Genomic DNA, 286,154 nt, shown 5'->3' on the forward strand with positions numbered 1-286,154 from the left:
TAGTCTTCATTCTGGTGTGGTCAGGGGAAAGCTGAGCATCTCCAGCAAGCAGATGAGGGCAGGAGATCTGTATCACCATCTAGAGAAAACTCCATTCTAGCTTTTAGGGTTTTAGGGTTTAGGGTTTTAGGGTTACCTAAATTAGACTGTGTATTACCCACTCCTAAAACAGCAGATGCACCCTAGGGAAAGTTGGACAAAGCTTGTGGTTGAAAGCCACGGCGTGATTCCCAGTTTGCCCATGGGGCAGCAGAGTCCCCACACAATGAGCTTGTAGCAAAGCAATGAGTAAGTCCTGTGAGAACACAACATCACCTGAGTTATGTAGGTCATGTCTAGACGCAACTGCTTACATTCCACATAATCAAATAATTCTTAGTAAGAAGTTGTCTAAACAATGGACCCAGTTCTGGCACCCGAATTCAGATAAAATAATCACTGACTCCAAAAGTCATCTCTTGGTTTTGGTTAGAATAAGGTACAGTCCAACAGCACAAGGCTGGCAGGGTCTGGCCTGATATGGTTTCAATTACTTGTTTAAAGTCAAGCATAGTCTCGTGACCGAAGTACATTTTAATAAATATATTCCTAAAATGTCCAGTCAGGCTCATGGTAATCTACTTAAGCATTATTTTCTGGAAGGTTTAAGATTCCTGCAAGCTGAATTACATGTGGAAAGCTACATTAGTGTGTCTTCACATAAACTGAAAGTTTATTGTTTTATTATTATAGAAAAACCATAAAAAGATTTGTCTGAAGCTATTGGCTATTGTGCTACACATCTGGTGGAATGCTAGTTACTACAATAACTCCTTCAGCGCCGTCAAATGAAGCCCTAGGCTAAAAATGAAAATAAGTAATACGATAATACTGTAAAAAGATGTTATGGAATCATACAGAAATACTGAGCCAAATCCAGCTGTCAAGGGAAAAAATCCTGGCCGAGTTTTAAAAATAGCATTAAGTCAGGCAGGAAAAAAAGGTCAAACCCCTCATGACCAAGCGTATTCTCAGCCAAATCCGGGGTGCTGTTGTAGCACACTGGCAAGACGAGCAGCGCTAGAGCCAACTGCAGAAGGATCCTTGGCTAGTCTGAGGTTGACACTGTTGCTTCTATTCCCAGAGCTAATTAAAGGCTTCCCAGAAATATCGACTAAGTTTGATTTTGTGCTGGTCACAGATCAGGTCTGGGGACAGCGGGAGCAAGAAGAAGAGACAGTAAAAAGCCAGCAGGAATTGAAGGAGGAGAAGATGGGCAGGAGCAGCTGAGAAGTGGGAAGCGGCAGGAGGCTGTGACTAAAGAGAGGTGCACATAGGCAATAGGCTTTGAGGAGAGAAGCTGCACTGAGGCTGCTCACCAATACAGACAAAATTCAGACAAAATTCTAGGGTAGGAGGTGGGTATAGAGGGCTTGACGGGAGGGATCACAAAATCTGCCTGACAGTGTGGTTATCCTGAGGATGGTGGAAGGGGTAAGAAGGACCAAGAGAGGTCAGTGAGATCTGAAGTAGATGAGGGGCTGGGGATGTGGATAAGGAAGGGCACTGAGGAGGAACGGATGGGTGTTAAAGCGCGGGATGAACACCACGAAGAGTCAGAGGCGTTTCAGGAAGGCTGGAGTGTGAGCATTGGTAGGATGTGCCTATCCTATTTGCTCTTTCTTTCCATCTTCCAGCCTTTTCTCCTCCTCATCCCCCTGATGTAGCCACAGCTCTTCCCACTGCCCAGGCACCACAGCCATCCTGGGGCCCTGCAAGTCTCCCAGCTGAGAGACGGGCTGTGCAGCAGGACAGCAGAGGCAGTGACACCAATTTCAGTCAGCAACAGCTGATGCTCATCTCCTCAAGCAGAGGCAAAGTATGCAGTCTGTCATCCCTGCGTCTGCTGCCTTAATCTCTTTGTAACCTCTGTCAGAGGCATCATCCATTTTCTAGGGGAAAAGAAATGTAGACAAGACCATACTAGTTGCCTAAAAAAAGGTGACATAACTGGAAACAGTCTTGAGCGCTTTTACTTCTGCGAGTGGACCAGACCGGTTCCAGCAACCAATGTCTATATTTATATTTATTGCTTTCCCAATCCAGAGCATATTTACCATGAGAGCTAATGGAGCAATATTTCTTCTCCTATCACCACCGGCTGCTGCAGAGTCTGGGCCCTGTGGCAGAGCCGTGTCGTGCTGCTGCTCAGCTTTCCTCACCCTCAGCTGAGGCAACATTGCTGTTACATCCAACCCCGAGTTTGCCTCCTCTGAGAAACTAATCTGTGTACAATATATTTTGGGTTATGGCAGAGAATGAACAAAAAACAGTTCAGAGAGACAAAATTATTCATATATATTAATCTTGTTGCTTTATCTAAATCTTTAAGCTCTTTTCTGTCACTTACCTGAATATCTGTCTTCTCCAGATGTTTGATTTTTCATACCAGGGGCACATTGCATCTCTATCTAATAATCTTACTGATAATTGTTGTTATGAAAAAGACTCTTCTGGATCAAGCACAGTAGTATTGTTGGCTTATCAAAATGCCACATACTAACGTTAGGTAGAAGAAATAAAACTGATAAGTCCTATTCTCGAAACTGTTGAATAAACAACTAATCAGTTAAAAAGCACACTTTAGAAATGTGCTCTGCCTAGTCTGGATTTATCTCTCAAAAAAAAAAAAAAAATCAGGAAAAGTGGTTAGGAATAAATAAGCTAACCAGAAACATCTGCCTTTAATATTCCATTTTGACGTCAGTGAATCTTTATTGATCTCCCAAAATAGTCTAAAGTTTTGTGAAACAAGCAGCAAACAAAACATACTGTTGTCCAGTTTTTAAAGATTTTTCCATTGATGATAAAAGTAGAAATCATCACCATTTCATTTTCAAAAACATGCTTTTACTGCACTCATAGAAAAACTCAGGCCAATGCATGCCCTCAAGGATTATCCTGCTTCACATAATCTGAATGCTGCTTGCAACTTTAATTAAACCTACTCACAGCCTTTAGAGGGTAAATACTACTTTTACTTTGGCTGTTTAGTTGCATCCAGTGGGACACCATCAGCATCCGGCCCCTCTACTGACAGACAACTCTGGCTCATCTACAGCCAGAATCCCTCCATAACTGGAGATACAGCCTTGTAAAGTGGGTTGTTTTTTTGTGTGTGAATAAAGAAGCAAAAGCCAGCAATGCTGCTGCTGTGAAATTCACATGGAGCAAGCACAATAGGCAGTCCTGCAGCCTTGGTAGCATTTTTGCTCAACCAACTTGGTCTTTGGAACAAACTGCACAGGGCAAAACCCAATCCACCCCAAGCCTTCCTGCCACTCCAGTCCAGCAACACTTCACACCATTGGAGAGGACTCCCCCATCATAGAGCTGGGACTCCAAGCTGGTTCCAGAACAGGCTGGCACAAACTGCCAGCATGTACTTGAGACAGAAAAGCCACAGGCAGGCCAAAGACTCTGTGGTTATGCAAACCCAGCCAGTCCAGCTCTCTGTGCAAGCTGCATACCACTCCTGTGAGTAACGGTCTGGAGCTGGGGCAGAAGAGGAGGGCTGCACGGTCAGTATTTCCTTAGGATTTCTCTAACACCTCTGCAAAAAAAAAGTGTTTGTACATCAGTTAGGTAGGACGAATTTCACACAGCAGTAAGCTTTGCTGCTTTTCAGGGAAACTTCTAACACCTAAGACAAGGAAGCTACTCTGATGATGCTTTTCACTTCTGTATATAAACATTTCAGTTTGAAAACCTCTTCCTACCATTTTGAGCACATTTTTAATGGATTCAGAAAAAATTCTCCTCCCGTACACACAGAGCAGAAAGCAGGATACATTTTTGCAAGCCTCAACACAAAGTTTAATGACATTTCAAGCCTGATGCGCATCTAGGAGTGATGATGTGGCAACAACAGCCCAGCAACAACTGGAAGAGATGTGAAGAAATGTAACTGCTCTCTAAACAAAACCCCTTTGATCCATTTCCCCTCAGACAGAAGCGTGATGCTGTTGTTCTCCTTGGGAATTATGAAATCACTTTCTAAAACTTAAGTTCTCTGTAAACAGGGAAAGTATATCTCCAAAATCATGCGAAGGAAATCTCGCTTGAAAATACATGGATTTTCATAACACTTTCATTCTGTAAATACTAATAACGTGGTCAGACAATCAAGCTTTTTTTTCATGAGACTGTGACAACCTGAATCTTCTGTGATAAATATTTCTCACCATTCAGTTCCATGAATGTAAATGATAAGGAAACAGGTTAAGATTACGGAATGTGAACAGACCCTTTCCTGCAGCCGGCACGGTTGCTGACAGCGGCCCCAGCTGCAGTTCAGGCTGCTGGAACAATGAGGATTGCACTGCTGGCAGATACTCGCACTGAGCTGACAATCAGTTTTGAAGTCAAATGCAAGACCAACCTGTGAAGTGGCCCTCATATAAATATTTAAATAGACACTTCTACATCACCCCACAGTTTCTCTCTTATCGATACACTAACCCTTCCCTGTCAAATCTCTTTGCTACCATAGTTATTTCTTTGCTTTCTCGATCAACCATGCTGTTGAGCACTCAGAGATCAGAGCTATGCCCTCACCGTGGACTTCTGACTTGGATGCTTGTGAGATACCAGCCACCTGCACCTGCCGTGGGTTCAACTTGCACTGTGCCTCAGTTTCTTTTCCGTAACAACAGCTGGAAGCACATATTTGACACAAAAAATTGTGCCTTTCATTTTCAAAGACAAAAGACAAACAGACCCCCTCAAGTCCTTTTCTCCCTTCTATTAGAGTTTCTCAGATTTGAAATCACCCTTTCTTAGGGCTTGTGGCACGCGCTGAGCCATGTTCAGCAGGATTCCGGCAGACCTCCCAGAACAGAGCTCTCCTTGAAAACAAATTTTATGTCCCTGTTTACAGCTGCCATTCTGACATGGCTTGGATGTCAGATGCAGACATTTAGAATCACTTCTGGCCTAGAAGAGAAGGCGGTACTAGAGACCCAGGAGGTTTTCTGACAAGTCTTCAACATTTCAATTGTGTCTGTGGTTGTCTGGAAGCGAGCTCCCTCCCCGACCCAGCCAACTTATTCATGATGTATTGCCCTCTGGAAGACAATGGTGTGTTAGAGGCTTTGTTTGCCCGGTGGTTCCCATATTCAGGACCAAACCGCAATGTCAGATGGAGCAGCAGGGAGTGGCAATAGGAAAGGGAAAATGTGCATGAAAACCAACCCCGCCAACCTCACACTGACCCACGAGGACACACAGAGTTACCAGCACGTTGCCCTGTGAGCTCTGCACAGCCTTCAGTCCGTGCGCTCAGACTTAACTGAGAAATGGATAAAAGCTAAAAATTTTGCAAAAAGCATGGGATTTCTCCCCAGCAGACCTTGTGTACAGACGAAGATAAAATCTGTAACCAGTTGTGTCAGCCCTGAACTGACCATCCCCACCAGATACAGTGAACACAAACTACAGGAACAGTTGCTGTGATATTTATAAGGTCCTTTGTTCCAGACCGCTGGGTTTCCCACACTCCTCGAGCAGCCTGGAACCTCACCCGGACTTCTCTGCAGCTCTCCCCTTGGCTCTCTGAGCAGTGCCAGCCCTGACCATCCGTATGTACTAAGTCCTTGGGCAACAAACGACATGAATGACCTTTCTTTCTTACAATCTAATTTATCTGTTATTTATTGCACCTTATCTAGCGCCTTCCCTATGAAAACCACACCATAAATATAGCCTAGTCTGCCAGCAAGCCTCCTGCTACTTTAATAAACCATCAGTACCCATTATATATAGCATAACACATAACGAAATCCAATAGCACATTAAAATAATTGTCAATCATGCACATCCTTATCTTTTACTCTCTTATATTGGAAACCTTCCTGTTTCACACATCTTATACTTCCTGAGACCAATGCCTCCCTTCCCCTAACTGGAGTTTTATTGCTTTGTCCAGAAAGAATTAGATATTCCCCTAACAAATCAGTTTGTGCGTTTGTTTAAAGCCTACAAGGCCTATGAATCTCCTTTATCTCACTTAGTCTTTATCTCTCTGAGTCTTTCCTAATGAAAAACATAATAATCATTGCCTTTCAGATGACCTAGTATGTGAAGTCGGGAACACATTACTTATTTTATGAACCTGAAGATTAAAGGGCCAAGGTAGCTTAGGTTACATTCTCCAGTTGGGAGTACATACCCTTCTCCAATTCATCAGGAGTTAATTCCATATTTCAACTCTTCCTATGGATGAACAACATTTATAATAATTATACATACAAAGAGTAGAGCCAGACAATAAATCCTCTGCTTTGGAGTTTCTTCGTTCCTGCGAACATTCCAAATCTTTTCCATCATCTAGACATTACCTAGGTTATAGTCTTCTTGATTTCTTAAATTTAAATTCTTTCCAAGGAAATGATGATCCTTTTGAACTGACAGTCTATTTAGGCTTTGATCATTGCTGAGTATCCTGTGCAAGACTTCGAATTGCTTAGTTCTCATGAAAGTCAAGGGGAGCAAGAGCACAAAATTAGGGCACCAACGTGCAGATTGCACCACAGAGAACAGAATTTATCCCTCAAATTTTCTTTAGATTTATCAGACAAGCAGAGGCTGTAAGGCAGTGATAGGGTGTGATTAAACACACTTCAAAATGTATATGAAAATGCAGAAGAATAAATGGCCAAGAATAATTTTTGAGAATTAAGATGATTCCCCAAAGTGCTTTGCAAAGGTCTGTGATGATACAAGGATCAAAGGACAAATGGCTAAAGTGGTGAGAAGTGCAATTTTAGCTATGTCACACTAACGTGCCCTTTTATCCTTGCAAAAACAGCATCTGCGACTATCAGCACTGTGGGACAGGTATACAGAAATACACATTTAGAATATAACTGATTGCGAATTATTTTATGGACACTGGGTTTAATTAGCCATACTTGGCCAAAATGTCACCAATTCAAAGAAGCTTCTCCTGTTTAAAACAGTAAAGACTCTGACTAGCTACTCTATTTATCCAACTGTCCTTAAATCATAAGTGCATATCTATATATATTTTTTCCTACAAACAGACGCTGTAATTAAAAAAGAATTGGCATGCTGTTTTTAACTCCGCAGGCCTTTAGCTTCATTTCAATAGAAGCTGGATATAATTTTGTCTTCATTTTAAACATGTCTGAAAAACCACAAAACTATTTACTTGGTGTAACTGTCTGTAGCTCTAGAAGAAACGGAGACTTTCAGATGTGCACACCTCTTACCACATCCAAAGGGAACGTCGTGTCAACTTCTTTCAGGTTTCCAAGACAGACATCATTGCAGCCTGGCAGAACCATAATCTGAAAAGCTTGAGGAGAAAGCTCACAGGGGGCAAGTAGTTAAGGAAGAGAAGAGGAAAAGAAAGGAAGGAGGGAAGAAACTTGTGAGTTTAAATCTCAGCAGTTTTGTGGGTTTTTTTTTACAGATTGCATTCCCTGCATGGATTTGCTGCATTCCCTTTATGCAAGTATTTCTGCAGTCTGTAAACTCAGACCAGGAAATTTATAAATTAAGTCACTGGTGTTGTAACTTCTAGATAGTCTCTGCCTGTCTCTTCACCCTGTGAACGCAAGCATCGCTCCTGGCATTTTTCTGTCCTGACAATGACAAACTTGTATCTAGAGGTCTCAGTTATAGCTCTAATCTTGATGCATTTTCTGTCTCCTAGCCCCAGTCATGCATGGGAAGTGCTGTCACTGTGCCAGGACTCTGTCATCTTTAGGAAGGTACACTCCTGGCACTCCTGGTGCTGGGGAAAAGCTTGAAAACATTAAAAAAAATTAAAAAGACAGAAAACTAGAAGGTAAACAGAAGCATAAGGGCTTTAGGACTTCATTGTATAATATATTACTGCAGCAGTAGTAACATCTTTCTCTACACACTACAGTCACATCACTACCTAAAACCTTATATCCTATCATCTCTGTACCCAAGGATCCAGAAGAAGAAAGAAGATGCTGCACAAACACAGAACAAGCATTACATGAGACAAATAGAATTTCAGTCTAGGAATTAACTCTTCCACCCTTTCTTTTTCAGATTGGGATTTTTTTAGATTATGCAATGCTTTTTGTATATCAATGAAGGTAACTAAGGCCTCTTCGCACTCAGGATGTCTAGTAGTTCTAACAAAAATATACAATAAATACTGAAAGTATTAGAGAAAATACTGCGGGAAATGTTTATATTTCACAAGCACTGGGAATAATTGGTGAAAAATGGTTATTCTGCATGAGTGGCCAAGTGCACCATTCTGATGCAATGCTGCCGAGAACTTGTAAACTGGCATGGATTTTGTGTTAACAGTGAAAGACGGTGTCATACCACAGTATGGAATAACAGAAGCTGAGACTCTGTATCTGCTTTTTACTGTGGTTAAATAACGTCCATTTTACACTATCATTTAGTCACAAAGAAAGAAGTAACAGCAATAAGAACTCCAAAACAGATTTTAGGCCAGGCAGGGAATCCACAGTTAGAACTTTGGTGTGTGTTATTCCAGGAGTAACTAAGCATTTTTTTAGTAATGTTAAATCCTTAATTATAACATCTAGGAATTTAAAACCATGAAGCTTAATAGCTAGGTTTTGAAAACTTAGAGAAACTGAATTTTCTAAAATGTTATCTGGCAGCACAGGTAACCCTTTCGTTCTTTCTCTTTTTTATTTCTCCTTGAACTCGGTAGAACTTTCCACCATTAAACTAAAGAATTTCTCACTGAATCATCTAAAGCATAACACTGATGAGACCCAGTTAACCTGTACTCTTGTCTGCTGCGGAGCGGAGGAATAAAAGCTTTCTGGTATGTAAGTTCAAAGAAATGGACCTTTTACCAGATTTGAACAGTTGTCTTGGGAATGCAGATTTATGAAAATTGATACCCTGTCTTTGTCTACTGGAACAATGTGCCTTTCTTCTCCACATTTGCCCCCTGTCTATTCTAGTGAGTCAGAACTTCTTCAGAAACCTTTTTTTTTAATTAATAGAGGATACCCTTGCAGCCACAAGGTTATAAAATGTCTCTGACAAACCTCTCTTTGGATACAGTCAAAAAGGAAGATATTTAGACTTCACATTCAATTTAAAGTAGAGGTCAGAGTTCAAAAGTGTAGTTTGCCCTTGTCATGTTCCATTTGGAATTCAAATAGTCAGAAAAACAAAAGGCAAAATGACACATCCCCATCACTGGCATTCTCCAGTCTGCTCCAAAACAGATGCAAAGGTACTGAGATACACACTATATAAGCTTTGCATTAGAAAATACACAATATAATCAGACTAAAAGAGTGTAGGTATATACAGCTACTAACTGACTGACTTCAAAACTACTCTCACTGGGAATACACTTACATAAGTATTCTTCTTCTTCCTTAAACTACCTGTATAGAAACAAAATAACTTCAAATCAGAATTTGAATGCCCTTATACTAACTGTTGCTGTATATGAAATTTCCTTGCCACTGCCATTTGGTCTGTTTGATTACTTCCTGGGAGGAAATAATAACAATTTCACTTATTTCTGCCATTTTCTTGAAATAAAACAGTGAAAATGGGAAAAGAAACAGACTATATACATTACCCAAACATGAAATGTTTTAGGATTATAGATTTTTTCCAAATATTTGATCATACAAGTTTTGCTTAAAATAACACTTTTGGGAAGCACTCCAAAACCAGTTTCCTCCTTATAATGTCCTGGCTGCATCCCACCTTTGTCTCTGAATAAAGTCAGAAAAAAAGATGTGTTACAGAATGCATCAGCAGCAGCTACAGAAGCCAAAAAAGCAGCTGAGATAATACAAAATAGACAAACTTCACTCCTTTTTAAGTATTCTTACCATATGGAAGCTTCTATTTACACAAGTGCAAGACTCCTTCGACCATAAATATTTTTCTATAAAAATATAAGGACTACATAGAATCTGTAAGGACTTATCATTCATTCATTTATTGTTCTTCACATAGTCATGTACCTTCAGATCTATTTTTGATTATACTCTTACTCAGAGCTCCTGTAGGTAACATTTATTTTTTTTATAACCGTGCCAACTTCTGCTGAGCATTTTCCTAAATTCTGCAATTCGAGTCACAGAAGCTCCTTGTAACCTCTCCTGTCTCACAGTTTGAAGTCTAAAACTTGTTCCAGCCTGTGTTTCTGTTCATCCCCACATCTGTCTCAAGCCTACACATTGCACCACCACCTCGCCACTGGGTTGCCTGGCAGAGCACTAACCATGTATCTGCAGATCTCACACAGTCTCCAGATCTGTCTCTGCTCTGTGTATGTTCTGCTCTGATATTCCTGTTGGTTGATGACTTAACTGGTGGGGTTTGTCTGACTAGGACTATGCAGCCATAAGGGCTGTGCATCTAAATAGTGAGAAGGATGGTATGGAGAGGTAACACGTTTCACTAAGCTGATATCTATGAAACAGACAACTGATGAGGAAGACAAGGCCAGGTTATTTGTTGCTGTTTCTTCTGTCTTAAATGTGTCTATGCTGGAATCAGGAAATGAGCTTGAAGAATCTGTAGACCCAATCTAGTTAATCCCAGTGGTCACCAAGTAGGCAAGTGGCAAAGCTGGGAATATATCTGAGACCTGGGTCCCAGACTTATTTTTGTAGGGTCACTAGTCCCTACTCTTGCCTGGTCAGCATGGTTTGAGCAGCAAGAGATTCTTCTCATTATGGATTGCTGCACAACGTACAGCAGGTCATGGCCATGCACCAAGTATCCTTCAGTGCAAAAAGAATCAGAAAACCACTCGTGTTTTTTCCATATTTATCTTCATTAGATATTTAATTTTAACTGGCCTTCAGGGAGGATCTCAATTTACTTCCCCGTGCCGCGACTAAGAGACGGGGACACGACTTGATGCAAGCAAGATATCCAATTTATTGATCAGAGGCGAGACATTTATATAGTCTAAGGCTTACGTGTTACATACTGATTAGTTACATTTTGCAAAGTTAGTTCGGCTGAGAAGATTTTACAAGCTACATTCCCATTGCTAATAGTTGCTAATTTCATGGTCATAAGATATACAGTTGCTAGCTTCATAATCATAGGATATACTTTGTTGCAAGGAGAAGACACCTGGTTTTCACTGTAAGTCCTTTGTTTCTTGTCCTTGGCTTCATCACGTCGGGTTTTTCCACTACAGGGCATTCCCACTGTTACCAAGGCCTACTCCTACAACAGACTAGCTAACTTATTATATGTATAAGACTATGTTATAGATCAATTCACATCATATGAATTTAGACAACCCACATCTCCCCCTTTTTGTTTTCAATCATCTGACTCTTCCCAGGGTCGACGTCCGACTAATTCCAGGACATCTTGCTTCACCAACATTTCAGCACTGGGGGTTTTTGTGAAGTCTCGTTGCTGTACAAGGAAAATCTTATTCATTGAAGCAGTTATCGATTTCTGAAGGCACTGCAACACACACGGAATCATTATTAACAGCACACAAATTATTAAAAGAATAGAAACTCCCTGTTTGAGCAAATCTTTCATCCATCCTGTAATGCCCCAAGAAGCCAACCAGCTGTCAAACCCGTCTGTTCTTACTGTAACAAGATGTACTCGGTCCCGCAATTCTTCAATCTGCCTATGGACACTTTTCGAATGATCAGACAAATTCATACAGCACATCCCTTCAAATTCCTGGCAGCCATGTCCATGAGCTAACAAGAGAAAATCGATAGCTGCACGATTTTGTAAAACTGCATGTCGTAAGCTATCTACATCATTGGCTAGGCCTGAAAGAATATCAGAGGTTGTGTTGAATTCTTTTACAGCCCAACAGGCTAGTCTTTTAATCTTATTCCAATTGCTTGCAGCCATTCCTCCAGGTAAAAAGAAGGATAAGGCTACAGTAGATCCTAAAGACCCTAGGTTGACTTGGTCGTCACAATCTGGGCCTAATTGGCGTAACGACCTTTTTCTTCGGGAAGACGGGATAGTAGAAGAATGAAAGAGGTCTCTCATATGGGGTGCAAATAAAGTAAGCTTCCCTAGTACTGCTTTGTATGGGTACTCCTAACCATCGTTTCAGGCGTCGGTTCCAAAGCAAATCATTCCCTCTTCTTCTATCGCACTGCCTACACCAAAAAACACTTCCAATCCTTTTCTGGGCTCTCCAGTTAGTTCTTCCACAACCCCCACAAGTTAGGGCAACCCATGCATAACAGCGGGACTTTTGACAGCTAAGACAAGATTTTGCCCACAATGGGTCAATATCCCAATAAAAGTAATAAAAGCAATGTTGTATAAGAGTCCATACACCCCAGAAGGAGATAGTATCTCCTCTTGCCCAGAATTTTTGTACGTATCGCAACTGTTCTTCAAACTGAGTCCATATTTTACATCTGATTCTCCTTTCTAATTCTCTTTGCTCTGGCGCCCTCCACCAAGAAATGTCAAGCGCCCGCTCATATATGGGTATATGCTCCAACGCTTCTGCCATATATTAGCGTCTCAAGTATGGTCAATAATACTCGCACGGTTTCCCACTTGTAAATCTCAGAGATCAAGTTCACAGGTGTCCGTCGAAATTCTCTGTATCTTCTATATTCCCTGAAGGACTGGGGTCGCTGGGGTCGCCATCAGAGGGTTGTTGTAGCGCTTCTCGGTAGGGTCTCACGTTTTTCGCCGGGATCCAGCGAGGGCCTCTTTCTGTGGAAACACAAGCATAGCCTCTTCCCCATGTGACAAGGGGATAGGGTCCCATTATCTTACCTGTTTCTGGGTCCCGGATCAAAACTGGCGGTTTCACTCTGGGTTCAAAAAGGTTATTTGTGCTGAAATGGCGAACTACCGGAGGATTGCTATCTAATAGAGAACAATTCAAAAAGTTAAAAACGTACAAAGCTTTCTGTATTCGCTCCTCTGGCGTAGCAGTCCCTATTCCCCCTTTTTGTTTTAATAATAAGCGTTTTAAGGTTTGGTGAGAGCGTTCTATTAGAGCTTGACCCGTGGGGGAATGAGGGATACCTGTAACGTGAGAAATTCCCCAAAAAGTAAAAAAGGTTGTTAAAACTTTAGACACATATGCAGGACCATTGTCTGTTTTAATTTGAGAGGGTACCCCTAAAGTGGCAAAAGCGCGCATTAGATGTTTTTGCACATCGCGTGCTTTTTCTCCTGTATGACAGGAGGCAAATAACATTCCCGAAAATGTATCAACAGAGCAATGAATAAACTTTAAACGACCAAATTCGGCAAAGTGAGTGACATCTGTTTGCCAGAGTTGAAGACTCTGTAAACCTCTGGGATTGACTCCTTCTGCTATGGAAGGAAAAGAGTGTCTTTGACAATCAGGACACACTGCAATAATATTATTGGCTTGTTGTGAGGTAAGGTTAAACTGTCGTTTTAGGCCTCCAGCATTTTGGTGGAAAAAAGAATGACTAAGTTTAGCTTGTGCGATACGGTCTGGTAATACCTGTACTGGCAACGTCAGCATATCAGCTTGCCGGTTTCCTTCCGCGATAAAACCTGGTAAGGAAGTGTGAGACCTAACATGCATAATGAAATAAGGGTGAAGACGAGAATCTAATAGGAAGATAAGTTCCTGTAACAAGTCAAATAATGCAACATGAGAAACATCTCGTAATACAGAAGCTTCGGCTCGGCTAACAATTCCTGCAACATAAGCAGAATCAGTAATTATGTTAAGAGGAACAGACCATTTACGAAAAACTCTAACCACTGCAGATAACTCCACTATTTGAGGAGAACCCTGTACAGTTTCGATATCAGATTCCCATTGTTGGTATTGGCTATTCCACCAAAGGATAACCGACTTGTGAGATCTCCCAGAGCCATCTGTAAAAACAGTAAGAGCCTGTAAAGGTTGGTCACTCCGCTTTGGAATGGGTAAAAGGTGAAAGTCAATGCCTAACAGTTTGTGAGAAGGCGGATGACAAGTGAGTTGGCCTGCATAGCCAGTTAGAGCTATGCCTAGTGCATCTGATTGTTGATGTAACCATTGCAGGTAAACACTTGTTACTGGCATACATATAAGGCTAAAGTCTGTGCCTGCCAGGGTAAGTAATCGCTGTCGAGCTCTGATGATTAAAGATGCAAACATCTCATGCTGTGTTGAGATAGTCTTTGTGGCTTGGTTAGGCAAAAAGATCCATTCAATGATTAGTAAGGGGTCCGTTTTCTGGCAGTCCCATTGGAAAATAAGTGCATGAGGCTGTCGAGCAGGGTTAAGGATGATTAATTGAAAAGGCAATTCTGGTTCCCATCGATGTGCTTGTCTGGAGGTAATCGCTGCTGCAGCTTTATGCAAGGAAGCTATGGCCTCAGGACTGAGACTTCGTGGAGCGTTTAAGTCCGAGCTTCCTTTAAGCATTTCGAATAAGGGGCTGAGATCTGCATTAGTGATTCCCAGCAATGGTCTGACCCAATTGATTGTTCCCAGCAGTTTCTGCACATCATGTAAATTTTTTACATTCGCCTGTATTTGTAAAGGTTGCGGAGTAATAGTCTGAGCCCTTATACGCCATCCTAAGTATTTCCAAGGTGGCACTTTTTGGATTTTTTCTGGCGCAATACAGAGGTCTGCTGATTTTACAGCAGCCATGACAAGGGCTACAGCTTTCTCCATAACTTCATAGTATTGTGCTGCCACTAGAATGTCATCCATATAATGATATAACAATGCAGCAGGTACTTCAGTTCTGACAGGACTAAGTATTTTGGCCACATACCATTGGCATATTGTGGGGCTATTTTTCATTCCCTGTGGTAGCACAACCCACTGGTATCTTTGCAAAGGAGCTTGCATGTTGACGCTAGGGACCGAAAAAGCAAATTTAGGAGCATCGTCTGGATGCAATGGAATATTGAAAAAGCAATCTTTAAGATCTATGATAGTTAAATGCCAATCTCGAGGGATCATGGTAGGTGACGGTAGCCCGGGCTGCAGGGCTCCCATGTTTTCCATAGCGTCATTAATTTTTCTCAGGTCATGGAGCAAGCGCCACTTGCCATTTGGTTTTTTAATAACAAAAACAGGTGAATTCCAGGGACTTGTAGAGGGTACAATGTGTCCCATAGATAATTGTTCAGTGACTATTTCTTGGAGGGCGTGAAGCTTTTCCAGTGGCAGGGGCCATTGATCAACCCAAATAGGGGAATCAGTTTTCCAGGTCAATTTTAGGGTTTCACGCCCCTCAATGGCCCCACTTAAAAATGTGTCTGTATAGACACCCCCCACTGAGATAGTACATCGCGCCCCCACAAGACCATAGGTACCGGTAAGATAAACGGTTTGACTGAGGCAACTTGTCCTTCTGAATTTTGAACTTGTATTATTTCTGCGCTTTGGCGGCTAGTTCCACACCCCCCAATTCCAGCTAATGTCTGAGAGACATCAGCTAAAGGCCACCTAGAAGGCCACTTTGCTTGAGAAATAACAGTAACATCTGCGCCTGTGTCAATAATTCCACTTAACACAACTTGCTGACCCCCCCGAATTAGGGTGCATTGGCATATAGGACGTTTTTGAGAAATGGTTTGGACCCATAAAATTTCTGGTTCCCCTGTAGATCCAAAATTTCCCTGTCTTTGTGGGAGTGATTGGTCAGGAATTGGCACAAAATTCTCCTTAGGGATCAGTATTAATTGTGCGATACGACTTCCCTCTGGCACTGTACAAGGAGGAAATGGGGTCCAAGCCATAATTTTGATTTCTGAATTACTGTCAGGATCGATTACTCCAGGCAATACAAAAAGGCCTGACAGAGTGGTGGACGACCTTCCTAATAATAATGCTTGTGTTCGTGGAGGTAAAGGGCCTGTGACTCTGGTGGGCAGTAAGTGAACAGAGGAATCGAGCAGCGTTACTGTGTGGGCGGTTGCCAGGTCCAAGCCTGCGCTCCCTGCTGTTGCTGGGCAGAGGCTGGAAACACTCCTGCTTCCCGTCCTCCCCCCTGCGTCTGCAGGGGCGCCGAGGCTGGCCGCAGCACCGGTCGCGGGACTTGTGTCTGCGCGCGCCGCGGTTCCGCGCTCGACCACCGGTTTCCCGGGATAGGACGCCCGTTCACATTAGCCCTAGCCCCAAATCTACATTGGCTTGCATAATGACGACCTCTGTGACATTTAGGGCAAATGCCAGGTGCTAAGGGTCGTTTCCCAGATCCAGTACTAAAACAATCTTTTTTAAGGTGCCCCGGCTTTCCACAGCCGAAACAATTTTGTCGTAAATCGGTATCCGTGGGTCCACGCATGGCCGCAAAAGCAGCAGCCATTGCCTCATATTTATGGTCCATAGTGCCAATTCTGTTACAGGCTTCTATCATTTCAATTAATGTGGGATTTTGATTTGGGAGCGATTTCAAAAGCTTCTTACAATCAGCGTTAGCATTCTCTATGGCTAATTTAAGAAGCAGAATTTCTCGGGCATCAGCATTATCTATTTGGCGCTCCAGAGCTTGTTTTAGTCTGTCTATAAACTGCATATATGGTTCGCGGGGTTCCTGAGTGATGCTAGTAAATGCCTTTTGGGGTTTGTTAGAGTCAGGAACTCTCAGCAGAGCCCTTTTTGCCTCCTCCCGAATTGCTTCTAAAGCTTCTCGGGGGATATCTCTAGCTTGACCAGCCGGATCAGAATGTTGCCCAGTCCCAGTAAGATGTTCTATAGTTAATGCAGCTAAAGCAGCATTGGCATTCCCCGCATATCTCTGCAAAATTGTCTGCAATCTCGCTCTCCATTGAGACTCCCACATTGTATATTGTGTTGGAGTTAACAACAACTGCATAAGAGATTTTAAATCATGTGGGGTCATAACATACGTATCAAATACAGAAGATAAAAGGCTTGCAAAATAAGGGGAAGACAACCCATGTTCGGTAACCGTACGGCGCAATTCCTTAACAACCGAGAAAGACAGTGCCTCCCATTGAGCCGCCCCCCCCCTTCCTTGGTATATTACGGGGGCTACTATGGTTCTCGCTATTTCCAGCTCCCCCTCCTTTAATGCTTGGCGTTTTATCTCTCCCCAAACTTTAGAAGGATCAGAGGGAGAAAGATCAGGTACTTTTTCGAGGTCTATCGGACCTGGGTCCGAGAGAGGAGACCCCGCAGCAGAGGTTAACGGCGGCGGAGCGGCGGCAGCACAAGGTGGTGATAGCGCCGCGGATTCCCCCCCCCCCACGATATTAGGAGGATAGGGAAGGGGTGACTGAGCTATCCCCTCCCGCTCCGAGGAGGGAGCTCGTTGCTTTTGCTCTTGCGACTGAGCTCCATAGGAGCCGCGCTGATTTTGCTCTTGCGTTTTTATAGTCTCAAAAATTTTTCTCCAACTAGGGAGCATACGCTGCGCTTCCTCATTTCCTGAGGTAGCCGCATCCCATAACTTTACCCCCACATTGTCCCAAAGTTCACGCGTAAAAATTGAAGAAGCAGTCACCGTAGGGACCGTAACTTGCACCCATTTTAGGATTAATTTAAGATCTTGTCCTGAAAGAGCTCCTTTTCCCTGCTTATTAAGCAGAGTTTTCATGTGCTCATAAACGTCTCTTTCGGGGGAACTCTCCTGATTCCCCATCTTTCCCGCAGCGGCTCACCTCTCGTTCCAGACGGAGGGATTGATTTGCCGGCCGGCTTCTTTCTTTCAGCAGCTCGTTCCCAAGTTCTGCGGCTGCGGGATGTCGCGGCCGGCCACCTCGCCCTGGGCTGCCACCAGGCAGGCGGTTAATGGACCTGCGATCCTGTCACAGACGATCACGCATCACGTTATCACGTCGGGGTCACCATTTGCCGCGACTAAGAGACGGGGACACGACTTGATGCAAGCAAGATATCCAATTTATTGATCAGAGGCGAGACATTTATATAGTCTAAGGCTTACGTGTTACATACTGATTAGTTACATTTTGCAAAGTTAGTTCGGCTGAGAAGATTTTACAAGCTACATTCCCATCGCTAATAGTTGCTAATTTCATGGTCATAAGATATACAGTTGCTAGCTTCATAATCATAGGATATACTTTGTTGCAAGGAGAAGACACCTGGTTTTCACTGTAAGTCCTTTGTTTCTTGTCCTTGGCTTCATCACGTCGGGTTTTTCCACTACAGGGCATTCCCACTGTTACCAAGGCCTACTCCTACAACAGACTAGCTAACTTATTATATGTATAAGACTATGTTATAGATCAATTCACATCATATGAATTTAGACAACCCACATCCCCGGTAGGATGGCCTCCAATAGAACTCCAGACTCCAACAGAAGGTTTGACTGCCAACAAGTATAAGCAAACTTGTGTTAGTGTTGGTGCACAGCAGGGCCATGGGATGTGACACAACAGAGTGGACTTGGATGCGTATCAGCTCTCCGAGCCTCCCCACAGATCCACAGCGTGTCTGTGCTGAAATTCTCACCATCCTGCCTTCAATGCTGCTGCAATCCACAGAAATTATATTAACTGTCCTACGTACTTTACCTATGAAATCATATCTTTGGTGTCTATAAAGAGACACCCTAAAGTAAGAATTAAATAGAAGACATTCTAGTAGTCTTGACAGATTATTGTAGATATTCCTTCACACCTAATCAGCTTCCTATCTTTCATAGAGTCATTTAAAACAATTTTCAAAAGCAAATATTATTCTCAATACACGTCACTTTACAGGATTTCTTTGTGTTTCAGTACTTAGAAAATGACAAAATGTAAAAAGCTTTGGCCCCACAAAACTAATTGTGACCCCTGCCTGAGAACATGCTCAAGTTCTTAAACCATATTTAATTTCAGACATTTATAGGCCTTGTCATCTTGATTTCCCCATGCTGTATTAGTGAGCTCCTCTTAAAAAACCCAAACAATCGTAACATATATAGTGTGATATGCTGAAAAAAACTTCTACTGACAAAAAGTCAGCTTCTCTCTAGACCAGTCTGTGAGATGACTAATGATGTGTTGGACAAATACAAGATTTTTAACATAAAGAACCCTGAAAAGTGCTTGCTTCTTCTCTATTGTAACCAGATTCCACGCAGCAATTCCGCTCAGAGGCATGTTGTACCGTTAGTGTCAGGAAGACGGATGAAAACCTGAAGTTCATCACAACAGTCAGACAGGACCAGAGAAAAATGTCACTTTCCTGACATCAAAGAATCAATAAGCGGCACTTACATTTTAAGTTCAGAGCAATAAAAGTAGATAGACAGCATTTTAATGTTTGTTTCCTTTTTTATAGCATATTAGTAATGCAGGGTTGGTTGTTGGGGTTTTTTTGTGCCAGACAAAGCAAGTTGGAGATATTTTCTCACAGCACAAACTGATGTTCTCAATCTGTTTTTCCTTTCCAGGGTCTGCGTAGACAAATTCCACAGCAACATCTGATGATAAGATCTGACAGTAGTAGCAGAGTCATGTTTAAATCATATTTACAATATGTCCCCTCTGGGCCAACCAGAGAGCAATCTTTCTTAGAACAATACATATTGGCAATTTTTTGTGCTCCATTTAGAGATAATTTTAGCTCTTCAGTGTCATGCAAATATGCAGGGCTTTACTCAGATAAAACTGCTATCAAGGCACTGGGAGCTCTGCCAGGAAGAGAACAAACAAGTCTCCTAAGAAGAGTTCAGCTTGAGAAAGGCTTCAAGACTTACTCTAATGGGCATTAAATGGTGCATTTTATCTGGGTTTAAAAGACAATGAAACCATGTTTTTAAAAGGAAAAATTAAAAGGCACCAAAATCATTAGTTTCTGAAGTTTAAATTTACTTTAGGCCCACCAAAATGTACACACATTTACATGTAAAATGATGCACTACTCAGCCCCACTGTCTGGCAGCCCTGCAGGGAGCCTGGACCCTCAGCCACTCCCTCCCCAGGGCACAGGGACCCCCAGGTGGGGAAGCCAACAGGTCGGCCCAGAGGGACCCTGGTTCATCCAGGTGGTGTGGCCTGGGGGGAAAGAACAACTGCCCAAATCTGTGCCCCCTCCTTAAAATAGGTTTTGGTTCATAGGAGATGGAATCTACATATGCTTGTTAACCCTTGATCAACACAATGGGCACCAAACACCAAGCTCGTTCCTGCAAGATAGAACAGAATTAGAGATATTAAACTATTGCAAACCAGCAACTGGATATGGGTCTCGACAACAAGACCATCCACCACTACATCAGGTAGGCTTAATGTAATCCTGTTATAAATGCTCCTGCTTTCTGGGACACTCTGCACAACCAAAAATCAGGAAAATCTTCTGCCTGGGAAAGACACTTTATCATTGCCAACTGGCAGGTTTCCTTCCCTGCAAGGTTGGAGGAAGGATATTGGACAAGATGGTCCATAAAGCAAAGAAAGAAATTGGTGCAGTGAAAAGTTCGAATGGAAGGAGGGGGAAACCTTTGCTATGGAAATACTGAGAATAATTGGTAACTTGGTCTTGAAACATTTCATATTGCAAATGCACACGCTCCATGCACCACATTGGAGAAGGTTCTTCACTGACCCTGTTAAGCTGGTCTTGAACTTCCCTCTGAGATCAAACAGCTGCCCAGCTGTGCCCAGGACCCGGCAGACACAGTGATCCCTGCACACAACCACCACAACAACTTCTTAAACATGCCACAGCTTGAGGGGATCTTGGCAGATGAAAGTGATGTAAATATGAGATTATTTTATCTAGTATTGTTATTATAATTTTATGATCTTGTCTGTATACAGTGTCTTAAAACCTTGTAAGCTCTTTTTTTGTTTGGTTTTCACTGCCTTTAAGCGTCTTGGTAAATTTATAATCCCTTTTCTTTCGCTTCTTTTTCTATCTCTTTATTTGAAGACCTGGCATGCAATGAATCAAAGAAGGGATATTTATACCCATACTGTGAGAATGTTTACAATGTACAGAAAATTCTGCCTGTGGTTTGGTCTTTGTATATTTTCAGAATAAATGACAGTTTTCCAAACGTACTATATTACTGTTGAGTCCACAGAGTCTGTATTTATGTAACTAAAATGCTTTTATGTAGACCTTTGCAACATGCCAAAACTAAAAATATTTTAATGAATGAATCAAAGTAGTACAGCAAAGAAATCTGTAACATATTACCATTTCAAAATAAAGATTTCTGTGAAAAGCCTCTCAGATACAAAGAATCTGTTTGTTTTACAAAAAGTAATTTTGAAATTTTTATGCCCATTGTTTTAATAACAGAACTTTGATCTTGAAAATATTGTAGCGTGAAACATGAATATGGTAATAGCCAAAGTTTCCATTTAGCTGCTGCTTCATGTTCCAAGAATATTGGGTTCCACTACATGGAGTATTTAATAATTTACATATGGGCTCCAGGCAACCTCCTTGAGCTATTGATGTAGGTATACAACGTTTAAGTTTTCCAAGATTTTACTCAGGTACGTGGATTTTCAAATTCAAGAATATCAAGAGCATCACTAAGGGCCTGACTTAATTTTCCCAATACCATGATCCATTTGAAGAACGTGAATGTTACGGGAGAATGTTCCAATCGGTCATGCAGACATTAAGCATTCCATGACTTCCCCACATTTTATTTGCAGAGTTCCTTAACAGAGCTAAGAAGTTATTGCATTACTCAAGTATCTTGTATTAAATTCAATCCACTATAAAGTTCTGGATACAAAAGAAGCAGCTACTAATATTCCATTTCCTTAATTCCCTTCAAAGGAATTTACTTTTCTAAAATACTTCAGAAATTATGGCTAAAATATATTTTATTCTAATGCATTTGCCTCCTTAGGCTTACTTACAAGTGTAGGTACGTATGAATGAATGAGGTGACATCCCACCTTCCCGCTCACAAATGTCGCTGGGGAAAAAAAATGGAGGATTTTGTAAACTCGTCTGGCACTTCCAGATGTCAAGCAGCCCTGTCTGAGCACATATGGATCAACTCTCCCATGCACCTGCAGCGAGTGCAGTGCCCCTGGGACTGCCAGGCTGTGATGTACGCATGGGTAAGTGGATATGGATGGATTTATCGAGCATGTGCAAATCGTCTCCGTAGCACACCGTATATCATAAGTCTAACATTTACAGAAGCATCAGTTCTGGTCTGTATTCACTACCAAAATGAACCACACACGTTTCTGGGATTCTGCATCCGCTCCTGGGGTGCAAGCTAGTCAGGTCAGGGAGACGGCGGGTGACGTTTTGGGATGACATTTATCACAGAGAAGTTAAAGACATGCTGCTGGTAGCACTGAGTGTATTCAGAGCATCCTGGTGGCAACCAATTTTGCTTTAAAAGCAGTTGTATAAACACAGCTACATGAGGAACAGATAGTATAATATCTGCCATAAAGAGAAACTGATGTCAGGTGGAATGGTACCGTAGGCTGATATTTATTCTTCATTAAGCAGCGTTTCTGATAAGCTGAAGCCTTCATCCCATCCCAAAACAAGTGATGTGTGCATTCTTTGAGGTTGCACACCTTTCCAGGATCCTAGAGGTGAACTAATAAATCTTACAAATGGTTATATGCCTTTAATGACACTTCTTGAAGGGAAGCTGAACATAAATTGTAGTTCATCTTGATGGATGGGTTAGAAGTAAAGCATGCAAGAGATAACTAGCAAAAACACAAGTATTAGACATTTCCATTACCATTAAACATGCCACCCTGCCCTTGAAAGCTGATTAACATCAACATCTCAGAAAAAATCTCCAGCAGGACTGCAGCCCACGGCAACTGCAGAAGGCTGTGAGTCCTCTGAGCACGTTCTTTAATCTTTGGTTATGATGTGAGTTCCATTAACATTTTAGAGGGCTCCAAAACTAGGAAGCTACTTTCTTCTCTCCCACTCCCCATCAGTAAAGAGGACATACACTTGGATTTAACACATCTGAAAACAATTATATATTTATGTCCCAATTATAAGCGCAGTTTGCCACCATGGAACACAAGATCCATCTGTGCAGCGCACACTGGTCGCTCTGCCCACACTCTGGGCAGAACCTGCCCATCCGCCCTTTGAATTCTGTGATTCTAAGGAGATTCTGCACTTGGAGTGATGCTGGTTCAGCACAGTGTGAAGTAAAGAGTGTACTTATAATCCAGTTACTGATACTGAAGAAGTCTGAATCATCTCCTTTTAGATGTTAAATCCAAGCAAGCTTAATCATACTGGCAACATAGGAAAGTTTAAATTGCTACTGAATAGAAAGAATCTTCTGCTGAGCACAGGATAATTTAATCTATTAAATATCTGGAATATTTCAGCACAGCTACTTTTACATTTAAAATTCCACATCTGGGGCACACACTGCAATGTGCTGTCCCTGCATGCCGGAGCATGGCTGCGGCATCAGGCTCCTGCTCCTCCTGCTCCTCCTGCACCAGGGTTGCTGGGACACCGCTGCTTCTCCTACACGCTGCAACACTCACGGGGTTCCAGGCACAGCCAGGGCTGGTGCTGGAGGGGTCCAGTGGTGCGGACATGGGACCAGCCCCCCGGCGTGGGGAGGCAGGTGGAAGCGCTGGCCAGCCATGGCCTGGCTGCCGTTCCAGGAGGAAAACCATCTGGATTTCACAGTTCAGGACTGGGGCAGGCATTCCAGGGCAGCCAGGCTCCCACCGACTTCCACTTTGTTTTCTTTAAAACAGACCAAGTTGCTGTCAGCTTCCATACGACTTTCTCGCGCTTTAATTTACGTCCCATGCAAACTCCACAAACATTTTCCACTGGAATAAGCCAAGGCCAGAATTTTTCCCCTGCAGCATTTGGGGAAAACTAGTGAAGATACACAAAGAGGACTGGATTATATCTAATCTGAACTTTTTTATCTTCTGACTTAAAATATATATATATATATATTTCAATTTTCAGGTTTTGTTTAGGCTAAAACTATTGTTACCAAGCAACAAAGAAGGATAAAATTTGAAGCTTTTTGAGATTACTGCTACATTTTTGAATCTCCGTTAGGCATATGGTATTAGATTTTCCTCAAGAGGAAATCAGCAGAACATATATACTCAGTGGTTCATTGGTAAATTAAAGACAAGCATGCAAACTATCCTTCCTCTATAGTTTAGCACGTATCAATGTCCACATACATTTCACTTTCTGATGTGAGGAAGGTTCTGTAAGAATTTAGTAAGTCACTACTGCAGATCAATTCCATTCAGAGCCTTACTACTTTTTAAAGGAATGTCCTTAAATATCCCCATAATTCTAGCTTTTCTCTAGCATTAATAGCTTGGGAAATGGGTGACAGCTTTCTGTTATTTGAGTGCTCACCGCAGTATGACATGCATATTTGTCTCAGATTAATAAAGAAAAAAAGCCATGAAAATATTTCAATGCAGTAAAGTCACATAGCCAACATAAAATGTTATAAACTTCCACCCATTGTTTGATGTTCTTTGCAAGCGTACAATCTACCGCAGTATTTACCTATTGCATGGGGTTTCCAAAGGGAAAATTTCTGAGCATAATCAAAATGACTAAATGATACAGTGAAAAAACACACAAATTTGGGACACATAATTCATTTTTCATGACATTGAAGAATCCCACAAAATCTTTTTAAAACAAGCTTGTGCACCCAAAAGCTTTGTGTTCATTCTAACTAAATCAGTTCATCAAATAATAGATGAAAAACTACTTTGCCTTAAAAGATTTTGCCACTCCAAACAAATAAGCTATTTGGACAGTGATAGAACATTCAACTCAATTATAAACACCTTCCTACCACACCGCAAACAGTTCAGGAAGGAATACATGCGTATTTACACAAAGCTTGTGTATGACCACTGGACAAGAGAACCAGAATACACGTGGCTTCTAAGCATTCCACAAATCACCAGATATCTCCAGGAGCGCACTCAGAAGCAGCAATTAAGAAGACTGTTACCTTTGATAAATGACAAAACATTTGTTTCCTTTGGCAAAAGAAGGACCTGAACTGCATTACAAACACCTAAGTACAGTAGGTGCAGTAGGTTAGCAACCACAAACAGGTCCAGTTGAAAATTATTTCTCAGAAAAGTTGTAATAAGAAGTTTCTTCTAAATTACTTGAGAGATATCTATCAGGGCTTGCTATCCAGTTCTATGAAAAAAATGGGGTTTGAGTCCAAATCAAAATACTCTGCATTTGTCACAAAAAAGTCTTATTTGACTAGTATTAAGAACAATACATATTGTGTGAGGTCCTGCCCTGCTTAGGCATTTTACCAAAAGCCCCAGGATTTCGCATGGGCAGTATGGTTCCTTCGGTCTTCGGTGGCAACCATCACAGAGGACTAACCACATGCAGACTTCTGCTCTGATTCTGAAAGAACGTGAATTGTGTACTGTAAACCATTCTAACTTATTTTTTTTATCCTTCTACCTGCCTCCTGCTTTTCAATTCACGCAAATACATCAGCAAGCACAACCCACATCAAACTAATGCTATTATTTCCTGGCAACCGTATTTTTTTTTCCATTAAAAAATCAGTCACACCATTCCTTTTCCTTAGGGCAAGTCTACCCAGTTAATTATTAACTAACTAAATAGCTTAACCAGTTAGAGGAACTCTGACCCATCGCCAGTCATCGTTCGGTTTCCAATGTATTTATGGTTAGCAAGAAGCGAGAAGATGCAGCCACCTGCAGGGGCACGTGGTCCCGCACAGCCTGTTCCCAAAGAGCTGGCAGAGGCTGTGCCGCAGGACACCCAGCCCTAGTCCTCACCAGACCGCAGGACCTGCAGCGTTCTGCAGCCTGCTCCACACCACCCTGCAGGTGTTTCCAGGTGGGAGCCTGTTGGAGTGAATAAGGACTCAGCAAAACAATTCGATTCAATGTGAATCACGCTAAAGCCATTCATTACAGAAACAAGTCTCCTTATATACGCAACTATATTCTAATCACGTGTCCACGCTCCAAGCATGGATTGGCTAAATGAGTATCGTGGGCTGTCCATGCGCTGGAGTCTCACTGATGATACGTCCGATGATTCACGCCACGCCAGGACCCCAGTGATTGTGGAACACCCCTCTTTCTCACAGCAGATTCTGTTCTCAGCTTCCCGAAGCGGCCTTGAGATTCCTTTGAGCCAGACTAATTCAGCAACAAAGTCTTTATGTACCAAAACCCCCTCCACATGAGCCTGCTTGGGAGTAGCGGGGACTCCTCAGCCACTTTTGGAGAAGTCCTGGCACTGAAACCTTTCAGGTGTTGTGGCAGCTGCAGAAACGACAGCAAAGCTGGGCTGCTGTAGGCAAGGACAGCAGAGCTATACAGAATAGCATAGAATCATTTTGGTTGGAAGAGACCCTCAGGGTCATTGAGTGCAACCATAACCTAGGCCTAGCACTAAACCATGGCCCTAAGAACGTTGTCTAAACACCTTTTAAACCCCTCCAGGGATGGTGACTCCACCACTTCCCTGGGCAGCCTGTTTCAATGCCTGACAACCCTTTCCGTGAAGAATTTTTCCCCAATATCCAATCTAAACCTCCCCTGGTGCAACTTGAGGCCATTTCCTCTTGTCCTATCACTTGCTACTTGAGAGAAGAGACCAACTCCCTCCATGCTACAACCTCCTTTCAGGTAGTTGTAGACAGCAATAAAGTCTCACCTCAGCCTCCTTTTCTCCAGGCTAAACAGCCCCAGTTCCCTCAGCCGCTCCTCATCAGACTTGTGTTCCAGGCACCTCACCAGCTTCATTGCCCTCCTCTGCACTCTCTCTAGTACCTCAATGTCCTTCTTATTATGGAGGGCCCAAAACTGAACACAGGATCCAAGGTGGGGCCTCACCAGTGCTGAGTACAGTGGCACAATCACTTCTGTAGTCCTGCTGGCCACTCTATTCCTGATACAAGGCAGGATGTTGCTGGCCTTATTGGCCATCTGGGCACACTGCTGTGGTCCTTCACACAGATGAGTCAGACCTCTGCGGATTTTGCAAGATGCCTGCTGATGTTGGGATAGAAACCTACTCTGGGCAAGGAAGACCTTGTTGTTTACACAAGGATGCCAAACAGCTCCTTAAGGGAGGATCTAAATGTAAACTCGTTTACATGAAATGTGAAAACTCACTGTGAATTCACATAGTTGCCATCACCCTGTGGCAGTGCAGAACAGTTTGTCTTCTTATTTTGGTATCCCAATGTCATCTGCAACCTGGATCTTCTCCTCAGCTGTACATTCACAATGAATAAATTAAAAAGTCAAAACATGCAAACAGCAAACTAAACTGGACTAAATCAACTTTGAACAAGAAATGCACAGTGACTGCTGCAGAATGCATTGTGCTTCTTACAGCCCAGGGACATTCAAATATTGTCAGCAGCACAAAAATGTTCTTCTTTCCTTGGCTTGTGCACAGCAGGAGGCAAATGAACTTTGATGTCTCATTTCAGTTCATCACAGAACAAAGACAACAGAGGTGCTTCATGTGCCGGCACAGGTTATTCATGAAACAACTACTTAGTCTAGCGAGGACAAGGGCATCCCTCTCTATGAACCCTAAGTCTGGTTTATATAAAGTCTGTGAAGTTTTCTTTCATAAGACTGCTGTTTCCAGAGACTAGTTTATTCTTGCTAGGATTAAGTAAGAGCAAGAATAACGTGCTGCAGTGGATGTGGCAGCCAATTAAAGTAAAGCGGATCATGGCCTGATACTGATAATAGAGATTCCACAGAATATTTTTCAGATTCCCAGACAATAAATCTCAGAAGTAACATCTGGAATATTGTTCCAGTCCAATAGTATCTCTCAAACATATACAATGATGAAGAGGTAGTAGAGGTTCCTCCTCAGAAACAGCTAGCAGACATTTGGATACCCAATAACATCCATGTATTTATGCCTATATGACTCAGCCCTAATGTAAGCCAAAGTTCACGTAATACTCCTCAGAATACCCATAAACACAATAACTTCTGACAGTACAAAGTAACAGCAGAGGAAATACAGTGAAAGAGGGTCAAGAGCAGCAGGAGCTTTCACTAACACCAGCAAGAGTAGCAAGAGTTTTCATTTCCTAAATCTTTGTCAGAGACAACAAAATTTCCTTTGTGTATATCTTCATCATTTAAAAAACTCATGAATCCTAAAAATTATATAGCAAGAACATATAATCGTATTTATATGCACTTCCACCAAAAACTTGCAATAAGCACAAAGGCATCAGATTTCCCTTTCCCCCCACACCTCAGAACTGTTGAGAACAAGCTAGAAAATAGTTCGCTAGTTATCTGAAGGGAAACCTGGTAATTTTGGTGGTAGATGATTGCTTGAGCACAGTTGTCTGATGTTGAGCACTGAGGTATCCAGACCTTTGGAAATCATGAATGAATCTCTGCTGTGTATGCATAGAGCAACTCCTGTTGCACAGTGTGATGTTGTACTAACACATATTTGATTAGAAATCCAACACAGAGCTTAATAATGTAAGTCTAAAGTAGAATTTACTGGTGGCATAAACTATTCCTTATAGGAAATATATTGAAGACATGGAATATTGCAATGACTTCAGCTCTCATGGTTCAAATGTTTCATGAAAAGTGGTTATTGAGCGGATACCAGAGTGCTGAATGCTCTGTCCATGGATGACTATCTGTGTAGTCCAAATCTAAGTGACATTTTTGCATGAAATATTCTAGCAGGAAGAGCTCATTATATCTGACAAGAGACAGTTCCTTTCAATGTTGCAATAAGATATAAGATATTGAGATCTATCTGGTACATTTTTATGACATCCACTAGCTCTACAAAAATGGTACAAAATGATCTCTACCAATTGTATTCACAGAGAAATGGATTTGAAGAGCCTGCAACACTTTCCAGAAATGTTTGTCCTCAAAAGACAAGCTTCGCAAATTGCACAATGGGTTTTACCCACTCTGCTAAAGCAACTATGCATTACCAAGATTTTTATCAGGCTAATTAGAGGCCTAATTCCACATAATTATTGTGCTTCCCAAAGTCGCAAGTTTCAAATGAACAGGTGATGAGCTTCGTGACTGCAATGCTACAATTCAGGATTAGACCTATAATGAAACAATCAATGTTAAACAAACAGCCCAAAACCTGTGCTTGCTAGGTCTTGTCGCTCTTTCTTTGTATCATGTTGTTTAGAAACAACTTACAGGGAAGAAAAGAGAAAAGACCTGTTGGTGAATGCTAACTGTTTCATGAGACAGATAACATTTGCATGACCATACAGCCGTATAGCTTAAATTCCTCATACTGTAGACAGCTGGCATAGATCTCTTCTTCACTACGCAGGTGTACTGAAAAATATTTCAGGTAATCTGTTTAAATGTTATGTAGAATATTAAGAGCCTGATCCAAAGCCTATTGATGCCAGTAGAAAACAGAAGTGTCATATGCTACGTATTTTGAGTAGTCTGAATTGTAGTTCTAAAAGTACCTTATTTCCTCTGGAGAAGCCACAGACAACCCCAAAAGACCCTAAGAAGCCAAATCCTTAGGAAGAACTCTGCAGGAGCAATTTTTTTATTTTCTTCCAAAAAATCAGAGCAGTTACTTTATTCATATGTGGAAACACAACCTCCCCACTATGTTTAATGTCACCAAAATGCTAAATGCTCATGGGAGAAATATTAGATCAATGCTAAGAAACAGCTGGAAAAGACCAGGGGAAACATTGCATAAGATCTGCAAGCACTTGGTGGAATATTTAGTTGGCATTTTTCTGTATTGTTTGTGAGCATTTTATGTTATTTCTGAAGGCACACTGGGAAAATGTTATGGGAAAACAACAGTCAAGTAGTGGAGTCATATGAATAAAATCAACAACAAATAATAATAAAAGAAGATTATTCATCCTCCAGATAAATCAATGCTAAAGCAGAAATACACTGTGTGTAACCCTATTTCTTGCTAGGAAAGCACAAGGCAAAGCGGTGTGTTATTTCTATGATCAGATCTCTTCATTACCCCCAGGTCACTAGCTTCCAGCAGCAGATGAGAGAGGAATCAATGTTTCCACACATTTCAAGAAATCTGCCGGTCTCTACCTTCTTCTCTCTTGGCCTACCATTAACTTAATTCAGCTTTTGTGAATTTTCAAGAAGGCATGCACTGTTTTAACGAAAACAGCTTACATTCTGCTGTGTAGAACTGCGTGCCATTTAAGCAATTTATATTTATGAGAGTTGAAGTTCTCTGTTCAGATCTTATCACTCGAGATACACTTCTTCGCAGTTATTTTAAGTAGGATTATACACCCCTCACCCCTTGTTTCGCCCCACGTGGGACAGTCTTTCCAAACAAAGAGGCGAAGCAGCTTCCCAAACACAGCACCTGTCTCCACCCCTCTCCACTATTTTAAAGTTTTCTCCATAAGTTCATGACTTTTAAAGGTATGTAGACCATACCTTGCAGCCTCCTCTGCTCTGCTTTTTTCCAGGTCACTTTGATGTTGTCCTCCTGTGCAGAAACCCCAGTGTTTGGGAACAGACAGTGTCTTTGTCCTCGTGACAGACTTGACTCCAGAGACCAAGAACTTCTGCAAAATGCCACCAACAGTGTGCAGACACAGTTCGAGCATTAACATTTTCCAGCCAAGGCCCCAGAAGGGTGTATATTCCAGTAAGAAGCCAACCCCTTGAGCAATATTAAAGGTCTGCCAAGAACAGCCAAGTAAAACCAGATGCCGTGGGTTGGGAAGATACAGAATGGTAGTCACACTAGTAGGCAGTGTGAGATGAGAAAATAAGGAGAAGACAAGGAAATTACTGGAGAAATTATAGAAGAAACAAAAGAAGAGCAACAGGGAGAGACCTGAGAAGGCAGTATGAAAAAGCATATGACAAGCAGGCTATATAGGAAAGTAAAGGAAGGCAGATGTCAGTGCAAAAAGGAGAAAAATGGGGTTTAGATATATATGCCCAAATTGCTGCTGGCTGCAATACTGTTGCCTACATCACAGGTGGTTTAGCAGTTGGGATCTGTTAGATGAGAATGAATGATGTCCAAATGTTTGGAAAAATATGAAAGTATGAATCACAGTATTTGACTATATTAAAAAAATAAACCTATGACCTTACTGTTATTACCTACAGATTTACCCTTACTTTTGCCATTAGCATGAATAGCAACATACTATTTCAATCTGTTTGTCTTCAGTAAATTCCTGATAATTGCATATGTGCTAAATTTACACCATAGAGGTCAATACTTTAGGCTTGTATGATAACTGAGGCTAATACTAAGGGAATGGCAAATGTGCAACTTCAACAAATTTCAGTAACATGAAAGAGCTTCACATGCCTCCTGAAATAATTCCTAACACCAGTTCAGTACACTAACCTTTGCCTTTAGAATAGATATAATCAAATAAATCATTTAACTCTACCATCAAGGCTGTTACCTTTGGCTTTTTCCATTACTTTCTATGTTATTATTCAAGGACTTAAATCAGCCACTAGAGCCTACTTCATCAAGCTTCAATAATCTAGAAAACAACTATTTATACCATGATTTTCTCATTATTTTTCACCATTCAGCCCAGTTTTCTTTACAAACATTACTGAATTTGCCTTTACTTTGGTGAGGGGAAAAGTCAATTTCCACAGTGGCTACTGCAAAAAATATTGGAAGGCATAATGCTATTGCAGAATAAAAACCACATATTTAGGTAATGCCTGCCTTCAGAACAAAATAAATCATACTTCAGAGACTGGGCTACAGGGACGGATTTTGGAGCCTGAGTTACTTGGGGCTGTGGCCATACACATCGACCCTGACTGCACATAGCCAGAAACACAATGCAGAGCAACCAGCGTCATATAAACATGTCTAGGGGAGACACAACCAGTCTGCTCTTCCCACAATGGCTCTTAGCTACGGTTCTGATGATCAAACAACAGACTGGGTAGGAAAAGCACCTCCCATCCTCAATATACAGCTGTTGAAGTGGCAAATTTTTGAATATGCAGGACACTGGGTGCAGTCACAGCCATAGCTCACAGTCTGTAAAAAGGTTTCGCATTGGTCTTAAGGTGAAGTCTCCCTGAGTTCATGGTAGAAGTTCCTTTTACAAAGAAAAGGTATTTTAAATGGAGTATGGAAAAATCTTGTTATTATCTTTACAAATGCTGTCTAATGGAAAATGAACTAGCAGAAGACAAAGAGTAGGTATGGGAACAATCTCATCACGTCCTCATTGTTATAAAGCAATGTACAAACATACAGCGTAAGCCATTATACTGAAAACAATCATCTTCCTAAAATAGCCTGCAGCAGCAAACAGCTACAGAAAGGGATTTGTTACCAATCATATAACACTCTGTACGAGTTACTAGCCAGATCTTCTCCTGATATTTAGCAGGATTCTCTGCTTTGCAGTCTGGGCGAAAGCCTTGATCCTAAATGAACTGCTAAGCTTTCAACCTCCAACTTTAGCAACATGGTAAAAAACATGAGCTGCAATGAAAAAGGGAGAAGAGAAGCAATACCTGTGGAACTGCTATTCAGGCCATTTTCAGAGTTTTATTCCCACTGCAACATCAATGGAAATTCTCACAGAGAGGTATAAAACTGGAGCAATTCCAATTAATTCTGGAGCTAGCCATGTCAACACATTCTTTTGAAAAACAGGGATATGACATGAAAAGGATTCCTGCTCCCCTCATAGCTCTTTTCCTGGAGAAAGGCTTGGTCCAAAGGAGCCACAGAGTGGACCTGGGAGACTGGCATGTTCAGCTCAGCTCCGTTTCTGACATGTGTCTGGCCGGGCTGTCAATAGCTCTTAGTTACGTTACCCTACTTCAGTCCCTGTGTCTCTACTCCTTTGTGTGTACAGTAGGTTAACAAAATGTGTGGGACATTAACTAGTAAAAAACCAAAATGAAACAAAAAACAAGTGAGAAAGAGTGGCCTTAAATAGTGGAGTCTGTGACCTCGTGGGTGTCCTTAAAACCATTTAACCTGGACACGAATACAGATCTCCAAGGACACAAACATCACAGCTTCCACGTGGGAGAGCTTTGTTCTCCACAGGACTCTCCTCCCTCCCGGAGGATGTCAGCTGCGCCCAACGGAGCCTACATTGGTTTCCTTCTCTTTTCTATATGACACCCCCAGCATTTCCTAGGACAGAAATCTCCATCCCCCTTGTTATCAAAGTTGCCAATCCTACTCACAGACATATGCTCTGGAGATGGAAAACTACCCGTATGCTGAATGTGGAGCTCAGACCTTGTTTCAAACGTGACTTACTTGGGTATCCCCAGCGCTCCTCTGCTCCAAACCATCCCCTCTTCTCTGAAATCTTCAGCCTCATTAGCAACTCCTCCTGAAAACCCAAATGAATAAGTAACAGTCTCATTCATGTTCTTGGTGACTTGTCCTTTATATTATTAGATTGGAAAACTTCAGACCTTCAGACTATTTTTATATTAATGTATTTTAAAATTGTCCTTGTTTTGTTTTTAAATAAAATATAGCATTAGCTGTATTATTATCATTACTCTGCTAACACATTACTTTGATAACACATTTTCCTTGCATTTTTATGTGGCATCCTGGTCAATAAAATGTTTTCTTTTTCAAAAGTAGTTATTTCAGAAATAAAAAAATATCTATTTCAATACCATTTTATGAAAAAATTTGTACAGAAAATTTAAATTTTGCATTTAGAAATTGTAAATCAACCGTGGAGAATACTACCTCATAGTGACCTGTTTCTAACTTTTTGCAATGACAACAAATTTGACATTTCAAGGAGTTTTCAGAAAACTCTGCTTTTATTTTTTCCAGTCAGATCTAGTATTTATATTAAAAACTATTTCGCCAAGAGGCTCACATTCACATATAAATGTAGCAGAGACTGCCAAAATAGTACTTTTCTTCATTTTGGAACCTTTGTCAGAGTTCAGAAAAGATCTCAGAAACACCAACTATACTTTTAAACTAATGTCCTGAAATTTCATTAACATTCTAGACATTAATTAATATTGCAAAACGACAAAGACAAGAAAAAGGAGCCAGAAGCTGCCTAGATCAAGACACTTGTAAAACAAAAATAAGGCTAACACTGAAACAGTTACGAGAGCTACACAAAATATTTTTCATTAGAGCAAGATATCTATGAACATTAATATTTAACAAGGTAATTTGGATTGCTCTGGCGCAGCATCTTGTGCAGTAGGACTGCACTCAAGCTCTCTGGTGTACGGAGCACAAACACAGACTTTAAAAGCTCCTGACACTCCACATCATTGCACAATCAGAAAGTTACATAAACCAGTTATAGTGGAGGGGCCTTGGGGTCTCTGTACCTACTCAGCCATGACTCCCAAAGGACTCTGCTCATGCAAAGAGGAAGAATCTTCATAGCTTCAAATGTCGTGTTTTGTTTTGGTTGGTTGGTTTTTTTTTTAAGAGAAAAAGCCCTACAACCTCCTCATGTTGAAAGAAAAAAAAAAGTAACTTCTCTCTCTTAACAGCAAAGCCAGGTTTGTTTAACAGCTGGGATGGACCTTCTTTCTTATTCTAAATTGAGTAACTGCCCTCCAGAACACACATACTTCCCATCGCTTGCACCATTTTGAATTAAGAATAAATATTGATGCATATTAATGAGAAAAACAATGGCTTGACCTAGTGTAACCTTCTTAACATATGACTTATTAATCCACTGACTCTTCTAATTCTATGGAGACTGAATTCTTAAGATCTTTGATCATTAATATTCATCAAAACTTGCATCAAGAGGTTTCCGCACTCACTTAACAGTTCCCTGATTCTAGCACTTCCCTGGCAAGAATGTCACTGACTTAAGATCCCCGAAATATAAACATTAGGTTTTCAGGATGAGATCTCTGGCTGTGTGCACACACCAGGTTTTCTGATGTGGGAAGTCCCCTGCAGACATCCTTCGTTTCTATCACACACAGAACCTGTGATCTTTCAAGCTCATTATTTCTCAAAAATGTCACTGCGATGGTATTGCACATCCCTGTTTAGGCTGGGATAAATAGCTGCAATACAGCAAGCAGAACACTAATGTAAAATCCTGCCATATGAAATCTTTTAACACTTCAAGTACGTAACATTTTTGAGCTCTTGTTCAGCTCCCAGAGCGCACATACTAAAGACCTGTTCTCAGCCTTTCCCATCAAGTCCAGACCACAGCAAGACATTTGCAACCTGCACACCCAGTTCGATTATCCTAGCCTGATCATACAAAGTTTATTTTTTAAAAGATTAAACTTATTTTTATTACAATATTTTAAATCATGTATATTATTATTAATTTTCTAAAATTGCACACAACTTGTTTCAAGTGGCACGTTCCACACACTCACCTATTTGCTTCTTTTCACCAGGCAAATTTTGCCATGTTTCTGCTTTAACTTGACAAAAGCCTATTACACCTCTCTACCCATGGCTTTATTTTATCCCAACAAGAACTAAGGAAATAAGTCTTTGAAATCTCTGCTTACTATTTATAAGTACTGGAACCTCCTTCTTAAAAATTGCTGGTTTAAATCAATATAAACACCACAGAAAATCCAAGAGCACTGAAATGAAAAGGCTTCCTTAAGCCACCATCATTTTCCAAAATACCTTCACTACCAAAAAAGAAAGGAAAGAGGGGAGTGAGGGGGCAAAAGCCCAATTAGGATCAAATTAAAGGTCATCAAGCCCAGAATCCTGTCTCTAAGAGCAATCAGCTGGGGCTGCTCATCTTGCACAGATAATGGCATGGTCTGTTTGCAGAGATTCTCTCCCGGCTTCTGGCAATCAGTAATTTAGAAACTTCTAGAGACAGAGGTCAGTAGCAGCAGCTGGACTTATCATCCAAAGAAGTTCTGTGCCCTCCCTGTACCCATAGATAGCTGGGGTCTCTACAACATCCTTACCATAACTTTTTCAACTAAGATGTATGTTTCAAAAGGGATTTTTTCCTTTGTTTCTAAAATGTAAGTGGTGCTGTAAATACATAAGCAGGGCAACTGTTTACCTAAGAAATAGTGGATGATCAGGAAAGCCTGCTTGTCAAATACACCTTGTGCAAGTATTAGGAACTGTTTATTTTGGAAATGGTACACAAGCATCTTGAGATAAAGCAGTGTCACTGATGTGGGAAAAATGGAACGTTTCACATTATTCACAACTGTCCTGCAAGTGTGAAAAGTGAATTAACTTCCATGTCTGTTCTCAAAAAACAGGAATATTTTGTACATTTTAAGATAAAATATTTAGACTTAAAGACTTCTGGAAATGCTTGTATGTGAACACGGAGTCACAGACAAATACAGCTTCACGTATTTTTTATGGGGCCAGGCCGTCAATTAAAGGCAATCCAAAGGCTCTCAGATTTGACAGCTAAATACAATCCCAAACACACCTACCCACGCAAAATGCCGCATGTATGAGTACAATCTGACAGGTCTGCAACATCCTTGTGCATGGGAAATGGGGAAAGGATGCTCAGCAATCAGTGTTCACTGAGCACTCTCTAGTCACTGAGACAAAGACTGACCTCCATTACTACTGAATTCGTGGTACAAACTCCCACAGAATGTGCCTTTAAATTATGGCTTGCATTTTATGTCCCACCCATTACCATTGAGCTAATTACAGTCTGGCTTTAAACATTATCATTACTTACAGCGTGTAAGATGTGTGAAAGGGAATTAGGCGTATGTAATGTCAGTTCTCTCTCTCTAAATTCTTTAAATAAGGGAGGAAAAGACAAAGAAATTATATAGTACAGAATGTGGTGTCTACATCATAATTTGATACGTACTGCACATTTTTGAATTGCTGAGGAAACTCAAGGATGCAGCACTTGTGGCCATAGGTCTGGATACCAAAAGCTTTCTGGGATGTGGCCTCCACTGACACTTGGACTCCTTGTGTAGTTTCAGGCAAGCCGTGGTCAGGTCTGGACCTCAGTCTTGTACTCAAATCACAGACTTACTCATAAAAACCAACTGCTTACCAAAACTGGCTCCAATATCAAATGAAGAACAGCTCAGGAAAAGCAGAATTCAATTCCTATCACTCAGCTAAAGACTTACTGAATGACAATGGGCACTTCTACTATCCAGCATAGCATTAAGCCCTGTCTTAAAACATGGCTAATTCTCCCTTACCACAAAGAGGATTGTTCAAAATAAAATGTATGATAAATAACTTTAAGACTCTCAATATTCTAGTGGTGAATTAATGTAACTATTCAGACAAAGAGCTGACTGATACAGTCTCCTAAAAAGCCTAAAAAGCATTATTTTATATTTATCTCTATCCATATTAACATAGGACTGTGTATTTATAGACAAAATTCTTGTGGACCTTGCCTCTCATTTATTCATAACCATTATGTGGTCCACATTCAGCAGCTCGTCTGTGTATCTATTAATGCAAACTTATATTTCTACCAGCAGTAAAAATAAAGGAGTGAAACCAGTTTATTAGAATTTTAATGACAGCAGCTACACAGATACATAAAGAAGAACATGTAAAACATACATAGTATGAGAAAGGTCATAAAATGTCATAGAACACAGAATCTCTGAAATTTGTAACTGCACAGTGTTTCAGTGCTTGGCAATGAACAGAATGTTGAGAAGATCTTGACATTTTAGATACATTTCAAATATACTGCACATATTCTAAAAACATTAAATGCATTTTAAATATGCCCAGGACCACTGTGAGCTTCAGTTTCCAAAAGGCTCTAACTCATGAACTAAGTGCATGAGGAAGACCACGTTACATCGGACATGTCCTATTAACCTTAGGGGTTTTGTCAGAATCAAATAAGGCAGGAGAATGACACAGATGATTGCCACGTAGAGAGATTCAATGCCTTCTCTGTGTCACCTAATTGTTTCTACTTTTCTAAAGGCAAACTGATGTAAAAATAAAAAATCCAGTTTCTTGCAAAGATCTCATAATCAAGTGTAAACCAATGCTAACCTTTGTGAACATAAGGCAAATGAAGATGAACAGGTACTAGCAATCGAATTGCATTTGATTTTCTGTGACACTGCAATCTGCACAGCAGCAGGAAAACAAAACAAACCAAAAACAAAAACAAACCCAACAAAAATAAACAAACAAACAAAAAACCCACCTGAATGAAACCTACTGCAAAAACCTTTGGTTTACAGCCAAACTTTGAGAGCTGGCATTGCCTCTGTGTTTCTGTGCCACAACTCAAAGCACAAACTGGCATACCCTAATCCTTCTTATGGCAGGATAGCAAAGTCAAATGACAGAGCCTTAACGGTTCGGTAATGGTCCCACCCCAGCACACCACCTCTGATGATGAAAGAACCGACTAAATAAAAATGACCTTCCTTAGCCACGGCAATGTAATTTCAGCCCTGGTGGCAATATACTGGAAACCAAACCTCTTTTCAGTTTCAAACCTCAGCCTTTGAAATTAACATTAAAGACTCATGTTGAGAGGTTGCTTTTTAAACATTATTTTTAAGGGAAAGTGTCTCCTGTAGGGAAAGCTCCATTTGTGCCTTCTGCCATGGATAACGGCAGCAGGAGAGGGGAACTTCAGCGCCCTGCCAGCACTCCAAACTGCAGTCTAAATGCAAGACTGCAGTGGCCTTTGCAAGTTTTAATTCATGAATAAAGCATCTATTCCTACATAAATGTCACATTAAAGTATATCACTGAACTCAGCACACCATCTGCCCAGCCATGACTCCAAATGAAAATGTTATTCAAGTTCTTGCCCATATTTTCCATCCAAATATTTGTATAGTTTCAAATAGCCTAAGGAACCTGGTACTGACATCATTCTCGTTGAAATCAACGAAAGCTCTGCCTCTGGCTTCAACAGGAATGGCCTCAAGCATCCTGCAGCAACAACTTTGAAATACTAAACCAAAACTGCTACAGTTATTGTTGAAGGAAGTAATGTATTTCTATTTCTATTTACAACCCCCCTGAATGCCTGAGGCACTTTATTAACTCATATAAAGAAGGTCATAAGACAGTGGTCACATGGCACACTAATTTAGGGCAGTTATCTTAAAACAGCCTATTCAGAAATGGTTACATTGATGGATTTCCCCATCAGACCAGCAGCTACCGAAATGAACACCAACCCTCAAATCTCTCATTCGTACTTTGTGCATCCCCAGACCACATAATCTGAAATTTTATTTCAGATAAAATACCCATGGGAAAGAATGGACACCATGATTGGTAACAGCTACCCGAGCTTTTGTGACAAAATGCAGAACGGTGTGACACGTACTGACGGGACAGACAAACCATGGAGAATCAGCAGCGCGTGCGGCTGCTGGACCAGGTGGCTGGAGGGAGGAAAGAGATGCAGCATTGCAGTAAGGGGAGTGTTAAGGAAGCCCGATGAGAAGAGGAATCCTGAGGGGGCAGAGATGAGAAAGAAAAGGAAGAGGAAGAAGGCAGTGAAGCACAAGAAGAAAGTATAGGTATCACTACTATAGATCAAACAGAATAACCAGAAAGTCAGTAATATACATGTATTAGTAAAATTTTATCATTATGGCTGTGGACTGCGCATAACCTTCAGATGGAGTTAATAGAAAATCTACATGCACAGTCCTATACTACACCATTTATTTATTTATTTTAAAAGGAACAAATCTGTAAACAATTCCTTATCTAGGTATATAACCTCAAATATGAGATGCACACTTTCTTCAGTAGGGTTATGTATACAGCCAAAAGCAACCTTAAGCTTTATGGAACATTAGAATGAAATGAGCACTACAGATGGAATTCATCTTTGAAAAGTGAAAACCCTTAATACTAAAAACTACTTGCCTGAAACTGAATTAGGACATATTTGTGTAACCACTGGTCTGTTACCTTCTAAAGGTCACTAACAGACAAATAATCATCCCAGACATTCAGAAAATCATGTTACCATGATATAATAGGCATATACTAAAGGTCATTTGAAACTTAAGTTTCTAGTTGGGCTTCTACTCAGCCATAAAGCAAAACACATTAAAAGAACAATTGAGCTGGTATGTGGCTTTAGTGCATGTGAGAATTCTGCTCCACCATCCACAATGAACAAAGCTTGTTCTCTTTTATTGCTTTTTTCAGTACTTGAATATCTGCCTTGTAAGAGAAATTGGTTTTGCCTAATGCTATGTCTGGTACTTCAGGTGTGGTCTGGCTAGCTTTTTATAGCATATTCTGGAGAGCTTTTAAATCATCTCCAGGCAGAAACAGATATGAAGAGTGGTAACCTCTTCTGATCTCCCTCACTTCCATCAAGTGGCATCAATGGAACACATTAGCCTATGCAAACACAGAGAAAACGTACCCTTTTCCATCAGGACATGAGCAGCACTGGGGGACTGTTCCGTTTGCACTTTTTCTCATTGACAGTGTAAGGATGTCTCACCAAAGAACTGAACAGTCTGTCTAATTTCTAAGCCACCCACCAAGGACCTGGCCCCAGAGGGCAGCTCCACGCAGCGCCCCTTCCAAGAGTCCGGAGGTTGTCCCTGTCCCCGGCCAACACTCATCTTCGAGCAAACCGTCCCGTCTGGCACCAACTGCCCCTCAAACGTGACGAGTTTCTACTCCTCCCTCACCTCCTCTTACCTCCCACACCTGCCCTCCTCCTCCCGGCCCCTCATTCCCCCCGCATCCCTCCCGGCCCCCACCCTCGCCCAGGCCTCCCCCGCCCGGGAGCGCTCCCCTCCGCCTCGATCCCCGCGGGCACATCCCCCAGTTACCTGTCACCGCACGGGGGTGGTGTAAGGGGGGGGACAGGCTGGAGCCCACCCCTTCCTCCTCTCCCCGAAACAAAGGCACCCTTGTCCCCTTGTCCCTCGCGGGGGGACCCCCCGGGGCGTCCCAGGTGGGCGGGGCCGGGGCGGGGCGGGCAGCGCGCGGCGCTCTGCGCACGCGGCAGCGGCGGGAGAGCGGCCCGCGGCGGCGGCGCGTGCGGAGGGCCGGGGCGCGCGCTGCCCGGGAGCAGCGGGGACAGAGCGGGGGCGGCACTGCGGGCCGAGCTGCTGCCCGGACGTTGAGGGCAGCTGGCCGATACTTACTTATTATTATTTTTCGCCTGCCCCGTCCCGTCTCCGCACTTTGATTACTTTGTTTTGGTTTTTTTTTTTTTCTTTTTCTCTTGTTTTTGGCAAAGCGGAAGGAGGATGGGGTTCGAGCTGGATCGCTTCAGCGGGGAGGTGGATCCCGACTTCAAATGCAATCTGTGCAACAAAGTTTTAGAGGACCCGTTGACCACCCCCTGCGGCCACGTCTTCTGCGCCGGCTGCGTGCTGCCCTGGGTGGTGCAGCAGGGCAGCTGCCCCGTCAACTGCCAGCGCATCTCCACCAAGGAGCTCAACCACGTCCTGCCCCTCAAGAGCCTCATCCTCAAGCTGGACATCAAATGCGACAACCACGCGCGGGGCTGCGAGGCGGTGGTGCCGCTGCAACACCTGGGCGAACACACCGAGACCTGCGACTTCTCCCCGGCCAAGTGCCGCAACCGGGGCTGCCGCCAAGTGCTCAACCTCCGCGACGTGGAGTCGCACATGCGGGAGCGCTGCGAGGCGCGGCCCGCCGGGCTGTGCGAGCAGGGCTGCGGCTTGATGCTCACCCACGGCGAGCGGCGCGCCGGCGGGCACGGGTGTCTGCGCGCCCTGCGCGCCCACGGAGCCGCTCTCCAGGCGCGGGCGGCGGCGCTGGAGAAGGCGCTGAAGAAGGAGGCGCTGCGAGCCGGCAAGCGGGAGCAGTCGCTGCTGTCGCGACTGGCGGCGGCGCAGCTGGAGCTGCAGGTGACGGCGCTGCGATACCAGAAGCGCTTCACGCAGTACAGCGCCCGCCTCGACGCCCTGGCCCGCGCCCGCGCAGCATCCCCCGGCAAGGTAAGGGGCGGGGGGGGAGCCCGGCGGCGACGCGCCCGCTCGGGAGAAGTGTCCCCACTCGCGGGGAGAGGGCCGGGGTGGTCCTGTCCCCAGCCGCCCCTCAGCAGCTGTGTCGGGCCGCGGGAAGGGCTCGGAGGGGCGGCTGAGCCGCTCGGGAGGCAGGAGACACGTTCCCGCGTGTGTCTCCGCGGGTTTGGGAGGAAGGGGGGCCCTGTGTGGGGGCTCCTGGCCGGCCGGCTGCTCTGTGTGTGTGTGCCGGGGGGCGGCCGCTGGCTGCCAGCGGGGCTTGTCCCGAGGAGCCGGTCGGTCCAGCCCCTAGATCCCTGAAACATCTGAGCTTTGACTTTTAATACCCATAATGTACCGATTTCCACATAGGTATTTTCTGTATGACCATCATTGGTATCTGGACCCCATATGGCAACTTATGCATCGAATACCAAAGTCACTGTATTATTACTTCTTTTCTTGGTTCTCTCCCCAAAGAAACCTCTAAACAGCAAAACTGGAATTTCCAGGGCTGGAAATGGTATTAAACCAGCAGAAATCAACTCCCAGGAGTAACACAAAGCAGAGTGAATTGGAAGAGGCTGTTGTGACCCAATGCTTTCCAGACCCTTAGCTCACCTAGCGTCCCAGAATATGGCTTCTTACAAAATGCTGTCTTTAGGATTAACTATTACGCAACTCGGACACCCTGCCAGCTCTTTCATGATCTGAAGCCATCATCTCTGTAACAGCCATGAACAAATACAAGACCTCTGCTGCGTACTTGCATTTTTTTCCAGAGTCACACAGGGTTCTTGAAAAGCTCAATTTAGGAGGAGAAAAATTAACTTGACTTCAGCCCTTCAGAATTAGACCATTTATAAAATGACCAGAATCAAAAGCCAGAGTTACAACAATCCCTAAGTTTTAATTGGAATGAGGCTCCCCAGTGAGAGGAGTCCTAGAAGCCAATTATCTTTTAAATTAAGACATTCATAGTCTTCCCTCTGACCTGGAATGTGCTACCACGGACACAGCAATATTAAACCGTTCACAACTGTCAAACATCTGTATTCACACCTTTGGTAATGTTGAGGTTCAGAAACCTGAGTAAAGGAAACAAAAGTTGATGTTAGAGTCCCTCCTTTCTTCTTTTTGGGAAATCCAGGGCAAAACAACCCACCGTGTTCATGTTTTAGCTAACTCAAAACAGAAAGAGTGTTTTAATACTGAATGTACTCTTTTAACTTCTGGCAATACTGGTTGTGATGCTGGTTAAAATCTTAGTAAAACTTAAACGAGGGGCTTCCCATTCATGTCAAATTCAGGACAGTTCTCTGCTGTCTCCTTTTCCTGCAGCCCCTGTGCTTTGCCATGGCACGCTGCAGAGGGCAGAACCCCCTGCACAGTCCTGCTGTCAGAACTCATCTCACTGCAGCTCTACCTCCTTGTCCCCGATCTGATCCAAACAGCACACCTTTTTTCTCACACTGCCTCTCCTTCATTTCTTTGTGGCTAGCGTTGATAACGTTTGGTTTGCATTATTTAGCTCTGTATAGTGAGCTATTAGCATGAAAGGTGCTGCTTCAAGTAGTTGTAAATGTGCATTGTACATAGTTTCCAGCATTACTTTTTATCAAATGTATGGATACAGCTGGCCAAGACGACTGTGCTCGTTTTCAGCTGTATTACAAAAGGCTGTTATACAGTTTTCTGAAGCAGTGCCTACTCTGAAGAAAGCTGGAAGGTGTCATGTCACCACAGACTTGTGGTCTAGCGGTCAATCAATTACATGTCTTTCACAACATTTTGGGCAGCTTTCCAATACTAACAGCTTTAGTCTGCCCAGCTCCCAAAGAAGTACAATCAAGAAACTTGCATCTTTGTGCACTGGAGAGTTTTTTAAAAGACCCATGGTAATCACCTAGTGCAGGGGATGCTTTACCAATTTTGGGCTGTGGCACGCTTCCAAGTTTTTGCTCTGGGGTTATTTGCTCCGAGACGCTAGCGCAGGCTGTGCAGCGCGCGGTGCAGATTGTAACGCTCAGCAGAGCACACACACTTGTCTAAGGATTAGGTCCCTCAACACGTGATAATGTAGAATAACTTATTTCCATTTCAGACGTAATTGCTTATTCAAAGCATGCAGTGCCATTGCTATCATTATTTAATTATGATCTTTAGTCATAATAAATTTTGTTATAAGATGTAATTGTTCAGTCTACATTAAAACAGAAGTAGCCCTAGCACTAACAAACTGGGTTCATGTTAGATGCGGTGATTGCAAAACTTACTGCAGGATGTTCTGGCTCCTCTGCAGATGAAAAAAAAGGGTCTTCTGACATCCCTGCCTAATGATTGCTTGTTGCTACAGATGTAGAACCAATCTAGAATAAATCAGATGACATATGCTTTAGTCAAAACAGAAGAAATGCCCACTTACTGTTCTGTTTAAATGCTTAGTTAGAGGGGAAATATGATATTGAGGAACATTAGGTCATTCATGAAAGACCCAAATTCATGGTCTTTTGGCTGAGGCAAACTTTTTCAGGAACTTTGGAGACCCAGATCTGGGTTTGACTTAGCATAGACTTCCTTCGTGATACTTTGTGTTCTTTGATCTCCCATATCTGAAGTGAGTTTTATAACATTACCATAACTATGCTGAGAGAAGACATACATAAATTTATATATGTTATACACATGGTCACCTGTAAATATCTCACAGTTAGAAGTCCCTTAAACAGACAGATGTGCCTTAAGAGATTCCAGTTGTTTTCCATGTGTATTCTTTCCCATCCTCTGTTTACTGAGGGAACATTTTCATCTTCCTGTGTATTTACTGGATGCCTGATCTGTGCCTATTCCAAAAGGCAAGTTTGAAGGTTTATTCGGAGTGGCTATTTATTCCATGATGGGAGAGGTGAGGCTTATTGTGGGTGCGTTTGAGGAGGGAGTGGTAGGGAAGGTGGTGTGTCTTATTCAAAATTAGTATTTCCTTTGATCAGACAATCAATCCTGAAACATCAAAGTCCAAATAATCAAGAAAAACCTCATACTGTTCAAACAATGCTTAATCCTTGCTGAAACATACCACTGTTCACACCTATTGATAAGCTGATCTGGTTGTTCCTTTATGTACACAGCTGTCAAAGTCCTTTGGGAAGAAATGAGTAAGGGAGAATCAGAAGCAATTCATGGTACTGGCAGCAGCCAGTGGTGGAAGCCCTTCTGCTTTCCTGACCACCAAAAGCAGGGACAGACTCCCAGTAAATGTATAAGACATACAGGAACCGGTTTATGATCTGGTATTTAGGACCTCTGATTTAATACCCCTGTGGAGGTGGTAACACAAGTTCTAATTGTATAAAACACAGATGGAGTCCCTTGAAGCAAGATGGTATTTTTTTCTCAGGCTGTCCCCAAGCAGGATCCACCAGGCTGGTCCTGGCAGCCCCTTTACAAGTAAACGAGGAGCTGAAGTGCTTCCAGTAACGAAGATGGACCTTAGCCACAGCACTACCAAAGACATCAGAGTCTTCCAATAACTAAAGGGAAAGACAGCCTATTAGCTCCACATTACTCAGCTGGGAAGTACAGTAATTTCAAGAATTATGTTTAAGAGTTCTGTTCAGCTGTGGGAATACAACACGCCAGTAACCATCAGGTCCGCCGAAGCAGATGACAGGGCAGGGATGGATGCTGGCCACCACATTTCCACAGTTACCTCACTGTTTAATGATTCTTTTGCTGGAATGCGAGACGTGTTAGAGGGGGAAAGAAACACAGAGCCCTGGAAAAATCATTTGCACCGTGACTTCCTTATGAAGCAAAGAAGGTTGTTAAAGAAATTGTTAAGTCTTGAGATGTGAATCTGCGAAAGTAACCAAGTGTTAAAGCCAAGGCGCTGCTGTCTGCCTGGTGCCGGAGCAGTTCAGCAGAGATGGTGGGTTTGCCCTATGTGGTGACGTGCAGGTTGTGCTCTGTAACACATCTCTGCTTCCCCAGAGAAGATGGAGACAAGTGTAGAAATCCATCAGAACTGGCTGCAAAGTTTGGAAAGTTTCTGGAAACCCCCCCTGGACGTTTTTCAGGAGTATCTAAAAAAAAACTGCAGTAGGGTTTTGGTTTTTCTTGGTTGGTTTGGGTTTGTTTGTTTGTTTGTTTGGGTTTTTTGTGTGTTTGTTTGTTTTCTTTCCCCACGACTCTGACTCATTCAAACCCACTTGCTTTAATACTCGTTCTGCTGTGTATAAAAGCATCAAATCATACCCACGTAAGGAGGCTTTAATGAAAACATTCAACTTTAATTACTAAAAGTGTCTTGAGAGCAACGTTGTAATGGTTTCTTGATTGTTCTAATTGATTTTCCTTCTTAAAAAGGCATAATAGTGGAAGTAAACAGTGTCACTTGCATGTCCTTGTCTTTCAAATCCTGAGTTACCAGTCCCTGAAAGTGATCTCAAAGGACTGTAAATTTGTTCCTTGAAATCCTGTCTGAGGTCTGGGTCTGAAGACTTGCAGGGAAATACCCTTTACTTCAGTTTCCAGTCCTGTTCTGGGGACCTGATTCTCCCTGATGCTGAGTGTAGCAAATTCAAATAAAATCAGAGCTTTTTTCATATTTCTCTGTGTCAGGTCCAAGTCTATTTATTATTTGACCCGCAGGAAAGATAATGATCGCAAACCAATACAAAAATAGTAAACCAAATCTTCAGGTGGAGGATGTTGGCGCAGCTCCCCTGTGGTGGAGCTCCAAGCATGTGGTCAGTGGAGCTCTGCCAGTATACACTGGCAGGGGGCTGGGCTTTGTTATCATCCCCAAATCTGTAAGAGTAACTCAGTAATCCAGGATTACTTTGACATTTTTTATGAGTTTAATAGACATTAATATTTGATTGACGACTTCAAATTGACATGTTAGAAGAAAAATGCGCAAACTAAAAACATCTGTGTGAAATTACAGTATAACTGTTGTAATTTTTGTCATTAATTGGTTATGAAAACCAGACGTGTAAGTTAACTTCCTCAAACTTTTTTGTGTTCCTAACTTTTTCACCCATTGCATAAAGCAAAGAAAAAGATCTTGGAGGTAGCAAGGTTCATGTATATCTGTAGATCTACAATGTACTGTTCCTATTCTGATTTCGGAAAAAAAAAATTGTTATTCAAATGGCCTTTTGTAGTGTTCTGCTGTTGCCTGTTGTAGTTTTGTAGTTGTGTGCTGTAAATAACAGCCACTTGACTGAGATTGAAGTAAGTACATTGTGAGGATTTATTTGTCTTTCACAGTCCATGCACTTCTGTCTTAATGAAAGTTGATAGGCCTAAGTATGAGTTTGTATCTGTAGTTAGGAAGAAGCTGGGGTAACAGGACAGGATAAGAAATCATGTTCATGCAGTCCTCCAGATACTACAGGTCCCTCCAGTCTATCTTGGTTGTACATTTTTTGTCCAATCAGATAACTGCTCACTGCAGGTATTACTATTTTAGGGAATTAATATAATGATTTTCAATAACGGAAGATTTCTGGTTTGCTAGTGTTAAAATTTTAAAGAAAAAAAATACTCATGGCAGGAGCTGTGCGTAGCAGTTGGCATCCTAGGCCTTTGGCAAAATTTGTAGCAGTTTTGTTTAAAGCTGTTTTATAAAACTCACCAGATAGTTTCTGTTGTATTACACTTAATGTTTGATACCATCTAAAACAATGTCATGTAGCTAGCACTAGAGAGAAGCCACATTAAAATGCGGCCTCAAGATTCAGTCACCCTCAAGCACTGGAAAAGTCAAGAATTTGAATACGGGAAACATGCAGTATTTTATATAACGCGTCACGTATGACTAGGTCAAGTAGTTGCAGGAACCAGTATTACATATAAATACCTTCAGTTGCTGCTAAGTGTCTCACTGTAGATCTCAATAAAAAATACACATAAATCTTAGAGGGTGGGTTCCATGGAGCAGCACTGCTGGGGAGCGGTGGGGCAACTGGAGTGTGGAAGCTGTTGGCTTCCAAAGTTGTTCTAAACATTCTTCTCTGAGCTACATGGCGGGGGAAAAAAAGTAAGAAGTCAACCCTACAAACCTGGATAGAAATATTATCTATCCTACCTATCAGTGCTCACAAATGTTTTGAACATGTTCATCTGTTCTTTGTAGGGTGAAGAAACTAAAGCACTGACTCTTGTCCTTCATCGTGACTCTGGCTCTCTTGGATTTAATATTATTGGTGGCCGACCATGCATGGTATGTTAATTGCTAAAATATGTTTGCCCTTTCCAGTTGGGAAAAGCATTTAGGTCAACACTTAGAGAAAAAATACTGACAAGCATTTGCTTCTCTTGGGATTCTTTCAGAGCAAGTCTTAGTCAGATTTGTATCAGATGTCTATTAACCACACTGTCTTTTCTCTCACAACGTGTTTATTCTTGCACACCTTTCACAGCTAGTGATGATAACATTGGTGCAGTGTCACTCCCAAAATGGTGAAACGCCTGGTCTCTCTTTCTCAGACCATCCTGCTTTGAAGATGTTGCAGGAGTTCAGTGCCCACAGCTTTAGGCCCTTTACAGTTCATTGAGAAAACGTTATTTACTCTCCTTTCCAGCCCTCTGTGCAGGTGAAGGGATGTGACTTAAACAACCTACTTCTGAATTCTCTGATTTCAGCAGATGTTTCCTGCACCATATACTCACTAATGTATTTTTTCTGGGTGCCTGTTGGCCAGAGCTGCTACATATGACTTTAATTAGATCAAGGAGTGGATTATAACTTGTCCTAGTAATTTAGAAAGTATTCGGAACTACTTCTTGGCTGCTCAGAAATCTGACATTAATCATGATTTATTCGTAGTAAATTCACTTGAAAGTTATTATTTCTTTATAGTCAGAGTTTTTCAATTTTCTGAGACATTGTTCTGCACTGGTAGGAGCTGGTGACACTATACACCGGAATATGAAAATACCTTATTAGGTGTAAGTTGTTTTTCTTTGTTTTAAGCCTCCAGAGAAAGAGCTGTGCAACTGAAAATAAAAATGCACTGTTGTCTTATGTTTGATGTGCAAGCAGACTGCTGTCTCACTGCATTTTACACTAAGAATAATTGTAATGACAATTACTACTGAGCTGGCCTAAGTCAGAGGAAGATTATTATCATGCAATTAATGTACATAATGGAGGCCCATTCCTGGTTGTTTAATCTTTCAAAACGGGAATATCAGGTGTTCTCATTAGCACAAAGTAATTCCATATCAAGACATCAATAAGAATATTTCTTTCAAATTACATGCACTGTTGTCACATGGACAAGTTTTAGCCGAAGGGAAATTAGAGTTAGTTCAAGATACAATAACATATTTTTCTTTTCATCCTTAAAGGACAATCAAGATGGCTCATCTAGTGAAGGAATTTTTGTATCGAAAATAGTTGACACAGGGCCTGCTGCTAAGGAAGGAGGGCTACAAATTCATGACAGGATTATTGAGGTATGTGAATACACAAGCCCGTCTCTTTTAATAGTGCGAGTTCCATCTCAGGTCTTCAAATGGCATGATGTTTAGTGTGGCTTTAGGAGAAATGTACCGTGGTAAACACTGTCTGGAAGACATGTCTGTTAAAATATGCTTGACTTGATTCAGTGCTGACCTTCATGGCTTTAGGTATAGTTCTCACCTAAATATAGAAACCAGATTATGGATGGTATGTGCATGTCCTGACTTTCTGAGGAGCTAGCATCTATCTGGTATGCTGTAGATATTTCTTCTTAAAGCTATTGGAAACTTGTAAGTTATTTAGTTAGAACCATATGCGAAATATCTGTGGTGTAAACTATGATTTTATTTTCCTTGGTATTTAAGACCAAGTATTGAAGAGTTAGAAGAAATTCTGCTCTGCAATTTCTGTATGGTTTATTATAAATCTAAGTAACTCCCTCAATACTGTTTGTAAGCTCTTAAATTACTTACATTGTGGGCTGAATTTCTTCTCATTTTGCCAAAGTCTTGACCTCAGTAAAAAGTCCTTCTTGTGAAAGAGATGGTTGCTTAAAACGTTTCTTGCAATTTGCAGTGAGAAAATTTACTTTTGGGGGAAAGAGAGAGAAAAAGGTTTTCATGAAACAAAATGAAGCTGATTGTGAATGAGTTCCCATTGTTTAGCATTTTACAGTTAAGAAAAAGTGTTCTTCACTGTCTTATTTTTGTAGGCTGGAGAAACTTTGAGAGTCTATTGTTCAAAAAGATAAGTGCGGTGTTTGTTGCCAAGGATATCATAGAACAGCCAGTTTCTCTAAGTAATGGAATTCCATTGCTCTTATGTTTTGCAAATGAGCAATAAACAGCTGTTAAGGATTTTCTGTTGGCAGGGGACTATGTGTATTTGCTATTTTCTGTACTGTTATGGTAAATTGTATTCACAATTTAGTAAGGATATAAAATATTAATTAAGTTTTTTCATTTGGGAAAGAATGAAGCTACAGTAGCAGAACTAAAAAAAGATAAGCGTCTTGAGCTGTGAAATGATCCAGAGTTGCTTAAACTATGTATATGATGTAACGTAATTCAGAAAAGGTCTGGAGAACTTTGTGAGAACTATGCAATTTTGTTTGAACTGAAAGTCTTCCCAGAAGTGTGTACTTCCCCAAAGCATACTTGAAAAGCTGACATCCGTTTCTGAAGCAGCACATAGTCATACAAACCAAACAACTGTACGAAAACCAAAACTTTGGAAAAATTAAATACCCCGAAGTTAGGAAATGTCCCAGTCTCTCTGTGCGAGCTCGGTTCAGTCTCCTTGAGCATAAGCACCGTAACTCAGTCTGTAACTGCAGTTGCGCGGTGTTAGTCTGCAGAAGTCACCCTTATTTCCTACTTTGTTTTTTACTCCTTCCCTACTGCTCCGTTCCTCCACGCATTTAGCATTTGCCAAGTTAGCGCAGGCGGGGCTAAGCAACTAAATAGTTACGCTGGACACACAGTGCAAACCTGAGGACACAGAGGACAGGCTGGGCGAGCTGTCTTGCTGTAGCTCTTGGCCGTGTGTCCTCTCCGAGCGATGCCTGTGTGAGCAGCATTTGGGCAGGATCTTTTCCACAGGTCCAAGTTATATCTTCTCATAAGAGAAAACCCCAGAGAGCAATTTGTTGTGTTTATAACACACCAAGGGCAGCAGGAACCCACCTGAGTGCCATGTATTGACAGCTCTTGTTGTTCTGACCACAAATTCATTTTCATATTCACTCTTCTTGCCTCCTAATATATACATAATGCTAGTGAAAATTCTGTACACTGTTTCTCAGTAGTTAACATTAGATGCCTTCATATCAGCATCTGGGTTCCCATTAGGAGTGTCTTGTTGAGGCACGTCTGTGAATGGTGCCCAGCTAGTGCGGTTTGATCCCTGTAGCGGAGTCATCTCCAACTGTGCTAACTGGATTTTTGTTTTTAATAGATAGAATTAATTCATTTAATGCACCCCTACCACTACAGGCATCCAGTTCACAGAACTGGACTTGAGAGCTCTAATACAGAGCCCTCAAAATACATGTGGTGTGGCTATCAGCTCCTGAAAGCAACTGTTTCATTCTGTATTTTGTGCAATTTCCTTAACCCTAGTTGGAAGGAAAAAAGGGGATACCTCCTGCATCAAGGCATCTAAGAAAGCTTTATAGTACTAATATCCAGTTATCTTAGACAACTGAAATACCCTTTAAATGATCTAGGTGAAAATAAGGTAATGTCCAGTGATAGTGTCCCCCTAAGGGCAATATTTTTTATAACTTTCACACTGCTAAAGTTTCATTTTCACTGTTTGGCTGAAAAATCATTTACAGATTTAGCTGTAATGGGCAGGACACAGCTGGAGGACTCAGATGGAACTTGGCATAGAGAGCAGAGCATCCTAGCGGGTCACATTTGCTTTCAAAAGTGTGAAAGATGGTGATAGTTCCACAGAAGTGGAAAGATAGTGAAGTTCAGTTCTAGATAGTTGTTACTATCTTGAACTTCTTTGACTTGTTTGTTCAATATTAAGGTTTTATGCATCACCAGCATGATTTAAAATAGACTCTTTCATGAAGAACTCTTATTCCAATATAAGCTGCTGAGCGTAACATCTCCAAAATTAATTCCAGCATCCATCACAGAGCATTTACAACGAAGTAAGCCATAAATTATGTTATTTCCTTTTGGAAAATGTTCCTTTGTTGTGAATCTTCTGGTGGATGTGTTCTGGAGCACATACAAGGGTACCATGTCTCATTTTCAGAACTGTCACAACATTCCTAATTACTGAGCAGGGATTAGACACATACACAGTACTATTTCTAGCCGATAGCATGTGCGTTGTTATATTGATATTTGCTTGCAGATTCTATCCTCTGAGAATCTGATACAAGATAAATTCTTAATTATGTCAGAGATAATTGGTAAACATATTTTCCTTATGTAATTTGGATTTCCTGTTCTACATCTTTTAGAGGGTTAAATGAAAAGAAGTTCATCAGGTTCAGGAATTGTCTTGAATCTTCTGCAAAACCAATTTTTTGGCCCTTTGTGTATCACTGACAGAAGTAATGCCACTGTGAAGTGCACGTTTCTACTGCTAAATGACATACATCAAGATGGATGTTGTGTGGTCTGTGCTACTCGGTCTTCAAAGCAGCATGGAACAGAAATAGAGTGGAATATCCTCTTCCCTTTTGTCTTACAGAATCTGTTAAATAATAATGATATTTAGTGCTTACATAGAACTCTTAGAAGCTCTTAACTGCTTAATAATTTCTCCTCACTGTTTAATATTACCCATTTGCAAAATAAGGATAATCTGAGGTGTACACAGAAATAACTTCTAGAAGTTCTTGTCAGCTTAGGTTTAAAGACTTGGATCATGGTCCGTTTGTAACTGCTCTATGTAAACCAATGCTTTTGCCTGTATCAGTTTTTAGGTATTTCACAATTACTTTAGAAGTGAAGAAGTAACGATACTATGAGATTTTCTCTGTTTTGACTACGTTTTTCATGCAGCTCTGTACTTACCTATTCAAAGCAAGCAGCTGATTAATGCAGTACTGGTAATTGTTAAGATGTTCCATAGCAAACTGCCATGTTAAAAACATGCTGAAACTATTGATTTTGATGCAAAGGAATTACTGTTTTCATTTTTGTCAGGGTAACAAAATGGTCCTAATTTCCTCTCTTAACAGAAGTTAGTTCAAGTCCCAGCCATGAATGCCTCCTCTACACAGCTGCTTGGCATTTCTTAAGACAAAATTAGATTTTCAGAGTTTTTATTTTTAAGCACATCAGCTCTGAAAGATTATAAATTAAATATGGCATTCTCTTCTCACTAACTAGCAAACTTGTTTGTTTGGCTTCGGGACTGCTTAGAAAGAAGGAGGCTTTTGAAACGTTGACTGCTTGCCACTGTAAAAAGTTCTAAGCACAATTAGGGTACTGTTGAGGTAGTATAAACTGCCACAGCTCCAATGAAACCTTGAGGATTTATGCCACCTGGGACTTGCCTGGTGTTTCGTGCTGCTCACAGGAAGGATCATTAGTTTAGGAGTTGAAAACATGTCTTAGTGCATTTGATTGATTTTCCCCAAAGCGCACTCATTTGCTACAAATTTTAGGCTGCTTTTCTATTATGTGGATTTCTTTACAGATTACATGTAAGAACAATGGAACTTTTTAGCAAATCTACTGTACGTGTACAAACAAAATCTGCTATTTGCTGCATGTTCCCTGTTCAGCCTGTAGTAACTGTGCTGTTTTGGCAGAGCCACTTTCTGCTCACATGAGGTGGCTGGGTGGTTTTCAGCAAAATTAATTCGGTAGCTGTGTTAACAACGTGGCCTCTGAAAAGTCAAATCAGCCCAGACAAGGTACATCAGCGTGAAGGGACGTCAAGCAAGGATGCGCTGGCAGGCGCATGGCTTAGCTTTCCTGGCAGTGACACACACGTGCTAAGATCTGCTGCTGAGGCAAGGATGGCTTGAAAGTTCAGCAAATGAATGAATGAAAAGACATTCCATGTGGTGTGCCGGTGCGTGATGGGGTCTGGCTTTTCCACAAGACTGAGCCTCCGGGCTGAAAGGGTTCAGTGTTTGCCAGTCTGGTTTTCTTGTGAGAATGCAGTTGTCCCTGCCCTGTGCGCCCTGTTCCACTTATCGGTACTCACAGACAGCTCACAGGAGACTTCCACAGATAATCAGTAAATAAAATTATTAACTAAACACAGCCTCCAACTTCTCATTTGCTGGTGGGTACTTTTTAATTTATGCCAGCTTTAGTAGGATAAACCTAAGCCTATAAGCTACTTGCAGGAAACTTAGTGCAAGCACTAGCTGAACTCCAACAAGCATATAGGTTAAACACAATTTTTTTCATTGTCATGAACGGGAGAGTTCAGCTCTGCAAACAAGATTTACTGTGCAGCTACATACACTTAGGAATTAATTTTCTAGAAGAAAACTTTTTCAGACAGTGACTTAAAATTGGCTGTCAAAGCTCCTGCCAGGACACGCAAGCACATTAGAGTATTTGTGGAGAGCAAACACAACGGGGCAGTGAGTGCCGCTAAAGCAGAGTCAGCTTTCTTAGAGTTTATACTCCTAGAAAACTTTCCAAGCCCTTTATCTGTATCTCTTAACGGTATCTTACAAAGCAGCATTTTGCCTGTGCTAAAACATAGATCTCGAAGATTGGTCGAAAGGGATTAATAATAACCGTAAGAGCAAAATGTAAATGAAAACAGGTGGCTTTGGTTATCACTGCATTTTTTTCCTCGTATAAATGTATTTGCCTGATTTCATACCAGCGCTACAGTCTCAGCTGTGGCAGGGAGGTGGGGAAACAAGGGGACAAGATAGACAGCGAAAAGAGAACAAACCAAAGATGTACAATTGGATTTTTACACTAAATACTGTTCTATTGTCCTTCTCACAAACAAAAAAAAGAAAAAAGGAGTTGGATGGGATGAAAATGTCAGTGTTGCAAAGAAAGCAATGTTGTTTCTAGTATTATGGGTAAGTAGACTGCAGAGCTCAAGTTATAAGCACATTTCATGCTGCAACTTTTGGAAAGGTCCAGCATGAGTTCCCCTCAAATTTCTACACCATGTTATTCTTTCTTCTTTTTAATAGAAGTCCACAGCATGTTGACCCCAAGCATAATGTGGGCATTTTGAATCTGTGGAAGCTCAGAATATTGCTCTCAAGGGCATGCTGAATGAAAAAGAGGTAATTAAATTAGCCAAAAAAGCTATCTAAACTCTATGTGTAATCTCTAATGGGATTATGGTGTCTGTGTCCCTTCTCCCCCTGCACTTGCTCTGCATCTTGCTGTCCTTGCTAACACAGTGTGGTTGAAAGCAACCCGGTACCAGTCTTTAGCAAACGTAAAAATCTGTCCTGTAAAACCTTTCGTGCTGTTGAGATGGGGCTGTGACTATTGTGCACAAATCAGAGAAGATAATTGCTGCTGCTGCAATTAGGAGGAATGCCGTTGTTCTTTAAAGGTGCTGCAGGTACATTTGTGAAAGAGCTTGTGTTGAAGAGAGCATACAAACCACCTGAGAAACCTAGATTTTGGTGTTATTAATTATTACTTTTTCAGAGAAGTAAAAAATAGCTGTTTCATACCCTCTGTAGCTAAGCAGAAAGAAACATGTCAGACTCCAACAAATACTCTTTTAAAGGATGCATATAGAGCATATAACAATGGGACAATTTAATCTTCTTTTCACATGTGGTACAATTCCTTGCATTTTAAATCAACCCCTATTCAATTTTCCATATTTGAATCCAAACCATTATGATTAACTGTTAGATTTTATTTTTAGATTTTTTGAATGTGTTGAGTCTTTTTAGAGAAAAAACACAGTATGTCCTATCAACTATTTTCACACATTTTGTTCGTATCATAATATTGGGCAATCAGACACAATCATCCTTAATTTAGCACATACGCAGTACATTACCATGTCAATTGTACTAAAAGATAAGCATGAAGTGCAAAATAACTGACAAAAAAGCAAGCTCAGACCAGTGCTATTCAGAATGCACTTGAGTAAAATTTCCATAACTTTTCATTTGGAATTAAAAATGGAATTTGTCCAGAAAATGTGAAAAGTACTGAATGTGTGAGGGTGACCAAGATCTTCCTGGGGATCCTGGATCCTGATCCTGCAGCTCAAACCTGGTTTGTTCTGGTCATGGGAATTTTCTTCAGAGCAAGAGGGTGGCACCCAGAGCTGGTTGCTGTGAGTGCCGTGTGCTGCCTTCTTCACAGCACTCTGTGTCCTTTTCCACATACAAAATACAGAAACTGAACCGAAATCCCGCAATCTATTCTAGTAATAAATATAATGCAAAGTCACTTCTGATTAATGATATTTGTAGCATTTAAGTCAAATAAAGTCTTACTGCTTGACAGTAAACAAAATATATTCCAACATGGGGTTTTGTTTCTTTTTTCAAAATTGCTAAATGTTAATTTCTATAAGACATGAAACATTACGAACAGGAATACATAGAAAATGAGGGTAATTGACTAGAAGTTGATCAAATTTACTATATCAAATTGTATAACAATAATAATATTAGATTAATATTCTCTCTTATACGTAACACTTTTTCCTTTGCCTGTTTGGTTAATTATTTATACTATGAACAATTGGAAGCCATTCACAATCAACTGCAGCTCTTCGCTTTAAAAACCTAGAGGTGACAACTTATCAGCATTGTGAAATTAATTCCAACAATGCTGACTGCTTCTTTATGCATGGTTTTGATAAATTTTAAAACAATTTACTCTTTTACGTTCCACTTTAAAATGCAACAACAGCACTTGTAAAGTTTTTAGACTCTCATAAATACAAATGTAGTCGGCTGACAGTAATAGTAGTTGAGAATTTCTTGCTTCAACACTGGGTCTTTTAAATGAGGATGGTATTTGAGTTGCTGCTTTTAAGACTTTATCATACATTTTAGTATGCAAAGTAAATTTATATTATGTTAGCTCTCATATAATGCTGTACCATTTTAAAGAAACTTCTATCTGTAAATTCTTAAAATTGTAAAGGGAAAACTCTGAAAGTGGAATGTGAGTTTTAAAGACTGAGTGCAGCAATAATACATCAAAAAAAGGCAAGTTGAGTATTTGTTAAGAGTGGAAGGAGGAGCGGTACTAACAGGCTATGTGGGTAGATCACCAGATGGTGAAGACATCTCATCCCTGTGTACACGACAGGAGACATTCCTTTTGTGCAGGACTAGGTGATTACTGAGCTCTGGGCCACGCACTTCCCAAATAGTACATCTTATCTGCAACTGAAATTATGCATTAAATGTACCTCAGTTGTGTGAAACAGGTGGAAGAAGAGTAAAAATATGGAAAACAATATCCTTTTTTTTGGTACAAGCCCCTTTTTAATAGTCCACTGAAACCTGGTGTTAAAATAATCTTTAAAAATAAATTCATTAATTTATATAGCCTCTATTGTAGGACTTTACCTATGGATCTCAGGGATAGTATACCCTGCAGCAGGCTGCTCTTACATACCCTTTTACACTGACGCAGTTATCATCCATAACCCCTGTATAGCATCCACAGCTTAACTATATGCTCCATTTAACAGCAGTACAGAATTAATCCTGTTTAAACTGAGAGTAGACAACTTATGAAGAGTCATGACTGGTCTCTTTAGCATAGTGACTTTGATCTGGAAGTACCTGCCCTTGTGCTTTATTTTTGCCATCACCCACATAACCCTTAAGTGCGTAAACGTGAGCAACGCTGAAAGCAAGTAACAGCTTTGGTGATCAAGCTTGACTCAGGATCCAGTTTAATTTATGCACAGATTTTCAAAGACATTCAGTCCTGTAAAATATCACAAGGGTACTGGTAATTTGGAAATCCCATCTTCAGGTTTAACAACTAGAGTAGAATCATTAAATGTTTCACAAGCTCACCAAATGGCTGAGGTTGGAGAGGACGTGGTTGGACTAGCTGATCTCCAGAGGTCCCTTGCAACCCTGACCATTCTGTGAACCTCTGGAGACGATCCAGTCCCACGTCCCTGCTCACGGAGGCTCAGCCCAAGGCTGCAGAGCCCAGGGCTGTGCCGCTTCCTCGGGTGAATAAAAGCACATACACATTGTGGATGTGAATAGTCCTTTGGGCCAGGGAGTCGAGCAGGAATTTGAGCTGAAAACTAGTAACTATTAGATATGTGTTTGATTGATGGGATGAATATGAGAAAGAAACCAGCAACAGGAAGGGAGAGTGAAAATGTTTCCTGAATCATTTGAGGAGGGAGGGGAAAGAAAAAAAAGAGAACTCTTTAGTGCTGTTTTTCCTCCTTCTCTCAGTTCTGCAGGCCTCCCAGCTCAGGAAGATTTAGTTTATTTCTTAAAAGGTCTTGCTTATAAAGCAGACCTTTTTCTGGCTCTGGCCAGCTCTAATAAAAATTAGCAGTAACTTTAGCAGCTGCCATACCACGTGGCTGCTTGGAATTGCATAACTTCTTTTCTCCTAAAGAAACACACAAAGAGATCATCTGATCCCCACCCTTGCAACATTCTCCAAAGTGCTTTCCTCTAACTTGATTTCTAAACAAAACAACAACAACAAAATCTTCTTCTAACAATCTTCCTAAAACCAAAATCTGACTGTAAATACTAACAGGCTCTGGGTAAAGCTTTCATGAGTTAGGTGAATAGGGTGATTATTTTTATTTTTGCTACTTCAAGCTCTGTTTATCAATACAAAGCCATTTCACAAACAAACAAGAATATTACAGATAATCCAGGAAATACTTTGTTGCTGAAAATGTGAGGGTTTTAGGCCTTATAATATTTCTGAGAGTATGCTTTTGGAGGAGATACATTATGGTTTGACAAGGAGAAGGTCATGGTGAGAAAGAAAAGACTCCTGTGGCCATACCACATGTGAACCAAACACAGACTGTTGGCTCAAACCAGGTCCCATGTAATTCACAGAATCACAGAATGTCAGGGATTGGAAGGGACCTCGAAAGCTCATCCAGTCCAATCCCCCTGCCGGAGCAGGAACACCTAGATGAGAGTATCTAACCTGATCTGCAAACACAGACCAACTGGCAGTTTAACTTACTCTTCCTGTGTGACATGTGGAGATGCACTCTTGTTTTCTTGCTAATTGTTTTTCCCCTCTAGCAAAAAAGGACATTTTTTTTTCCCTTAATGCTGAGTCTGTGCAGCAGCTTAATGCTGCTGATGCAAAGTAGTCCTTAGTGTAAAAGACAAAGGTGGGATTGATCTGTAAGCAGGTGGCATGTTGTTCCACATGAAGATGCAGTCCAGCCTGTTGAACTCGATATGGCCAAGGGCCCGAGTTTCAACCAGAACCCTGTGCAGAGCAGCCTGGCTGCTGACCAGAGGCTGCTGGGGCGCACACCAGTCAAGTTTCGTTACATTTTTACAGTTACTCCTTTTATCCACAGTTCTCACACAAACTTTTAAGCCTTTTTTTTTTTTTTTTTAAATAGATGTTTGATGAACATATGTAGGTGTGCAAATCTGTATTATGTATGGAAGTTTGTAATCATTTGCCAAAACCTAAGAACAAGTAACCTGCTTTCTGTACAGTGCTTTTTTCTAATGCAAATTTCTTGCAAAGAAACAAAAAATAAATATTTAATGAGGAGACCCCACTGACTGCATATTTATTTATGTCTCCCTTGTAGTTCATTCAGAATCAAGGCTTACATTCATATATTGTAAGTTGTAAAGAAACCTCACATCTATAGTTAGGAAGAACCCTTAAATTATTTCATGTTCTTTGAAAAAACTGTGTATCAAACTCCTTAAAGCTTAGTTCATCCCAAATATGAACACACCCCCCCCCAGGTAATGTCACAATGTGAAATGTTGCTAAAATAACAAGCGTGTTGGCACACCAGAAGGCCCTGGGAGCCGCTCTTCTCAGGGGCACCATCCCTGGCGTGGACCAGGTTAGATTCCTTCCTTGAGTTGAGGCAGTTGTCTTAACCACAGGCTTGCAATACAATTTGAATTGATGTAATTTTCCCCATTGCATTTTCCCATTTTCTCTGCTATCAATACTTGCCTTTTCCTGCTAGTTTGTCAAGAATCCCCAGCTCATTTCAGAGTAGAAGTTTTGGCACCTTTCATGCTGTAAGCTGAAGAAAAGCTGGCCGCTCGCAGCCTGCCTTTAGCAGTGGTAAGCGTCAAACAATTCGGAACATAAAGCAATGATCTGTCTTCAGATGCAGTTACAGTTCATAAGTGTCCTGCTAGCAACTCTTGTTTTAATTTAAAAGTTCACACAGCCAGCTCTCCAATTCCTTCCTGTATCTGAAGGAGCCAGTACATACCGATGCTTTTTTAAAAAAAATATATAACCTTTCATTGTTTTCCCTTCATTTTGGCTTCCCTCTTTCCTCTTAAAAGCTTTGTAGGCAAAGTTTCCTCTGCAGCAGGGGAGTTGCTGACTGTTTCTATTACAAACCTTTTCCCCCAGTTTCAGCCAGTTTTACCCCCTGCTGCTAATTAAAATGTTCTCTCTCATTCTTCCGTCTTAAGTTTATCAAAAAGCAAGTTTGCCCACTCTGTGGATATCCCATTGCAGAAAGCATTTGCAGGCTTGCAGAGCAGCTGACTTTAGAAGCAAGTAATAAACACAGGAATGAGCAAGGGTGTCAGAGAGAGCGACAGATAATATATTAGCCTCTGGCTGGGTCTAGCAAATCCCCAAGCTTTATAGACCATTAAAGGCTACTTTCACTGCGCTGACACTGTGCATTGCACTTCGTTGCCTACCCCTTCTGCTCTGGTTCTTCCTCAGACACCCGAACTCGTTAGATTAACGAGAAACATTTTAGTAACGTATCTCAGGCAGAAATAGGGAGGAGTTGGGGCTGAGAAGATGCTCTGAATTTTCTTTTGGGATGAGATGCATTTTGTGCGTAAACCGAGGAATTGGGGAAAGCAGCACACCCGGGTCTGCCGGATTTGAGAGGTGCTCCGGTAGAGTCCTGCCCTAGACTTCATGCTTGCTTTTGAACACTTATAATTTTTATAGATCTATAGAGCAAAAGAACCAAAACCCCTCAGTCCAGAACTAAGATGATACATTTGTCACTAACTCTCTCCCTTTTATCCTAAATAATAACTTACCCTAAAAATAATTTGCTTTCTCTTGGTTTAGTCCATCGCCTGAGGTTTTGTTCAGTATGAACAAGGATTGAGGAGTCTGGCCTGTACTCCTTGTTTGTGTCTGATTACAACCATTTCATTCCTCTCCTTTAGAAAACCTCTGGGAAAGAAAAAGCCCAGAAGCTTTTAAATGCTTAGAAAGTGTTTTCCTGCAGTTTCAGTAAGAAATGCCATTATCATGGCTGCTTAATTGAAGTGAATTGTCAATGAAGCGATAAACCATGGTAGAATTTACTTATCCTTGTAGAAGAATGCAAATTTAGGCTATAAATGGAGGTCTTGGGAAAGGTCTTGACCACTTTTTGCCACCAGACTAATAATCACACCAAGTAATTCACATTCTCGGGCAATCAGATGATGTACATCATCTTTTGCAGGGAAAAAAGGGCTATGGAAATACACATATAAGTCAAACATGCTAAAAGAATAAATGTCTGTTTTTATCTGTCATTCATGTGCTAATAAATTAATTGTTAACCACAAACCACAGCATTTCAAACCATGCGAGCCCTTTCCCAAAGAAAATTGAGTAAGCAAGTGGCCAGGGATATTTGGACAGTATTTTAAAAGCTGCTAAAACCAGAAAGACAAATCCTGCCCTGCAGTAATGAGCAGAGTGTCCCATTAACCTGATACCTGCTAGGGCAGAAGTCTTGTCTGGCTAAAGTCAGTGGTGAAGATTTTGCTGAGTTTGAGAACTGATGGCCACATTTGTAAAATCTTTTCTTATCTAACAAAAAAAAGTAAGTCTAGAATTATGCATTGCAATTATTAAGTTCCATGGCATCCTGTAGTATGATCTGCCTCAATGAAAGTGTTACCATAAGCTGTCAACTACAGGGGAGAAAAAGCCTGAACATGTAAAACATTCATGGTAATGCTTAAGTATGGGATTTGTTTTACTGAAGCCAGAGGGACTACTCATCTGCGTGAAGTATACGCATTAGAAGAAGAAAAACTGGGGTCTTAGGTACTAGTTTGTAAGCACGTGAAAATAGTCCACAAATGGCATATCCACAGATCTATGAAAGATACAAGTTAATTTTATGTTTCCTTCAAGTGTGTAAAACCTTAACTGCTCACTGAAGAATCCAAATTGTGGTATTTGACACCTGAGAAAAAATTTATGGAAAATAATAACAGATTTTTAGTTGAGCCTCCCACTTCATAGCAACTCAGTTGTTGTAAACTGCTTGACACTTATTTTCCTCAGTTAGTAACATCCAGACCACCAGCTGCTTTTATTCTCCTGACAAGTTACATTTTTGACACAAGATAGTGAACCATCACATCTGTGGTTATTGTTATGGATTACTAGATATTTTCTTTTTAAGAAAATGAAATGCAACATTAGCTTTCTGTTTGAAAATGGAGAAGAGTTGTGGGGGGTTTTCTCCTTTTCAGAATATTCCCATTATTTTTGTTACAGTGTACTTATTTTCCTTATTTTGTTGCAGTTTCTACTGCAACAATTGTAGACTAGATACAGGCTTGGAACCTGGCGTGACTGAGATTGGAGCATGTTGACTTCTACCACTCCTTGCAATTTAGACAGACAGACTTTGCATTATTGTCCAGTGTCCAAGTTATTTAAAACTACTGCTGAGTTTAATTTTTTTGTGCTATAATCAAACTAAATTTATTCCATAAATTTTTAGTTCAGCTCTACAAGTAATTTCTTTTTGGTTAGATGAACAAACTCAACAAATTCTAGATCAAGGTCAATGCTACAGCTACAGTTTATCATTGTTCTCTCCCAGCCATTACTTTCCCTATCATTTAAATAGCCTTTGGATTAAAGTATACTATTATATCAAAAACACGTAGCATTTTGGGCATTAAGAGCACTAAGCATGTCTCTGAATCACAAATAGGCCTGAGTTTTGTTTTTCTTTATCCTTTACTGTGTCAGACAGAGGATTTCCTACTGTTGTTTGTGAAAAGAAAGGCAAGCATAAAACTGATTGCTTGATGGTTTAATGTTACAGACCACCTACTCTGAGAGGGCTGGGGGCCTGAGTCAAACTGAAATTCTGAAGAAGGAAAAAGCTATAGGCGAGCAGCAAACAAATAGGTAACGTTTAGTGGAAAATGAGAAAAATAATAAAACATGATTCCATTTTGTTAGGAGTTTGGTACTTGGAACAGCTTTACATGTAAGAAAATATAAAGCAAAAGGAGGAGCCACTTAGGGGAAAACATTAGACAGACATTTAAAGACTTCCCAGACAGGCCTAATACAACTTTATACACTTACACACCTTGTGATAAAAGCTATGTGTATTCAGATATATTGTTTTACATTACTGCTTTATTGTACAGTTAGAGGAAAAAATTACAAGTAAACATGTAAGGAAAGGGGAAGAAAATAAACATGCATATCTCCAGAACATGCCTTTTTTAAAATGAAAGCACAAAGCAAGATTTTTGTAGTTCCTTTAGGACCTCAACAAGCAATTTCTCTAGAAAGTACTTGTTTTTTATAAAGTATGGAAGTTAGTGACAAAGAATAGATGTATTGTTCACTGCACACAATTAAAGTACTTCTTAGTCCTCCCTGCAAAACTGGAGAATGCATCTTCAATTTAAGCCTGGAAGTCAAGGGTACACTAAGTAATAATAGTTATTTATAGGAAGTTCTGTAATATTAAAGAAGAGATTAACAGAAGTTGAACAAATTAATGCAAAAGGGTAAGAATTGGGAGTTTTTTAACTGAAGGCATCAGCACAACATGTAAGGAGATACACTAATATGGATAAAGACAAGTACTGCAAGTAAGTCAGTGGTCAAGTACCTGATACAAGTGAACATTTTCACAGGTAATATTGTTACAGACAAATTAGTTAAAGGCAGCTGATGTGCTGCTGAAAGGAGAACACAGTTGCATCTTAAATTGAACTTTTGGCTGAAATATTTGCCTAACTTTATTTACGATCGCCCTTAAATAAATCAGTTTACTTTAGGGCATTGTGCAGTATATTATATGCATATCTAATTAATTTCTCTGTACGACCACCTTTGGAGTTAACTTTGTTTTTGAACAGTAACAGATGAATTTTCTCAAAATCGGAGAATCGGATTGCTATGGACTAGTGAACTCAAAGCAGAACATTACTTCAATTAGCTTAAGGCAGGTTAGCTTAGTGTAAATGAAAAAACTTTAAATGACAAAGAAATTAGAAAGCAGTCAACTGAAGTTTTAAGTTTACTCAGAATATTTTCCAGAGACAATGGCTACACATCACTGCTATTTGTCTGGCTGTTCAGCTTCCATGATGATAACATTGTGTAGGAATTTAGATAGAATGGGCTAAAACCTTTTATTCCCAAACACATTTATCTTTGTCTCAATCACTTGGGAATCCAACAGCACAAGTGCATGAGGCCAAGTAGATACGTCCTCGTTTGTGTAAAAGCCAGTTCCTATGTGCTGCAGACCAGCAAGGAGCAATGTAATTTTTGGTTGTGAGCTCTTCTTTTGGGGTAAGTCTGAATTGATGTATTGTTTCACAGGAGAACAGCTGCAGGGGATGTGAGGGAAGTTGGAGGGAGAAAGGAAAAGTTGATTCTTCTCCAAGATGGAACTGAAAGTTTTCTTGGTAAACAGATGTTCCTGTAGTGGCCGTTTTCTACCCATATAATCAGTTATTAGCCTGTAAAGGCCAGGAGGTTCAATGAAGCAAAGTGATGCCTGATACATTTTAACAGGTGCCAGGGCTGGCTTTCTCACTTCACATACTTAAAGCAAAGATTTCAGTTATAAATCGAAATGGCCATTTTCCCCCTATCAGTGAAGGAAGAATTTCACATTAGCAGCTGCTCGGCCTCTGTAAGGGCTGACACTAACTTTCCTTTCCAGGTGGGGAGTGTTATTGTTTTGAATGCCCCTTTTAGAGACCTCTTTCACAGAGCCCTGGGATATGGAAAGACACTGGAAACTATTTTGAATCTTTGCAACAGGTGGTTAGAGTCAAACTGCACTACATAAAAGTTGTAGTCTTTCCAAGGTTTCCATTTTAGCTGCATGAATTATTTTTACTTAGCTAGATAGGAGTTTCAGTAAGATGTGCTCATAATTTTTAAATGGTTTTTATAATAAGCAGTCAGGGCAGGTGTTATTTCTGTTCTTTCTGCTGCAAAATGCATGTGAGCAAACAAATGTCTAATCTAATATGCAGAAGCAGCACAACAGCCAGATGTCTTGTTCACACTATAAAGTATTTTTGTTCAAGCCCATAGAACAAAAGTTCTTTCCACATTAAAAGGTGTTCAGCTTGCACTGACGCAGTTAAAAGATTTCTGACAATAGGGCTGGGTACAGACTTAGTGGGGTCTTACAGGAACTTTCTTATATTTGCACTGAATCAGGACCAGTTTCTTTCATGGCCTGATGTGATACTGTATGATTTTCTATGGTCTGCTCCCACATCTGTTGTCTTTATTGCTCCTCTGGATGGGACCAGGTTTGGGCCCCAAGACGCAGTGAGAGCACAACTATTGCATAAAAACCAAGCCGAGGATGCTGCTCAGGATGCAGCATCAGATTGGTCTGGAGCATTTCCATTCCTGTTTCCTAAGTGTATCAAACAGGCGTCAGAAGTTGTCAATTGTGAGGGTTTCATGGCTCTCCTTTACAGTGTCTGCTATCAGTTCTGAAACTCACAGCCCAAGTCTGAAATCCTTATTTAAAAAAAAGTTGTAATAATTTCTATAAGTAGTGGTTCACATAGCAATGCCTTCATGGAATATTTTCGGCTCCTACAAATCTTCCCTGCTGCAGTCAGTATGAAGTCATACTGACACTTAGAAAGCCTAAGGAAAATGATAAAATACTAGTAATAGCAAGAACCTACTAAAATTGATTTTGTGTTACTACTACCAGTAGTAAATTAAAAAATTAGTTGAGTGACATGAATGCAATGGAACAGACTTTAGCAAGAGAAGGCAAATAACACAGTGTTTTACATAAGCATCAAATATTTGACAGTTTTACAACTGGCTTGTTATTTCCAACAACTGTTGCATTAGGATAAAGAGCATTTGCTCTTTCCATTTTTGGCTTTCTCACATCATCAGAACGGCTCATGCCTGGAGGATGTGCTAAGAAACTGGGGCTTTGTATTAATGCCACTTGAGCATCAGAAAGGTTATTTACTTATTCAGCTATCACGGTAGAACCAAAAGCTTTATTTAAGCAGCTCACCAGAAACAAAATGAGGCTGCCCATTAAGGTAGGGGCTCACATTGGCTTCAGTGGGCTTATTTCACACATTGTAATCAGACAGGACTAATATTTTTTGTGCTCATCCTGGAGAGGGTAGGCACCTTCTGCCCCACTTAACCTCTCACCCACAGTAGGAGAGTTACATGAGATCCAAGGCTCTGAGTCTTTGGTTTTATATTATTACTTTAATGCCTTGGGACCCTCACAGAAATTGAATCCCCCATTGACAATAGTGCCTGTCTCAAAAAAATATGCAGTAGAGATATTCAAAAACGTACAGAAGAACTTAGTCAAGAGGGGTTGTATTGTCATTGTCATCAGGGAACCCATGCACAGAAGCTTAATTTACCCAACTTCGTGGCCAAGCCAGGTGTGGAACCCCAACCTTTTAGGCCATCAAGTGACTTAACCACAAGAGCAGGCCGCTTCCCTGGGGCACAATAAACCCAGACAATTAAAATCTTCAGCTCCAGGTTGCTTTACTGCTTCTCCTCACTGTTATGTACAGATGGAAGTTTGTGGTAGCTTCACGATGCCATTGTCTAGACTAAGATTTAGATAGAGAATACTAAAAATTTATTATGACACATTTTAAAGAGGGGTTGACAAGGCACTCCATATATTAATATAGGCTGAACTATTCAAGGCAAAGATTAGGGCAGCATCACTTTTAATGCAACCAGCTGAGCCTATATTAAAGTATACACCATGTCTATGCTAGATTTTTTTTTTGGTCATGCTAGAACAGATTAGCTAACCAATTCTAATAGAGTGGAAATCAGTAGAGTTATGGCAGCAGCATGAAGTGATTGAAAAATGATCAGAAAATTATTAAGAATATAAGAAATATTAATTTCTTAATTAAAAAAAATACCCTGTGGGATTTTACTTCACATAAATCAGTTACCGTGAAACAATGAAAATCATGAGAAGTCCAAGGCAAAATAGGAATCTTTTCAGAAAACAGACCTCAATTGTGAAATTCTTCTTGAGCCATAGTTACATCTGCCATCATATAGCCTATAAACAAGCTATGCCTACACTTTCATGATGAATAGGAAGCATCCATAACAGAGCAGTTGCTTAAAATTCCAGTTATTAAATGGTTGTATCCATTAATTCTGTATTCAATGGCAGCTTATTGTAATATTTGACTATTTCTAACAGCAATTAATGATATTCCTTAAAAGGGGGGTGGAGAGGTGTAGAGATGTGACTCAGTTTACAGATAGAGAAAGCATTTATTCTTTGTATACCTAAGACTCCCAGAGCGAGATTTGGGTGTTCAAGGAATGTAGGGTGGGGTGGACTGTGGCTTCCCTTCAGCCCGTGATATGAGATTAGCCCCAAATTACTGTTTCTGCTGCCATTTTTAGTGGTTTGGTATCAGCAGCTTCAGACTCTTCTGAGATAAGACTCTGAAGGGTTCTCATTCTGGTGCAGGACTATATCAGTCTGGCAGCTGTTGCTTTGATTGAAAGGTATGCTGACAGTCCAGGGCAAGCTTCAACAAATGGCACCAGCTCCTGAAAAATGTATTTCTAACAGAACTGCCCCCAAAAGACTGTTTGTTTAAGGATTTCTGTGCTGTGTGCCTGACATTCATGTTGAAGCCTGAATTTTCACAGTGTGAAATTAAATAACATTAAAAATGTTTTCAGAAAATATATTTGGGTATATATAATAAACACTAAACCATTACCCAGTAAGGATCTGTTGACATACATAATCTATAGCACTGACGCATTATTGCTGGTTTTAACCAAAGATAGTACAGTTATCGAGTACACATTATTTATACCTGAGAAAGGCGGCTTGCAGAAGAGCGATAATGTGATAGCTAAAAAGCAGATAACTCTGGGACCCAAAGCTCATAACCAGCCCCCATGTTCTGGGACACTAATGCTGGTTCCATAGAGCAGAAACAAGCTGAGAAATGTAGACACTCCTAACAAGTCTGGGAGTCATTAAATCAAAGCGTTAACTCTCGGACCATCTCAGTGCTGTACATAAATAGCAATTTTTCAATCTCAGAAAAAACTATTACTTCCGATAAATTTTCCCATGGGCCATGTCCTCCATTACTTTGTCCTTTGTGTGGTCACTTATTTAGTGTGAAAAGGATGTAAACCACTGTTGCTCTCACTGTAATTTAAGTGTGAATGCACAGGGGATAGGAGGGAAAGAAACCCAGCGTAGCCAGAAATCTTGTGTAGAGAGAAAATGCTCATCAATTTCCTGCTTTTTGCCTTAGATACTCCCCTCACTTCACATTCTTGTCTCCCCACCAGAACCCCATGATTCACACCTGTGCTGTTTTACAACACAGGGAAAGCATTCTGAAGAGTGTTTTGACTTGTGTCACTAACGAGCAAATCTGAGCGCTGACTCACTACTCCAGTCTGCCTACTCAGGATAACACTGTTGGGGTGAGACATATCTGTATATACAGAGAGTTTAAATATAAGGACTCACTACCATTCCTTCATGGGAGTAGCAGGTGCCACCCTGATCAGGGGCAGATTGCCACATCATTTCATGATACATCTGCCAGCTTTGTTTTCTGTGCTGGTTATAGGTGGGAACCTCAGAGCTGGCTTGAGGTGGTTTTACCTGTCGCAGGGGCTGCTGCCCGGGCTGGCTCTGCAGCAACCCTCCAAAATCCCTGGGGGAAACCCCCAGACACCCACACTCCTCACAGATCCTTGCACCTGCTGCCTCTGTGCCTGCTGCCTTCGCAGGACACCAGTGGGCAGAGAGGGTGACCTGAGATTCTTCCTCAAAAGGTGACAAAACCCATCACCAAAGGATGCAGAAGTCATTGGCCATAGGCAGGCTCTGCAGGCTGAGTTTGGGAGAGAAAGGATGGCTGCGGCCGGGTCCCAGAAGTAACCCGGGTGTAAGAGCGTTCCCAGAAGCAGCGTTTCCAAACAGAGGGTGGGTTGGGCACCCAAAAGTTTCTCCAAGCTACAAAGGCAGTCAGAAATGAGGATGGAATTTCTGAGGTTTTGAACCCCCAGATACCTTCCTTTCTGAGAAGTTATTTTCCATTTTAATTACTGTTGCAATACGTATCATCATATTCAGAACTCTTCAATTATTTTCCCATGGCAGCAGTGTTGGAACTAGATGGTCTTTAAGGTCTCTTCCAACCCAAGCCATTCTATGATTCTATGAAAACTATTAGTTAGTCACTACATAGACAGTTGGGGTAACAAATTCAAGTTAAAACTTTGTTTTTTATTTCCCCAGTGTGTCAAAGTCATCACTTCCAGGATTATTTTGGCTCAATACACTTGCACATCGTACTTGGAGAATGCAGAGAGTGCACATGCAGGAAGTTACCATGGCTTTGCTGAGATATGGCTGTTTGTTGAGAAACTTATGGTAACATAACTGGTTTTAATTGTATCTCCAGATTCTAACTTGCAGTGAGGAGTTTTACAGTCTGGTGGTAATAGCCCCACCTTCAAGCATAGGCTCAAAGACTCTGCCACTGGTCTCTTGGTATACGAAAAGAAAAAACAGGGTAACTGTTTGCAAGCTTCAAATGGCATGTTTCAATTTAGGGACTTAATTTATGCCTAGTTTTACTTCATGGAGAATATATGAATTATGAATACTAGGTTAAGATACATGGAAAATAGATGTTTGTACTTTAAGGTAGTTTTGTACAACCACAGTTGTGCATTAAAAAGGAGGAAGTATTGATTTGCTTATATACATTCACAGATGTACTGTAAAACTGATGCAATTATGTAGCTGAAATAACCTGTTAGTAATTAGGATCTCAAGGAGGATAAGTACAGAAGAATGTGAAAATGGGACTTGATTAATACCAGAAAATTCCCAGAGCGTACCACATGTCCTTACACCAAATGATTCACCCTGGAATCCACAGCGCCTGAAGGAAGCTGCCTGTAGGTGCTGCCACTGCCAGGGACCAGCACAGCCTGTCCTGGCTGCTCATCACAGGATCTTCCCTTCGCTCCCTTCACACACACAGTTCCCAGAGTTACTGGGAAGCTAAAAATATCTCACACCATAGATGTGAGTCTTACAAGTGTGACCAGAGATCTCCCTTTTCTAGGACAGTGTTTGAAATGCTTGGAAGAATCAGTTAAACGTTCCATTTCAGCCAAGTATAAATTAATATGAATTAAGAGTTAGTGTGCCTGAATTAAATATCGTTTTGTATTAAATCTACTGATTAATTAATATTGGTATCCATTAAATATGCATCTTCAAAGCAGTTTTTTTCTGAAAAAAAAATTGACCTCACAAACTTAGTAGTCCCTCTTGTTGAAGCATGGCAAAAAGTCACGAGGTTGACACAAGATCAGAAATGTTCTGAAGTGAATGCAGGAATTTTTCTTTGAACTTGTGTTTCACAGTTTCAAGCCTTTCTCCAAGGGCTAAAAATATTGTGGTGAAAGCTGATGTTCCTACTTAAGACCCTGATTCCTAGACCCTGAGGCTTCAAAAGAGAAGCATGAATTAGAAGGGGGTTGGGGGGTGTTTAAGCCTGAGCAAGTTTCAGAGTGTGCTTTGGTGAGTGGGAGCTGGAGTTCAGGCATCCAAGCCCTCCAGAGTGATTCAGAAAGTTTGCTCTGAGGGACCATCTAAGCATCAGCTCCCACTGGTGCTTCAGGGAATAAGTGTTTAATGTCAGAGAGTCCTGGGCACGCACAGTTTATGCATTGAGCAGGTCAGTGCCTGGATCAGTGCCCAAGTGGATCTCATCCTTGCACACGAAGCTTGCCTGCTGGGCTCAGATGCTGAGGAGTTTGGTAGCCAGAAACTGGCATTTTTCCCCATCAACTGTTTCGTTGTCATCAGTACTATGAATTTACCAAAAATATGGTGATGAAACGTAAGAGGTTTCTTCGTCCAGAAAGTGGAAGACAGGAGCAGGTCGGCTATCCATACAATGGCTCAGGTGAAGCTCCGGCTGACTATGGAGTGGTAGCACCTTCCCTTTGAAATAAGGGACTTCCACAGAAGTACAAGCAACAAGTCCAAAAGAAGGACTAATGCTGCTGCCTAACTACTAGGTGCATAGTCCATGGAAGAGTTTTGTGGTCTCAGTCTACACTTTCTGTTTCTGTTCCCTGAGCTAAGTAACATCAGGTAAATCAATTTGCTTGAGAGTTGCATGTGTTTGGGGATCACTATTATGTACATCAACATTTGCAGCTTTTACACATAACATACATAAAGTTTGTACCCTAATCTTTGTGAGGTTTCTCAGGTGTTCTAATACATATGGTGAACTTTCTTCTGCTCTTAACATACAAACTGTCATTTAGTCGTCACTGCTTTGCTGTTCAGTGTCAATATGAAATGCTAAGCACAAAATATTGTCCACATCTTGCAGCCATACAGAATATTCTTATGAAACTATCATTTTCAGATATATAGTGGATAAAAACAAAGCTATATTTCTGATTTTTAAAAAGTGCAGTCAGTCAAAGATATAATGAAAAGCTGCTGTAACAATAATTCTCCCTGCATAACTGCTGTTATGGGTTTGAATATGCCATTTGTAAGGTTTAAATTGCTTTTGCAGTCAAGTGTTGTAATCCATTAGTGATAAGAAAAGGTATTTGTCTATTGGTTGTGGTTAACTACATTCCTTGTATTAGAAACAATTTAGTCTCTTACGTGAACTCAGTGCAGGAAATTGTTTGGAGAGAGTCTGGCTGCAGAGCTGGAAAAATAGAGCAGTTAGTGCTCCCTTCCCCCAGCAGCAATGTGCTGTATAACTGAACACTGACAGCCAGCAACTTAACCTTTAAGGGTGTTGCACAGCACTACATACTTTTACTCGAAGGATTTGAACTGCTTCACTCAATAACTCCTAAGTAAAGTTGTATAGAAAAAGTCATGCATTTCAACTCTTCCTGGGATTTTCCTCTTTAAAAAGAGAGTTAAAAATCCTTCTTTTGTCTGTTAAATCACGTTAACTGACTTTTCTTTTTTAGATACTATCATTGCTCTTACAACAAATCTTAAACCTCTGGACAAAGGGAAGAAAATTTTAAAGGCTTGGTCCTTGTAAATGTGAATTGCAATTTCTCTGTAAGCTGATGGATTTGCTACCAACCACATGGCTTTCCTCTGGGTTTTGGAACAGTGCTTGCTAAATATTATCAGCTTTGCATGTTTGGCTAAACATTAGTAGTGAATCAGTACATTTCCTAAGGTTTCTTTTTCCTCTATAAAGAGGCTGACAAATGTTGCAACAGACCTCTAACATATGATCTAACACAGTAAAGCATGATGCATATTACATATCACAGACTCATCGAAATCAGAGATAGAAGGGGTGTATCGGATTGTAACATCAACCCCCATACTGGCACTGAGCTGGTATACTAATAAACTTGGCCACTACCTGCTCTCTGCCTTATTAACATCCCATAGCAGAATGCAGAACTATAAATTATTTTAGGATCCATAATATACTGCACATGTACGAAGCAAGAATTTTTTTCTAAATATTTTAAAGTAATAATTCAAAAGCACTGCAACCACAAGTCTTTCTGATTGTAATGCAGTCATCTCCTTATGTTTATTGTTACAAATAAGTTTCACTTTGTGAAGGAGTTGGTCTCACAGGAGGAAAGCAGGGTCAGCAGCCTGCTAGAGGCTGGTCTCAACCTACCCTGAAACCTCCCAGCGGCCTTCCTGTGGGATTTTAGAGCTGCAGCTGTTCCAGCAAATTCAAGATGTGTCTGCAAAAGCTTAGCACCTAGACAAAAGCTGCAGCCATTGGACTGGACAACTTACGCATAGGATCCCTATATTCTACTGTTCAAAATAATCCTTGCCGAGTACAAGGTTTTTAGATTTCCAGAGGCTTGCTGTTTGCTGGCAGTCTTTATTTTGTCCCATAAAACACCTTTTTTTTTTGGCAGAAGAATTGGAATATGAATATTGCAGAAGAGTCAGCTTTCCCACCTCATGTGTTTGGCAGCAAGAGCTCTGAACTACAGGGAGGCTGCCTAAACCCCTACAGGAGGACAGGTTACGGTCTTAGGAATGCAGTGAAAAAGGAAACTCAAACTGCACCACATAAGGTTTACTTGTTTATCAGAGTGCTGCAGAACTTCAGCTACCTATTTCTAAAAAAGAGTATAGAGTCTGGGCCAGTTCTTCCTGACAAAGGCGAGCCATCTAGCCACACAGTGACTGCGTACTCTTCACAGCAAATAATCGCATTAATACTTCCTTAAGGAAAGTGTTTGGAAATCATACATCATCATTAACATGAATGTTTCCTGCTATCCTGCTGCCAGGGTGCTTCCAGCAAAGCCTGTGAGAAGGAATTAGGCATTTAGTGATGGTGGTGCCTGCAGCCGAGTGGGAGGGCACTGATGCCACAGCAGCATCTGAGTGGGTCAGATTTCTCTTATGGTTTTAATCTGCATTCATCTGACAGTGATTCCAAGTTGTTTTCATTGAGCATAACCATATGTTCGGATTTCAACAGCACATGTAAAAGGAAGGGCACTGTTCACAAGCTGAAATGCCTTAGCAGAGAGGGAAAGGATAATGCTGCATCTGCACCACAATTCGTTATTTATCTTCAAAGACTGGGTTAGATTTACTGTGTCTGTCAATCATCTTCAAGCACTTACTCCATTTTTCCCCCTCTTTGTAAATCACATCCATCAAATCTGCTGCTGTCAAGCAGACAGTAAAAGGTATCTCCCCCCTGAGGGCCCCTCTAGCTGAAAGCAAAACACACACCTGATAATCCACGGGAAACACTGTGGGATATCAATGTACCTGCAGTATACTGGTCAGAGTAACTGGGGGAATCTAAAGGTTACACCACCAGGGTGCTCTGTGCAGCTGAGCCCAGTTCACACGAGCGTCCCTTCTTGTACATCTCAAGTTCTCATCAAATGGGAACAGTTTATCAGGTCTCTTAAAACTTAATTGCCATCCACCTCCCTGACATTTACTTTTGGCTTCCTGCTTCAGGTAATGCAGTAAAATACCTATCCAGCATTTGAGATTTCTGCTCTGGTTTTGGGCAGACTCTGCCTCCAGAGCCATGAAAGACAACAACACTGGAATAACCATAATTTGTCCTCGCACAGAAGGTCCAAACTCTGTGGGCCAGTCCTCACTGCCTGCTAAGCCTGACGCAAGGTGACAAGTATTTGACAGTTTGCATTCTACTTTGGATTCTATTTTTTCTAGCATCCCCGTTCACACAGAAGGGGTGACTGGAATGAGATACTTGATGCTCACCTGACAGATGAATACACTCCAAGCTGTAAATAGGAAGCCAGTTTGGGTTTTGGCCATAAATAAAGTTGTATGAAATAGTAGCTATAGGAGGGCAGACTTCAGGCTCCATGTTGTAAACACTGTCAGATGCAGAAAATAGTTTCTGGATTTTATACAAGGTATTAGACTATCAAGATGTGATTACAAGGCATACATTTTTCTGGAAGCCTATTTATATGCAGCTGAACACTGCTTTTGATTCATGAAGCTCCTTTTTTTATATAAAATGCAGTTTGGCAAGTTTTAGCACTTAGTTAACTAATTCCCACCAGAAATATTGAAAGCATGGTTTCCATTTATAGCAAAATGGATTAAGCTGACTTAGAAATACAGTATGTTGACAGCACTATTTAAAAGCATGTGGACAATTTGCTCCTTTCTTCTTCGTGACAAAAATGAGTGGTAACCATCTAATGCTGTGCATCAGAATGCTAGCCTCTCCTTTCTGTAAAGACCAGCGTAATCTTTTCCAGTTGTAAAATCAAATCCCAAGTAGCCTGATTTATTGTTCTTCGTTTTCCTCAAAAGGCACTGAGGCATCTACACAGCCCTTTCTAGGCAAAGTTTGAGTAAATTGCTGCAGGAAGTTTTACAGAACATTACTTTGATTGGTACAATAGTTCACAGCAGTAGATATTATTTAATTGCAAGTATTTGGTGATGATTTTCTATTTATTGCAACAGTTTATGCTATTATAACTCCAAGCGTCAAGAGATCTATGGCAATACAAAACTAATGAAAAGGCAGAAAAATGATGTTTTGTTGGTTATTAGCATGTATCTTGTTGGAGCCTCTACAATTAAATATTCTATTTGTGCTTTATGAGAAGTAGAGTCTCTTGGAGAATTCTGCAGTAGAATAGAAATAATCCCAGCATAAAAGATAGATGTCTATACTTACATACATGTGTACAAACACAGTGTGCCATTATAGAATGAAATTAAAGTATTCATCATGAATATAGAAAATATATGTGGATTTAAAAACAAAATCTAAGGCATGACTTGGTAAAAAAAGCTACTTTTTCTGCTGCTTTTACTGATATGAAGCAGTTTCTGATTCTTATTATCCCCACTGGCTTTTATTAGGTTGAAAATAGATGTATCTACTGAAGTAAATGATTGAGGATTTGTTAACAATCCTAGGCAATAGCCCTGCCTATGCTAAGTCCTACTCACCCAATAGTACACAAAAGTTTTTACTAGACTCAGAAACTGATCTTTTCCTTGAAATAATGAAAGAATAACTGACTGGCATCATCCAGCAAAGTAAAGAACCACAGGGTAAAAACACATCACACTTTCTGTGGCAAAGGAGATAATCAGCTTCTCCTCAGAGAATATTACAGCCAGTCGCTGTAGTTCTAATAACAGTTCTGAGAGCAGAATTGTACCAGTCTCTGCCGATGTCACCTGCTAACCCTGCAGGTCAGGGGTCTGGGAGCAAAGTGCACAGCTCTGAGTCTGGGTATAGTAACATTACAGGGAACACCACCATCCCAGCGGACAGCAGACATTCATGTGTTCGTCTGTCAAAGGGTGCAGGCTGTAATAAAGCTCACAGTTTTCATATAGGCACTGAAAAGGAGGTATTGAAGCAAGAAATGATGCTGTGTATCTTTCCCTTGAGACATTTAGATTCGACTCAAATGTCTGCACAATTTTGCATTCACAGAACCCAGTAAAAATATCTATACTGTGGTACAGGAGTCAAGGGAAGAGGTGGGAAGATCCATGAGCAAATCCCTGTAGCAAGTCCTGCTCTCAAGTGTAGGGAATTCTTTTGAGTCCTGTGTGAACAGTAATATTTCCTATTTACAGTAAGTGCACTGAACTGGAAAATGCAAACCCTCAACAAGCAGGGACTGAAATAATTTTCAGCTGAAGTTAATGAAACTTTGTGTGCCTACATGATCTGATAGTGAACTCGATCTGCAGTCACTCTCTTTACCCATTTGCTGACTGCGATGTGTTATAGTGAATGAATAACACCATGATATTTTCTTACAAATATGCTAGGCTAATGCCATGAATACTTTTGTTAATGATCCAGAACATTCACAGTCCACTTCAATTATTTCTTCTCCTTTTTACATCTCAGTTATTACTAAAATAAACAGAAGCTACCAAAAGTGTTAAGGACAAAGTTGAAGTGTAAAAAGCAATGAAATTGTGAACAACAGCAGCAGTCTTTGAGCAACTGTTTGATCTCATCAACACCATCCAAAACCATGTACGTCCACAACAGTGCACAGATTCTTGAAAATCACACTTGCATCTGAAATCCATGTTTGGCTCAGGTATCTACATCCTGAGAGTCACCAGGCAGGTGGTACCAGCTATCAGACTGAACACACAAAGATGACAGAGCATTTCAGGAAAGTTCTGTTTTAAATGGAACAGCCTGATGTGCTTTTTGTTGATTCTCAGGTGTGGAGGATTTTAGAACTGTACTGACCAAAAAATACACAATTTTTATAGCTGCATCTCAGATGGGTAGACCGAACTGTAAGTGTTTTGGGACAGAAGGAATATAACTCCACAAAATCTCCAACCTTCTCTATTATTGTTACATGCTGCAAATTATGGTAAAATTTTATGAGTATCAAAACCTGGAAATACTGAATGATTAAGCAAATAAAGAAAATATGTCAGAAAACAAAATTATTTCAAACAGGTATATGGCAAAATTATTCAAATCCTCCCTTGCTAATAAATGTCAAATGAAGACAATTTACATTCCCTTTAAGCAAAGCCATGAGATGTTTCACTCCTTAAAAGAGATCACTTGGAGAAATGTCCAAGACAAAAAACACTGCACACTCAAAATGCTCCATGGAAGTGCCACGTGCACAGCAATAAGCTTTCTAATGTTTGCACTCCCTGCTTCTTGTGGAAGACCATAACATGAAGCAAGTTTAGGTCTGTATTATTGAAGATTAGTCTGGTTACTGTCAAGCTCCAGAGTCCCTCAAATACTTAAATGACTGTCCCTAGATAAGCCAGCTATTCACCACTAGATATATGACATTAACTTTTAAATCTATGTATGCATACAAAAAACAAACAACAAACAATGTGTGTGTATACATCTTTAACACAATTTTAAGAGCAATGTTTTTATGATTTAGTACTTTCCTAAAATAGATGCATAAAGCTGCAGACTTGAAATACCTTACCCTTAGGAGTTTTAAAAAGTACATACAATCATGCCACATTTTTGAGAAAAAGTCCTTCCTATTCTGGGATCTTATTGCACTCAACTTTGTTATGGATATATCAGTGTCTCCAGGGCTAAGCACACTGAAATAATGGTAATCCAATTGTGCTGAAATATTTAGGGGGGTTTGTTGCTGTAAGAACATTCCATTTGACTCAATCAAGACACACAGCCAGAGTGTTTTCAGAAATAAAAATTATGGCTTTTATCCAACTTCTGTGAAAGTAAATGTCCAGGCTATCATTTGCATCAGTTGGGCTTGGACTGGATTCTGCATTGCACTATCTGGTTCATCTAACAATTGTTTGTTAGTGTTAAATAAAAGGAGTTACCAACTATAACAGCAATTTATACAAGGTATATGGCTAGATGTAACAGTAAGTTGTTTTACTCTGCCAGGCAGGTACCTGGGAACAGCAAGGAGTGCCATATTTCAGTCTTACCTTTCATTAACTGCACAACACACTGTGCTTTCAGCCCAGCCCCTAACACCCTGTGTAGTATTCCATCCTCCTGTTGGCCAAACATGCTCCCCTATATATGTAATTACTTATTATTATTTTTGAAACATTTGAAACACATACACACAATTTGTATAATTCTATACAAATCATTTCAGGTTTTGACAATTTTGAGAATTTGGAGAAGTTCTAATTACTTTAACTTCTCTCACATATGAAGCTCTCAGTCATGTGATGGAAATCAGGACTTCCTCTCATATTAAGTTATTCACCAGCTCAGAAGATATGAAACATCATTGGTGATAATCACTGAACTGTCTCTCTTGAGACTTTGAACACAGAAACCTTTCTGAGATGCTTTTTATTACTCCACTTAGTTACTTGTGCCCATAGGGAATCATTTAGGGGCAGGGGTCTGGCTTTTGCTTTGTATAGACACCTAAGACTTGACTGCAGCATTCTTGCTCTATCAGAACAACCTTCAGAACTTAAGTTTGAGGAGTGGGTTTGCAAAATCTCACAGGCAAATACAGCATTTTTTGCATAAGGTGAGATTTACACTACCATTGATATTCATTGATCATGGTAGCCTATTAAAGTCCTGATACTTCACACCTTTTCTACCAAGGCATAATTTCACATGTTTAAGTGGTGCCAGAGAGCTTTTAAAAGAATCCAGTTCTGCTGCTTAGTTTATGCAGCTGCTGATTTTAAAGGGACCATTGACATAAAGTTAAGCATAGGCATCAGCATAACCTTAGGCATAAACCATCCTTTGGCCTTGATGAAGTCACTGTTAGGTGGTGATGTTGATTAGCATGCTAGGTGTTTGCACAAAAGTAACCTGAAGAACTCAGACCCCAAGCTGTGTTTCTGATGTCTCCCTGCCGATGGTTTTGCTTCCACCATTCAGAAGCCTGGAGAAGACCAACCCCTGTGACTCCCACAAGGTCACAGTCAAGAACAGGGTCCTGGTTTTATACAAAAGCCCTGTCAGACCATGGCTCAAAAGAGCAGACCACACTTACATTGATAAAGCAATTATATACAAGTGTGCATTTTCAGCCTTTAACAATCTCCCAATTCTTGATTATTTCATTTTACTAATAATTTTTTTTGTTTCATTTTGTTGTAGTTTTGACCTAACGGCAAACTAAGAAAAAGATGCACAGAAAAGCACATTTACCCATTGCAACTGTTAAACCTTTCTGCAAAGCCTGCTGGTTGTATATCTCATGGGACTGGTTATCTTCTGATAAACAGGGTTGCTTTAATTTCAGTGGCAGTCCATGGCTGATTTATACAAGTTGAAGATGTGGCATACAATTCCAGCCTGATCAGATCAGTGTATTTTCTTGTGCAACAATGGATATTTTTAATGAGTGAACTTTATCAGTGGAAGAGTGAATGGGGCAACTAGGACTTGATTCCTGACTTCATAATTGGAATTAAGAGGGGAAAGGGACCCTTATTAGCATAATTGTATAAAGTTAAAATTGTAAACAAACAAGGGGAAAAAAAATCTACAACAAAAACACAAGTGAATAAAAAGTGCTCATCTTTTTCTCCCATGGCAATTGTTTTCTAAGTAGGGATACAAGGCACTTAAGGTGATTAGAACTCTTCTACCGTAGTTAATATGTGCAAACTACATCCCAAACCTTTTCAGATGAAGTCCTGCTTTCAGTATTCACCTCTGCTAATGCAAATCACGGATAAATTGTGACCACATGGTCAGTCTTACTCCTGAAGTCCAAACGGGGAAACATGCTGATGGAAATCAGCTCAGAAATACTCAGTGAAATATTTCCAGATTTTCTAACCCAAGGCTGATGATCTGTTTCCAAGAAAAGATAATGCAAATTTTATAAATGCAAACCAGCTGCTTTCTTTAAGTCAGCATAATGTTTTCTTTCAGAAATGGGCCAGAAAGCCGAGCATACCGAAGAATGAATTCACATCGTTAGTTTTGAAACAACTGTCACTTACCTGTAGTGAACTCATTGTTTAAAAAGATCATTGCACCTTAAATTAAAAGTCTTAAATTAAAATCTTTTAAAATTATACTTTTAAAGCTCCATTAAATGGTAGTGTCTTGTCCTGACTAGTTGTGTATGTTCTAACAAAAAACACTAACACTTCCTTGACATATAAATTATTTTTCTTTTAGTATCTAAACCATACAAAATAGTCCTGTTAGAAAATTTAACTGTGGTTACTAAGCATAACATGCTTTGTCACCTTCCCCTCTCTTAATTTCTGGGGTACAGATTGCATAAGTGCATAATGTGAAAATGCACTTTTTCCACTGCTAGTATGTCCCCTATTGCCTGCACCCATTTGTCTTCCAAATTTTTACCTATATGGCCAGCTTCACAGCCCTGAAGGTGCTTTCCAGCCCATCCTCAGACTCAGCAGCAGCAGGGAAGCTTTGAACCACTCCGGTGCTCTGCATGAGTGGGACTCCATCCTGCTTCCCGTTCAGCTCTTGGCTTTTCCGTTGCTGGCACTGGGTGACATTTGCTGATGCAAGATAATGTGTGTAATCAAAATCTGTATCTTATTTGACTTAAGGCAAATAGTCAAGTTGGCAATTTGTGTGCACTGTTTCAGTCAGATTTGTAGGTATGCCCTAGTTCCTTGCATTTCCCTAGACACCATGCATGGACTCTAGCCAAACCTCTTTCTGTGTTTGTATTGGTCCAAGACAGGAGAAAGGGAGTTATTCTAGTCTTCTTTCAAAAGATTTAAATCCAAGATATATAGACTTGTTCAGGGTGATACACGCAATCTGTGGTAGACTTGGAAAGTAAGCCAAATCTCTCAAACCCTATCCCAGCATGGCAAGCTTATGAACATTGAGTATTTGCAACATAGCTTGTTCCAAATATAGAGTTTTCTTTTTAAGTTTTGTGCATTCCTGTGATTTATGGGAGCTGCTGGCTCTCATAACTTGTCATGAACAGTTGGCTTGGTCAGCATGAAAGTCCATTGACTACCCTTCATGAAGAGGTCATGGGAAGCGTGAATGAGCCCCAAAAAAATTCCTCTGGGTTTAAGTGAACAAAGCGAAGTTTACTTGAAACCATCTGACTTTTACCAGATTGTTTATTAGAACAATGTTAAACAGCAAAATGCACAGTGCTAAGGAATACACACTGAGTCAAGGTCTTTTATAATTAGAGCTTTAAGATCTAGAGAAATTCGTTTCACCATTAGATGTATGAAATGTAACTCCTTTTTCATACCAGTGGAAGAGCTTAACCCATCCTGTCTTTCCACCTTCTCGAGAAAACAGTTGAACAATTGATACCATTTTATAGCAAAAGTGAAACAAAAATGAGTAATTCTTAAAGCCTTTATTACTGCTTTTCTCCTCACCTCTAAGAGCTGTTGTAGCAAGTTATTTATAAGATGTTATTTTATGTTTCCTGACCTAAATGGCTGCATAGACTTAGTGTTACTACACAGTCATTTGTTACATAGTCACCAGCTATATTTTAGTGGTATGAAAAGTGCCATCAGGATGTAGTAAAGCACAGCTGGCACTGGTTGAATGTATGGAATGAAAATAGAAGCAGCACTTAATCATAAAGTAATTTTCAGGTACTTAATAGGTGTAGCAAGCCTTGTTTTTCTCCTTGTGCAAACATCTATCAATGCTTACTTCTACTTAGTTCAGTAGCTTATTGAGGATTCTGAAAATACAGGTGATGTAATTTCCAATTGTATATCATTCAAATTTCAAAATTACCTTATTGAACAACATATAGACTAAGTCTACCACAGTGATTTAGAGACAAACTCAGCCTGAGGTAATGTTTTACTTTGGAAAACAATCAACACCGTGAACTGTTGGCTAAGAAACAGGACGAACAATCCAGTATGGGTAGGGACATCAATACAAAATTAATAAAAATATTGAGATTGACCACCAAGTTATGTTTATGCATGCAATTTTTTTTTTTGTCATCGTATTATATTCAAACCACCAGAAAGTTTTCATAGGTGATCATTCTAAATATTGGGAAGTAAAGATTTACTACAATTGTACCCATTGCTATAGAGCAGAAAATACCCCATAAGAATTAATATCACTAGTAAAAACAAAAAGCTGATTTCAACAAGGCTTTGCTTTCATAGAGCAGCATGCAGGACTGGAAAGTATATACCTCATTACCAAACCAGAGTCTGTTCTAATTTAGACACATGTAAATAGCACTGGAGTTGTTCCAGATCCATATCAGTGTAATTGATAGCAGAGTTTGGATAGTATATATACACAGACACTTATATATACACAATAAGCTTTCCTCACACTACTGTATACAAGGTTTTTAGAATAAGAAAAGCTCCTTTAAAAAAAATTGGTTTGGATTTCAGATTTTTTTATACAGATCACTCTTTTGCTTATTTGATCCTGAAGTATAATAACTTCTCTAATTCCAGATAATTGATTCTCCTTTGATAATTAGAGCTCATATTTAGGTTTTTGGGCTATTTTTCTTGAAGTGTTCAGTGTTTTGTACCTTGTCGTGGAAACCACTATGTGAGAAGGCCAGCAGTGAGTAATTAGTTTACTACGTTTCTGGCTGGATCATGGCATAGGCTGGATATTTGGATTATGTCTTTTACTCTCTATGCAACTTTATTAATGTCTTTCGTATGTTAAGAACCCTTTCCATGAGAACATCTCAGCCATTTATAAAGATGGGTTAGCACTGTGGCCCATGTTTTTCCAGATGCAGATCTATAGGTGCAGAGGAGCAATGCAAGGGGCAGAAGGCAGCACTAAAAACCAGTTTATTTGATCTTATTTCTGCACTCCAACCACTGGATTCTACCGTCTCCATATAGATTTGAAGGATTAGTTGTAAACTTAAGCCAGTTTTACAAAACACATTCAATTAGCACTGGCTATTTTTGCTATGTGCAGAAATAAGCAGCAACATCTAACAACATAACAGCAGGGAAACCACAACAAAGGTCTTTGTGCATTCAGACTGGATTGTGCTGGTCAGATACTCTGGGAAGTATTTGGCAATGCTGTCAGTAATTTTATCATCCACAAAGTGGTTCACCTGTAAACCAGTGGTTCCTCTTGTGCAAGCGGAGAGGAAGAGGATGATTTTAGCAGTCTCAAAGGGGCAGCTGCTAGGCTGACACCTCGTGGAAATGCCTTCAGCAAATTATCACTCACTCTTCCCCAGTAATCTCTGGCAACTTGAACAGCCCTGTGAGACTGTGGGCAGCTGGGCACAAATTAGACCAAACACAAATTGCTCCAGGTCTTTGTCAGGAGCTCGAACACTCAACCAAAGAACATGAAAGGGCTGGCTTAGCTTCCACCTCCAGGAGGAATCTTCAACTTAACAGACCTAAGAAGTACTATCTACCAGAAAGACTTTGATAAGAACTCAACTGTAAACCTTGCACTGCATCAAAGAAGGAAGCTTTTTCATCCACAATGAAATACAGCCTTTCCCAGTTCAGTTTGATGCCTGTTCCCTGCCTTCCTTAGCAAACAGGCTTACTAGTATGCAACCAATAGAACAGGCCAAGTGCCAAAACCCAGAAAGATCAAAACAGCAACAGAATATAACCAAAATGTGATTTTGATAGCAATCTAAACCAACCCATTACAAAGGAAAATACAACTGATAAAGCAGGATAGTGATAACAACATGACCTACTGATAGTTCAGTGATTGCCAGGCAGAGCTGAGGCAGCAAGCCAGGTCAACCCAAGAAGTCCAAATAGCTCAGGAATGGGGCTTTAGAGTGGTGCACCTCTAACAGCCCAGAGAGGGACTGAAGTCCCAGAGCTGAGTTTAAGTGGACTACTGGGCCTGTGGGCGGGTGAGCCCAGGTGAAGTTGATCAAGCCATCAAGAACTCTAAGTGCTCTTGGCAATCCCTGTTTCTCTCAGGGCAGGACAAAGATCTCCTGCTGTTTAAGCAAGATGACTTTACAGTCGCAGAGCCATATTCTGCTCTCACATGTATCACAGTCTAAATCTGCAGTGAATCTGTTGTGGTTTTAAGACCCTTGAAGTGACATATCTCTGCTGTCAAGAAGCAGCGCAGCTTTACCTCCTTGTTCTCCCTCTTTTTGATGTGCTCCTTGAAGCTCACTCTTTCTGCAAGTGGTCTGTGCCACTGATGGTACTCACAGACTGCGCAGAGTCCATGTCACCAGGAGACAGGCAGTTCCCCCTCGAGAAGCGAAAGACGGGAATAACGGGGTTGCTGCAGGTCACTGCACCACTGTGGAAGTTCATGCACCAGCTGCTATAGCCCTGACAGGTCACCCATAATAAAATAATGTTACTTCAAATGCCTGTGAGGTCTTAGCTCAGCTACTTGGGCTCACTGCCTGGCAGCTCTGTCCCATTTCAGTGACAGTATATGGCAACAGCCGGTCTGATGTAACCAGTTATAATAGTTTCACAAGTTTTGCTTTTTTAGTTGACTCCTTCTGCTGTTTTATCTTCCTTCTGAATGACAGAGGTTTCATGCATGGCTGGAGTCAGGGGGGACAGTCTGACATTGATCCATGGCAGTAGGACACTGTCCTTGCACTGATTCGGATGTGCTCCAAGCATTTTTCCCCTTCCCCATTTGCATGGCTGGAAGGACTATCGGCTTTCTTCTTAAAAACGTGGTAAATAGGAACTTTGTAGGCTTGTCCCAATTCCCTCTACAAATTTACAGGACAAGTAAGTTGCTGACTTGTCCTCAGTAATTTGCTACCATTGATACCCTAACCAGACAAAAATAGTTGCTTTCTCAAATAAGACTAACAAATATACCTAGAACAGAAAATACACATATATGCTCTGGAAGGGGTGTTTTGGTTTTCCCTTCTCATATTGTAAAGCTCATTGGTAAAGCTTTAAAAACACAGTGCTGCACACACTAGCTGTCTAGCAGTTTGTAGTCCCCTGTGTTCACTTACATTGTTCCTATTTTTGCTTATTATTCTGGTAATAACAAGCCCTCTCCCTTTCTCCATTTTACACATTTTTTAAACTTCTATTCCAGCCAGGGCCAGATTTTACTTGTCCTGCTTACACTAATGACCCACTGACCTCCCATCACGCAAGGGCCGGCTGCAGAATGGGGTCCCTGCCCTGAACCCCCCGAGAAGGCAACTGCTGGGGCGGCCGGGTCCCCATTTCTCCCCTTCTTTCCCGTCCCCGTGCCAGAGGCAGCCCCGTCTCCCGAGGTGCTGGGCCGCTGTAACAGGATCTCCCCGCTGCTCCCTGCTCTGGACTTTGTTTTTCTTGGCACACCGCTCACTGAGACACTTTAAAACAGAAAGCAACTCAAAGCACTTTTGGCTTACTTCCTCGCTTCTTCTCCCCCCTTTCCTTTCTTGAAAGAGTTTATGAATAAAATAGCAATATTCTCTCCTAAAAGTATTCAGCTACAATGTTAAAATTTGGATAGCAAGGACTCTTCAGTGTTCACAAGCGGCAGATGTTTGCAACAGGCACAGTGGGAAAAACCCATCCCAGATTCCTGCATCGGGAAGTTAAGGTGCAGGCTCAATTTTTGGTAGAAATATGAATCCCCATAGATCACTTGCTGCATATTTTAATGACATTTAAACATAACCAGATACAATTAATACTTGAGAAGCAGGGAGCTATTCTAAGCAGCAGGATCTGAAAGCGCTGTGTTCAACTGAAGAGTTATTCACCATTCACTTAAAAATGGGCTGAAAACAGCCTGTAGGAAATTAACTAAAATAACATTTTGCCCAAATGGAATATTTTAGTTCATGCTGATACAAAATGCAAAGAAAATATATGTATCTGTAAAGGATTCTTGAAAGCACAAAACAAACGACCCTTCCCATGCTTCTTTCTCAGCATGGCTGATATTTCTAGAAAATGTGCAGGAATTTTAATCTCTCGTGACTGTAGCACAGGGCTTGAGTCTATCTGGGGGATGGAAAATTTACATGTACCTGGAAGCAAACATAAATCACAGTCAGCCCCAGCTCTTTGCAGCCTCCTCAGCCTCCTCCAGCCGGCCATCTACACATTGCAACTCATTCCAGACGTTTTCAAGACCTGAGTATCTGCTGCATGTTTTTTACACAGCAGCACTGCACTGTTAACACTCACAAAACAACTCCCAGGGACTTCAGCTATTAGACTGTGTAAGCTGGCATAGTCATGGGTTGGCCCAGTCTTCCTTGTTTTTACACTAGTTGAGGATCTGAAATAGGAAAGGGAGAGCAGCTGGGACTTGACAGAAAATCTGTCACATCTATAGAACCATAAAGAAACAGCGTGTGATCCAAATACACTCAAGTTTGCAATTCTTCGGCATGAATCTGCTGAAATCGAGGGCCGTGGGACTGACACCAGCTGGGAATTCGCCCCAGCATTTCCCTAAGTTCACACTAACCATGTGAAGACACGGACCCTTTTCTTCTTTTACCATTTCCTCTATGGAAAGGGAAATCAACTCCCAGAACAAGCCTGTGCTGCAGTATCTTTGCAAAGGTATAAGGACACTCAAAGCTGATTTTCCCCAAGAACTACAGCCCAAGAGCTCTGGTCGTACGTACCTGGGGCATGTGTGTGCTGTCATGAGAACGGTGCATCCTTTGAGAAAGCTCTGTGGCTCTCGCCATCGGACTGTCATTTTTAGTACATAAATATCTTGCACTAAATGTAAGTGTAGGTCTGGAACTTAGTATCATGTAAAAGTTTAGGGAGAAAATGAACCCACATTTTGTAAGTTCTTCTAGAAGAAGGATAAAAAAATCCATATCTCTCTTTGTTATTGCAATGCCAGAGGTTGGTTTGCCAGGCTTTGCATTTAATCTTACCTATGTTACTGCAGAAAATTAAAGACATCTGAGAAATCAGACGGAATTCCAGATATACTGTATGAAATGTTGATATAATACTGCAGTCATACAAGTACCTAGAGATAAATCCTATATTTTGATGACTTCAGTAAGTATGTAGTATGGTAGAGATACTAACCTGATATATTACTCCAAAGAAGCAAACAGAACACTAGAAGAAAAATGCAGGAGGACATACTAAAATGCTTTGTACTTCAGTATGCCATCTCTCATATTGCAGCAGCACCCACAGTGTGACTAAGTGCTACATCCTTAACATGTTTTGAATGCCCATATACATCGTGGTTCAGAGCACAGTGCTGTGTCACAGCATGAACGTGTTGGGATGTGCCAGTGAGAGCTCATGCAATATTTTATAACATTCTTACTACAGTGATATGTGATATTTGAGCGTGAAAATGTTTTTGTCAGTGATGCCAGGACATCTGCTGGCTCTTGTTCTTTCCCCATTTTTGCCCATTTTTTCAGAAATCTTACAAGGAGGTAGAAAAGGGGGAAGAAAAAGGGAGGAATTAGATATGATTGTTGGTAGGATTATTAATCAGAGATCAATTCCAAAATACTGATATTTGCAGATACTGAGATTTCCTTTGCTTGAGACTGTTCAAAAGTGCCCTACTAGCAGAGTTCAAGTAAGCACAGTTCTAATAGACTCATTACACCAACTCTTAAATACCAAAATACACCGGTCAAAATGAGAAGTTTTTGGGAATGCTCTGTCTTTAACCACACTGATTTCTAAATATTACCTAAAAGGTTGTTGTTGTTTAACATAATAGATTACGTATTTAGGGAGTAAGAACACTTTCCCGGCTAGTTCTCTTGAAGAGATTCTTCTGCTGGAAATGTATGTGATAGCTGAAGATACTAATTTCTGTGTAAAACAGATATAGTTGTTATTCCATTGTGCACTGAATAATAATAATCTATTTTTTAATTTTTCTGTAAGCCTCTATTAAAGACCAGAAATAAAACTAAGCTGAATTATGCATCTTGAAGACTGTAAGCTTTACTTGTTGCAGTTGTGATGCCATGAAGAAAATTTAATAGCCAAGGGCCTAGATAGATTTTTCATCATCATTTAGATTCACTTTTAGGTCACCTGCACAGATTTACACAACCCAGACAACTAAGGTAGCTATCAGCATGGTTAAACTACTGTACTAAACTAACCCAGTTAAAAAGCCGTTAAATCCAGCAACTGGCGTCTCGGTTGATGGTCGCAGAAGAGGAATTAAAGATTGTCCACAGAAATTGAATCAGTTTGGGGAAAAGTAAGGGATATTTCTTCTTTGATGGGTCAGAAAACCAGTTCCAAGTGGTTGGGGTCGGCTGCAGGGCACAGCTTGCGCTGGCTTGCTTCTGTTGACAGCTAATTTCAGTCATTGATAAACTGGATTATCAGGAGACAGAATCGCGAGCAGTCCCTGAGCACAGAGCGCTGCTGAACTTGTGCCAGAGGTGAACGCGGCCCCTGCTCCACAGCAGAGCACAGCACCAGCAGGGACTGTGGGGGACGGGGGCGACACTGACATCTCGCCGCAGAGCAGGAGTGATGCTGGAGCACCAAGGGATGTGAGATGGGCAGCTGCTGCTGCTGCATCTCATTAGGACAATGCAGTTAGGAACGCTCAAAATGTTGGAAAATGCTATGTTTGGTAAGAAAATGCTGTCTTTTAAACTTGTGTTCTAAAAGCCCATAAAAACTGGTGTGGGAGGTATTGCAAAATAGCCTACCATTTCTTCAGTTTGAACTCAATATAGTATTAATAAATGTAAACATTTGCCTTTTATTAGTAAGAAAATAATTTTAATGGTTCGTCCCTCTGCTTAATTTAATAAAACTGTTTTACATCTCTGGTATGTGTGCTTAGTGGATGGTACTTATTAAAGAAGTAAGTGTATGCCAATGGATGGTAGTTATTAAAAAATCAGTGTATGCCAAAAGCTGTCAGACAAGCTAACTGTTGAATAACGGCTGGCATAAACATTTGTGTTTAACAAACAGAAGAGAGTTAAGGCAAAACCAATAATGTTAGACTAACATACAATGTGTGTTTCTTCTATAAAACTGGTCTTCAAGAACACAATATTGACTTGTTTAAGCAGGCTTTTTCTCCAGAGGCTTTTCTGAGCGTACAAGCTGGGACTGTCTGGGAGCAGCGCTCCTGTACCTCATACTGTGTAGTTCACCTCATAAACAAAAGAAAACCCTTTTACTCCAAAATTTCTCCTGTGACTTCTTGTGTGTGGACTTTTTTCTGTCCCTCTGAAATTCTCTGCAGCATCTCTTACCACTATTGCTGGTGTAGTGCAGTGAGATACATCATCCTCTGTAGCTAAAAGAAGGGAACCCACTCACTCCCAAACATGAAGATACGGTACCTCTGGCTCAGAATATTATCAAATACCATGATGACAACTCATTTTATGGCTCCAGTTGCTGCAGGAAGACACAGATGTGAAACAGGAATCTGTCTCCTTTGTATAATCTTGGCTACTTAACAGAGACGTGGGAGAGCTCGTAGGAGAATGGGGCACAGGAGAATACAATTGTGCACAAAGAACTGGAGGAGGGTCACACCCTGCACTGTCCCTTTGCCAATTTAGAAGACAGTTACAGAGAAGAGGCTTTGCTCAAGCCACACACATTGAAAAAAGTGGAATTAGAGGGAAGTGATTAAGAGAAGGGTTAAGAGGGGGAAGATGTAAATCCAGTCTCCTGGGCTTTATTTAGAAATGTCTGGCAAGAAAGACTTCCATAACAAGTCAAAAAGCGCATTTGCATTTTGAAGTCATGACAAAATACATGTTATGCTCAGTAATGTTACACTTCGGCAGTTACGATTGTTTTTAATTAAGTTTGTACATTGCATGTATCCATACAGATGCGGAAATGGATGGCCTAAGTTAACTGTTTGTCGCCCGGTTGTCAGGAAGGTCACAAAGAACTGATATTACAACACCGGATATTTTACCACCAGAACTCTGCTAACCACATTTTGGCCTCTCCCTTTTGTCTCAGAACAATCTTTCATCATGTGCAACACTGTATACAAGCCAAGGAAAGTCATTTAAGAATGGAAACTATCCCTTATCTTAGGGTGATCAAAGAGGCAATCAAAATTGCAAGTCCTATAGCATTTATACAGACTACTGCATAGAATGAGATCAGCAGAAGTTAGCGAAAGATTTTAGATAGATGTTAGCTGGAAGTAGAAAGAGGATGGAGAAGTAGCAAGTGCTTAACTTGCACTGAAGTGTATATTCTGTGAGTCCCAAAAAAGAGGTGGTTTTTTTCAGTGACAGGCAGTGTAAAGTCACAAGGACTAGAAGATGAAGGAAATTATTAGAGGATCTGGTGATCTTTCAGTTATTTCCAAATTTGGTTTGCCTGTTTCTCCATGCAGGCTGAGCACAGGCTGATTGTCCTCTAATACCTCCCTCCTCCTTGAAGCCTCTCAAGAGCAAGGAAAAAGTCCATAGGTGATCCATTCTTGAGGAGCATTTTCTACTGAGGCCTTCATTTCTTTGTACAAAGGGATGAAGTTTAACCAGCCCCAGACGCACAGATATTTTCAGTTGGAGATAATGCTGAAGAGCAGCTGCATTATCAGAGCAGAGAGTGCCCACTTGCCTCCAGGTGTCAGATGTCCCAGTGGGTTCATTTTTCGGGGAGAAGGAGTGAAAAGTAAATATGCATTGTGGCATGGCAGAATTTACTTACCTGTAGCTACAAAGCAGTGATCACTGACATTTAGGATTGAATTTTCTTACCATTTTTTCAACATCAATTAAGCAGCCACAGGAACAGAAACAAACATTTATGAGGAGAACTGTGCACCCAGGGTTGGTGCCTTTGTGCACAGAGGGAGTGGGAAAGCAGCAGGTTCGTTCCTTTACCAGGGTGAACTATTCAGAAAGACCTGGATACATTATTGTCAAGCCCAGCAATGAGGATGCCTGGACTTTAGCTATATAAAAGGAAAATAGTAGTTACTGAAAGAGTTGCTGAAAGGAGCCTCACTTTCTAAAGTAGGAAACTAAGCTAAATACTTCAAAATGGAAACTTAAAATAGAGTCAAAGCAAGTGAAAAAATGTCCTTGGGTTGAAGTGAACTACTTTGGCTTAGGTCTGTGAGCGTTAATTCCTGCCAGCAACACTTAGAAAAAATATAAACTTAATTAGGACAGAAGGACTGGTGTGGGTATTGGCCGTACTTTTATAAACCCTTCAATGTTGCTCCATTTAACTCTGCCAATGAATCTTTTTCTTTGATCTTAAACTAACAGGATTAAAACCAACTTGTTAAAATTGAATCCTGAGGTCACGGTGAAGATTTGTTAAGGCAGAACTTTGTTAAAGCTGCTGTGTTTGCTTTTAGAAAAACAAAAGCAGTTAATTATGGAGTTTATTATTCCAAAAGGCTTTAATTTCAGGGTTCCTTAATTATGATAGTAGATGATAATTATATTTTTTACAATTATGTATATTTTTAGTTATAACAAAAAGCTATTTGTCATCCATCATCCATTCAGTGTGGGGCTAGGAAGGGTTATGTTCTGTGAAGGGGCTGTCCCCAGCCTGTCACTGCATCTTTCTGTTCAGGAGCACTGACACCCCCTCTGGCATCTTTTCCGGAGCTCCTATATTGTCCTTATTGGAAATAAGTGGAACTTTGAAAATAAATCTTCACAGTCATGCTACTTTCTTGCATTTCATGCAACTAAAAAGTTAAACATAAATTGCTTAACTGAGTTAATCCAGAAACAAATGGCAATATAACGTACTCCTCTGTGCGCCGAGATCCTATGGAAGAGGCGCCTTGATCATCCGGCAGGTGGGCTCAACTTTCTGTCCTTTGCTCCGTTCCAGTGCAGCCCGTAATGTTACTGGGAATCTCGTATAATTATTGGGGATCTTACCCTGGTTTTGTAATAAGGAGTAAGTTGCAAAACTTTGTATCATTCGATTCCAACATCTTTACAGAACTTATATGTTCGAAGTGTTGGCAGCAATCTTGAGGTTACTCACATTAATAACAAATTCTATAACAACATTTACTGTTACGCAGAATTTAATAGGTAAATTAAACATAGTAGTGGTTTCATTATTTAGTTGTGGCCTTACGTAACAATTTTATTTTTATTAGCAGGGGTGTTATATTGTAAAAATCGCCTACATTATGAACTACAAAACTACACTATAAACCTTAGCAAAGAGGCCAGTCAACCACGTGTAACCGCTGCATTCCAGAATCAACATACTAACTTAATCTCATGTCTAACATCATTTACTATATAGCTAATGAGAGTAAGTCAGGAGAGACATAAGGCCTATGTATTTATGTAGAAAATGTGAACCTTATTCCTTTACAAGTAGTCATGGAATAGATGTGCATGTAAGTAATGGTAAATGAGTAAAGTACAGCCATAAGATTAAGTCATAGAGATTAATGCATACAGATGAAATACTGTAGCAGTTCAGCACTGTGTTAGTAAAATGCTGAAGAATTTCATTTATGGGCAAGCCTTGAGAAGCTGTCATCATCTCATCAGTTTGCTGGAAAATATATGGTCAGTTAAAAAAATGATGGGTTAGGTTTTTAGTTAATCTAAATCACTGCTTTTCATGTTCCACAGAAAAAGAACACTAACATGAAAAGATCTGTCCTATTCTTTCATTTTTGTTTCATCTTTTCCTTTTTGTTGTAATTAAATTAAGAAAGATTTCTCATTTCTCAGATTACTTAGTTCAATTTGTTTGAAAGCTACTTGACTATTTACTTTCTTATTCCAATTAAAGATCTGTGGAGTTATGAGTACTGTTTATTTGCCTAGTCAATTGGCTAGATTTTTGATCCCCTTTATTATTATATCCTAGATTCCTCTGAAGTCCTATAATATTTACTTGTAGACTTGCCTGGCTGCAAAAGAAAATATAAATTCACATCTTTGACTTATTGAAGACTAATCATGTCCCATAAACAATTGTGAACAGGCAAGATGTGGATCAGATTGCCTTCCCATATGAGTTTGTTAGAAGAACTAGTTAGAGATTTAAGTAAGAAAAGCAGCATTATTTTACCTTCGAACTGCATTAATGTGATCTTCATACCTTCAGAACTCTTCATTACTAGTTATTTATACCATTAGTAAATATATTAGTGGAGTACAAAGTTATAAAAGCAGTTGACTAGTAGTGAGAAAATTTCCTTAAAGTGAAAAAACTATGTTATTCGTAATGAGCACAAGTTACAAATACTTCAAGTTGCACTTTGGAGAAGAAAAAAGCTGCTAGTGTAGAAAATGAGGGGAGCGTTTTATCAGCAAATATTTACATTGTGAAAGACATTTTCTACTAAGATGGAAAAAAATGCTGTCATCTTCTCACACTTTGAGAAGAATGACCAATGTGTTGAGAAGAGGTTGGCGTATTTCTCTGGATCATTTACAAATAAATATGAGCAAGCAAATTGTGAAATTTCCAAGCTCACATCAAACCACCAGTAACAGTGCAGGGCGCGGATTCCAAGGGAGTTTCCAGTGCCCCATGTCACGGAGCCAACTATTCATTGCAATGCAGAAAAGCACAGCGGCATTAGAAAGGGCACTGGGATTAAAACATCAGTGTATATGAGTGTTCTGTTAAAACCCTAAGAAAGTGTATGGCTGAAAAAAGCCCTGAAGAGCAACCCTGAGCAGTTAGTTATCCACAGTGTAGATCAGTGGTAGTGCTTTGCTGCTAAATCTTAAAATGCTGTTGCAAAGCAGTAAGATGAAAACATAAATTACCAGGAAAAAAAATCAGAATAAATAGTTCTGTAAGGAGGATATTAGCAGGTTGTATTACTTCAAAATGCATGCTTTTCTGATGTTCTGCATCAGATCTGTCTGAAGACCCCCACAGTGGAAGACAGACTGTGTAAAGACTAAGAAACCACAAATACAAAGTGTAGAGACCATTATTTTGAAGTTCATGAAGCAGATAATCGCACATCTTGATTTGTACTACTTAAATTTACTCTGTACGCTGTCCCACTCATTGAGATAATAAGGAAGCAGAGAGAGGTTTTCAAAGAATGGAAAGTTCAGTGAACTATTTTTCCCATAGTTACTTTTAAATTCAAGTTTAGTGGCAAAAAATTATTTGGATTACCTAGAGAATGGAAATATGAGAATAAGGTATGTTGGTTCTTGGTCATTGTAAGAAATGGTGGAACAAAGAACATGCTTATCTGCATGGGAAAAAAAGATTATCCAAAATTACATACATTTAATGCAGAAAACACCCAGTTCATGTGGAATGCGGCTACAGTGGAGGAGACACGGCACAGAAAACCTTGGAGTCCTTCTTGGACAAGAAGGAATATCAACACAGCCGTGGCCAAATTCTATTTTAGATCCAAAACCAGACCTGAAGCGATGCAAAACTGAGCTCTGTGGCCCCTAATGAAGGTCCTTGCTGCCTAATGAAATCCAGATCCCCAAGTTAGGCACCCAACTACCGTTTCAATACAGTAAGAGAAAAGCAAGTAAACATTCAGAAAAGCCAAACCCTGCTTGACAAGCTGCCTTCCAGCTCCTCTTGGTTTCATCCTTTAATACATGTGAGCATGACTTTTGCAGCTGAGGTTAGAATTATAAATGTCATGGTTAGTGTTCGGTTTTTTAAGATTTGAAGGGGAAAGTGTTGTTTCATGTTGAATATTAGCTTCTTCCTGAAAAGGCGATAATAAAAGTGTCAGATATTCCCCTATAATCTGTTCAGGCATGCCAGCTTTCCTTATGGAACATAAAAGCTTGACTGAGGAGCAGAAAAGCTTTGAATAGGAGACTACCCTTTTCCCCCGCAACTATAATAGAGATATAGTGTATATTGTCATAATTCTTTGTATAATTGTGTTAAATAATCACTCAAAGCTTGTCTGAAAACCGTGAAACTCTAATGTCCATATTCTTCAAATACGTGTTTCTATTTCAATGCATTTTGGTACGCATTTTTAAAATTACATTGGCGGTTTCTTGAGAGCTTCAAGGGGGAAAAGCATCAGGCAGTTTTAATCTTCCCAGTATGCTTCATGAAAGCAGTCACTGGGCCATTCGAGGGATTAACCAACAGGAGCTTTAAACAACCCGCTCCTGTAAGCCGGGGTCCCCGCAGGCTCCAGCCGAGCGTGCAGCAGCGCAGCCTGCACCAGCAGCTGCCGTTGAAGAGCTCCCGCATCACATGCTGCTCCCGGCTTTAGTGGAAGGCCCTTGACATCAAAAAGAGCTGAACTCTGACCTTGGCCCTTGCCACCTTGATTATCAGCGAGAGCAATTTGTTAAGGGTTATTGTGTGTGCAGGTCTGCAACAGTTGGGCAGTTAGGAATTTCTAAAGCAAACAGCAAGAAGCTACATACAAAGGGCTTTCACATTTAAATTCATACATCGCACATTACAGACACAAATTGCATTAAAAGATTGTTAAAGTGTACATTGAGAGGCTCACTGGCAGGGCAGCTCTATATTCTTTCCTTTATTCCTGTGATCCCATCGTGTCCCCCAAAGCTCCCTCCAGTGCACACAGCTGATGGTGCTGGCAGAACGAGCAGCTTTGCAGAACTCCTGTGTTACCCGGATTGTTCGGCGGGTGTTTCACACGGGTGACTTCCTGACACGGCCTGAACTCGGCTTCAGGGACAGAATTGCTAATTTTACCACGGTTGTCCCTTTTTGTGTCTTTTCCACAAACATTAATTAATCTTCCCAACTGCAAAGTGAGATGATATTTGGAGGTAGGAACCTGAAGTACAGGAAAAAAAGTCATCCCATGGTGAGGGACAGGCCAGTTTTGGCAGGTCGTATGCCTTAGACCTGATCTCTCAGAGTGTATGGAGTTAGATCATCACTTTGAATGTTTAGAGCAGGGACACTACCATAGTGTGAAGCACAGATCCACCATGGATAACTTCAGCTTCCTGGATAAAACTGGTGAAGTGTAAGTAACAGAAAAATTACCTGAAAAGGTGCCAAGGATGACTAACTACAGGGGTTTTTACCAATCTCAACTAAAATATATAATGTTCAAAAAAAGTGCTGTGAAATACTGCTGGTTTGGAAACCTCCCATATTACATGTAGAAAGGATGGAAATTTCACTTAGCAGTGCATGTTCTGCAGCCGGGCATCAACCAAAGCATAAGGAAGCTGATAAATGCTTTGAAGGGCTGCCTTTCAATGATCCAGAAAGTGGTAAGGATGAAGTAAGATGGATCTCAAACCTATAAATTACAGTAGGCAGCTGAGACTGGAGGGCAACCAGTAGAAAGATAAATATCCAGGCGAAAATGGGAATTGGGACATAGAACGGGAAACCAGCAGACTCAGATGCTGCAGCCAAGTGCAAACACAGGCAGAAGAAGGCAGAGAATCCAGCCCCGCCACAGGCACCATGGGCCTCAGAGGACCAGTGGGCAACTGGGTTTGGAAACCCGCTCCTGCTGGGGCACAGATCTGACTCACAGAAAACCGAGCTGATCAAAATACATAGATCTGCAATTTTGTGTTGTTGTTTAATTCTGTTGTTGTTTGTATTTTGTTTTAATTTGATACTGACAATTCTCATTTATGAACTGATGCACTGAGGGTTTTCATTTAGCAGGTTTCTTTAAATAATCTGCTTATGGTAGAAAAGCATACTTTGGCATGAAAAAATAGTTCTGTTCCCCAGTGTCCCTGGAACACCACAGACTTGAAAGGAAAAGTTCTGTTGTATAAGCAAAAAAAAAGTGCATGTCAAAGCTGGATTTTCTTTATTGTTTTCCTTGAAAATATCAGCTAAACTTTCCAAGGGAATACATTTTTTAAATCCACATTGTTTGATTAGAAACAAATCAAACCAGATGAACTAACAGCCTTTGTATGAATATTCCCAAGCTAGACTAGATCATACTTTGGAACTGAAATTCTGTAGCAGCTTGAAACCTGGAGATTGAGAAAACATGTTCTGTGCTCTTGTGTCCAAGCATTACCCCTGAATAAACTTACAGATTTCATTGAGTTTGTTGCCCATCGTAGGATGCATTCTGTAGTGTGTGTGCTACAGGAATTAACTCTGGATGTGTTTTCAGCTTTAAGACTAGTAGTTCTGTCAGATGTCACCCTTCCCTAGCTAAGATATTTACTGATAAACCACTCTCTAACTCTGGGTGAAAGGAATTTGGGATTTGCAGAGCTATATGTGCAATACATTTGTTTAGATAGATAATGTTACTCATGCAGAAGTACCTGCAAGGTCAGGACCTACATTTTCTCAGAGCGGTGAATATGAGCTGCATGTTGGTACTGAAAGCCCCTTCATGGCTCAATGCTACAGCGTACGGTGTCACAGCTTCAGAGGAAAGCCATTGCAGTGGGGGATCCATATGAACAAGATACTTAATGATCAGATATCACCACAACAGCTGTGCATTTAGTATATAGTATCATTTGCTGTACTCTCCTAGTCTCACTCTTTGCCAAAAATGAATTTTTCATAAATAGAGTCATTGAAATTGGTTTGTTACATACTTTATTTATTAATGCTGAACTGTGAGTCAATGCATTGACCCAGTTTGTGAGATCCCACCTGATTTTTAGACCTTTAAGTATGTGTAGGAGAACACTGTTTGAGCAAGTAACTATGGCAAACAGGTCCTCAACTATCCCGATTTACACCAGCCGAGAAATAATTTCTCTTTCTGACAAATAACACCTATAAATACTGAATAGAAGCCGAAGTATTTAGCATTTTAAAAATTGAGAAAACATTTTGAAGAAACCATGGCGTTAAAAGGAAAAAGCTTAGTTATTCAGGGTGCACTTGCCCAGCTCTGCACCCACTGGAGCCCAGGAAAAGGCTCCTGTGAGTGTCACGTTAGAGCAGCACAGCAATTGGAAAAACTTTCAAAAAGGGTCTCCCCCAGTATGAAAATTTAATTATTCAGCACTAAACAACATGTTTTCTGATGTGTTGACTTTTAAAATACTGTCTGCTTTCTACACATTTTGACGACAAACTTTTTTTAACTTTTTATTTCCTGTTACAAATGCAACTAACATAGATCTTCTACTTATAAATCTGAGTTAATTAAATTGGAGTATGCCAATGAAAGCAATCTCCTTTTAAATACAGACTCTTTGGGTCCTGAAAATCCCTCTTACTAGTAATAACTGCTATTACTTCAAAGCAACTAGTGAAAACCGAGTGCTCTTTCATTTTTTTAATAAAGAGATTTTCTGGTCCAAGGGGGCACACCTGATATTGTTTGCATCCAAAGCAAGTGGTCTGTAATAAGTGGCCCACTTTAAGCCAGCTTTCAAGGGTCATCGGCTTTGCTGTTACTTGATCTGTTTAGAATGGGCTAATTTGTTAATCAGAGCAAAGCTTCAGACTTACTGTGATCACCTGTTTAATGCTGTTTTCACACACTAATAAATAAAGCAAAAATTCTAAACAGAATTGTCATACGCTTTTCTAAAACACAAACTACGTCAACATCTGGTGTAGTATTAAATCGTGCTTGAGACGTCAGAGTTTGTTCTGTTCATACAGGGGTTTAAAACTCCTTTTCTCTAATATTTTGCATCAGTGATTTTTCTTTTCCTCTTACGTATTACGTATCAGTTTGAGTTGGGTTTGTTCTCTCACTGGTTTATGTCTACGTGTTTCAGTGGGATTAGTCCCTGTTCAGACGGTGTATAATGCAAAACAGACTTACCATCCTCCCTATAGCCTAAAGCCACTCAGTTTGGCTGCAGAAAGCACAGAATCTCAAAACGACAGAAAATTTTGTCAGCATGGGAAAGTCACCATCAAATAATTTGAATGTGATATTTTTTAAACAAACATAGTTAATTGATGCCAAACTCCAACTTTCAAATTAATCTTTCTCATTTAGTTCACTTGCATCCTTTCCTAATAGCTTTACATTAAATCAAAATACTCCAGTGTCCAATGCAAAGTGTCCACACATTTTTTTACTCCAGTTTTGGTAGAAGAATTTAAGTTGTGCCAGTTCAATTTGCTCATATAGACTGCTTTCCCTATAACAATATGGACTTTGTGTACAGGGAAAATAGAGTGAAAACGGTGGAATGCAAAATGCATGTCAGCTGGAAAATAAGTGACCTGCTTGTAAGAATATTTATGTGTTTTCTCCTGACTTGGCTTGGGGAAGAAAACAGCTTGACAAAACATCAGCTGTGAGCAGGCTGATTTTGCCATTGAAAATCCACATGATCATACTTGAGAGGTTTCTGGAAAAATTAAATGCTGTAGTTTAGAATCTGGAGAGTTTATTGGAAAGGCTTTTACCCAACATCCACCAGGCAGGGCTGTGTTTTGCCTGTTTGAACTGGTCACTGAGGAGTTATCATTATAACATCTGCTTTTAGCTCTTTGGTGCGTATTTAGTTAGGTGGACAAATGCATAGTGAAATCTTTCATTAAAAATACCTTAATAATTACAGCTATTTGATAATCTTTTTAGACCCAGTAGAATATTTTCTCTGACAGTTCAGTATTAGAAAAGGAAGTATTCACATCTGAGCTTCCTACAATACTAAGTTCTCCTCTTCCTCACTCTCATTATATAAGTCCCTGAAAAAAATGCAGTGAAGTTCAGAATCATTGTTCTTTATAGTCTCTCCAGTCTGGTAGTCAGATACATGACTGTAGGCCAGTCTCATTGCATGAAATAAAATATTTCTCTGGAACACCACAGTTAGTCTTTAACTGATTTACTAGAGTTAAACAGTAACAGTGAGAGTGTTCATAGTACCAAGCCTGGTGGCAAAACCACCCATACAAACAGGCCATTCATGAGAGCAGGAGAGGCTGTGAATAGTCTGAGCCTTTTCTCAGTGTTGCAGTGTGAGGCCAGGCTATCAAGGAAATCTCAACCCAGCTCTGCAGTCCAGCTGGAATAAATTCTAAAATGAAAGGTCTCTGGATACCAAGTAAGGCCATTGCTGGTTTGAAGGTTGCAGGGAAAAAGATCCGTCTCTGCGTGAATGTCTGGGTGCGGTGAAGTCACCTCAGTGCCCTGGCAGCCTCTCTAGGCAGTAGCTGGACAACATGAGAATAGCCAGCAGTGGGGACGGGCAGCGTTGCTGGGCTGGGAATGAGCTGGTCTGTTAGTAACGGGAGCTTCTCCTTCACTAGTTAGAGGAAGGAGCTGACCAAAAAAAAAAAAAGATAATTATTAAATCTGTTCAAGGTGGATGAGCTAATTCTTTTCCCTCCCATGCATTTCATTTCCATCACACTGGCCACGATCAGCCAGAAAAATAAAAAGCTACTGAATGGTTTGCTTAGCTACCACTTAGCAAAAACGATCTTCATGTCAGATGATCTATGATCTATTTATTACATGAAAATTGCTTCAGTTTAGATGTCTTGGGGAATAGCATCCACTTAAAAAGCCCTTCCACCTTTCCCTATCTATTATTTAACCATGGCACTGCAAAAGTATAATTGTAAAAATCACTACTGTGTCTGTCAGGAAATAAGAAGATAGCTCAGAGACAATTTGCAGAGCAGATGTTGTACTAAGCACAGTTCCACTTATTGATCATATTATTGGACATTGTGACTGCCACAGCATACAGGGTATGCTCCATAGGGGGAGGGCTGATGCGTATATTAAAGGGTGGGGGTTGGAGCAGTGCCTAGGTCTCCCCAGCGTGCTGTATATTCCAGATGTCACTGACCTCTCTGGAGGCAAATACAAGGAAACTACGTTGGTTACCTAGGCCAGGAAAAGAAACCGGAGGTGCCCAGCTGAAGGACCGGCTCGGGGTAGAGCCAATGCTTAGCGATGGGCTCCGCCCACCCACCGTCGGGCTTTGCACCGAGCTCATCATCCAGCTCAGCAGGTCCCTGCATGGGTGCCACCAGCTCCGGGGAGGTCCCACAGCCCTCCTGCTGGCCCTGTGGGACCGCACTAATGCCTGAGGCTGAAATTTCTGTTCGACCTACATCATGCTTGTCACTGTAAAGAAATAGTCTTCGTTACAACAGGGATGATAGCACAAACAACTAATCTCCCTGGGGCGGAAGGGACAAAGCAGTAGATATTTAATAAATAATGCAGTACTATGCGCATAGAAAAATCTCAGCTAGAACCCACTTACTTTTAGGTTCTTATAAATATTCTCCAACACTTTGCCTTTGGAGAGGCATTTTCCACAGCTGAAGTCTGCTCAAAACAGGTGGCTGGGGTTGTTTTGGTGTTTGTTTGGGGGAGCTTTACAGCAGAATTACAGCTGCCATGTTCTAGTTTTCAACACGTTCAGAAAATAGAAACAAGTAGTCTTCTTTGTAGAGCTACAGACAGACACAATAAGCCAAGTTTTAAGGCTGCTTCAGTGTTTGTGGAGTTCTCACCAAGGGAAATTTTTTTTGTATGAGCAGTACGATTTTCCTGGTTGCTTTTTGTGCTCAGATCGCAACTTTGAAAGCTGTTGACACACATGCACAACAGACTTTGCCTTTTATTTTTTTTGTGCTCAATTGAAAGCAGCTTTTCTTTCCTTAGATTTATGATATCTTGTTTTCCTGAGCATTAAAATGCTTTGAGAAAAGACAGAAAATATATTAATTTTCCACGAGCAATATATTTTAGTGGAAAATTGGTGAATGCTTATGTTAAACCTAAATAATGCAAGCTGTTAGGACACGGAAATACAGTATTAGAAAGCATGCTTTTAAAAAGATAGTTAGGCAAGAGAAGCATGGAAACAGCCCCCAAACCTGAGCAAATTATCTGTAAAAGATTACCCTTAGATATACACAAATGCAGCAGGATGCATGCAAGATTTGTTTATCGTGACCTTTAACAAATCTGTGTTATGCTTTGGAACCAAGTCCAAACTGGGTCTCCCATCAGCTGTGTCTCCTGCAGCCACATCACCAGCGCTTTCCGGAGGCAGCACTGTAGCAGAAAGTTCAGGTCTTCATTCAGTCCAGGACGGATTTGCAACAATTAAATGATTATTCCTAAACTTAGGAAATTCTTCTTAATTTAGAGCATGATTCTGGAGCCGTTCATGACAGCAAAAATAGAGATGCGCATTTTTTGTGGTTTCTTGAGGAAAGGCCAGAGGATTTGTATACAATTTCCATTTTGCCCTTTGGCTTTCACATAATTAGGGACATCTCTAGATTTGTTTTCTAAATTGAGACCATTAGGAGAGCAACAGTGAATTCCTGTATGAGCCTACAGGGCTGTATTTGCCAAGGTCCAAGGCTTTTCCCAGGAAAGGAAACAAAGGCTTCATTTTAGTTAGCTTCATAATGAGCTATTTAGAAAAGATGGGAGAATGTGTTAACAAAGAATAAATGTAACAGAAACGGAGATATTTAAATTGTATATCCGGTAGAATTATCTTCTGGGGTTTTAGCATTTTAGAACTTCAGATGTTCTTGGAGGGGAAGTCAAGTATTCGTTTTAGGGAAAAAAAGTCAAGATGACTAACATTGCACATATTTAATTTAGCTCCACCAATGTTTATAGCACTGGACACACAGTGTTTTAGTGCAATGAGATGAATATTTATTAACAATTCAAAATGATCTGTTCCAAAATGTACAGTGCACTCACAGTGACGTTTTACCACAGAAGTCCAGGTGTTTCCTGTCGAAGTCTGGAAAGGCTGCGAGCTCACGACGGGTTTACTGAGCAATGCCTTTGGAAATTTAATGTGCAGCAAAATAACATTTTACTCTGTGTCATCCCTCAAAATGCAAATGGTTAAAATTTTTAAATGCTGGTATTGCCTAATCTAATGTAGAGGATGGAACTGAGGAAATCTAAATAATATGCACAAGGAACTGCCTTTGTTCTTTATTCCAACATCTCTGCTGTAGTTCTCTAAAGTGTTTTGCTAACGTGGAATGCAAAAGTTAAGAACTCGATAGAAATTGATATTTCCTACATTATGCCTCCACATGACGTTTATGTTGATGGTAATTCCACGGGTGATTGCTGGTAATGTTCTCAGTTTGGTGCTTTGGGCACATTGGACTGCTCAGTAGGTTGCATCTCAGCAAAGGGTTTCAAGACCACTAAAGCAACCTGCCTGAGCTGTGGAGTAAACCCCTTTCCACATATCCAGAGAGAAATTTAGTTATTATTGTACTTGTAGGAGACGGCAGTGACACACTTCTGCTTTACTCAGAGAACTGTGAAATTGCAAAAGATCGATTCCTGATAGCAGAGATGGACAGAGCAGGTGACACCAGTACTCTGCAGTCCTGCTGCTGGCCCATCCCTCTGCTCACACGTTCATCGTTCCTCCCAGGAGAAACTGGGGAGTAGGAGTGGAGAAACAGGCCCTCGGTAACACCTGTGCTGGATGGAGCTTCGGGAGCAGAAAAGCTCCCAAGGCCAAGGGTTGTCATACAGCCACCATTAGATGGGCTACAAACGTCAGTGTTCTCAGTGACTGTGATCTTCATAAAACTTACATCTGAAACCCATCATAGAGCTTGAACTCTACAGTATATTGCGCCAACATTTCCGCATTGCTAATGTATGTGTCCAAGCCACTGAATCCATCTCCAGTGATAGGCAAACTGACCTACTTTTCCATGACGTGTTCCCCAGATGGAAAGCTTTACCTTAGGATTGTAAGTGCATGCCGTATTTAGAAAGTGTGCTCCTCTCTCTGTTTTCACAGAGAGGAAATTAGGTTTCTGTTTATTTCTGTTTACTGGAGATAGGCTACTAAATCTCTCATCTGCAGATTTTCTGAGGAACTGTGCTGCTGTCAACAGCTGTACTTGTGTGCGATCACCACATCCTAGCAGGGAGGAGATTTTCAAGAGCATTCAGTTGCTTACAAAGTCCATTTCTTTTGAAAATCTAAGCCTGAAGAGGGTAGCTGTTTGGCTTCTGAAATGGTAACGTTGTCACTTCTGAAGAGACATGACCAGCCAAGGGAAACCAATTAGTGCCAATTAAGCTGGCTCCCAGCTAAGCTAACTCAGTTCTGCAAGTCTTCATGAATGCTTTGGTGGAAGTCAGGAAACGTGTCCTTCTCCACAGCTACGTCTTGTGACGGCAACTCGGGCTGTTCCAGCCCATTCTCTTAAGCCCTGTGCCAACAGCACATTTTCCCCCATCTGCTTTGGGAAACAAAAAAACTCCAGGGTGCCTGTGAAGGTAAAGCTGAATTGTAAAAAACACTGTATGAGTAGGAGGGAACAGAAATTTTGGACAAAGTTCTAAGCCAGGAAGTGAAGATATTATTAGAAAGCTCAATTTCTAAAGAAAGCCAAGCCCGTCTCTCGGGAGCCATCTAGTGCCAGCCTGGTCTCCTGACTGGACAGTGACCGGCCCGGGTGTCACCACTTCAGCTCAGACCTGCCTAAAAACTAAACCACTAAACCCAAAACTAAATAAAGTTGCCTGTAACATGTCAGGTCACCTAGCAGAAGAGCTGGTGTCCAGTCCTGGAATATATGCATATGTTTTGGATCTCTCAGTGCTCACAGAATTTAACCTTTATTTTGCATGGTAATTAAATCATTGGCTGTAGATATTAATCAGATACAAGAAGGTGAAGAAACAATATGAAAATATGTTTTCTGCATTGGTTTGTGCAATGTTTAAATAGGTGGGACTGGAGATAGGGGTAGGGCATAGCTAACCTGATGATCCCCCTGTATTGCCATTCATTGTGTGCAAGGGATGTTCAAATTAAAAGACGTGCTCTGAGGATGGGAAGCAATATGTCTGAATTTTGAACATGCTGGAGTTTTTCTAATTTCCACCAGCCCTCACCTCTCACTACTTCTTTTTCAGTCTCACCTTATAAGCTTTAATTTGTTGTTCTTTCTTCCTGTGGGAATAGTGGATATCGGGAACAGAATTATGTAAAACATATTCCTGCTTTTATCAAGAACTTTATATACAGTATTTGTCCTAAAGAAGTCTCAGGGGGTGCGACCTGCATTTACGTACTGTTAGTGCAACAAGAAAAAGTCTTTCTAAATGTATTTTAGCTGAAGGTTTAGGAAAAAGGAGCCGAGCTTGCACAGGCTATCTCGAGAGATTCTTTTCAAAAAAATGCATGCATTAAAAGGTGTTTGATACGGCTGCCTATTTTCACTCACAACACAACAATCTACCTTTGAATTACAGACTTAAAGGTGATTATTACACTTCATTTTCCAAAGTAACCATAAAATACTGTCAGGCATTTTCATGCTTTTCCAGCCCAGCCACTCCAGAGCTGTGGCTTTAGTCCAGTCCCTGCTGTCCCACCCGCTGCTGCTGCATGAATTCTCCTTTGTGCCAACTCATCCTTAGATCCAGTTCGTATAATGTAGGAAAATGCCCAGAGTGGCATTTTACACAAAGAACTGCAACTAGAAATGAACTGGCCCTGAAGTGTGTACGCTACAGAGCACGGCTGGACCCTCAGCACCTCTCTCTGTCCTACCCCTTTGTTGAACACGGATCAGACTGAAACAAGAGAAGAAAATATTTATGAAAGAAATACTGTTTTCAAAATGTGGTCTCTGATTATGGACGCTAATAATATCACTATGAGCACACTAGGTAGAACAAGGTGTGTTCTACCATGTAGGCTGGGCTGATGACATTAACAACAACAAAAAAAGAAGTTCTATGGCCAGCAAAGCAAATCAAACCATTATTTTATAAATTAAAGCCCTTTTTCTCAACAGATTTTCCTAAATCTTTTGTTTCCCTCTCTCACATGAGCCTCAGCCTTCCCTGGTGTCCCTGTGACCCATCCACCGAGCAACACTCGCTGCGCTGTGGCCTGCCTGCCATAGCCCATGTGCTCCTGGGCCACCTGGCTCCTGCCCTCCCTGGCCCCCACCAGCTCCCACAGCAGCTGGGGTGTCCTCTCGGCTTCCCACCATCTGTCAAGGTTGGCAGAAATTAGCCAAGAAGTTCAGAAGTTCCTGGGAGGAGACTGGAGAGAGCACATTTGGACAAGCTGTGTTTCCTTGCAAAGTCAGGTTAAAAGTGACCTGGAAACATTTGTTGGACAGTGAGGAGGCTCCTCCTCATCTTCATCTTCCTCCTGCTCCCTGCGGGAAGTGAACCTTTTTTAGGAGGAGTATTTTATGTACTAACGCTTACAAGACAAAATGTCACACCTAATGCACATGTATGCTCCAGAATGTGGCACGTCCCTTGGCTTTTGCACCAAGCGCAGAGGCAGGGCTGCCGTGCCCATGCAGGGGCAGCAAGGAGCTGCCAGGCGAGTCCAAGAAACAGCTGTGGTTGTGAGCCCTCGCGAATTCACCACTTACACAGAGTTGGCCAGAATCAAAAGAAACCAGCCCAGAAGGTGGGGAGACAGTGGCGCATCAGTCCAGGTCTTATCAAGTCAACACAAAGTTGACCATTGGGCTTGGGTCAGCGATGCAGGTACCATGCAGTGGGGCTGCGCTGAGACTACTCGGTTGTTTCTCCAACTGAGATGTAATTACATCAAGTCTCGAGTGAGTGTTGGGAGCTTGAATATAGAGCCACATCCAGGCAGTTCTGGTGAATAAAACCCCTCATTATTTCAGAGATTTACTAATTGTTTTTTTGATTCGGAACACTGGAAATGAGAACACCTATTTTTCTATTTTCGCTGACTCCAGCGCTTTTTGGTGTAGGCACCCTGGGGAAGCAGTGATTTAGTCATCCAACCACGTAACAACGTGGGGCTTAATGAGTAACACATTTGTACTTTCCATTCTCGGTCTGAGAAAGGGCCTATAAATAAAGCATATTTGCCCTCAGATCAAGAAAACCTTTTTCTTAAATAATGTCATTAAATTTTAAATTAGATGTACGGGCAATTACTGGTGAAAATGTTAAATACTGGATAACCTACAAATATGACCTAATTTAATATAATTTTATAAATGCTTGAATTCAATTAAATAAAAACTTTTGTATAACATTTAAACTGTTTGCTTATTCCTCCCCAGAGCTCACAGTAGGTTACTGTGAGCCAAACAGCATTACAGCATTTGTTTAAAATGCCAAAAGGCTTAGGATAGATCCCATACACTTCTGGCTGAATCCCTAGTCACTGGACAGCAATTTCTGGGCAGAAGCTGCTGTATTAAATAATTGCTAGCTAATAAATGTATTTTAGACACATTATAAACCTGGATGTTAAACCTGTTGGAGTAAATGAAATGTTTATTGCAGAAAAATGCACAATTTGCTGTTTTGACCTAGGTGCGTTGTCATGGAAACCGAAATCTTTCTTGTGCAATAAAAAATCTGCTTGTCATCTGATTTGAGGCAGTTATTTGCACAGGTGGTTTTCTTAGCAGACAAGTACTTAGTAAAAACAAATCTATTCTTTCTCAATAGTTCCATTATGTGTTCCCACAACAATGTGTTTCATTTCACTAGCTTTGTAATTAATGATCCATTACCAACTAATTAAATCACACTGATATTTTATATTAGTTCATCTGTTACACAACACTTGCTCCCCAATCCTCCTTCCTGGGTGTGTTAACCTTGTAAGAGTTTTAATTAATGGGGAGAATTAAGTGTTGTAGGTTGCATGGTACTTCAGACAGGCTAAAGTAGTAACAAATGTGGACACGTAAATATATCCAACAATTTAATACCAATTTCCTTAAATGAAATAAAGCAGCAGTAGGAGTAACTGAAATCAGATTTCCAATCTGTACATAAAACTGTTGTAAAATATTAAGTTCATATGGTTGCAGACAATGGAAACTGAAATGTGAACTATGCGAACAGTTCCAAAATGTCATCCAAAAGAAAATTCAGCTTAATAGACAACATCTTTGCTGTTAGGCCTGCTCCAGACCTCACTGAGATCAGTGAAAAGACATTCATGAACTGATTTTGGATCCAGTCCTTGATTTGCAGTCCTTTGGGCAGAGGCAGTCTCTGGCTGTGGCAGCCCGTCACACACTACAGCTGGCTTGTAAGCACAGGTTGACTCTTTAACAGTATCATAGCAAGTGGAAATAGTAGAGGTGAGATGCAAACAGATAAGACCAAAGAAAGCACTTTTGATCATGTGATATTTTCTACAGGAGTTTTAAAGTAGACTAAGGTGACACGATGATGGAGTTTTAAAAACAATGCCTGTATGATTTCACTGACATTTGTACTTGGGACTCTGTGATCAAACAGAAGCAGGTAGATGATGGACACCGCAGTGCTGCTGCAAGGGGTGCTGGGGGCTGCGTGTGTCCATCCCCAGCCCAGGAACGTGTCCTGGGTCCCACATGGGCTGGACGCAGCCCTGGACACACCAAGCAGCAGCCTGTCCTGTGCAGAGCCCTGACTCAAGGGCCATTCACCCAATGGAGGTGAAGCCCTAAAGAAATGCTGTATCTGACCTGGGGGGACAGAGAAGGGTTAAACTTGAAATTTCCCGTTTGAAGGCACTGGCTCTTGAGCTGCTTTTCTAGGCAGTTTTGAGCATCTGCTACAAATGAGAAGCTGTGCAGGATTTAAGATTTCAAGAAAATATTGTAGGTAAACAACAGGCGCTTACACGTTCCTTTGCAAATGTGGCAAACAGTGTAAACAGCTTTTTGAGACCGATTATACAAGTTATATGTTTAGTCTACAAACTGGGTACCATTAACTAAAGCTCCTTTCTTTCTGCTTGGAATGGCTTTATCAAAGATTTAAGAATCAGACTTTATACGTGCAATGGAATGTTCAATCATGTGCAATCTTAGTGGCTTGGAAACAGAATGCTTCACAGGACTTTGAGAAACTACATTAGTTAACAATTTTATTTTATATTATCACTATTTGTGCTGAGCTTTGCACACTCATAGAGAGTAGCAGCATATACGTGCAGTTTGAGATTTTAAAATTATTAATGCAAAAATAGACTTTACTCACACATTAGAATGTTTACTGTAGATATTTCACTAGATGGCACTACAGGACTATAAACAAGGGAAGAACATGTTGTTCCCTTCCTAAGAGTTTATAAATAATCCAGTTTACTTGTATGATACATATTAGGTGTGATGGTGATGAATATTACCATGAAGCAAACAATGTCGAGATCTCAACTCATATACATTGGCTTGCTCTGTCCTACACATGGACACAAGCACATACACATTGAACTCAGAAGGTCAAAAGCTGGAACAGAACAGAGAGGCTCAAGGGGAATTGTAACTAGAGCAAGTATTTCCGTTCCCAAAAGAGGCAAAGAAACTTCTCTGAAGAGTGAAAGGAGCAGGAAAATAACAGTTCTCAAATTTTTGAGAGGAATCAGGAAAAGAGAGAGCTGTGGCTAAAAACAGAATGACAGCTTTAACAGATTAAAAATGCCAATAAACTTGGAAAGGCTACGTTTATAGAAGAGAAATTCCATAAAATGCTTAGAAAGGGGGAAAGACTTTCCAGATTGAATTTGAGGCTAGATAAGAGGTACTATAGGGATATTATATTTCCTTATCTTGGAGAAAGAAGGTATTCGGTCCATAATCTTATGATTTCCCTGAAGATTAGTGAATAGCAAACTGGGGCCAGCTCTTCATCTGCTGTTGACTTTTCATGCCTCCTCTGACTTAAGTGAAGTCACTGACTTGAACCAGATGAAGATCAGACCTCTGTAAGTTTGAAGCATTTATCAAGCAAGCAGATAACATATTTTTTTCCTCCCAAAGAATATTATTAAATTATGTGCAAAGTTTAGACATCCTGTATTTTCCCTAAATTGTGTTAACAATGTGTTTCTTATAGAAGCACTCGGATGTTCCAGTTGTTACTTGCATTTTTCTTTAATTGACCTCATCCAGGCTAATGCATTGTATTTAAAGTAGTAATTTGGTAATCCTAAGGTTCCATACACATGAAGCTTTAATGTCTAAACTGTGTGTTCTGACAGATGAGATTTGGCAGATTTAGCTGCGGTGGCTTAAGACATGACCCCCTCCAGCTGTTCACCTAAGACCTCTCTGCCTTCCAGCATCAACGTCCTCTAGAGAGGGTGACAGAATGGGACACGTGTCAGCACTTCAAGTGCCCCAGCTCACAGCCTGGCATTTCAGCCTAAAGCTGAAACACACGAGTGAGAGAGACTGATGAATGGACCAATGTATGGACTGCTGTACAGACACACGCTCCCCACTACAATGGCAGCAACCAGCACCAGCACAAATCGGGGACAGCTGGGGCAGGAGCAACTGCTGGAGCTAAATCCCTCGAGTTTGCTAATGAGAGCCAGAGGCAGCATCACACCTACAGAAGTGCGGGCTTCAATCCAGCCCGATTAACAAAACTCTTGAGCACCTCAACCTCATTGACTTAACAGGTCATAAAGTCTAAACCAAAGCCCATAAAACCTCACCGACTAACTTTGAATCACTTCTGAATGAGAAGTTAAAATAAGGTTATTCCATTTCATTATTAAAATTATTTGCTAGTGTAAAACCTGCATCTTGTGAAGGATGTCCTGCAGTGACAGCAAAGGGTCAGTAGGGTGGGCTGGAGATGAGTCTGAGTCTTGTTCTTTTTAGAAAAAAATTACTTAACCAGTATTTCCAAACCTAGTAATCATGTTTATCTTGTTGATTCAGTGAAAAAGACTGTTAATCTCTTCCCTGAGATGCAAGCTTCATCGTACAATACATGCTTTTAGCATCAGAGCTGATATTACTGCTGACTATAAATCTCTGAGGAAAAAAAAAGTTTATTACAATTGTAACTGCTGAGTATTTGTACCCAATTTACAACACATGGCTGTCACACAAAACTGGAGGATTTAGAGGCAAGTGAAACTGAAGTTTTTCCCAAATTCCACAAATCTAAGCCTGAGAATATCGTCCATGTCTGTCTCCAAACACAATTCCCAGCAGGTCCTGAAATGTGTGACGCATTGGAGCCATCAAACACTATCATCACAGGAGAAAATACCACCTGAATTCTGTAGGGTTAAAACAGTTATTTTTAATCTGTCCCTCCTTTGACTTCTGGTGCAAAGAGATTGAAAGCTGCTGCCTGGCAGAGAGCTCATGTGATATTAGTTCATCTCCAATGAAGTTTCCAATTAGTTAATGTCCAATTCAGACTGCTGAGACATGCATCCAGCCTTCCCCAGACAACTTGTCTTTTTACAACCAGAAGCATTGACAAGTGGAGGAAGAGTGATTTAGCCATTTGGCCGGGATTTAAAGACTGTTTTGCAAGCAGAATGCCTGGCTTGCACAAGTGCCAGATAAATGGGTCCCACTCCCACATATATTGACTGGGCTCACAGTTCTAGCGATGCAGGTTCATCATTACAGCAAAATTAGAGATGATGACATTTTTATCTTTGTTTCAAGGCTAAGGTGAGTACTGGCCCATTTTGGACAAAAGGCCGATATGACTTTTTCTCAGGAGAAGGAAGCGATCTTTGCAAACATGACTGAAGCAGCTCAGCAGTTCGGGCAGTCTTGGGAGCTGGTTTAGTGAGCAAGAAACACAGAAGTAAACCGGTAGCCTGGTGCAAGGGTTTATCCCAGGTGGAGCTTCCACAGCACTTGTCATTCAGCCTAATTGGGCTCCTCTGGAAGTCAAAAGGAGCTTGATCATTGCTGTCACTGGGAGCAGGGTTAGTTAAACAGAAAGCACTTTTGTACCGGTGTCGCCTTCATACATATAGGTATGACATATACAATTACTTCAAGTTGACAAAGAGCTTTTATAATTGAGGTATTTGAATAATAAGCCTCATTTACTTGGAAATGTTAACAGGGCTGTAACCCCGTGCAGTGTGGCACATACTCCATGACACGTGAAGCTTCAGTGCCTGTTTCCCCTTCATACTGATACATACAGTGTTATTTTAAAAATACTCATGGAAATAAAATAAATGTCTGGGACAGTTGTGTTTCTTTACAAATTCTGTAATAGAATTTGTTATTAAAGGTCATTACTGTGCAGCCGTAGTTATTTACGTATTTCCATCCAGGTATTCACTGGCCATGTCAGATTCAAAGGCAGTCTGATGCTTGGAAGTGCCAGTAAATAGCAACAGTTATGTGGTTTCTATGTTTAAATAACAGTGTGTTTATTTAAATGTTCTCTCAGTAGTCAGCTGCATACTTCTAAATGATCATTCCGGAGGCTGTCTCTCCAGACAGAGACATAAAAATATATTTGACCCACTTGTAATATATTGGATTTTTCTTTATAATCTCATTTAAAAGTGTGCAGTGAACACAAAACCATAATTTACCTGGTGTTGTAGTTTCATTAAACATCAAAAGGCTGCTCGATGGAGTAGAATAATCCTATTCTGCATCCTTCATTGAACATCTTTCAGAATAAGTTTATTCATTTAATTAGAAGGCTTCTCTAAGTGAAGATTGCAGTGGTTTTACTAGTCTGACTGAATTTGCATTTGTTATCCAAAGCACCCTCTATTTCACTGTACTTATGATAGGGTGTTAGAACACATGCTGCAAATATCTCCACAGATTGGTACTTATTTTCGAAATTGTATACTGATTCAAAAGTGGAGGAACAGAGAAGCTCCATTACACTTTAAAGTGGAATTTTCCCTTCAAATCTGTGGATTAGTCACGGCAAACAATGAAATGTTTAACTCAACATTAAATGGGATTATTAAATATCTTTTCAAAGTGGAAAATCACATGCATTATTCTATTCCCCATACAAAAGGACAGTGAATTAGATTCTCTCTTCATTCAGTATAAAACAATGAATAATACCATGGACATTCTTCAGCCTCAGAGGACTCCGCTGAATCACAAACACTGAAAAGTATCTGGATCATTTTAATATGAAGGTGACATTCTCTGTGATTAAAACATGGTATTGCTGTAATGATGGTAGCACTTGTGAAAGTCGGGGTATTGCAAATTGGGATATAGTGAACAGGGGTATTGTTGCTAAGGCAAATTTTGAGTCCCCATCTCAGTCCTATATGCAGACAAACAGTTTTGCAAGATGCTGAGTCCTTTGCAGCTCAGCAGCCGTAACACACAAGTGGAAGAGTAAAGCTGTTACATTTCCATCTTCCTCTTTTACGCGTGTGGGAGTGTGACCCTTCTCACATCTAGATCAATACAGCCGTAACCATTAATTCTAGGAAAACCAGGATCTGTTTGTAACGTTAGAGATTAGAATGTAACACGTGGTCAAGTCTCTCCCTGCTAAAGAATGGATAGGTGGCTAACTAGGCAGTTTTCTTCTTAATCAATGGCATTGGTTTCCCTGGGAAAGGGATGTGCTCAGGCTGTAGAGATGCAGAGATGGATAGCTCTTCAGCATCTGAAACAGCAAGAAGGGAATGGAGCTGGAATACCTACCCCAAAAAATAATGTATCACCTTAAAGTAAGGTTTTTTTCTTCCATAATATATTATTCCCTCACATGCCTGTATAGGGTTAGGTGTTAGCTTATTTCATGCATGGTATCAAATAAATTGCAGGTATTTTCTAGAATTGGGTATCTTTTCTCCTGTGAGTAATAGTCATAATAAACTTCAATAGGTAGCAAAAACATTGCTGAACCCCAAATTTATGGTACCCCCAGGTAAGCATGAAAAGCTTTCAGCCAACTGTGCAAAATTCTTTTTAAGGGAAAAAATATCAGATGGAAATTATGCCAACCTAACAGAAGTTGTCCTTCTATGGGCACCTGAAAGGATCTTTGGAAATAGGGTGTTTAGTTAATGAGATCATTTGAACAGTCTTTGTAAGCGCCTGGCAATCCCACAAGAACAGAAGTCTTTTACCTTTTGGCCCATCTCACATTGAGCAGTGACAAGGTTCCCTGAAATATATTCTTTGGAGGCTGCTGGAGAGAAAAGCAAGTGAAGGGCACACAGTAGATTTTTGTACTACATCTCATTTGCTAAGGGATGCCTCTCAGGAAAACCTTTCCTTTGCCCACGGCTGGAGTCATTGCAGTCCACACAGGACAATATGTTTTCTGAACGCAAAACATCTGTTTACATGGCTTCAGAATGGTTTGAAAACTCTGGGCATTTGTACTGAACTATTCCTGGGTAGGCAAGTATGAACGAGTCTTCACTGTGCCGCACCAAGTCTGTTATGAGTGGGTTAAAAGATTTATTAGGAGTTGAACCAGCAGAGTGTTTAGAACTAATTAGGGACTTTGCTCTTATTTCTGGCTATGGGGGTGAACAGTAAGAGAGGACAAGGATGCGCAGTTGTGTTCAGGTGATTGCTTCTTTTGTTACTGTAATTACTACTTGGAGGTGGGTTAGTATTTGAAATAATCTGATACTTCTGTTACACAAATCCATATTAATCCAACAGAATGACCACATAGCTTGAGGGGATAATTTAGGCAATAGCGTGGCATAGGACAGTGGCACTCACATCACTTCTTGAGCTGTTAACAGTCAGTAAAATAAAACTGTATTTATCCCTAAACAGATATTTCTGCTTACCAGAACACACAGGTGAATGTCCTAACTGCGTCTGTAGAAAGAAACCAGATGGATTGAGTCTGTAGACAAAATATTTTTCACCCGGGAGAAGCTGCTCAGTATTTTCAGCTATTTTTCATTACCTTTTCAAAAATGTATCTTTTCATGGGATGAAATAAAGTTTAGTTGATTGATTTTGTTCTGAATTTTTCAGGGCAGGAAATAAATCTTTCTTTCCTTTACCAGTTGCTTCCAGTCCTGTCTTGTCCTGCCACTGTTCAGTGTCCCGGCTATTCTGCAATCCTGTGATCTCCATTTCATGTTTGTTAGATTTCTCGCTTAGCTTTGTGCCAGCCCCACATAAGGCTTTGGCAAATTAAACAAGAGCATGTACAAAGTCACGCCAAAAACTCAGTCCTTAAGCTAAGAACAAGTTTTGGATTGAGTCAGCCTGTGTCATGGTTCAGCAAGCTGGTGTTTGTGTGGGGCGGCTGCCATCGTGTCCTTCAGCAGCTCAGCATTCCCAGGGAGACAGTGGGTGCACATCTGTCTCCTGTGGGGCAGTGGCCAAGTTCCAGTTCCCTTCAAGGAGGTGGGGGTGTCTTCTCCAGTCCCTGGGCTCAGTGTGATATTTCTTCTGTCTGGCACACTATGCCAGTGCTTTGTTTTTCTCACGTTTCCTGTGGGTTATTCAAAACAACAAATATTGGTCTGTATTAGACCTTATTTTTATTTTTTCTTATTTCACTTTCATCCACTCCTTTACTAAGGAAAAAAAAAAAATCAACATTTACCATGAAGACAAAGTAAGTCTGTAGTCTCTCTGGAACTGAAGTACATCTTCAGCATATAAATGGAAAGGCAGGGGCTTGAAGCTGGATCTAAAAGATGCCAAGGTGAAAGAAGCTTTTGGAGAAATGAGAAATGGCAGCATTCCTGGCAGTGGCATGGTAACTCTGAGGCACAGTGGAATTATAGTTCAAAGGGCCCCAACACTCTCAGTGTTGCTATCATTCTTTCACTGATGTGCAGGTGAAAATGAGACAAGCTGCACACATTTCTGCCAGTGGTCATGAATGAACACTGAATGGCTAATATATCTTCTCAGCTACCAATAGAAAAACTTTTATTTGAAGGTTTTCTTCTATGTGTTGTTTTCCTATATTTTTATCAGCTCTACTTCCTAATCAAATCTGTTCTGTTGTTACAACTTGGTTTTGTTTGTCCCTGCATGGTTGAGGTAAGATGCAGGTGACACACAAAGAACAAACATACAAGCTGATTTAATTAACAATTACTTATATTCTTTTTCTGCATTTAATGTTTTATCTTGCCCTGTTCATCATCCACTTGATAAAAAGTGCCTAAACATTTGCCACATGTCAGATGTATCAAATCAAAGCTGAGTAGATACTGAGCTGAGATATTCAGCATTACGGTCTCGTCTTGGTGAGGGATTTCCCTCTCCCCCAGTGGGGACTGGGTGAAGTTGGGCTGTTAGAGGGACTTAGCCTGAGGCAGCTGTGTTGAACCTCTCCCAAAGTTATCTACATGCAGCTACTGAGAGAAACAAATCTAAGTTTGTTTTAAATGGATTAGTCAAACTTCACTAAATGCTTGTGTCGACATTCTCATTTGGAATTAAAGTGGCCTTAATTCAGTTTCTTTCACTTAGAAAATTGATTAACTGTATGAACAGAGCATTGCAAGCGATAATATTACCACAGCTTAATGAGTTGTCATTCATCAGCTGACCATCAATAACTTCTTGTCTATAGGCTCCCTTTCCCCCACAGTTGCAGGGTTTGCCTGGTAGTGCTGAGGGGCTGACAGCACACACGTGCTCGGGCAGCAGCTAAGCCGACAGGCAGTAATCTTTTCATCTCCATTGCCTTGAAATCAAACCCCATCCTTCTGAAGTTTAGACAAGCCCTAAATTTGTTGAGCGCTCAGTGTGGACTTCTGTGCAAACAGCCCTTATTCATGTTCAGGGCCACCACAGGAACCACTAGGCAAACAGCACCCTTATGAGAGAAGGAAAAAACCTATTTCTATGCTAATTTAAGGGTGAAGCCTGCATAAGCTGTGCTGCAGGATGGGGGTGCAGGGGGCAGGGAAGAGGGCTATTGCCATAGAATTTCTTTGCAGTACTACACTATGGAAAGCCAGCGTGCTCTTGTGCCATTTTTGGACACTATATACTGTCCCAGGGCAGTTGGTATAGAGATGCCCTGTGTACACAGCAATCTGGCTTTGCCAACAAGGTGCAGGCCAGTTCACACTACTGAGCATCCCAGTAAGTGAGCTCGGGCTGTGCGTTGAGTTCCCATAATTAAAAAACTCTGCACCGTTGAATATACAGTGAAACAACTGTACTTGAATTAGGCAGTTTAAATGAATTTTGAGCCCCAGCGCAGGAAGCATGAACAAGTGAAAAGCAAACACTCTGCGGGGCTTTTGAAATCATTGTAAAGTTTGGAAAATTGGGCCCACTGTGTCTATTACCCACTTTATAACAGTCATAACTAGATCGGTTTGTTTGTTAAACTGCTGGATGCTCTCATGGATCTTAAAGCATTGCCAATTGTTTTATTTATTGGAAATTTTCTTGAATGCCATTTTAAAATGAAATAATTTGACTTAGTTTATAATGGCAAAAATATGTTTTCCTAAATGACTGTTTTCAGTGGGCAGTGCAGTTAAGTAAACCCATGGTCCATATACCACAGAGAGATTTAAGACTGGTATTGGTTATTTGCTTCCTGCATTATCTTGAGGCTTAAATCAAGTAAAGCACAACTGGAACAAGCCCCTCTGAAGTCACTGAACTAAAATGGTATATTTGAGCAGAAGCATTCTGGCTCATTTTGTTGCTCTTTTCCAGACTTTTTGGAAACATCGTGAATAAGCCAATTCAGGAAAGGAGTGTTCGGAATAAAAAAGGTTATTATTTGATCAGCAAGAAGCAGGTATACAAAATCATATTCACACATGTAAAAGGCACTCAATAAGGACCTAAAACCCAAGACTGATGCGGATCAGAGTGGCTGGCGTGGCGGAGCCTTAGGAGATGTGAAAGGCGCATTTGAAAAGCAGGGGGATTATAAGCAGGGAAGCAACGCTGTAGGTTGTGGTAGAAGCAAGGACACTGGTGTTTTAGCTAGATAAAAATGACAGAATTAGTTGCTGCTTATGAAAGCCACCATAGGCTTTTTAATTCCTTTGGCTCTCCTTTTCTCAAGTAAAAATCTGTTTCTAGATACGCTGTGTGGAATTTATCATTTTAAATGCAAACATTCCAGTAAATCACCTCTTTCCCAACTTTCTCTCTTCCCCAGAACACACTAAACGTCAAAACGCAAACAAAGGGGGAAAAAATAATCTGGGGGAAAAAAAAAAGGCTGTAATCTGTTCATTTAAGTGTTGCTTTAAAATAGCCATTGTGGGTGCTTTGCCATTATCTGTGACAGGCATATAATTGTGGAAAATTTTAAAGGTCCCATCTGGCTCCCCAGTACATTTATTCTAATTGTGAAAAAGCAGGGATATTCTTGCCTCTCATTAGTATAAGCTTACTTGCCTTAGTGTCTTTCTCATAACAACACAGGTCAAAGAGGAGACACCTTAATGAGAATCTTGGTAACATAAACAGGAAATATGATTCATTTTCTTATCTTCATTTGCAACTCAAAACTTCATGCCCAACATGAAAATACTAATTTCCTTCAGTTTCTTGCTTTGTCTTTCTCTTGGGCCTTTATCTATTACGCAGGGCAATTATAGGATGTATTTTCATCATAAGTATTAATATTCCCATTTATGAATTAATTTACCAGCATAGGAGCAAGGAACTAAAGGACAATATAATTTTAATTCCTTGGTTTTATCTCTGGAAACAGTTGTTTTCACTTCTTCAACTCGCAAATTAAATGGGCAGGAAGAATTACATAGAGTCAAAGCTATTTAAAGTTGAGATGATCAAAAAGAAAAGAGCAGGGCTCTTCAGCTTTCTGTCAACACGTATTTTATATGCATCGCCTTCGTATAGTCATACAGAGGCCAAAGATAACAATTAGCTGTATTTTCCCTATATGCTGGGAAAGCAGAAAAGGTGACACTGTTCCAAGCTTGTAATCTTATTTCTTACATACAGAGAAGCACGCACATGTAGGGGCTGCTCATTCATCGCACTATACAATTGCTAAGTTATGAATACAGGAGAAATAGAAATAAAATCAAATAATCCCTGGTTTATTTTACTTATGAGGCAATTCAACATGCATTTCTTGGCTAGCAAAAACTGGCACTGGAAATGGTGTCATCTATTGTATCAGCTGAGAACTGGGTAAGCGCGTTCAAGTTGAAGCTGGAAGACTTGGCCAAGGTGAGCTGGGTTACTAACCCACGTGGCACGTCTTCTGGAGCTCGGCTGCTCTATATTAACTCCAGTTTAAAAGAAGTGCTGTCCTGGCTCAGGTTTACACACACTAATTCACAGTCCAAGTGTAGCATTGTTTTTAACTGCATGTTGTCAGAAGCAGCAGCTTGAGGTAGCAAAGCTCAGAAGCTGCTTGCACAATCCTTGTCTTCAGCTCAGGTGTTATTTCCATAGGAGGGCTGTTCTCCTTCAAACTGAGCAGATGCAAGAGCTCTTAAATGAAAACTAAGTCTCCTGTGAGGATATGCCAGAGTATGTTGCCTATTGTGCAAAAAAGTTTAATGCAGCTATTTTCTTATGCTTCTTGTGCTCTTGTTTCTGTATTTTTTGAGAAAAAATGCTGAAAGTGGAAGAATTTAATCCACTAGCATCTGAGGAATCTGAAGTTTCACAAACAGGATTGCACACATTGTGTTGCATTTCTGTTTAATTGATTGAGAATACTTTAAACACAGCATGTTAGTTCCAGAAAGCTTATCCGAGGAAGATCAGGCCTGCTAGTTAAGCCACTTTCTAAAGCATCAGTCAAGTGAAAGGTGAGCAAATGGTCAGAGCAGCCCTGCAGCTGGGAAGGGCTCAGCCTCAGAAAAGCAAATCCAAAATCCAAAAGTTGCCATTAAAGCTGATCTCTTCACCGCAGATATATTTACTGATAAATCTATTGTAGTTTGCAGAATACGAAATAACTATGTAAAACTGCCTTTTCCTCATTACATACATTGGCTTGGGAATAACTACAAACCCGAGTTGGTCTACATGCACTACATTTCTTTCAGTTTGTCAGGATCAACCTAACTCATGTTTTTTAGACCTATTTTCTGCATATCTCACATACATCATGTGTGCTACGAAAATCAAACCTGAGGGTGGCCTATGGTTTGATACAGAAGAATGTAAAATTTTGCATGAAAAGTGTTCATTTTTCTTTCTTTCTGGTAAAAAAAAATTGTCTTTGATTGGATATTTAAAATACCTTGCCAATCAAATTGCAATGTAATTGAGTTGAAATTAAATGTTGAATACAACAGCTATAGATTTTTACTATGCTCCTTCAAATCACTGCCCTTTAGCATTAAAGCCGGTTATTATCACTTTTGGGAATGGAATCATCCCATGACATCAAGTGGCAAAACCGTACCAAAGTCACTTTTTCTCTGGCATTTAATTGAAGAGCTAAGTACACAATCACTACGTGCATTTTCATAAAGCTACTCAAGGGATGATATGCGAAAATAATTTATGTCTGCTTTATGAAAGGTCATTAGCACTCATACAGAACACCAGTAATGACACTAAACCATCTCATATACTTATCAAGTTTGCATAATATAGTCTTTTTGGTGAAAAAAAGAATCCAATGGCAAAGGCTGTGTCTTTTGAAATACAGTATTTAAAGGCTGCTGATGTTTTGATGGAATTATTTTTTGTGGGATGTTTAGTTTGTATGTGAAATGCAGAAAAACAGACTCATATAAGTGAGATTTCTATATAATTTGAAGGAAATTTTAGCTTTAGAAGAAAACAGCTGTAGCTATTAAGTGAAACAGCTGTGTACTGTAAGAGTTCGTTTTGCTGCATGAGGATGACTTGTGTGTGTGTGTTTGTGTTCTTTGCTTTTGGGTGCTACATTCTTTATGGATGATTGGAGCACGCTGCTGAAACACAGACTGTGTCATGCATACCTTTACAAACACACAATCTGAACCAGAATTTGCCCAGAAAGATTACAGTCGAGGGAGATAAACAGGATGAAACCTTAACATAAAGGGAGAATAATCTCAACCTAAGACATGATGAAGTAAAACTGATACAGGACTTGGTACAAAAGCATTCATTTGGTCAAACCAAAATTGTTAATTTATTTAGTTCAGTTTAAAAATCCCCAGGATCTTTAAATTCCCTTTTTGCACATTGCCATCACTGCCCCAGGCAATTCAGCAGTTTCCTTCTAAGTCAGTATTCAAGAAGAGACTGGACAAGGCCCTCAGACACACAGTGTGAATTCTGGGGTTGTCCTGTGCAGGGACAGGAGTTGCACTCAGTGATCCTTGTGGGTCCCTTCCAACTCAGGACGTTCTATGACTCTGTGATCTCAGCCCTTCTCTTACAAGCATGAACATCCTTCACTACCTGGCAGCTGTATCCGCTCATCCGCTCTTCCTCAAGACTATCCGTATTCACTGATTGAGATAAAATTTTGCGGACAAAAGCAGTAAAGCAGTATCTCATATGCTGTTTATTGTTAAGAGGATATTTAATAGCTTTTAAATTCATTTAAGAAAATGGGAGTAGTGAGTCACATGTAATTATTCCCAGATAGATCATTAATTACTCGATAAAGTTTCTACATAATGCTGCCTTTTGCTTTTCTGCCATAATGATGGGTTATTTCTCATTTATCTCAGTTTGCTTGTCAGTTATTCCAGTCCCCTTATCATCCCCTATCTGCGATACGTATGTAAATATTATATATTGAGATTGATAAAGGTTCAAAAAAAAGGCTGTTACTTTATTGGATTACAGAACAGTTTATGAGATACTCATTTGATTATTGTGTTAGAATGGTATCATTTGCACCAATACAAGTATGGCTGGTTGGGTAACTGCATTTTTCATAGGTTTGTAATTCAGCTTTAGAATTTTGAATTTGTTTGAGAATGCCAAAGATACCACTACAAAAATTACATTTGAAACTAAAATTGCTCTTTAAAAAAAGTTCACCTGATTACACTAGCCTGAAGTCCTCAGAACTTTAAACATGCATTAAAGAGCAAGGTTGCAGGTGCATTTGAACTATATGTTCTTTAAGAGCAATCTCTATATAGGCTCTAGCAAATTAATGAGATGGATGTGCCAACTTAAATGGACATCTAGATTAACGTCTTTCTCTCCTTTGTCTCTTTTGAGACCCAGCCTTAAGGGTTCAGAAAGAAGAAAACACACAAGAAGCTAAAACTCATGGAATAGTCATTAGTTCTCCCTCTGTTTTTATCAATTAGTTAATTTGACTGTTGAACTGTTCGGTATCCCATGGCAACATGTCTCTTTGGTGCTTCTGTATCTTCAAGCATTCTTCCCAACGTAAGTTACAGAATAACGGCCGTACAGAGGAGGCTCGCTGGAGTACCCCTTTCTCAGAGATCACATTTGCTCGCAGGTATCCCCTAGCTGCATTGCCTGTGCAATTCAAACATTATTGAAATATCTGCTCTAATGTCTTCCAAACCCCAGACTGACACAAGTAGGTGTGTACATTTTATACAAAATGAAAACAGCTCCATGTAGTCAGACAGCTGACAATTTTATGATGCTTTGTGACCAGCACAGAGTGTCTTACTCCTAGCACTCTCATACACCCAGATGATTTAAGTGTTTAACTACGCACAGCTCCCCAGCAACACCTATAGAAAATCTGAATCAGAACAGTGATAACTTGCTCGGTAGCAGCTGGTGAACTCTGGGAATAAATTTCTCCTCCTCCATAAACACTTGGACATTTATGAGTGCAGGCTGCATTCGTGCTCTGACAGACCCAATGCTGTTGTGAGGTATTACTAAGTTGTTATTAACCTGCCAACTAAAAAAAAAACAAGCTAGCTAAAATGGTTTAGATTAGCTTTGCTGTTCCACATCATACTCTTTATTTCTCCATGAAGAAATACGAAGAAAAGAACTATGATGGGGGAGCATGAGAGCTGAACTCAAACATCTTTGCTATGTTTGAGTCCTGACTGTTCCCAGTATCCCAAGGGTCGTGTAACTTTGCCCCATGGCAGCTGGTCGTTGTATCCAGACCATGAGGGGTACGTTGCTGTTACACCGATCATTTCAACGTGTCTTTCTTCCAAGAGGACAGGAAGGATCATCTGCTGTCGTGTGAACTGATAACACAACAATCATGCTTGTTGCAGCATTGCCCTACATCTGCCATCAATTACTCTGCAGTTAACGTACTGCAAAGCTTAGTGGGATGTACGTCAGTAGCAAGTCTTAAAACTGTCTGCAAAAGCTAAACAAAGCTTAACAAAGTTAAACATTTGAAAAGATGCCTGCTCATTGTCACCAATAACCAAGCACAGCTGTCTGTCCAAGCTTCAGGCATCTTGGGACTGAACTAAAAGTCTAAGTAGACACGGCTCAGTGTTACAGCACCTTCCAGTCAGAGAGATTAAATCATGCACATGATCACTGGCTTTGGGACTGGGCTCAACTATTAATTCTTTAGTAGCACCTCTGCAATCTTCATTTAAAAGTGGCTGTTTGCTTCTCACAGGTTGTTTTAAATGCCCGAATTATTGAGCAGATGCCATGATATTGTGAGATTTATTATGTCTTGCAAATATTTTGGCCAAAATGAAGGTTCAGAAATTCAGATACAAAGTCCGCTCTTCCTACAGCATGGGTCTGTGGCACAAATGGCGTATTTATGTAGACCGTATAAATTGAATACAGGATCAGCCTTAGATAATAGACATAGAAATACTTGTTTGCATCACTGATGTTCAAACCCTGCAGACCATAGACAGTGAAGCAGGAATTAGTTCAGAACACCAAGCAAATCCTAAATTTATATTCTAGCCAGGGGAGTTAGTGCAAATACAACTCACTCAGCTATCAAAGACTAAAGCATATTTCACATATGCCTTAGTCAAGATAGTAGTATTTGGAAAAATAATGAAAACAGAATCTTTCTCACCAGGGTTTGATGAAGTAAGATGCCAGCTGTGGGAAGTGTTCTGCTTAGGCTGTGGCACTGATGATGTAGCCCAACCCTACACAAATTACATTTATATCAGCCAAGGAGATAATCTCTGATATAGTGCGGTGTGGTCATAAAATAAACTAAGTGGAAGCATCTGAATTTCTAGACTCTGATGTTTTCTTCAGGTTCTCATGGGACACGTGTGCTCCCCAGAGCCTGATGTGAAGGCGTCTGAAGTCTACGGAAATCTTTCTGTTGATTTCATACAACTTTGGACTTGGCTTCTAAGGCTATGGGTGCAGAAATAGGCTTCATCTCTCTGGATCAGTGTCACCAGCTCCCTTGCCTTTTAAGGACAAGCTCTGGTTTCGGGCAAACAAAGTATGATATGAAACAGCCAGAAAGAGAAACAAACTTCCTCTCTCATTACTTTAATACAACTTGGAAATCTTTTGCTTGGGAGTAATAGGCTAATGCTTTCACAGGTTTTCAGCATCCCAGCTACGTTTGAAGGATATTGATTGCTGTAGGATTTTAGTGACATTCCCCAGATCCTGGTCCAGGCCCACCCAGCCCCTTCCCCCAGGACAGTGATGCTCAGTCACTGGAAGGAATTTCAGCAGCCACTGACCTGGCATAAATCAAACCAGTAGCCTTGAGATAAAACACCTTTTCCAGTTTCCAGCCCACAATCAATCCATGGGTTTAATACTGTTATATTTAACATGTGAGACTTCACAGCTGATTAGCAGAGCTTGTTTATAAGAGGAGCAGAACTTCCCAAAATCCTATTTATGGAAGTTTAATAACAGGCCTCTTGTGCACTAAAGGATATGTGGTACACACGCTCCTCTGTATGGGAAAAGTGTTTTATGCATTTCATGTTATTAACTGCAATACAGTTAGTAACAATTTATACCAAATTTCACTTAAAATGTTCTAATTATGCTATATATTTTTAAACGTACTTTGGAAATATCCTAAGATTACATTGTAGTAATATATTTGTCAGTTTATGAAACAAGCTGGTTTAGGGCTAATTCAGTACACATAAAAGTTCATGTAAATACTTAAATTGATTTTAATGAGACAAGTATTTCACTTTGACGTCTGCTGTATTAGCATCCAAGTTTTAGGCTATAAAGTATATTTTTCTATTAAATCTGTTTAAAACACATACATTAAAATACTTCAATGTTAACTGTTCGGTTTCTAATTCTAGGGCGCTGGAGGTAACTGCCACATTACACTTCATTAATTACAGTACTGTGATTTGCATTTTTGGTGTTTTGTCTACCAGTGCCATTATTGCAGATGCGGTGTGATGTGCAGCCCAGGCTGCCTGCGGAGCTGCAGAGAGCTGGCAGGGCTGCGGGTGGGACAGCGCTCCCTGGGACAGTGGGCACCTCCAGAGCCCACCTTAACATTGCTGCCTTCTTCAGCTTCCTGTTCTACCCATTTCTTCATACTATTTATCTTCATACTAAAGATGCTTTTTATGGGATGCAATAAGTAGTACAAAAAATAACCTTATAGTGACCAATAGCAGTAAAGTTTGAAGTGGATGCTTTCCCTTTAAAGAGGAATTACTAATTTCCTTTGTGGCAAAGCATTAAGAGCTGACATAAAGCGGCCCCCTCCTGATGGCGAGGACTCTAATTGCATATATTTGCATGGAGTTGAACGTGTGTGTTTGCAAGGTTTGATGGAAGTAGACAAGCAAGAACTATAATCAAGTGTTGTACAAGCATAAATCAATTAATCAGTTCATAACTGTGATTTTAACCTCATGGTCTTTGGTTTAATAATGCTAAATTTTTAGTTCAAGCCTTGCATGTACATCTCTGTTTATCCTCCTGGAGCTGCAGGTATGTGTGGTTTAACTTGATGGGATTAAGAACCATTTTGTTTATCTTATAGCTCATTTCATAGCTTGCTGCCTTTATACCTGAAGATTCATCTTTGGGGTTTTTTGCCCTTTCCCTTCACTTAAGAAAAAAAAATTTAAATAATAAGAAAAAAAACCCTAAAGGGCCTTGAATGGTTATACCCCATGCTGATTGCTTTTGCTTAATGGCCTGTTTTCTGAGCTTTAAAAAAACACGACTTTGAACATCGTAATGGCATTTGCTACATGCTTGAAACTGGAAGAAAATTATAGGCCTGAGAAATTGTAATGTAGCCATTTTTTCTTTTGATTCATTTCTGAAAAAGAAGCAAGGAACTATATTTACCACTGTCAATAACATTTGATTTATTATTTATTATATGCCATGGTATGTGGTGCCTTAGATTTACATTCCAGTTTTAACAGGAGCTGAGTTGTGATATAAATTATTTTTCATCGTAATAGTTATGGTTGATGTATTGGAAAACTTCCCTGTGTGGTATAACGCTTTCTAAATAGCTGAATACTATTTGATAAATATTTGTTAAATCTTTCTATTTCTGTTTTTACTTCATTAGTCATTCAGGATCAGGTTCATTGCTTGTTTTTCTTTCACTGTCCGGACAGCTGCTAATAAGAAATGAAAGAAAAGGCCAGTTTATTTTTAGAACCTACAAGTAAAGGTAGAGGTTATTTACACTTAACTGCTGGAGACTGAAGTTTTGGGGTTGGAACTTTCTGGCCCACATTGTCCAATACCAGGCAAGCTGAGTTTGGCCTGAGTCCAGAGAGGGAAGAGCAAATAGGAGCTACAGCTACTTGGAAAGTCCTCTCGGATCTCAGAGTGATCTTGTTGACCACGTAAAACAGGGCAGTACCCACGAGCTGCTTTCACGCCTCCTGAATGTGCACTCAGCCTCATCTTTCCATCTAGGTTAGCTCAAAATAATTTTCCATTTTAGCACTTTATAAATAAGTAGATAGCTGTTGTGATCCACAGATCAAATTTATCTATTTAATAGCTAGCCAGGATAATTTTTAATAACTAGCCAGGGTAATTTTTAAAGAAGTGCTGTGATTTCATTTAGCACTAAGTGAATCTGTCAAAATAGATGCCATATACACAGAATGATTTGCCCAGTCTGGATGTGTGTGGGAAGGTCAGGCTTTGAACAAAGATGGTAGGAAAACAGGTGAAAGAATTTTCCAGGTCTTTCGAAATTATTTAAAAAATTAACTTATGTAAAATGCTGAAAGTTTTGGTCCTGAGAGAGGAGGAGGAGAGGACCGCCTGCATGTCTGAAGGAGCAGGTGGAACTAGAAACTCACTGAACTTCAGGCGAAGGATGAGAACATGGAGCCCATGAGGAGAACCTGGGATTTAGGCTGGCGATAAAAGAACCATTTCTTCTGGTTTAGAGGAGGATGTGGGGGATGACCTGTTATTCATCTCTAGCCCTCAGGCTGCTGGTTCTACCACTAAATTAGACCTTTTAGAATAAATGAGTTCAGTGTTAGATAATAGCTGAGGGGTTTTTTGGTTGGGCTTTTTAAATTTTTTAGTCTTGAAACTCCTCCAAACCTCAGTATTTACAACATACTAATAATGCCACAATATATGTATTTTTATTAGACTTTCTATTGAACACTAGTCTAATACCTTTGCTTGTGAGAGATTGTTTCCAGCTACTGTTAATTTATTTTACACAGCCCATGATGTAATCGTTAAGCAGTTGTAATGAAGATTGAAGGTTTAATAATGCCAAGTGTTACAAATTTCTATTTAATCATTCCTAAATCGATTAGTTACTTTCACCCAAATGCCGTGCCATTGAAACAGAGAGAGCTAAAGACACAAACCACTGTGGCCAGTGTTTGATAAATGTTATTTTGGTGCAGTGGTAATTGAGTTATTGAATTTACTCATCTTCCAAATGATGTTTGCATTGTCTCAGCCATATGTGTTTAGGGCCAGGGGAAGGTCATTAGGAGCTTCAGACTGGGGGCATGTTTGGGTTAAAGTGATTTTGAACAGCCAGTGTTGAGGTTAGTCAATTAAAAGAAATAGCACAGAAAGATGCTACAGAAGGGCATGTTATGGGCTGGTCAGTGGGGAGGTCCCAAAGGCCTGTTTAAAATAGTCTAAAGATTCTGTAAGTAAATGTCTACTCCTAGCCCTGGGCTCTTTGGCACTGACAAATTGCTGTGGAAGATGCCCTTCGCTTAAAACAGGTTTCAGCTATAAACAAATGTCACACTTTTATAGCTACATATAGGACAAGCCTACAAGGGCAAAGGGGAAAACATCAAATGATAATACTTTTTGTATATATAAACATACCCTTAAATGAACTTACTTAAGGGAAGATGGGGGCTGTAGATGAGACATAGAAAATGTCCCCAGGCTGCTCAAGTTCACAGCAAGTTCTGCAGAGCTGTTTGGTGGCAGGGGCATCCTGGGCTGGTTCGGTCGCTCCTCCTTAGTGCGGGTGACTCGTCACCACTGAACTCTGCGTAAAGATCAGCTCCATATTCAGGGGATTATTAGTTTGATAGGATTAAACTGTTTCAGAGTCACAATTCTATATATAGTATATTTATATCTACATCCTGGACACAGAGCTAGGGAGTGCTTTGTTCCCCCAAAGAGCACGTCATTTCTATTTAAGACTGAGTCCTGGTGACCACATCTCTGTGGTGGGAAAGAAATGGGAGGCAGATTCCCCTCAGAATTAGATGGCACCTCTCCTGAGAGACCCAGCACCAGCAAAGATTTTCAGTGGACCTGATATCCTCTGCTCCAAATGGAGTCATGGGGAAGAGCAAAGTCTCTCTTGAAGTGAAAAATGGGCCACTTTAGTTTTAATACTTGGCTAGTTACTGCTTATAGAGACCATTTTTTTTCCTTCCAAACACTGGAGAGAGGTTAATGTTCTCTAATATTTCTGTTCTGCAATTCTTTAAAAACTTCTTTTATAAATACGCTGGTTTGTATTTGATTTCTGTCCTCTAAACACTATTTAAATCAGAAGTAATAATTTCTAATCGTGTAAAATACCCAAAGCTTAAATCAATAAACATTTGATGAATACATAACCCAAGGACATTCTGTTTGGCTGATAAATGATAATTGTGGGAGTGCCTGGCAGTTTTTGTGGTTAAACTTTGCTTTTATACAATTAAATGGCTGACTGTTTCAAACACTGGACACCCTCTTAATGATAATTGTGCAAGGAATCAGAGAGCTTACTGGGGACAAGTGAAACAAAGGCCTTTCTCCTGGTGCCTGTAAATGATCAGCTGGAAAGCCAGGGTGGCTGGGGTCCACGTGCTGGTTCCCTGGTGGCCTCAGGACACTGTGCCCAGGTCCTGTGCATTATTTTGGGTCCCCACTCATGCTGCGTCCGATGTGTCCCCTCTGCCTGCCCTGCTGCTCTGCCAAGGGTGCCGCTGCTGCCACAACCTCTGCCCTGGGCCATGATGTCCCCAATGACCCGACACCAGGCGAGCGTTCCCGTGGCAAAGTGGCACTCCTGGCTCAGGGGACAGGGGCAACAGGCCAGGACATGTCTGTATGGTACCATAATGACAGCGGAATCTTCTGCAGTCATTGATGGCCGCTTTACAACATTTAGTGAGATCTGAGCTCAGTAAAGGGACTGTAGGATCACTATAATAATATGCAGACCCTGGAAACATTCTGCATTACCTGTGAATGTATCTCAGTCATGCGTTAATACAAAAAAAATCCTCTCTCGCTCCATTGTCCAGCCCCTCCAGCCCTCGCTATAATTTTCCTCATAACCAGCAAAGCCACCCCAAAGTATACACTATGTGCAGTTCCTTCTGCCCCATGGAACTGCATCTACAGTAAATCAAACCTATTTGTGTATTGCACAGTTTCAAAAGGAGAGGTGTCATTACATGCAGAACGGAATCCTGTCCTGTAGCTTGTAGCTACTGAGTAATTTTCAGCCTCTACAGTTGCTCTGCCATATGCCAAATTTGTAAAATCTTGTTCATGTTTTTTTCCTCCCTTCACCAGAGAACAGCTCTTTAGGGGAGAAACACAGAGCTGACAATTACACCGCTTCCCGCTGTGAATAAACCGTAGGACATCCCTGGCCATCAGGCTTTACAGGGAGACTTGAGAGGTGTCTTTAGCCTTTCTTCCCTGTGCTGATAAAGTTACAAAGTGAAGCACAAGCAGTTTCACTATGAGATTAAAAATCAGCCAGGAAAAAATGATCCTGTTTTAATGTACTGTGGTGCCTTTATTTTGACTCCTGCATCATTCAGGCAGAAATGATGGGAAAAAAAAGTGGAAGAAAATGAAACTCTAATTATTTTTATCTTTAATGATCACTGGCAAAATAAACAGAGCATTTAGAGATTTTGGCATATATGTGATAGCGTGTATTTATTTTCTGTATTATTTTAGCCACAGTGTCACCCAGGACCACATCTCACATGACAAGGAGCAATTAAAGGAAAATGTGTCCAGGCTATGCCCCTGCCAAACTGAATCATGACCCTTCTTTGGCAGCCTCATGCATGAATCCCTCCCCCTGGGGAACACCCGGCAGTAGCTGATTTGCCAGCTGACATGATACATACATTTTTTTGTGCATGTATGTCATGGTAGTGACATTACGCACTCATTGAATACAGAGCCTACATCTCAGCATAATGCGCTATTTTTAATGTCACTTAGATATTCAGAGATTAAGAGTTAGGTCCGAGGAGACAGGCAGTGTCTCTTCATAGGGTGTTTGTTTTGTTCCAAGTCAAAATTCATGGCCATTTGATTTTAAAATACACTGTACAATATATACAGTATCTACAGATAAAAGTGTATTAAATTACCTAGTTTGAATATAAACATCTGCGGATGTAGTAGCTGAGGGCACCTGGGGAGTTGTATAGCAGAGACATAGGATTTTCTGTACAATTTATTCAATTAAAGTGTGAAATGTGTCTAAAAGAGTTATTTGAAGGGGTTTTGTTCTCCTGCACAATTTCTGCCTCCCATTCCCTTCTTTCTTTTGTGCAGAAGTCCCAGAACACAGCTCAGAAAGGGAATAATGAAATAAGAAGTATCTAGGAAGGGCACACAGCTACACAGCAAAGCAAACTTGGCAACATTGCTTCCAGTACAGGGTGTTTAAAAAGATGGACCCAATTTGAAATACATACTGCTTTGAAATTGGGTCCATCTTTTTTAAACACCCTGTATTTCTGGTTCATAGAGGAGATTTGAATCACTGTCCTGTGTATTTTACATAAAGCTATTCATTAGACTTCAACTTGTTTACATTTCCTCCATAGCAAATATTTTCTTTATTTCAAATAAAGACATCTCACTAGCTAAAGCAACATTGCAGTGACTTATGGGCCAAAGCACAATAAACACAGTGAGAATCTTTATACAGAAACATATCTAATCCATGTAAGTGTGTATTTAATTTATCCAGATGTAGCTACAGCTCAGCTTGTTCCAGCTGCCTGGTCAGCTTGGCAATAGCATTCCTACAACGCCTGAACTGGGATTTTGTTACCTCTACGTGTAAATTTAGTGGCATTTTAGGCACCGTGGAGTATCTGGACTGGCATCCAGACACAGCTTCAGGGAGCTGCAGGTCCTCCCGAGTCCTGCACCATCTGCCACGTGTGTAGATGTCTTAAGGCATCTCAGATGACATGGGGCATCTATAGCTACATTTCCCCGAACGAACCCTGCCCTTACAGACTAACAGTGAGTTGCTGACTTTACTTCTACTTTGAAGAAGACACAGAACATGCCATTCACTTGTGAAAGTCACTCACAAGGCATGGAAATGAAAGTGAGGGAACAAAACCTCTAGATTTCCATCTTGAGAACAAAGCTCAGTTGACACTGTAAGTCCTTTGTTTCTGCAGACCAACCATCCAAGCCTTTGCTTCCCTATCAGCAAGCACAAAAATTAAGAGAGACACTATCCACACAGCCAGTTTCCATTTGGGAGCCTATAGCATCTCCACCTCAGGCTGCATACCTCTGAAGTGTAAAAAACTCAGTAAGGCGCACGCTGTTTGCAGAAGGTGCATCTGCAGGTGCCCGAATTCCCTATACAGAGTGAGAGGTCTTGTGCTAACTGGGTAGGTTTTCCACACATATTGCCACCTAAGCTGAATGCTGTTCTAAGAAAAACTTCGTATGTCTTGGCAAGAGAAAGCAGCCTTTGTTAATCCAAGTTACAACACACACTGCATATTCACAATTCACCCAGAAATTGCCTCCTCATACCAAGTCTGCTGAAAAGGGAGAAGAACAAAACCTCTGGCAAAGTAAGAGTTGCCGCTCCAGGAGCTGTAGCCCATGCTGGCATCAGAAAGCCCGTCACACCAATAATGCTGCTAAAAACTTGTAAGAACTAAGATATTGGGGATCCCGTTCTCAGTCCTTCACATGTAAGATGTCTGTGTTACCAGCTGAAGGTCAGATTGTGAACATTTGCCGTATCTCAGATCACTGTTCTGGTTCTCTTCTGAAACCCTACCGGTTGTACCGTATTCTTCTAGGTGTCCTATTTCTCTCCTTGCAAAAGGATAATTGTAGCATGGAATTACACAAGTACCGCCATTAAATACAAATTCAGGTTTTGAAACACACGATGGCGAACCATTTCACACAAGAGAATAATAATATATCCTCAAATTTATAATTGGTCATTAGAGTCATTAAAGTCCAATATAATTCCCTTAACATAATCCACCCATTTTTCAATGAAATGTAGCTGGTATTAATCAGTAAGGATGATTCTGTAATAGCTGAGATCATCCTGTAAACATGAAAATTCCTACTGGTGATTAAGCATAACGTTTACCATAAAAAAAATCCCAAGGCCAAGTACTTCAGTACTCAAAAGTATCATTAATATTTGAAAACTTCTGCAATTGTTGCAGAGTAACCTTTTGTCTAGCTAAGACAGTGCCTGGGTCTGTGTCTTTGCATGGTTATAGTACAAGACATTAATTTTACCAGAATCCTAAAACCCAAAGTGAAAGTACAGCATACACACAACCAATAAACACCAGAAGGCAAAACCTGAGCCAGGTGCTATATTAATGAAACCCAGTCCCCTTACCATTTCCAGAAAATAGAGAAATCAGAAAAAAATGCTAGAATTTCAGACATGACTGCTTTGCCAGAATTGAGTTTTTCATCTGCAGCAGTGTGTAACTGCTTGCTGCTAAATACTCTTCATACAACTGGTGAAATAACTGTTGTGTACTCCCTAGCAGGCTTCTCATGGTCTCCAGAGGCAGCAATACCTGTGCTGGGCCTTCGTTCCTCCAGCTGCTGCTTATATGAGGAAAGATTTGCCCGCTTTTCTGCTTTGACGTTGTATATTTTCCATGTCTCAACAAATATTTCTACAGCTGCTCAAAGCCTTTGTGCAGCATAAGATGCCACAACAGTGACATGATTCCTGATCATTTAACAAGGTTGACGAGCAGCAATGTCAGCACTGGGATGGTGGGTTATTTCAGAGCTGTGACTCTTGATGGAAGGGGTAGAAATGTTTCTTCTGTTCAACAGAAGTTCATTTCTGCAGTTGGTGGTGGTATGGATCAAGACTTCCCCGGATAAACTTCTCAGTCAAATATGAAACACTTTTCAGAGCCAACATGTAATTCAAAGACATTTAGTACAAGCAGTTGTTCAATTTGTCATCTTAGAGTACTAACATTTTCAATAAATTTAACAAATAGGCACCTCATGGCAAGCAGGGTTGGTTTTGGTTTTGTTTGTTGTTTTTTCGTAATTAGACTTCAGACAATGTTATATTATGTAGTTAAGGGAAAGGAACTTTGCCTCAAATTTCAAAGTGGTGAATCTCAGTTTAATTCTGCTAATGGCACTTAACACAGATGGCTAAAAAGAGTAATTATCTTCTTTAGCTTTCTGCCACCTGCCACAATGAACTGTTGTCTTTAATTGCTCAGAATTACTCTTAATCACACAAAACAGATACTTAAACCCTTGTCACATAGTGCGACTCAAGAGCAAGATTTTAACCCAAAGCATGTGATTTAAGCAATTGACCAAGAGTACAATGCTGGCCGTGCGCTGGGACAGCTGAAGAGATGAATCCTTTCTCTTCCAGGTAGCAGCAAAGCTTGCAGGCTAATCATGCGAGCCCTCTAGTCTGATGCAAGTAATTACCAGAGCAACCAAAGGCTGTATCCGCAGTAGCAGGAAAAAATTCACACAATTCCTTCCCGCTGATACGCTTTCTCTAACAAATGGTCATTTTGAAAAGCCACACAATCAAATAGACTTATCTTAAAAATTACTTGGTGAAGAACTTAAAGATGTAACGTTAACTATCCCTGAGTGATGAGTGAAAGCTTTTTTAGATTCCTGGAGATGTTTTATAACAGCCATTCTTGCCCCCACCGTTCAGATCCCCTTTCCTCTTTACTACTGTTCTTGATGTCTGAACTAAAAAACAAGAACAAATTCCGATTCTGCAGAAGAACTGACGAGTCATCTCTCCAAATCTGCCAGCTGATAATGTAAATCATCTTTAAGCTGAATTACCACATTAAACTGAAAACACACTAATGCAGATCCTGGGTTTTAGATAGATCTCTGCTTAAGAGAAAGGAAAAAGCACCAAACTTGCTGTTCCATTAATTACATTACATTACCATCACCATTTCTCCCAAACTTGTTAGAGAAAGTTCCCAACAAAATTTATACACAAGGTATATAAATTACAGAAGGAAAATTAGGGTAGAAACCTCCCAGTAAGAACTCTTCTAAGTTTAATGAAAACCAAAATTCAGAACATTTTCACTTCTTAGCATAAAATAATCTACAGTAGAAGTGATCTGTACTGTTATATGTTTTTGAAAACACAAATTGTTTTTCAAAAATTACTCCGTTACTCATGAATAGTGCCATTGAGCATCTTTTTGTTGTTACAGTTTTGTGTCTTTAAATGACTAAGTGGTGGAGGGGAAGGAAATCATTTAGAAGCACAGACCTGGACAACAGCCTTAAGAAGCTTATGTGTGTCCACCAATCTAAGGATAAACAAAGACCTAAAAAATACAAAATTAGCACTGAACATGATTTTTATGGGAATTCATTACCCACAGCATTAAAGTTGTATACCAGGGCTTTGCACTGTGCTCCAGCTTAGTGAGAGTTTCTATTCTATAAATTCCTTTGACTAGTCTGACTACCCCGCCAAGAGAGGCTCAGCTGTACAAAGTGTCTGTGAGGAGGTGTAAGAAAGAAAGGGTCTGACGACACTATTGCCCCCATGTATTTAAAACCATAGCAGGGAAAATTAGTCTAATAATAGTATTGACCTTTGTTACTTGGTAAATAACAAACTATTATTGGATAATTATAGTAAAGGTCAAGATCCACTTCTTTTTTCCTTGAAAACACGCTTACTCTGTGTTTAGCTTCCATTAAAAAGTGCTTTTCATAAAGCATATAGCTCAGCAAACATTTGAATGTATCACAGCTTATGACACTGACCTAATTTAACTATAAAAGATAAGAACTTTTCAGTGGCGCTTGTTCAGGTTTCCTTATTATCATCGGGCTCCAGCTTCCATATGGGTTTGTTACAATAATAAGGGTTCATAAAATGTAGCTATTTTCATATAAATATTGTCCAAGTGACAATAGATTGTTATGATTGCGGTGGCCGGCAAACGCTCTCGGCTGGTGTGTTGTTGCTGGGAGCGCACCGGGCTGCAGGAAATGAAAACAACTTCAGAAGGAGGAAAGATTAAATACAATCAATCCATCACTGCATGATAAGTAACAGGCTTTCAGAGTTTTAATGGACTAAATAGTGTAATGTGTTTGGTTTGGTAACCACAGAGTTTAATCGAGTATTTTTAATTTTTTAAACAGGAAATGGCCTTTTCTCCCAAGGATATACACATTTGCAGTGCATAAATCAGATCCCAAGTCCCAGGATCTTGATCTCATGGTCTTTATCATGCAATTAACTTTAACTCTTTTCCTGAAGAAACTCCCGCTCATTCTGCTAGTGTAACATGATTTGATGAGTTGTGGTTGGGTTTCCATCATTTTCTTCCATTCAGGATTTTGCCTTAAATCTGCTCCTCTAAACCACTTCCAGGCTGTGGATCAGGCACATGCCCCTTCCCAGGTGAGCTGTAGGTAAGGGGGTGCTACCTGCGCAGCCCAGCCATGGCACGGCCGTTCGCCACCCACACCCCTGTGCGGTGTTCTCTGCCAGGGAGACCATGGCAGAAAACACCATGCAGCCTCATGTTCTCTCACCTTCCATTTCTGACCCTTTCCTGAAGTCCGTCTGTGTTTGGTTTAAGCCCAGCCTGCACGGGTATCCCCAGCCTGTGCTGGGGGAGCAATGGGGAGGCTCCTGTTTAGGGCACTGAGCACAGTATGGGGTTTATTTAACACTGTACAAATGTCAGATTTTAGACAGGATAGCATGTAGCTATGACAGCTGTCTTTTAAATTATGCAGAGTAACAAGCTAAGGACAAATACAACTGGGCAGTGGCTTGTTAAAGGAATCTACCGAATACAGCAAGGTTTATTCCTTCAGGAAACATGAAGTATCGTTTAGCAATAAAATCAGGTAAAATCTAGGTGCATGTATTTTCTGACATGCTTGCTAGATATCATGATATAAATACATACTACCAACATAAAATATGCACACACACACACACGTATATATCTTCTGAGATTACTGATAACTTATCCGTTGCCAAAATGAGATGCAAAATTTACAAAACATGTATAGTTAATATACCCACTCACAGACTACCTTTGAAAAATGTGATTCATAAATTATACATTAAGTTAGTAACTCTACATGCACGCATCAACAGGATATTATTATGACAAAGGCGGCTATCTTTTCAAAACCAAGGGACACGTGAAAACACCACTGAGTGACAAGCAGAATTGGGAGCCTTTCAGCAGAGCTTAATCAGAGACTCTTTGGGAAGCTAAAAAGAGGAGCATTGGGAATCCCATTCTCTCCAAAGATTCAGATGCCTCTGAATGTAATCTGTGTACAAATCCCCTGGCTTACAAGCACAGGATCCCCACTGACTACTGGCCCTGCTACCTCCTGCACAAGAAATATTTGCAGTAGTAAAGCTTGAATTTAAGAAAGTCTTAGTATCCAAAGGTTTGTTGTTGTTGTTGTTGGGGGGGGGGGGGGGAGGGGTGTTTGTTTTTCCCCATGATTCAAAACAAAATTAAATTAATGTTACGGTAAGGAAGCAAATATGAGTGCAGAGACAGAAAATATTTGAAACACTTCCAAGTAAACACTCAAACTAAAAGGAATATGTTTGAAAAACAAATGTTCCTGTGTAAGGAATGGGAAAGGTTTTCTGAAGTATGTGTTAATTAAGGAAGACATACTAGATACAGGAAAGTGTTCATTAATATACCCGTGACACCATATGGAAAAATACTGGAAAATACTAAAAAAAGGTGAAGTTGTCTGCCTCTCCTTTAAAGTAGAATTCAGTAGATGTTCTACTTGAACACTCTCAGATGAAGAACCACTGTAAAACTGCACGTGAACACGATGCTACTCTACTAAAATGCTCAACAAAGATGCAAAATAAGCCAACAAATTACCAGAGAAAAACAACCTAGGTCTGCATACAGCATTGCTGGGACTCCAGGTTCTTGTTTCCTAATGATATACCATTGTACCTAGGTAGCTTCATGTAGACAGCTTTCACTATAGAAATTATAAACAACTTGAGTAGATTTTATATAAATGATAGCAAGGAAACAGATACACATTAATATCCCCCCAAAATACTGAGAGTTTTATGATTAAAAAATAAAAAAACAAACAAAAACACCACAGGAAACATTAAAAAACTGCACTGATGGGTAGAAGTGTTTGAGCTAAGAAAACTGTATTTTAGCTTTTAGCTTGTAATCTTCTTTTATAGCCATTTTTTTCATTGATATTTGTTTTCTATTCATTTGCTTCCTTAGTACTGTCCTCTGTGGTATCATGCCACTATGACCAAAGTGACAGACTTTTGTCTCTGCTGGATTAATCAGTGTGTTCTTTGATCCATAACATATGCTCCTAGCAGACATTTAGCATCAACATATTTGAGATTTGTGGCCTGGCAGTTTAGAGCCTGATGTTAACCTAGCTGATAGACACTTTAGACTATTTAATTTTTTTGTGTTTTTAATTGAGCCTGTCTTTTATCCATAAGAGAGCTAAAACAACAGAATAAAATACGTGATGTCAAATATTTGGGTTAATATCTTTGCTTGGAGGTTCATTTTTTTCTTGGTGAGAAAGCACTGAGAGGCTTCCTCTAGAAATATCAGATCTCCATAGGCACAGCATGTACATTTTTATGTGCATCTCAAGCACAGGGTTTGTGTGTCCATGGCTCAGGACAGCCTGGCCTCCCAGAAGAGGACAAGAGCTCCACACCACCACTTCTGAGGTCATGCCCGTTAGTTAATGTACCAAAAACTGACCTGCTGTGACTCTGGGTGGGTGATGGGAAGTTTTATTTCCTCTGAAAATTGTTTAAAAGTTCTATCAAAGGAAACCAGTAAAGGGCAGGGTAAAGAACAGAAGGAGTAGGGTGGTAACCCAAGATATTTTTCCTTTAGTGTACCAATTAAATAAAGGACATCAATTAATGAGATTCAAACTATTTAATTATTTTTCATCGAGAGGTACAGCGCATGATTTATGGCTCAGCTACTCCTTTACTGATCATACTGCTATAAAGTGCTGCATGATATATCGCTTTTACTGTGTCATGCACAGATAGAAATGGCAAGTGTAAAATAGGATTAACAGTCCTCAAAATAGTCTGGACTTAAAATTACTTGTACAAGGCTGGTGTCAAAACTCCCTTTGACTTCAGAAGGTGCTGAATTATCTCGTCTTCCCCATGTTCTGTGGCACAGGCACATCCCTGTCTGTGACAGACCCAGGCAGGGCCCCAAAATAGTACATGTAATATAGAGGAGAGAGGATCTACTTCTTTTTAAAAAGCACTGTCCTGCCATGAAGAATTAAACAGAAAATGAATGGAGAAACCAAATGTCAGCTGCTCCCTTAGACTTGAAGGTTCAGGAAACTCTGCTTAGTGGGAGTGGGAAAAGACTGGCAGGCTGAATGTAAGAGAGTAATTGTATTATAAGAAGATTATGGGAGATTATTTTTCTTGCGGGCCCTAGATTTCTCCAAAAACAATCCTGAATTGCGTCCTACAAGGCAAAATTAATTCATCCATTCCTCTGCACAACGGAGCTTTATTAACTGCGTATTCATTTGGTGTGCGCAAAATTAAAAATGGGCTCATATTACAAAATGTTACATGCATCTTTCTGTTGTTTGACAACGCAGAGCTCTATGTGATTAACATTGTGGCAGCTCATAGCAAGAAAGAAAATAATTGTTTTTTCAATATACAACCCCCATAATAATTCAGAAGTCAATATGCATCCTCAGAGAATTTCCCCGGCAGAGGTTCGGGGGCAGCAGGGTGGCCGGCTGCATTTCCTTGGGAGTGGGAAGCTGTTGCAGCCCTGGCTGGGGTTTTAATGTTTAACTATAACCACTGGGACTGGAATCATAGCTTCTAGTGGCCTAGTATGAATACTAATAAGACACTGGGCCATGGAGTTCCTTGCTGATTTTGACAGTTTAAAGGATCAGTTAGTTAATTAGAAGATGACATGGCACATCGCATCCCTTGGCTCCATCCTGCCTTCTGTCTCCTCTTTTCATTTTCTTTTTTGACATGTTAGATTACATCATTACTTGTAGTTTCACTTGTTAGCCACACCATGAAATGAGAATATTTTAAACTGTAATTATTGTGATATCTCTCCTCTGCCAAGAACATGGAATTCAAAGAAAGCATACAGAAACTTGAAATTCAAAGACTTGGGAATACATGCTTGGTAGTTTATAACCTTCTAACTATAGCCAATAAACAGAGAAAGATTTTAAGGAGCACAGAAAATTGTGTTGATCATCATACTGGCAACCAGTCTAGTATTCAAGCAGGGACCCCCATCATCTGTGCTTTATTTGCGAGTTATTTAATGCTTTCATTCTCAGAAATCTTGAGTCTCTTCCCCCAGCCATGAACTGATTGTGCCTCTAGACATGTACATGTACATGCAATCCACTGTACTATCCTAAAAAAAAGTATGGGTTTTCCATCATTGTCATAGTCAGAACACACCAAATAACATTAACAGAAACACGGGACTATGCAGTAGCCGTCTAATTTGGGGGGAAGAACAAAGGATAATAAAGGTGGGCGGGGGATAAGACATTTCATTGAAGCATTAACTTACTTCTCAACTACACCTAATACCCCAAAATAGACAAGCCACAACCCAGTACATAAAAATTAAAGAAATAATGTGCAAAGCTAAAGTCATACCATAAATCATAAAACTTAGAAGTTTTTCATCCCAGTATCATACTGCAGTTAGCCATCAGGACAAAAAATCTGGACACATAATAAGACTTTGGAAGAACCACAGCCACTTATTTTGTATATTACTACATAATCTCATTAATTAATATTTGTCTTCTAACTTACATTCTGCCTGTAAAATTCTTATCAAGGACATTGGTCTGTTTTCTGCAGAGAAGTGCAGAGAAACGTTTGTGCGTTACTTTCTCAGTACTTTTGCAGCTTGTCAGTCTGCAAACAGAAGAGTCTGCAGGAAAACTGGGGTGCAGTTGATGTGTTGTGGAAAGCAGCAGCTCTGGGGCTTCACTGGAAATGAGCAGATTAGTGGGTAAATGTGTCTTCCAATAGGAACGATCATTTCAGGGTTATTATTGGTATTCATCACTGTGTCTGATTGCCTGTGTACTTTCACATTTGTTTTATAAAATGTTTATATTTGTGTAGTCATTTCAATACTACTTAATCAATATTGGTTATCAGAATATGTATTTTCAGGGAAGAAATTGCAGAGGAAGTATATCTACATAATAACTCTATGCAGTTAGCCAATACAATAACCTATATAGGTAATTTATTTTTTTCATTAAGGTAAACATGTGGTCTCCCATTGATTCACAGAGTTTCACAGAAATACAGTGCTAATAACAGGTAGAAACTGTTTCTGCTGCCATTGAAGATAAAGCTGGGTAATCTTACCTGTAGAAGGAACAAAGTTGGGAGTTGTGTGCCCTCCAACAGTGGCCTTTACTCGTTGAACTACAATTCCTTGTTCAAGCTAAACCAAGTTAGGCTTGAAAAGGGATTAACACCTTAGAGTGCCTTTTATCAAACCAATGTTATTGCAATAGTATTGATTTCATAATGAAACAAGAAATGAACCAGCATTGGTGCAGTTTCATAGGCTGGTGAGATTAAATTGTAAAGAGGATAAATGGAACCCAAATACGATGCTATATTGTTGGTGTATTTCATACATTAAAGAACAGAAAACCTTGCACTAGAGCATTCAGTAGGACCTTGGCCATCTTTTGTATTCTTCCGTAGTTTCAAGATTACACCCTGGTTGGTGCTGGGAAAGTACAGGTGAATTTCCAGCACAGGTACAGCCTTTCCTGGGAGTACAAACCATTCAGAGCCCCCACGTGCCTCTGTTGCTCTTTTAGCCCGTATGTCTAATCCATTTTGACTGTACTTTTGCTGAAGCAGACGATGAGTGCTCCAGGTGTGCAGAACAGTCCTGCCCCGCTGCCAGCCCCTCTGGAATTAACCACCCAGAGCAGTTCTGGTGGTAATGCCAATCTCCTTCAGTGGAAATGCATCTTTCCCAGCTTCAAAGACAGAAATGAACACTTACCTTTGTTCCTGAAAGCTTTAAATCACATTCCATTCAAGGTCTAGTCATCTTTGGGTCTTTTCTGCATAGGAGCTCTAGCTGAGAATTAGCAATCAGATTCTTCATTGTCTACCTCAGACCACCTAGTCCACCTAGAAATGAACACAAAGGCAAATACATAAGCAACCTTTTTTCATTTTGACTACCATTTACCATTAATACTTAATATCCGCACATCCTTTTCATCAGATGGTTAATATAAAACCTAATGAACCATAGACGGCATTCCTGTTTTGCTCTGTTTCAAATTAAGTGTGGAGCAGTAAAAACTGAGAAATGAAAGTTAATGTCCTTTCAAATAGAAATGGCTTAAAATTCAAAATATGAATATAGCTAAAATACAAAAGTAAGAAGGCTGTGATCCTTAGCAGGTCGTGGCAGTTTCTGGCCATATATTATTAAGCATTATTCAGCTGACCCTAAGGGGAGTTCATCTTGAGACATTAAGGTCAAAGAGCAGAAGCATTTGGACACAGTCAAATGGATTTTACACCTTTGTATCTTTCTGACATTACTGTTTTGCTTCAGCAAACTGCCTAATATCAGATATATCCTACTGGGTACCTTTCTAAATCACTTCAATTTTCTTTGTCCCTGGGCTACAGTTATACGATCAGGATCCAAAGCTATCACAGACTATGATATACTATTTTACTTGCTCGTTTGTATTAGAATGAACTTGATTAGCTTTTGGGCACATGTCTATCAGTTTTAAAGATTAAGTATTATGTCAATTGCTTTTATGCGGCATTCAAGTACACTGAATCATTTTGCTTGCTCTGAGATTATTAAAAGTGTATTATCACCTTTACAGAAAACATTTTTGTTTTAAAATGAACCATCACTCATAGCAGCCTGCTTACCAGTGCTATCCCTTCTAAAGTGATATTTCACAGCAAAATCAAAATGGGGATAGATGCTCTGTAAGTAACTGCAGATTTGAGAGCACCTGAACCTTATAAACCCAAGTGTATGACTAACATTTGACTCCACTCTATGCTGTCATTATCCAATTTCTTCCTCTAAATATTCTTAATTTTCTATTTTATATTCTTGTAACTGCTAACAATAACCACAGCACTTTTACCATGTAAAAACTAACAATTTGTGCAGGCTTAAATTTGTCATTCTTCTTAAATAGAAATATCTAGCTAAATAACGCATAAAAAATTACAGAGATGAGCTTGGCTGTTCAGTATCAAAACCAGGAAATCAAAGCTGCTTTTTTGTGAGGAAGCTGAGGTTTCAGCCAACGTGAAAGAAGCTTTTAGAGCACAAATCCAGCCTATAATCAGATTTTCTCATTTCCTTGCCAGTCTTCCATACTTTTGGTTTTGTGGTTGGTAGTGGCTGGCTACATCATGTCATGAAAGGGAAAATGGATCAGCACAGTGTGTTGGGGATTGGAGCTAAAGAGCAACTTTTTAGGGTGTGATCTGCCTCCAGGTCCCTCACTCGGGCACTGCCGGGCTTGAAGTACCACAGCTGCCAGATAATTTTGGAGCCATTGATGATTAGGTTAAAGAGCACTCCTTTTCTGATTAGTTCATTCTCTGTCTTCAGTAGTTAAAACCCTGTTTCACCCGCTTCCATCAGGGTGTCATCGCTGTGAAACCAGCATGTACATCCTCTGGTTCAGGGGTCGCCTTTTGTCTCAGTCTTTGACCAAGACCTCTCGGCACTGCTGTAACAGACACCCAGAGGCAGCCCACAGGAGGAGGAGTTTCGTGGTCCTTAGGTCAGTTCTTCGCATCCTAATTCTCCCCATTAGAAGGTCTCGGTGGCATATTAAACAGTTATTTACCCTATTCTGACCTCATCATTTCTGCTTCATGAAAGACTGAATTAACACAATTGCATTCTTGCATCTCCTGGCCTTGCAGCACTCACAGTGATGTTGCTCTAATGTTCCTGTAATATTACCATCTTTCTCAAGTGGCATAAATTGAAGAAATATCAGACTCTTTAAAGAGCCTAGAGGACAGAACAGTTTCTTCAGTGGTTTAACAATAAATATCATTTCATTTAAGTTACTTCTGAGAATTGGAACCCTTTCAGAGATGCTAAGTGGAGCAAATAAGGATCTCAAGGCTTCAACATTAACTGATGGGAATAAAGCCAGGGTTTTACATTTGCTTTCACATCCTCTCTTGTGGTATGTTTCAGTTTAAATGTTTTGGCTCCACTCTTGAAGCTTCCAATGCACAGGCAGATTGCTGTGCCCACATGCAAAAAAAAAGAGATCTTTTTGCTGTTCTGTTTAGAGTATGTATTTAGTTGTTGTGTGTGCACAATGCCATAGAAAATCCTAGTTTGCTTTCAACAAAGGACTTTTTAGAAGGGTATTTTTAAAGTAGATCTATACTAATTAAATGTATTAGGAATCCAACACTTCAGAGTTATTGGTGGATTGTACTATTGAAAATTTGCAAGTAAACACAAACACAACTCAGTCTGAACCCATTTTCAACAATAAGGCACTCAAACTTTAAAAGAGGCTGTAATTAAAAAGCACCCTAACACACTTTGAAAATTTCCAGATACTTACTTTAAAGTACAGTTGTGTGGCACAAACAGTTTTCTTTCACACCACTCTATGTAATCATAATCTGTACAGTTTCCTGACTTCTGTTTATATAACACACGAATGCGAGAATTATTTATAAAGTCACAGATGTTCTCTTTCCTAGTCTTTGTTTCTCGCAAGTCTTAAATATTTGTAAAAACAAGAAAAGTAATTAAAGTAATGATACATTAAGCAAACATTCCCCAATCAAACTGCTGAAATAGGAATCATTTGTTTAAATAAAACTTGCTAAGTATATGTACAAAAATATAATGTTAAATAGTTACTACATACTAAGAAAGCCAACTTGCATTTGAAAAAAAGAATAAAAATAAAAATAAACAATGCCAAACCGTTACTAATATTGCAGTCAGCCCCTCAAACATTAGGAACTCCCAGAACCGGGTGCAACGGTTTGGTGTTTGCCCAGATCTGTGGAGTAGCTGTGTGCCATCTGCTCCTCGCACAAAGGACATGAGTTTATTCTTGCTGGTGGGAACTGCTGTCTGAGAGCCAACACTTGGCAGCCTCAGTCCTTTCCCTTGCAAAGCTGGCAGAGGCGCTTTTTAGCCTTTGAGTTCCCTAATAACATTCCCCTCCAGGGTGCAGGTCCCTCATGAGTGCTTTATTTCCCTCTTTATTGTGATTCACCATCCCGTGCAGACAGGCAGGACACCTCAAGTTCATTGGTCTCCTGTGGATTCCGCTTACCTGCCAACACCTGACAGGCTTAATCGTAAAATAAATCAAACATTTACATCATTAAATTTCTACTAGGCTTGTAGAGCCTGTAGGTTGCAACTAAGACAAACACAAAAAGCAAAACCAGCCTGTGGTCTCTGGCAAGATTGCCTCCTCACCATCACCCACTGTTTATCCAGGAGACAAGAGCGGCACCCTGCCCTTTGAGGTGGCCTGTGCTGTCTGGCTGCTTTCCACCTTCTGCTCCTTGGGAATTAGCTTTTGGACACACAGGCAAATGTCTGACGGTCAGAGCCAGGTATCTTGGTAAAAGGGATTTTGCAGACTTGGTCACATTTAATCAGTCAGGGAGCAAGTAATCTAGATAAATGCTAATGAAAACCCTTGCTGGCACCTTGTGTATTCAAAGACTATTTACTATTGTTCCTAGTCAGCTCACCTGCTGACTTCCCATTCAGCCTGGATTGCTCAGATTCAGCTGGAACCACTATAATATTCACATATAGATGTGATATAAGCCATCCACTATGCGTACATTTTGTTAAGCTCTTTATCTGTGGCATGCTGGCAAGACCACACATGACACGTTGTTAACCCAAATGACAGATCCCATAACGAGCTGCCTTACTGGGACAAACCAAAGGAAGCCAGTTTACCTCCACCATGTACGGCATGTGTTGACGAGGGTTCCTGTAACATGCTGGGCTTCCCAGTGTACATATGTTACAGAGCAAGTGTAATCACACAATTAACATCCACCCCATCCCGGACAGCTTGGGTGGCTCTTTCTGTCTCTCTGATCCAGCAGTGAGGAGCACTGAGAAAATCTCTTTGTTCTTGATGTCAGTCCTCGAACCTCACAAAGAGCAATCAGGAAACAAAACTGCAGTGCTGGGGCCTCATCAGATCTTGTGGCATCACCCACCGACCTCATCCATCATGGAAGAAGTCTCGTAAGAATTAACCTGAAAACTCATAGCAGCTTTTTATTCAGAACATGCAAACTGCAACAGCTTACGAGCTGACCAAATTTAGCAGATTTCACAGGGACACCACAAACCATCCTTATGCCAAACTTCAAATTCTTGTTTCAACGTATGTTCATACTAAAATCTTCTCAAAGAAGACACATCCAGAATTTCTTAACGTGGGCAAACAATGTATTTTTTGTTTCTGTAACCTTACTCTTGGAAATGACTGAAACACTTTGGCTGAAGTGTACCATTAAAAACAAGAATCAGCCTTGGACAATGCCCAGAACGCAGGTTTCCAGCCCAAATATTTAAAATTTGGCAAAGTACCGTAAAAACTTGTCTGTATTAACCTGAGGTAGCAGTACCGCTTCTGCCTATGAGATGAATAGAGACATACAAATTAGATTTCAGTAATAGAAACCATCTCTGTTGAGATAAGTGCTGGCCTGACTGTCAGGGTCGCTTATTTACCAGAGCAACAGTGCAACCAAGCCAACTGCCCCATGAAGCCACGCTGTTTGCTGCTGAGCAACGTGCTCAGGCTCTGTTAGAGAAATCTGAAACATCACATCTATGGGATCCCTCCACTCTTACATACAAACAACAGTCTTCTGCTTGACTTTCTCTCCTGGCCTGATTTACAGATTCTCTTCTGGAATCAGATGAAATGTTATCTCATGTAGTCTATCATGTTACTACAGGAAAACAACAAATAGGTGCATTTCCGTTGAAACTGGAAATGAAATATCCTGCATGTTCCTGTCTTACTTCTAATCAGATCCAGCTGTGTGGTATTTGTAAAAGTAATTCCTGACTGAATTCAGCCACCTGAACTGAACAATAACATTTAAATAGCAACTAGTGTTTAGGAAGAAGCTTAATTGCATTTAAAAAAAAAAAAACAAAACTAGGCAACATTTTTGAAAGTTTTACCTTACGTTGCTCAATCAAATTACATAACCACATTCATCTAATAAAAGCCATATTTTTCTTTTTTACTATTTCAGTAGAGTCGTCTGTTTTTTTACTTCCGTTATCATCATCATCTTTTCTGCTTTTAGGGAACACCAGTTCCCTTGTGCAAGAACTTTCCAGCTGTTAGGACCCACAGGCACTGGCTGCCAACCAGCTTTGGAGCAGCCCGCAGTGTGTGGCTGCACATCTCACAGGGATGGCCTGAACTGTTCTCAGCTTGGAGGGCCAGCAGTAAGATCCAGCTACTTCTGTCTTTCTCTAACCTTGCAAGTTCACCTGCTGTGAACTGCTGTCAGGGAAGCATCACAGTCACAGCACAGGGATGGAGTCCCAACCTGCTTTCACGTGTTTGGCCGGGATTTGAAGAGGTCCCCTTTCTGTCTTTCCCTGTAGGCAGATTTTGCTACCAAAACACAGTCTCAGAGTTAAGGGCCCCCTTCTTGTCACAGTGTCTATTTGCTAAAGTTTAGAACTAAAATATATGAACAGCATGATAAAAATATTCAGTAGCTGAATATTTTAATGCAAATTGTGAGTCAGTACAATTGTAGCAATAACTGTGTATCCTACAAGATACACAGAGTTTGGACACATAAAAGCTGCAGGTGATCCTTGCACACAGTTTCCGTGATCATCCACAGAAACTCGCTAAGCAAACACTCAGGAACCAGTTAGAGAACCACAGCACAAGATCCAGGCCCACTGCCATGCAATGCCTGTGTCGGAATTACACCCTTGGTCTCATTCCTAGCTATTTTATCATCTTCTTTATAGCAGAATGAATTGAAACAAGGATTGTAAAAATGCACACCTTCTGAATGCTTAAACAATTGGAAAAAGTGTAGCCCATCCAAATTCGTAACAAAAGGTAGTGTTTCCTCCAGACTGGAAAACATCCATAAAGCTTATGACTTATGAGTACTTTTCTAGTTCATTGGGCAGTTCACTGATGTTTTATTCTTTGCGTCTGTGGCACAGGATCAGTATGGATCCAGGCACTCGAATACTGAGTAGTCATAAATGCCATACTTATGGTACATCTTTTCATAAACTAGTAAAGTTTATCTTTTTAATATAAAAAAATAATATGTGAACCTGTCATCTACACTCTTCAAATGCAATGAGTCAGTAGCAGAGGTGGCCATTTTTCACTTGGTATAAATATTAATCTAAAGCTAATCTATAAATATTAATCCGAGGCTTTTTTTTTTTTAAATCCACAGACATTCACGTATATCTCTTTTGCTTTGTAGCCAGGTCCTAAGGCTGCATGTAGGCTTTCATGGACAGAGATGGCCTTTCTCTGCTGTGTTTGTTAAATGCCTGGTTCAATCATCCCCTGCTATAAAACTGAGGCTCTCAGATACCACCACGCTATGAGAGGAAAATAAATGAAGTAAGCATATTCAACTTTGCCACAACCGAATTTGGTACCACTACACTCATTTCACTGTGACTTACATTTAAACTGTACTTCTAGCCTGCTTAAATATGTTAAAAATTATCCTGAGGGACCACAGTAAAATGTAGTCATGTTTATTTGTAATTGCTACAAAATGGTTTACAAAATTGTTAGTGTCTTTTATTATGCCTGCTACTGAAGCACTTGCCTGTTAATTAGAGAAATTTCAGCTGTCATAGCTGGCAATTATAGCTTCTGTATCACTGTCTGTTATGAATAGTCAATGAGAGCTGATTAATATGCATGAGCAGCAGTATATAGCGTGTGCAGCGGAGCAGGGTGCTGCGGCGCAGCGGCAGAGGGAGCGCTGAGCGCTGCCGGGGACGGAGGGCGAGCACGGAGGATCGGAGCAGGATCGGAGCAGGATCGCTCCGCGGCACCCCGGGCGATTCACCGGGAGCTGCTGGGGTCCAGCCAGCCCGCCTGGGGGTTCCGGGGCTGTCTGCATGCTTGTGAACGGAGACTGCTGGGGCTGCTCTGCTCAACAGGGAAGATTATTTCTGCCGCTTATTTAAACATGGGATGCAGTTTGTGCACTCTACAGAAGCCTGAAGAACAGTACAAGTTACTGTATGAAGTTTGTCAGGTAAAGAATTAGATTTCATTTCTAAAAGCAGATGATCTCTTTTAGGCTTGTGACCACTGTTAACAATGGGGAAATTGGAGTGCCAAAAACAGCTTATACAAGTGGAAATGAAAGAGGGCTTGCCTTATTTGATATGTGCATGATAATTATTGTGTTGTTATGATGTACCTTCCCATTCACACTTGCGGAACATAAATATTTAAATATGTATATTATTACACATCAACCTTTTTACAAAACTTTACATCACAAAACAGGACTCTTGTTAATTTCTGCAGTATGTATTAGGTGAAATTTCTTGACAAGGATCATGGCTTGGACACACACTCTTTGAACAAGTTTGGAAAGACAGCAAGGAAGGCTTTGAATCTGTTTACAAGCACACACGGACACTTGTGTCTGTGCAATGCATTCATTCTGTGCTCAGTCTGGTCTTTAAGTGCCTGTTCCTGTCAATGTAACTTTATGGGTAGTTCTTGTAGTTTTTGTATAGAAATGCCAGCTAGCAAACAGTTAGATTTGACACCATATTAAAACTACTACTCTACGGATCTTTATAGGTCAAATTATTCCTATTAGGCATCGAATAAGTTTTCTAAAAATGTGATAATACACTAACTTCTATTACAAAAATGGTGGTTTCTGTGTTTCTGCTTTTCCTTCTGTCTGTATTATCTCCCCCTCTGAAATTTCTCACTCTGTCACATCTGAAGCACAGTCTGGGCCAAAACAGCATGATGGAACCGTGCAAAGCGATGGCCAGGTGTTGAGGGACAAACTCCTACTAATCTCTTTTCAAATAATCACAGGCAGAAAGCTTATGGTTAACCTCTGCTAAACGTGAAGCAGGTTGTCTGTACAAACTCTCCAGATAAACACAAACTACCCAGATCCCTCCAGCTGTACTTCACCAATTTGCTGTTCAGAGTAAGTGTCAATTACCGCAGTGACAGGAGCGTGGGGACGTTCCCGCCGCTGTTGTGCTCAGCGCTCGCCGGCAGAGGGGACGGCTCGGCGGGGAAGGAAATCCTGGCTCCTCGCTGCCTCCCCACCTGATGTCACTGACAGCAAAGGGAATAAAATATGTGGCTTGTGTGTTATGCTAGTAGGGAAGGGATTAAATTTTAAACACATAGTTTTGATCTGGTTCTCGCTCACTCACCCAAAGGACACTGATGCTTTGTGGAAGGAAGAAAAAAAAACTTGTGAGAGCAAATAGGAAGACGTGTACTGTCATTTCTATTTATACTAACTCACTTCCACTTGCTAAGTCACTATGCATGTGATGGTGGGAAGAATTTTAGAGAGAGGTAATCAGATTTCTCGGACACTATTCTGTACTGAGAACTAGTTTCAGATGCTGCCTGCAGCAGCAGACCTGGCGCCAGGTATTGTTTGTGTGAATCCTCCGTTCAGATCAAGCAGTGGCTGTGGAAATAGTTACTTATCCTCCAAGGTTGCCAAGTTTTCTCGCAGTCAGGGTTTGAGGACAATCGGTGAATCACATTCAGAAGCGCAACAAGCAGAACAAACTGAAACAGCAACAAATTATGAATATTTTGATTGTTTAGGAAGTTCGCACATTTTTTGTTGTGAAATGAAGGTGGCAGAGAATCTTTGCAAGTTACTGACATCTAACAGATGCAGGACAACATTCTTTAAATGCATGTCCTTAAAATCAGTCACAGGAACCGTCCCACTGATATCTGAGATGACTGAACTATGTGGTGCTGGCTGTAGGTGCAGATGCCCAGCAGTAGTTTGGATTTAGAAGTCAACCTGCAAAAATTGCTGCAATCTACCCTTTTTTCAGTGATGTGTGGAGCACAGTGGACAGCACCTGTGATTAACTCCAAGCATGGAAGTCCTTTGCAAAATGTGGTTGGAATAGCCTCAGCTTCCACAAAAGCGAGAGGTGCATGTAATCCTATAAAACTGAATTTCTAACATAGCAAAACCTGCATTATTTAAGAGCATAATCCCCGATTATTCCAGAATATAAATTATTGTGCAAAATTATTTTAACAGGGTACTACTTTGATTTCTCTGTTTCTCAAGACAAGAGGGAGGGAATTCTATAGCTCAGCAAGTACATCCAGATAATTAAATGTCACTATACCTATAAAAATGCATCCTCATGTAAATTAAGAGCAATCAGTTAAAATTTAACCATGAGGGAGATTAAGAATTATTTTCATTTAAAGTAACAAGATATAAAAGACTAAAGTTTCAAAATATGCTAGCAGTAACAAATACCTCTTACAGTGGTTTTATTTTGGATCATCCATGGAACCCTAATATCATGTGATAAGACGACATTGCCATTTCTAAGATAACTAACAAGAAGCTCTTTTAAAGTTCAAGTTAGACAAAATTTCCATAACTTGGGTTTAGGAAATATTGAGCATTGTTACTAATAAATCCCCTTAGCCTTATTTCTTAAAAGTTCATGACTCTCAGATGTAGGAATTCAGAAAACACTTGCAAGAATTAAGAATAGTACATAGCTGCACTTTCTCTATTAGGCCAAGAGCTTTAGTGTGGCTGGGAAATCAATGCTTCAATAAATTGCAATTCCAGAAGGTCCGGTACGTCTGGCTCCGTAAGTCCTCATAACAGAGAGCACAAAGAGGATCAAATATACCAGGGCTCAGGCTTTATCCCTTCCTCATCCATAGATAATTCAAAGAGATCCTCTTCATTAAGGGCTTTGGCACATTGCCTACAATTTCTTTTTGGGCCGCTGTGAGCTTAATGATGCAGAACAATGGTCTTCCCTCTTGTTGAACACATACCTTATTGTACCTTTAATCACATAATAAAAACTAAATTAAGACACCTCATCATTAAAGTCTATTGTAGCCATGCATATCAATGCTTTGTATTATAAATACAAAGGGGACTGTGGCAGCTTGAAATCTCGATGCAGAACAGCATCACTGACAATAAACGTGCTTGTGGCAGCAACATGATGTGTATAATATCTTAGATGTGTCCTGAGATTTACTTCCCAGTTGCATACAGCATGTGAAATGAAGTAATTATATCCTATTAGATTTTCATTTTCTAGTTAAATGGAAATATTCTTAAGAATATTTTTATGGTTATGAAAATGGAGAGAGAAAGGAAAAGAAAGAAAACCAGAAAATTGGGAGGGTGTTTCAGGCCAGTTTTCTAGTTGGCTTTTCTCAATGTCATCAGCTCCTATACAAACAATAACAGAAATAAAGGCTTTTCCCTTTGTAGGAAAATTCCTGAGGCACCAAAAAGTAATCTCCATTGAAGGAAACCTAAAGAAAACTGAGTGACCTGAGATAGAGCTTTTGAATTTGTAAAATAGAAAAAAAAGATTAGGACCTCAATCTAAGAAACTTTCAGAGTACGTATTTCACTCTAAGCACAAGTTTCCATACAGTTTGGGAGGTAGGCACACAGTGAAATCATATCCTAAACAGACAATATTTCCAAAGATAAGAACATGGTTTTAAATCACAGATGACTCTAAACTGGATGGGCACTGCTCAAAGCTGTTCCTTGGGATTCAAGATGATGGAGTTCATCCAGTTCTCATGGTAGGAAGATATCGTAAAAACAACCCACCAAAGCTGGCACTTCCAGCTGAGGAATCGTGCAATAAGCGAGCATGGAGACTGACCCCTTCCTGCAGGCCGTCCCTCCAAAATAAGGATGGAAACGCTGGCAGGAAATAAGCTCACGTTGCCACTGCCCTTGCTTCAGATGATCTGAGGTCAGAAGATTTCTGCTTCCATGATTGTTGATCTGGCACCTACCACAAATACTAAAGTTCATATATAAATAAACAGTTGGTGTAGTGACCTTTTAGTGTTTTAGTAACTTGAAAGTCCCGTTCACATGCTCGTGGCCTGGCACGTCCCAGAGACAAGTAAAAATGACAGCGTTGGTAAAAACAATGGTGGACAAGCTGGAATTGTCTTTTAAACTAGACTAAGACAGGATGCGGCCAAGGTTGTATGAGCACCAAGGTCAGCGTACAAATTGCTGTGCTAATGAGCAGACAGTAGTGACGAGGAACTAACCAATCCTGTATTGCTTTGGCAACTTCCAGCAGCATCACTTTTGAGGAGACTGTTGGAGACTATTCCTTCAGCAGGACTCACACGCAATCCGGCTGCACTGAGCTGATCACTGAAACAGTTCCCTTCACCATTAGAATTCCATTCACATGTTTAGACTTGCAAAAATTAGACTAAGTTAATCAGTCATTAAGTAAACCTGATTCAGGGAAACAGTCTAACTAGACTTGAACCTACTGAGCAATGATGTTACCTTAAATCAGGGTTAGAATGAAGTCTGCCAAAATAAACATTATGGTAAAAAAAAATATTCCTAATCAAAACTGTAAGATTTGGGAAACAAAAATAATTGTCTCTGTACATATGCTTTTCACACCCTCAAATTTAATTGGGCGGGCAGAGAATTAGTTAGTCTATATTTCAGTAGTTTTCCATGTTAAGACCGAACTGGTTGTGCCAATTATAGTAAATTGATCTACCTGAAATACACTGTATGGCTTCAAATGCTCTGTACGTACACTCCCTGTGCTGCAGCTGAAATTAAGAATAGCATTGAAGTCATATTCTGTCACTTCACTACCATTAAACTTGACCTCAATAACAGTTGTGAACCTACCACACTTATTTCAAAGTAGGCATGTGTTTGCTTAAACAAGATGTTAATTCTGAGGGCTTTGTTCTAGACAGGGTTTCCTACTGCTGAATTAGTTCAGCTGTAGAAAAACTCTGCTTGGCAGACTGAAGACTCATAATCTTCAGAAAACTGCCCTTTAATGATCATGGCGCCTGTCTGTGGCTCAGAAGTCCCCTTTCTTAATTAGACATTTACCAGAAACTGGCAATTGAAATTTTCCTCTTCACTTGACGATGAATAATGCAATGCCTCTGTTAGGATTTCTCTGGAAGATACTTTTTATTGCATGTTAGAGGAATATTTTCGTCAATAAAGGACCTTAAATAAGATGTGATATGAAATAAACAAAATGCCTGATGGCCACCTGTGGTATAAATGGGTAATTTGACTTACTGTATACCTGAAATATCTTACTGCTTGCTTCATAATCTTTATAAAAATCACAGTGTTTTTCTTCTTTAAATGAGCAGATTAAATGCTTAACCATACCCATAGCTTTATTTGGATTTTTTTTAAGTGATAAATGATTGAAAAGATGAGTTTTGTAATGCTTTACACTTATACATCTGTTTAATGCTATGAAGCAGGTGGCAAGAAGTCACAAGGGAGAAGGCACTAGGGACAATCACTCTGTGCTTTACTGTCATATGTCAGACATGGGCTGGGAAAAAGGAAACATATGGAGCAATGAAAAAGTGCAGATCTAATAAATGTGTTTTGCTGTGTTCATTAATAACGAAACAAAAGGTCAGGCTTCACTTTCACTAGGACAGGACAACTCTACATTTGTCTTTACGCTGGGATGGTTCCTTGCAGAGACTCAAGGGGTAAATATAAGCAGATCTACCTAGAACCCAGTAGCCAGTTAGGAATTTGACAGGAGGGTGGCAGAATAAATAACATAAAATATGCATAAACATTGAACAAGACTATAATATTCACTACTTTAAACGGTGACTATTGAAGAAAGCCTTCTTCTTAATACTGTATATCTTCAGGTAAAAAGCTACAGACCACAATCTAAAAAGAAAAACAGTAAGCATCGTGCAGTGTTTTCTTACTTCTGTCACTCCAGTGATAATTCTGGAGGTGGACATGTTGTAGGTGATTGGACACACTGTCCACTGCCACACGAACCGGGCACTTCATTCCATTTCTGATTGCTGAAATTTCTTCTGGCTTTCCATTGAGACACCACTTTTGCTGCACTCGGTAGCAGTCCATTTCTCAAACACTACCATCAGACTCCTTGGGGACACTTGAGAAATAAAGTGTTTCACAGAAATAGTAATCATACAATCAGACTATAACCATATTTGGTTTATGCATTTTCATGGATCATGAATTAGTTCCTACAGTATCATTTTAGAAGAAGTGAACATTGATATTTTGAAAAAATCATAGCTGATAAGAAAGCCTTTTTAATTTGTCGGAGTTGCTTTTGGAGTGCAACAGAAGCTCTAGTACCTGACCTGACAGTATCTGTGTAACTGCCATGGATTTTAGCCAAAGAAGGAAAATGAACATGTTCTTATCAACAGCACACTGAGAATTCTAGGCTGTGGTCAAGTGCCATGGATTAGAAGGGTAGAGTGAGGTGGTGGTGGGATTTCTACCTACACAACTTCTGAGGTTTGTGTTCTTCAGCTGAGGACAGTGCTGAGTTTCTGGAAGCGGATGGCCCAGGATTACAAAGCCCACTGTGTGAGCAGCTGCTGGAGGAGCAGACCCTCCTCTTAACGAACCCAGCTGGGTCTGCCGCTGCTGCTGGGTTCCCAGAGAGCAGCACTGGCTGGTTTTTGCATCTTTTCTTGGCAGCAACTTGAATCCCCTTAAATCCAGATTTCTTCAGAGCGATCCACAATTGCTCTTTCCACAACTTGCATGAGAGATACTTGTGGAAGAGGGGAGGGCAGTGGGAGGATGGACTCAAAAGCTGCAAATGAAGAGCAACAGTGCAGAAACGGGTATGTCACACAGCATCCTGGAGATCCGTGTTCAGGTTTCAGTTGTGGCGTGTCCCAGTGACCTTGGGTAGATTACTGACATGTTCTGGGTTTCATCTTCTCACCTGTACAATATACTCCCTTTTGTCTTTTTGCTCAGAGCAGTCTTGTTCTGCGTTTGCATGGTCTGATATGCTACTAAAATAATAATATTTTAAGGCCTGATCTATACATCAACTTGTACTACTCTGATTTTAATTGAGGTATGGTATAAATATTGCTAGACTGTCAAGTATTGGAGCTGTAGGTGCTGGAAGGGAATAGCAGGAGAAAAGTCCCTCTGAGTATTTCTTACTCTCACAGCATTCTCAGAGCACCCTCTGCATGGCACTGCTGGAGAAGGGTGGCTGCTCTACAGGGACTTTGGCCTCAATCACTACAAGCATTCATTTCTTATGTCAGTTTAATTTAGTCTAAATCCATGTAAGATTACACCCTCAACTAAACAGATTAATCTTTTTATGCTATTTACTATCATTATGTATTATACTTGTCATCACATGAAATAAATGAAACATCATCAGTATGGCAACACCTCTCTTGATTGCAATTATGTGCTAGAACGATAAACGGAGAGACAACTCTTAGACACCTGCCTGCACGGGGACCTCTCGTTACAAGGTTCGGTATTTTAAATATAAAACTAGAAATACACAGCTTTTTGAAAAGCAAATTATCATTCATTTAAAAAAAAAATGTATTTTTTTGTAATTTGCTGTACTAGCCAAATACACAGACACAGGGTTTGCCTCTTGGGAAGAGCACACTGGAGAAGGGCACGAGGATTTCAGTGTCACGGCACAGGCAGCCTGCAGCACAGAGCTGTACGGGCAAATCCAGAGGATGAGAGAAAGCGGGGAATTGCACTTGCTAAATTCTGCTCATTAGTAATTCATGATTATTTATGTCTGTCATTTGTACCTCACTCATAAGTATAATTGATTGACTCCCTCTGGGTCACGCTACTGAAAAGGCAGAGTCATTCCAAAGGGACAGCCTGTAAACTCCTGTCTGTGCTTTATATGGACCAGGGTCATTAAGCCATGAACAGATACACAAAAGCTCACTTTTTTAATGCTGACAAAAAAAAAAAAATATTTCTACCCTCATACAAAGTCATTTAACATGATGAATGTATATTTAAGAAAAAAGAGCTCCAAGTAAACTTTACTTATAGAGCAATTACAAGAGTCTCAGAAGCCCCAACATTAGTCTAAATCTGTTTTCATTGAAGCAACTGATAAAATTCCCCAGTGGTTTTATTTTGAGTCGTGACACATCAGAGTCTGAGAATCCAACCAAAAAAAAAAGCAGGCACAGTTTAGTATGCTATATACAGTACTAGCACTGCCTTGTTAATACGTAAATGTGCTAATTACTAGCAGAATAAAAATTCCTTTATTTCAAGGGCCTTTCTCCCAAGATTTTCCATTTGGAAGTTAACGGTTTAGAGAACAAATGTATTCTGTACTCTGAAGTAAAGAATTTTTCTTTGGTCTTAACTATTTTGTCATGGACGGCTCACAAGGCAGAAGGGAAATGCACACACATGGAAACAGTCTATTACTAAACAATATAATTCTGTTTTTTTGAAAAAGAGAGAGACTGTCCATATGAGGGAAATAAAAGAGGGATTAGGTGGAGCTGGGAGAAGAATTAACCTATATTTCGAACCTTCTTTCTCCAATTCCTGAGGAAAAGGGGGTTTATAAAATAGGCTTTTTGCTGCTCTGGTTTCTATGAAAATCTTTAAAGTTCTGCTGCTTTTTTCTTAATATGCAGACTTCTTAAGAACTTGCTAAAGAAGTGAATCAGACCATAAAGAGCGTTATAAATGGAGCACAGACATCTGAAGTCTAACAGAACTAGCATTTTCATAGTGCACTTCCCAAGGATTTGCATGAATTTCTACAAAGAAAAGCTGCTTACTCATTCTTAAGCAAAAAAAGTTTTTCTCTCTGACATTTGTGAAGCACAGGAGAACCAACAAGCTGCACAATGCATACAAATGGTTACCATTCATGACGTTAAACCCAGATAAATCAGTCTAACTTGATGGATGGAAAAATACTTTTCATTTACAGAAACCTTTTGAGTTTCTGTTGTATACCACCAACACCCAAAAAACCAGTGTTACACACTACCGAAACAAAAATAAAGTACAAAATAATTGTAACTACACACAGTAAACTCTATGCACAGGAATTTGCTGGCTTTCTCAACCTTTAAGTTAACTACTTCTGCCAATGTCCAGAGTTACTTCATCTATACTATTACAAATGATGTTTGCACATCCGTGATGAATGCAGAAATCCTCACCTACGTTCTCTGAGTGTCCTGCCTGCTCTTCTGCAAACCTTCCTAGCACAGCCCTGGCCTGTTGCCCTGGCATCGGCCCTGCAGGGCTCCTGGGGCTCATGTACGTGTCCCCCCTTGGGACTGCAAGTGGGAAACTGGGAACGTCTTGCTTGTGTAAATAACCCAGATGTGTAAATTCTTGCGATGAAAGGAAAAGAGAAAGAACAAATACTGGGTTTTCTATAGGCATTGTATCAGAGGGAAGAGAAAATAAGTATTGGTGGTAACCCGGAGGAAGTTTTCTCTGTGTAAACAACTGGCACATTCTGATAGACTTGAAAGCTCCCAATTTGTGTCTGATATCAGCAAAGTGGCAATTAGTCTTCTCTACCCACTCAGAAAAACAAAACATGTAAATAGCTTATCTTGCTAAATAATTAAACAGCAGCTACTGATAAAATGACATTTATGCAATAGCACAACTGTGTACTATCCTATCAAAATATCTTCCTAAAACAAAAGTAAGAATGTATTTTCTAGTAACAGAGTACAATTCTGTCGTCTCAGTCGTGGCTGCAAGTCCTGTTGACTTGCACAGGGTCCATCCTTGTCCTCGCAGTGTGGAAGCTGGAGGATTTGGCCCCAAATCAGCATGTGAACAGTGGCAGTTGGCTCAGGGATTGCTGGAGGATAACAAACCTCTCAGCAGAATTATTGTTGAAGTAGAAGCACGTACATATGGTATAAAAAAAAAAAAAGTGAGAAAATCGGTCTTCACAAAAGGTATTTCTCTGTGACACATATCCAGACTTAATGGAGGAAGAAGATTTCAACAGGAGGGATGCTGACCACCTCTCAGAGCTCTGACAGAGAGAGAAGCTGTTGTAAATCCAATACCTTACACACTTGCAGCACTGTAAAATTACATGGACAGCCATGTCCTAGCTAGGTAGTGCAAATTCTTCACAAGCCTGTTTTTCTTCCTTTTTTCCTTGTTGATTTGCCCATCACTGATTCGTTATCTCTCCCTCTCTAGTAGCTGTGTGTAGCATCCTATAAAATATATACATCTAATAGCAGATGATGCAGGTTCATACTATGTTGCAGCTGACAAGCTACTTAATAATTAGTTACCAAATGCAAGAGAGATTTGAAAACAGACTCAAGAATGCCCTTGGCACTTACCAAGACTACACCCACCACATGCTACGGCCCATTTTTACTCTTTTATCTCCAAGCTAGCGCTCAAACTTTTCCAGCCTTTTTCACAGCTCTCAGAAGTTTGATATAAAATATGGTCACATTGTATTTGTTGCTTTCACATCTTCTGCCATGGGCTATTCTGCAGCAGTTTCACCTGATGTTTATGGCTCAACAGTGAAGTTCATCCGCAGCTTCCATTTTCAGCCAGATACAGCATATAGTGCCATCCCTTTTTTTTTATTTTCTTATTGATTCTTGATTATTTTTCTCACCATTTACTTCTTGGAAATAGGAATTAATTAAACCCTTATGGCTAAAATGAGAGTTTAAGGCCTTATTTATTTGTTTGGTGAGACCGTCCATTTGGATTTGTCACAGCCTCCCCTGTTATACCTTGTTCCATCATCTCTCTTTTTCTCCATTACAACTCTACATCACATTTTACCTAAGTGACCATGACACCCTTTTCCTTTCCATCGTCAGAGTCTGGCCATGCCTGTCGAATACTGATGGCACGCTTGGCTTCTTAACATCTTGCTTTGCTATTGGACACATCTCTGTTTCAGTCAGAGCCTAAACTAAGGCATTGCAAAGGAAGATCTCCCAGTGACTTCAGTAAGCATCAAAACACCCTCAAGTGACTATTTTATTTGCCTTTCAAGTATTAAAAGAAAACTTATAGGAGACACTGACTCCCAAAACAGGATTATGCCATGTTTATCTATAGAATTCTTGCTGCATTTACAATGTAGATTTTAGGTAGTGTGCTCTGTGCAGCCTGCTTTTGTGCAAAAAAGTATAACATAAGTGTATATTATAAAATACTATCAATTAAAATACTATAAATACTATTGTATTTCATAATCATTACATAATTTCTATTAAAAAAATCAAGCATCCCTTTCTTATATACTGTATGGTGTTAATTCAGAGTTGTTATCTCTGTGTGTCATGCAGTTGCTATGCCCACTCTTTGGCTCCACCACAAATTTCATCAAGGTCCATTCAGTTCAGTTTAACCACAGCTTTCTCCATATTCAATACATTTCCAATGCAAAGAAGGTCCAAAAGCTAAGCATTCCAACATTTTAGACAAGTTAATTTATCCATCTTTTGTGCCATGAAAGATCTCATTGTCTCCGTCACATGGTATGTAAGGTTCTTAAGAAATTATGCGTATTTGTAGTTTTTGGCAGTCTTCTGAAGCATTCATATGCATGGATTTCTTTTTTTTTATTCTGTGTTATTTCAAATGTCACTATTTATAAGGAAGAATTTTGCTAAACACAATTCAGCAGCATTAGGACTAAAGTATGATTATAGAGCCACTTTAAAAAATATATATAAATGAAACTGTACAAAAATATTTATTGGCTTTTAAGCACTGGGAATAACTGTTTGTCAATTGCGATCAATATTCCAGATAGAAACTAAACATCTTAATCAAAACCATTTATTTGCTGAAGTTTCAGAAGGGCTCAAGATTAGCCACAAGTGCTAATTCTATACAGATACCAGAAATGAGGCCATTGAGATCATCCCTGTCTATTTTTAATTTGCATTATTTTTGTGCTACTAAAAATAAAATACCAATACTTGCTACTTTTTTCAGAAAAAAAAGGCTCTGTTTTACATAAGCAAACTTGAAAATTACAGTTTTTCATTATTGAAATGTTGTAGCATTCCTGTCCTCATGTCCCTACAACAGAAAATGGCATTATTGATGTGTTGGGATGGGAAATAGTAAAAAAAAAAAAGTAAATACAAACTATTCACTGCTCGTTATTTACCACATAATGTGGCAGTTACCTCAGGTTCTTTAGGGGGCCAGGTGCAGACAGTATGATTTCCCTGCTTTACTTTAAAGTGTATTTTGGCATCATTGCACATTCTTCCATCATTCCTCATGCAGAATCTAAAGAGTTCCCAGTGAGAACTCTGTGCAACCCAGTAACCCTTCCTGTGTTAGTGCAGTTCTGAAGGCAGCTGATCAGTCCCGGCCCACCCTGCTGGCCAGGAGTGCCGATCCAAAGAGAAACCTGCAGAGCTGAACGGGTTCCACCCACTCTGAGTTCAGGAATCGGTCTCTTGTAAGAAATGCACAGACTGACCCTGAAACCATTCATCGTGTGAACAGCTACTGACCGGAGAACTGTTTACCCTACCTGATATGGATGCCACCATATTTCATAGAATTGCTGACTTTTAAATGCAACCATATTTTAGCAGTGCATTAAGAAACCCGTAAGAATAATGATACAGTGAGTTATGCTTTCATTTTACTATAATCATTGCCATTTTACCAAACCTATGATCTAAAACTGTATATACTTCAAAGGTAAATCCCTTTTTAGAGTTATTATTTACCATGCTCTGCAGAATCCTAGTGTTCTGAAATGTCCAAGAGATTGTTGAATACAAATACGTAATAAAATGCTCAATTCCAACCTGGAGCCAGTGACACCAGACAGAAGGTTCTAGCAGAGCAGCCCTGATGCCATTCCTTCCAGTGCCCCAGGTGTTCTCCAGCCCCTCCTTGGGGCTCCTCCTGGAACCAAGGAAGCAGAACGATGCGCTTGTGCTCCTCAACAGTCTCAATTCACCACCCGGTACCTACAGTTACGCCACTGATAAATGAGCATTTGGGAGAACCCACGTGTATCGGTGTTCTGCCCAGGCTGTTGCCAGAGAGGGAACACAGCAGTGGCAACAGGCAAACCTGTGAAATGCCGAGTCTCGACCAAAATTCACAAACCTTTGCTACAAAGGGTCCCCTTTGCAGGAGGAGAGGTTTTAGATTAAAATTTAGCCAGCTCTTCCACCAAATGCTTAGATTTTATTTCACATCCTCCTGCATTGCTATGCTGCAGTTCTCTTTTTCTTGCATTATCAAGCTTGTAGGAAATGTCGTCAAGACACTGCTTGGAAATAATTCCTTGTAGTAACAATTTATGATACAGTCCAGCTACCAGCTGTTCCCTGCATGATACCAACCCCACTTTGAAGTGATGATTATTTACATAACAGTTACACACCAAAGCACAAAGAGAATGCCAATCCACAGATATGCAGAAATAAAGTGTCCTAAGGAACCTACACTGAAATGCAGGCCTGTACTAAATTGTATATAATCCAAGATCATTACAATATTGGGGAATAAACTGGAAAGCTATCCTTTGCATGATTTTACCAGTTTTTAGCACAAAGATGTAGAAAGCATCTCACGTGATAATTTTCCTGCTCAAGAGTTATTCTGAGCACATTTCTGAAAAACACTACACTTACTAAAATTTGGATTCTTTTACTTTTATTGCGGAGTGGACTTAGTTGTAACAAAAGAAAAAAAAAATAGGATGCACACACTAAAATGTGCAACATTTAATTTGCAACCAATAATAAAACTCAAACCATAATCAGCATTTCCTTCTTCCAGAGAAAACATTACACCGAACTTAATTTTACAGCTGTACAAATTGTTTTAAAGTAATCTGTTCAATTGGGCGAGTTAATGATATTTAATTTGACCAGGCCAAACTTTACACGCTATGCATTACTGTGAGCAATTGTGGTCAATACAAGTGTTTGTGTAACGTAAATGTAACACTAACACCTTCCATTCTCTGGCTTAACAGAAACACTGGTGTCATCGCCTCCCTAAGATAAACCAAGGATGACAGTGTAATAAGTGTTATGTACACAAGGTAATTCAGCAGGAATTTAGCCTTTTCAATCGATTCTGCACTCAAGTTAACCCTCTTTATTACAACCCAGCTTTTTGCTGGGGGCAAGACATTTAGTGTGGGCTAAATTCAGTTACTGCAGTGAATGATGTTACACGTTCAGTTGCCCCACTTATGTTAACGGGACTAAACATGGCACAGCACAGGATGAGCTAAGTGCGATCTGATACAAGTAAAGATAATCAGAATGTGGACATATATATTTTAAAGTTTTCGATCATATTCAAGAAGGTAATGTGGCAGAGTCAGCACATTAGTGTACGTTTCAGATATGTACAAGAAGGATTAAATGACAAAGTAGTAGCCACCACTAATATCTGAGGCTAAACACTACTGCATCTATGTCCACTCCATGCAATTCATTATTTTTATGCCTTGGAAAAATACACTGCTCTTCCATGCAGAAGGCAACAGTTTCCACTGTGCAACTCATACCTCTAATTACAGATACAGTAATGTGGTTTATTGAATAAGTAGCTGACTGGAAAAAGTACAGTGTAAGACATCATTCATAAAGAAAATATATAAACACAGTATGCTCCTTGGTGAGGAGGACTTCTACAACAGGGGTCTTTCCTGTCAGCCCTGGCACTGTCTTCACATCTCAAATCACACTCTATCTCTACACATCAGCCAACACTTGCCCCAGTCCAAAGAACGTGGTAACAATTGCTTGATGCTTTAGGATTTAATGTCACTATACAGTTTTCACCATCACATTGCTCTGCGCATCATCTCTCTAATTGTTTCTTTTCATCTGACAATGGTTTGCAGGTTAAAAGAGCATAAAAACTTTTTGGAGTTACCAGTGGTTCCCACTACATCTGTTGCATGGTTCTTTGCATATGAGTTCACAGACCTTTTGGATTAGCAGATGTCTCAATAAACAGACCAAATTTCAAAAGAAATCCCCATCTTGGGCTGGAAACAGCAGGCACTGGGCACATATTCAATCTTTGTACCACATTTGCCCTTTTTTAGTTCATTCCAAGCTGTTCATTGTGTTTAGCTTCCTTAAAATTACAGTCTCTACAGTCCGAGACAGACAAAAAGATTAAGAATTGTCACAAAACAAAACTTAAAACAAAAATTTATAAAAATTCTGACAAGTATGATCTCATCTCTTTCACAGTCCCTGAGTAGATGTAGATACTTATGGAAGAATTCATTAGAAACCACGTGAGGAAGGGAGCTGAGCATGAGTGAAATGCAAAGCCAGAGAGCAGGCTCGAAGTGCTCAGCACCATCTCTGGATCAGGAAAGACACCTCTGCGTGCCAAAGATTTGAAACTGTGTATAGAATTGAATGCCTCAGGTTGGTTTTGCTGCTGTGAACAGAAGCGTCACCACTCCTTTTGAGACTGGAGAGATCAGTGTTCCAGTGCTCGTCTCAGACCCCACCATGGCCTGGCGGGTCTGGTATCAGGAGTTCTGGGCTGGGTCTCTCAGTCATGTTTAGTAAAGGCTTTCTAGTTTGTATAATGATTCACTCAACCAGGAGATTGTGGCGGTGAGATCTGGGGCTGGGAAATGGCCAAGCTACACAGAGAAAAAGTGATTTTTGAAAAAACGCTCATGATGGTTTTTTCCTTATTATTTCTATTCCCTATCCCAGTATAGGGATCCATCCCTAAAATGCAGGGGGTTGATTGCAGTGGATGAGTATCACCATGAAGTTTCATCTGAAAAAAATGTTTTTCAGACATAGATACATAATTCTGTAATTTCAGCTCTTGTCCCAGTAGTTCTGTTTAGTAATAGGGCTAAAAGATGGGGGGGGGGGGGGATTAGGAAAAAAAAAGTTGCAAACAGTAGAAAAATTACCAGAGAATCAGTAGCTTGTTTTGGTTGAACAAGGAATGAGACATTTTTAATCTGCAAGAAACCAACAGAATACTGGTATCTGCTCTGTCTCAAAGAGTGAGCCTAGTAAAATGTAGCTATCAAAATAAAAAGAGCACAGGATTTGTAAAGTTCCTGTAGTGAAAGGGAAAAGAGAGATCCGTAACACTTGGTTCCTAGAACTTGCTGTATTTACCTTTAGACGGAAGCCGAGACTTGTAAATTAACAGCCCAACCCAAAGATATCCTCCACTTTCTGACTGTTTCTTTCATTGCTTTGCTTGCTTTCTTCCCACAGGTCAATGGGAAGGATTTATCTAAAGCAACCCACGAGCAGGCAGTGGAAGCGTTCAAAACGGCCAAGGAGCCCATTGTGGTGCAGGTCCTGAGAAGAACCCCACGCACCAAGGGCTTCACTCCTCATGAGTCTCAGCTGGTCGATGTGGGCACACAGACAGATATCACTTTTGAACACATCATGGCTCTGAGCAAGATGGGCTCCCCTACTCCCCCCGTCTCCGTGCTAGACCCGTACCTCCTGCCCGAAGAGTAAGTAACAGCTTGTGAAACCCTTGAAAGTCCTTGCATTCCCTTAATGTGGTGTGTTAGAAATAGTTCACAAACTCACCTTTAGTTACTGCTGAACATACACTCGCAGAAGCAGCCAGGATTCATATGCCACTGAGCCATAACTCAAAACATCTTCATTTTTTCTACACATTAGCAAGCCATTACTCACGAAATGCCACTAAGACACAACATGGCCTCATAAAGCTCATTTTTTGCTGGCATTTGATGGATAAAGTTATTCCTTCTTGTAATTCCTCTCACTGCCTCTTTGAGTTGCTTATGTTTTAACTTTATTTTTTATGGCTGCCATAAATTGTGTAATGGTAAGAGCTGCTACATTCTGTTCCAGAGTATTAATTACTTTATTATAACCCTGCAGCGATGTTACTCAAATAAATTATTTCCTAGGTCTAAAATTACTTACCAGTGCTGTCATGGATGTTTTAGAATCAAATTTTAATTATTGTTAATGGTAGTTTGATGCTTTTGTACTTACAAATAAAAAGGACAATTATCTCCTGGCACACACACCCCACGCCCCGACGTGCTGTTGAAGAGGAAAACAGCTCCCGAAGGAACCCCTGCAAATTGCCTGTCATCCTGCCACACATCTCCACGAGGGAAAAAGTAATGGAGAAGATTCTGAACGTCTCACTTGCTGCATAGGACGGACTGGGATGTGGTCAGTCCACAGCAGCCCCTGGGTTTGAGATGATCGTGTGCATGATGAGAGGCAGTGCCAGTGTGTACATGTTCTGGAAGGGGAACGGTGCAGACAGCCTGAGCTGTGAACACCAGCACACAAACCCGTCCCAGCACAGCTCTGCACATCCCTGCCAGTGCTTCCGGAAAATAGTTTGGCTAGAAACAGGCACCGATGCTGTACCGCTCCTGAGCACTTTCACGGCACGTTAACATTCACACATTCAGCTGGGAACCAGGCTTCTGTGTGCCATGTCTGCGCCTTCCAGTGCTGATTACTTTGAAGATGGTTCCATCCAATATTACTACACGGCCACCTATTCCCAGCCTATTGAAAATTTGAGCACAGCTGCATGTTTTAGAGAAAATGTTTGACAAAAGGCCAGCTTTGAGCTTGTTTGCAGCGAACAGGCAGTAGGGCTCAGAGCAATTAGAACACAGTTGTTCCTAAAGCTCCTACACTGCACAGTGCCGAAAACACATTTGCCAGAGAGGCTTTCAGTACCTCCAGCTTTCCAACTGCAAACCTATTACATCAGGAAAACAGCAAAGATTAATTCCTGATGAATCATTTAGGTTGCAACATGCCTGCATAATACCAGCTCAGTCCTATCAAGTAGCTTCATATTGCCCCTTAATTGTTAGACATAGATTCCAAGTGCTGGCATCATCGGTGGCCTTACTTGGAGCTGTGGATGTTGGTCTCAACCACACAACCCACCTCCCGGCTATCCCTGCGCACAGAGCAGTCACTCAGCCGTTCAAGCATCCTGTCACCCAGCACGTGCAAGCAAACAGAGTCATTTTTCTCCTAAAGCTTCCTGTAACTTCTCCAAATCCCATCCAAATTAATCTAGCCTGCATGTAACAACTCGGGTAACTTAGCCACCTAGCAGATGCTGTTACACAAATAGCCTCACACTTACAAAGAAACACATATCTAAGTAGCAGAGAGTTAAAGGGAGTTTACTTTTATTGCAGAAATAAAATTCCAGCGTAGAAAAGAGTGATCACAAGAGCGTTACACCACTTACAACTTCCAAAGTGAGACTGTTGGAGAGCTCAGGTTGTAAAGAGCAGCATGCCAATAGTGAATGGCAGTACGAGCAGAGTGGTGCATATTTAAATAGTATTTAAAGCATTATGCACAGCCTGTTGCATTCAAATCAATCAACAGAATGGTGTTGATCAAAATACTTGGGTGGCAAATTATTTTTATAACTTTTAGCAAGTTGATACAATTGTGTGTCTTTAAGGCAAAGTAAAAATGCCAAACAAGTAGGCAAGGATGATTTTGCTTGCATGTCTGCAAATAACCTGAACTTATAAAGTAAATAGTGCAGAATTCCCTCCTATCTGGAACCCTGGCAAGTATCTGCCCACTTATCTGCGTCACCTGGCACCTGTTACCCTCCTTTGCCACTATTCTCTCTTTACAATTTTTTTGCCAAGTCAGCTTTACATTTGGACAAAAATCATTAATACGTGCTAGAACTCTTGGCAAGTCTTTCATTCATCATCAGGTGCCAAATGTTTTAGACTCCTCTTACAATACGTATAATTTTTGTTTAATACATTTACTGGTGTAAATGCTATAGTGTAAGCAACTTCTTGGTTTGATTGCTAGTCCATCGTATTCATGATGACTTGCTATAAGCTTGGAAAGGATTGATATGCTAACTAGAGTACTGAGTGCTGCCCTAAAACATACCTTTTTTTCTTCCAGCCATCCATCAGTGCATGAATACTATGACCCAAATGACTACATGGGAGGAATTCATCAAGAAATGGACCGAGATGAGTTGGAATTAGAGGTACTGAGTCTTTAGTAACTATTTCACTTACTGAAAGTTTAACATGTGCCTATAATATGTTTTGTATATGAAAGTGAAAAGATGTTTCACAGTAGATAGTTGTAATAACATTGCTCATTAGGTTTGTGCAGGTTACAAACTTTACTGATACCTTTAGAAATGTATTTAACTATGTGCCCTAGTATGATGAGCCAGATCTTCAGCTAACAAATGAACATAAATAAAAAAGCCATTGATTCCATCAATTAAATTCTGTATAACTAAGCTTATTTAGACTTTATGAAAATCTGAAAGACTTTGCAAGTTTGCTGAGTGGCAGGACCTGTTCCACATAGTCATAGTAAAAATGTGCGAGTTTCCCTTAAATATTTCCCAGCTGAGAAACAGATGCTCCTGATCATGTAATTTAGGACTAATTTAAGTTTACAAGACAAGACCAGGATAGAGATGCCACTATATTAAGCTGCTCCTCCTTTTTTCATTACCAAAAACTTACATATGTATACAAATAAAATAATAGATAATGAAGTTGAACCAGTCATGAAGTATGCAAGATGTTTTCCTGCCAAATCTTCAAAACTCACTTGCATGTCCCATCAGAAGTTCATCTTTAGTTTTCTCATTCAATTTTAATAACCTGCTCCCAACATTCAGAGTGCAGCACGTAAGTTGTGGGCCTTAGTTTTGCAAGACACTGACTCACTGAAGTGTTCTTAATTGTTTGTAATAAATAGCAGTAAAGTATCTCAATACTTCTAAATAGTGCCAGCGATGCCTGATCCAGATAATCCATTCAAGATTATAAGAGAATACTTTATTCTTGGCTTGCTTGCACTTCTGATTTCTTAGATCCCAGTCCTGCTAACGCTTATTTGTCAAAGCGAGCAATGCTGACCTGTCTGCAGCTCTGTTTAAACCCCTGGTAGATTTATCAACAGCTTTAGTGGTAGCAGAGTTCAGTCGTTCCATGAGCACAAAGTTGTTCCCTTCTATAATAGTGTTTGCAGGATCAAGGACTAAAGCCCCGTAAAAAGTTTGCAAGCTGTTCTCAAATTCTGCAGATCTGGTAGTAATTCATCTCTGTATACAAACACAAATCAAAGTCAGGATAAAATCAAAGTGCCAGTAAAACAAATGCTGTTTAGCAGACTTCAAGGCCTTACTTTTCAAACAAGTGGCTTTTTTTTCTTAAATAAAAACAAATACAATATAGATTTCACTCTTAAGGGAAAATGCAGAACAAATGTAGAACAAATCAGTATTTTCTGCCAGTGTCTCTTCAAAAATCTGTCTTTTAGGAAATCTAATATTGTGGATAAATGATATTGCTTCCATTAGAGGTCAGCCAGTTGAGCTGAAAACAGGTTAAGCACATGCACTTCAGTAGCCAGACGTTAATATGCCTTAAACCACGACATTAATAATTTTGACATTGATATAGTACTCAATGGCAAAAGGTGATCAGCTCAGTAACACAGAGAGATGAACATTAGAAAAGTCTCTGTAGCCTAATAGTATTTCTTAAAAACCACTAAAGATTCCTGTTCAAATTGTACAGACTATGATCAATGGTAAGGTCAAAGTGCTAACAGGGACTCAACTGGCTCGTTGCTTTTTTGTTTGCCTTTTGATAGATACGTTTTAAAAGACCACAAAGGCACTGTTTCATTGACTGCAGCAGGAATGTCCAAAGTCAGAAAGCCATCAAGTCAGCCTTCTGGGTTTTTAGGTCCATAAAATGTGCTTTGAATTTCAATCAGAAGCTCCTCATCTAAAGTTTATAGTCTATAACTGACTGGTTAGTGATTTGTAACAAGTAAACAAGACAAAAACAGTGAAATACCCAAGTTCACAACAAGCTTCCAATGTAAATATCTGTAGGAAGGAATTTATGCTGGCAGTATTGCCAAGACGCCAAAATTGTGTTCTCAGCTTTATCTCTCAACGTTTATCTTAAAATTGATGACTCAGAGGTAACTGCCATATATTCCCTACTACAAAAATAAATAAATACCATTGTTTTTCCTTTGAAGTTTACATGCCACAAGGAAAGAGGGACTAAATCCTGCACTGTTTTTTGTTATAAATTAAAAGTACATTCATTCTTCACAGAGGCCCAGCCAGAAGTCATTTCAGATTCATAAAGGAAGAATAATGTCACTCCAGGATTCCCCAGCAGCATTATGCGCTAATATGTTTATTCAAACAAGTCTGTCCAGCTGTCAGACACACAGCCCCAGTGAGGGCTTTCTCAGTGTGTTAATTTTCTCCGATTACAAAGCAGAACATTCTACATCAAAAAGGGGGCTTGTTCTCTCACGTTGGACTTTTTGTCTTTACCCTTTCCTATATGCAACTTCTATCTAAGGTCTTGCTCGCTTTCTGGTAGAAAACTGAACTCAGTTGAATGGCTAGTTGAGAGAAAGTACAGCTTGGAGATAAAAAAGCTACATGAAATGTTTCCTAACTGCTCACAAACCTCCCTTCTGGTACTCTCACTCAGGCTTGGGCAGAAGTCTTCACAACAAAGACAGCAGATTCATGCCAGTAGCTTGGTGCCCTCCCAGCACCACAGCTCATACAGCGTTCCCTGAGTGAAACCACAACATCTGATCAGCAAAAGACGAATGCACCAAAAGCCATGCTTCAAAATTTGAAAGTAATACTTCATTGCTTGTAGGAAATCATAAATAAAAGCTGAGTACACAGTTTCGAGCTCTGCTCTTTGGTTAAAAGTTTTCTCCCTCTTGTCCGAGAACCCATTTGCAAAGGAGGGGAGGAGGTGAGAGATAACTCTCCGAACATGGCAATCAGTAGGTTCCATCACAGGCACTCTGCAATTGCTACTCCATCCCAGATATAAAGCATTTGAAAACATCATTTATGCAAATATATTTCTACCCAGGGAAAGCTCCTGCTCCACAGGGAGTTGCACTGATCAGGAGCTTCCCAAGGCATTACTACATCTCTCAATACAAAAAGACTTCAGCCCTAGCAGTCCTGCTAAGGCACTGATTGAATAAGTTTAAAAAGCAGTATCTTCCTTCAGCTTCACAACCATACTGTTTAAGAGAAGAATGTGTATATTCTTTGTTTGGAATAAATCCAAAAGTAGTAAAACATTTCAAATTGCTGACAAACTAATACTGAAAGTTTGTCCTCCCTTAGCTCTCAACCTGGTCTTAACACCTCTTACTGCATGAGAAAGGTCTTAATCATGCCATGTGCATGGCAAAAAACCTGGACATCCTTCAAGTTACCTTACTGAGCCAGCTGAGACCCTTTTCATCAGGGTGAGATGCACTTTTCTCCAGCCTTCCCCAGCACCACTGACAAGTTAAGCCAGTCCAGCCTCTTCGGTCCGTCAGGGAATTACCATCATAGAGCTGGGCTGGCACAGAAACCTCCAGGAAGATTTTTTTATTTCTCTGAGGCAAAGAATTTTTGAAAGAAAACCTATTTTGTAAAAAATTTTCTTTACTGAAAAGTGGAGGGGTGGGTTTTTTGTTTTTGTTTATGTTGAAAACACATTTATTTGAAAAGACAAACATAAATATCACTTTGTTTAGCTTCAAGAGAGCAAGAAAAGATACTTCCTCCTGCCGTACACCAGGGGCAGTCACCAGAGGGTTCTAAGAAGGCTTCACGCAGCATAAAAGGAAATAGCTCTTTATATTTATTTCCCTGACATTCTTTTCTGTTGAAACATATTAATGGAGTATCAAAAAAGTGAGCCCTGCTGGTCAGGTACCACAGAAGTCAGCACAGAATAAAAAGCTCCACTTTTTACAGAGAGACAATAGGACAGAGTACGTACTGAGCAAGCTTTAGTTAATGCTTGCTGAATGTTAACTTTTTTTTACCCATCATTGTCCTCTCATTTCAGATTTCTACTGCTCATTTCTGTCTTGTTAAGGGAAAGGACCTTGATTTTTATAGGTTTGCAGGCAGGCCATAATTTTAAATCAGCAGTACAATAATTCAATAATCTGCTGCAAATGAAGGATCTTCTGAGCTTAGAGAGGTTAAATTACTATTATCACTTGCTTCTAATTCATTATTATGAGTGGTTGTAGGTTTAATGTCATAGTGCATGTTCATTTCTTCTTGTCTTGCTGCAAATGCCATATGGATTTCAGCAACCAGCTCCTGGAGCCCTCTGTGGCTCTACATTTGATATGGGGCCAATAATCTTTCAGGCAGTTCTCTCGTGCAGACTGTTTTGAAATAGCATACATGTACATCACTCAAAATGTCACTTTTACCTATCTAAAGAAGCAGATTTTAACTATCTGTGTATGTAAGAGTTACGTCATAGATGAAATTTTAACATTTATCATATTAACGCAGTCCTGATGTGACCACACTCTGTGGTAACACACTGTGTGCTAACTCATTTCCGCAGATCTGGACCAGGTGTTGAATAACTTCAGTGTCTCCCCTCCGCAATGTAGGTGTCTGATACATCTCATATAGGTTTTATATGGAGCTCATGCCAGTGGTATCAGAGCCCCAGCTGAGCACTAACTATCCTTTCATCTCAAGGCTGTACAGCCCAGCAGACCGGCCTGAAGGAGCCCACGTCTGCAGGGTCTCTGGCCACACTCCAGCTGCCCCGTGCAGTGAGTGCAGGACTCTGCAGGGTCAGGCCCTAGGGCTGTCCAGAACTGCAGCGCTACAGACAGAGCAAGAAATGACAAGTCCTGTGGCACTACAGACATGTGAACTTAGGCCTTCAAAGTTCTCTGGGTGCATATTAATTCCTAGTGTTTAATTAATTCCTGGTGCAATTATACAAGCTACCATACTACCCGTACTTGCAGGTGCCAGTTCTCTTTTTTCCCCTTTCATGTATCTGCACAATACAGACTTGACTGAATATGGAAAACAACCTTTGCTTTGAAGACTCTGGTGTTGATTCTTCAACTCCAACTGGAATTGCACTTTTATCTCAAATATTTCAAAGCTTTATGATTATATTGAAACTTCACTGACACAAAGACCCATAGAAAGCAGCTGTTCCTATCTTAAAGTACACAAAATTATCATATTTGGGTAGCATCAAACCCACTTTATTCTATTCCTACCAAGGACTAGAGGGATTGTACCCAAGGGTAACTCTGTCAACGAATTACTCATAAAAATTCAGGTTCTAAACACCTGCTCTAATTTTTTTTCTTTGCTTTAAGCTTTCTACTGCTTTATTTGAAAGTGTTTTCAAATGAGATATATCCAGTTTTCTTTTAAAATATATATTATTTAATTTAACAGATGATTTATTACCTTCCAGTATATCACAGGTGATGTCTTGGATAGTGCATTTTAAATATAAACCCGTACTTACTTTTTAATTATAAAGTTTATAGTTGTACACTGTTGGAAAAACAGCTATTGTTATTCAAAACATGCAGCAGGTGAGAATGAAACTAGCAGCTTATTCCCTCTTCCTGCTGCAAAAGGTGCTGGCAATTATTTATGGTTATATAGGATCTATTTAAATAATGGCCAAAATCATCACAGGTTTTTGTGAGGTTCTTCTAAACATTACATATAGGTATTTTCACTACCTGTATGACAAACAGTAGAATGCAGCACTGGTTTTTCACCACTACTTCATTGCCATGTTTTCAAATCAGTAAACTATATAAAAACTTTCCCAAAGACATGAAATCTTTTTGTTAAAGTAAGCAGGAAATATGGGAATCATTCTAGGCCCGAATTAGGCTCAGTTCACAAACTCCCACTTCATCCCCAGTTTGCACCATGATTAAATGCAGAATAATCACATTGACTGCAATGGCATTGGCCAAGGATCAACTGAGATCAGGATCAAATCCACTTTGTCTCATCCTCTCTTCTGAAGAATTTCCATCTCCTCTCTAGAAAGCCCCCAAAGCTTTAGAAATCTGAAAAAAAACCAACTCACTCTTAAAGCATTGTGTTCAAACCTTGAAGTAACAAAAGAGGGAGAAAAAGAGCAGCAGTTCACCATGGACACTATTGATTGAAACCATTTAAATACCATCTGAAATGTCACTGCCATTTACAGCTACATTTCTAAAAAAAAAGAAATTACACATGTTGACAAGTAAATAACTTGAGATTGCTGATCTTGGCAGCTGTCATCTAGACATGCCAATAAATTATTCATATCAACTTGTTTTATTGTCTCACCCCTTACAAATGGCACAGCGCAGGTCACAACAGAGAGATGTTCAGAAATAATGAGTCACATTATCAGGACTTTTCCCCTGGAACAGACAGGTCCAGGCACAAGCACGAGGTTGAGGGTCTGTTCTGGGGCTGGGACAGCCCTTGGATCCCACACAGGCTTTGTCTATTTTCTCTACTTACGTCCCTTTGTCCCCTCTGCCTGATCCCACTCTTGCCCTTCATCGGGATGGGACTCAAGCCCCAGAGCCGCCGCCTCCTCTGTCCCTCCTGGTGTTAAGTGCAGAAGAGCGGGACCTTTCCAAGCCTCGTTCACTGCCAATCACTTTTCTAAGGGGAGTAAGAACCACAACTACACCTCTGTCTACGAACAAAGATCCTTCCTCCCCATGGCAGCGTCCTCAAGGGCTGACACAAGAGTCACAATAAGCTGGTTAAGTGCATTAGGCTCCCAGGATGTCCCTTGTTTTGCAGTGGCAGAGCTGAGAGATGCTCCATGGATGGCTACACTGGCTGTGCATCCCACAGCTCCTGGGCATCTGCATGGGTGTTATAACCCTTTCTACGAAGCAGCATCACAGAGCAGCAGCAAATGTAGGAAAAAAATAACCCACCTGAAGACTATGTGGCAAAAAAGTACAGAGGAAAAAACAAAATATTTTTAAGATGGTTTAAATGTCTCCAAAACTAACGAGACTAAAGAGCACTAGAATGATAAACCGTGACCTGCTGAAACCAAACCCTTGAAAGATATTGAAGTGCTTATTATATTTCTATTACCAATACCGAATGCTTTGCTGACAATATATTGATCATCAGTCACACTTTTGAGAAATTTATTACATAATTTCATTAAAATTGCACCAGTTAAGGTAACGGAGTATTACATTTTTCTCTGAAAAGCCAGAAAAATTCCCTGCTTATATGGAAATATATATCAGCTGTGGCAAATATTGAAATCATACTTTATAAGTATTTTAGCATTTGAAGTCTTACCACTACATTAAATATAGGTAATTTTTCTTCTTTAAGATCAATAAGAGGTCTGTTTTCAAAATGACTTCATATTGACTGAAGGGTCAAAAATGCCTCAGGTATTGATTGTCTGCATATAATCATGTTTTGCTCAGTATGTTAAACTCATCTACAAGCAAAATGAAAAGAGATCCACTATATCACTTAAGCACAATATTTTCATTGTATTTGAAAAATTGCTTCCATCAGTCACCAGTGCCTCACTGACAATGTATTTTCCTTTTTCTCTCTCTCTTTTTATTTAAACTCAGGAAGTAGACTTACATAGAGTGAACAGCCAGGACAAGCTTGGCCTTACTGTATGTTACAGAACAGATGATGAAGATGACATGGGTATTTATGTGAGTGAGGTAAGATCGAGCTGACTTCAATAAGATACAATTTGTCTTTTAAACTGCAGTGTTGGGCGTTTAAGACATTTGTCTTCTGTTTGTACCACTTTCGAAAAACAGCCAGAATGCAGTAATTGGAAAAAATCTAATTATTTTTCTTTTTCTCCAGACTGAGTGAAATCCTGTATCCACTCAAGTCAAACGTCGTTATATTAGCATTTTGTGTTCATTTTTCCCCAGTGCAGTCTCAGCATTCAATTTCAGATAACATTTTCAAAGTATTTTTAATGTATTCTCTCTTTAATTTGTGTTCTCAGTTATTCCAGAAACAATATAAATTTTTAAAAAATACAAAATAAAAAAACAACACACCACCCCACACACATTTTTATTTGTGAAGATTTGGGACCCACTTGTCTCTCTTCACCCGCTTTCATGAAATAAGTAGCATTTTATACATAATCTTTTTATCATGCAGATCCATTTCAAATTAGTAGCAGCAATTTGGAGAAAGCAACTCATAACTAAGTCTAAAAGTCTTCCATTAAAATGTATCACTTAGGACATAATCCTTTCTGTTCTGTATGCAAAAACTGGTTCTAATCAGAGCACTGTATTGTAGAGCAAAATGTTAAATTATGAGGTAACTCGATATCACGCAAACATGATAGATCTACATTCTCTGAAGAGACCTCTCAGGAAGAATTGTTTTGGTTTTGACTTGATCATTTTAATTTGCATTTCACTTTGTCTAACATTAGTAAGAGCTGTACAGATACAACAGATATAGATAGCAGCAAGGACAGACACACTGCCTTATAATATCAGTCATATTACCAATACTGAGTTTAAAATGGGGAGTAAATACTGAGCTCCAGAATCTCCAAAGCACTCACAGTTCTCTTATTTTGTAGATTGATCCCAACAGTATTGCTGCAAAAGACGGCCGACTCCGAGAAGGGGATCGCATTATTCAGGTACGTGTGTACGTGGCTGAAAGTCTGCTAACATACTATAACCTGCTACAGTGCCTTTATTTCAGTATAATTTTTACAAATCATTCCCTTCAGACTGCTATTCAAGTGCTTCCTTTTAACTTTTTGAGGATATTTCCCTCTCCTCTGCCATATCTCCCTCAGGTCTCGTTAGTCCTGGCCAGGTAAAGCCCTGTGTTGGCCCTGCTCTGTAAAGTAAGAGCTTTGTCAGCAGATGTCATCTGTTTACAGCACATATCCTGATACACCTTTAAGTCCTCCTTCTACCACAGAAACCCTCTGTTTTGGCCCAAATAATAATTCCTCTTTGCAGAATCTCTGCAGACAGCCCTGTTTATTCCCAGGGACATTAGTACTTGTTCAGCAGGCTGAACACCTAGTGCTGTGTGCCAGAATGAGTCCTCTCCCAAGTGCAACAACCCTGCACTATAGGTGCTTTGTCACAAATGGTTTGTCTTCTGCACAGGCACTAACACAAGGGAAGGTCCACATTCCATTCCGTCTCTGGGATCGGCATCCACAGCCTCATCTGTCCCACACAAGGACGTTTCTTTCCATCCCCCACTACTGATCTTATGATTCTGCTCCTGCCCAATTCTCCTTCTCCACTTTCTGTCCTCGTAACAAGGCTCTGCACATCACACACAGAGGTGTGAGCAGCTTCCCATGTCCCAACCAACACTCTTGCCCAACACTTAAACACTTATCTGTAGGTGAACATGGACTGTGCCTGGCCCGAGCTCCTCTGGCATCTACCCAGCCACACTGTTCTGTAGAGCTCATCTCAGCAGCATTTGAGAATCCCTGTGAAAGGATTTCATTGTATTGCCCTTTTCTTTAAAGATCAATGGCATAGAGGTACAGAACCGAGAAGAAGCCGTGGCACTGCTCACCAGTGAAGAGAGCAAGAATATCTCCCTACTTGTTGCAAGACCAGAAATTCAGGTACTATAGCAACAACAATAACCAGATTTAAAAAAAAAAAAAAACACACCAACAAAACACCATAGAACAAACAGCCTCTTCTGAGTCTTAAGTAAGAGTTGCTGTTTTGTAGAACGCAGTTAGAAGTTACTTAATTCTACCCAATCCACCTAAAACTATATTATACTGTTTGACTGGACATACGTATGGTATAAAATAATGGAATTCAGCAGTCACAGTACTTATATATTTTTTTTTGTATTAAAGTTCAACTTATAAGATGTTCAGGGATTTATATGTGCTGCAATGCTATTACAAACACCAGTGCAAGGTATTATGGGTGGTTTCAAGCCATAGCTTCCAAGAACATACTGAGCTCTAATTCCTATAGCTATTGATTACTCATTCATTAAAACGCCTATTATTTAGCCCTTTATACACTTATCTCTTATTGTAGTTAAATACTGTCAAGAAGCATCCTCAGCTGTAATAAAAGGTTGAACCAGATCCCTTTGTAGAGCAGGGATTAGCACAACAAAGATGTTGAACAAACAGCCATGAGCACTATTGTTTGATCTGTCTCTGCTCCTCCTGCTGTGAGAGCAACTCTTGCTGGTGCACCTGCAGACCCGGGGTCAGGCTCACTGTCTGTCCTGTCAGCCCAGATGGGTCTGATCTTTCCCTTGGGGATAATTGAGACAAGTAAAAAAGTCTCACAGTGCCCTAGGCAGCATTTGTACATCTCACCCTTGACGCTGCCTCACGACTAGTATTTTAAGGCTTGGGCTCTGGAATATTTTTATACAGCACAAACTAAAACAGCCACAACTTTTAGAAGTATTTCCATGGATGAAAAGGATGGTTTTCTTTCATATATGAAGAGCCATTGAAGATAAAACCATACTGCTGGAGATGGAGGCAGCTGTAGGGGAGGTAGGATAGTCTAACTTGCACTTAGCACAAGTTTTGTGCTCCTTCCCAGGATGCAGCACTGTCACAGAAAGGGATCTCTTAAGATTTCCCAATCACTTTCCAAAAAGAAGGAACATAATTTATGTCAGTCTTCGTTCTTTTGACAACATTTGCTTTGATTTTCCCTGCCTTTTCACATAGCTGGATGAAGGATGGATGGATGATGACAGAAATGATTTTCTGGATGACTTGCACATGGACATGTTAGAGGAACAGCACCACCAGGCAATGCAATTTACTGCCAGCATGCTTCAGCAGGTACTGCCCCTCTGTTGTGCACTGATGTCAAAACTTCACATTGCACTCAATATTCCAATATTGAGCTTGACTCAATACATTTAGTGTCTCGAATGACGATCAAAGCAAAAGGACTTTCTCTAAAATCAAGATATTATGTGACTATCTGAGAACTTTATCTCCGGTACCAAAATGTTTTAAAATGTTACTTTTTTTTTTTTTTTTTTTTTTTTTTACTTTGCCCCTTAGGATAACATGATCACAGTTCTTAGAATCCACTGTTCCGGCTGTAACCATTGAGAGAAGTACAAGCTTGTTATGGCAGACAGAGCAGGCAGAGAGCTAACTTGTAAAATGTCCTGTTTGATAAGCATGCACATAGTGAAACAGCCTGCTTCCCGAAACCTTAAAATCCAGATGGAGAACTTGGGCAAATGACTGAAATAAGGTCTATATATGGGAAGAAAAGCAAAGGAAAAGTTTTTACATAGCAAAGTTTATGCAGGGCCATATATTTGGAGCTGGACTCTTGTTCTGCCATGATTAATGTAATCATACACGTTCGTGAACAGTTTTTCAATTTTTGTCTAGAGTTGTTGCTAAACTTTTATAAAACCCTACATCATCTGTGGGATTCACATTTTCAGAAGGCATGTATTCTCACTTCAGCACCACGGTAGAACTGGAAACTTTTGTGCACCTAAGTGGGAGAAGAAACATTTGGAAAATGTGACTTCTACCATTATTGCTACATAACTGAAAAGCAGATCTCACATTCTTCTGAAAAGTAAATCCACAGCAGGATGTTTTCAGTCACCCTTTCTATGAGTTCTTAACAATGTTCTTTCTGTACAAATAAAATATACAGGAAGTGTAAAAGTGACAGATTAAGAAAACTATTTAAAAAACTACTCTGAAACATTTAATGTCCTTGCAATAATTTCTCTTTCTGTTTTTTCGTTTTTGCTGTTAGAAGAAGCATGAGGAGGACGGTGGTACCACAGATACAGCCACTATTTTATCTAACCAGCACGAGAAGGACAGTGGCGTGGGGCGCACAGACGACAGCACCCGGAACGATGAGAGCTCTGAGCAGGAAAACAATGCGGATGATCACACCACCTCCTCCAACACTTTAGGGAGTGAGAAGAAGCTGACGTACAGTCATGACACCCTGGGAAGTGGCGATATGCAGTTCAGCAATGAATCATTTATCTCAGCCGACTGCACAGATGTCGACTTCCTTGGCATCCCCGTAGACGAATGTGAGCGATTCCGGGAACTGCTGGAACTGAAGTGCCAGGTGAAATCTGCCAACCCTTACAGTCTGTATTATCATAACAGCACTCTGGATATGAGCAAAAGCGACCAAGAAAGTGTTGACAGAGAGCTGGAGATGCTGAACGAGGAGCTGCGCCATATCGAGCTAGAGTGCCTGAATATTGTGAGAGCTCATAAAATGCAGCAGCTGAAAGATCAGTACCGGGAGCCTTGGATGCTGCATAACAGCGGGTTCCGCAACTATAACACAAGCATCGATGTTCGCAGGCACGAGCTCTCAGACATTACGGAGCTCCCTGAGAAGTCTGACAAGGACAGCTCGAGCGCATACAACACAGGCGAGAGCTGCCGCAGCACGCCGCTCACGCTGGAGATGTCCCCTGACAATTCGCTGCGCAGAACTGCAGAAGGCATTAACTGTCAGGGTAACGAGGGGGCAGCAGCATATAGCGTCTCCCAAAATAATTTATTCGCTAGCTCAGAAAGTCATGAATCCAGCACTAGTAAATCCCATGCCTCTGCTAAAGATCCCGACCTTGGCAAGCAGCTGGAAAGCAAGGAGAGAAGAGCCAGTGATGGAAGCAAAAGCCCTACTCATGGTCAAAAACCTTCTGGCTCTTACGTCTCCCCATACCATCACTCTCCATATAAACATGCTCATATTCCTGCCCATGCACAGCACTATCAGAGCTACATGCAGCTGATCCAACAGAAATCAGCAGTGGAATACGCACAGAGCCAGATGAGTCTGGTGAGTATGTGCAAAGACTTTAATTCAAGCCAGAGCGAACCGAGGATGGAGTGGAAAGTCAAGGTCAGAAGCGACGGGACCCGCTACATCACAAAGAGGCCAGTCAGGGACAGGCTGCTGAGAGAGCGTGCCATAAAGATTAAGGAGGAGCGCAGTGGTATGACGACAGATGATGATGCCATAAGTGAAATGAAGATGGGCCGTTACTGGAGCAAGGAAGAGCGGAAGCAGCATTTGGTGAAAGCGAAGGAGCAGAGGAGGAGGCGCGAGTTCATGATGCAGAGCAGGTTAGATTGCTTAAAGGAGCAGCAGGGTGCAGAAGAAAAGAAAGAGATGAATATCATTGAACTGAGCCACAAAAAAATGATGAAGAAGAGAAATAAAAAAATATTTGACAATTGGATGACAATCCAAGAACTGCTAACCCATGGAACAAAGTCACCAGATGGCACACGGGTGTACAATTCCTTCCTGTCAGTAACTACTGTATAATCACCATTGCTAAATTATGTACATAAAACACTACCATTGGGGTAGAAATAATGCCTCGTTCAATGTGGCAAGATTTTTGTATATAAGATACAGTCATCGAGTTTATAGTTCAAATACTGAACTCTGCAACTGGGGGTGCCAGGATCTCCATTACGAAGCAGAGAGGAGACTTGCCTGTCTCCTTCAAAGGCAATATTAGCAGTGCTTTTTGGAATACTGATTGTACTTTTTTACTTGTTACCTTTTACATGAAGTGTTTAAATATCAGAAATGTATTAACCATACTTACACAGGTAATTTGCTTTAACTATATTCATATTAAAAGGTACCCATGCTATTCTTTACCTAAAAAAAATAATAATGGAAAAAACCCACAAGAGCAACTGCACATATGTATTTTTTGTGAAACCATATTTTGTGATATTATTTTGCTGTTGTTCACTTCTACAGAGTGCTGTTTATCAATATTTAGCTCAAGGTTTAAACTCAGAAGTAGAGTCATTCTCTTGTGATATTTAACATTTATCAAACAGCAGTTTTTAGAGTTATGCTCAACATTTAAACATTTTTCTTTTTAAGGTTTCTGAAGAAAGTATATAGGTTTCATCTGAAAAGCCTGAAGCAAAGTACACTATACTGCAGCTTTAAAGGATTTTAAAGCATGTTTGCAAATGTTGCAACCTATTGAAAAAATGTGCATGTACAGCTAACTTGTTTATATAAGACAGTTTGTGGAATTTGAAAAGCCCATGGTAGTAACTGTTTGCTTTATAGATTTGAATGTATTGAACTATAAAAGCAGTTTCATGAAGTCATCATTAGCTACAAACGTTGAGTAAAATGAAATAAAATAAATTATTGTTTTATATTCAAACTTGTGGTTTCAGCACGTAGAGTACTGTTTCCTTGAGCATAACTCCTGTGCTGCAGGAATGTCTGGACAGCCCAAGGGAGCCAAACCAAACAGGAAAATCTGCATTAGAACTTCGCTGGGAATTGTGGATTGAGGTTTTCTTGAGGGAAGGAGAGATGGAGGGAAGAGGCAAGAGAGCAGTTAAGGAATATCAAGACTAGAATCAAGCAATGCATTTCTTCAACTCATGAGGCACTTAGGATGACCTGTGAGAAAGAAATAGGACTTCTACTCTCCTGGCTTGCTTTGTTTGGTGGTTTCTTAGTAGTATATAAAACTCACCTACAAACTTCATTGAGGGTTTGCATTAAAAACAGCCAATACATACGTTAAAGCACATATAAATTAAAGCAAACAAATACATAAATTACAAGATGTGTTGAAAAAGACAAAGTAATTGTCAAAGATGAATCACACTCCTTTTCTTGTTTACTATTTCTAATTAAGAATTAAGGTATTAATTGGAATATTCTGCTGGATTGAAGTAAGTAGACGCATTATGAACAGCTCCCAGGTTCTCCATCCCCTCTCCCTCTGCCCTCGCTCCCACAGAAAACTTGCACCTAAACCCTTCTAAGTTTTTGTTCTGGACTTTTCTGTCATAACTATACTGAGCAAAACTTATTACCTTAATAATAGAAGTGAAGAGTTGGAAGGGGAAAGATGAATTAACAGCTTATTGGTGCCTATTTTGTCTATTATCAAGAAGCAAACAACAGATTTGTTCAGGAGTTTTTCCAGTCCCCTTGGGGATTAGCACTGAATGTACATCTACCATATTCCACAGTAAACTCTTTTGCATACCCAAAAATGCATCTTTGGCCCATGTAAATTGTCACTGCCCCTTGAAATCTGGACACTCCAGTCAATAAGCCTCTGTAAATTTATCTTGAAACGTTATTTTCCTTTGGGATAAAGTACTAGTCTGACTGCAGTCTATGAAAGATTTCCCATTGGCTTTGTTAGAGCCAGGATTTCAACTGACACACTACCAGCCGTTATCATCAGGAGTGGTACAGTAGGAAAAAAATCTATTATTTTCACAATGGACTGCCTTCAACATAAGACACTTGCTACCTCTGTCTCAAATCTGCTTAACTGCAAGTTCCTGTTCTGTTCATCCCAACTACAGGCATGAGAGCCGTAGCAGAATATCAGATGTTGAGATGCACAGGCAGAGCTATGATTAGTGTGAAATCACAATCCTTAAACCAGGCACAAGAAGACATTTAGGCCATCTTAAGTCCACCTGGAAATATTAGAGTAGGATTTGAAATGCTCTAATGTGGAAGAATTATCACCAAGGTGTTCTTCATAAAAAGAGGCTCCTTTGGAATAACTTTACAGGTAATGCTTCCTTTAGGCATCAGTTATATAAATGCTAAGCAGTATGCATGTATGTAACAGCAGAAACATATTTGGGAATTCAAGCATGATGTGTAGAAATTACACCAAGACATCAACAGCATAAAACATTAAGATGATGAAGTAAATTTTTTGGCCAATCATTATTCTCACACCTTTGAGTTTTTCCTCTCCAAATATTTGTTACTTGGGTCACTTAAAATCACATCTCTCCTTAGTATTATGATTTATTAACAAACATCTGTTCACAGAATCTATCAGCCTGGAAATCCACGCAAAACCTTTGCAAACTGCGGATTTTCCTTATCCCTTCTCGGTTAGCTACCTTATCGCACACCCTATTTCATTGCCTTATCAAAGCACTTAATGAAATGTTGAAAAGGGAGATTTTGGTTCTTTTTATTGCTTGTAAAGAAGCATTGGAAATTATCATAATGTTAGTCCAAACCTGACCTCATTACAGTGCAATGAATCAGACTAGAAAGCAGTCTTTGATGCCTAAGAGGAAATATTTAATCTAACAGATTTTTCTAAAAAATGCATTGTAGTACATACCTCAGTGCTTAAAGGTTAAACGACTGAAAGTGCTCTAGTTGCCCACAGGACATCTCATGCAAGAAATCACACCAGCGGAGATAGCATCTCCTGTCCTTTGTCAGGCTTTACCCAAAACCCAGCGCTCTCCTCCAACTTGTCAGCGCGGTGCAGAGGAGCAGAGCCTGAGCACAGGGCCCTTTCCCCGCAGCAGCGTGCTGACTCAGCTTCAGCCCCAGTTCCTCGGCTCCTGCAGGGATCAGCACTGGGCAGCCTGCTCCTGCCATTGGGGAGGCTCATGCCAGTGTTTTTTTAAGTTCATTTAAACCTGGAATAAGCTAAAGGGAGCGCTGCTCACCTGAAAATATAAATCTTCATTTCCATCCATCCCTCCCTTTTCCCTCCTCAGCCACTCCAGTTGATGTAATCTCAAGCTTGGGTGATAACAGAGTCCAGAACAGTTTGTAGGCAGGGAGAGATCCTAAACACACAGAGGGGGAACAGGCAACTTCCCAGCAGACCAGAGCCCCTGTTTGCAGCTCCCCAGGGGCTCGTCCCTCCTGCCCCATGTCCCATCTCTGCTTTTGCCACAGCAGCAGCACGACACAGGTACAGACCAGCACCTCAGTCCCTGTCCTGTGGGGATGGGCAAACCAGAGGTGTTAACGGGATGCCCTGGATACAGGTTGGTGCAGAATTTGCCCTGATTCACTGCAATAAAAATAGGCTCTGTGTCAAACTGGGGTCAGTTTCCCTAAATTGCAGAACATCTCTCAGACCTAAGATCTATAAAAATGTAAAATAGTTGTTTGCAAATAGGGTTTAAATCAGCGTGGAATCACCCAGTTTAGATGTGCACTGAAATGGGAAAGCCCTGAACCAAACCTAACAGCATTTTTTTGTAAATTAAAAGAAGAGAACTTGCACATTAGGGATGGCAAATAAAATGAGGTAAGACTACATATTGCCTAGGGACTACTGGTTGGAGAACTAATTAGGATTATAAACTGGAAGTATGTAAATTAACCAAATATAATTATCTGCTAGTGGCCTTTGGAAATAGGTTACAGGATACTTGTTAGCAAAATTGCTCAAATGCCTGGAAGTCATTCAAAGCAAGCCATAAGCAATTTAAACTCCTCTTTTTGCTTTATTTTCAATTGTTTTCAAAGCAGTTGTTCTATTAAGGATTTATTGGAACATAAACTAATTAGAGAGAAAACCCAAAAAAAAACCAAAAGGCAGAAGGTGTCACAGCAGATGCTATACCCTCCCATTCTGACGCCCCTGCTTTTATTAAATGTAAATTTTTAATATGACAAGACAGCAAAGACTCTGTGATTTCATCCCAGCAGCTTCACTTCTCCATCAGTACAGCTTCTGTGAGCTTCCAGCCAGAGTTAATCTGGAAGAGTGGCTTCCTTGCACAAGTACAGATTCTCAGCTCTACCGGCTTTGTGAAGATGTGTTCACTGTTCAAATGCAAACATGCAGAATTAATGCGCCTTTTCTCCAAGTGTCCGTCATGACACAAAGTAGTACTAGATTCAGGGGCTTCTGCAGGGAAAGCTGCTCTCTCCCAGTTCATGTTGTCAGAAACACAAGACTGGCCACTAGAGAGACTGATGGTAATCAAGACAGTGCTATATCTTATCTAGAGAGACTGACGGTAATCAAGACAGTGCTATACCTTATATAAGAACAACAAAAAAAATAAAGGGGGGGTCACATGAATCAGCTGTGCTGATTTCATACTGAAGCACGAGAGCTTTAGTATACAGGCCTGGCACAAAGTCCACTTATCTGATCTAAAAGTCTCCAAGCAATCTCAGAAGATTTGAAAATGGACTATAACTTATATATAGTTAACTACCTTAATTGTACTAGTGAAGGGTATGAAGAGAAGGGCCATCACAGCTTTGCATATCATAGCAGAATTTCATTTTCTGCTGCTAATCATACCTCCCACATACCTTGTAATGGTCACTGCTTAAAAATCCATTCACCACACCCTGAAGCCCTGCTAGCATCCTGCTACCCACCCCAGCTGTATCCTCCCTCCAGAAGCACTGGGAGATCTGTGGGAGCTCATATTGCAAAACAAATGATGCAACTGTGTCTGTTGATCACAAACCCGCTAATGGCCAAGCTGACAATTTGGCATGTACTGCTCAGAAGGGTTCTTGTGTCAACTCCTCCTCTCAGTTGGGTGCTACACCTTCTTTCTGGAATCCTAAAATGCCCCAAACGCTGGAAACATAGTCATTTCTGTAGTATAAAGAGATGCAATCACCTCCTCTGAAAACTAGGTAGAAAATGCAAAACCAAAATGAATTAAAAGCTACTAGATTCAATCTGCCAGTTTTGAATATTGGAAATTAAAGCTTCGTCCAAGTTCCTAAATTAGTGCATCAACATCATGGATCTACAAGCATAACTGCAATGTTCTTTACTGATCCAGTCCAAAATGGGAACAAAGTTCTACCAGTTTCCTATGAAAAACTGTGTTGTCTTCTGAGACACAAAATTATTTAGAGGAGATTTAATCAAAGGAATTATTAATGAAAATGTTGACCTGGCAACAACACTCCAATTAGTGTTTTAATTTACAAAAATATAATGCCAATATTATTATTAAAAAAAAAAAAAAAAATCCCTGTAGCTCACTGGAGTTAAAATCCAAGTAAAAAATCAGAGCTGATATTCTTTTTCCTTCAATGCAAAAACCAAGTAATTTCTAAAAGATAACTGAATTTCTCCAGTACCTTCCTCAAGCACCTTTATGCAAACATGAAAAAAATCAAGCAAGCCCAAACAGCCCATACCTATTTCTCCCAGCAGATGATGTTGGCCTTAGTTCATGCTCTTCTCACACCCTACCTCGCATTTCTCCACTTTCTGGGAAAAAACTGAGTCAGTTAAGTCAGAAAGGGACCAAAAAGAATAATCCCTACAGTTTGCAGTTGGGTCTGGGCCCAGCTATGATGAGGAATCAATTACATAAGCAGGAAATTACATACGTAATGCACACACACAAAAAAAGCCAGATCTGGCTCTGCTTGTGTGTTTTGATGTTGTGTTCAGTTCCTAAGGATCAAAAAAGGACCTAGTCCACCTCACATATGATAAGTACATAATATTTCATGGAAAATTGTGAATAATCTCTGCTGGGACTAGAAAAATCCCCAAAGGACTGGAGATATCTTTGTTTCCACGGCATAAAAGATTGAACAGCTTGCTCTGAAACCCAGGTAGGATATTCTGTTATAAAATAACAAGCCTAAAGAGCAGCACTTGCCCAGAAACAAGGGGTCAAAATCAAAATGCTGACACATCCTAAAACGCAAAAGTGCAAGTGGGCACGATAGCTGGGGTGGCTGGGTCACAGGCCGCTCAGGCTGGCCAGGACAGAACACTTGGTCTGTCCTTTCGAATAAGTTTGCCAGGGAGGAACTTTAAAGGTAATTTCTTTGACAATCCATCCTTTTTATGTTAAGCAACTGCAGGACCGTGCTACAGGGAGCCCCATTAACTGAGAATAAGAACTTCTCTGTAAAAGTGAACTTTTGGTGACCTTCTCTCAAAGAAAACACTTTATCATATTGGAGCGTGGGCCTCCCAGGTGTCACAGCGAGGCTCGGACCGGGTGGGATTCTATTGTCCCTATTAGGAGAACTAGCTTTGATTTTCGATAATCCATCCTTCAGCTTAGCTGGGCTTTGTTGGCTTAAAATGCCATAAACAAAGACTACCAAAAAGGCAAATCCAGCTATAATTGTTTAATATAATAAATCAAAAGGACTGCAAGTTGAAAGCACCCAAATGTTTGTCAAATTTCTGCTTAGCTCTAGTTTAACGTAAGCATCCAATGATTATTAGTCCTTAGGGCTTGAAGTAGCAGCCAAAATAAAAGCAGTAAGATCACACCCAAATAACTTCCACAAGAAACAGGACTCAGTTTGGCCATAAGGTGCAGCAAGTGCAAATGCCAAAAGTAACAAAAAACAAAGCTAGTTTTACCAAGCTATTCCATAAAATGCTTCTCTGCTTTGCTGCATTTGCACTCCCCAAAAAACTCCACAGGCTTCTACTCAGGGCAGAGGCAAGTACTGCATGATTGTTTGGTAGTGAACTTACAAGCCTTCTTCAGAATTCCCAGTCCAAAGTCTAAAACTGTCTCTAGTAAGGAAAGACTAACCCTCACCGTATATACAACCACACAGCTTTCTCCCATGACAGCATTTTTCAATGATGCTAAAAGTCTTCCCTCATTTTTTCTTTCCAGAAGTTTCTGTAGACATCTCTCTGTGCATCTGTACTACAGAATAACTGAGGCTGGAAGGGACCTCTGGAGACCACCTAACCTCATTCACCAATCAAACACATTATCAAGGATTGCTAAACCAAATACAAGCAAACAAGGTGCCACAGAATACAGATTTAAGCCAAAGCCCAAAGGCGCGATGAAGCAGACATTAAGTGGGAGGTTAACAGTTTCAACACAGGCTCTACCTCTCTTCTCCACAAGCATTTTCTGACAGACACTACAGCATGCCCCTTCTGGTCCTTGTCCTGCAGGGCTTATCATTAAGCCCTGTAAGTACCAGCTTCCCTAATGAAAACAACAGCAGGTTCTCAGGTTTTAGTAAGGTGACGTGAGTGGTCCTTGGCGTGTGGACAGGGCAGTGCCTGTATTAACAGAGTCCTTTGGGTCCCAGAGCCCTGGTAAGTGACACAGTCCCTGTCCCTGTTGGTGACCCCAAGCTCCACACACAGCTGGTTCATGAGGTCAAGGACTGGGAACGAGGCTCTAATATCACACTGCAAAACTGTTGTGCCACAGCCCTAAATGTGGTCAGGCACGAGAAGAGAAGCAGTTGTGCAAGGCTTGCACTTGACACACAAGACTTGGCAGATGATTTTGTATTTATCCCCTTAAAATACCTGCACTGGATGCAGCACACACACCATACACCCAGGGGACAGAGAAGGTTACTCACCTTCAGGTGTGCACACAACAGTATTATTCCTTTGAATTATTCAGGCTGGGGAAGAAGTCACATTATTAAGAAAAAGTAATAACCACTGCCTAGCACATCTGCTTGTATTTGTGAGTCACACATGTGCCGACTCTTCTCCTTCCTCAGTCCCAGTAGAGTTTCTACATCCTTTGCTAAACATAAACAGCACCAGTCCCCCAGTGGAAGCTTTGCTTAACTTTATAGAAGGAGCAGACCTTGCCGAAAAAAAATAGCTTCACTCATCAGCATTAATAGCTTATATATCAAACACTCATACACAAATGAGAAACAAAACCAAAGGTAGAAGACCCTTTTACCATGTTTCACAGTAATGTAGCATCTGTCGTCTTCAAAAATAAGTCAATGTGGCAGTTCCATTTGCCTGCATGTGGCTGTTGATGAGTACAGAGAAATATTTCCAAACTAAATGGATGAGCATCCATGTGGCTAAAGTAGTACAAGTAAGACCAGGCACAGTTGGTACTTTGTCTACTAACATGGAGATTATGCTGTCAGTAGGTGCACACGAGCCCAAAAACACAGTAATTCTGCTAAATATCAAGTACCTGCAAAAGGGCTTGTATATTTCCAGCATAGCTTTAAACCTCAAGTTATCACCAACATCCAAGGCAACAAGGTTCCCTTAGAAATGCAGTTCAGATTTTTGCCCGCTGTAGAAGACCAGCTTCAGAGTCAGGTTACCCCAGTGCTAACCCACAAACAGCAGCAATGGACACTTTTTACTTTAACTATTCCACCAATCCCTCAAATATCTCTCACCCTCTCTCCTGGTTATGAGCTCAGGTAACAACAATCTTTTATTAAAAACAAACAGTAACGCAACTTACATTTAAAAGGTCAGTGACCAAGCATATCACTCATCTGAAAAGGTACCAAATTATTTTTTAAATCTGTTTGAACCAAATTAAGAATCTTCACTACGCTGCTCACAAATGGAGCCAGCACTTTCATAGGTAAGGTAAGGCAATACCTGATACATCACGTAGACCTCATGTGCTTGAGGTGCTCTGATACATAAATGGTCAAGGGAACAACCTAGTCCCAGGCAGAGGTATCCTATTCTTTTCCTCTGCAGAGGCAGAAGAACTTCTCCAAAGCAATTTATGCCTGATGAAGCTACACCATGCAGTAGGGCTAAAAGGCTAAATGAGCATCTAGAGTGAGAACATTGCTCTGTGAGGACATTCAAGTCTATCCCCAGTAGGGGAGCACTGCTGAAAAAAGGTACAGGTACAAAAGGCAGCACCTGCAAGCATCTCACAGGGTCTGCATTTTAGCTTGAAATTCTTCCTTGTCTGAGGCCAATCTGCAGTTTCCCCTCTCTCAGGAGCGGCAGTCTGGTGGGAGGTCTCACTGCAGAAGGGCAAATCTTCAGGACTGTCAGCAAGTAGTCAGATGTCGAGCAGAATTCAGTCAGAACAGGAGGTGACCAGCTAAAAAAACACTGGCATTGAATAAGGCATCTGTAGTCTTCTCATTCAGCCAACGATTGCAAGGATTGCTCTGGTCGTTGTCTGTTTGCTCCTCCCTGCACAACCAAACTTCTTCACACACGGCCACAAAAATACACTTGTTTAAACATTGCCACAGAGGCTCTTACTCATATAGACCACTGGGCACATGGAAACACTGTAGCAGGTTATTCACAAGGCCACAACGATTTCTACCATTTCACTGACTTGTAAAGAATTAAGAGAGGAGCCAGGAGAAGGACAGTGCTGACACACCAGAGCCCAGTGCATAACAGCACACAAGCCAGGACACACAGTGAAATGTTTCATCTCTCCTCTGAGACATTTCTAGTCCCTTTCAAAGCAAATATTGTTCTTTCTTGCTACTGAAATTCAGATTCTGCAGGAACACCACTGGTAAGAACAGGAAAAGAAGAACCAGATGCCAAAGTGCAGGAGCAGGAAGAGCCTTTCTCCAGCAGTGGTGCACCACACCACGGTCCTGAGGGACCAGAATGGGCCACCTCGGGTTTTGCTCATTGTTAGGCTTTCTAATTTAATGGGATGAAAAACAGGGTGAGGTTAAGATAAGGGATAGAAGAAGATGACAAACTCAGCCCCTGTCACTGAGGCCGGGAAGGGCACCTGAAGGAAAGCACACATGCAAGTGCAGATGAGCAGGACAACAGCCACAAACAGAACATCCCTCCTGCCTCTGAGAGCAGCTGCAGCCACAGGGGCAATCGAAGAACAGCTATTGCTTCACACACACCCAAAAACCCTGACACAGGGGAATGTGCTTTGCTTGTCAAGACAAAGCCCAGACACCACAGGGACAGAACTTCACTGAGCAAGGATTTAAGTCAGATCTGTATGCCAAGCAAGTCTCCTCTCCATAGGACTACTGTACAGCCTCTCTCCACCAAAATAACATTTAACTTTTTTGTACAGAATGAGCCAAACTGCAGACAGGACTGACCATAAGGTATGCCTGGGGTGCCCCATTCAGGACCTGAGTTTCATACCACAGCCTTCCCAGGCTATTCAGTTCTCACCATCTCCCTTCAGGAAGAATGTCCTTCCTGAATCTTAAAACACTCAGAGTGAAAGCTGAAGACAGCCACACCTCCTCACCCCATGCCTAAAGTTTCAGGTTTGAAGAACAAGCATTTTACAACAGAAGAATATTTTGCTGAAAAATGCTGTTCACTTCAGCACACATGATACAGATACATGTAAACACCCTTTCACAGATACAAACTAAGAGCATCCGTTCTCACCCAGCACTGGCACAGAAAGCTAACAAGTTGCAGAGGGCAGTTCTTAGAAAAGAAGGTGAAGCATTCAGCCTCTACTCTCAGATCTTCCTACAGTCACAGCCATCATCTACTACACCACAACAATTTCTGTTTGCTTACAGTACACATCTGACAAAGTTCAGGGAAAGACAGTAGCAGAAGAGTTCAGTAATGAGGTGATAAAAAACACCATGAGAGTTGTTGGGCTACCAAGACAGTGAGACAAAAGAGAGCGAGCTTTTGACAAAGAAAAGAAAGTCGACAATGTGGAACAGTTGGTGCAGCCAGGTGATAATCATTACTTAGAATTACAATGTAAGTCTGAATGAACAAAAGACTGAAAAAAGACATAGCCCTGCCAGCTCAGGAAGTTCCCAAGCTCTGAACTGCCAGAACCTGTAAGGGCAACCCAGGCAACAGCACCAGCTTGTAGGTGCTTTTCAGAAGCCCCTGCTAAACGGCACAATTAGAGAGAAACTAACTGGGTTATACAGCCCTTGGGTTTGACCCATCACACCATGATGACATATGCCAATAGGACTAAAGGACCCCATAGTCGGTGAGAATCTTCAGGTACCAGTTCAGATGACAAAACAGTTACGTGCACTTGCTATAAAGGGATACGGAAAATGCCTTCACGGCTGGTTCCTCTTTGTGAAGCAGGATTACTACAAGAATTTAGCAGCTTACAAAGAATAACACCTTACTTGAAATACAAATCAAACTTGTTCTGAAGCTGCTAAATGTGCTGCTTCTTTGGAAAGGAATACAATTAGATTTGTGTAAAGAATTTTTAAAATTATGTTTTATTTTGTCTGGTAGTCATATGAAATTTTAGACACTAAAATAAATCCTAAAATGCTCTGACACAGAATGACGCTGTTTAAGGATAAGCCTGGATTATTTGCAGAAAGCTGGGAAAACCCAGCAAAAGTCATTCTCTGCCAACAGCTGACTGCCTAGCTCTGAAGGGGGATAGATGAAAGAACACTCATACTCTCTGTACATTTAGATTCTGAAATACAGTGGCTAAGCAGAAATTTAAACTGATATAGAGTATGAAATGGCTCTGAATCCTTAGAAGTTAGTTCATAATTCACCAAAGATAGTGGATTTTTGATCAGGCCTATCTGAATAAGGATTCTTCCCGCCACAGCAGAAAGGTTGGGGCACATCCCATCAGAGCCCTAGAAACACCACAAGAATTGGCACAGTTAAAAATCAGATCAGAATTTTAAGTATAATTTCTTGCTAGTAATTTCAAGCCATAGCTGAAGGAAGCCAGACATCTTCTGCCAGAAGATGAATGATTTATACCCAATGAAGTCACCATCTCAGATCATTCCTATCCTGACAAGTCTCAGCTGAGGCTTTATTTTCTCATCGGCAATCTTTAATTGGTAGTTCTATTAGTTCATTGTCTTTCTACCCACTCACTTGTAAATAGGCCAAAGTATTGACAGCAAGGAGTCCTCCCAATGAACTTAAAAAGCTCATGGGTAGGGCCCCACTGGTGGTACTTGAGTACTAAAGGGGGCCCCTACAGGAGAGCGACTTTTTATTAATACAAAGACATTTAGTGATAGAACAAGGGGTAATGGCTTTCAGCTGAAAGATGGTAGATTTAGATTAGCTATAAGGAAGAAATTCTTCGCCATGAGGGTGGTGAGGCACTGGAACAGGCTGAGCAACCTGGTCTAGTGGAAGGTGCCCCTGTCCATGGCACATGGTTTGAACTAGATGATGTCTAAAAGTCCCTTCCAACCCAAACCATTCTTTGATTCTATTAATTTTCCAGGCAGACTTAAATAGAGAGAGGCTGAAAGTTTCTCTGCAAAGATTTTTCCATTGGAGAAAATCCTGCTAAATAAGTGACCCATGGAAGCTTTACCATCCCAGCCCAGAACTGGGGTGGGCACCACAGTGGCTAATCGCAAGCACAGCTTCATGTCATCTCTTCTTTAAGCCCTAATCCAGTTGCTTCTTTTGTTCACTAGATGAGCAGACTTTCTTTAGTAGTGTTTGCCCACAAGCAGCCAAACATCATCCTGCATGTGCAATAGCAAACATGACTTGAGCTTAAGTTGAAGATGAGAAATGGGGGGGCATGCAGAGCAGGATAAGGAAGGTTAAAAATACCATCTACCAAGATTAGAGATGCTGTTATGTGAATAGTAAGAAAACAAGCAATACTGCCTAATAGTTGAATGTCAATCTATGAGACTTTTTTACTTTTATGGGTCTCTGTCTGCTTCATGCACATGTGAGCTACAAACCATAACTTTAATAGCTTCAACCAAAGAGTTATGATAATATCAGATGCTGTGGATGATGAGCAAATAACAGCAAAAATGTAATGGAAAGTATATATTTACGTCCCTGCTATTAAACTCAAAGCTATAAATATTGACAGCCCTAAGAGTAGCAGTTTCTTTAATATTGGCATTGATTAATGCCTTGTTTTGAAGAACAAGGAGAAGGTTAAAACAGGAAAGAAACAAAGGGGTTTTTTTCTTCTCTCAATCTGAAAAATTACATTGGCTATTTTATGCAGAACCTGCATTTCCGGAACATTTTCATATAAGGCAAAATGCCTAGCAGAGGAAATGCAGTCAGAGAGATCTTTTAGGGCCTTTGAATCATACCACAATGCACATGTTAAAACACTAACCAACAACCATGCTCACTAATGTTTACACTTCAAATTCATTTTTTATATCCTTCCCATTAGTATGATTCTCAGCTGACAGTGCAGCCAAACCTACCATGTATTCACTACAAAACAGGGTTTCTTTCAACTCTTAGGTAATTATTGCCTCAAAGACTTTGAGGAGAGAAAGTTAACACAGACAAATGGCATCTCTCGCTGGAGAGAAGGGATGCCATCCAGAGGGACCTGAACAGGATTGAGACATGGGTCCACGTGAACCTCATGAAGTTCAACAAGGCCAAGTGCAAGGTCCTGCACATGGCCCAGGGCAAGCCCAAGCACAAATAAAGACTGGGTGGAGAATGGACTGAGAGCAGCCCTGAGGAAAAGGACTCGCAAGTGTTGATGATTAGAAGCTCAACATGAGCCAGCAATGTGCACTCACAGCCAGAAAGTATCCTGGGCTGCATTAAAAGAATTGTGACCAGCAGGTTGAAGTGATTCTTCCCCTCTAACTCTGCTTTCTCAAGACCCCACCTGCAGTGCTGCATCCAGCTCTGGGACCTCCCACATGAGAGAGACATGAACCTGTTGGAGCAAGTCCAAAGGAGGCCATGAAGATGACCTGAGGGCCAAAGCACCTCTGCTTTGAGGACAGGCTGAGAGAGTTGGGATTGTTCAGCCCGGAGAAGGCTCTGGGGAGACCTTACAGCAGCTTTCCAGTGCCTAAAGGGGACCTGCAGGAAAGCTGGAGAAGGACTTTTTACAAGGACATGTAGCGATAGAACAAAGGGTAATGGCTTGAAAGAGGGTAGATTTAGATTAGATATATAAGGAAGAAATTATTCACCATGAGGGTGGTGAGGCCCTGGAACAGGCTGCCCAGAGAAGCTGTGGATGCCCCATTCCTGGCAGTGTCTAAGGCCAGGTTGGATGGGGCTCTGAACAACCTGGTCTAGGGGAAGGTGCCCCTGCCCATGGCAGGGGGTTTGGACTAGATGATCTCTAAGGTCCATTCCAACACAAACCATTCTATGATTCTACTATTCTACAAAATCAATGCAAAAACTTTGCAATTAATGCAATTCATCATGATAACTAGTGACACAATATGTCTGCCTATGATGGCATCAGGAATGCAGATGATGGTTTTATAGTTAGTCAGAAGAACCTTCCATGTCTGTCACAACCTAGAAGATACTGGCTCTCCAGCTAGCTCCATGTAATACCATCTTCTCCCTCTCCTCCCACCTAGCTACACATTCAAGAGGATTATGTTTTTCCAGTACAAGCTTTATCCACACATCTGGTTCTGAATGGAAAAAATAAGGTCACACACTCTTAACATGTCTGTAATGCTATCGTCCTCCTCCAATCTGATAAGAGAGGTTTCATTTCTACTGCTTCTGCTCTGATGAAATGTTCATACAAACCTATGCTGAGAGGGCACAAAAGATTTGCACAATTCTTCCCTCCAGCAGTGCTCCCTCTCTCCTGAACTCTTTTAACCTGTCTTTTGCACCAAACACAATACATGATAACCACCCAGAAAATCCAAAATTGGGTCCTCTTAAGATTTCCAGGAAAAAAGAGCCTAGAGGTTCTCTTTTAAATCATTTTAGATTTAAAAAAATACAGAAAAGAAAGAAAAGCCCTAACTAAAGCTATATAAGATGGCAAGTCTGAGACTCACTCAGCAAAAGGTGAGTCTGTGCCATTTCCTGAGTACAGACACTGCTCTTAAAATACAGGACATGGCATCGATGTCACATGCAGCATATTACACTGGCAGTTCATCAATTCTCCTGCCAACCCACTGACCCTTCTCCCATTAAAAAGGCATCAGCTCTTCCCTCTATTGACATTTGCCATTTCTCTTTCTCAGGCTTCTGAGCCCATCACTTTGGGTTAGACTTATCCAGCCCCCATGGCATAACTCCCTGCTTTTTTCCAGGTAGCCACCCTGGGCATCAGCCTGACTCAATGCAATTCCCCAAGTTCTCTCAACACTTCTTCTAATGAGCTCAGGCAAAAGTAAGTTTTCCTACATAGAGAAGTGTTGAGAAGATGACCTTTTCAGTGAAAAGCCTATTATTTTTCCTCAAACTATTTCTCCCGAACATCAGAAATGCTTGTTGTGCAACACTATTGTACAATTGCTATTTACATGCACAATTCTTACACTGGAAGCAAAGATGCCCAGTCCTATGGACCTTCACCATGGCTTTGTGCTATTTTTTAAGTGAACTGGTATGATGTTTTCTTTTTTTTTTTTTTTTTTTTTTTTAATAACCTGTATTGTTATTATTATTGCTGCTGTTGTTGCTAAAGAGCTCTAGGGGGAGATGTGGAAATATTCTGTTCCCTTGTGTAATGCCTGAAATCAAACCAGAATACATTGGGCTGACACTGTCTGTCTGTTATTGCCTTAAAGCTAGTTATTAAAAACAAACAAAAACAATTGCTGCACCACACCATATTCTACCTCTTCCAGAATGGAAGGGCAATTTAATCTAGTGGTGAAAGTCATACAGGATTCAAGTGACAGTGACTCAGGCCAGCCAAGATCACCATGTGTGTTCATATCCCAACCTCTTTGAGATATAAGAGATGTGGAGAGTCCTTAGCCAAAGAGAATTCCAATCACATATGCAGTTCTCTATGAACACTCTTTGCACTTGAGAATGGCAGAATTTTGTCTTTGCAAAGGTTAAACAATTCCAGAATTCCCTCAGTGAAAGCTTTCCATGAACACCACTGCCTTGTTCCGATATCAGCACTGAGAAGCTGCGCATGTCCGAAGTCTGGCAAATTGCTTTTCTGGTGGAAAAGATGACCAACAGGCCATGGGATTTTTCTGTGGCTTTAAGGTACCAAGCCTCAGTGTTACACTCAAGCCTGCAAAATACATTTGTGTCCAACACCTCATAGTTTCTTTAGGTAGTAGGGACATTAGCAGAGACATAGCTCTGGGTTCTTACAATCAGTTACTCCCATTCAAAATTCCTTTATTTTGACTCAACACTGTATATAGCAACTGTGTTGCTGTACCACCATCTACCAGTCATGGTCTGAAACATCTGTTCTCTATCTGTGCAATCTGTCAGAGCACCGAGACAGCAGTGATGCACACAGGCAGCCTCTCAAAGAGGTACATGACTAACTCAGTGACATACAGTAACTACTTGACATGTTTGTCCACAATTTGGTGTTACGCTCTTTTCAGAAGAGCTGAACAGGTCCAATGGATACTTCTGGACAGAGAGGAAGGTTTTTTCTTCCTTTGTGAGAAACTGAGGGTTCTTAGCAGGCAACAGATGGACAGACTGCAAGAGTTCACTCTTGTGAGAAACTCACTGTCTTGGGTCATAGCCCCATAGGAACCTGACTTCAAGTACAAATGACTCTCGGTCTTCTCTGGAGCCTTCACTATGACCGGAGGTCACACATGCCTGCCTTCAAAACTCTGGCCATCTCAGGACCTCTGTGACCTTGATTATTTTAGAGGAACTACAAGGATACACCAAGTGCCCTTGCTGGTGTGCTACTCTCCACCTCCTGTCTGAGAGGGAAGAAATGGATTAAGGGAGGGGAGAGGGTGGGTTCTGAGAAGAAGGGAAAAAAAGGATTTTAAATGCTGGAAATTAAGCACTTTCCTTCCTTACACAAAGAAATAGAGCATGAGGTAATTTTTAAATACTTTGAACACTTCAACAAATCCCTAAGCATGTGATATGGTTAACCTGGCAATAAATGATGTGAACAAGAGAGTATATAAAAACAATCAAATGAAGCACTAAGGAGAATAGCAGGCAAACAAATCTCTGCAAACTTTAAAGAGATTGCTGCTCTTGAAGCACATATAAAGGATACAAAGCTAATCAGCCATTTAACAGACAATTCTATAAATTAAGGTACTATAGAAAGCTGGTGTCTGGAAATAAATGGATTTTCTTTTCTTTAAGTGTTTGCAGATTTAGTAAAGATGAGGTTGGCCTTTGTTTTTCTTGAAAATAGAACACTTGAGGAGATATTACTCTGCTACCAGCAATGAAATTTAGAGTGAAAACATGAGCAAATAAAGTCTGACATATACATGGTATGTGAGCTGCAGTACAGAGTGCTGGGCTCACTGATCCAGGACCCTCTGTCTAGTCCTCTTTTCCTACATCAGTTAAAATAGAAACAAGAAATCAACACCTACACATGTGAACACCTTCAGGGTTTTTGATCATAAGCGGAACAGAATAATATTCAGGGGGAAAAAAAAAAAAAAATCCATCTTTGATCATTGCCACAAAGATGAGCCCAAACAAATCCCAGGATGCTACCACCACATACAGGACCCAAAACAAGGTCACATTTCAGAGAGATCTGATCTAGCGTAGTAAGTGGGTAACACCATTAAAAATACGAAGTATTTTAAACAGAACTATCCCTTCCTCCTAAACAACTGAGCAGAGCAAGTTAACATCAGGCACTTTGCTTCATAATGGTGATTTTGATCCATCACTAGGAACACGAAAGCCAGAAACACGCGTGATGCAACCACGGCCTGAAAGCCTGCAAGGGGACATGGCTCTGCCTGCCACAGCCACTCAGCCTGGAGTCCTCAGAAACATCTACTGTGCTGAAGTGCACATACGTTCAACATTTACTGCTCAGAGTAGTGACACTGACAAACACTCTACAGAAGCGAATTACAAACCACACAAAGCAACAGGGCAGAGCAGCACAGAGCTCTGAGCGCAGCTGCAGGGCTGGTGGGGACAGCGGGCAGTGCTGCCCAGCCCCTGCCACACGGCACCCACTGCACCAGCGGCACTGATGGAAGGTGGGGACGGGAGAAGGAACCGTTACATTTCCAGCTTTCTATTTCCATCATAATACTGCCTTTTACACTATCAATAAAGAACAGCAGGGACAGTCAAAGTTTTTTCCAACAAATTGGTTTTCAGTGAAAAATTGTGTGCTTCACCAAACACAGTATAAGTTTTAGAGTGCAGATCCTTCTTGGTGCACATTTTACTCATCAATAAAAAGTGGCACAGTTCTGTGTGCAACAAGACGTGAACCCAAGGGTGCTCCCACTGCCACCTGCATGCCTCTCAATTAGCCATCAAGGATATCACTACCCTGCTTAAATTACTGAAACAGTACCAGCAGGAAAAAGACATTTGTACTGTCAAAACAGTTATGACCACAAGACCCAAGGTTCTGGTTTTATCTCCTTCTTCTGGTCACTCTGTTCTTTTTTACTTTTTTAGTTTTCTTCATCAGTGTTGACAGAAAGCAACAATGTAAAATAACACTAAGTTTTACATTAAATACCTGATTACTTATTATATTTATCTATGACTATGGTTCAAGTTTGACATTAGATAGGTTTTCAAATTTTGGAAAGTTTTGAGCTACATCCTAAGAGACAAATACACAGGAAAATAAAATGCTCAGAAGACTCAAAGATTTTCCATGATCCACAATCCATTTGGTTTGTTAAAGCATAGAGAGGCAATGTTTAGCTGAGAAAAAGCAAAAAGGATTTGAACTTTTCAAGCAGTTTCTTTCAGACTGACTTTTAATAAGCTTTGACTGGTAAAACAGCATCTTGACAGGCTTGTCAGATCTGTAGTACTACATGCTATAAATCTGGTTTTATTTATATTTCACATGCATTATAAATCTTTCAGGTAAACAGTGTATACTCTTGCACTACCACTGCAGAATCCCTACTCTTTACTACTCTTAACTGCATTCTTAATAACAGTAATACTAGCCCCAGTCATGTTGGCTTTCTCCTGTTACCACTAATGCTGGTTTTGGCAGATACTGTTTTAATTTGAGATGTCTTCTCTTCTTTTGGAGGTAGAGTGCCAGTATTAAAATGGAGAAATAGAGTTTGCTACATTTGCTCTTCCCCTCTATATTTGTGATTGTTACTTGCGGTGAGGAACATTTAAAAAATAAATCTTAAGTACAGTGATTCCTCTGATGGCAGCCACTAGACAGTCACTGATATGTGCTACTATTTAAGTGACAGCCAAAAAAACTTAAACAAAACAACTTTAGGAAACATGCATGTAAGTTCTTTGACCAGAACAGTTATAGAATAATAAATTCTGAGCTTTGAAATATGCTTTCAAAAGCCTGTCAAAGTAAAACCCTCCTGCAGCATCACAACAGCAGCTGAGCCAGAGTTGTATAACATCCTGTAACCATCTGAGGATACATTATCTGCAGAAGATGATGTGCAAATCCAAAATCCAATGTTGCAATTATTGGTGCACTATTCAGAAAGCGACAAGCTCAGCACCCACAACATGCAGGTTTTCAACACAACCCCTCCCTCAAGAAGCAAATGTCACTCGCACTCTGTTCTCTGCCCTCACAGGCTTCTCAGAGCACCTGGAAAAACCTGACAGAGCCCTGGTGCAGCTTGATCAAAGAGAAATCCACAGTTTAGCCTCCTAAAAGAAAACTATGAATTGTTTCTCTTTGGACCTGACAAATGCTGGTGTTTGCATGAAGATGCTAGAAGTTCCATACTTTTATTAGCATTTATGTAAAGAATTTCTTCTTTCTTCTCCCTCCTTCCCCCTGACCAACTTGGAAAGAGTGATATCTGAAGAGCTGCATTAATCTCTGTGAATCACTACCTCAGCTACTGTCCAATATTCTCAAAACTGCCAGCAGCAAAAATATAGGTTTTTCTCCACAATAAATGTTTTTTAAAATACTGGTAAGGCCACTCTAGGGAAAACTGTTATCATGAAATAATTATGCCCTTTTGGGCTATGAACACATGGCTGTGCTTTATGGATTAGAGCAACACCCCACATGAATTACAGCAGAGCAATATCTCCTGTTGTGCTTTTCTCTTAAACACAGGAGGTTTGCTGTCCTCCCCCTCCCATGTTTTTAGAAGGTGGTTCAGGCACGTTAGCTAAAAACCTGTTCATAAGAATTGTACGAGAACAAACAGCTGTGACTGTCTTACTCTACAGCCATCTGTGTTCATGTATTTTTAATGAATCATTTTGGCTATTCATTCAGACAAAAGTAGTATTTGATTTGGTATTTTTAGGTTCCCTCATTATCAGACAACCCTTTCACTGCTGGGAGGGTAGCTAACACAACAAGAGCTTTACCACAGCAGGTCTGAACTGCATGCTGCAGGTGAAGGGGAGCACCAGGACTGTCTTCTGTTACAAGAGGAACAAGCCTCTCACAGTTGCACTGTCCCTAAGGTCCCACAGTTCAGTTTCACAGACAGACATAACTCAAACTCCCAGAAGACTGTCCACAGAGACTGAAAGACATTGTCAGCTGTGTATGAGTAAAGTGCAACTCCAAATCCTCATCGCTTGCACATCTTTACCCCATTAATAATATCTAGGAGTCCATATCCATATGCATGCACATTTATGCCTTATGTATCTCCTTGCGGGTGCATATACAAATTGGCACACCATTTATTGTTCATAATAACGCAAGGCTAGAAATCACCACGCTTGAAGACCCGTAGAACAGCTTTATCTAAAATATTAGAAAAAGTATGGAGTATTTACACATACTGAAACAGATTCAGACAGAGCTGCAAGTATACTATACATTTTTGATGGCACAGTGAAGAGGTCTGGGTGAGACAGGGTCAGATTTAGGAATGAGAGCCAAGTCTAACCTGAGACTCCCAGCAGCTTGTCTGTGGGGAAAAGCAGCAGGAGCACTGTGGCAAGACCACAGCTAATGCTGAAGCAAAGGAGTCGAAGCCTTTCTCTCAGGACTTGCTCTCTTAACACAGGAGCTTCACCTGGATGGCTGGAAGCCACCCCGCTTCCAGGGAGAGCCATGGGAAAAAGGCTCCACAGAGCTGCCAGAGCCGCTCCGCTGGCGCTGCGCCCTGATCTCACACAAAGGTCCCACACAAAGTGCTGAGCTGTGACAGCACTGGGTGCACACCAACAAACCCCCACGCAGCCCGAACCAGCCAGCTGAGGTCACCTAGGCCAGTCTCCACACTTCAATGCCAATAACATAAGACATGACTCTTTCACATTGTTGAGTTTTTTTCATGTGGGATGTTCTTTTGGTTTAGGGTTTTTTCCTCTCCAATCAAAATGAGAAAAGGTTGCAACGTCTTTAAGAGTTTGGACACTCTCCCAAAAAAAGTCATCACCTGGTTTGGAAAACAGCCTAATGCAATATCGGGGACCTATTTACATAAAGAGACAAAAATTCAGGACAGGGCTCACACCCATTGAGTGAATCAGGCTGAGGGATGAATTCACCCTGGTAATTCACACTTCAGTCCATGTGCCACATAGAGGCTTTTGGTCAGAAATACTCATTTTACATCATTTTACACATGAATAAGGACCTAAAGGAGTGGGAGGCTGAAAAAGTGGAGACTGAAAAAGAACGAGATCAAAAAGAGGAGGAGACTGAAACACAGTAAGAGATCAAAGACAAACTGAAGGCTGAAAACACATGTAAAACCAAAAAAGCAGGAGGGAGACGAAAAACAGGTGGATGGCTGAAAATGGGTTAGGTGACCAGGAAGGAGTTGAGGCCAACAGGATTGTAGGAGACCCAGGAAAGATTTGAGGCCAACAGATGGGTGGGAGAATGAGGTGGCGGGGAGGCCCACTGGAGAGCTGAGGCTGAGAAAGGAGTGGGAGGCAGACAGGAGGCTGGAGGTCAGGGAAGAAAGTGGGGGCCAAAATGGGGTGGGGAAACAGGGAAAAAAGTGGAGGCTGAAAACAAAGGGCAACCATACCTGCTTTAATCAAGCCAGCTTTTGCAGTCTATTACTTACAGATTTTAAATTAATCAAACCCACATTTTAATCAAGATTTCTACTAAAGAAGGAGAGAGAAAAGTGACAAATGCAGCAATGTGATATAACAAAACTTATTTTGCCAGTGTACTACTAGCCATGGGTTTGCCAGCCATTGGATAAAACAGCCAACAGGAAAAAAGGATCATTTGCCTGTGGCTACTGGACTGTAATAGATGGCTCTTCAGCTGGGATAACTAAGCACATAGTGTAGTGATTAATGTGAAAAGCTGGGTGGTGTATAAACTGCTTAACAGAAGAAAGCAATATGGCATGTGAACCAAACTAAAACCACCATAAATAATTTAGGCACCCTTGAAAAGATTTACGAATATTTATTTCACATATAAATCCTCTTTGGTGTAATTATCAGAAAGAGGACGAACATTTCTTTGCTTATTTATACAGAACAGAATGGGAATATCACTTCAGAAAGAGGAATGTTCCACTTCTCACCCCTCCCAAGATATAATGTAGCAGCATCTTGTCTAAAGTTCTCCTGAAAACTTGGACAGTAAAATCATGTTCATCAGCACTCTGTAATTATATAGCAGATATTTATTTACAGAGTTGAAATTAATACAATAGTAGAGGACGAACAACACAAAACTGGGTCTCAGGTTCTGAGGGTAGTGTTGTCTGGACAGCATCAGCATTTAAAACTGTGCCTACATTGCAGGTTAGAGTGGGCTCACGTGTGCCAAGCCCTGAGCAGAACAGGGATCCTCACAGTCAAAAGAACACGATCTATCACATATTCACAAGAGATGAATACAGAGACTTTTGTATTCCTGCAAGTCCAGTTTCATGACCAGTCTTCAGTCAAGCAAGAAATTGTTATTTCTTCATTGCTCAGACTGCATGCCAGGGCAGAACTTGGTGTGGGATGCCTCTCACTGACATGACAATACCTGCTGTTTGCTGTTCCACTCTAGTAACCAAACAGTACAGCTAAATGGGGAAGTGCAGGGCCAAACCCTGTCAATACTGCAGTGATTAAATCAAAGGCTGTGGAAATTCGTCTAGCATTTAAACACAATTGGATTTATCCTTCCAGCCCCATGTACCACTGCCAAGCAGCACATATTCCTTGATTTGAGTAATGTCTTTTGAATTCTGACATACACAAATCAATCCATAAGATCAAGAGCAGCAAGCATGTCATTGTTTTCCCTGGGTGCACTGAGGTTGCCCTGTAAAAGTCAGGCCCCGTTTAAAATGAATCATCACCACCAGAATGACTGGAGATGAACCTCATGCCACCACATCTCCTGCAACACAGAGTGGCTACAGCTCTGGTGTGAGCAGGGGAATCAGGGATGCTGCACGTGACAAGACACAGAGTGGAGACCTCTCCCAGTTCAGGCTGCACACCAAAGGCACATCCCCCACATTGGTTACACAAAAGCACTGGGGGCTGCTGCGCTTCACAGGGGGCTGTAGTTAAAACACGCAGCGCAGCATTAAGACCACAGATGGGCAGTATCATAACAGTTTGGAAGACAGATAAATATATATATATATATATATATATATATATTTATACACACACACACATATGATTTTAGACATTTGCCCATATTCATCCGCATTGGGCATGCTCTGGCCAAGTTCATCAAAAACAAGATGAATGCAGTGGTGTCTCAATGCTTACAGACATTTGTAAGGGCTCTCGGCTGTCTCTGAAAGCAGGATCTGCCTGAGTCTCATCTGAAGTTTGAAAGCTTGGTTCATGAACAAGAACAAAGCCTCAGGATTTTACTCTTTTTATTGCTGCAAATGCCAAGAAAAGTTTAAAATTAATAGCAACCAGCATAAAGTAGAATAAGAAATAAAAGAAACATTTATTGCCTTAAGATACAGGCCTGTGCCCCTGACATTTCCATATCAGGGCAGTATTTTCTCTGCTTTAGCAGCAGGCAAGCATAAAACATGCTCTTACTGCAAACACCATGAATTTTTCTGTCCTTTTAAACTTAGCTGTGGAAGGTTGCATACTATAAAAATAGAGAAAGAGAATGGAAAACTCTCATTCTACATAAGGCAATTACCAGGGCTGTCAGTAAGAGCATGATTTACTACATGGAAAGGGTAAAGAGAAAGGAATTTGCCAAGCAGTTCAGAAAAAAAAATGAAAGAGACAGGGTTGCAAGATATTTTGCCAGCCCCAAATTTGGTAGAGGCCATAGAGCTGTATAACAGACTCCAAAACTCACACCACCTCACAGGTCTGTCTGTACAGGGGATCCCATCAAAAGCAGAACAGCTGCTGTGGGGTGTGCAGCTCTTCTGAAGCTACTTCTCTAATGGAAAACATGGGACCACAAAACCAGATTCCTGTGCAGTTCTGAGGTCATCCCAAATAGTCATCTGCAAAACTGGAGGCCAAGATGGGAAATTTTGCTAAGAGACACCCGACTTCTCAGTAAATTGTACTAACCTTCCAGACTTCCAGGAGACAAACCACAAATTTTGTACAGTTCTGCTGCCACCACTGGAAGTGTTACCAGATGGATCAGGCAGAGCAGACCATGAGCAGCCTGTTCTTAGTGTTATTGTCCAGGAGCTCAAAGGGAGACCATTGCTCAAACTCAGAGCATCCTTGGTTCTGGGTGATGGGAAACAGCCTGCCACATCACAGCTTGAAAAATCTCAATACTTCCATTAACTGCAATCAGTCAGTAACACTATTATGAGCTAAGCTCTTTCTCTAAATATTTATTAGCCTGTATCATAGGTCTCAGTTTTGACCATAGCAGTACCGTAGGAAATAACTAAATATCACCTTACCCTAATCTTACTGTATTTAAAATTCAGGCACTACTACTACTAATAATATTAAATAATGGTCACAGGTGGAAAGATTCCTTATGCTTGTAAGACTCTCTTGGCTGGAGAAAGCATCTTCCATGGAGATTCTTTGCTGGCTTGCACTGAGCTAGCCATACTGGAGAACAGCTGAGGTTCTGCCCAACAAATCTCTATGCAATTAATAGTCCTTGACAATATAAGACTCTCAAAGATTGACTGCTGCCATTTTCTCCTTTAAAAAAACCAAACCAAAACAACAACAAAAACAACCACCACACACACTGGAAAAATAGTACAGTTTTGACATGAAAAGACACCAAATCAACATTACACCTTGGAGAGTATGATACAAACTAAGCACAGCAACCTTTGGCAAACTCCCAAAGAAAGCAAATGTATTGGATGCCTCAGCCAAACAAACTTCTCACTGGAATAAAAAAAGAAAGAGCAAGGGACTTACTCCATGTAGCGTGTGTTGGTGGTTTTTGCTTTTCTCCCCGCAAAGGATCCTTTCAGCCACAACAGGGAGGTAGCGTGGTCATGGAGGATGTAAAAAGTTTTAACACTGAATTGTTAGTTATTGGTATGATTGCTGGTATCCATTATTTTGAATTCCCAGCTGACTCAGAAATCTCTGTCTCCTGTAGACAAATTGTCATCAGCAGAAAACATACTTGGTGCCTGTAGAGGCAGCAAGAAGAGCCACCTTCTGAAGTGCAGCCAGAGAGGAGAGTTAAGCTGAAATCACTTTTAAACTGCTAAGCCATTGTTATGAAAGATTGCACATAAATATTAACACCACTACTAAGCACTTGTATTTCACATTCCTGCTTGAAGCAAGTTTTTATTGCTGAGTTGTAACTGCCTGAAATTAACACCTTTACCTGAAATGCTGACAGATCATTCATTATAATAGTGCTACAAGGCACAGAACACAGCTATAACACTAATACCAGTCTATTTAAAGCAGAAAGCAAAGCAAAATAAAGCTCTGGCTGTTAACATTAGCCAGCCAGCCCTAGCACAGCCTGCCTACTTTACAGCCCTCAGCCTCCCAAGGGGCATCACCAGCTCAAGCACCAGAGGAGGACAAAGGGCCCTGCAGCTGCTGGTGCCCAAAAAATCCCTGCCACGGCTTGGCACTGCTGCTTGGTGCCTGACCCGAAACACCATCGCTGCTGCCGGGGGAAGGAGGGTCAGCAGAAGGCCAGGATTCAACTGGATGCCACAGGTTAATCAGTCTGCCACAGACCTCACTTGGACTGCTTTTGGTTTTCGTGAAAAATTATAACATGAAGTGACAAGACCATCCTAACCTGGCACCGACTGATTAGTTCGTAGGTGTTCCTTTTCTTTCCCCTTGATTTTATTCACAAAAGCAGCCAACATGAGGCATCTCCCATTCCAAAACAAATGGAAGAACGAAAGGGAAAGAGATGGTATTGGATGCTGAAGCAATTTCACTCTCCTTGTACTACCTCTTCACCTTCCCTTTCTACACAAGCGCATTTGCAAGGAAATATTTACTATGTCTAATTTCAAAATTCTTTAACACTTATTTAAAAAAAAAAAAATTATAGCAGAAATGCCTTACAAAATTGAAACTCCAAACACACTGCTTTGTCTATATAAAACAACGTGCTTCTCAACTTTTTTTTTTCCACAAGAAATTTTAAGAAGACAGCTTTTTTGAAGTTACAGACACAGCTTTTCCTTCCTCTGCAACAAACTGCCCCCAAAGCAGTCTGAACCTCTCATATTGATCCTATGTGAAACCCTTCTGCTGGTACACTCTGTTGCCAACCCCAAATTAAGATTTGTGCACAAGAAGCCTGAGCATACTTTTGACAAACCGTGTCTCACTTCAGCCTATTTGGATGTGGCCCAAGCTGCAGGCCCAGGATAAACCACCTGCTCCACCCCTGACACCTCCCAGGCAGAGCTTCCACAGCTCTTACCTCTCTGATCAGCAAGGAAAGCAGCTCACTTGTTCTTCAATTTGCAGTAACAAACAAAGTCACTCATAAAGCAGTTGGCTGTCCCATTCCCCACCATGAGCATCAAATCACACCTCACAGAAAACCAGGACACTCTCCACTGCTGCAGTGGATTCCCCCGTTGTAAAATTGTTGGTCCAAGGTTTTATTCTGTACTCCCAAGCTGGCATTGATTAGTCATGTCATTTTGGGGTTTGGAAGAGTCAGAACATGGCATGAAGTTCAGCCTCTCCACAGTTTCTGGCCTTCTTTCCTTCAGTGAGTAAATTAGTCAAAAAACACTTGTTCCATTGCTCCCAGAGTCAACTAAAATAACTTGCAAAAACTACTTTAATGCACACCAAAACCAGGATATTTTTGTCTGCTCCGATGACTGAAGAGAACTACCGCCTCTTCTCAGCAATCCTGTTCTATAAAATACTCTCCAGTCACACATTTCCAAGTAACCCGTCTCTCCTACAGCACAATGCTTTTCTTTTCACAGGTTGGATTGAGGCACCAAGAGTCCAGCAGTGAGGTTTTCAAAAGCACTTAGTTTGGCCTAACCCAAACCCCTTCCATTTCAGCAGAAGCAGAATTAAGTCTGTGCTGAGAGCTACTTTGATAATCAAAGCCTAAATGAACTCAGCAAGTAGCAGCAAACTCAGAAGTGTCTTGACTTCCATTAACCTGTACAGCTTCTTTTAGTCACAAACCAATAGAACACAGAAGAGCTCTTTTATTCTGTATCAGGTTTTGGAAAATGCTTGGATTACCCTCTTCAACTGTTACAGTCTAATTACATCCCAAAACACTGGGTCTTCATGTAACAAACAATCCCCTGTACACACGTATTTGTTTTACAAAGAATGTATTTCCTCATCAGCAATCTTAAAGTTGAATTTATCGTTCTAGCAAAATCCTTTGTAAAATGCCTGAAAAAAAAGAAAAAAAAAAGAGAAAAAAAAGAAAAAGAAAAAAAAAGCACATTGCTGATTTGAAATAGAAGTTTTCAGCCATACAATTAAAGATGTTAGTTTTAGGATTCATCTGATCTTGCCAGCTTCTGAAAGAAAAGACAGGAGGAAGAGCTTAAAATTTCAATGAAATACATAATCCATCCTTTGCTCAGACCCTCCAAGTCCCAGCATGCTCACCACCTGCTTTACTTTTACACATGCAGCCTGGGCTCAGCGGGGAACAGTCTGTTGCAGTGAGGATTTCAATACAATTGCAAGGGTGAATGCTACAACTCAATTTTAAAGTGAAGAGGAAGAATTATAAATAAAATCTACTGAGCATCAGGCTTGCAACCATTAGCAATGTGTTGCATGTATGTGCATCTGTGCATTTGCACAAATAGCAAGAGCTCAGAGACTTGTCCTGTGACACAGGTTATAACAGAAGGGAACAAGCCTACTAGACATCAACAGTTCAACATATTTTTGCAACCAAAGTTAGAGGTATAGTAAAACATATATATTAATCAGAAGACCCCTAGCAGAGAGTTCAGAATAGCCTTTGTCGCAAAGGCTCAGATATATGCTCAGTGATTTTGTTTGTGTATTTAGGAAATCTAAACAAAAACCCACCTCGCCCTCTGCCCAAGTGGATAATGTCTGTCTTTGCCCACTCATTTCCCGCACTGCCTTGCTGTTAAAGGTATGCAACGCTGCTGTGCCGCCCAACACTTGGATAATATCCTGATGAAAAACTCTGTAATCACAAGAATGACAAAAGTAATCCACAAGGATCTGCAAAAGCCATTATTCACACAGGAAAAGCTCAGCAGATGTTGACCTTCCCTTGTGTTCTTCCCTAGTCCAACAGCAGATAAGCTGCACTGTAGTTATTAACAAAGAACGGTCCTATGAGCCCGATACGGTCAAATGATTCAGCACCTCCAGGTAAAACTTTTATACTGCATGTAATTTACTACCCACTAGTGACCCTTCTTTTTTATCAGTCAGAACAGGATAGATTAGATCTTCCATGTAGATTTTATGTTTTGTCATCTAGGAGATTTATGACCTTAGTTGCACCTACTGCATTCAATGAGGCAAAGCAATGTAATGGTTGTCATCTTGCAATGCATGAAACTGCAGAGCATTACACTTCTGAAAAGCACTGAGTGTCAGAGGATGCATCAAGCAAAATACAGTTCAGTTTTGTAGAAATTCAAAAGGCAAATAAGAGGCACATTACCATAGCAAGGCACAGACAAATCCTACCACTACCCTGAGCAGAGTTGGTCATGAATTTCCCACCGAAACATCACCTCCCATTGTGTGCCATGCTAAACAAGCAGAGAGTATGAGGACAGTCTGCTTCCCAAATAGCTTGTGGTTCTGCTCTGAGTGACAGCACAAATACAGGTGGGTCTGAGATAAGGAAACTGCAACACAGGATTACCTAGAACCAAGAAAGGAAATTATTTTCTAGTAATGTGCCAGTTTCTGCAGTTTAGGTGGAAATGAAAAGGGAGGTGGATTTTAGTTTGTTTTTTTTCCTTTTTTTTTTTTTTTTTTCTGTTTTTAAATAATAAAAACCTCATAACAACAAAATCTATTATTACTAGCATGAGGCAAAGAATTGAACATGTCTCCTGTGTCAGATAACTGCCTTAACCCTGAGGCACACTCCTATTTTTTTACCAGTCGCTCTTGCTAAAGCTGTTTCTGTACAAGCAGATAATCAGCTCGGCCACTGTGGAATTGTCCAGCAGAGCTGCTGGATTGCTGTTTGGGTTTACCCACAAAAACACACCTGAGCTGTACAGCACACACAACTGCACAGGACCTGTGAACATCTGCAGGAATACTGACTGTACAGTGACTGTAACACCAACTTTAATAACCACTAAAGCACAAACCATGTTAAACTTCATTTCCAAAGATAACTTGCACATGCAAGTGCATTATTTCCTCTGTGGCCCTTGTGTTTGTGAGTATTTCCAAAGCTCAGTATCTTGATCAGCTAGTTGGCACACCTTCCCAAAAGGGTTAATGAAAGCATTAGAGCATGATTGTTTGGATTTTCTGGTGGGGTTAGTTTTTTTTGTTTTGTGGGTGTTTTGTTGCTGTTGGGGTTTTTTTTGTGCGTGTGTTATCTTTTGAAGACCAGGGCCATTCTGAGCAGGACCTCATCAGAATCTGATTTTAGAGCTGCACTCTAGCTTTTACAGGTAAGCTTCTTGAAACTATTGTCAGCATCCCAAATCCTGTTGGCAAGTAAAGATTTTTATTTTATTTCAGTCAGAAGTAAGATTTGTGTATATCATTCCCCTGACTAGATAGAAATAAATTAACTTATCACAGTACTTGGGAGTCTACAAAACTAGCTTCTGTAACACTGCTGATCCCCCATGTAAACATCGGGTATGCCTATCCCAAAGAAAAGTATGTGATGGAAATCCCTGTGGCAGCAATTGCACTGCATCTAGTTACCCCTCCAGCCCCCACAACAGACACCACTCATCTCTCCATCGGTATTTGCACATCAGAGCTACAATCACAAGAATTCATTTGGTTTAGCTCAAATATTGGGTGTTGCACGTATGTTTTGCTTTATTGTGTTTTTAATGATGGATAATTGTTGCTTAAAAGCAAGTATCTTCATACCTCATATCATTTTAAATCATCAACTTGTGGCCTCACAGACCTATCCAGCCCATTTTGCTCTTTTCCTCAGTATTATCCTATTTTAACACTACACCTCACCACAAGCAACACATTGCAAACTATCCCTTCATAGCATCCCCTGTTACTCAAATCTAGCTTTATTCTATTACATAGCTACTTCCTTATTAAAACCTACTGCTAAAGAGAACTGAGTGAATGAGATAAGCACCATTTTAATATGGAAATGCTTATAGCAGTTAGACACAGAAGAGCTGTGTCTAAAGTGTGAGCCTTTGTTGATTTTTTTTTTTTGGCTTCCTCACTGAGTCTCTCAAATCGGATGCCAGAGGTTATGCTGCTTTTTCTTCCAAAAGTACCTATTAAGGGCCAAAGTCATTGTCTTATTGTATAAACATCATGGCAATGGTGTATTTTGGTTATTATTCACCAGGATCAGATCTTAAGTGAGGGGAAAAAGCTCTAAATTCCTTTGCCAATTGCCAGAGACATCAAGGACCCTTTCCACACATTGATTTTTTGGTGTTATTTACTTTACAATAGTAGGAATATCCCTTCGCATGTTCCAGATATAGGAAAGCTAAAGAAATAATCTATATGAGTGTAAGATAGGATATTGAACTAGATTCCCTGAAGCAGAAGTCACTGGCATAGAGGTAATATTTCAGAAGGATGGAATTGATTTCTGACCCAGTACTTCAGAGTCCTGCATTCAGGAGAGCTCATATTGGATAAAAACAAGTCGATATAAGACACATATGAGATTTAAAAGGCTATGAAGTACAGTAGGATAACAATGGATAATTTACACATGATGCTTAATAAGCAACTGCAGAAAAGCTAGCTGCTTCTCTTGCCTGTGCCCAGTGAAATTTTCCTTTACAGTTACAAGGTAAACTTTACAGGGTGATCTTGTTAAACCTAAGCCAGATCACTAGTTCAACTCAGGCAAACCCTCCTGGATTTAATGTGACAGTAGGCTACACAGCTCTTCTCATGAGTACATCTCATTAACCAGTAACAGTGGCAACTACAGGGTACCCAAGTGAAAATCTGTAAAGCTGCTTTTGCCCATGGATGCAGCGTGGGTTTGTCTGACAGCTCCTTCCTCTGAGAGGGGCTGCACATCCTTCATTTGAAACAAAGAACAGACAACTTCCCCTGGCTCTGCTGGAAAAGCTGCTGTGAGGCTTTGCACCAAACATGTTTCCTTGAACTGAACCATGTGCTTTATCGTTAAAGAATGCACACTAAAGAGGAACGTCACTACAAAACTTTGGTACTCCAGCCTGCTTCTGTTTCTGGTTCTCCCTCAGTAAACCTTGGCCAGTGGCAATCTTTTCAGTTTTATCCAAGTCTCTCAGGAAGACAGCAGCATTTGGCCTTGCTCCAATTTGTCAAAATAATCAAAATGTCTTTTTTCTCATAAAAATCTAAGTAATAGGACTGTTCTGAATAGCTTCAGTTAATATTCAGCAGTAACAGATTACTTGAGATCAAATACCCAATTGTACATAAAACCTTCATTATACCTCTTTAAGTAAGCCTATATACTAACATCGCCAAGTATTGTCAGGCTAAAATATGAGGCAAATTAACCCTCATTAAGAAAATGCACCTGCAACACAGCCTACCAACTGTGAAAAAGCAACTGTTTGCTGGATTTGCATTCGTATTGTCTTCACCCCTCATTAAACAGCCCTGCTCAATTTTGCTGATCAGTCACTGGCTGCTGTATGTTCACCAAGAGGCATCTCTTTGGAATCATGACAATTCTGCAAAATCAAGTTATTTACTCAAGAAAAGTTAACAGACCCTTTTTTTAATAAATAAATAAATAAATAAAATCAGCACTCCTTCCCCACTCCCCCAAAATTGAAAACTTCATGTAAGAACTCTGGTTAGCTACAATCAATATTTTAAGTGACACAAATAACTCTCCAGGTTTTAATAAGGGTTTATTATTGAGTGAGAAGAACCAAGATACATAAAATGCTAGATAAAAGTACGATTACAAATTGACATAACGGGCTGTAAAAGTAAACAAGTCACTAACTCAAGACCAAATCTTGACAGAAATGTTTTCAACCAGCTTTCTCAAAGACCCATACAAAAGTTTTTGTTGAATTAAGTGTTGCCCTGCACAGCATTCACTTTCTTCAGCTTCCAAGAGCATAAGGGTACAAATAAATTAATAAAACCCAAGGTGAAATGGCCTAGGCTTTACTTCTCATTCAAATTGTGCAGCACACGTACCTACGTGCATCTTTGACAACACAACATAGAGCCGCCTTCACTGACTACTACAGGAAAGATAATGCCTTACAGACCTCCTGTGATTTCTTTGTGTGCATTTCCCCGTGCAACTCACAGCATAATTAAACTGAAAGATTTAATACTCATGGATCATCATCTGGAAGCTGGTGTGTGTGTATATGGAAATCATTGCTATTTGATTTTCAGCCTACTCAAACTCTGCCCACCCTAAGTTCATCCATCAACTGAATGGTTAAGTTATATATTATTCAAGACAGACAATGGAAAATTCTTATGCAATTCTCCATCAAGAAGTGCTATATCTTCTGTAGTCTTGAGTTATATTATTCATGTACATCTCATATGGCAGAGTCACAAAGATAATGTACCAGGCATGAAAAATATATCACTGCTTATATGGTATATCTGTGCTGGAATCAAAATGTGAATTGCTTTTTATTTAAACACAAGATATTATACATTGACAATTTGTAACTCTATAGCTATATTGAGGTGTTACTTTCACATAGCCAAAAACCAATAGGACTGCTGTTGCCATGTGTTAGTCCATTACAAAGAACTTCCAGCCAAGCTATAGCATATTATTTGGAAAAACTTCAGTCTTGATCTAAAACCTTCAAGCAACCATATCACCTGATTGTTTCAGTATTTAATTATCTGCATAGTATAAATGTGTTTCCTCACATGATTGACCATTTTAGTAGCATACCAGTATCAACTGAAGAGAAGTCACCACATTTTTTTTTTTTTTGCAACAGAAAGGCACTCTTTTGGATGAGATACAAATTTATTTTCATGTTTCTAGAAGGCTGTAATTTTTGTCATACATGTTTATAGCTCTGTACAGCTGGACACTGCCTTTCTTAGACCAGCAATCATATCATTTGATCTGCACTTTTCTGTGGAACAGATATTTGCAAAAATCAGGTGCATCACAAGTCTTAACAGCTTGTACTTCAAACATGAGGTGAGCAATCTTGGTGGTACTTCTTACAGCAGAAATACAGACTAAACCATACACATGAAAAAGATTAATATGAATCACACTTCTCACACTTTGCTTTAGTTGAGCCACTTTGCTGTGCCACTCACCTCTACCAGTGCTCCTCAGATAAGGTCACGTACTAATTCTACAGATACATTGATGCTACCCACATTACTTCAAAGATAAGTTATCAGCTTAATGCAGAGGTTGATGGGCAAGGGTGCTTTGGCTGTGTAGCACAGGTATGTCAGATCAACAGTTATTAATAAAGTCTTCATAAAAACTGAGATATACCATTAAGACCTCACTGTTAACCCCATAAAGCAGAGAGACTGTGGACAGTACATGCAATCTATGCTAAGAATACTGCAGTTAAAGCAGATTTCTTTAACTTTCCCATATCAATCAGTGAAGAAAAACTAACAGCAGAAGTCACACATGTGGTTGCCTCTGCCAAAATGAAGGACCCATAAAGGCTGCCAAAGAGCAAAAGGGTAAGAAACAAAACATTCAAAGACAGCAGCAAGGACATAAACTGGTAAACACTCACAGACCTCTGAACTGACACAAGAAGCGCTCTATATTGAACTACCAAGAAAATGAAATTAGATATCAGCCAAGTACCTTGGTTCAAGAGAAATCCACAGGTAATTGAAGATAAGTACTGTGATGTTACATCTCAAAGAACATTGATTTTCAAAGAAGCCTGACTTATCCAAGATCCTGAGCAGAGCCGTGAAGGCAGCAAAACACACACCGCAGCTAAGTACCTGCTGATGGGCAGGTATTAATAAACACCTCTCACTCTGCCCATTCTCTCTACAAAATGCTGTACTGGTGATCTCATCTTAATAACTCTACTCTGGCAGCACCTTTGGCAAGCAGTCCAGCAAAAAGTGGGAAACAACTAGGAAAAAAACATTAACATAAACACAAAGCTATAAAAACATCAACCTCATTCTCCTAACTGCTATGATCACCTTCTGCATGTGCACACGTTGAATGTTTCCATTCACGTGCTGGAAAACCCTGACAGATAAAAGCTCTTCTTTTGTAGAAGACCAAGTGTCTGCTGTAGTTTCTGTTTGTTCTGAAGCTAATGTCCATTTTTTCTAATTGCTCTCCTTCCCCAGGACTTTATGTGAACCTTTGTGCAATTTCACCTTCATGGAACAGCTTTGGACACTGCAAATTGAATAACTGTATTGTGCAACCCCTGATTCCACAGAATTTGATTCACAAGACAGAACGATTCTGTAAGGAACCGAAATCCTCCATTCTACTGTTGAGATAACAGATGAAAAGTTGACCCGGCATTGTCAGCAGTGCCAGAAATGGAACAGCATGCATATACCTAGTAGGAAAACTCAGCTCTGCGCCCATTTTGAGAAGCTAGTTTTCCAGCCTCATGTACTGCAATACCCCTAATTCCCGATAAGTATCACCCTTTAGTTTAGCCCACTAAGCCCAATATCCACAACTAGAAGGGTTCTCACTGGAACCTCAAGCCAAATTACATGGAGCACACTTGAGCACTCTTCAGTCAATGCGTGGTCCTTTGAAGAAAAAGAGAACACGTATCTGCCAGTGCCAATTTAAGCAAGCAAAACCTTTGCTTGTTCTTCTTTTCTTCTCCATTTCCCTTTAATTAAATATTGTCGTAGATTACATTGTTTCCTTATTTTGATTGAGACAGTGTGGGTCATTCTCCATTATTCTTATTTCTTCCCTTAACTTATATATATAAAACATGTCTGTTTTCATAAATCTATTATCTTACACAGCTCAGTCTGTTTTACCCCATCATGGCCTTTCTAAACTAATCTTGTATTTGTGTTGGCTAAGCGTTCAAAAATCCTTTACGTTACAAAACACAGCACTATGAAATTGATGATAGAACATACCATTTAACCAAAAACGCTATTAAGACATAGAATCATCACGCCATGACTGAAACCCAGACCTTCTATCTTACCTCAATGACATTCCTACAGACAGCTACAATGCAACTCTACTGAGGCAAAGTTTTTTCAACACCAGTATGTATTCTAACATGGCTGAATTTGTTAAATAGCAACTGAGCCACCAGTAAGACCATAGTAATTAGTGACAGATCATGTTTTTCCCAATACCTTATTGCTTTGAGTACCCCTGAAATTCAATAAGAGTTGGGGACTTGATTATCTCAAGCACTTCTGAGAATCAGTCTTCATTCTGCCTGTATTCTTAATACGATCATGGAAGGGAAGAGGTATTCATTGACAGTGCCATCCAGATCTCAAGTGTTCTACAGCATTTAATGGAGAGGTTTGAGTTGACACTCAAAAAGAAACAGCATGCAAAATCATTTCAGTAGCTTGGGAATTTAAACTCTTTTTCAGGAGTAATTTGACAGTTAAAAGACTAAATCTAAAAGTCAGTATAATGCAAGCACTAGTGAATATTTCACCTGTAAGCTGGTAATATGCAAGGCTGGATTTGGAATATAATGAACTTTGATTTCATACTTGAGGACTGAAGATACTTAGTAAATTGATTTTCACTCAATACATTACTGAAATTAACAAAAATATACTAAGAGACATGGAGTTAGCTAATGTGATCAGAAAGGAAATTGTGAAAGCCAGACACTATGCTGAAATAAAATTTCAGCATTCACATGAGCTTGTGTTGCTTCTGTGCTAGTTATCCTAGCTTTCCATATATAGATTGTTTATAGCAATAGATGCTTTTAGCAAATTCTGAGCTACAATTTGCAGGAGTAATTGCAGGACAGCAAATGGATAACAAAGAACAAATTAAGTAAAACATGCTAATAAGGAACCTCTTGCTGAGTAAAGCTTTCCCCAGCATTAAATAACAGCAGCAAGAACCGTTATCTCAGATGCCTACAGGATGCCTTTATGTGTAATTATGCACTCATCAGCACTGTGGGTAACAGACAGCAGACCCTCAACGCATATAAGTCCAGATGAACCATAAACCCACCCCAAATAAGTCTGTCTCTCCCTAAACTCCACATATTTCCTCCTTTTTTGTTCTTTTGTTTGGTTGGTTTTACCCACCACTAGTATCACACCTCCCCATCATGCCTGACAAATCCTTAAACTCTTTGCTTCCAAGAACCACATTTCTAACACCAGATGCAACCATTTCAGTTAGTGTTTGATTAGGATTTGCCCCTAATGAAAGAATTGAATACCATGTTTTGTTCTCACCTTTTTATCTGATCTTGGGGAACAATTATCAGAATTATAAGAATGTGAAGCACTATAAAAATGGCAAATGCAGCCAGTGACAGCAACAGGAAAACAGACAGATAAGAACCATTAAACTAAAACTAGAGAAGTGTCTAAATGGACAAAAATTTTGTCTCAGACTATTAAGATTTCTTCTTAGTAACATCACTACTGTTTTCTTTACAGACTCAGATAAGAATTTTGCAGCTAAGTGGCTTCTGGCCAGTGAAACACAGTTTGGTTGAGACATTTCTACTGAAAGCCTAATGATTTCAATGGTATAAGTCTTCTCACAAATGGCATAATGCCTCTGATCCAAGAGTCATGCAAATGTATGACAAGTATTTTCCTTAGTCCAGGGAGACTAACTTCAGTTGTAGAATACTTCCATTGTTATCCACCAGCCAAGTGATTATTCTCTTAGGTCCTAGTCAAACACAAGGGTTTCTCCCTCCTCAGCTCTCTTTTCTAAAAACTCATATTAAATATTAATTCAAGCAGGGACTTGAATCACAGTCTTTCACTTGGTACTAAGCAATACAATTGCTAGGCAAGTGACTATTTAAAGACCTGTCTTCTAGATATTACTCTTCCATTCCATTCTAATGCTAGAAGCCCAAAGTCATGCCATAACAATGTGGCTTTTAAAAATCTCAAAGTTCAGATGCAAAATACTATTTTCCTGTTCACTGAAATCTTTAAAGCAGAAGTGAAAGCACTAAGTTCTCTTTGCTTCCTAATAGACAGCTCCACAAATAGCTGGGAACTTCACATTCCAGCTTCCTCACAAAACCAAAGGCTGTGCTCATCAGCACCTAAGGCACACACACGGCCAAAGAGCAGCAGGTGCTTCAGAACATCAGGCTCTGCCATCTGCAGATTTGCCAGGTACACAATTGCCCAAAACGACACATGAAATTCTCCACAGGTTTCTAAACCATTACAATAATTCAAACAGGTATTCTTAGCTCTAGAATTTCTATATGAGCGCTGAATTCTCCTGTTAAGTGTGAGCAGATGGTGCAGTTACAAAAGTTTCTCCAGCCTCTTTATTCAAATACTTGTGTACCTGGCGACCACCTTTCAACAGAGAAGGGGCCAAAAAGAACCTGGAGACTTAAAACAATATGAAAGAAACAATATTAAAGAAGGTGAAAAAGAAGCACTTAAGAATAGGCTACTAAGACAAAAGGTTTTGCCTTCCATTTCAGAAGGATGAAGATTTTTCCTTGCATTTATTAAACACAATATTACCAAGTAATTTTCAGTACAGACTACAAACAATCCAGCTGCTTTTCACCTATTCAAAGGGTAAAAGCCCAATAGCACACACCACTGACACAGGAAAGTGGTATTGCCTGATGGCACAATACACTATATTCAGAAAATGCCCTCATTTGCCTGTATTCCTTTCCTCTGACACAAAAAACTGAAGAGGGAACCAAGGCAAAGCCATCATGAAGGATAACAAAGAAAGAAACACTCACTACTGTTTTTCTGTTCTTTAATGTGTAGTACATACAATGGCAAATACCATTATTTCTGGATTACTCTGGATGTACCAAAATTAATTCAAGATTTTTTTCCTATAGACCTCTGTAGCACAAATTTTCCGCCTGCTCATTCCTCACTCATCCCACTTCTGCTCTTCAATAGCTTCTTTAAAAACCCCAGTTGCTTTCACTTGGCCATTTTTAGGGCACGTCTGTCAAGTACAAAGCATTTGCATGAGAGGTGTGCGGATTTTGTAGCTCAGATGGAAGAAAATTTCCAGGACAAGATCTAAGGAACTCCAAACTCATTTTTTATAGAGAGTTCAGCTTCTCATAGAGGCACCAACTAATGTAGTTGAGAACATCAACGATGCAGTGGGATGTGGTGAGTGCTAGACATTAAATATGTAACCCATGTTGCTGTATATCCAAAAAGGCATAGGTTTCTTTATTATTTTACATGCAGGGAAATAAATGTCATCCATTTTTTACTTTGTAAAACAAACACTTTCAGACTTTGGAATGGGTGAAACTCCACAGCGTTTTCTTTAGGTTTCTTTAGGTTTAAGTTATTGCTCTTTAAAAGGAAATTCAATACAAGCACAGATACCTAATTACTTGTGAATCAGTTCTATATAAATATTGCACCATAAATTAGACTGTTTGAAAGTAATTCCTCTGCTTCCTGAGGTCTGCTGAAAAATAAATTATAATAAAATAGTACTGTGCCACAGCATAAAAGCCTTCATATTTTACCAGAGCTGAGATAATGAAAGATTCAGATGCTTTAAATTCCCCTTGAAATTCAAAATCTTGGGAAATCTATATATAGACCCACATACAAACTCCTTTATGTACTGGTGAGAGCCCTGCTGCCTTCAGAGCACTATTTTATACCAAGTTTAGTACTCAAAGGCTCCTAGTAGAGGACAGACCCTTTCTCTCCAGCTATTATTATTTTCAGGTAGGTCCTAAATTTAGAAGCCAGAAGAGTTCCGATTAATTCTAAACCGGCCAGAATAGATTGAAGGTCCTTATTATTTCAGTTGTGTCACTTAAGTGCTGAAGCATCAGTGACAGATGGAACAAGCTGCATCAAGAGAGAAGCAACTGAGCTGCCAGTCTCCAGAGGGAGATTTAGCTACAGACAGGCCCATATGTAGCCGGAGACTTCAAGTACCATTTGCACCACACCATGAATCTTCGTCTTGTAATGGATCTTAACAGAACTGACACTTGGCATCATACCATCCTCCAAAGACCTGGATGTTCTCTCACAAAGGGCTATAAATCTCCAGTAAGGGAGAGAACATATTTAATAATTAATCTCCACTGGGATTTTAACATTGGCCACTAGCAAACTCTGCAAAGTGTTAAAGATTGATCAACAAAACTGCCTTGGTGACAGGTGGATTTGCTCTAGTGACAGCTCGAGCAAAGACAGCCTTGTATAACTCAACATAAGATCCTTTAACAAAGACATTTACTTTACATTTGGATGAGTTCTGCAGTGGTAACAGTCAAAAAACACAATTGTTCCTTTACCTCCCCACCACTACCAATGAAACTGAAACGACTTGCTTCTTTCTTTTTTAAGCACATGTACACAAATTTTCTTTCTTACTAATAGGTACACCTATCACATGCAGCTAAACCAAATTATGACCTAGCTCTGATCTCTGATATTGCTAAATGTTTGCCCGGTACAGATGATACGACGTTCTAACTAAAGCTCCTTCAGGGACAGCTTCTATGGTACTTGTGACATCCAGCTGGTAGACAGGTACAAATCTAGTTAGTACTGAACTTGTCTATCACAGTATTTACAGCTTACACTTACACCAGTAGCCTGTGTTTCCATATAAGAATTGAGTAAGACCAGATATTGAATCAGTGTCATAAGTTACAGGTCATCACAAATCAATGTGTAGGATTCTTCCCCCACCATCATCCATGCAGAACCGCACTCATCACAAGTGCATCTCCTTTATCTACATAAGAAAATAATCCTGTTCAAACTTTAAAGATTCCTCTTTTATCTTTCAAGATCTCTCCATGAATGAACATAAACTGTCATCACCTTTATTTAATTCTACCTGAAAGTACCTATTTAAATTTAGTATCAGTGTAACTCAATCTAACAGTGTCCTGTTAAAAGAACTAAAGGTTGAGAAGGTAGTTAAAAATGCCTCTTTATAGCTCCTCATCAAACCACCGCCAACTGTTTTTATCACAGTTAATGATGTCTCATATCAGAAGATTTTTTATTTTTTTTTTATAATGTGCTGTCACCAAGATTAAAGTGCAGCAGCAATTTTATATTCTTGTTTAGGCTATACAGAAAAACAACATGCAAATAAATTGTTAAAAATAGCAGTTTGCATAAGGCTCAACTTCAGAGAAAAGCCTATCACATGACAAATATTAAAAAAAAAAATACTAACTTTGTCCATATAAATGAAAAATACCACTGCTAAATTAATTTAAATGTGTTCTGCACAAACAGCCTGGGTGCCTTGGTCCAATCATCTCGTTCTTCGATTACGGACATAACCGTTCCAGTCAGACACAGCAGCATCTGTGTGCCTGCATTCTTAATAAAACCGTTCTCTAAGAAGAGAAAGAAGCCTTAATGCATTTCTCTACTTTATCTGTGCGTTTTTTAAAAAAAAGCACACTGATGCAAGTGAGAAGTCCTGTATATTAAAAGGCTAAATACTACCTCCCTTCCCCCCCACTTTAAGATCCCTTCCACAAGGCTGCTTTCAGAAAACTACTTGCATTTAGCTGGTTTGCCAATCAAGATTCCAGAGCAATGATCATTTTCACTGTGTTAACAACTGCCAGTCACATCCTGTCATATCACATTGATAGTAAAATTCCAAGTGATCAGTACACATAGATATGAAGGGAATACAGAGCATAACTTCTCAGGTTCTCTGTATCAAGATATGTCACCTGCCAACAACTGAACACATTTACTAATAATCTGTTTTGCTTAAACAGCAGCATTGTCAGTATTGGCCTGGCAGCAACAACACTGTGGCATGTAGAAGTACTCCTCAATCCGCTTGGTTCCTGGTTATGCTGAAGTTTTCTTTTATGACAATCTCACTTAACTTCCACCAAAATTACTCTTATTAATAAAGGTAAGAACATGCAGGTATTTGCAGAATCTGGACGGTAGAGTAGACCAAACTAATGGTACAGGGGCTGATTTTTTTAATTAAGTGTATGAACAGTACAACGAAACCTCAATGAAGATCTCTAGAGGTTAGAACCATCCAAAAGCTGTAAAGCCCCAATGGTGATGTAGCTTGCCATGTGCAGTTGGCACATCAGATCCCAGCACACCAGTTAATAATTTTGATTTACAAGAACACACATGCTCACTACAGGGAAGGGTCTTAAAGATACTCTTACTCAATGAATGCTAGTCTGTGCACTCTACAGACTGCAGTCATATTCAAACCAAATTTCAAGTAAATTATCACACAGCAACACTTTGGACCATCTTCCCCACCTTCTCCCACACTCCAGTCTCCATTTACTAGAAGTCTCTGCAGCTGGCCTTCACCTTTCAAACCTGAAATATGACCACACAAAGCTTGTGATAAATTCTAGACAAACATAATCCATTTTCACTGAAGTTACAAACCTCATACTCAGGCCATGATATCTCTGGTTTATGAATTTGAGTAAATTATGGTCAAGTATAAAAGAAACTTGGATTAACACTGTCCTGAAATTCCAACACTAAGACTTCAAGTGTTTCGAGTAGAATGCAGAGAACTAAATCAGAAGCAGCATACCTTTTGGATCCAGCAATTCTCACTACTCAATTCTCACTTTAGTTCATATAAAATCTTAAACCCAAAAATTAAATTCTAGGACTATCTTACTGAAACCACAGAGGGAAATGCTCTTCCACAGATGAAGCACACATCTGAAGACCTGCTTCTATAAAGCCCTATTAACCATATTAGGGTAGAAAATAACAGACCCTTGCTGGGTAAATTGCTGCTGACAGTTGGAGCTTTTCCAATGAAAATGTCTCATAAGCAATAGGGACATCTCAAATGAGAAGGATATTGGAAATCCTGCTCTGAAACAGCTGCTATTTCTCAGGTTATCACCCACTTGGGAACACATGTCCTTGCACAACACAGATTTTGCATGAGTAAGCCATGTAGCTGGGTCTGGAGCATTCAGAACTGCTGAAAGTAGCTCACAATCCAGTCTCAGATGTGCCTCATTTGGCTTACCCTTAAAAGAACTCATGCCAGCCAAGGCTTCAGCATGAAGCTGCCCGGAGCCTGACATCAAATACACTGTAATGATTTATGATGAACCTGTAAAGGGCTAAGTTCCCCTGTTCCACCCCTCATTGTTGCTTTTATGCACAATGGAAGAACCACAGCAGCCTTCGGGAAGCAGACAGGATTTTATCCTTCCTGAGGAAGCAATCACTGAATACTGGTGTGTTCTCACCTCCATCATCCTGTAACCAGCTTTCAAAGTAAAGTTTTCTTTAGCTGCTTGCATATTCTATATTTTGTCTTTTCTGTGACTGAACTAAACTTTTCTCCCCTGCTTTCCTGGGTTAGTGGCCTAGGAAACTGTATATTTAGCTTTTCTTACTATAGAGGCACAACAGAATGGAAGTTTCAATACTGTTTCCCTCTCACCCACAGCTTAAACACAATTAACTTTTCATTTGATGCATTCTTCCTGTCTGCACTCATAATGCTCCCCCAGGAAATGAGAGCCAATAAGTCCTACACAAGGGCAGAAGAGCAGGGTACTGACCAAATATCATATAATGCTATATTATAGGCCCGTGGGAAAAAAAGTTAATTAAAGATCACAGCAATCCTTTTGGAAAATGTTTAATGTATTAGCTCTTGTGGCAGAGAAAAACAACATAAACAAATCCCTCCTCTTTGGAAACTGTGACTATATCACACATTTGGGGAGGGAAGAAAAAAAAAAAAAAAAAGGCAAAAACTGACACTTTATTCATCATCAGCTACAAACATATCTAATAAGATACAGAAAGAACACACTTGGTATAAACTTCAGCAAACATGATCTCTACTATGGCCTATGTATTACCTTCCTGAGTTGGTGATAAAACTTATTACAATGATAACAATTAATAAGCATTTTTACATAGTTGCCAATGCTCAATAAGCACAACGGAAGGCTGAGAAACAGAGCCAAGCTTCTGAACACTCCCAGAGTAGGAGCCTCAGAAATCTGAACAGCTGTATCCAGAGACTAATTTCAGAGAGTCCCCCTCCCTGCCTAAGTCTACCCAAAGGGATGTACATCATTAATATTCTGCAAGGTATTACTTTGGAAGGTCAAAACCTAAATGCTGCAATAGCCACACGTTTTATGCAGAAGAAAAGTGAAAGTTTATTGAATACCCTACCATTAACATACATTTTCAAAGGAACAAACCGAGTCTCTAAGGTAATAATAAGCAAGCCTCATGGCTAGGTTTTATTTTACTTGTGTTATTAACTCCACTGGAACAGATGCCAAATTTAAGCACCTGCAACAGATTTATAGAAATGTTAGTATTTGCATTTGAGTGCAAATAGGATGTTTGTTTGAAAATTAAGTGCAATTTTTCTGCAACAATAAAAGCCCAACTAAACTAATCCCACTCTCAACCAGCTTTGACAGGGCACAGGCACACTAGCACTCAGTCTGCTTGGATCTCCCACAACCATCAGCAGGAAGATGGGTGTTCAGAACTGCTCTGGAAAAGCTCATGCTTGCTTTGCTCTGAATTGGCAGATCACACAAGAGGAAGCCCCTAAAAACACAGACTACAGCCAGCATGTTTGATGACATGAGAGAACAGGACACTGGCACTGGCAGTGTTGCCAGCCCCAATAAAGAGGTCAGCCCGCTGAATGGGATACTCATGGGACTAACACAGCAATAGCCAGTTCAGCTCAAAGGAATGTCCTCCTTGGTATTTGTTTTGGGACTTTTTTAAAGAAAAAAAGAATACAGAAAAAAAGAGGAAACCAAGAGGAAACAGAGAGGAAACCAGTCATTTGTCTAGCAGGGCTTCTTGGTGGAATAAACAGCAAGAAAGACACAGCCCCTGTGTTAAGAATAAGTGTGTATATTCAATATATTTAAAGTTTTAAGTTTAGCTATAAGCTCATCTCTGAATAGAGCTATTGTACCTATGATTTATCAGGCAACATATTGCTATTTACTTTTGTAATTACAAGCACCTTTTCCAACAACGCTCAAATGATTGTTTCTCAAAAATAACCTCACATGAAAGGAGTAACAAGCACAAAATGATGTTTCATTAAGATCACGAAAGAATTTTTATTAGCAGTTCCATCAGATTCAAGTAGCATCTTTAGTATATGCATGTGCGTATGTATAATCTGTGTCAGTTTTGTCAGCTTTTGATGGATGTTTTCACTCTCAGTGTTATTATTACTCTTATATAGTAACACTGGCAACAGGGACCTATAGTTTATTAAAGCTTATGTTGCATCTGCCACAATGCCCTGGGGCTGGAGTATAGTCATCTATTCCAAACACTATTCCTTGCAATTACACTTGACTGTTAACTGTGTATGTTCAGTATTACTTACATTTGACTGTTGTTCTAAGGTTTTCTTCTGACGGGCCATGCTTGAGCTCCCAGACAGTTAACAGGATTATACAGATGATTAGAACTGAAACAGAAAGCAAAAGTTAATTTAGCTATTAGTAGATTAAAGTACCAGTGATAACAAACAACAACATAGCTTTGATATCTTCTGGTCATGTGTTTTAGAGGCAGCAGGTTAAAAACTTGAATTGGTACTGAAGATATGATGTGCCAATCCCACCCCAGTACGGCAGTGCCAGGCCAGCAGCCTGGCTGCCCTCTGTGCCATCCACCCCCTCGGCACATTCAGGCTGTGCGTACTGCACGATCCCCACCGCAGCCAGCAGCACCCCCTTCATTCCAGGGATTATCAGCTACCAGATAAAAGCCTAATGAGATAAAGCCCGAGATTTTCAGTAACACAACGTGAATGCACGTTTCTGGAAACACACACTTGACACACACAAACTGAAAAAAGAGGGAAGGGATCATGTCTCTTTCACCTCTCAAGTGACAAACTTCTAAGAGCATACCAGTAAAGAAAAAGAATACATTGATTTTCTTGGCTGCTGCATCACTGTTTGATTATACACACCACAAAGCTAACTTCTTCCAAGAGAGAACTTACTTGAGGTGTCCTTGGGACTCCAGAACACAAAACAAGCCTGCCAAATATCAGCACAAGGCACATCATGAAAGCTAAATGCTGAGCAGCCTTTCAAGAAATAAAGGCAGGCAAGAGCACCCACTGCTCCACAAAATAATTAGCTTCAAGTTGCGGAGTATAGGAAACAACCAAGAAGGGAAGTCAACCCATCTGCAGTATTTGAGCAGAGGTTGTGGGGCTGGTTTTGCAGCAGCAGACAGAACACACTCACTCATCACTAAACCTGGCTGCTTAGCCTGAAAGGGCGAGAATAAGAACACAGCTTTGTATGAAAACTGCTACTTTGAAGTACTGTGAACAATTTTCTTTTATTTGCAGAAAAGTTCCTGCAAGCCAAATGGCATGAACAGGAAAGAGTGGAACTAAGGACAACATTCGCTTTCATCAAGTCAGAAAGCTCTTCGCCATAACCCAGGTGAGCTTCACCTCAGGTACAGCAAAGGACCAGCATAAGCCAGAGATGTGAAAACAAGCATCTGCCATTATCAAATTATTTTGTCAAGTTCTGCTTAAGGGTTGATTGATGCACTTTTAACATCAAAGAACACTAAGCTCAGAAGCTCCAAGATACAGTCATCATTCATCAGTTAAGCTTAAATTTTCAAAGGAACCAGTGTGAGATTAATTAATACAGAAGCTATCAAGATGTATTCATGTAATTGTTGTTCTGCAGCAATTAGGAAGTTTACATTATTTGCTAGGAGATAGACAAGTGCTAAGCCTGTTACCAATAACAAATCAAGTTCTCTCTTTGACAAATTTTTAGTCTTGAATATAAACACTTGCATAGATATATTTATTCATTTTTCTGAATATGCTTGCCTTATTGAACACAGTAAGTTGGTGTATATTGAACACAAAGTTTGAGCTGTTTCATATTCAGAAAAAAAAAAAAAAGTACTTCATAGTAGTATCAAAAGGATCATAGTGGCCTCCTCAAAATAAATAGAATAACAAAATAATTAAAGTCATACTAACAGACAATCAAAGATGGCCTAAAGAATACCAAGAGACTGAAAGTATAAATCATTACTACAACCCTTATAATCTTTGACCTACACACATACAACAAGGTTCAAAGGTGGCATTGCATTATGTATTTATTGCTTGCCTAAGCCATTATTCACCAGTCTTCATTGTAAAAGGTAGGTATGATGGGAGTCTTGTATAGGGAAGAATACATCATAAAGTCTTCCACATAAAAGATGGTACAGCTAATTTATCTTGTACTGCCTTCTTCTCAATTTATGGCATGGCAGCTTTCTACAAAATGAAGATTCACAATGCAACGCAAGAACAGAGCAAAGTGCAACTATTCCCAGAGCAGACTTTGCATTCACTATAGTCCTCAAGGCGACCTGCTCATCACATTGACAAATGAAAAAAAGGCAAACTATATCCCAAGGACAGCAGAGACCTGAGCAACAAAGCACAAAACTATTCCAATGCCAGTACAACACCATAAACTGACATCTACAGCAATTAACACAAGACTGAAGCAACCCATCTGTGCCTTTGGACATAGGGATGGTGTTGCCTAATGCTCCCATTAGCACCTGCTGGTGTGTCAGAGCAAATACACCCCACATCACACCCAAGATTTTAACCACAAGCACTCTGCTATCTTGCTCCTTTTCTCCTGTGCATTTCGGTCAGGACCCTGCTTTCAGTGAACAAAGGCTCCAGCAAGGTTGAAATTTCCTACATATTGATAAGGAATCCATGAGTAGTATAGTGGCTTTAACAGCCCCATGTTGGTTTTATCCATTTGTTCTACAGCTCCGAAGTTCTCAAAGGTCAGTGTTGGCCCTTTGGGGCCATGCTGGAGAAGTTACACCTTTGGAATGCAGAAAAAGAGCAATGAGAGATCAAGAGTAGATCTTCACAGCACCCATACAGATCTAGAAAGACAGGAACTCTATTAGATCCAATAGATTCTAATAGGGAATCCTGTTCTTGAATTGTTTAAAACAATTCCCTAATCAAAGGGTCATGTTTACTAAATTAAACTTTTCATTTTGTTCCCGAAACAGAACTGTTTACATTCCTTGAAAACAAAAGCAGTGTGATATTCAGCTTCTACCAACTTATTTGAATAACTAGCATCTTGGCTGGTCATGTACCCACCTACCCCCAAAGGGTTTGGTTTGTCTCTTCAAGAGCCTGTGAAATGCAAAGACCAACTTTCCTTTTCTCTGTTGATCACAAGAGACTTCCTACAAGCTGCTTCACTTGGGAAGAGCAAGATTACTTTTTTGACTATATTCCATGGAACACAGGGTTGGTTTAATTGCCTAAAGCCAAGGAGTTGTGTCTTATGAGGAAAAACCAGATCCTAACCGCCCCTTTGCCAACATTTAGCTCTTTCCAGTAATACACGAAAACTATATATTAGACACCTTAATGCAAAATGTTGACAAAGAATGTAAAAAATATTCCAACTTTTACATGAATGAGCATTCAGTTTCTTCTGTATTCAACTCCAATAGAGGAAGCAATTTCTGTAAAAATGAGGTTTGCTGCATGGTTCCTGGCATAGTTATCTAACATGCCCTCAGGCAGTTATTTGTAGTATTTACATTTTTTACCAACTTATCACGAGAATATCCAATTGCTCCTAATGACAGTCACACTGTGTGCTTCCCATTCTCATACATAGGGAAGTGTTTATTATCCATTTGTAGTAATTAAGGCACTGATGTTATATGGATCCATAAAGCCAACTTCATTAAGCAAACAAAAGCACTTTTTTTGTCCAAACTTACGACTGCAAAAATATTTAAAAATAAAAGCTCATGTACAATGTGTAGCATAGTTAGAAGAAAAATTAGTATCAGCAAACCTAAAGTATTCCTGGATTGGAATCAAAAAATAAAACCAGTCTATAAAATAATTATTTTTTTTCAGTATTAGCCAGAAAGAAACAAAATAACTAGCTAGCCAAAACCAGAGATAATGTTTGACAATGTGTCTTTCTGTGTTTGAGCTTTCCTCATAAAATGGTTAAGCAAACTGCTCTTTACAAGTTCAAGGCCACATCTTACCAAGGGAGTGGAATCTTCCATACCCTTTCAGAATTTGTATCATATGTTTCTCATGTATCAAATAAAATATTAGACAAGTGACTCAAGAACCGCTGACAAATGTCACTGCTTTTACCAGGTACTTACTGAAGAATAATTCTATCAAACGAATGTAGTGTTAGCAACCAAATGGTTCAACCAAGTCAAGCAATTTCTTAACAAACAAACAAAAAAGGCGGCAGCAAAATAACATGTTGAACAAAAAAAAAAAACCCTGCTATGAAATAGATTCAGGGTAGGTTTCATTACTGAGCCTCCTGCCCCTCTTTACCCCCAAAAGACAAACTTCATTGGTCACACAGCAGAACATCTCTTCCATGACCACGCCCAAACAACTTTGCTGTGCTTACACAATACCATGTTGTTTCACTTTTAGGACATCCAATGCTTTAGGAGCCTCATCAGCAAAATTTCTCACCAATTCAACCTCTAGCAATAAAACCTCAGTGGTCATCCTCTCTAAGTAAATCACTAAACAAATTATTGGAGTAAGGTGGAGAATCAGGATGGGAATCAAGTACCTGCATTAAACAAGCATAATTAAATCCACTGCAGCCAGGGAGATCAATTGAAAGCCAATGTAGACGTGTCTAAGCTATGGAGTCAGGGCCTTAAACCGCCCCAAATGTCTTTGCCACAACACATCTGTCAGAACCTCAGAGGACTGACAAGGTTCCAGCACATCATCATCACAAGATCCTCAGAGAAGTCAGGTGAAATCCCAAAGCCAGTGACATCCATGGGAACACCTGCATTAAACTTGGAGTTAATTCTACATCTTCTCCCCTGTGGAAGCACTGCACAACTGCAGAACTTGCTGCAAACATCAATTATATTTCATTACTTCACGTTCTTATGGAAGACACCCAGACCGCCGGCATTCCTCCAGAATAAACACAGCTCTTCATTTCTTGAAATGCTATGTCCTATTATATTTTCTCTCTTGGTAGTGCTATAGTTACTCCCTAAAACACATGTGAAATTAGGACTGGAATACTTTACAAATATTTTCTTCCCCCAGTCATGCAGTAAACCAACTCTGTTCCTCTGCAAATCTGTCCTGTAAGTGCACATACGATTCCAAACACAACAATCACAGTGATTTTTTTTCCTGTAGAGCTGTAGAAAGGAGGAGTTCAAGTCTTCTCATGGCACAGATTTTAAATTAAATGTTTGAAAGAGGTGTCTCGCTGGAGTTGTACAAAGTTTTAGTAAAAGTAACCACATCGCAGAAAGTTTAGATTTCAGTGTAACATGTAAAACTTGGACTGCATTTTCTGAAGTTCACAAATCTTCCAGGCAGATTTGGGCTTTAGTTCAAACAGATCTGGACCAATTTATATTTTGTTTGAAATTATGCCCAAAACTACGATTAAGTAAGGTTTTCGACAAAACCCTCAATTCAACTAAATGGTCTCATTTTTCCAGCAAGTCCTCACTACATTCACTCTACAGAAGGAGGCAGGTGTGAAGTGAGCTTCTCCGCAGTATATTGAAATGACCAAAAAAGAAGATCCAAAGACAATGAAGTAAAACACAGCACTTCACATTTACGCAAAGCGCAGTGGGAGAAATCGGTCTGGTACTGGGGAAGACACTACCACCTCCTGTGCAGATTTGACTTCAGTAGCTTTGTGATGACTTATCTGTTAACCCCACCTTCAGCCTAACAAATCCAGATACCACATGGTACACTGACAGAAATAAAAGCATGTTCCTGCTTTCATCTTTGATTTTAATATGCAAGTTACAGCTAACCTCATGTAAAAGCCTGCCAGCATATTTGTCAAAAGAGTTTGTTAAGACCAGCTAGTAAACTTTAAGGGTCATGGTATATATCACTTAGTTTTTAGGACCCGCTCCACTCTTCAAAAAATTCTTCAGCATGAATGGAACTGTATGTTTAGGACTTACTGTTTCTTCATGGCACTGCTTCATAATATGCTTCCAAAAGTCATAGTCTATTTGATTTTTTTTGGTGGTGTTGTTGTGCTGGGGTTGTTTGTGGGTTGGTTTTTTTTGGTTTAATCAAAAACTGTTTAGCACTTTCCTTAGTGTGGACTTCCCCCTTTGCAAAAAGCCTTAAAACATTCATATTAACAGTACACTACCTCATAGTCATTATCCATACTACCCTACCTCACTGACACTCTGGGCTGGGCGCGCAGATCTGCTTCTGACAAAGAGAGATGGAAGCTTCATATGCCACGTTCCTTCTCGCTTTACAAACAGGCAGGTGATTTTTCTTTATTTTTTTCTTAAGCCAAGCTTTACTTACATATATTTATGTACTGTGTCCTGATTGAGTCACATCATTTATAAACAGGAAAAGAAACACTCATTCTTAAACCAAAGATAAAAAAAATCACACCTACTTTGCCTCAAAGGCTCAGTGTGGTATTGTCACTAACAGTACTTAGGAACATAACTGCTCAAATTATTTGCTATAATGGTGCCAGGCTACGGTTCCCAACAGAATTGGAATTGCTGACTGCTACAGTCTCCACAACGAAGGAAATGCTAGTGCAGTGTTTATGTGAAAATTCACTAGGTTTCTGCTCTCAAGGGAATAGTTTCTTCCCGTGATAATACTACACATAAAACACAATGAGTTTTAGGACTGATGAAAACAAAGTTGGTGTGAATAAATTATTATTTATATAAAAATGCACAGTCAGGACATCTACTACGTATGTAAGATGATAAAATTTAACTATTTCACTTTGTTGCTATAGCATACTCATGAAGTTATCATCCATTCGTGATAACATGTATTTGTCCTAATCATCCACAGGGATCATTGCTTGAGCAGCACCTTTCATTATTTAGTGGAAAATGAGACAGAACTATTTTAGGACTAAACTGTCACTTGTAGTACATGCAGAGAGAAGACCTGCACAGTGCATTAGAATGATGCTTGTTTTCCCTTTGCATTACCTTTCCATTTCCATTCAATGACCTTCCCCAGTCATCACTTGCACCATCACCAAGAATTCAGAACAAAGGAAATATGCTCTACCAGAAAAGGGCTTTAGCTTAGTTTTCACTGAGTGGCCTCCAATGCAAGTCATTGCCCTTCGTCTTCCTCACAATCTCCCTTTCCACTGAAAATTCTTCAGAGGCAATGGTCATGCTAAATATAATGGAGATTTTAGGAGGCAGTCTACTTTGGAGATGCAAGGTAATGCTTTTATAAGCATGCTAATGACACAGGCTGTTGCATTAACATGACACAAGAGCTGAATGTTATTTCTAAAAAAGTTTATGGTTTCTTGTTATTTTCTAGGAAAGCAGTATCAATTTAAAAGGCAGAAATGAGAAAACTAGTATGGTTTTAACTTGCAGTCTACAACTGAAATAAATTATAAAACCTTCCTTCAAATTGAGAGTTGCTATTAGAAAAATATACTTTGCATATAAGTTTCTGGAAGGCTTACAATTAACATGACAGTTGCATGGATAGAGGTAAAATGCTTTTGACAGGTTTCTCTGCTAGAACTTGATTCAGCAAAGCACTTCAGCATATGCTCATGAGCTTTGCTGAATCAGAGCCCAGAAGCTAACACCCCTTTTGACAGCTTCCTTCTAACTGTTAGAAGTTAACCCTCTCGTGGGGCCCCCTCCTTTCCCTCAGCCCCTCACACATGATGAGCAGACATATGGTGTGACGTACCCCTGCAGTGCTGTGGGACTTACATCTTACTGCAGGACAGGATCTATTTGCAAATGGCATACAGCAGCAGATGCACATGGCTCTTCCCCTGGATTTCGAACAGCACGTTCTGATCCAGCACAAACAGCTGAAAACTAACATGACTGTTACTGCTGAACAAAGATGATGAAGCTACTGGTTTAAAAAACAAACAAACAAACCCCACCACAACACACACAAACAAAAAACACTAAACAACTGCCTTAAAAATAAAAGGTGTCCAATTCCTTTTTGATAGCATTTCAGTAGCACCATGGTTGACGTGCCTACCCCACTGCGTGCTGACAGAACTGCTTATTTTGACAAACGTGAACTTCAGCTAGCTGTATAGTAACTGCAAGTTATTTGTATTCTCTGTTGTGTAATCTACTGCAAGTATATGTTGAAAGAGTTCAGCTGGTGGAACGGACTCACAAAAATTTGTGAAGTGTGTCACAGAGTTCAAACGAATCAGCCCTAGTACCTGAATTTTTCATTAAAAAAAAAATCTCTTATTGAGACAAGGGTTTCCTGTGAACTCCGTGCTGCTCATGCACATAGAAGGACTTAAATTTTTCCCCCATCTCTCTCTCACTTCTGTCATCCAACAGTCAGTTCTCTCCAGTCAGCTCCTTCCACAAACCATTTGGTGTGACAAACACTTGCCTGCGACCCCACACTGTGTGCACAGGACACAGTTCTTTGCTCCAAGCTGCCCTTACCCTCTCAGCCCAGCAAACTGGAAGGAAGAAGGGGTCAGTTTAGTAGTTGATGTTCATGTCAGTAACATATACATGGCTGCTGCTGGCTGCTCTGTTCCTAGGCACCCAGCTCTACAAACATCCCATAACTCTGGATTTGCAGTTGTCCTGATGGTGTATGTCAAACAGCGTGCCTCAAATCAGCTGCTCTGCCTGTCAGCCCCGAGTTTATCGCTCCTCTGTGGGAGCTTCCCTGCCTGACAGGCCCCAGGTCGGGCACATCACAGCGCAATGCTGCTCTGGTCCCTGTCACACCAGCCACCTGCTGCTCCCCACCACAGCCCTGTTCAGGCAGCAGCAGGGTCCCCAGCACCCCTCACTTGCAAGCATGATGCAAGGGTCGGAAATTTTTTTGTCTAGACTGATATAGTATTTGTAAGTCATAGAACTTCCCTTAAGAGTCTGCTCCCTAAAGAGAAAAAACTAAGGCTGTTGGAAGATGTGCTTTATGCTCCCCAAAGCAAGACTGAGAAAAAACCACCAACCGAAAACACCTCTATCTATTGATCAAGTAGTTAACCACCAAATATTAAATTTTACTGTCTAAAGGGGAAATAATACCATGACCTATTGCTTAACGCTGGCAAATCAACGCATTTAATACTTGTGTAAAGCCCTGGGTCATTCGGTTCCTGACAGCGACCCTCATTGTGCAGCTGAAGCCCTCGTGCACAGACTGGAGTCTCATTCCCCACCACTATCCCTTAATACCTGTCCAGATATAGCACTCTGTTTGTGCTATTGTTTTAATGGAATACTAAAAAAATAATAGTTCACTGAATGCAAGATTTACTATAACATAAAAAGAAAATGACAATAAAGTCATGCACATAAACTAAGTGAGAAGCCCTGTAATCTAGTCTGTATCAATGTTGTATTTTCTCTCCTGTCAATGTCTCATTCTTCACCTTCTTTGAAGTACAATAAGTTACCATTATTGGTAAATATTTATATTCAGTTCTGCAGTGTTGAGATACTGACAGTTAATAAGTCTCCCGAAAAACATTCCCATCTTCCCAAAACAAAAATATTTATCATATATGACTTTCTGAAGGCTTATGCCTTTTTGGGAATGAGTTTTAGGATTATCTTTATTCTTGTCTCAGCAACTTTCAGCTAAGAAAACTAGAACAAATTAGGGCTCTGGTAGCCACAGACAGACTAGCTAAAATCAATAGCTTTAATTTTCACATTTAAACCTACAATTTTCATCTGACAGGCTCAGCAGGTTTTAATGCACACAACAATTTACTTTTACTGTTTTAATTGTTTTTAGTCAATCACTTTTATTGCTTCTCTGCATCTGACTAAACAAATTAATAGAGCTATGTTCATAAATGATTACTTTGTGAAATCGCTTGATAGATACATTTGCCAGTTTCACCTTCAATTACTGCCAACATTAGTAATATTTATACCAAAAGGTACATTTATCCAGGTTTTATAATTAAGTGAGCAACAGGAGCAGCAATAGAGGAAAAAAAAAAACCAACACACAACACAGAAACACCCACAACACTATTTCGTGAGCACCATAGTATAAAATTTCATCCTTTTTAACAGTATTCCCCCAAGGCCAAATGAAAACCAGCAAGACCTGCCCACACAGTCACCTAGAAAATCCCTTTCTGGATCACAGAAAGACAGTCTACCCCTGCCTAGGTTCTTACATGAAATTTCAGTTGAGAAAAAAAACATTCAACAAGCATATAACTCAATGGTCAGGATGACATTGTTAGAGGGCATGGATCAAATTCCTTGTGTTGCCCCTTAGACGAGGAGTGAGAGTCCAAACTCCAGAAGAGACTCAGAGCTCCTTCCTTGTCCCCACCCATCTCTGCTTCTTGGCCAGATCAGAGAGGGGTCAGGTATAGAACATCAGCTTGAACACAACACATAGTGGTGCCTCTTCAGCAGAGGTATAGATGGCCAAAGTCAGAAAAATTACCAGTTTACTAAGCAAAAACATGATACAGTTGCCACAAAATTGGCAATACCAAGAGAGCCTACCTTTGTGAATGCCAGTGAGGTCCACCTTCACTGACACAGCCTTTCCCATGCTCTGCACAGAACTCAGGATCCAAAATAAGATGTTAAGAGTTTTCATAAGCTACTTCAGCTGTTGCTAAATCAAAACACAAGAATGCAACTCCACAGTTTGGTCTTTCCCCAGTTAAGGCACTGTGTGAGGTAAGGCTACCGTGAAAAAGGAATTAATTGAGAGCAGAAGTTGCCTTCATATGCTGCTTCCACATACATCATTTGGGAGGCTTAAGCCAACAAGCATTTCCCAAGCAAACCAGACAGGTATCAGCAAGGCTCTTCCACACAACATGCAGTACATGTACCCTCTGAAGTGAGAGATCCCAATTCACCAAGTGCAACCCAGGGTTAATCTGACAGATCTTCAGCTCTTCTGTCCAAACTTAGAAGAATGAAGTTCACTTGACCAAAGAGGTCACAGATTTCCCACACATCAGAGACAAGTTATCCCAGTCACAGAGCTACAAGGACCTTCACACAGGATGCTCAAAGCCCTGGACTTTAGATCTTCCTAAATTCCTATTTTATTATTTTACCTAATGGGAGAAAACACAAACAAAAAACAAACAAACAAAAAAGGGCAGCTAAAGTCAAAGTGTCTTTCTTTCCAGGCTCCAGAATTGGGCTCCCTCTGGCAAGAAACACTTGAAAGCTTTTCTCCAGTGTGTTTAAGATGCAGGCTCAAGACTGTCACCAAGAATAGCTTCCAGCCAGTGCTCAAGTCTTTCACTAGCAGTAAGATCTGGGTTTGAACACCTTTACAACCAAGGAATAGAATTTTTTCATTTACCTTCTAGACACGTTATTTAACGTAGAATAGCTGACGTCTTGCATGAGCAACACCCTCCTTTAGAAAGGGGGAGTCTTTGGATTTGATCCAGGCAGGCATGGGAAGTCCAAATCCAGTTCTTCCACCTCCTGGATGGGACCATCATTTTCACTTTCCTTCTCCAATTGCAGAACCACCTTCAAGATCTCCCTCCTTCCACAGCACCCTACTTTAAGTTGTTTGAAACCCAAAAGGAATGAGGTGCGCCATCTCAGAGCAAGATGCCAGGCCACCAATACCAAATGGGTGTAAGCACCAGAAAAGGGAGGACCATGGCCTCCCTGGGGGTTAAGTTACAACCGGGTGATGCAGGGCCTGCTGGAGTCAGCCTAATTCAACATGCTCTCCAGACATTCCTAGACACACTCCTCCAGTGGATAATTAAGTACTTCATCTACAGTTAACATGCCAGTTCTTCTTCCTACACCACACCTATTTTATCACCACTCCTGTGGTATCCTGTGGATTAGGAAAATATAATTTAAGATTTGGGGAGAGTCTGTCCATCCCTCTCATTATGTTTCTTAAACCTCTTGCCTTGCAAGTGAGTAAATACTTACACAAAGCTCTCCCCTCCAGCTTTAGACTGTGTTCTTTTTTTCCAAGTAGTCACCAGAGCACTAAACCAGCTGCTGCTTTTGTACAACAGCTAAAAATGATTCTACATTGGTCAAAACTGCTGACATCAAAGCAGTTTTTCTTTTGATATTCCTACATAATATCACTTGCATTCAATTTAAACCTTCATTGAACACGCACTCTCAGAAGCGGTCTGGGTCTTAAGCTGTAGGAAACTGATAAACTGCATAGCGTGGTAGAAGGGCTTTTTACTATTCTTTTAGAAACCTGCATAATATCTTATATGAAAAGCCCTGATCTCTGGCTGAGGCTGCTAGGTACTTCATGAATATAAACCAAATGCATTAATCCTTTTGGTCCTTAAGCTACCAAGCCTACACTCTATCACAACAAGAAAAATCACGAAAAGCTTGTATGACCAAAAAAAAAAAAAAAAGAAGTCTTACTACACATGTAAACTAAAAAGAACAAATCTGTTTATTTCCTGAGGCTGATGCAAAAATATAACTTGGATGTGTTTTAGTATTTCCATATTCCTTGAATCAGTTCCCTAGCCTAAACATATATTTATTTTTAGTTGCTTGTTATTAAACAGATAGCTGATCCACCAGCAGCTTTCACAAAGCTGTTCCCCTCCCTGCCATGAGGTAACACAGCTTTTCCATAATCCCATCTTTTTATCATCAGGCAGGACAGCACTCAACAAAACATCAAACTGAGGACAGCCACCATGCTTGGATGACACACCCCAGAGCACATCTGTTGTTCAGGACTCTGCAGTAAAGAGCCAAGTCTAAAAAAAAGGCTAAACCAACAAGTCATCTGACACATATTACCAAAATTGCTGCTACTCGGGGCAGAGATCATCAGGAAGAACAGATAAAGCCAGAGGTGGCAACAGCATCTCCACCCACCACCAAGTACATCCATTTTGATCAAACAAAGCCATCCCCTTCCCACCAGTAAATTACAGCAGGGAGAAGTGATCAACAACAGACCCACAGTCACAACAAAGCCTGGACACAGTTGTATTCCTGCAGAAATGGTCCGGCAAGATCATCTCAGCTCTGCACCCTGCGTGGCAGCTCAGCAAGGCACCAGCCTCAGCTCATTTTTAAACTTGCCTTGAAATGGTAAAAGCTGCAAAAAACAGCCACTTATTTTGCTGCAGGCCAAGACCCTGGGATGTTGTCCCACAGAATTCTTTGCAGAATTGTTTAAATGGTATCCCAGAGTGACCCTGAATTACTTTGTACAAGACGCACACATGTACTGTTGGACAGATTCATTGGAAAATTTCAAATGGCCTAGCTACAGTATATTTAATATTTCTATCAACTAATGACATCATTTAATAAACACTGGTGAAGAATTAGTGGTACAGTATGATTTCAAAGCTCAATTTTGAAATATGGGCAAAGTACACCTTGCAGCACTCATGGACTGGAATAGCCAACATGATCTAGCTGATCATCTGGAAGCTTTAAGTGACAATATTTTGCTATTTCCCTCCATGTGCGCTATAGCATGCTGTTCTTTAATAACTTTCATAAAAGATCCTTTACAAATAGGATCCTGCTTTGTGTGGAGAGAGAGGACCTGTTGAAATATTAAGATCACTTGTTCTACAATAATACCTGAAGACCCCAACCAAGATCAGGCCTTAATGTGCTGGAAACACCAAGCAGAAAAAGCCTACAGGTCCCTGTCAATAGAGTCTAAATACATGGGACAAGCAGGAAGTAGGCAAATTAAAAAAAAAAAAAAAGCTCCAGGTCACACACAAAGTCTGTGTCAGAACCAAGCAGCACATATGGCTCTCTTAATTCCCAGTGTCTTACCTTCAAGACCATCCTTTCTCAGCCTTTAAAAACAAACAAACACCACACCACAAACCACCACACTTTAAAAAAGTCACAATGCATCGGCCTATAGCATTACTATCAACAGTTTACCTCATCACCCTTTCAGGAAGTACAACTACACCAAGTATTGACCTAGCCCATGTGTTTAAATTTGGGACAGAAATCAACACCAACAGTTGCTGCAGTTGATGAGTTCATCACTTGGCAAGATCCTTCTTTCCATCTCATCTACCTAGGCTGGAAATGACTTGATATCATGTACCATGCCAGGCCCCCTTTCCCCCAGAGATTCAATATAGTTTTACAGAAATGTTACAGGGTGTATTCCCAACACATACAGAAATATATTAGGAACACATTAATTTTCTTCCCCTCACTGAACTTTCTAGCATAGCAACTCATACACATCACACAGTTCACTTTAGAGCAGTCAAAACAGATAAAAAAGAATCACGTTCAAGCTATTAATCATATCAGCCCATTGCAATTAAACACATTCAAATTCTAAATCCCGGAAAACGGACTTTGTAATGATACAATTGCTGACTGCACCTACCAAATCCTCTGTTGCTGCCCTTCAGACGTGATTGTGCTTTCCATTTACAAGCACACAGAAGCTACTTTACTGCCTGTTTCTCCATTGATGGCACATTTTATTGACAAAATACAGCTGAGCCACCTAAAGCAATTTCAGCTACAGAATAACCTTTCACACAAGAAGTTAACCAGCTCCTCCATCCGTTTGCAGTAGTTTTAGATAAGCAAACGCCACACACAGACAGATTCAGACCCTTTGAACAGCCTCATGTCACTTGATGGCTAAGAACAGGGTAATGTTCTAACAGTATTTCATCCTTTGTGTTCTGCGAAGCAAAGCCTTGCTTATGCAGAAGTAAGAGATTTGGATTCCCACTCCACCACAAACTATTTGATCTACCAATACGTCTTCTCCCTCATTTCCCCTCTCCTTTGTCTTACCCCTCTCCTGCATTACAGTTTTCTTATTGCACATCTACAAAGATTTTCTTAGTTTAAACAATACTGTTAGATAAAAAAAAAAAAAAAAAAGTAAAGAAAGCTGTCCAATCTTTCCACAAGCTTAAAAAGAACCAGATGTATATAAGTCTATCTTGAGTGCAACCACTGGCAACTGGAGTTGCTGCTTATAGCAACCAGCCGGTCAAAGGGAGGCTGCGCAGCCACAATCAGACAAGTTCACCGTCAAATAAATACTTTCACTTTTAAAAGCTGTAGACTCCAACATGAAGCTACACTTCTTTTGAATGCAGTTGTATAAAACATTTGCCCTGTATTACTTATAGAAGAAAATACAAATCTTAAAACATACCAAGACTTGGAGCTTCACATTAAAGAAGCTTGCTAGGAAGAGAAAGTTTTAGAAACTACTTTTATTGTCAGGCTTAATCCTGCATTCCTGTCAAGTCTGTCCTTCAAGTGAGGTTGCCTGATCAAAGATCTTACGGTTGACCTCTCAGATCTTGTCCATAGGTCACTCAAAGCACTGGTTTACTACCAGCTGCTCTTAACATCTGTCCAGTGCCAGCTGTCATGCCCTCTGCAGTTTACTCTGTGCTAAACAATTCCAGGGGTGGGAAAGGGAGAGAGACCATACAGCAGCACAGGCTCACATGTAAAGCACACATTGTATCAGGCAGTCTGATGGAAGAAGATAAATTGGCTAACATGTGTAAGTCCCAGGCAGAGACTGCTACAGCAGAATTGCATCTGAGTAGCGTTTGGAATCAGACTGCAAGTTTCCAGAGAAATGTTGGACATCCACAAGTGCAAATACCTGCCACATGCAAACAGACAAGGCTTTGCACTATCAGATCACACAGTTCAGCTCCATTCTCAGACCAAGAGCATGCACAGGGGTGCCAGACATGACAGTCAGTAGTCTGCCACTAACAGCAGAAGAATCACACAGCTGCAACTGAGATGTACCCCCACATGGGAAAGTATTTTAGCCATGGGAGGTTGACTGACTTTTCTCAGACTTTTTAACTAAACCCATACAAAAGAATTCAGCAGTCCCATCTAAGACCCTTTTACAGTTCATAGATCAACTCCAGTTTGTCTTACATTGTACACAAAAGTAGAAGCTACTGCTGTCCCATATTAACTTTTTTTAACAGCTCAATTGGAAAAAAAATCTGGTCATTTATGCCTGCAGGTTTGGAACTGATCATAAGCATAGTTAAAAATAACACTAAAAAGAAATCAAAGCCAGATCTAACAGCCAGACACCACGTGGAATGTAAGAATTAATACATTACTTGCCCTGGCCAGAAAATCACGCAGAGTAAGAGAAGCCCTTGTGCTCACAGGGCAGCCTGCACCATCACACCTGATAGTGGGGTGGCTCATTTCTCCTCATAATATTTCAATTCACTTATAGAGATTATAGAGAGCTTTGATATTCCTTGCATGGCTGTTTTGGAGAGCACAGGTGTATCAGACAGCCTGCAAGAAAGCTCATCTGTGCCTCTGCCTATCCCTTTTAGTTCACCTGCACAATATCAAATTTACTTTTTTTTTTAATGCTCTGTAGTAGCCACATGGTTCATACTTCTTTTTTTTGTGCTTCACCTTCCCAAGGAGATCATTGAATACTTTTTTCTGTGCAACCCAGAAGTAACACAATAGTCCTGTGTTAGACCTGAGAAACCACTACAAAACTGCTTACTAGTGTTTCAGAACAAAAAGATACTTCTGTTAGAAGACAAATATATTATTAGTTGCTTTGCTCATTAACAAAAGCTAATCAAAGCCATACTGTTCCCTGATGATGTTGCACTCTACAAGCTACTGCAGTTTCCTAAAAGAAGGCAGTGGCTTAAGTCCAAACACCTAACATACAACGGACACTTCTCTTTTTATCCTTTTTAAAACAGGAAGAGTCCTTGATCTTAAGCTTTGGTCAGTCTAGAATTACTCAGCTCAAATTCAGCTGGAGTAACTTCAGAGCTAGACTTCTTGCTCCTTCCCCCACCACTGAAGAGCAGACAATTCATTACACTGCCTGCAGGGCCCTTCCATTACCCACGGGGCACCACCTTACCAAGAACAGCAGACCTGGGTTAAAAATGCTCCCTCTGTCAGAAGACACCTGACACTGTACCGTAAAGTTATAAGACACTCTTAAATAAAAGCCTCTCTCCTTCCAAAAAATCACATTTTTCATTCATTAGGTCAATGTCCCAGATTTCACCACATCACACAACTTTCCCTCTTGTTGAAACAGATTTCACTGAATTAAAAACAGTAGCTTAGTTTCTACTAAGAGAGACAGAGTCAACCAGAAGTTATCAGACACCACCACCCTTACCTGCACAGAAACAGCAAAAACTACCAACACCCACAGAGCTATAAGAGGCACAATCTCTTTTTATCCTACCCCAGTACCACTAGACTGATGAGCTTGTATTGTCACCAGCTGACAGACCTACTCTCAGCTGAAATAAATTAGACATTAACACTGAAGATCCCTACTCCATACTCATGTGAAGGGTTGTTTTTAAAGTCCTCAATTTTTCATTGAGGAACCATTTTTCAATTGCTAGTTATATTTGTGTTACTATAGAAAACTGTGACTAGCCTATTTTATAAATGTCTCAGTATTTATTGCCAGCCACTACAAAAGACACATCTATATACTGACCCCCTTACAAAGATTTGTTATGAAAATATTAGGTTAATGTTTTTCATTCAGTTCCTGAATCGGAAGTTCATTTTATTATTTAAAAATTATATAAGAATTTAAGAACATATAAAGGTGAAATTCCCACTGTAAACACTTTAGATGGATGGGAAGAAAATATTTGTTTTTAAAAGGTGGTTATTTAGCAACCGCAGAGTTATTTAGCTCTAAGAGGTCATATGTCTCTATATTCATATGCAGATACACAAGACAGCTACATTTGCCTATGGAGGGTGTTCATCCTGGCTGAGACATCTTGCCTAAGGGTTCTGCAAACCAACACAGTCCTGATACAATGCCTTGGTAATGCAAAACTCCTGTGTTTAGAGAAAAACCCCCTTTAGGATCACACAGTCAAGACTTCCATTTTCTGTGGGATGTTTTAGCAGCGGTACTGCCAGATCTCTAAGCACCGAGTTCTAGTCTTTGCCACACACAGGCCCCTTTGAATACATATATTTAAACAAGATAGCCAAGACCTGCAGTCAGAAAGAGATCTGAAGAGGAGGGCCTTTGGTGCATGGAGCACAGCTCTTTGACTGAGTTGAAAGTCAAAGAGAATGCAGAAAGGAATAAATAATCAAAAGAAAAGAAGTAGAAAGAAGGTGGCAAGACTCTGAGAGGCACAGATCTATTCTGATATTCCTAGAACACCAAGAAAACAAGGCATTTTTTGTTGTTTAAAGCAGATTTTGTTGTAAATTACAATATTACATAGAAAGAAATGCCTCAGAATAACAGTAGTTTTTTATTGCCCACATGCCTTTAATGTATCCCATGTGCAAGAGAAGAGTCAAAGTTGCATGAATCCAGAAAAAAAAAACAAAAAACAGCAAGTGTGGGCATCACCGGATAGCCCAGTGATCAGAACAGTCACCTTGACAGGGAAAAGATACTTCAACATCCTCCTCCCAGGGCTGTTCAGGAATTCCCATGAACCACTCCTCGAACAAACAAGGGGTGCAGACGGTCACTGACCAGGGACAGTTGCTGTATGATGAGGCCTCGGGTTGTAACATCGGAAAGGAAGATCCTGGGTGTGGTAATTGCATGGAGAGAGGCCCATGTAAACAGGGACAGTCACTCCTCACTGAGATTCCCAGGGAGATAAGTGACGCCAGTGGAAAGCAGGAGTCTCTGTCTCACACATAAACAGTCATTTACTTAATGGAGAACCCAGCATGTCTCCTAAGCATCTTTACAAGTTGTTAATAAAATGCAGCACAGGCCCAGGAGTTCAGAAAAGAGCACCTGAAGCCACCGAGAATCATTTTTTGTGAGCAAAGAGAAAGAGTAAATATGAAAAGCTTGAAGGGAATGGGCCCAAAGGGAAAGCTTGGCACTCAAAAATAGACGCGTTTCAGAAGAATTAGGGTACATTTATCTTGTGGATAATGGGATAGATAAAGAAAGTTTATGATGAACATCAGGGAAAAAACAAACAACCCAGTCCTGAAAGGCAAGTACACTAGAGAGTAGAATAATCTTAAACACCCCAAGCAAGTGACCTTTATCGCACCTCTTCTGAAACTGGACAGGAAAAGACTTTAAGTGCCTAAAATAAGAGATAAAAAAGAAACTACCTGGAGAAGGAAAGAGAAGACAAATTAATCTCTTTGATTGTCATAATTTCTTGCAGGAGGCATCCTCAGCTTCCCAGATACTGCATCTGGGCCTCAGATTTAAGGTTCTGGATTTTATATATTTTGATTCCAAGGGCAGGGCAGATGCACAATTTCACACCATCCTACCACCAAGTGGACTGAACCAGCTCAGGGAAACTCTAGCCCAATAGAACAGAAACCCTCCAGAAACACTGAATTAGAAGGTGGGGAAAAAAATATTAGAGGTAGAAATAATCTGAAGAAGTCATTTAGTCCACACTAAACCCTAGGGCTGGGTTCCATCATGGAGAAGAAGTGGGGAGAGGGGCTCTGAGAAAACTGGGTGAGCTATTCCATTGCATCACTTACCGTTGCAACTACCTCAACACCTGGTCTCTTTCCCTGTGGTTACCTAAATCTGTAACTCCTTGTCCTAAGAACTACGGGCAAAGAAAACAGATCATACTCCCCCTCAATGCAGCACATAGTGCTGAAAAGCTTTGTTACTCACACTGATTTTGTGATACTTCTTCCATTGTCTGGCTGCAACAGCTTTTGCAATCTGGAGGAGCGCAGAGAAGATCACGGGGTGGCTGGGAGGGTGGGAAGTGGTGGCAGGTGTGCTGCACTGGCTTCCTTGTCCTAATTTGCTGAGGAGCTGGGCCAGCAGAGGCTCGCTTGGGACCCCTGGCAGGATGGGCACTGCTCACAAAAACTTGTCGCCTTTAGCCTGTTGTCACCTGCAGATACAGTGACAGTTACGGTACTTTCCAACTTCGAGCCAGGAGGAAACAAAAGTTTTTGCAACACTCATCATGATTCAGCCTGTTCCCCCATGGCGTCTTCAGTCACTGTATTGTAGCATTTATTGTAAAGCTCCATCTCCTGGAGCCATGACATTAATACAGAAATGGCCCAACTTTGACTTGAAATAAGGTTGCAAGTTAAAGAGGAAAGTTTGCAAAGGCGTAAATCTTAAAGGGGCAGGATTTAAAATTATGAAAGTCTTCCTGCTTTGCTAGTTTTAAAAAACTCTTTAATTTGGAAGCTCATCACCTCATCTGGGGGAAGCCAGTTGAATTTCTCAGCACTTGCGAGCAGGATCTTTCTGCAGCAGCTCTATTTAACACCTCATCAGAGCCCAGTACACTGAAGATTTAAGGCTTTTGCCAGTGTACATGCATGAGGGTAACTATGGCTGCCTCGGCCATTTAACTCGTCCTCCCTTTTCACGCCTTTCACCTTCCCACTCCGGGCAGCTCACAGCGCACCTCGGGCGCTGCCCGGAGCAAGCCGGCTGCCTGGACCCGGAGGCCGCTCCCCTGTGCGGAGACGAGCCGATGTTCACGGGTGGGACGGGACACGGGACACGGGACACGGGACAGCCCGCTCCCGCCGCTCCCTCAGCCGGGGGAGCCCCTGCGCGCGGGCGCCGCCTTCCCGCTCCCGCAAAATGGTGGCGGCGCCGCGCGTTCCCGAGGCGGCAGCGCCCCCTGCCGGGAGCTCGGCTGCGGCTGAACAGGAGCCAGCGTGTGCCCAGGTGGCCAAGAAAGCCAACAGCATCCTGGCTTGTGTCAGCACCGGCGTGGCCAGCAGGACCAGGGCAGTGACTGTCGCCACGTACTGGGCACTGGTGAGGCTGCACCTCAAATCCTGGGTTCAGTTTTGGGCCCCTCACGACAAGAAAGACACTGAGGTGCTGGAGAGAGTTCAGAGAAGGGAACGGAGCTGGTGAGGGGTCTGGAGCACAAGTGTGATGGGAGCGGCTGAGGGAGCTGGGGCTGTTCAGCCTGGAGAAAAGGAGGCTGAGGGGAGACCTTATCACTGTCTGCAACTACCTGAAAGGAGGTTGTAGCATGGAGGGTGTTGGTTTCTTCTCCCAAGTAACAAGTGATATGACAAGAAGAAATGGCCTCAAGTTGCTCCAGGGGAGGTTTAGATTGGATATTGGGAAAAATTCTTCCCAGAAAGAGTTGTCAGGCATTGGAACAGGCTGCTCAGGGAAATGGTGGAGTCACCATCCCTGGAGGGGTTGAACAGACACATAGATGAGGTTCTCAGGGACATGGGTTAGAGGTGGACTTGGCAGTGCCAGTTTAACAGTTGGACTCGTTGTTCTTAAGTCAAAATGATTGCGCTGTTCCGGGGCACAGAGAGACTGAGACAGGTTTGGGCTCCTGCTGCTGCTGTGCTTGCTGGGACAGTGACTGGGGGCTCCAGGGCACAAAGGGCCCAGGGCAGCTGCTCCCCCAGCCCCCTCCCTCGATTCTCAAACCCTGAGTCCCCGTCAGAAAGTCAGAAATCATCTGTGGGGACAGCACACTCCCCAACCTGTCTCCTGTCTGTAACCATATTGCTCAGAAGAAGAGCACTGCTTCCAAGTGCAGCGGGTTTGCCAGGCCTTTCCTGGCACTGCTCAGAGGAGTTTTACTGTCACTGACAGCTGTCACAGACCTCTCCTCTACTTGGCAAACCAAACTTTGGTTGCTGCTGTGCAACAGAGAGCCTCTGACCTCCAGGGAGGCCGTGCTGCGGTCCTGCTGAGCAGCCAAGCCACATGTGTCATCAGGGGAATGCGGTTTCCATTTACTGGTGTAGCCTGAGGCCGGCAGCTCCTGGGTCTCAAATTCGTCCTTGCTTTGCCCCTATGTTCCAGAGGGCAGCTCCGCATTGTCCGCTCTCAGGTTTCTTATTATGGAAACAGGATTGCGCACGAGGTTTCTCACCCTGCTCGCCTGTCCAAGGAATCCACGTCCTTCCGCTTGCGAGTTGAAGCGTGTGCTTGGGGACCCCACCGGCAGCGCACTCACCATCTGCACGTTTTGTCCTAGCGCATCCATCAGTGCTGCTGACAAAGTGTTGCTCTGCTTCCTCATCACCTGTATTTCACACTAGTTGTTTTGTTTTCTACAAGATCATACAACGATTTCAAGAAGAGCTGTTTGCCTATCTGCAGCCTGGTTTGAGTCTTTTTATTGAATTGTTCAACAGCACAAAAGTAGATGGTCAAGAAAGGAATGCTCGGGGAAATGCCTCTGCCCCATCCTGCTTTTGAGCTTTCCTTCCTCAGTCCTCTTTTGTGACCAATGTTCACCGGGGTGTGAACACTAGCAAATGGACATAGAAGACTTTTTGGGTACCTCTGGAACAACCACAGAGCCCATGCCAAGACAAGCAGCTACTGGTAGCCAGGTGGCTTTCCCAGTTGTTTTGATTATTTCTATCACCAGTGCATTGCAAAGGCCAGTTTCTAGCATTCCTAGATCTGCTGCAAGACAGTCCCAGATTATTGCAGGAGAGCATAGTGACCGTGAGAGGTGAATGGTGCTAAAGCTGCCTGAGAGAATGAGTGTCAGGCTGAGGGATCGGAGCAGACTCGGCAGGACGAGCTGAACAGCTGCACTTTGGAACTGTTGATTGCTACAGCTCACATGAAACCCACAAGGATGAGCTGTTTCTGTTACCCCAGTACCATCATACAGTTCCCTTGCTGAAAGCCCTAACACACAACTATTGCACCTTTTCAATAAATACAAACTAATGAAGCAAAGAACTGGATTGTCTCAAAGGTAAAGGTTGGGCCTTCTGCTTTCGTTGGCCCAGTTCAGTGTCCTCATCCCCAGAACAGTTTAAGATCAGTTTGAATCCTGCAGGTATCTGCTCTGGATCCAGTTCTGTTCCAGAGTGTTATTAATAAGATGGCATCGTAACATAAAGTGCCCCTGAGAGTACAGGCAGAGCACAGTGAAGGGAGAAGCACCTGTGAAAAGCTTATGGAGCAAAATGAGAATGCAAAAAAAAAATCTTAAAAAAAAAATAGACAAACGTTGGAAAGGGTACCAAAGTTTGCAAGACACAGCTGGAGGGAGACAAGAACAGACCAGTACACTTCAGGCAAAATCAAATGTACACCACAGGACATCATGGCAACTTGGGCAGAAAATGACTTGGAGATTATGGTGGGCCACAAATTGGATACAGTCAAATATCCCTTTGGGATGCACAGACAACACAGGGGAGGGCCCAGCTGCTGCACCGTGTCCTCATTTGATGCAGCAATTTGGGGACGGGGTAGACAAACGGAAGCAGAGCAATGGCTCAGAACAGCACACGCTGTGGGCTGGGAGAACAGGGTCTGCTCAGTCTTGCAGGCACAAAACCGGGCTGGCTGGATAAACTGAGAGAGATTCCCATGTGTGGGAGAATCACCCATGGGGAGTCAGTCACCACACGTGTTCGTGATAGTGTGGAAGGACAGAAGGACAAGCACAGAGCACGGCAGTGGGTCCTTTTGTTAATTACTGTTATACAGCTGCAAACAGCAGAAGGCACATGTATCAAATAGCACTAGCCTGGGCAACTGTTAAATGTGTGGTCCTCAAACCTTCTCATGTCTTTACCTGCCGTTACATGGTCCAGCAGTTATAAAAGGGACCACGGAACAGAACACAGAGGGAAAGGCCCAGCCAGGAGTAGTTTCTGTCACTGCTTACTCATGGTAAGAACTTCCCAAGGCCAGAAGTGGTTCAAGAACTTTGTCTCTAGTTTATTGCACTAAATATGGAGAGAGAAAAGCAGCTTTCCTGAGTGAACACGAGGACAGAGGGTCAACTGAAAAATGAAATAATGCAACAGTTTACAGTGAACCTTGCAGACAAGTTGGTAGATAATAGTCCAGAACTTGGGGAATGACTTTAGGTGCCGTGTTCACATGCAGTGAAAGATCAGAACCAAAATGTGATTGCCGTTTCCCTGTAGAAACCAGAACATCTTCTTCCAGCTAGAAAACAGAGTTGTTTTTTAACCTAAAAACTTACGTTTGTGGGAGATTAGCAAACCCCTTCCAATTAAACCATGTAGATACCAAAATAACATCATAGCCATAAAGAATTTGCTGGCATGAATGTCCTAGAAGCAAATGGGGATGAAGAGCTCTGATTACTGAAAGTTACAGACAAAACACAGGTTGGTCTCTCATTGGTAACGACAGGGGTGTAAAGGGACGTAACCAGGATGCCTTTGGTAATCCGTGCCTCTTCCAAACTTCTCTAACTGAAGAACACTGACCTCAGACACATTAAGATGCAAATAACCTTTAAACCCTTCCTAGAAATGGGCCATATGAATTAAAATGCCGAAAGATTGCAGAAGGGTGCTTTGTACAGTTGCAGTCAATAGAAGGCATGCACTCTAGATTTTTTTAATTAATCACTAGGTTACCACTTAACTATTGCAACAGAAAACTCATATAAATAAGATTCTATCAAGCTTCAGCTGTTCCCCCCCTCCCAACACAATTAACAAAGCAGCTAAAAGCCTGATTCTTTTGTACCAGACCCAGAAGAATCTTGCTGGAGTCATGATGCAGCTTTTCAGTGAACTGCTTAGCAAAACCCACCACAAGTACATGGTTTCTCACAGCCTGAAGCAGCAGAAACGTTTTTCAGCCCGTTTCCTGCATCCTCTGGGCAAGGCATGAACTGAGAAACAATCCCAAGTCACTTCTCGAGGAGCATTTCCTGCTAGAATGTTTAAGATAGCCATAGGAACTCAGCTGCTGCAGACAGAGGTGCCTTGCCCTTTGAAACCCTCAGAACACTATTTCTGTGTTAAAAATAAGTTCACGTTGTTCAAGCCAGCAGTAGATCCAAGAGGATTTCAAACAGAAATCCAAATTTGTCCCGGGCCTGGCTGGCACTATGAAAGGCAGCAACAGCCCTCGCCCCAGAGCTTCGTGCAGGCTCCGACAGCTGCAGGCCGGGAGGAGCCCAGAGCGATGCTCAGGGCACGGCTCGTGTCCTTCTGAGCCCCGTTGCCCACAAGGACACGAGGTTTCCTGCAGCACAGCCCTGCTGGGGCAGCTGCCCGGCCCAGGACCTGCACACCAACCAACCCCCAATTCCAACTGCCGCACGAGCCGCTCAATCCACGCAGACTTCTTCTGAACAGTTTAACTGCAACATACTTTGTAATCCCAAACACATGCTGCATCAGAAAGCTATTGCTACTGCAAGCATTGAAGTAGTCCCTGTGTTTAAAAACCAAACCAAAACAAATAAGGCTTTAAGGAAATGAACTTTTCTGATAGCGATTTTTAAATTTTAGTATCAAGAGCTGACCTTCAAGCTTGTATTCTGAAGTAAACTCCATCACATTTTCTATTCATATGCTAGTCCCATATAATAGGTCTTTTTTTAATAGGAAATACACCCATGAACACCATAAAGCACCTGTTGCCTGGTTTTCTGGGCTTTAACTGCCCATTTATAGCTCTGTCGGAATGGTCATATACAGAAGTAGGCTCTGGGCTATATGTAATTATGGAACTTTCTATCATCCAGATTTAGAAAAACACAAGCCATGAGAGAATACATTGAGCACTGCACCCCCTGCTCACGGAGCAGCAGCTGCCTGGCTGCAGGGCTGTAACGCCTTCCACAAAACAGCTGCTTAGGAATGCAGGAGGTTTTTGTTGGTGTTTGCGTTTTGGTTTTTTTAATCCACATTCATGTATTTTTTTTTTAAGGGGGCAATCCTGATTTAGTAAATACAATCTCTACATGTAGGCATGTATTTCGTATGAAGATGCTTGCTGTGCTGTTCAAGCATTATTTCCGTTTTGATTAGCCATTGCAAAACAAGAGTTGCAGATACATGAATGGATCCACACCTCAAAGTTCTTCTGCAAGTCCTTACAGTGACACTAGTGCTGCTAAAACAAACGTATCAAAAGGTCACAGGTGCTTAAAGAACAAGTTTATTGACAATATCGTCACAAATAAACAGTCTAAATAAAATTTCAGAGATCTCTAAACTTAGAAATTTTAAAATTTCGTTCTCATTGGCAATATATTCCCACCCCAAAAAAAAAAAAAAAAAGAAAGAAAGAAAAAAGAGAAGTGTAAGATGTTACTGGTATTTTTAAACTTTCCTAACTTCAACATTTTGGTTCAGTCCTTTAATTTTATAATACACATTCAACCCTTAAAGCACAATGAAAATGAGTCAAAGTACAACTTTTCTCCTTCAAGGGGTTCTCAAGCAATAGGATTGTTATCTTTTGGCAAGCACCTCCATTAATCCTGTCTGTTCACAACTTGGTAGGTAATGTCAGCAAGAAATAACTTCATAAATATTCCAACTGAGCCAAATCATTCTGGTGTTCATCAAAACCTAGATTTCCCCCAAATGATACAAAGCGCACCCCGTCGTACAAGAAACTATTAGCATGCACTTCAGAGGTCATTTTTGTACTTCAGGTATGTGAACTTAAAAACCAAAGAGGGACAATTCTGATAAAAATGTACTCAGATATTTCATAACATTAATATTTATTGCTTTATATGAATACTGTATTGAAAGCCCAAGCATTCGGTTTACACACAGAAATTATACAATTATATACCGTTTCACAATGGCAGTGAGCACTCATTACAATCTACAAAAATCTACTTTACAGAAATTTAAAAATTCTAAATATCAAAAAGGTACAGTTGAAGAAACAGGTATAAATTTGGCAGCCAGTAATTGTGACCGGGAGGTTGCAGCTTGCATGTCTTTAAATATGGGAACTGGAAAGTCTCCAGAGTTTAAAGCAGTAGTTTGTGCTTTGAGCTGGTCTGAAAAAAATGTAACACTGGCTGTCAAAGTAGCATGTTCAAAAATATTCAGTTCACTCCCAAAATGTTATACAAATCGTGGTGATTTCTATGCACCCCTAAACCTTTTAGTTGTTTAGCTCAGGTACATCACTATGGTCATGTATTAATTCTTCCAATACAGTGGTGTGATCATACCGATGCCATCTGCAAACCTTAAAATAACTTTGAGACTTCTCTACAATATTCACAATGCTCCAAGAAGCACTCAAAAAGTACCTGTTTCACTTCTTCCAAGATATTTCCTTATCGTATTTTCAAACATTTCTTCTACAAAAGTTGAAGCTAATGTTTTGATTACAGCGTTCTCAACATAAAGCACATTTGCTCATAAATAAATGAAATCCTTTCACTCAGGCACCTCAGAAGTATACAAAAATGTTGTCATCCGAACAGTTCTCTTGGAATGTGTTTACTCTGGTGTTTTCAACAATGTTAATATTTCCAGGGTTTCATATGGGCCAGATTTCATTTGGTTTGTTTTCCAGAGGCAAAGCAGAGTGCCTTGAGATGTGAACTCTGTCTTCTCCTATAGAAAAAGTATCTTTTATAGAAACAGAAAAATAAGACCATTTCCCCCTTAGAACAGTGAGGGTACACATACGAGTGCATGCGTGCATATATGTGTGTGTGAAATGTAATACATTTTAAACACACAACATAAGGTTTCATAGTGTGTAATCAAATAAAAACCTGGAAACCAGCATGAAACCCCATATTTCACAGGTCAAATGTTGAAACTGTAACCAAAATATGAAGTAACTGCTATAGCTGTCAGAAAAAGACAAGACAAAAAGCTTTCTTGCTTACATACAACTAGGTGTGGTAATCTCCAAAAAAGTTGTCAAAATTATAATTACCTTCCAGTTTAAAAACTTTTATTCTAAATAAAAAAAACTATACACAAACCACTGATTTGACCAAACGAAAGTTCAGCGGTAAGCAGGACCTGAAGGAGCTGGTATTCACAGTTCTTATCATGTACAACTCTTTCAAGGTTCAATCCATGGAGAAGTTTATTTTACAACCTGCTTCTTTTTTGTAAAACTAAAGGTCCACTTTATTACATAAAATTATTTATACAGTGTAAAACTGGAGCCTTATGGAAAATACTGCATCTAAGGGTATTTAAATTAGTCTTGCTCCATAGGTTCATCTGCAACTTCTGTGGCTTCATCGCTGTTTTCCATGGGGGCCTCTGACGAAGTTTCTGGCGTTTCACTCGCATCGGACCCCAACTCTTCCGTTTCACTGCAGTCAGCTCCACTACTGGCAGATCCACTAATTTCACTGTCATCTGAGTGTAAATCCTTCTCAGCCTGAGACTGATCAGACTCCTCCATTGGATTGCTCTCCTCTGAGGTCTCTTCATTCACAGTTGAGGATTCAGTGTCTTTTTCTTGATCTTTTCTGTCTGGACCAACATTTCTGGGAGACATGGACTCTAAAAATGGTGAAAGTACAGTATTACTAAGGCTTTTTTAAACAAATCTTAATCCTGCTACTTTCCATTCCCAGCTATGCTGAGCAGTGCTGCTACAACACAGCCAAGGACAGGAAAAACTCACAATCCTCAGTTTTATTAGTATTAGTCACCTTCACCAGGATAGCCAAACTATCCTAATATACCATAAAGTAATTTTTAAAAATTAAATAGGTAGTTTCACTTAATTATATTTCATTGAATGAAGACAGTCTAAAAAGTAACAACTTCTTGCTTCCCCACATTCCTTTTCTCTTCAGCAGCAGTTTTTTAGACATGTTGAAAACGTTACTGTTTCAAGTGTACATCCACCATGATCTAGAGGAACATTTAAGAAACATGTGAGCTGCAAAAAAATTAATATTAAAAGGAATATGTAAAAAATAGATCACTGTCTTAACTGCAGTTATCTTTTTTTTTTCATTAGGTACAAGGCATGCCTTAGAGTGGGGTAATTTTTGTTTTTCTAATAGGATCGGGAGAGATCGTTGCTCAGCCTCCTCAGTGAAAGAACAAAGTTATGGACATATTTTGGTAATTTATTAATAATACAGATAGTCAAATGTAGATATGACCCATCTCCCTTCTGAATAAGAGATGAGAACATCTGATGATACCCTGAACGAGGATTCCTGAATTCTCAGTGCATCATTACCACCCTCCTGTAATCTATGGCCTAAGAGGATTTTAACTACCATAAGTTTTCAAATACAGATGTAGGACAAAGGAAAAAAAGAAGAAATAAAAGAATTACTGAACTATGTGAAACTGAAGTAGGAACAAGCAGTTCACCTTTATGCACAACTTGAGACATTCAGCAATCCCAACAGTACCAGCCTCAAGCACAGAAAATCCCAACTCCTTGGAAAATGCACAAAGATAATTAAAAGAAAAAACCCTGAAATACCTTCCTCCTCTTCCTCTGTACAGTGCTGTGTGGCACAAGTAGTATCTTTGTCTTTATCCTGAGATGTAGAGGATGTTTCTGTCTCTTCCCCCATGCCTGAAGAGCCTTCACTGGAGGCAGTTTGGTTGGGTGCATCTCTGGCTTCCCCTTCCTTGTCAGACTTGAGTCTTTTTACCTCACGTCCTTCTGCTTCTGTAGGATCATCTTCAGAATGCTTATTTTTTACCGGGCTGCTCTGAGCACCTTCTGATTCAGATGCTGGTGATTCACTATAAACAACAAAAACAGCTTCAGTTTTTACTGAAGAAAACCACTCTGACATACTTAAAAAAAAAGAGTAGCAGCTATTTCAAGTTAAACACTCCACAAAAGGTAACAGTAGAACTTGCTTCGCTTATTACACAACAAAACCTCAAAGCCATCACTCCTCCTTCACCTGTTTGCCAAAGAAAATGCAGAGTGATCAGGCTACTCTGGTAGGTCCAAATTACACAGTTCTTACTGTGAGAATCAGTGGCAAATGTCTATGAAATATCATATCTGGTTAGAGCTTCACATCCTGACACAAATATGGTAACTGTGAAGTTCTGAACTCTTGTTCACTCCTCCTTTTTTCTATACATCCTGTACACTTATGTGTTACTGCCACTGTGGAAATTTGAGCTAATAATTATCTAGACAGTGTAAAGAGTAGTAAATACATATCAAATCCTGCTGCAGATATTCATATGTTAAGACTTAATTATGCATACCTTAAATGGCCATTCTCTTCTGATTTTTTTTTTTTAAATGCAAGTGGAAAAATCTGAGAATAATAAAAACTCAAAATACATTACTGCCCACAAACCTGTGTTTTTTATCTTCTGATTGTGGAGAGCTTGATTCTTTGTGTTCCGTGCTGTCTGGCAAACCGTTTGTTGTCATAGGATTTGACAAAGAAACCTTTGGTCGATTTACTGGTCTGGGTGTTCCAGGACCATTTACATTAGATCTTTAAAAATAATAACAAAAAAATTAACCCATTTAGGAATTTGTTCCTAACAGGCAGAAAGCAGCTATAACCTTGTTTTAAAAGAACACCAAAACAAAACAAACCAATAAAAAAAAAAGTTGAGGTACTTTGTTACTTTATACTGAATAAAAAATTCCTTGCCTACAACATGCAAGAAAAACCTAAACACTTTAACAAAAAAATATTCTAAACAATGAGGTTACAAGCACATAAAAAACAGAGTACATAGTGTGCGTGTTCATGCCTCCTCTTCCCTCCTTCCCCCAGTATTCCATGTCACACCCCATTTTTGAGGCTACTTATTTGGGATCAGAACAGATAATGATAAAGGATCTGAAGCAGCTGCTTCCAGAACCATTTTGCTTTTATCCAGAAAAAGTTAACTCCCCAAAGTAAACTCACCTGTCAGAGTACCCTGGCGAATTTCCTGGGAACATAACACCATTCATTCGATTTAAGCTATTGGAATTATTTTTCCTAACAATAAAAAGGTAAGAATTAGAATGTTATTTATAAAGGAACTTCAAATTACTTTAAAGACTGTTTGCACAAAATTCCACCCCCTTAACTTAAATAGTCCTCCCACCGTCAGTCCTCAATGGGTTCTCTACCTTTACATTATACTGGGAAAATATGCCAGGACATATATTCACACCAACTGTTATTGAGGGGTATCTGTTTTTCCATCCCCAGCTAGGGTATAAAAAACCCCACCTTAGCATCTGGGAATAATACTGAACTGCACTGTACATCTGATTCCAAAGCTGTTTGTTCATTTCCAAATTACTACAGGTAGCACCTGCAGACCACTACCACTACTCTTGACTTAACTGCTGACAATGAGAATGGAACTCTGCGTGTCTCTCTTTTGGATACAACCACCAGAGCAAGAGAAATGTTAGACACACATGCACACATTCTCTCCTCTACCAACACAAGCTGAAAGTTTCAGGAAAAAGATTATACTTACTCTGAAGATGGATACACACAGCTGACAACCATGACATTCTGTAATACACAAACAACATATTAAGAGTTCAGAAATAGAAACTTCAGCTCCTGAAAACACCGCAAAACTTAACAGGTCACACGATTTTGGTCCTATCTGTTAAAGTATCTCTACAGAAAATGGGGTTGAAAGCTATCAACAGATTACAGATACATAAAAAGTGTCTCCTCTCCCTCTCTGTGTGGTCAGGCCATAATTCCACTAAAAGCCAATATTTTAATAGGTGGGTTACTGTCAAAACAAGACCAGCACATTAAACCTCAGGCCAAAGTGTTTGTAGTTTCTACTTGAAGTATCTCCAGAAAGCAAAGTATTCTGAAATGCAGAAAAACCCCTGAATTGCTGCAGAAATGCTCTATTTGCACACAAGTCCTGCATTCAGAAGTTTGCAAGCACCATTAGCTATTTTTGGCATGGCCACATATTAAATGTTAAATTATTTTGGCCCCACATAAACAAAGGACAGAAATAATGATTAATTCAATGTATTTTACTTAGGCACCTCTCCCTCTTGAATGGCACTGCCAACTAAATTGATTTTAACATCCAGCAACCTAGCTTTAAAATTAGGTAAGTTCCTCTCTTCAAATCAGTACTTAAATTACCCAGAGGGGCTTTTTTCACAGAGCCAGCTGAAGTTGCAACAATAAACCTGACTGTACCCACTGGAACAGCGAAAACAAACCATTTAAAAGTTAACCCTTCTTCAATTGAATAGCTTACATAGGAACCTCAAACCAATTTTGCCATTTAGAAAATCCTACGTGGAACCACATCCTCAAAGGCTGTTACCTACTTTTGAAAGATCCCACATTCTCACGTAAGCTATAAAATACCGTTACATGACATCGGTGAGCTTTTACAAAGGCACAGTCCTCTAGACAAGAGGATTTAAACCCTGGAACAAAACACACTGGAGGGAGGGAGCCTCCTTTCTTCACCTACTGCATCTAATCTGAATCCAAATGCGGAAGGAAACACCTGATCAAAAACATCAAATTATTTCAACTGATTATTTGACTATTTCTAGCTAGGACTCTTTAAAAAGTGACCTTACGCTCTCCACAAACTACAGTTTGAGCACTGCACAGCGATTAGCAAACACAACAGTTAGAGCTCAGGGACTTATTTTTATGTCTTAAATAAGTTATTTTAAAATTGCTTTTTGATGTTAAAAGGTATGAAACCAACTCATACACTTGGACTAGCTATTAGCTATACTATGGCTGCAAGCCATAATCAAACCAACAGACCTTTAGGGGTAATTCAGAATTTATTTAAGTGGTGGCTGCGACTAGTTGTGTTATCTCAGAAAAATACATACCTTTTCCACACCTCTTAGAAATTTGTCTGTTCCTGTGTAATTCCTCCTAGGATCTGTCAGCAACTCACAGAGTCGCTGAATAGTGAAGGGGATGCTGCAATGAAATAGATTTATAACCATTTAATTTTATTTTAATGAGAATACTGCTAGGAAGCAACAACATTATTGCTTTCTCCTCCTTACTGAGAAGATAGAAAGCAAATAGCACTGAAATTTGTCATCATTAGCACCATACAGCATTAACTCAAGGCCTTATTTTTCCCTGTCTCATACACCGAGGTAACAAAGCTCTGTCTTCTGTGCTCACCACTACAATACCCTTAAGTAGATTCTAAATACACCATCCCACATTCAAAGCAATTCATTAAAACAATGAAAAGGAAATCAGATAATCAACAGTAAAATAGTTTAAGGCTGTATTTATTATTCAAACATACAGAACAGAAATGGTAAGCAATTCAAAACAAATTTGAGTCATACACATTAGAGCTAAAATTTTCTCCACTTGTACTTTATTTAATGTTTTACAAAATACATTTACAGAAAAAGCATTAAATGTTGGCATTAGTAGAACCATTATACTTCAGCTGTTACAAATACTCTCTTTTGCCACAACTGTACAGTATACTTATCTATCAAGGAACAGCTCAGTAACAATAATTAAACTCAGAGTAAGATATATATATAAATCCATAAGCACCACATTCACACTTTCTGTTTTCTGACATTTCTGCACTCAACTTCATCCTCACTTAAGCAACTGACCTTTCAGACAAGCAATACCTGGCATACGTTTACCAGTTACCTGTCATACCCTTTCACTGCAAATTCACAGTGTCGCATTTTAACAAACTTCTGTGACTTTTGACAAAATAGTAAATACTCTGAAAGTTATTTCAATAAAATAATAAGGAATCATGCATTTTTACAGTTAACTATTTGAAGGTGAAGCCATGAACTTTCAAAAATTCATCTAAAAATAAAATTCAGTACAATTGGATACTTAAGAACCATTTCTTGTTTGGAAATAAGACTGATACACAAAATCCAGAGCAATAAATTCAACTTTTATTATTTTCTGAGGAATGCAGTACACAGTATCTTAAGTCTATTCCATTAGCTACCACAATACATATCTCTAGTTTAGTTCATTAGCTAAAAAGCCACATCTTAAAAGATGCACAGATCCACTACTAGTTCAGTGCAAGCAGGTCAGGACAGCTCTGATCAATCACACCACATGACACTTTAACTAAAAGCAAACAGTAATCAGAGAGAGATCAAGTATCAAACAGTTATGTTTTTCAGTACTGTCTATTAAATTACTAAGGAAGTTATAATCCTCAAGTGGAAAACAATAAGGAGGTGAACTGAAATGCAGCCACCCTTAGCCCTAGTTTCAACACAGCTACTTGAAAAAACACAGAAGGTATCTCACATTTACCCTATTAATTCATGCCTTCCCTTGCTATTCACACTGAATTACACCATAGCAACCCATATTTACTTGACTTCTAAGAACAGAAACACGGTAAAGTTAATATCCATCAATCAGCTGTGGAGAATTAGAATACAGCTGATGAAGCAAAGCATTAAATACATTAAACACTTGCAAAAAGTAATGCTATAAAATGACATCTGCTTTGACATGTTATTGCTTATAAGCAGGTAAAATGGCAGAAACCAAGTGTTTTGGCACTCAGGCAAAATACATTTCACCCTGTTTTGATCCAAAGTATTTCCTCCCTCATCCCCAAAATCTGATAGGTACAAACCAGCACAAACTAGGAACAAGTGTTCCTTTAAATTCAGTTTATTACATGAAGACTCTTAAGCCTGACAATGGCTCTGTCATTATTAATTTCCCTAAAGCTTCCTTAGTATCAAATAGTGCTGCTGTTTGGCAACTTTTGGCCAACCAGTAATCCTTGTGACACCCAGTTCTTCATGACATTCAGCTTCTGTGCAGTGCCCAACCCTAACTCAGTCATAAAGAATTTACTTGATGTGTTAACTTTTCCACACAGGTACAACAATAATTACATCTATTGTTTCTCACTGAAGGCCACTTTAATTTTGGGTTGAGAAGTCCATAATTAAAGAGATTTTTGTAGGTTTTTTTTAATAGACTAGATTGTCCCTTTCACAACAACAAAAGTATACAACTTTGAATTCTTTTTCATCAGCTAAATCTGTAAGACATTCTGGAGAATCAGTGCCTGATCAATCAGTAACAATGGCTAATTTGTATTTAGCTGTACCCAACTGGACATCTGGAGTATTCAGACAAATTTATGTTGTGAATCTCTATACAGTTCTGGCTACTTGGGGAATAAGCACACAAGAAATCATGCAGCCTGCAAATCTATCCAGGACTAAAAGCTGCCTTCCTATTTTACTGCCAGCCATAAGATGCTTAAACAAAAACTAAAACCAGTTCATTTCCCTCCAAAATTTTCCATAATAAACTGAACTTCCTTTATTGAGCAGCAGATGGCACCAAGTATCACATTATCACCTCCTCTGTATTTAATTTGTTCAACACTGGGTTTTGCCAACTAAAACATAACAATGGGATTTTAAAATATAAGCAATCAAAATTGGTGCAAGTCTACGCATGAACACCAATGTAGAAGTTCGTGAGCAGTATAAAAATTTATCTTAAATGCTTAGAAATTTAACTAGTTCAGAGCATTAACAGTCCTAATCTGCCTAATTACAGTAACCACTTAAAATTCCATACGAAAACATTCATAACTGCACTTCCTAGCACTACAGTTCGGAATGAATTACAAACCAAAAATTCATCTTATGGACAAGATTCAATAGGTATCTGGGGAAACTACTTATAACAGCCATAGTAAATCATAGTCAAAAATATACATAATGAAAAGTTTTGTTATGAATATGTCTATTTTATTAATGCTGTGAAGGCTCCTCTGTCATCTGACATCCCCCAATAACTTACCTCGGAACTTTCTGCTTCACTAGCAAAAGGTAAAGACAATGGCAAGTCTTAAGAACTTCCTACTCCAAAGCAATTCTAAAGTATAGCAAGAGAATCTGGCTCTGCAAGCATATTACATAACATTAAGTAAGATGCAGCAGGGTTAAAATAACCAGTTTGAGATTCCTTTAAAAGACACTTCACCTATAAAGACCCCAAAACAAGGGTCATTCTAAATGTGTTACTACTTTGACTTTTTAAAAAGTTTTCAAAAATTAGCTATTTTTAATGTACTCTTTTTCCCTCACTCTTTTAAACAAACACCAATAAAAACATCTTAATAAAGCCACATCAAATAGCTTTCTTCTGCACTATGGTAACCTGAAGTGATACCACAATTCTAAATAAGAAGCCTGAATATATCCAATTGCACAAACCAAAACCTGCTGCTGTTACTTTTTGGACACATCTCTGCATGATTCAGCTTTAACACTCATATCCTCACCATAGGAACTGTACAATTTACTAAATGAACCACTCTGCAACCCTAGATTCTGAAACATCCTACTGTATTATTTGAAGGTAACTAATGCATGCAGTTTACTTCCTCAAAGACTGGGTGGTTCACTTCAAACTACAAGGAAGCTGAGCGCTTTGAGGTGTTACAGCAACAGAAGAAAGCAGCCAGAGTAAGCTCCACACTTGGTCACCAGAGGTTTGTTTAGTCCACTTGGGAACAACAGAAGATAACAGCAGCCCATTCATTAGCTGTCTCCATGAGAGAACATTAGAAATGTTGTGGGCAGTGAAGCATTAACAAAAAGCTGGGGGAGGCGGGAAAGAGGCAGTCTCCAGCATAAAGGCGAGGTTTGTTTTTGAATTCCTTTAGTGAAGTGGCCTGGTATAAATATCGGGTAGCTGAGAACATGCTGCATTTCACGTTCTTAGAAGTATCCTACACAAGTAGCAACTGGGGGTTGGAGGGTGGAGATGAGATCTGACTTAGACACTTAAACTGCAAATAAATTAAGTAGTATGGAAGAGTGACATTAAAAATTATTAGCCTAGTATCAAAATATGATATTACAGATGTGTTGGTAGCAGCTCTAAATCTGAAAGTTTATGGTAGCAGGGAGGCAGGCTTTACAGCACACCCATTTACCAACAAGCTGAGAAAAATGCTGAAAAAGTCTCCCTTAAGCAAGCACCGAGACTCACAAGCAGACTGACTCAGCTTATGGTAAGTATGTAATCCAGCTAAACTCGAGAAAAATACTACATAAACTATTAAAAAATACACACCAAATGAAAGAAGAAAAACAAAAAACCACACTCATGCCACACAAACACACATACAAACAGGAGCTTTATTTTAAAGGAAACAAAACTTCCATAATTACTAAAGCAGCAAAGAGTATACACTTTAAACTAAGACACTGTCAGCAATAGGTTGAACATCACAAGTCTCTCAATTAGTATCACTCAAGTCTGTGAAACTGAATCTGGCACAAATTAACAATTCAAAACTACACAAACCTTGCCTTCTGGTCACACCATGTTTATCACAGCATTACTTCTTCAAAAGCTACTGAACTGCCACAAAGCAATCATGAATTGGACACCAAAAGACTTCTTTTTAGTAGGTATTTCAAAATATATTGAAAGAAATCTGACTTTATTACCTATTTTACCTGTTAAATAAACATAGTAATACCATGCTTCACTGAAGGGTATTACTTAAAAACTACATATTAAAAAAACTGAAGTAACCAACATGTCACAGGATGTCATAACTTCAATCGAAGACAGAATAATGAAAGTTCTGAAACTACTGTAACATATTTTCAAGGTATATATTTGCTTCTGCTCATCTACTTGAAAAAGCAGAATGAACAGTCAGATAGCACAAACTACTAAATTAAAAATTGGAAAAACATTGTTATCCTGATTTTAGAAAACAAATTATACATACCCATTAAATCCAGTGACAATTTTCAGGATTCTTTCTTTCATCTCTTCAAAGGGAATATATTCCACATTTGGATTGGGGGGCCCTCTTGGTTCAGGAGCTGAGGTTCTGAAATCATCCATAACTTTCTCCAGTTTGAAAATAAAATAGCCTTTAAACTGAGACCACTGAACCCTGCATAAAACACAAGAATTAAGACGTAGGCAAGTCAGCCCTAAACCCACAGAAAAGCAGCATAACTTTGTTTGCAAAACAACATTCATGCTGGTATGCCAATTCTAAAAAAGTATTATTTTTCTTCCTGAATTTAAAGCATGATAACTACTCAAATAATTACAGTAGAACAACATTACACAAGTAAATTGCCATTAACAATAGTGTAAGCCATTTCCTTAAAGAACCCATATCCACTTCAAACTTCACTGTGAAACATGCACGCATGCTATACCATCTACCAGTCAGCCTACATGGTACCTAAAGTTTTCACTGGGCTCACAAAGGGGAAAAATGAAAAACAACAAAAAAGAAGATGGAGAGTTTCAAGTCTTGAAACCATACAGCAATCGTACACAGCGTTGTCTGCCTTCCGTTACAAAAGGCCTTTCAATAAGATTTTGTAATTAACTGTTCAGTATCTGTGCACCTTAAAAGCATTTAATGGTACCTCTTTTTCTCAGAATGGCAAATACATTTTGTATCACAGCACTTGCTAATGAATATTTGAGCAAAACAACTTTGACTCCTGAAAAACATTCCTACAGTCAGTAATCTATTAAAATCTTTCCAAACTACCTTCTGCCTTACAACTTAAAAGTCCTAGCATTTATAGAATTCCATATACTGACATTTTCATGAAAACAGGTCTCCCACACTGCATACAATGGATAAAGCGGGAAACTCCTGAGAAAGCCCTTCTACACCAATTGCCCCACACAACAGTCACAGAAGAAATTCTGAGTCTTCTCTGGCTGGTGCATTTCTTAGCAACATAAGGAGAAACCTGAAAGGAACTAAATTTCATTCTACTCATGCTGATGCAGGAACTTTCACAGCTACAGGATGGAGATGCTAGTGGAGAAAAAGTAGAAACAGGGAGAATAACAAACCAACATTAAAGAAAGAGAGGAAATGATCTTTGACGTTCATCTGTAACATACAGAATCTGGAATGAACAGGCTCAAATCAAATAAGTATAAAATCTGAACCCCCTGGACAGCCCTTGAGCTCCTGCTGAAAGCAATGCTACTTAACCCCCAGATGGATTTCTACAGGCTGCCTTTGGTAGCAGGGCAGGCTTAAACAGCCCTGACTATTTTCAATCCCACATAAAATCTGACCTTCTGTTGGGCTGATACAACTATTAGTGCTGTGAGCTACACGTGGTGACTCCCCAACAAAGCAAGGACGTTTGTGTCATGCACGCTGTTATTCTCAAGCATCACTACTACCAAATATGAAACCACAGGCCAATAAAATCATATGAGCCTACTTTCATGAAAAAAAGGGTCCCATGTTGTCTTCACCATAATTTTCTCCTTCATCTTAAATTAATAATTATGAGATTAAAAAGGGGGAAAACTTAACTCAGGTTTATCTGCAGAGATTAAAACACAAACCTCTCATCTTTTATCAAGAGTAATAAATCTGTAAGAATGAAGGGAAATCCAAGAGGAAAGCAAACCTCCCTTTTCCTTCATAAGAACTCATTAAGCACCTCACAACAGAGGGGAATTCAGGACTTAGTGAATAATAATAAAACCAGAACCTAAAATAGAAAGAAAAAAGAAACAAGGTGCCAAAAGGGAATGGCATGGATAGATTAAACAGCATCGACTCTCATTGGATTACTGCTCTAATTAGCACTACACAGCCAAAGCAGAATCACACAGAATCACAGAATGTTAGGGACTGGAAGGGACCTCAAAATACCACAATGTTTCCAATGCACATTAGACATGACTACTACAGATGTTACATTAAAACGCTATCCAACTCTGCAGTGCTACCACCATGAGACCAAGGCTTTCATAACAAATATATAAGCACATCACAAAACACAGAAAAGACCCAGTAAATAACCCCATACCAGAATAGGATTATTCCCTACAGAGCATCCCAGGAGCTTGATTTGCCTCACGAAAGGGGATTCCACTATTATTCTAAACATTCTTTGACAACCCCATCAATAACTTTTTATGCTTTAAAACTTGAGCTGTTCTTTCTTTTCATTGTTATCTATTTCTTGCTAAACAGTAACCCTTATATTTTCATAGATTATTAATCCAATGTTGTGTTGCCAAAATAAACCAACAGATGAGATTTAAAATGGCAATTGCCCGAAAGCAGTACTTATCTTCTCTTTACAACACTGAAACATAAAACACCCCAAATGAAACAAACACACACAAACCAACAACCAAAGAATGTAACATTTTGCTCCTATATAGATGTCTAGAAAACTATCATTTGTTTTAAACCCAAGTATCTTAATTACTATTTCTACTATCATAATGAGGTTAAGAACCTGCATCTGCAATACTGACATAAAAAGCTTGTTTCATCCTGTATTTCTAAAACACATGATAAATGACTGCCAACCAGGTGACACAGTCCAGCTTACAAACAGAAGTTTAAGGATAAACTTCTGCAGTCACAACTTTACTACAGCTAAGGCAGAGACAGCAACACCAGCTTTACACCAAGGAAACCAGCTGTTGCTAGGAACAGTGTAACCACAGCAGGGGGAGCTCAGGCCAGGCTGAATGCTCAGACATTTACTCAGTTTCTCAAGCAGGTTTTTTTCAACATTGCTGAATTCTGTGCTGCTGTGGCTGCACTACTAGCAGCATGAAAGCTAACTGTTTGAAGTGGTGCGTTCACATTGCAGTCACAGATGTAACTGCAGTTCATACCATGAACAACTGCTTTGAAGTCACAGAGGTGCCTCGTGCTTCTCATCTCCTGACCTCAGTGTTGTAATTTAGACATTAAAACATATTCCTATTTAGATGATGGTCTTCAAGCACTTTCAGTCTTTCAATGCAACTAGCTTCTGATGAACAGCTTTATCCCAGTCCCAGTAAGTTACATGGGAACTCCAGCCACTCAACAGGAAATATTATTTGCACCACAGAAGACTGAGTCAGCTCCAGGCCCTTCAAGCACGTATACAAAATCCAGTCCTGCAGTGGCAGCACAGTGGATTCCTGGAAAGCAGGAAGGAGGTTTCTGGAGGCTGCAATGCAGGTCACTTGTTTCTGTTAGGCCCGACTCTGTCCTTACCCTAGGATGAAGAATCTCCACCTTCTGCGCACCACCCTTCAGTCATCTCCTTCCTGCACCTCCTACCAGCCCAGCAAGCAGCTGCCCCTCTTCCCCTCCCCCTCATCTCATTTACTTATAATTCTGTGTCTGCCAGGAAGGGGGCAGGACTGCACACTATTCCTACAGGAGGAAGAAAATACTTCAAAATCAAGGGCGAAAAGCTCTGGAAAGCAGGTTTCTGCTCTCACCCAGAACTGCTATTGCTTCCTTTTCCCAAAAAGCCAGTCCCTTAGTCAGCAACAGCAGCATCTACCACCACGTTTCCAGACACCGACAGCCTCCAAGAGCTGTGTCCTATGCCTCTAGTTTAAGCTAACCCTGAACAAGTCCTCAGAAAAGAAACATAACACACAAGGCGGATTAATAAAGGATTTATATAAAAAGAATCTCACCTTAAGAAATATGCATAAGTAAGTCTGCTGGAAGAAACTTATCTACACTTGTGACAATGTGCTACAAAGTTTCAACACTTTCAAAAGTGTTTAAGAAAAGATTATCATCAAACTGATTTACAAAACTGAAATATATCTGGCTGCATATCTAAAGAAATCGTTAAAATAATGAACTCACTTCTGACAAAAAGAAATATATAATTTCTGCAGGGGCAGTAAGATTTTCTTAATTTCCATTGACTTCAGTGGAAGTGATCAAAAGTGAGTATCAAAAGAGGAAAGTTACTTCTCCTGTTTTGCCAGTCTGTGAAAATGACATGTAGAAGCTGGTATCAAGTAAACCTTTGAAACTCACTTGCATCTTATCCAGAGAGAAAACCATTTAGTTCATAAACAATGGGTAGAACTCTTAAGCCAATGCAACACGCACAAAAAAAGATAAAAACGGCATATCCTCCTAATTAGCAAAGCAATCTATATCTACACCTCTAGAAACTAAGTTATCAGCATCCATTGAAAGACTCGTCACTGAGAAAGCCGGACAATAGCAGTGAGAAGAGAAACAAATGGCGAGTATCTCTTTTCAAGAAAAAAAAATAACGGGAGACATGAAAGTTTAGTCAATACCTCCTGTAATTAAACCAAGAGCCAAATGGAAGCAAAAGAAAACTCTTCCACACAGTTTTATGTTCAACCTCATTCAGTTTCATACACTGGAAAATAACTGACAAACACTTTAAACTCTAAAGAAACCAAACTGAAGAAATTCCATGGAGAAAATACTACTCACGCTTTCTTCTGAGCAGGCATTTTTATAAATACTTGCTCTTCCTACTCAGCATTGTACATAATCAGCCTTTTCTGAATGCACATTGTGTCTTCTAAACCGTACTTTTCCTGTCTGCTACGCTAACTTGTGAACTTGTACCAGCAACTTTGAGAGCTCTTTTATAGCCACTCAAAGAAAAAAAAAAAGTCCTGGGAACACCGTATGATCTGTAAAAACAATCTTCATAAACAATACTTAAAAAAAAAAAAAAAAATCAATTGATCCTAAAATGTTTTAGTTCAATGTACTTTCATTCTAGAAAATGACAACTTTGAAGTTACATAGATTTTATGTATATCTAAAGCACGCTTCACTACAATATCTGGGTCAGCCTGTATAAATATACCCATACGAGCCTGTTGTTTCACGGATACTCCATGATAAGCTGACATTTCTTCTAAAATGAAGAGCCCTCTGCTTCCCTCCCACCAGCCCCTGCAGCATCCTTCCCTTATATCAACCTAAAGATTTTGCTCTGAAATACAGAAACACAGAGGAAGAAACCGACTTTAGGAAAAAAGCACCTAGCAAGGAAAAAAGTCACCACAGGCAGTAACGAATGGCAAAAAAGCAGCAACCACAGCACACTTCAGAACTACAGCTTGTGCATGTATGTACATATAGATACAGATATATCTCTCATAGCAGAACTACGCATCTCAAATTCTCCCAGGGCTGATATAAATCCTGGTAGCTTAACTCAACAATTTTTTTAAAAAGGACCTTCAACAGCCATGCAACCAATGAAAGCATAGAAGCTAACACGAAGTCCAACAGTTCAGTCTTTGTATATTACTTAAAAATGTGATACTATGTCCTGGATTTGATGTATGCTAATAACTGTGCTTTAAGATACAAAAATATGTTTAACACCATGATATTGCACCAGAACACAGGCCCTGACCTTGCAATTTAAATAAAAATTCAAAACAGAGAAACATGGATGGAAGACACTCCAGTGTTTGAAGACACTGTGTTTTACAGGACTTAAACAGGAAAGCAAACAGCATCTAACCGAGCAGCCAATAGTATGAGAAACATAAGCAAGTTCTGAGAATATTTACATGTAGTTAGAGGCAGCATGAGAACAGACTAAAAAAAAACAGTGGGGAAATACATGTAAGACATGAAATGAGCAAGCAGAGATTAAATAAAAGGACAGGCTACACAAGGAATCACACCAATAAATGAAAATTAAAACAAAAAATCCCCCACACAAAACTCCAGGATAGGGTCAGAATTACCAAGTAAAAGACAAGAAAGTTAAGCCCTATGAAGAAAGACAAAGGAATATAAGGAAACTCTATGGTCAGAACGGTACTACAATAATGTCCTTATTCATTGAAAGTTGATGAGGCAGCAAAAATAACTCCACTGGGTAGGGAAGGAAGAATTAAAAAACAGATTAATTTAGACAAGGGATATAACCTATCATTACCAGAGCAGAAAGAAGAATGAACACAATCCTAACTAACTTTGTTTTCTAATAAAAGCAACTATTTCACACCTGTACTTGAACTACATGATTTTCTGTTGGAACTGATCCATTACTACAGATCAACTGAAGTTCGCCAAGCAACATCAACCAAGTTTAGAAATCCAGCAGTTCTATTCAACAAACAGCACTCCGTGACAAGGGACAGAGGTCGCCTACAGACAGAAAGCAGTTCAAGTAATCTGATGCTGTGCTTGAATTTAAAAGAATTACTAGCACGAAGTTGCTTGCAAGGTACGATTGCTTCTTTACTAACATGATTTGCACAGAATTAATCTTTCCAAACATGCATATCAAAAACAAAATTGCATTTCACATGGAAACGATCTAATCCTATCATGTCCAGAGTGCAAAAGACTTCCCTCCCATTCCCTTATCACCTGCTTAGTCAGAATGTTTGTACTGATGAAACTGAGAAAGCAGCTTTCTCACTTACTGCACTGGTTATTGTAAGAGAGGAAAACCCTTTGTCAAAACCTTGCACTATCAAGATGGCTTTTGTATGTCAGAGAATTAACTGATATTTTCTTCTGACCATTGGTCAAGTTCTTATATTCAATTCTTTTGCCACTTAGTAGCTGCACTTCAGGAAACCTGAAATTTCAACAAAAAAGAGCAGAAAGCCAGAAAAATTAAACAAATCTGTTAAGGCAAATGCAAGATCTTACAAATATTAAAAGCCAAGTAAAATAAGTAAATAGCAAAAAGCAACTTAAGAACCTGAAATGAAGAGGAAAGTTTTGCAGTCTGGAGAATCACAGAAAAACCTTAACTTTCAGAGAAACAGAACAAGAAAGGAGACAAAGCTGTAATTGCAATATCCCTACCTCCATCACAAAACACAGCGCTTTCCCTATGCTCTTAAGAAAAACTATCCACGTTGCAAGTAATACAGTTCTTTCTCACGTATTTAGGACTACACTGGAAGGCTTTGCTACAACACCACAGTCCCTAATGTTACTACTAACTTGGACACTAAGTGTAGATTGGACTACAAGTCTCTGCAAGTGCAGAAGACAACTAGTGTAAGTTACTGATCTCCCTTTTTAGCAACTGTATTAAAATATCAGACACAACTCTAAGGTATTACACATGGCTTACACACTTCATACAAACTGTACCAGATTTTAAGTTTCAGACTTCAATAAGACTCATGGAAGGTTAAGCCAGGATAATATCTAAAAATAACTGAACAACAGGAAGAATTCAGAGTGCCTGAAACAAGGCTACCTCCTGAAACAAAGGTACAGCAATTATTTAGTAAATCTTTCTGGAATTGCTTCAAAGATTACACGTTTAATTAAGAAAAACATTATATTGAAGGAATGTTAAGCTTCTGGAGACCTTAAGAGTCCCAGGAGTCCTGGTGGGATGTCTGTCTTCAGATTTCACAGTGGTTAAGTTCATTGCAAAATTACTTGGTTTAAATTTTAAGAGGATGCCATCTGTTCTGGAGAGATGCTATATGTCACAAAGAACATAATATGAAAAGGAAAACAAAGCAGATCTACTACTGATTCTGTTAATTGAATAGGCCATGAAAGAAACATCAGAACTTAGCAACAGAAGGGAGGACTGCCCTCTACACCCTTATCCTATTAGGTCTCTGAAAACAGAAATAAACTTAAAACCAGTACAAAATAGTATATTTAGAATGCAAACACTCCACATACAGCTCCGATGATTTTAAGGCAAAGTTCCCAGAACACAGAAGGAAGGAACCCAAGGACAACCTTGGAGGGATTCACCTAACACATAACAAGAAATAAGAGTAGTTTGTATTAGCTTCCCCCTTCCTCCCCAGTTACTGTTAACTGAGATTACACTTCCACAGATACTATTTATTATATAAATAAGAAAGATTGCTTCTTAATGACGAGTGCTCAGTGGTAGAAAAAGGGCTTTCAATTTCAATTTCTTCAAAAAACACTTCTGAAAAATATTGGGAGCAGAAAGCTGGCACCATTGAACTCCCATGAATGGGGAAATGAGCTATGCTATGGTTCAGTGGGGTTTTCATCATGTGTGTGTCCCCCCGCCATGTACTCACCTTTGTGCCTGGTCTACACAGGAAAGAACCAAGCCCGCTCTGCAGCTCCCACACTTTCCTGTGATCCCACACACGGAGAGGTGAAGCAAATCACTAGTCTAACCACAAAATTAATGCTACAGATATGCAAGAGTAAGATGTGTGATGTGACAATAGAGAGCAGAGCCATTCCTTTAAGCAGCTGCCCTCACATACCAGATATAAGAACACACCTTACTTAATTCCACTAGTTTCCAATATTCATTTAATTTTGAACTTATTTTCCTACTTCCCGTGCTTTACTTTAATACTCATTGTTTTGGTGCAATAATTTTAGTTTCATCATTTTGAGCACTGTTGCTATTTTCACCATCCACACAGTGCAGATTAACAAGGGAAATTCCAAACAATGCCAATAGATTTACACAATAAAATCCCCCGTGTATCAATGCAGGCTAATTTCCTAAATGATACTGGCAAGCACAACCTAACATTACATTAAAACCATAAGTAAGTGCTACATTCTTATTAATGTTTCTGAATGAGCAATAAATTTTAAACTTTAGGTGATACAGCACCGTGAATTTACTGGAACACTGTGCTTTGCTGTAAGTGGTATCCTCTTGTTAGGAAACATGCTGGCAATCACTTTTCCTGGGGGAGCTTCCTGTTCACTTTCACCTAATGGGTAATTCATGTAAAATTAAAACACACTCACGTTTTATCTTCAGTAGGATTTGACCTCATGTTACCTTTCACTTTAATTAAAAATATATTGAAGAGCTCAAAAGAGGAAAAACTGGTATTTCCCACAAGCACAGAAGGTGTTTTTCCATCTTCACTTGCTGATTGTTGTCAGCCTAATTTAAGTCTTTGCTCTCCTCCTGAGCCTGACAAGCTCATTGCAGAACCACGGAAACCGGAATACAATAGAACTACATCTATTTCGGTAGTACAAGCATTCACCTCTCTGCTACTTGCAAATTACTACTGCTATTGCCAGGAACAACAAAGATTAAGACTTAGTTACAGAAACAGACAGCTGCTGAAGACATTAAAGTAATATCTATAATCATCAAGGGACTAATTCTGATCTCTCCTGATAAATATTCAGCTGACTCAAACAAAAAACAGCTGTTCCACAGAACAGAAAAAATTTGAACTAAGAGTCAGAATTTTTCAAGAAAGTACTTTTAGTAAAATAGTTACCTAAAAAACAAACACAAGCATGTTTCCTTTTCTTTTATTTTCAAGGCAAAAACTGACCACAAAACAAAAGAGGACAAGATCACAACAGATTCTGCCTCAAGGAATTTTATTCCTGAACGAAGAGTGGAAAATGATATATACAAAGTAACTAAGAGCCTACAAAACTTCCACTGGCCACCAGCAGTGGCTTACCTATAAAGATGAGAGTGAAAGTGCATTTTATTTTCCTTGAATTTTCCTCTTCCACCTGAAAATTCACTTGAAGTTGTCTTTGGCTGCTAAGAAGAAACTGGTGTATTTACTGATCAATTTCACTTACTGTGCTTCTGCATTATGTACCAGTATTTAAATTCTCACCTTACTCCGACTTCTTATTCTTCATATATTTAATTTATGCCTATATTCAAATAACATTTCTTATAAACCTCAAGTTTTATTGCAAGCAGAATGATCACCTCTGATACTGACTTGCTCATAAAGTGCACAACTGTAAAGCTCTCCAAGTCTTACAAACACAGACTTTTGGATAAGCATCAAATACCAGCTAAGTACTCCCCCATCTGAGCAGCACCAACTATAGTTAACCTATTTATTTACAATTTAGTTTTCTTTCCTATTGTGCAGAAAAATAACTAGTTCAGGGAACCACACTAAACTTATGCAACAATATATGGAGCTCTAGTATCTTCCTGCTGTCACATATTTTAGAGTATACTTTACCTGAAGAGATTTTATTTCTCTAGTTCTGGATAATTTTTTTACCAATATTCTGTGTAATCATTACATTTAGCTTTGTGAAAAATTTAGTTAGCACCCACTGTACTAGATTATTTTAAAATCATCCAAGTTTTGTGTACTTTGTAATCTGATTGATAACCTTCTAAATAATCTTTCCTGCATAACTTAATTATATGCACACAGAATTTTCAGGAACCCTCAGCAAACACTATGTAGAGCAAGATTTTTCAGCCCACATCTGCCTCGTTTGTGTAGAATATATCTTCAAGACAGGGACTGGATTACTGCATATTTCTGCAAACCTTACTGCAAGACTTTGATTCGGTTATTACTACAACAAACCATACTAGAAATAATTATTCCAAAGAGGCACAATTTCAGCAACCATATTATTGAAATTTCATTTTTAACCTGTAAACTTCAGTTAAAGGACATTCACATCAACCTCTGAATTGCAAAAAAGTATCACTTAAGCAACTAGCACAAAGAGTTTGGGAGGGGAAAAGTACTGGACTTTGGTCACGAGCTACAGTCACACAAACACTAGGAACATTTATGTTCATCTGTTCTACCAACAATAACTGTAGCTGCATTTGAACAGCACTAGCCGAAAATATTATCTGTGTCAAAATAACTCCCAAAACCCACTTATATAGTAATCTAGATCTGCCTTTAACATGGTTGAACATTTTCTTGAAATTTAGACAACCATATCTCAACTCTAACAATTCCATGGATTATTCTCAGCCTTTCCTTGTTCCCATCGCAGATAAAATTTAACTGAACAGATTAGTGTTCACTGGGGCATGTTTCAAGAATGATGCCATGCACTGTATTATCGAGATTCTGCAGGAATACCACAGCAGAATTCAGGGTGCATCCCATTCAATAGATATTGCACAGGAAAATACTCCATAAAGTAAGGGCACAACGTAATTCTGTAGTACTCTGGAGCTGATGCAGGCAGAATATAGACACATCAAATAGATGACACTTTCTCAATCATCTGTACAGCAGAAGTGGAGGAGTCAAAACTTCAGTAAAGTATTATACAATAAGTGAAGCACGTTTAAAAGTCTTCCTGAAGTTAAAACAAGTTAAAATTACTATCTCTATAGGAGCTACCTACAGACAAATCACTCTGAGTAATACAAAATTAATGTCTGGATAATTGCATATGTAAATGCATCACCTCTTCCATACGCAAACTAAATTCCACGTATCTACTAATATCAGACACTGGAATTATTCCAGGTATCACCAGTTTGCACAGAATAATAAAAGGAATGTTGCAACTCACCTGGTAAGCGTAGCTATCGCTGTTAAATGACCAGTGCATCAAGATCCACAAGTTACCGCAGAAAAGCAGGAGAGCTTGCTCAGATAATACTATCAAATCCCTACTACACTGAGCAATAAAGCTGGGAAACCAGCTAAATGAAAACATACCCTGTACAACCACTTTTGGATCTGAATTTGCTTTGTGCTCTACCCCTATGCTTGCCAGTTCATGCATTGTCCTACAGAAAGACAGGCTTCACTCAGGTCTGAAAGCAGTACTGCTAGCATCAGGTAAACAGCACTTCCTTCACTAATTCCTTCCAAAACCAGAAACAAAAGCCACCCCAACTGGCTTCTACACAAGGCAGTTCAGCTGACACACACATAGGCTTGGGCTGACAAGCTGTACTGTACCTAAGTGACCTAATACACTGGCATCAGGTATTCTTCATCATCACACTCCCTTATGACTTCCGAGCAAAGCCTCATCAGATGTAGCTATCATGGAAATCTTGTGACCATCTTCAAGTAGTATTATTTCTAAAAATGAGGCCTGCCAAGACACCAGCTTTGTGAAAAAAAGCAGCATCAGTCTGGTTTACCCACAAATCTGATAATCCTTCCCAAAAATCCGCAGAGAGGAAGAGGGAGCAAGGCCCACCAATTACATGGTAAAGACAGAAAAACATCTTTGCTACTATAAAGTGTAATATGAAGTGGAACAACAGCAAAATGTCTGGGAAAGTACTTCATGTGAAATAGTAATGAGCAAGGCCACCAAGGAACAGGAGACTTGAGGACCGCTGGAAGAGACAGAGGTAACACTGAGGCAGCCACTACAGCTATGAAGAAACATTACTAAGAGGTAAAGAACTGGTAGAAATTCTGAAGATGAGCACAAATTCAATTAAGCAATGCAGGAGAACTGTGCTTGAACAACAGGAGATGCCAACAGAACGATACTAAAGGTAACGGATGGGACTTTGAGCAACCTGGTCTAGGGGAAGGTATCTGTCACCACAGCATAGGGTGTGGAATTAGATGATCTTTAAGGTTCCTTCCAAACCCTTTTATGATTCAGGTGACCAGAAGCACATGAAACTGTATTAAGTGCTACAGAATAAACAGGGGGGGGTAGAGGAGGGTGTGGGTGGAGCTCTGTGCAAAGTAACAGTGAACTGTCTGCAAAGAGACTAGAGGGAATATGCTCACAGAACAGACTGTTTATTGCTGCAGGGAAGAGATGTACTTAAAAATGGAAGTCGGCATGCACATACAATTACATTTGCAGTCAAAATAGCCCTATTACACCAAAAAGGCTAGCAATGCTATGAGGAGTTTGCTTTTTCTCTTGCATTACATATGTATTCTATAGAGACTAAAGTTTACTAAGATCAGTTCATCACACATTTTATAATGGTAGTTGAAGTCTGACCTTTATACTGTAAACTCCATTCCCAGTAGATATGAAGTAACATCATTAAAACAATATAATAGTGTGCATTTCCTAAAGCAGCAAGTGATTTCACCTGTATCACAACTAAGTCCTCTGAAATGCTACAACTATACACTTGATACATATATATTTTTTTTTAAATACAGGTACAAGAGACAGGAAGCTAAGCTATCTTTGACAAAGATAAATCAGCAGGCTTTTCAGTAGAGATTTCTGTCCTTTGGAGGCATCGGTGGATTACAAAACAGAGAACACAGTGTCACTGGAATGGGAATTAGTGAGGAATAACTCCAGTCACTTAGTGGAACGGAGTTACTAAGAAATAACAGTAGGAAACAATGCAAGGAAGTTTACTCATATCTCTTGCTTCACTGAGAACATGGAAATGAAGAGGCCTATACTAACAGAGGCACAGAGACTTCTTTCAGAAAATATTATCCTGTTAATTATGGCAGGAAGTTGAAAATTGTTTTATTTCACTTTAAAAAAAAACAAATTAATTACATACCCCCAGTAGTGCTAAATATTTCCAGGTAAAGATTTGCTTCCAAATCAGAACAAAATTTTCAAACTAGTCAAGAAATACTAGCATTCACATGCCAAGCAACAAAACTGCTAGCTGAATAAAACCAAAGTACTTTACAGAAAAATTGTAGAGTTAAATTTAAGCATGTGAAACAAGCTAGAGGACATATTGCTACAAAAAACTACATATTTGTAACATAAAAAGGGAAATTACTACACAAGAGTTCAGAATATGTCATTAAAACACTAAAGCTAAGAACAGAAACTTATTTTCATCCATGCTCCCTGCTACCGTATTTCCACTCACATCTTTTCTACAGCCAACAAACCATTTCACTCCTGTAAAGAAATAATATTTAAGATAAACTGATCCAAAAGTGTTTCAAAAATGTAGTAAAAAAGTTCACAGCTTCATAGGTTAAGTATCAAAGGGTCATATTTTTGTTTGCCATTATCTGATAGAACTACAGTTATGTAATTTAGATTTTATGGTTATATAAGTTATCAACAGCAAATCGTGTCTGGTCTACCTGACTGACTGTTGATTGGAAAGAAAAAAAAAAAGCTAACACTGTTTCAGCTTTAGCAAGACACATAGCACAGTCTCCCACAGCATCTTTGCAGCCAAGCTGGACAGCTACAGACTGGGTGGACCATTAGGCCTACACACTAGGGGTTATGGTCAATGGGGTCCAAAGTCTGACTGCAACCAGGTATAAAAGATGTTGCTCAGAGTCAATACCGGGGCCAAAACCCATGCTGAACATCTGTCACTGCGGCTCTGTTGTGACAAAGGCTGCCTGCACACTGGGTTCCATTTGCAACATCAGAGAAAGTGATTATATCCCTCTGTCTGGCACTTATGAGTCCATAACCACTGTGTCCAGTTTGGGGTCATGCAATAAAAAAAAGAGAGCAGAAAGACTGATATGAGTGAAAGGCCACTAAGACAGTCCACAGAGCTGCAGCACATGACCTAGGTAGGGAGCTAAGACAGCGTGTCATCTTCCATAAAACAGGCAGCTATGGTGGAGGAATCTTAACTGCTGTCTTTCACAACTGAAGGGGTTAACTGTGTACAGGCAAGATGGAAATAGGTTCCCTTCAGACATACACAAATGAGGGGTAAGAGGCAGTGATCCCAGCTTGCTCCAAGGGAAACTCCAAGCTGCGGTGCACGTGGCTAAGCAGTGAAACAAGGAGTCAAACAGAAGCAATGGAATTGCCACCACTGGAGATGTCAGGCAGAGCTGCACAAAGCCCTAAGATACCTAAACTTCGGAATTAGCTCCCCTCAAATACAGGGCCTGACTGGATGACCTCCAGAAGTCCCTTCCAACTTACACTGTTCTATGATGAACATATGATGATGATATGATGATACTATAGATGATGATACTATAGATGTTCATATTTGCTCTATAATCACATGTACTTTACAGAAAAGCATTTCTGTTGGTGCTCAACTGAAGAGATGACGCCTGTCTTCAGGCTTAGATGAGGTGCAAATTAGTATTTCAGATCTTCCAAGGAAACTCTGAGGAAAGAATCTGACTACACAAAGAAATAAAACCAGAATGTATTTTAATAGCTGTTTATACTGCATTCATAGAACTGGTATAACTACATTACATGCTGGCCAGGTCAGTGATCTCTACTTAAGCCTAGAACTATTTTACAGTTAATCACTTCTGCCTACATACTTTATTTCTCCAGATTTTGGTAGTTCACTACTTATTTCTGGATTCCTTCACTGCCAGTAAGCCTCTGTATTATATTTTCCACTATAGTAAGCCATTAAAAGTGTGCTTCATAGGTTGCTTCCCCAGGGCAGGAGTGGGGGAAATGCAGAGAAAAATCAACATAAAATTTTTGATCTTTTTTATAAGTTTTATTTTCAACTTCAGAACCAAAGGAAAATTCTACTTCTCCTTTCCAGTCCAACAAATTGGATTTTCTTGGTGAAGTACCTAAACAAAGGGCTTAGAAACATTTTTGCTACCGAAGGGGCAGAGTGATTTTAAATCCAAGAGAATTTCCTAAGAGGTGAGAAAACGTACTTTAAATACAAGACACAAGGTCAAAACTGACAAGTCATCTTCATACCCATTCTTTAAGAATTCTTTGGAAGAAGAAAAAATATTTCACTTTCGCGTTTCACTTCTAGTACTGCAGTGCTGTGATTTTTGTACCACCTTTTAAGGCTGTTTTTAATTCAGAAAAAAATTGATAAATTGATTTCTTATGCAAAAAAAAGAGCACAAAGACATTGCTGTATCTGAAAAGCTTCTTTTAAAGCAGCCTAAGTATTAAGACTAAGAAATTTTGTTCCTCTTCACTTTACCCAGTTTTGCAAGTCACAGTGATCTTTTACAAACTAGAGGGAAGGAAATCATAATGGTCTTCCCTGATTCTACCTCATCTCACCACAGAAATTCCATGTTAGTATCTCACTAAAGTGTCAAGTCAATTAAGGAGGACATCACTCCTCTGAAAACATAGAAGTCCTACGACTCAACGCAAGACTAAAAAAGGTTGAACCACAAAGTTCATATTTCACCCAGGGCTATGTCTTACCATAGCAACTGTTAAGAAACAAAAAATATTTTTCTAAGTAGCCAAGCAATCAAACTTTTGCTTCTGTTCACCTATAATAAAGGAAGTTTACACAGGCTTTTGTAAATGCAGGCCATCATCTCATAAACAATTAAGTGAATGGTTAACTTTGCACAAGAAGAAAGCTTAAACTTCAAATAGATGAAGTTAACACAAATGATTACATGATCAGGCTTTTACTGCAAGGTACTGATAACACAACTAAGTTTATGCTGATAATATAACCAAATTTAGCAACATTTGTATTGCACGCCTTCTTGTAAGTGAAAAAGACTTTTAATTACAGTAGAGACACACTCCGAAGAGCCTTATCGTAGCTGCAGTGCTGGCTTATACAACTCTCACCCTTTGTTCCTCCACTACGCCACATCTTCAGCTGTGCTGGGGTCTGACATATCAGTTAACACGGACAAAACAAGCCAGGATCAATGCACTGAACCTTGCTAAAAACAGTAGTGCCAAAAAGAAAGGTACAACAACTGGGAGCAGTTTCCTGCACTAGGTTACCATGTAGCTACATAAACAGTCAAAAAAGCACAAGCTAAATAGTGACACAAGTGCTGCCTTAGACAGGACTGCTGCCAAGAGAAATACTAGTAAAATTACAGCCTAACCTAAACCTGCATTTACCTGTTCATAACTCACTCAGATGAATAAGCACAATGAAGGAAATCGGAGGAAGGTGCCCAACAGCCTTATGTGAGCCTGTGCTTTTCAATCTGGTAAGCAAGCTCTGATGGGAACCTCAGAAGTAATTTTCATTTACTTCATTAGAAACCTTTCAAACTAAGTTTACTAATTGTTTACAAGACCTTCTGCAACTATGTCCAAAAGAGGTCGGGGAGGGAAGAACACTCAGGATGTTGACTCAGGATCTTCTCATTCCAAGGCAAGCTATTTATTATTAGTTTAGATTTCTATTAAATAAAGTTACTTTTGCATAACTGGAAATAAAGAATATTTAGCTCATTTTAAATTAATATGTATTTGGTAGGTTTGTGTGTTCACAGGAACACTTTCACAGTGATCAAGCTGTACTAGCTTAAAAATACATTAAGGTCCTATAATGCATATTACCAATCTTTATGTGAATGTTTACTAGGAGATTTTAGTTTTTACTCATTTCTTCCTGATAATTTGACACATAACACATCACTAAAAACAGAAGCATACTTGAGGAAGAAATACAGACTTCAGTAGATAACGGGAAGCAAATTAAATCTCATTGAACAATAGTTCCACATCTGCCTCCAGATTATATTAGATACTTCTGATGTTTACATCTGACACTTTTTAAAAAACAATTTAATGCAACCAAAAGGTCCAAGAATGATGAAAAAAGTTACAGACCTGAACAAAACCAAATACAACCCTAGAAAAATAGAAAGCCAGGGTCTGCATGAAGTTCCAGATGATAAATTCCAGTTCAGGTTTAAGCAATAGTTTGTAATAAACAAATAGTAATGTAAGGAAAAAAAAAATCTATATTTGCCAAATGGAAATAAAAATCTGGAGTTTATTCACTCTCCAAGTTTCACATAAGGAAGAATTTTCCTAAGAACTTGCCGCTATACAATCACTTTTTAAAATTACTTTGGAATATATGTAATAATAGCAGAAACAATAAGACAGTCTGAAAAAAATACTTCAGAATAGAAAAAATATTTTAAACATATTATACAGACAGAACACACCACAGTGAGCCCATACTAAAATAAGTAGCACACCAAAATATTAAGCATTACAGCTGTGGATTTCTGCTGATCCAAAACCTTCTAGTCACGGAGCAAAGCACGTTTCAGAACTTGCTTTTATTTTAAACCCACTAGTTCAAGCAGTACTAGCAAGCTACCAATAAATAAAAAACAAAATAAAACCACCAAACAACAAAAACCAACACAAAACCCACAACTCAGTAGACTGAAACCTATGAACCTCTTACAACTTAGAGGAATTCTAGAAACCCAAAGCCCCTGTGATCCCTAGTTGCTAATAAAAGACTGCTAAAAGCACGTATCTCTGGCTGAAGCCTGTAGGCTCGCACTAGGCCTCAAAAACAAGGAGACAGCCCGGGCGCCAGAAAGTGAGCAACTCTACAACAAGGCACCCGGGTAAGCCTTTCCCCTTCCTGCCAAATAGTGATCCCACAGGAAGTCACCCAGCTCTGGCCCGGCCGGAGCGGGCGGCACAGCCCGGCGGGCACAGCGACCCGGACCGGGACCCGCCGGGCACAGCGCACCCGGGCCGGGACGCGGACCCGCCAGGGGGCTGCGGAAGGGAGCCCAGGAGAAGATAAACTCCGGTCCGAGCTGAAAAAACGAGCGGCTACGAAAATCCAGAGGAGTTCCCGTACATCTCCTCTGCAGCGAGCACTGACGTGGTTCTCCCCTCTTCACCAAAAGCATTTAGACACAGTCATCGCACCGCACGGCAGATAAAGCCTAAAAGAAATAATCTAAGACATTCATATCTTTATGTAAATAATACTATTAGCTACTGTATACAACAGGTACTACAACAGTATACAACAGACATTACAACAGTGAGCTAAACTTTCAGTTTAAAAAAAACATGTCACATGAAACGCAGAAAGAGCAACAGGTTTACTGCACTGAGTGGAATCAGTCAGACCTGACAGATACCCATGAGCAAAGCCCATGCAAAAAGTCCCCCTGCTAAATAAAACTAACTACCATCAAACAAAACTAACCCAGCCAAAATTAAATGGGAACTAAGGCAAGCTTATTTGACTCACGGAAGCAATCTACAGACAAAAAGCCAATCCAGGTATCACCTCATTGACTTAAAATGCAGAAATGTCATATGCTACAACTGAAGATCACAAAAAAAGTCAGACTTACATCGTCTCTCCAGTCTTAGCAACATGACAAAGAAACTGATCCAGTATTGGACACACTTCCTTCTTTCCTCTCTTCTCAAAATCTGTTGGTATGAGGATGACACAAAAGGAATGGTAAAATACGACAGGACAGAACAAAAATTAACAATAATTACGGACTTATTTGCTTTAACGCTTAGCACAGCTCCCACAAAAGTATTTTCACACTTCAACAATGCTTCAGTTGTTCCCAGGAGCTCAGCCAGCTTCCCAGCCCTGTAAAACACTTATTATTTTCATGTGGAGAAACTACGTGCATCTGAGTAGCAAAAGTTGATTTGCAACTTCTTTTGAGCAGCTACAACAGAGAAAGAGGCTGATTTCCTCAGGCTGCACCCAGCACGGCAAGCTAGCCCAGGAGCGGACTGCGAGAGGAGAAAGAAGGTGAGGGCAGAGGAGGGGGAGGCAGGAGGGGGAGCAGAGGGCACTCAGGCAGGGGATCCCGGGCCTGGGGAAGGGGACCCGGGGGGCCACCAACCTCCTCCCCGCTGCTGCCCCTCACGCAGCCCAGAGCGAGCCCAGGGGATGGGAACTGGTTGCTCTCCCCCCCTTCCCCACAGGGACCCCCGGGCCTCTCCCCACTCCGCGGGACCCCCTTCCCTTCCCTTCCCTCCCACGCGGGCTGTCCCCTCCCGCAGCGCGGGGACCCCGATCCTCGTCCCGCCGGAGAGGACGTGCAGCCCGCACCCACGGGTGCTCCCTCCCCACACGCGGGTCTCGGCTGCGAGGGAGACCCCCCCCACCCCGTCTCCCCTTCAGCGTGGGGACACCGCTCCCCCACCCCCCGCTCTCCGCGGCAAGCCCCGGCACCACCTTTCAGAGCCTCCTGCAGCCTCTCGACATCCATGATCCGCCTGGGCGTCTCCCCCCCGCTCCGCGCTGCTCCCCTCCTCCAGCCCCCCCCCACCCCACGCAGAAAACGGGCTCCAGCCGCCGCGCACACACAGAGACCCGGGGCTCAGCAACCCTCCAACATGGCGCCCGGGCCGTCCCCGTGCGCGGCCCCGACAGCCCGCCCTCCCTCTCCTGCCGGGGGGCGGTGGCGCGCAATGGGGCGGGGCCGCGGGGCGGCCCTGACGGAGGCGGCGGGACGGCGCTGCGGGAGGCGGGTGGTTCGGAGCTCGGCACCGCTGGGCAGCCTCAGGCTGCAGCCCGTCTCCTCAGGCGGGGGTACCGGCCTTCTCACGTCGGCCCCGCGGAGAAGGGGATGGGAACGCGGAGCTCCTGCTTGACTGGCGGGGCGGCCCCGCCCCGGCCCCTCAGGAAGCGTGTGCGGCTTCCTCCCCCCTCAGGCTGAGGGTGACTGTTCTTCCTCCACCCTCTAATACCTGTTTGTGCACAGATACACCTGTCTCCCTTTTATTCTCAAGAAGAAGCTGTGTTCCCCTTTCTTCACTCTACCTACCTCTCCCACCCTTTTGTGTGCTTTCAAGCTCTCCCTGGCATAGGCTGCCTGTGCTCCTGTGGACGGTCCCTCCTGTCACCCTGTGCCACCACTGCAGCTCTAACGACAGGGACATGAAGCCCAGGCAGCCTCTTGTCACTCCTTTCCAGACAAGGTCCCCAGGGCAGGCAGGAGTGGGTCACCAGAGCAGAGACTGGGGGCTCTGGCCCCGCCAACCCCAAATGCATCGGCAGGACTGAGGGACACTGTACGGTTCTTCCTGGGCGAAAGGGAAACGCTAATTCAAAGCACACAACAAAAAGAAGCCGTAAATAAGGCAGCCAAGTATCAATGCCAACTGTCACTCAAGGCAAACGTGAGCTGGCACATCTGCAGCAGTTCGCTATTAAGTGAAGTCCTGGGATAGACTGGATCGTGTCCCCTTCTCCCAAGCCCTGCGTATGGAGGCAGCCACGTGCACTGACGTGTCCATCCTGCCCCACACACACATCCCGGCTGCTCTCGGAGCGCTGGGCTGATGGCAAGAGCAGCTCTGCTGCCTGCAGCAGGAACACCGACTCTGCTGCACCATCTCAGAGCAGCCCCTACAAATATCTTAATGCCAGTGGCCGTACTAACTTCCACTCTCCCACATGCCAGCTTATCAACAGAAAACCTTTCACACGCCTGCATTTCTTAGAAATGCTGCTAATGCCACAGCAATACAACCCAGCTTGCAGACCACCACAAACATGGCACCTGTAGAGAGACAAAAAGATGACTTGCCCAAATCTCTAGAGGAAAAAAACAAACAATCCCCCCCAAAATAAAAACAACAACCAACAAACCCTGGTGCACAAGGTGGCATTAAAACCATAGTGAATTTAGCTGCGATATTTCCTCTGGCCACTTTGCCAATCAGAGACACAAGGAGACCATTAATATTCATTATAGGCCACCCTGCCCTTACAGCTCTGCTACCATGGCTCTCCCTGCCCCTGGGGCACATGTACCTTTCTAGCATTAGAAATTATGCATTAACTGGAGCTACATTAGTTTCCTTTTATAATTAGACAATAAAATGCCCTCTACAGCATTAAAAATATCCTCCTCCAAAATATCAGTGAAAAATCTCTTCAACACAGGAAGAGCTGTGCTGAGAAAAGAGTTGAGAGAGGACACAGGAAGGTTTCAAAGCAAGCAGTGGACATTGGGCTGGAACAAACACCGAGGCCTCTGCAGGTGCACCAACAACAGAAAAGGGCAATACAATCAAGGTTACAGGTTAGCCTACATCCATTTTCCTTAAGGTCCACTTTATTATTTTAAAAGAGGTACCAAAGTCCAGTTAAAGTAACAAAACCAGCAGCTTACCTTTACAACCTTCAAAAGAGTGGAGAGCAGACCTTTCCTAGAGCAAAGATTCTCTTTAATAACTTCTACACCCCAGCTGACAGCATTTCCCCCAGATATCCCATTAACTCCCAGCACAGCTTGGCCCTTGTAATAATTCCCAGAGCTGGTCACGTGCCCTCAATTTTCAGCTGTTCCTGAGGAACTGCATTTCCCAGCATGATTGCTCTTAAAGAATCCCACCAGCCAAAACGAGCCTAGAGAGGTGTTACACATGCAATATTAAAGACTGGTATGCTTAAACAACCTACTTGAAAATCCCCAAGAGAGCAAAATGAATAATCCTAAAAAACATCTCATTCCATTTACAGGTATCACCAAAACCAACAAAATAAAGCCCATAATTGTTAATTTGAAAAGTTGTGTTGCTAGCCTGTTCTTTTAAAACCGTAAAAAAAATACAGTTGTTCCCAAGATACCTAGAATTACTATTGAAAACTGGGACAACATTTCTTCACTAAAAAAGCAAGTGTGTGGTAACAAAGATTATTTCAAATGCGTGTTAGGATGAGGCTCAGATTAGGGGAGGTTTGCATATTTTGAAACCCACATCCCCTCAACTAAATGAAAAATATTTTGATTCGTAACAAATAATCTTTTCCTCCCATTTTCAAAGGAGAAACATTTAAATGTAATCCTAGAATACAAGAAAAGCTTGTAGGTCGTTTCATCATCGATTTGTTGTGTGATCTCAAGCAAATGAGTCAGGCAATCATAACCTGTGTTTCTTAATTAATGAAATAGAAATGATAATTACTCTTCTTTTCAGGCTATTGGGCACACCTTGTAATAAAAACATACACAGAGAGTATGATTTCATTTGTGTCAGTCTCCGATGCTGCTTGTATTTACAGAGAATCAACAACGATAATAAAAAGTCACTGTGTAGGACATGTGGTGCTTTTAAACAGTTAACTAAAGAACAACAAGAAATCGTTTTCCAATCCAGATTTTGTTTCCCTTCTTGCACTAAACTTCTGCAAAACATAGTGTTTGAGAGTTTTTAGGGAGAGCAGGACCAGGTCCTGCCTACAATATAAGTTTAGTGCTCCCTGATGCACTTGGACAGATCCCTGTTTTCTTACTTGATCTTACACTTGAGAAGCTGGGCTCAAGCACCGATTTGGTAAGACTTAAGTTCATATGCTTCACTACTGGAAGAAGACACAGTAGTAACATCGAAGTTACATAGCATGATTATGTGCTTTCACATTCTCGTCTTCCTGAAAAACCAACAGAAATTAGAACAAACTAGAAAACAACTGACAGCACCATAACACGTCACAGTCTTTGCAGACATAAGCAAACAAACAAAACAGGGCATAACTAAAAAAAAAAAAAAGAGGCAGAAAATATATTACTGATTCTGATGGATCTTCAAGAGACTAAAGTGCAG

The 286,154-nt window shown here is 40.3% G+C and overlaps 2 protein-coding genes and 1 long non-coding RNA gene across 4 annotated transcripts; 1 reads left to right on the forward strand and 2 right to left on the reverse strand.

Annotated features, from left to right (window-relative positions):
• Positions 1–10,946: 10,946 nt before the first annotated feature.
• Positions 10,947–40,855, reverse strand: LOC309443084. Its single transcript, XR_014184732.1, has 3 exons — positions 40,747–40,855; positions 33,251–33,326; positions 10,947–12,758 (listed from the first exon to the last, which is right to left on the reverse strand). It is a non-coding gene; the product is annotated as an uncharacterized lncRNA (long non-coding RNA).
• Positions 40,856–40,981: 126 nt separating this feature from the next.
• Positions 40,982–181,748, forward strand: PDZRN3 (PDZ domain containing ring finger 3). Of its 2 annotated transcripts, XM_082060489.1 has the most exons (10): positions 40,982–41,886; positions 48,035–48,121; positions 49,252–49,359; positions 164,897–165,147; positions 167,597–167,684; positions 175,142–175,240; positions 176,137–176,199; positions 177,061–177,162; positions 178,255–178,371; positions 179,324–181,748. In XM_082060489.1, the coding sequence occupies exons 1-10, from the start codon at positions 41,170–41,172 to the stop codon at positions 180,872–180,874; spliced, it is 3,183 nt and encodes a 1,060-aa protein (XP_081916615.1). In that variant the 5' UTR covers positions 40,982–41,169; the 3' UTR covers positions 180,875–181,748. The 2 variants fall into 2 exon arrangements, with proteins under 2 accessions (XP_081916615.1, XP_081916616.1); XM_082060490.1 differs by lacking the exons at positions 40,982–41,886; positions 48,035–48,121; positions 49,252–49,359 and adding an exon at positions 148,533–148,820.
• Positions 181,749–251,600: 69,852 nt separating this feature from the next.
• PPP4R2 (protein phosphatase 4 regulatory subunit 2) lies at positions 251,601–282,851 on the reverse strand. The gene is made up of 9 exons (XM_082059764.1): positions 282,775–282,851; positions 281,924–282,005; positions 263,172–263,342; positions 258,253–258,346; positions 256,890–256,927; positions 256,322–256,396; positions 255,755–255,898; positions 254,908–255,176; positions 251,601–253,961 (listed from the first exon to the last, which is right to left on the reverse strand). The coding sequence occupies exons 1-9, from the start codon at positions 282,806–282,808 to the stop codon at positions 253,651–253,653; spliced, it is 1,218 nt and encodes a 405-aa protein (XP_081915890.1). The 5' UTR covers positions 282,809–282,851; the 3' UTR covers positions 251,601–253,650.
• Between the last annotated feature and the right edge of the window lie 3,303 nt (positions 282,852–286,154).

This window comes from Streptopelia decaocto (assembly GCF_964273445.1).
Source record: "Streptopelia decaocto genome assembly, chromosome: 8".
NCBI lineage: Eukaryota > Metazoa > Chordata > Aves > Columbiformes > Columbidae > Streptopelia > Streptopelia decaocto.

What these genes read in the sequence shown, in the direction of transcription:
- PDZRN3 (XM_082060489.1), top strand. Translation starts at nt 41,170, where the DNA reads ATGGGGTTCGAGCTGGATCGCTTCAGCGGGGAGGTGGATCCCGACTTC. An exon ending in CCGTACCTCCTGCCCGAAGA is followed by an intron (nt 165,148 to 167,596) that starts GTAAGTAACAGC and finishes TTTTTCTTCCAG; the next exon opens with CCATCCATCAGTGCATGAAT. An exon ending in AAGGGGATCGCATTATTCAG is followed by an intron (nt 176,200 to 177,060) that starts GTACGTGTGTAC and finishes TTTTCTTTAAAG; the next exon opens with ATCAATGGCATAGAGGTACA.
- PPP4R2 (XM_082059764.1), bottom strand. Translation starts at nt 282,808, where the DNA reads ATGGATGTCGAGAGGCTGCAGGAGGCTCTGAAAG. An exon ending in TTCTAAGAGGTGTGGAAAAG is followed by an intron (nt 256,928 to 258,252) that starts GTATGTATTTTT and finishes TGTGTATTACAG; the next exon opens with AATGTCATGGTTGTCAGCTG. An exon ending in TCAGAAGATAAAAAACACAG is followed by an intron (nt 255,177 to 255,754) that starts GTTTGTGGGCAG and finishes TGTTGTTTATAG; the next exon opens with TGAATCACCAGCATCTGAAT.